At 43.5% G+C, this 245,738-nt stretch overlaps 1 protein-coding gene across 3 annotated transcripts; it reads right to left on the bottom strand.

Annotated features, from left to right (window-relative positions):
• Nucleotides 1–19,555: 19,555 nt before the first annotated feature.
• On the bottom strand, nt 19,556–230,807 carry SYNPO2 (synaptopodin 2). Of its 3 annotated transcripts, XM_066573885.1 has the most exons (5): nt 230,598–230,807; nt 73,536–73,687; nt 51,521–52,299; nt 41,105–43,224; nt 19,556–21,325 (listed from the first exon to the last, which is right to left on the bottom strand). In XM_066573885.1, exons 1-5 carry the CDS (start codon nt 230,700–230,702, stop codon nt 20,777–20,779), a joined length of 3,705 nt encoding a protein of 1,234 aa, XP_066429982.1. In that variant the 5' UTR covers nt 230,703–230,807; the 3' UTR covers nt 19,556–20,776. The 3 variants fall into 3 exon arrangements, with proteins under 3 accessions (XP_066429982.1, XP_066429983.1, XP_066429984.1); XM_066573886.1 differs by lacking the exons at nt 51,521–52,299; nt 73,536–73,687; nt 230,598–230,807 and adding an exon at nt 50,937–51,067; XM_066573887.1 differs by lacking the exons at nt 51,521–52,299; nt 73,536–73,687; nt 230,598–230,807 and adding an exon at nt 49,859–49,887.
• Between the last annotated feature and the right edge of the window lie 14,931 nt (nt 230,808–245,738).

The following is a 245,738-nucleotide window of genomic DNA, read 5'->3' as shown; positions in this document are numbered from 1 at the left end:
GTAGTTGAATAATCCTGTTTCACCACTACAGACCCACTTCAACTACAGAGAACATATATGAAATATTCTGATTAAAGGAGTTGTGGGGTTATAAACTATTGATTGCCTATCCTCAGGACAAGTCATCAATAGTAGATTGGCAGGGGTCTGTTGCACAGGCCAGTGTCAATCAGCTGTTCACCGAGTTAGTTTCTGAAGGAAGCAGACAGCTCTGTTTTTACTATAGTGGCCAGGTGTGGTATTGCAGGCCAAGTTTCCATTGACATGAATGAGAATTTTACCTGCAATATCAAGCATGGCCACTATAGTAAGAACGTAGCTGTCTGTTTCCTGCGGAAATCAGCTCACTGCACAAGCATTCAAGCCTGAAAAACAGTTGATCGGCAGGGGTCCCAGATAATGGACCCCCACCAATCTACTAGTGATGACTTGCCCTGAGGATAGTATTCAACTAGACAACCCCTTTAAACGTAATGAGGGTTGAGCTGTAAAAATTGTTGCTTTTCTATAATAATAAGCAACTATCCAACTACACCTTTTCCAGGTTCCAGTGAATATATTATGTAAACTGAACTCTGTTACATTTGCTTTTCTATTCCCTTTCTTGGAATTTCTGGCATTTCTCTGCTGTCTGCTAAACTACTGACCTTCCTGAGTAAAAATAATGAATATGTATTTTTGCACATCATGGGTGGTTTAGCTTAAAGGTATTTATGAAAGCAAATATGAAGGATCAGTCATCCGATCCGGTATTATTTCAGTATAAAATCATGCAGTAATGGTGAGTCCTCAGCCTAAGAGCCAGAGAAGCTCATGCAATATGTTCGTGTATATTGTAGAATTCAAGATGTTGACTTTTACCTCATTTTTTCTTCTCTACCTCCTAGGGGGACATGGCTCATGCAGTTCTCTGTTTTTCAGGAAGCGGAATAAGAACATTTGCAGAGCTACAGACCCGGGTATTGTTCTACCACTGCGCCTGGAAGAGCACTAGTGTAATCTTAGATCGCCATGTGCTACCTTGTTCATAAACATGGACTTGATTCATTAGTTTTTGCTGTGAAATCAAAAATACGCTAAAAGGTGTGCTTCCTCCTTGTGTGAGACAAACACATCCTCATATTTACACTATTGAAGGGTAAGGGGTACCAATAATGATGTGGTTGATATACAGTAGCCCAAATTTAATTTTGTCCTGTTAATCACTTCATGACTGCAATGCTTCCACACACACATCTTCACAGATTCCCACGCCCACATCCCCACATCTCGTACTCGTCTCTCCATACACACATGTACAGGCCATTCCCCTGACGGCTCACACATCTCCGCACCCATCCCCACTATCACCGTCCATGCCATGCCCCTCTCTGGGCTGTAGTCTCCTATTCCAACTGGCTCCCTCTCACCGAGCCACATTGCTTCCTCCTCCGGCGGTACACACAAGACCAGTGAGGAGGGGGAGGAGGATGGAAACTGTACACTACTGGCTCACTACCACCCCCACACAGATGTCTTATCCATGGGGGATGCTCTGCAGATCATATGTCCACTCAGCTCGGAGCTTGAACATGGGCGTGGGAATCTGTGAAGGTGTGTGTGCGGGAGCCAATCGACAGCTGTGGGCGTGACCTGGGCGTTACCTGTAGCTCAGCCCAACCAACCCATGTCATCCGGTGGAGACATACTACACTAGTTCCGGCCTTGTGAACTGAGTCCGCTCTATACCTGACAGCTATCAGCTGTTTTTTACAGCAACTGCTGAGATTGGAGTTGGCTCTGATTGCAGCAGTTGACTCTTTAGATGCCATAGTCAAAGCTGACCCTCTGTCTAAACAGTCAGCCAGCTGGAAATCCATCTGGTGTCCCATCGGCCCTGCCTGCAACGTGATCAGGCTAACATGATAGCCAGTAGCCTAGTGAGGTCTCCCAGGGCTGCCATGCATGGATGCCTATAAAGTCATGCTTATGGCAGGGCTTCATAAACAACATTAACAATTAATATATACTGCAATACTAAAATATTGCAGTATATAGTACAACTGATCAAATGATCACAAGTTAACTAAATGAAAATGTACAAAAAGTTTAATAAGGTTTTTTTAAACAGAAAGGCTACCTATACACGGGCAGACATGATATCGCATTCGGGAACCTGGGTTTTACCCACAGATGAGACGCGATTTTCAAGCAAAACTGTCTCGCATTCCTTCTGTGAAATTCTGATCCTCACGCGTGATAAAGGTTTGGAAGTGCTTCCCATTGATTTCAATGGAAAACCTCGCATCGCACTCACATGCACATCGCATAGTATGTAAGAGCCATGCAATGTATTTAAGGTCTCATTGAAATCAATGGGTGATGCGTTCGGAGGAATGTGAAAAAATAGAACATGCAGCGATTCTTTCCACTCGCTGCATTGCAGTGAAGGAATACATCTTTCATGTGTATGACTCCATTCAAAACAATGGAGTTCATATTCACGCGAGTTCTGTGCGTCTCCCAACGCACTTGCGTGAGATTCTCGGCCATATGAAACGGGCAAAAAAAAATTAAATGTTCAAAAATGCTCTTGTTTTTAATTTTTCACATAAAATTCTAAATAATTTTAAAAAAAGACCTATTTGCTGTCGCCATGTTTATAAAAGTCATAACTAGTAAGATATCACAATATTTAGCCCTATAGAGAACACTATAAAAAAAAACTGTACCGAATGCAAAAATTGCATTTTTTTGTTATTCTAGCTCCCAAAAAAATTGAATAAAAAGTGATCAAAAATGTGTATATACCCTAAAATAGAACTAATATAAACTACAGCTCACTATGCAAAAAACAAGCCCCACATAGCTCAATCGATGAGAAAATTAAAACGTTATCGGTCTCAGAATATAGTAACAAAAAGCTATTCTTATTTAAAAAACAAAGCAATTCTTTATTTTTTAGTAGCCAGAAATAACAAACCTGATATGAATACGATATGACAGTAATTGTACTAACCCATAGGACAACATACTGGGCTCAGACTGACACACATACATATAGGCCGCCTGCAGACGGGCGGGTCGGATCCGGCGGCGAGAATTCTCACCGCGGGACCCGACCCCAGCGCCTGCAGAGACGAGCGCGTACTCACCTGCGCCTGGCGGCCCCGGCTCTTTCATGTGCCGGCTGCCGGGCAGCCGGCGCATGCGCAGACCGGAGCCGGCGGCCGGGTGAGTGACGTTTCTGCAAGCCCCGCACAGAAATAGGACATGCCGCGGTTTGTTTGCCGCGCGACATTTCACGCGGCCAAACCGCGGCCGTCTGCATAGGAGTGTGTATTGTAATGCACTCCTATGCAGGCTTTCAGTGGCGGAAATCCTGCGGATAATCCCGCCGCGGGATTTCCGCCTGTGTGCAGGCGGCCATAACAAGTAACCCCCAGATCAGTGGAAATAGAAAAAGTTTTTTTCAGGATGGGGGAATGCCTGATTAATACTCTTAATGGACAAGCATACAAGGGGGTATTCTGATTGGAGACGGGATCCCTACGACGACAAACTGATATAGAGAGGAACAGATATAGTTATTAAATGATGAGTCAACAATAAAGTGTGACAAGTCAGTAACAAGTAAATCTGTCCTTATAGATAGTATAAACAGCTTGTCTATCTTGGGGAATTCAACACCTCGATACTCCAAAGGTAGGCAACTTTGGGGCCACTCCTGGTGTACTATATTATTTGAGACAAGGAGGCTTGCAAAGTTATTTCCCCTCGTATAATAATGCAATGGTGTCCCTTTATAGCAGTGTTCCCCAACTCCTGTCCTCAGGGACCGCCAACAGGTCATGTTTTCAGGATTTCCTCAAAGTTGCACAGGTGATGTAATTATTGTTGGTGCCTCAGACATTACCACAGGTGTTCTTACCATAGGATATCCTGAAAACATGACCTGTTGGTGGTCCCTGAGGTCTGGAGTTGGGGACCCCTGCTTTATAGAACCTCCACTATAACTAATGCAGACAGAATACTAGGACTAGATGGTTTGTGAAGTTTATACCATCTGACCCAAAAGAGAAAATCGGACCAATGCTATCCAAAAATTCTCTGTTCTACAATTAATGGTTAATGGTGACTCCCCGCCGGATGGATGCAGATTGTGGTGCCACCGCAGCTCCTCCCGCTTATTCCTCCTGCGTTCTTCAGATAAGGGCACTGCAGAAGTCCCCATAGTTGTTGTTTCTCAGTGAGCTTAGTATGTAATGTGTCCTTTTTCACAACCCTGGTATTTGTGCTTTACATGCTACAAGGCTTAGGGGATCCTAGAAAGTTTACACTGAACAACCCTTAAACTCCTAATTGTCCTCAAGGCTTCATCTCCATGTGAGGAGCAGATGTCATCTCTCCAGCAGTGAAAGGGTTTAAGCCTGTAATTTACGGGAGCCCTTTACAGCTCTCATCCTTGACCAGAAGAAACCATCACATGTTACTGGCCCATCAGTGCTGGCCACGTAACCGGACCTGCAGTGTCAGGGCAGCGCTGCGGTTCAGCGCTGTGTATTCTTACTGCTCAGCTACACGGAGGTTATATGGTAGTTCAGGAGGGACTCCGTTTCAGAGAGTCTTTTTTTGAGGGGGGAGGGTCACAGTGGAGTCTTTATTATGTAGAAGAGGGTCACGGTGAGCTCTATTTTACTGTAAAGTTCAAGTTCAACTTTTTAAAAATCATATACTCCATGTATAAAAAATAAACAAACATATACTCACCTCTGCTGGCTCCATTGTAACTTCAGCGCTGCATCCTCTGGTCTCCACTATGATGCTGTATTGACAGGCTACAGCAGCCTGTGTATAGAACGTCACAGGCTGCTGCAGCAGCCAATCACAGACCTCAGCGTTTGAGCACTAATATCTGTTATTAGACCTGACGTTGAGGATGGAGCTGTGGTGAGCTGGGAAAAGTGAGTATACAATGGTTTATTATGTTTATACCTGTGGTGCAGGAATAAAAAAAACAACTCAGACACCCCTTTAAGGGATACAAAGGGACCACTATTACTTTGTGAGCATAGAGGAGAATTATTACTTTTCTGTAGGACAAAAGGACATTATTATTTTTTTGCGGGGACACAGAGGGGAATTATTACTATGTGGGGCATAAAGGGGTATTATTACAGTGGGGGTAACTGCCCTGTAATCTCTAGCCCTGTGTAGAACTGGTATCTATTATATAGTCACTGCATTATATAGAGGTTACTAGAGCCCAGCCACTATATCTAAACTGCAGAGTTATAAATGTTGAATGTTGTCTAAAGATATGCCATCATATAACATCTCTCTCTCTATCTATCTATCTATCTATCTATCTATCTATCTATCTATCTATCTATCTATCTATCTATCTATCTATCTGTATATATATATATATACAGTGGGGGGAAAAAGTATTTAGTCAGATACCAATTGTACAAGTTCTCCCACTTAATAAAATGAGAGAGGCCTGTAATTGACATCATATGTAGACCTCTACTATGAGAGACAACATGAGAAAACACATCCAGAAAATCACATTGTCCGATTTTGTAACGAATTTATTTGCAAATTATGATGGAAAATAAGTATTTGGTCAATAACAAAAGTTCATCTCAATACTTTGTTATATATCCTTTTTTGGCAATGACAGAGGTCAAACGTTTTCTGTAAGTCCTTACAAGGTTGGCACACACTGTGGCTGGTATGTTGGCCCATTCCTCCATGCAGATCTCCTCAAGAGCAGTGATATTTTGGGGCTGTCGCTTGGCAACATGGACTTTCAACTCCATCCAAAGGTTTTCTATAGGGTTGAGATCTGGAGACTGGCTAGACCACTCCAGGACCTTGAAATGCTTCTTACGAAGCCACTCCTTCGTTGCCCTGGCGGTGTGCTTGGGATCATTGTCATGCTGAAAGACCCAGCCACGTTTCATCTTCAGTGCCCTTGCTGATGGAAGGAGGCTTGCACTCAAAATCTCACGATACATGGCCCCAATCATTCTTTCATGTATACGGTTCAGTCGTCCTGGTCCCTTTGCAGAGAAACAGCCCCAAAGCATGATGTTGCCACCCTCATGCTTCACAGTAGGTATGGTGCTCTTTGGATGCAACTCAGCATTCTTTCTCCTCCAAACACACCAAGTTGCGTTTCTTCCAAACAGTTCTACTTTGGTTTCATCTGACTATATGACATTCTTCCAATACTATTCTAGATCTCCCAAATGCTTTCTAGCAAACTTCACTAGGCCCCGGACATGTATTGGCTTAAGCAGAAGGACATGTCTGGCACTGCAGGATCTGAGTTCCTGGCGGCGTGGTGTGTTACTGATGGTAGCCTTTGTTACGTTGGTCACAGCTCTCTGCAGGTCATTCACTAGGTTCCCCTGTGTGGTTCTGGGATTTTTACTCACCGTTCTTGTGATAATTTTGACCCCACAGGATGAGATCTTGCGTGGAGCCCCAGATCGAGGGAGATTATCAGTGGTCTTGTATCGTTCCATTTTCTAATTATTGCTCCCACAGTTGATTTCTTCACACCAAGCTGCTTGCCTTTTGCAGATTCAGTCTTCCCAGTCTGGTGCAGGGCTACAATTTTGTTTCTGGTGTCCTTCGACAGCTCTTTGGTCTTCACCATAGTGGAGTTTGGAGTGTGACTGCTTGAGGTTGTAGACAGGTGTCTTTTATACAAGTTCAAACAGGTGCCATTGCTACAGGTAATGAGTGGAGGACAGAGGAGTCTCTTAAAGGAGAAGTTACAGGTCTGTGAGACCCAGAAATCTTGCTTGTTTGTAGGTGACCAAATACTTATTTTCCACCATAACTTGCAAATAAATTCGTTAAAAATCAGACAATGTAATTTTCCGGATGTGTTTACTCATGTTGTCTCTCATAGTTGAGGTCTACCTATGATGTCATTTACAGGCCTCTCTCATCTTTGTAAGTGGGAGAACTTGTACAATTGGTATCTAACTAAATACTTTTTTCCCAACTATATATATAGCCATGCAGAGTAACTGGGGTCAAGCTGAACTTTTGCACTGGGGCCCGTAAGGCTTTAGCTACGCCCCTGCTGTAACCTAAACTAAAGAGTGCATTTTTACGGAAGCTGTCAAGCAATTCTCTGCTCCATGGAACAATATTTTGCAGTCTTGCAGTGAAACCAGTTTGGGGAGTTTTTGCTAAAAGCGGTAGAACAGGCTATGGGACTTTACTATATTTCTTTTTTTCAATGGAATTTCTTTGTTCTTACGTGCTCCTGCTGTCACCACTTTTCAGACTTGCTGGGTCATAAGGCTGCCATTAAAAAACTTGTTATTCAAATGGATACTACACAGTTCCTGCCGAGGCCAACAACATTAAATACCGTAGAAGGAGGGATTATATATATTTCTATCCATAATGGGCGGCCATGTGAGACTTGTGGGAACTTATAATTACTCTACTCCACTGGTGATCTACAGACTAGATCACATGAGAAATTCAAACAGACCACCACCATGCTGGAAACTTTGACATTTTTGGCAGAAGAGGGAGACAAATTGCCAGCCTTGGTGTTCTGTAATAGAGGTAGTATTTTTTGCATATTATGCTATCTATAAGACTGTATACAGATCACTTTAAGGCTGGGTTCACACAGGGCGTATTCCCGCCGGAAATCCTGCGGTTTGGCCGCAGCAAAAATGCGAGATTTCCGTCGGGAGAACCGCCGCGGAAAAACCCGCGGCGGCTTTGAAGCGGCCCGCCCGCTCGCTCTTCCGCTGCGGCCGGCGCTCCCATAGAGGAGAGCGCGGCCGCAGCGGAAAGAAAAGATAAACAGACATGCTGCATATTCTGAAACCGCGGCTGCGGCCTCCGCAGCTGCGGTTCCAGCCTGACTTACCGCAGCAGATTGGCCGTCCCGTGTGGACGAGATTTCGGAGAAATCTTGTCCACATGGCTGGCTAATCCCGAGATTAGTGGCCGCAGGCGGACTTGCCACGGCAAAATTCCGCGTGGAATTTCCGCGGCAAATCCGCCCTGTGTGTGGTGCAGAGTGTTAAGACAGGAGAATACAGTCCTAAGCGGAAGAGACTAATACAGTCTCACTCACGACCTGAAGGTTGCAGGTTCAATCCCCGCAAGGTTCAGATAGCCAGCTCAAGGTTGACTCAGCCTTCCATCCTTCCAATGTCGGTAAAATTAGTTTTATTACCCCAACTTTGTGGGGGGTAATAAATAAATGACCTGAAAGCGCTGTCGAATGACTTGGTGCTATACAAATAACAAAGAAGTAAGATAAGGATTAAAATATAGCTAACAATGTAAATTGCAAGACTAATCTATCACAAGCACAGTGAGAGCTGCATTATATACAGTTCATATATGAAAAATGTTCTTTCATTTTTAAGTGTAATCAGACAGTGTGGTTGAGGTACGGTTAAAACTGCACCTCAAATACCGTATTAAAGTTACCATTTGTTCAGTTGGTTTCACATCTGCAATGAGGGTTCATCTTTCCTGCTCCGTTTGGGGAGCAGAAAAAAGGAATCTGGTGGCTGAATGGCTCTGTTGTAGGATGGAATCGAATGGTGCTGAATGGACCCCATTGCTTTTCCACTCAACTGCCCAGTAGAGATGAGCGAGTATACCCGCTAAGGCACATTACCCGAGCGAGTAGTGCCTTAGCCGAGTATCTTCCCGCTCGTCTCTAAAGATTCGGGGGCTGGCGCGGGTGACAGGTGAGTTGCGGCGGGGAGTGGGGGGGAGAGGGGGAGAGAGATCTCCCCTCCGTTCCTCCCCGCTCTCCCCGAATCTTTAGAGACGAGCAGGGAGATACTCGGCTAAGGCACTACTCACTCGAGTAATGTGCCTTAGAGAGTATACTCTCTCATCTCTACTGCCAGCTTTTAGCCGGAAGCACATGCAGCGCTTTTACTTCTGGTATTTTGTGTCGGATCTGTGGCAAAACCTCTAACTGGAGATTCCAATGCAGATGTGAAACCACTCTTATCCAACCTGCGGTTGCTACCTCAATGTAAACCATGCTAAGTGTGTGTGTGTCTTTCAAATGCAACTTTGCATGGAGTTTTAGTTTCACCTCAATGCACAATAAAGGACCTTTCATACAGAATAGAATTGTCCCTCAACGCTCAGTGGAATTTGCTTGCATGTCCAAATGCAGGTTTTGATATGTAATAGCTGGCAGATTTAACCAATTTTCAATCCCATATCAAAATTGAATCAATTCCACATAAAAAAGGCAAATTGTGCTGCGTGTTGTGGACCAATTCTACCCTCGCAGAAGTAGTGATGGTTAAGCTGTATGGTGCCTTTTACTTGAAGCTGTGTTATTTAATACCATGCAAATAGTCAGTGCTGGCATAATATTCTACAAGTTGGCATGGCATCTTGCAGCGTCTAGAACAATAGACTGCTTTCTTTATTGTTTCACTGCTCTAAGTGGACATGTTTACAACAGCGGCATATGGGCATTTCCTTCTGCTACACTTGTGACAACATATCCTGCTATTTGACCTTGTCTTCTGATAATCTCCTGAATTCAGTGCATCTAAAGCAAAACTGTGCAGAGGAAGAGATTAAGCGATTATCTAAAAAGCCCACATATCAAAACATTAATTCATCTTCCGTTTGTGCTCTGAAGTAACATTTATGAAATCACATACTTTATGTTCTGAGTTTTCCAAGTGGTCTTTTATTGTGGACAATCAATGCATGAAAATAAAGTACAGAAAGCAATAAGAATACAAACAAATAAGCCTAAAATAATATCAGGATGCTTAAGTGGTTTACAATAGATCAATGGTCCCCAAGTGCATTTGTCTCATCGCAGCAATGAATATTTGGATCATTGGTACTGTTACTGTACACTGCCCTCAATGAAAGGCTTAAAGAGTAATGTCTCACAGGTGCAGGAGGCAGTATATTACATTATATAACCACTGGACACATTCGGTGCTTTCTGTATATAAGGTTCATTACTTCATTCTTTACATTTAGTTAAAAGTGGCCATAACTTCATATTTACATGTCTAGGACACTGGTAATCCAGTCTTTGACTCATTTTTTATTGCTTGCACAGATGTATTACAAAAAGGGACTTTGACTAAAATATTAGGTAATTGCATTGTTGCTATGGTCCAAATGTTATATTATTAGGTGAGTTTGCACATAGTGGAATTGTTGCGTAATTCTGGCTGCGGAATTCTCACTGACATCCAATGTACAGTACAATGTGAGGCTGGACTCACATCTGTGTTGGAACATCCATTTGGAGGTTCCGCAGCAGATCCGACTCAAAATACCAGAAAATGCAGCACTCTTTTCTGTCTAAAAACCGGGCAGCTGAGAGGAAACCGAACAGACCCCATTGTAGTCAGCCACAGGGATTACCCTTTCCTGCTTCCTGAATGGAGCAGGAAAGTGGAACCCCGGGTGCAGGTGTAAAGCCACCGTAAGGCCTCCTGCACACGGGCGGGTGCAGGTGTAAAGCCATCGTAAGGCCTCCTGCACACGGGCGTATTTGCATTGCGGAGTCTGTGGCGGGTATCTGCCTCTGGTCTCCGCAGCGAATGCAGCCCATTGCATTTAATGGCAAAATGCCCTTTCATCTCCACAAGCAGAAATCGATTGCGATTTTCCGCTCATGGAGAATAAATCGCAGCATGCTGCGATTTTACATGGGTTACGCACAGTCGGCTTCCACTGAAGTCAATGGAAGCTGCCTGTCCCATGGCACTTCCACAGTGAGCACGGCGGAAGTATCCTGGGATACGCGTTACCCCCCCAGCACCAGCAGCTACTGCGCATGTGTGACGGAGTGTCAGCTGACATGTCTGCAGCGTGTACAGAAGCCGCTGGACAGGTAAGCTAGGGTCAACGGCCGGGCACCGAGTAGAACTCTGCTGCAGTAATCCCATATGCGGGGTCCGACCTGCCCCTGTGCAGGAGGCCTAAGTCAATGGGTTTTTAACAAACTTCATTCATTTACAGCAGAAGAAAAATCCTCAGGAAAAAATAGACATGCTCCAAACTTTGTAATCCCCAGCATGCTGTATCTGCTGCGGAAAAGTAACAGATTTTTGCCTTGGATTTCATTCACTGTAATGCAATGAGTGAAATCCACACCTGCATGAGGAATTTGGGGCGGTTTTGCTCCACAATGTATGATCACATGCTGAATTCCACAAAAAAGATGCAAACAGAACAAGTCAACTGCAGGCAACTCAGAGCTCTTGTGTTTGCAATTAGATCCTGTCAGCACGCTAATGAACATTGTTTAATTCATTCCTCCTATACCCTATGGCCAGGGGATTCGCCTGTCCTGCTCCGTGAACGGTGCCGGAAACCGGAGCCTCACTGCAGATGTGAAAGCGGCCTTATATAACAGGAAATATATGAATCATTGTAGCTTAAAGGGGTTGTCCCGCGCCGAAACGGGTTTTTTTTTTTTTCAACCCCCCCCCCCGGTCGGCGCGAGACAACCCCGATGCAGGGAGGTAAAGGAAGCTTACCGGAGCGCTTACCTTAATCCCCGCGCTCCGGTGACTTCAATACTTACCGCTGAAGATGGCCGCCGGGATCCTCTGTCTTCGTGGACCGCAGCTCTTCTGTGCGGTCCATTGCCGATTCCAGCCTCCTGATTGGCTGGAATCGGCACGTGACGGGGCGGAGCTACACGGAGCCTGCATTCTGCACGAGCGGCTCCATAGAAGATTGCAGAAGACCCGGACTGCGCAAGCGCGGCTAATTTGGCCATCGGAGGGCGAAAATTAGTCGGCACCATGGAGACGAGGACGCCAGCAACGGAGCAGGTAAGTAAAAAACTTTTTATAACTTCTGTATGGCTCATAATTAATGCACAATGTATATTACAAAGTGCATTATTATGGCCATACAGAAGTGTATAGACCCACTTGCTGCCGCGGGACAACCCCTTTAATAGTTGTAGCCCTGAACATGTTGCATTTGGGGATCATTGATAACAACAATGTTTATACATAAATGTGTAAAATACAAAACATGCATCTGAAGAAATCAATTCCGTTGCACAAACATGTGGATTAACACTGAAAACATAAAAGTATAATAAGCATTGAGCACTACAGAGTCTAACCTTGTTACTAACCATATATCTATCTAGAGAAGATAACTTCATTTTTTATTTGCATGGAAGCGTATGGCCATTGTAATACTAATTTTTGCTTTGAAGAAGTTGTCACATTGTTAATCTGTCATTCTAAATTAGTGTCCATGTTTAGGTGCAAAGTTTTAAATGTCATAATATAGGGGAGTTCAGTTTTTCAGATCTAATAAGGATGGTTTTTCATCCGTGTTCCGTCGCACACCCGGCACAAAAATCTGTAAGAAAAAGCGCTGGGTGCAGGGCAGCTAAACGGAATGTGAACGCACCCCACTGTAGTGATAAGACGGAGCCGCTCGGCCAGGGGGATTCCCCTTTCCTGCTCCCCGAATGGCGCAGGAAAGCAGAACCCCCTCGGCAGTTGTGAAACCACTGTAAATCATATAATAATGTCTGAACACAGCATCCCAATGGGGAGCTAACTGTATATGGGTTTACAGATCGCAGATACATACCCTGCCTTTATAGTAGGTGCAACGGTGTTACTTATAACCAGACTGAACTGTTCATTCTAAACACTCCTCTATTGTGAATACATCGGTATTATTTATACCCTTTATAGAAACGTACAAATATGGCAAGCAACTTCTACTATTGCATAGTCCTTTCCATGCATTGGTCTTCCTTCTGCTCTTTAGCTATTAGTCAGTCTCTATTTAGGAGGGAGACCAAAGGAATCTAATTGGATTCTCCGGAACTTCACAACAGAGTTAAATGACTCAAGTGTGCACAAAGCTTATTTAATATGTCAATTCAAACTCTGAGCAGAGATCTCAGTGATCTACTCTACAGGGGTACCTATGGATAGAGCTCACCCATAGAAACAGTCTAAACACGCACACCTCTATACAGCATGACCCATGAGATTGCAAGAGACAAAACTAACATTTTTAGTACAAAGATTGATATCAAAGTTTTGGTGATAAGACAAAAAGAAGGTTGTGGTTAAAATGTAAGTGTAAGGACATAGGCACATATACAATACTTTTTTTAATCTCAACAATCCTCCTTAGAATAAAGCGGTCATGTACGGCTTGCCAGAGAAGTATGGGAAGCATTCTTCTGATGTTGCTGCTAGTTGTCAACCCCCATAACCTGTCATCCCCTTAAAGAGATTCCATAACCATCTTTTTGCACCTTTCTCTGAGGGCAGCATAAGGTAGAGTGTGTCACACTGATTACAGTGATGTCTGCTGTCTGTATCTGTGCAGCAGTTTGGAAGAAACTTGCTTTTTATCAGTAGCAGCACATGCATAGAGGACTACTTGAAATAGTCCTGGATATTCATGAGCTGCAGGCTAGCTACACCCACCCTACTCTCCAGCCAATGATTGACTGCTGTCTGCCTATTGGTGTACATAGAGAGAGAGCTGACAATCATTGGCTGGAGGGCTGGGTGGGTGTGGTCAGGCTGTAGCTCATGAATATGCAGGACTAGTCTTGTGTGCAGCTGCTACTCATAAAATGCAAGTTTCTCAAAAACTACTGCACAGATACATACAGTAGACATACCATTGTAATCAACGTGACTATTACTACCTTATGGTGCTCTCAGTGAGAACTGCAAAACATGGTGACAGAGTGTCTTTTAAGCTGTTTGATACTAAGCATGCACTTTGACTCTTCTTCAGATGGAAGAAATGTATTTCTCTAGTGCCACCCATAGGTAGCTATCCTGTAGGTCAATGTCTGACTCATTAAAGAACCTTGAAACATGACTCGAGGTATCAGCCAATTTGCATCCTTTTCCCCAGGAAGCATTAACTGCAAGGCACTCTTCAGCGGGGCTGGGGGGAGGTTTGCACCCCTACTCTACACCATGTGGATCTCTGCAAGGGGAACCAGTAAGTTCCAGTGTCATACTAAGTACTTAGCGTCTGAACTCATGACTAATTCTTCATAAAACTTCATAAATGTGTGTCAAGTTTTAAGTCTTAAACCCACTGGGATTTAATAACCTCTCTGGCTACAGATTACCTCTTAAAAGGATTAGCTTGTTTCGACTATTCCTTTTCATTTTGCAGGTCCTCCTAAAGGAGAGGTTCCTGTACTAAAAGTCCAATTCTTAACTGTGGGAAGCCATCAAGTAATTGCTTGTTCCACCCCCCACCCCCATCTCCCTCCCCTGCAGCATTGCAGGATTTACAGCCCTATATAATGTTGCTCTAGTCTAGGAAAAGGTAGTCAAGAAGCCAATTATAGTTGTCTAATGAAGTGAATTCCTTCGAGGTGGTACACATCCACAAACTTTCTATACCACAGAAGATATGGCACTAGTAAGCCTCACCATGATCCTATCAATATATGATTAACTATCATGCCTTCATAGACTACCAAACTGTCATTTGCCCACCCATACCTACACTTTTTGCAACATATACTGTTAGGCTCATGCAATCATTACATGTGGATATGTATGAGATATGGCTGGATAGGACCCTACATATAGTCAGAAGAGAAAATATCTGCACCTTCTTAAATCATTCTTGTGCTATACTGAAGAGTAGAAGAAAAATCATGGCTGAATGTAGCTGCTGTAAAGGGTAGTTTATTGTTGAAGGCTAATTCTAAACTCTAGTCGTCGTTGCCATGGAATCCATGCAAAGTATTTCAAGCAATGAAACTTAAGGTATGATGCAACCGTGTAAAAGAGAATTACATACAGCAGGAGGACGCTGACATAAGTATAAGGCTTTCAAGTCACTTACAAATGAATCCTAAAAAATCTATCAGACATTTAAAAATGTTCTAATGCTGATCAGTACAAAGCAGTAAGCAAAACAGCTACTATATCCAAGCCATGTAGATGCCCAGACACTGCTGTCATAGTAAAAGGACAAGAGTTGAAATAAATTTAATGAGTGGAACAGGTTGCCACGAGAGGTGGTGAGTTCTCCTTCAATGGAAGTGTTTAAACAGAGGCCAGACATCTGACTGGGATGATTTAGTGATCCTGCATTGAGCAGGGGGTTGGACCCGATGACCCTGGAGGTCCCATCCAACTCTACCATTCTATGAAATTTAACACTCCTTTAGGGCCTGATCACATCATTGCTCTAAACTTGGCGTGGCATATATACAAAGCATATCCATATGGCTCCATTCACCTGACAGAGGCCAAAGAAGTTCTTAGGGTGGTTGCAGATTTGCACCCAGGGTTCCCTTTTCTTGCTCAGGACAGAAGCAAACAGTGCTGAACACACCCTATTGACTATATTGGTTGTCCATTCGGTTTCTGCATGCAGTGCTTTTTCTTCTGTTATTTTGAGCCAGAGCTGCAGTAGATGTGCAATCGGGCCTTAGTATAACTTTTTATTTGCAAAAAACTTATCTTACTTTTTTTTTTCTTTTCAATGGTAGCCTTTAGACAATATATCCTGATATATACCACTGTGTGCCTATACGGTTGGATATGCTGCAACCTTCCATCAAAAGTATACTGTATGTCGGAAGTTTTTATCCAACTTCTATATGTTAAACAAAGGCTGAAAAAGTCAAGTGAACGGGCGCTCGTAAACTCCAGTGCCATGCTTCTACATTATTTGCCCTGTTAGAACTTGGGAAAACTGGTCCACCTGCAAAAGCATGCAGACTTTCTTTCCAAAACAGCCCCCCTCTTGTCCATGGCCTATGTCTGGTATTTGGGTGGCTTCAGACTAGTATGTGTGCAAATACATTTGCCTCAGTGCGGCATATTTGCTCAGTGAATGAGGTTGATTTGCATGTGTGTCTGCTCATTATTCTGTACTTTTTTGCGTACATAAGGCCTGTTCACATGTGTGTGCGGCACTCCCACACCCTCATTTAAAAGGCTATTTTGCCTAATGAGTTCTGGCTGTGTTCTGTATTTCATGCAATTACACAGCGTATTGCGCACGTTATTGCATTTTGCGCGCCTCCCTTCGACTTTTATGCGCACATACATAGGAAAATAGAACAAGTCCTATTCCTAAAAATGCATGCAACTACGTCCGTCGGAAGCCGCCCTTCCAGTGAATGGGGATGAGCTTAATAACAGACACAGCTTCTAGACCAGTGTTTTGTAAGAAAGCAGCCATCTTTCTGTGGGTTTGAATATCCCTTTAAATAGTGTGTATCTTTAAACTGTGGTATAAATCCTGAAACGCACCCAGTTACATCTAATATCTGCACCAGACTGCCTTGGGGGTCACCACCCCAACTGGATTATCTCGGAGCTTATATGTCGCCGGGGCTATCTACCAGTAACCAGCTGCACAAACCATGTGCGCATTACAGTAAGAGCCATCAATCACTTCCTTTGCCCAAATTTCACGGAATTTGCTGACTGCGGTTTAGTAGGAACTCGGTATTATAGCAATTTGATTCACACAGTTCATCTTGCTTGATGATCATAATTATTGCGACGACAGAGCAATAGATTCCCAGCATGGGGAAAAGAAATGATTATTGCCTCCCATACAAAAAGCTCTCAGTAAAATGTATAGCAAATCTAGAACATTATTTGACTTTTGTGATTAAAGTGCTCTTTGGATAGGAACTGAATGAGCAATGTGATGTGTGACAATATGACATCCACTGTGCTCCAAGTACATAATTGTAGTCGTGCTCGTACGGGTTTAAAGCCTATCTCCGCTTCCCACACAATGGCTCCTCCAAGTACAGAGGTAGCGTATAACCTACAATTTTTCTTGTTCATTTGCTTCTTGCCTTTTCATCTAAGGAAGCGTACGGTCTATAACATGCTCTTATTGCGTAGCGCTGCAGTATACTGTTATGGCAGAGAACTTCCTGCGACAACTTCTGTACAGCAGCTTATGATCTACAACTAGGCTTTAATAGTCAACTACAAAGCAACTAATGGCACTTAGGCCGGCTTCATATGGGTGTATCTGCTTGCGCAGGGAATAGAGTCCATTGATTTCAATAGGTTCGTTCACATACTCGTATTTTGTTAATGGATGAAACAGGAAGTTTTACCCAACATGCAGTTCTGTAGGTGGGCTACTTTATATGTGAAAGAGTGCACAGTGAAACATTTTCTACTGACTCATTTAAAAATGGTTATCCCACCCAAAACATCCATCAGCTATCCACAAGATATGTGATAACTATGTGATCGCTGGGGTCTGATGGTGGGGTCCCTGTGGATCACTAGACTGCTACACCACAGGTCCCTCTAATGAATGGAGTGGTGGTATGCATGCCTTTCCACCTTCTTTAGAGATAGCGGAATGCAGCGCTCAGCTATCTACATCAGTCCTACAGATGTGGTGGTCGTGCATGCACATGATAGATGATTAATGTTCTTGTTGGAAAAACCCCTTTAGGGTTCAGATAAGCATTGCTTGTCACCATGGAACTTGCATTGATGCGGTTATTTACGTGTATTCCTTGCTGATAACATCTACTTACAGGGGGTTGACAAAAATATGGAAACACAGTATGAAATGCATTCGTTAAACTACATGAGATTATAAATCATATCTCAATAAGACATGTAGAGACCGATTTTAAGTGGAGGTAATATGACACAGATGCTAACATGTAGATGTTCTCAAGGTTCTATTGGTCAGGTGTTTGAGCCACTCAGCTGCTGGTACTAGCTGGCTCCTAAAACCACCCAGAGCAGGGCAAGAGGTGAAGTAAACAAAAATTTGGCAGGAAAGCTCTTAGCCAAGCAGGGGACAAAAGGTTAGCTTAGTGCTAATGATTAAAATCCCATGCATTCTGTACAGTGTTTCCATATTTTTGTCCACCCCTTGAATGTTTCTAAAAGGCTGAGGACACCATACAAAATATGTTGCCAATAATATTTTGGAATAGAAGCACATGTCGAATTAAATCTTTACAATCTTTTACTGGTGGCTCTGTAGCCAAGTATCTATTAGGTAGAACACTTTATGTTTGTTTCAGTAGAAACAGGATGCAGGGCGCCTGAGTGCAGTTTCTATATATTAGACTATCAAAAATCTATTCTAGGTGTCTAATATTTCTCACTTTCTTTATTCACTTTCAATTTTAGGCAGGTAGGATTCACATACTATTTTAATATCTCACTATATTCTCGTTCTCACTTTGTAGTCTTCTATATCACATGTATCCTATTTTTCTTTCAGTTTCTTCGTTTATTCTTTATTATATGCCCTTATGCCATCTTTCCATCGAATCTGCTCATAACTCTAGATGCAGAATGTGAAAATGTTTTTTTTAAGTAACATCATGAGTAGACTAAGCGGTTGGGCAATTGGGCAGTGCCCAACAACTGTGAATGCCCATATGTAGTCAATAGGGCTTATGTCCTAGGTAGCCTATCTGAAGTTTTTTAAACAGATTCCCGTCCCTTCCAAAGATAGTTCTTGAGTCTGAGCTGGGCAATCTCAACATTAAATGCTAGTTCAAACCATCCATCCAACTAATCAACTGATCTAAATGACACTTTGTAATTCTGAATTTGTCTTGTGGTGGTATTACAAAGAAATTGAAATTGCTGCCAGCTTCCTCCTCAGACACCATATCACTAGGACTACCAGCAGTGGAAAACCCTCAGATAGGTCTATCATTGGTGGACCCTTCTAACTAAAATGGTTGATCCCAAAACTTTTTAAAGTTTTTGGTCTAGTTATTTTTTGCTGTTGATGTTACTCTATATAGTGCCAACCAGGGGTGTAACTTGAAGCTTCTGGGCCCTAATGCAAAACCTGTAACAGGGCCCCAACTATAATGCTTTATTCATAGTACTGGGCTCCCTATATGGAGAAGAGAGACCTTATGAGCCCCCTAGGGCTTGGGTGCAACAGCATCCTCTGCATCTCCTATAGTTACACCCATGGTGCCAACATATTGTTCAGAGCTGTACACAGATTGCCATCACTCACATTGGGCTCTGTCTCCATGAAGGTTCACATTTTAAATTCTCTTATTAGTAGGTTTTTGGAGTGTGGAAGGAAACCGAAGTACCTAGAAGAAGCCCATGCAAACACAGGAAGAACATATACAAACTCAGTGCAGATGTTGCTTGGTAAGATGTGTTTCCAGGACCCCACCACTGCCAGGCAACAATGCTAGCTACTGAGCCCTCGTCACTTCTACACTGAAAATATATACTGTATATCTAATTGAAATTCTCTCTACACTACACATGACAATCCTTATTTTTAATCACTGTACACTCATCCTGTAAAGCCAACATTCATAAGGAATCCTGTTTAAAGGGCCACTATGAGGAAAACACATTTTTCCATCACTACCTGTCACACACTGGAGGTCTCCTCTACGTACCACAGTCACTTCCATGTGATGCAGCCCCCTCGCTAATGCTTTTCTTGATGATGAGATTTTTTACTTTCAGTTTGAAATCAATCCCACGATGCATAGCATTAGCTAGGGGCTATACCTTTTCTGCCTCTTGGGGGGGGGGGGGCAGTTTAATTATCTTAAACTGTTTAATTATCATTACCTTCTATATTCACTTAAATAAACTGCAGACCATCAGTATACAGTTAGGAGCATGAGTTGTGTTCTCCTCTATTTTAACAGTGTGACCGGAGCTGTGTGATCATCATCGGTAAGAGTCATAGTGTCTGTTCCCCCCTCTATACAGTTTCTGTGGTAGGGACCATGTAATACCCATGTAATGAGAAGTTGACTAGTTTCAGACAGCATAACCCCAAGTAGATCTGAGCTGGTCAGAATTGAGATCACATGACCATCTGAGGAAAAAGAGGATAGCAGTTTCAGATAGAAAGGAATGTAACCAACGTAACATAAGTTTACTTATATATACTGGGGGAATAGTTACATAATGAATGAAAAAATAATAATCTGAGTGGCCCTTTAAAGGAACGTACCTAGCTATTGATGGTGGTTCTGAGAAATTTGGAGCATTCGGTATTGCTTCATTTTATATCCAAACAGTGTGCAAAACTTATCAGATAGCACAGAGAGAAATATTTAATCCCACACTAGGATACATTCCTGCCGTAGCTGATAGAAATACTGGATCACAGGCAGCCATTGCGAACAGCTGCTAAATATTTACCAGCTTCTTTGTTCTACCGGACAAAATTCTGATGTATTTCCAAGGAGGGCGCTCAAGTTAAAAAACAGCCATGTTACGACTGCTGTGAGATCCATATATTGAGGACATTAATATGGGGCATCGCTGCAGGTCATCAGGCTCTGGCATTTAAAACATTGAAACATCGTACTACATTGGACATACAGTCCAATCCCAATTTCGTACTCACAGATTTGTTGGAATAGACTTCAACATCTCTTGCATCATGGAGCAAACTCTGAGAAATAACACTGGAAAATGAAGTGCATATAGCTTGCTGTGTTTTGCCTCTTTTATAACTTGGGGCTTTAACTTTTATGGTGATTTGGCAACTATTGGTAGTGATTTGGCTATAGATGTTGAATTTCTGATCACTGTACAGAAGTCCTTTAAAGCGTTTCTTTTGGAAATATGACATATGATTGTGCATTTCTAAATTCATGTGATCTCAAGAAGACTAAGTGATAGTTTCACATGTACGCCTGGTCCTTGCCAATTCACTATAAGCCCACATGAGTCCAAAGCATTGGACGACCATTATAACTTGTGAGCGATTTGCATTACTGAATAATAATAATTGCTATTCAGCTCCTCCATGCCCTAGGATAAGGATTAAAGTTCGGATTTTGCCCTGAAGACATGCAATATTCTGACCTGGTTTCCAATGGCACAGAACCTGCAATTGTCATAGAATGTGAGTCGGGATAGGGATGCCTAAGCTGATAACCGCATTGCATAGAAGGTGTAGACCCTACATTCTTTGCTACGGTTGGAATACTAGGTCTACTCCTATAGGCATAAGCATTATTAGTAGGTGGAAGAGTGGAGGTGGACTTCCAGGCTGGTGGAGGCCCTGGTAGAGTCTTTCGACGAGCAGCAGACACTACATTGGCAGAAACAGATTCATGTATAGATTGTGGCAAGAACGAATCATCCACAAACCCCAATGGAGATTTAGCTGCTGCTTCCCATGGAGTTAATCTCTTGCCCGGTGTTTCTGGTGTTGCTGCTGATTTGCCAACGAAACCAGGTGCAGGTTCAAAAAGTGCTGGAGACAATGGAGAACCAAATGGCTGTGAACTGGCAGATGAAAAACTTCTGGCAGGGATGGATAGGGATCTTCCATTTTTTTCCTATCAAAAAACACAAATTATGTATTATTATTTATTGAATATTCATTTATTACCCTGACTTACTTCCTCCTTATATGTGTACTTGTATGTATGGCATGTGACAAATATACTGTATATAGCATGGCTGCATATAGTCTATGAGTGCTCAGCTTCTGATATTTTTTCTACCTTCCTGCACGCCTAAAGTGCCTTGGTTCGGTACCGTGTTAGCACACCGCAACATATTTCCAAACCCACTCCTGCTACGTCACAGGCAACCTCCAACATCTTCCTACACCCGAAGCAAGGATTCAAGTGGTCCAGCAGTGTTCTGCGTACTCCACACAGAGCACACAGCTGTATACCAGCTGAGCACTCTGTGAACAGCCGGGATATGAAGAACACAGCGCTCCAGCTGTGTTCTGCAAACCCCACTTGGAGCGCTCAGCTGTGTAACTTTTTGCTACATCGCTGGGTCTCTCAGGCAATGTTCATATGATGTAAATTTCAATGAAAATCTGCATCACAAATCCATGCCATATATTTGACATGGATTTTCATCTGTTAGACTCACCGATCCGCATGCGGATTCAACACAGTCAGTGGGCAAAATCAGTGTGCGATTTTGCAAACTAGAATCCCCGTTAAGAAGCGAATTTCACTGCACTTGAATTTCAAGTCTGCATACAGAAAAAAAATACATGTTGTATACACTACAGCCTGGCATCCCATAAAAACATAGGGGTCTGGAGTCTGACTCCTCCCACTTATGTGACTGATCCCAAGCTCATGATATCATCAAAGGTCTCCTAGATATGTAATTGATCACATGATCATTACATTAAAGGTCCTTCATGTATTAAGGTAGTGTTTTCCTTTGCTATCCTACCACAATCCTTGGACTGCAGGCTGGTCTAGCACCCCTGTCCTGATTGCATCTGAGGCACATGCACCTCCTGCTCCTTCCTAGCTACACCCCTGATCAGAACTTCATTGCCCCCAGACACACAAGAAGGTACTTATCCTTGCAATGTAAGGTGCTGCGAAACCTGTTCACATATAATGACAAGAGACAGGATGCGGATCACCAATGTACAGCAGGATTATAAGATCCCGGGAACATTCACCTGTTCTACATCTAATGTTGTGTACCTGATCTGGTGCACTAAATGTCCTATTAGGGGCCTTTATTTTGGAGAAACAGGGATAAAAATTAAAGGACTGATGAGATCTCGTCACCACACAATTAAAGAAAGCAAGTCCAATTTACCTGTGGCTAAGAAGTTTTGTAGCTAAGGACACAACATAGAGCATATGAGGGTGGTTGTACGAAAAGGCAACTACAAATCTCATAGAGACAGAAGGGTGTGGGGATAAAAATTTATAAGAATGTTTGATACTTTGAATACAAGGCTCAATGTCTCTGAAGGAGTAATGATGGAGTCCAACATTTGAGAGATCTGGTGCATGAATGGTGGATGCACCAGGTCTCTCAACTAACATCAAGTTAGAGACCATAAAACTTTCACACTCTTATCTTTGGACTAATTAAGGATTTTCTTTCGCAGTTCATCGTAAGTAGCTTCAAAAGTTTACACTGTTGACATCATTATTTTATTAGCCAATAGAAGGCATCATATTTTAAAGATTATGAGCCTCGTGTGGTGCAGAGTGTTAAGGCAGCAGAAATGCAGCCCTAATCACCTACGCCTTACATGGAAGAAAAAGCATTTCGCTCAACAAATTATGTTTAACCCTATGCAATCCAATTGTGGATTCAGGGTTACCTAGGTGTTTTTCTCTTTCTGCCATTATACAATAGCACCATCTGCTGACTAGAGCCAGTACTACGGTATGGGACATGCTGGAGAGTCCCCCAAGAACAGAGCAGCCAGTAATATACAGTAAGAATACCCTGCCGGACGTCTTCCGACATTGGAGCTGTACAGCCTTCAGTCAGAATGTCTTCAGACATAAGGCAGGGGTTTGGAAAGGGTTAAACCCGAAAAGCGGGAAACACAAAACAGGTTAAATAACAGAAACAAAAGTAGAGGGATGAGAAAAACTATCCCTAACCAACTTTGGAGTGGTGGACCCTGCTTAAAAAAAGAGGTGATTATCCTGATAGTAGCGGCCCCACATCAGGAACCTAGCACACCTAGTCTATACCTAGATGGAGGAGAAGAGAAGTAAATAAAGTAGACGGAAAGAGCTTTATGTAGCAGAACCAGGTAGTTATGAATAAGTCCCACTGAAAATATGAATAAACCACTAGTACTTAACTGACAGGCAACCGCTACCTCACCAGACTCTTCAGGCAGAGCAATGACTGGCACCCAAGAAGAAGTACTTCCGCCATGGCCGATTGGTCAGGAAGAGGAAATCCCTCCCTGCCGACCAATCAGCCCATACACTACAAGGAGATATCTACAGGTCGGTGCCCAGCACCAAATGACAGACCACATGTGCAGAAGCAAAGATTTGCGCCCAAGAAGAAGCGGGGAATATACACACTTCCACCATGGCTCATTGGTCAGGAAGAGGAAATCCCTCCATGTCAACCAATCAGCCCATACACAACAAGGAGATATCGGCAGGTTGGTGCCCAGCACCAAATGACAGAGCACATATAAAGAAGTCGTGGTCACATGGGCTGAAGATGACGCTGTGACATCACCCCGGAGCCGCTTCCTAGTTGCGGCTGGCGAGCATAGTCATATATCCTTTTCAACCTTGTTGCCAAACAGTAGGCATATACCATTTAACCTGACAGTAGTATCACACAGTATACTACCCTACAGAATAATAATTAACCACATAGCAGAGTTCCTCAAAGAAGTGCCTGTTAGTCAGTACACACAAAACTCCGGATCTAAATAGTTTCCCATGAATCCATAAAATCTTTCTCTTTATTTAAAAGTAGTTTGTATATAAAATAAGGATACAACGTCTTAATTAATTAATTTTAATTGTATGATATATGACAATAGAATCTAAAAACTGCATTACGGAATGAATACTTAGTTGTATGTATGTTTTTATACTGTCAATGACCTAATTAGAAAATTAGATACTGATGTGAAGAACAGGGACCTAGATAGAACGCTCATTATCTGCTCAGCATGAAAGTAAGATGGGCTATAGAGAGTAACAGAGCAGTGAGCGCCACCGGCAGCATACACATGAGGCATAATGTAATTGTACTTAGAATTACCAGTCATAGCTACTTCAAAGGTCAAACCGAAGGTTAGAAAACAAATGTAGGCTTATTGCATATGAGCAACTCATGATCTCTTTTGTGTATTATATCAATATAATACGACAATGCTGATTTATAGACTAGATACACGCTAACTGCTTGTTGCTCTATCTGTATGTTTAGCGGGAAGCATCAATAATTATGGAATGTTCATTAGCAACTTGAATGGAATTTACCAAATTACTGCAAATTGCCACCTGTCTATGCTCATACTTTTTAAGGGATGTCAGCTGTAATTCCTCTGGAGGTGCCCTCCTTTAGTGGCCACCACCAATCCATAGTCAACATAGGTATTCCACTCTAAAGGCTCAGTCACACGGGCGTATTTAAGAGGGAAATGACAATTTGTTGGCTTATCATTCTTCGTTCCGTTTATGCACGCATAAGGATCAAGTGATGATTGGCCTGTGTAAACAGGTAGTAGTGCATGCATGAGCGACTGCCTGTTTACCGTGAGTGGGATATCCGACGTGCTTCGTCTGCATTTACTGAACGATTATAGTCTTGTGGGAAAGCACAGGAGCGATAATCGTTGTGACGACTGTTGGGCGCTTAAGTGTCCGACAATCGTCCCATGCAAAAGAACCTTTAGTCATGGAAAACACCTTTGAGGTGTTGTGTATTCTTCTACAAGCTTGGCATAGTCATTGCTTAAGGAAAAGTTGTGGCAGTTCTAAACATACTTTACTTTTCAATACAGCACCATGAACTGGAACGCTGCTTAAAATCAGGGAGTCAAAACCAGTCCTGGACTAGTCTAACTTATGTAGCGGCAGTATGCTTGAAGGTATGGATTGGCACCATGTACATGGTAGCACATAGAGGTTGCACAGCGCTCTGGCACTGAGTTGTCTTATCTCAGCGTGCTGCTGTCCAACTGTGCCTGCAGCGGGCAAAGCTCTGTACATATAACATTCAATGGAGAATGCCACATTTGTTTCGTATGAATACGAAAAAAAAACCTCTGCTGTATGGAATTGGAGGTGTACAGAGGTGTAGTAAAAGCCTCATGCACTAGAACTTGAGCTCTATTACAACTCCATGAAAAATACAGCCTCAATAAAGAGGTCAAAGATAAGTGCAATCAGTCAAGAGTCCAGTACAGTACAGACCATAGACCCATTACAAGGTGGGGTTCAGTATCTGCATGTAAACAAGGGTCATACAACCTTTCTTGTTTAAAGCACCACATTATCCAATTACCCTACTGAAGGGTACTATTAAAGGCCTCATACACACAAGCATATTATGGCTGCATACAACCTCATACTGGAACGGAGCTCTATTATGATGTCCTAAGAGTTCTGGGGAGGGCACAGCTGTCCCTGAGTATGTCTGTGATTACATATGTATGGAATCTAACAAAAAAAACTATCTTGTCTTTCAGTGGACACCATGTTACAGATCTACTTTGTCTGATATAATGTGTAATGCGGAAATGCAGAACTCCATGTGCCACTATGTCTATGGCTCCACTGTGTACAGAAGGACCAGCTTTGCTTCAGTTGCTGAAAGCACGAGATGTAACCATAAACTCTTATCTTAATGGGGGATTTCAGGCAGTCTTAATGGGGGGTCTGAGAGTAAGACGCTGCTCTGAACCCTGTGTAGTGGCCGACACTTGTAATTGCAGGCTGGGGTGTCATTGAAATCAATGGGAGCTGCCTGGAAAACCCCATTAAATTCTACTGGCACTCATATACCATAATTGACAACTTGTGTGAAAGGGAATTCAGGAAGGGGATGTATAAAGCAGCAAAGTTTTTAACTTTTTCACCCAGTAATTTATATAGAACACATCCCCAGGCTACAGTTTTTAAATCCCAAATATTGCTAATTACACCCCTCATCACACCCCAAAATAAATACAGGCCCCAGACCACACCCTCTAAATAAAGACAGATACCAGAGCAGACACCCTAAACAATGCAGATATCAGATCAGACCCCCTAATTTAAGCTAGTTTTACACATCTCACTACAGAAAACAGAATAGAAAATGGTCAAAAAGTCATATGGATAACCAAACAGTACCAAGAAAAAAACTCTCACACAGCACCATTGATGGAAAAAAAATCTGCTGAAAGCAGCAATAGAAAAAAAAACATATATGAAAGAAAAGTGTGAAAAACCTGACCATAGAATGTAAAAGGTCAAATGGCAGGAATCATCAGTTTTCCAGTCTCGGCTGTTAGAGTTGTTCCCCAGCCGCCCTCAGACAGCCGAGCCCCCACTGCCACAAAAAGGCACATGCATCAGAATAAAGCCGCTGCTCACCCTAAAAAGGTGTATAGGCGATCATTAAGGGGTTAAAATATGGGGCAAATTAGCACTGCATGCCGCATAATTTCATCCTGTAAAATGCTGGATGCAAGCCGAATGGACCTTAGTGACACGGCCTACTTTAGAACTAAGGACGCAATGATTTTTGGGGGATTTCCATCTCCACTTTTTTAAAAGACCTAACTTTTTTATTTTTCCATCGACATGGCCGTATGAGAGCTTGTTTTTTGCGTATTTCCACCATTTCTAGGTACACATAATGTATTGCATATCCTGTAAAAAAATTTTGGTAGGGCAGGGAGAAAGCACATCAATTCTACCATTGTTGTTTTTTTTTTACCGCATCCTTTGTACAGCATAAGGGCTTATTCAGACGACCATATATCTGCCGCGTATTCTCGCTGGCCGAAATACGGCGTCCCTCTCTGCAGGGGAAGGAGTCTGGAAGAGCCTGGAGCAGTGCTTTGAGCTCCCGCCCCCTCTCCGCCAACTCTCCACCCCTCTGCACTATTTGAAAAGAGAGGAGTCGGGATGGGGGTGGGGCTAATTCCCAAAACTTAGCCCCACCCCCACCCTGCCTCCTCTCATTGCAAATATTCAAGAGGGTTGGAGAGGGGGTGGAGAGGAGGCAGAGAAGGGGCGGGAGCTCAGAGCACTGCTCCCGGCTCTTCCAGCCTCCTTCCACTGCAGAGAGGTACGCCATATATCGGCCAGCGTGAATACCAGGCCGATATACGGTCGTCTGAAGCCGCCCTTAAAGACATGGTAAGTTTTTTTTCTGCAGGTTGGTACAATTATGAAAATATCAAAATTCTATTTATTGTTTTAGATTTTTCCACTTTTGCACAGTAAAAACTCTCTTTTTGAAAAATATATTTCTTTGCATCGCTGCATTCAAAAGAACACAGCATGCTCTATTTTGCCATGAACTTCGTTGAAGTCAATGGCCGTCAAACGTGCAGCCCATCCGCATTTAACAATGCGTATGTGCCGTGGGTACCTGCATTATCGCTAAGAGACAGCGGCGGGAAATACAAATATTGAAAAAAAATGAAGACTGTAATGAGCATGACCAATGGCGCAATACAGAAACAACAGGTCCGCAGGATCACTGCCTGGGTTTACAGCCGGGATCTGCTGCGGGCCTCCCGCATGCGGAATCCGGTCTGCCCGTGTGAGCCCAGTAATTTGTGGCATAAGCTAGGCCAACTAATAGGTGGTCTCAACTTAGGGTAGACAGTCTGAACATTCAACAGATTTATCATTCAGCGAAGCCACTATGTCTAGTCTCAGGACCCTCAACAATCTACCTCTCCAGATGCAAATTAAATCTGGAGGGCTTGTAAACCAAAATGTGACATTTCTAAAGCAGCAAATTTAAGAGAAATGATACTGTATGAATTAGCCAGACATATCCTAGTGGTAATGTGCAGCACCTCCTAGCAATACAAGCGTTCCCTGCTTGTTCTAGAAGAAGGCCTATACTGCCACCTACTGTTATTCTTAAGTATTGTGAGAACACCAAAGTACTAAAACTTTTGAAAAAGTCAATAGTCAAGTTCAAATCTGAGCACTGTAAAGTTACAGGACATTTCACACTAGTTCCTTCTTATGATGACCCCCTGTAGTTAGAACGAGATGACTTGGTGACTCTTGAGTAAGCGCTACACATCTGACAGGAGCCAAAGATGCTCTAAACACTTCAATAGCTTTTTTTTTAAATTTAGCAATCAGTAGAGCTCCCAAAAGGGAGGGTGTCATGCCGTTTTTTGCCCTATGCAGCAATAGCCTGCCCCCCACGGCTCATACGCAGTGTTTTACGCATATGCTTGTTGTATGATTGGCCTCACTCATCATCACCATAGCATCTACAGGATGGGCCACAGAAAAGTAGTCCAACACCACACTTTTATGAAAACTGTCTAAAAGAAAATCTTTGTTGACCATAGCAACCAATCACAGCACAACTTTCATTTTGCCTTAGCAGTATAAGCGATGAAAGCTGCGCTGCGATTGGTTGCTATTGGTAATGTTCTCAGGACCAGCCTGTACAACAAACTTCATTGAAATGTCGTAATTAGATGCACTAAGAATAAGAAAAGCCTGCGGAGGCTCCTGAGAAACTCCACCAGTGTCTACAAAAGTGGGTCAGTGGGGCAACACTTGCCTACTGCTGTCACCCAAACGCACTCCCTTGCGTAACACTATTCTTGCAGCTCCTCCTTGTGCGGCCGCCAGCACCTGTGCCTCCCCAAGCTCACCCTGATCCAGCATGCCTCCTTCTTTCCTTGTTTGGCCACCTGCATTGTGTGCATGGCTCCTCCAATATGTATGGGTTCGCAGCACGCTCGATTGGCAGGAGAGCAGCAGCTCATTAATCTGGTATCAGGAGGCGACTGCACACAGTATAACATGTACAGCAATATGATCGAGGAACAGTATGCTGCCGGTGGAGACGCAGTTTATGGATTAAAATCTATCTTGCCTATTCTTATAAACATCAGCTATATCTCTGATGACTGCTGTGGATTGTCTAAGTGTGTCAACTTGGAAGAAACTTGTAACAAGTTGACCTGCAGATGTATAGAACTCCTGAATTACTTCATAAAATTGATAACTCAATACCGGATGTTTGCTGGGGATGTTTATCTGCAACAGGCTCTTACAAGCACATCTGGTGGAATTTTGATCAAGTGAGACCGTTAGGCCGCCTGCAGACGGCCGGGTTGGATCCCGCTGCGAGAATTCTCGCAGCCGGCCCGAGCCCCTGCAGGGACCAGGGCGCCGCTCACCTCTCCAGAGCGGAGCCGGGCGTCGGGAGAGACATTTCTCTGCAAGACCCGCACAGAAATAGAGCATGCCGCGTTTTGTTTTCCGCGTGTGTTTTCAAATCGCAGCCATCTGCATAGGATTGCGTTTTGCAAGGCAATCCTATGCAGGCGTCCAGGGGCGGAAATTCTGTGGGAAATCCCGCCGTAGAATTTTCGCCCGTGTGCAGGGGCCCTTATAGTCAAATATAGGAAAACTAATTAAAAATATATGCCCTCAAGCTTTGAAATCGACACCTGAACTTCTATTTGTAAACTTAGTCCCGACGGTCCCACCCTTCTTCAGTAGACCTCTGTGGTCTCAGCTTATTATAGCTGCTAAGGCTATGACTCCACTATGTTGGTGCAACATCATCAATCCCCCAGTGGGTAAGGAAAGTACCCCAAATAACTAGACTAGAGGAATTACATGCTTTGAAGAAGAGGAATCATATTAGCTATAAGAGGATATGGAGTCTTTGGCTTTTTTAATGCAAAACCCTAAGACTAAGGGCTCACACCCACTGGCCATAACGACTTAGATGAGTTAGTTTTTCTTTTTTTAAATTCTTTTTACAGCTAGGCATGATTTTCAGGAAAAGGCTTATATTTCAAGCCCTTTCCCAAAAATTATCGCCGCTGTGGTGGCCTTAATTCCATTGCTTTCAATGGGGCTGCAGCAGCGCCGGACCCATTGAATGCAATGGGATAGCATTGTGGACCTATGCCACAGCTGTGACAGGGCATTTCTTCATCCCCGCGGTCACCGCAGGGATGAAGGAATCCCCTGCCATAGCTGTCACAGCTGTGTCAGGGAAGCACAATGTACCTCCTGTGTTTTCAATGGGGCTGGTGCTGCTGCTGGCCGCATTGACAACAATAGGCGATATCGCCCATTCTTCTTTGTGATGCGAGGTGACAATGAAAACATCGCAAATAGAATGAAACCATTGAAAATCATTGGTTTCATTATCATGCATTGTCACACTCTCTCACTTCTCAGGGAAGTCGTATCACCAGTGGGTGTGAGCCATAACGCATAACATCCTAGACATTCCCATTCAATCAGCTTCACATGGTGTATTTCGATATTTTGTGTGCATTTGTTCCCCAAAGGTTCCCATGAAAGTGCGCACACTATACACAAGTAGATGAGTGAAGCGCTGCGCAATTCCATTGAAAATAAAACTCATTTGGACCTCATTAAGCTAAATAAGCATTTAAATGGGGGCGTAGTTGTGTCCCACTCCCAAATATTCACGCCTTGCACATAGGAAAAGTAGAGTAAAATACGCTGATACGCACACAAAAAAGACTTGTTCGTGGTGCAAATAAGTTGCACTGAGTCACATGCAAAATCGAATATGCCCGTGTGAAGCCGCCTTAACTCTGTGCTCCATCTACAGAACCTTTTATTTGAATTTCTATTTACATCCACATTGGATTAATATTTTTGTGGGTCAATAATGGGAGGAAATGCAGCTAAATGCCAAAGTAACATTAAGCTAAAAATCAGAGTGTAAGTCATAAAGTGCTCCGCTGTAGATCTGTATAGATATTAATAAATGTAAAACATGTATCCAACTATATCTGCAAAGGTTATGGCACAGTATCATAAATCCGTCGTAGGATATGTGATGTCATTATCTGTCAAGTACAGATATGCGGCTAGTGATATATCCACCATTCATTCACTAAGCCCCCTAGCCCTGCTGTAGGAACAGGAGCCGAGGACGGTGTCAGCAGGTGACTTCATGATAGAGGATGACCCGGTGAGAAGTCGTGATGTCGCTTCCTTCACCATGTGGCATTTCTATAGCTATCAGATGGCACGTCCTATACATTGCATCGGTAATAACTTTTAAAGCTATCATCTGGTATTCCACTTTCATAAAGTGACAGTGAATAAGATTAACTGCAGTGCTTTCCCTGCAATGTTACTTTACCAGATTACCGGATTACACAGGAGAAATTAAGTCCATTTATGCCTGACATGGTGCATTGTAGTTGAACTTTCATCATTTTCCGTTGAACGATTCCGTAGAGTTTGTGCAGTGCATTTCCTTGGATCATTTACTATAACGACCCAACAGATGTAAAAATAGATTGACCCCAGTCGGGGATACATCTACTATATCTTCTGCTTCAGCAGATGGATGCTAAAGCTAGTTGGGATGAGAGAAAATATATATAGTGAGGGAATTTATAAAACATGTCTCTCACCGTATTTGTGCCAAGTAATTACCCGAACTTGAGAGTATTCAGTTTCTCAGAGAGGAATTAATACAAGCTGAAGATGAAGGAGCTACGTTATTTATAAATATTCATTAAAGCCTTTGGTTACATTTGGGGGACATTTCTTTTTAAATGAAAAGCCTTTTGGTAGGTAATGTGGTTATTAAAATGTTGGATAGTTTGGCTTCTGCAGCTTCTGTTCATCACAGTATATAGTAAACTGCAGAATGGCTTGGTCTCCAGTCCTGCTCTCTCCTCTACTGAACAAACTTGTAAGCTGATTTATAGCCAAATCCAAGTTTAGTCATAAATCAAGTTTGATTTCGTCATGAATATTAAAATCCAACATACCCAATCCTTCTTTTACTGGACTTTTGCCATTGGAGAGCTGTTTTCGCAGCCAGCTGATATATGTTTCCATCTAGGCAGTCCCCCCCTTCCCTCCCCCTCACCGTCTCTCTGCCTCTCTCCTCCACTCTGGCGTTTACAATAGGAAGGGGCGGGGTGGGGACAAGGGGCGCCCCATCCTACCTACTCCCATTGAAAACATCTGTAGGAGGAGGAGAGAGCTGGTGAGTGGGAGGGAAAGGGGGACTGTTGAGATGGAAACGTATATCAGCCGGTCGTGAAAACGCCGGCCGATATACACTCATGTAAATAAGCCCTTTTGTTGTATATTAAAAACCCTCAGGTTGGGCCAATATTTATCTATATTTTTGGTAACTTAGCATTTACTAAGCTTACCTAGCTTTTAGATTGAAATAGGACTGTTATTCGGTAGTCTGCACTGTAGCCATCGTATCCTTGAAACCTAATCTTAGGATATTCGTCAAGAACGTATATCTTGGAAGACCCATTACTACTGACACTATTCTACTGAAAGTGCTTTATAGCAAAAAGTATTCCAAAGTTGAAGGTTGACTGATGCCCATATGGGGTATTAATTAACTATTAATGTGACTGCTAACATTTTTGTAATATACTTGACCATTAAAGCAACCCTCCATTCCTGGACAACAACTCCCTGATGCACACTGTTCATTAATATATATCAATAGTCCAAGGCATTACATGCTGCTCTGATTGGCCAGTGCTTTACATGGTGCAGCCATCTTTGTTTGTTCAGTGCCAGAGAGTGACATCATTGAAGGGCTGTGATTGGCTCATCGAGCACCGTGTGTGATTGGCTCAGGCTGCAGACCTGAGCCAATCACAGCATTCTGTTACTAGAGGCTGGGTATTCAACCTACGTTACCAACAAGAGAATGCTCTATCTGCGGAATTTCCTCCCGTGTGCAGGGGGCCTTAGGGCTTCTTCACACAAGCATGATTATGCACGTATTTGCGCATGCAAGATTAGCGTGCGCTAAGCAAAGAGAACAGAACGCACTCATTTCAATGGGTCCATTCTCATAAGCGCATTTTGTGCACGCATTTTGCGTGCACGACAAAAAATTGGAGCTGCTTTATTGTTTTGCATTTCGTGCAGTGAAACTGCCATAGAAGTCTATGGCAGGCTTGAAAATACAAAAGGGGAAGGGTGTGACACTGCGTGAAATGCAGGAAAAAAGAGACAGCTGGATCTCATTAGGCTTAAATACCTATTAAATTCCACAGAAAGGGTGTGTCACATGTGTGTGTGAACAAGACCTGCACGCACATAAATTACAGTAATATGCGCAGACACGCACACAACTGGCTAAATATGTTGCTCTTCAAACCTCGTTCATGCGTAAATACTCTGCACTTCAGTGAGCGCACTTGCGCTAACGCTCATGTGTCGCCGCCCTACAGTAGTAGCATTGTACCCAGCCTAGCTAATGCTCTGTGAGCAATGGGATGCAGGCAACCCCCGCAGTGATTTTTAGGGAAAGGGCTTGAAATATAAGCCCTTCCCTGAAAATCATCCCAAGCTGGCATAAAAAATAAAAAAATATATACATCACCGAACCACATTTGGTTGCCGGGGATTTAAAAATCCCTGCCTCCAGAAAGTGCTGGTCTGATTGGCTGAGCGCTCAGCCAATCACAGGCAGCACTCAGCCATTCATTGAATTCACAAGAAAGGGCTTCAGAGCAGTGTTGGCATGGAAGGGAGAAGACGCGTCGGGTGCAAAATTGGACGCAACTTCTTATCGGTTCTTGCGCATGAACCCTAAGGTATGTACAGCATGTTCAAGTAAACAGTGTTTTTATTCACTGACAGAAAACAAATATACTGAAAATGATAAAGAATTGAAAGAACTCAGTATATTAAAAATTAAAAACTTTTTTGTTAATGCACACACCCCTTAGGGCTCCTCCACACAAGTGTAGGCTCCGATGCGTGCGCCTAACTGCAACTTTTTTGCATACCTATTGGCACTATTTACCGCACACTTTGCACACGCATGGCATGTTCACTTGTATGTGGCAAACTAAAATGCTTCAATTCGCTAATTCATCTAATGAGTCCAAGATGTGTTCTTCCAGCAGAATTACACAGACATTTGTGCTCCCCCGATGACTTCTTTGAGAAGCTTTGGTGCAAAAATGTGCAGAAAAGTAGAGCATGCTGAAATGTTCGCACAAAATACGGAAATGGGAAGGAACCCATTGAGCCCAATGGCTTCTATTCTCTGCATATTGAACATAGATATTTTATGCGTGAAAATACGTGTGCAAATATGTCGGTGTGAAGGAGCCCTTAGGGTGGTTCCACGCATAGAGTTTTTTGTGGTGTTTTTCGCCACACAAACGCTGCCGCCAGATGTTAGCTATAGATCAATAGGAAGTTAAGAAGTGCAGTACAAACAGCGGGTTGCATTTACTTAGACTTGCATTTCATATGCTGATCTAAGCAAAGTTTGAGCTGGCATAAGTGTGACAAATGTATTTTCAAACCTCTTAATACACTTCAGTGCCAGCATCTCCAGGCACCGGCTACAGTTTCTGGCATAAGTTATATTAAGGCCATATTCACACGAGCGTCTTTATGCAGCTAATTTAGCCGTGATAAAAGATGGTGACCATAAAAAGTATTGGATTCCAATGCCTTCATTCACATGGCTGATTAAAACCCAGCCAGCAAAGATAGGGCATTGGCAGCCAAATACAGCGGTTGATGTTTTGACGCAGCTGGAAAAGATAGGTCTTGCCCTATCTTTTGGCAGCAATCAGGTGGCAGCTCCCATAAGCTTCTATTGGAGCTGCCAGCAAAGGAAAGGGGAGGGAGTTTAGCAGCGGCTAGCACTGCTAAACTATGTCAGCTAGCTTTATTGAGCCAGTAGAAGGATTTTTGAAGATTTCTCCTGGCCAAAGGAATTTTGGGCTGCATCATATATACACCGCACCCGGCCGTGTCAATGGGTGAGAAAATACGAGACTGAGCTGCGACTTGGTCACGGCATTTTCTCATTCATGCAATTTTCAGCTTCGTTCAAGGTGGGCGAAAAGTGAAACACTCATGTGAAAGAGGCCTAAAACTGACAAATCACGAGGCCACATCCATATTTTGCCTAGTCCAACTCAGTTATAGAAAGTTGGTGGAGCCAGATGTGAAAAGGTCAAACGTTGCAGATTATGGCATGCACCAAACAAATGCAACTTTTATACACCAGAAATGTGGAGTGTTTAAGACCAGAGATGAGCGAGCACGCTCGGTTAAGGTAGTTACTCGAGCGAGCATCGCTCTTCTCGAGTAACTGCATACTGGTCCGAGCAGATTCGGGGGGGCGGGGGAAGGGGAGAGTGAGACAAATCTCCCTCCCCCAGCTACCCCCGGTGCCCCCTGCTCACCTCCGCCACCCCCCCCCCCCTCCGAATCTGCTTAGACCACTATCCAGTTACTCAAGAAGAGTGATGCTCGCTCGAGTAACTGCCTTAACCGAGCGTGCTTGGTCATCTCTATTCAAGATGTAATAAATGTGCCTTATTTTTTATTTACCATTTTTCCTCGTTTTTGGTGTGCTTTTGGGGTCTATGATGTCTTTTACAAGCCCTAAAATAAAACTGCCACAGAAAAACTCTATGTGAAGGAATCTGTACAGTAGTAATTTGTGTACTGCTAGTATCCCATTCAGTTAACATGAAGTACTGGTAAATCTAAATAGGCATGCATGAAAAGAATATACAGGAGGCAGAAAGAGAAGACAGGAATAGTTTTTAATGCTGGAGTGAAAAATACAGCAAATCAACAATGGAAATATGAAAACGTGAGGAAGGAAAATGAAACAGAAGGTGCCTCTAGTAAACACAGGGATGTAACCGGTGACATTTTTGAGGGGGAAAGAAGGATTTCTAGAATATGTAGCTCTTATGGTGAGTGCTCTTCCATTAGTGCAGAGTCTACATCGAGACTCGTACTTTTCAGTACATTCAAAAACCTTTCTTTGGAAAGTTATGAAACCAGACCAGGGTGCAGCTACAGGAGGTAACAGCTACACGTGGACCCTTGTGAATAAGGGGGGCCAAAGGCTTCTCTGCTACACAAGAAGACACCAGAAGTATAAATGGAACTTAGCAGCTGGGGGCCCTGTTACACATTTTGCATAGAGATCCATGAGCTTCGAGTTACGCATCTGGCCAGTACCATAATAGCAATGGCACTAGTCACAAACTTACACAATAAGGTATTTTCCAAGCTGGGTTTCACACAAGAGGATATGATTTCCAGTTACTTGAAAGCCAGCTCATTTGTACGTAATTCTAAATGCAGCACACATACTTTTGATAATTAGTATTTCATGAAATGTAATCTCTTCTCTATCTTTAACCTGGCTCCAAAAGGAGATGCTCACTCATAGTCCCTACCGGAATTGTACTGAAGACAGACATCTCACCCGATATGAGGTCTTCAAACTCAACAGGTTTACATAGTACGGTTGGTAAATACCAGAGACATGATGGAGCTCCTGTATTGTTGATTACTTAGCTTCTTTCTCAAGTGGCTGAGAAGTGGGCCGTAGTGCTTACTAGAAAGCAGCTGGACATATGATTAAGCAGCACTATGGGGCAGTATCATGGAATCAATAGATACTGAAGATGTTGATATAGGCCCGTTCACCAATTAACCAAATCACCAAATGAGCTTGAGAAACTACGAGATGGAAGATTCCACCAGAGAACAGGCCTTTCTTATGCAATTAAGACTCCTTTTACACGTAGGGATAAATCTTTTAGATTTCATTCATTCGCTCGTTTAGTCAATCAGTGAATGTGAATGACTAAACGACCGCTGTTTACACGCGTGCAAATGAGCAAACGATTTTTGATGCCTCAATAAGATTAACGACGAATGAAAAGCGAATGAATTCATATTCATTGTTCAATCATTGGCCATGCTTACACTAAACGATTATTGTTCAAATTCGCACAATCCAACAATAATAGTTAAGGCCCTTAACTAATAAACAAGATGGCATTTTCGCTATGTAAGGAAGCTAGGTAGACATGAGCGAGCATACTTGTTAAGGACAAATACTTGAGCGAGTATCGTCCTTTTCGAGTATCTGCTTGATCGTCCGCAAAAATTCGGGTGCCGGCGGGGGGACGGGGGGAGATCTCTCTCCACCCCCCCCTCCCGCTCTACCTTGCTCACTCCCGCAACCCACTGCTCACCCCCGCTGGCACCCGAATCTTTGCGGACGAGCAGGCAGATACTTGAAAAGGACGATACTCGCTAGGGCATTTGTTCTTAACGAGTATGCTTGCTCATCTCTAGAGCTAGGGCATCATTGAATAATATGGTTCTACTATACTAAACCTGTAGAAATCTAGTGCCGACTTTAAATAGTTGGGTCTTGGGGTAATAAAATTATATACTGTATAATTCAAGTAAGATGTATTTATCAAGGATAATATGCAGCCGGACATCAAATTGTGGTTTAAGGGATTGAGCTCCACCACAAGCTTGTTATCTTCAAGTAGCTATGATTTCCATTTGTAAACTGAATATGCTTATGTCATTACCATTAGTTAAAAATAATGGATCATAAAGATCATGGCTTAAGCATCCATTTAATCATTCAATTGAACTGCTTATCTGATCTTACTAGTGTTAAAGTGCATGCTTATGTTAATGGGGAGAGGGGAATAAAGCTAATCCTTTTTACCTTGGACATCTATCATCAGGGAAGAGTCAGGAGACCCCCAAACACATTGGATAATCAGTCGGTTCTGACTCTTGGCCAACTTTCACTAATATGTATGGATCAGGGTTACAACCATGCTACTAGGGCTATTTCCATTTTACTAATGTAACATAACCAACAAAATATGAAGCGAAATAAAAACTTTGTAAAGAACAATCAGAAAAAGTATATGAAAGCAGCAAAGTGTCCCATAGACCATGATGTGTTATTGAGATCTTTGGTTTAGGATGGTCATAGGTGTCAAAAAAGCATATGATATGGAGGTTGATGTCAGTGATCTATGGGGAAAATTTTTAAATGATTTGTGCCACCATTGTGGCATTAAGGGGGCATAAAGTTTGGCACATGCCATTTTCCTTTTAGGCATGGTTAGTGAGAGACAACTGGCCTCCCAGCGGCCAATAAATTTACTCAGTGCATAGCCTGTACCAGAAATTGGCACAAGTTATAGTGTGAATTAGAACAAGTAGATTTTAATTTCTGGTGCAAATATATACTACATTTATTAAGGGGGATACACCTGTACCTCTTATTACATTTGGCACATTTTACTCCAATAGACCTTTGATTAAGATTGGCATATGAAATATCAGTCTTAACAAATCTCCAATTATGTGTATAAAGAAAGATCTATCTTCTTCATTTATAGTCTCTGAGAGCATAGGTACCATAGATGTAGCATCAGTGTCTATTACAATTTTGGACTCACTGAAGACGGTTTCACCTGGCCGTATGTGCAACTATGCTGGTCAACATGAAGCGAAGTTGCACGTGAACTGAGGTTTTTTTTCTACGACCATTCAAAAAAGAGCAGGAAGATAAATCCTGCCCTATTTTTCCCACGCGCAGTATTAACTATGTGCCGGAAAGATAGGGTCCTATGTTTTCTTGGGCGTAGTATTGACGCCTGAGAAAAGAGCTGGTGAAAATGAAACCATTGAAATCAATTATGCTGCCATGAAAATCCCAGCTGCATAACGCGACTAAAACACGTTCACCTGTTTAAGACCTCAGAGAAGGTTTCCAGTTCAGTGTTTGCAAAAATAGAATCAACCAGCCTGAAGGTGGCCATATACTTTAGATAGTTTGTTCAACTGATAGCTACTGCTTTCAAACCTCCCCCCTTCCATACACATGCATGCTGAACTCAACCAATCGTGCATGTGTACTCAATAAGTAAAGAGGAATAAGCCACTACAAGACACCTCTAGAAGTAGTATATAACCTATGAGAACAAAGCATTGGAGATCTGGAAATCCAAGATGCCGACCCTTCTTTACCCCCAACAACTGCTGTCAGAGGAGAGTCGGATAACTCCTATGATGGTTGGCTGGTCCTGCCAAATTTGGCAGTTTAGTCAATGTTCATCTAATGTGTAAATCCACCTTTGCTTCCTGCAATGCATGGACAGAGGTAGTTGGGTTGGAGATACACTGTGCTCTTGTACCCCAGGAAGGGTGAGTGTAATAGTATTAACCAGCACCAGAAGGGATCACTTTTTCTCTATGTACAACTCTTATGAAGTCTATACAACTATATATAGTTTATATTTAGTTAAGTTGGTTTGCACTTTCGACTGTCCACAAATGTTCATGATGATTTTGACATCTACGACATCTATATTGTACATTCTACTTAAGTGCATTTAAACATAAAAATAACGTAATCAACAATATGAATAATAGCGATGATATCATGCTGCCTTTGTTTGGAAGCTGTATTCTTATTTTGTTATGATGGAAAAATGGCTTTTGGTAAGGGGAAACTTTTTAAAAAGTGACCAGAAGAAGCCTCACAACAAAACGAAGAGCAAGTAATGACTGGGAGAAATGACTTTCCACTAGATGAGCATACTTGTGTACACTCTATCGTCTTCATGATAGGGTTTACTACATTCAATGGTTGCTGACAAATATAATCAACTCTTCAAACCAACTAACTCTTTCTAAAGAAAGAAATGGCCCCTTCCATACAAAAGGACCCATTGGGATCTGTGGAAACTATGAATGGTTACAATTATAAAAATAGGAAAATGCACAGATAGATGTGTAACTATAAAAGTTTCTGCTAGTAAAAAAGTAGCATTCGTCAAGTCATATACTATATATTTATAAAATACTCCATATGTGTAGTTGGCAAACATGGCCACCGGTAAACTGGGCTATCTTCGTGAATTAAAGATGCTTTCCAGGAGCATTCTATAATAGTTACCTCCATCAAATAATGCTCTACAGCAAAAATACTAAAACATGTACTGAACCACCCACCAAATCCTATATAAAACATACTTGGCTCAACCTTAACTGATGCATTCTGATGCATTTTCATTCATTCATTCAATATAATATCTCTCTATAGCTAGAGATCTAGGCTAGAATTGTCGACCAAAAATGTAGATTTCTAAGACTAAGGCAATAAATGGGTTCTGGTACCTAGCCTACATTACGCATGATCCTTACTATGACAGACTGTACATTTGTCTTTCATATTTTCCTGACCAATCCTATTTAAGAATAAATAAATCAAAGATGACAAACTCACTCATCACCCAAAATAAATTAACTATAAGTATACTTCGCAAGGAAATTGATCATTTTCTAAACATTGCTCTACCACGGGCTCAGACTGATCAATGATGACTTACTCACTGACCTATAGAGACATAAGTTAACATTAACATATTGGGGATCTGGACAGACAATAGAAAATATTACCGTGTAATAGCTTTATATATGTAGTGACCAGTAGTCACTACAGTCATCATTGAAGCACAAACCCAGCCGTCCTGATTACTTAACAGTATACAAATGTATGCATCCAATTGGGACGTCAATTACTGTCAAGTACTGTAATGAAGTTATATATATATATGTACACACATATATAGGAATACCTATGTGCAATTTATTTTTAAATGGTGATATATGATTTGGACCCATTTTAAAGGATGATACAATGTTACTGTATTAAGTATAGCCAGGACATATGGCAATGTCAGATCACCACTGCAAACTATTTTCCCCTCTAGAAGTGGAAATGCATTTCCAAACTGAATACTATTCTTCACCAACTTCTGGTTTCCACACCTGGGCTGTAACACCAGCTTTCTTTGCAGAAAATTTCGGCCTCGGAGGAGCAATCAAAGTTGCTACTGGTGATTCTTGTCTAGGCTGCATTGCGTAGGCTGCTGAAGGGTAGGAATCGGTGGTAGGAGTGAAGACACTCGACTGGAAGGAGGGCTGTGTGTTATACACTGGTTGAGAATATTCAGGTGTCGGCTGGGCATTAATGTAAGGAGCATTCATGGGCCTTGCAGGTTGAGCTTGCTTTGCAGGAGGGGGGATGAATGACTTAGTGGTTTTCTTAGGTGCTTCTGTTTCTGCTGTGCTAGCCGAAGGTGGTTGAAATGTAAATAAAGAAGAGTTAAGCTGATATGGCTGGTGTTTCATTACTTCAAGAGGACTCAGTGTTTTTGTTGGCTTTTTCTTGGCCATTGAAGAGCCAGTCTTGGATCCCGGTTTGCTTGCTGCTAAGGGATAAAGTGGTGATTGGATTGGATTATATGCTAATGGAGGTGGAGCTCGGACATTGGATGAATACTTCCAAGAACATGGTAATGATGGGGTGGGAGAGGCTGCTCGAGCTACCTTTTCTTGCACAGTGGTTGAATCTACTACAAATTTTTCCATCCGAGATTGTCTCCTGGCAAATAATTCTGCTCCTTTTCCTCTTAAGGCTGGCATCTCATAAGCTGGAGCTGCTGTCCCTGATGGAGTAGCTGGGGGTGTTTTAGATTTAGATATTTGCCTTAAACTTGTAGATACTTTAGGTGGACCTCTAGGCGGAGCAGATAAATTAAGAGTGTTTGGAGGATTGTAATGAAAATTTGATTGTGGCACAGTGGCTTCTGCAAGACCTTGGCTTTGAAATGAATTCTGGACTGCAAATGGTTGCTGTGGAGGAGCAATGACTGGTGGTGTCCATACAGGTGATATTGGCATCGCTGTTGTCGGTGACTTGACTGATGGTTTTGGTGCAACTGGTGGAGGTGTTTTTTGCTTGCCACTGTGAGCTTGCATGAAGTTGCATGCCTCTGCTCCAAGACTGAGGTAGTCTTCTTCTGCTCCCGACTCATTAGCAGCAGCACGTTTACCTTCTCTGTTCTGAACAAGTGTTAGCAGCTCTGGATTTGGGCTTAACTTCGGCTGCTCCTTAAAGGTGAACATGGCTTTTGTGCTTCTACGTTTGGCTTCGAATAAGACACCGGTTTTGTTTGCTGGAACTGCAATTCTTTCATCTCTTGAAGCAATTTGTTCTGTAGAGTAGGACGGTGCCCAAACAGCTGCTTTACCAGGCACTGGTGAAGACACATGAAATCTCGGTTCAGGAGGTAGAGTGACTGAAGAATAAGGAGGTGGCGCAGGTACATCTGACATAGGACTTGCCATATTTCTGTTGGGTGAAAATGACAGAGCTGTTTGACTTTGAACTCCGCCAAATGGTCTTGCTGTTCTGTTTAAAGAAGACTGAAATGAATTGTTTGACTCATTTGCTCCAATAATACCATTCTGTACCCTCTGCGGGTTGCTGCTGACCTCTATATAACTTTTGCTTACACAGCTCTGAGTCTTAATGGTTTGCTTTTGCTTCTGTGCCTCGTATGAAATTGTGTTATTTACATTCTCTGTTAATGATACTTTCTCTTCTACACTATGCTTCCTCATTTCTTCTTGCTCTGCTGATATTTGATCCATCCTCTGCTTCCTTCTTGCAAACATGAGAACCCCTTTACCTTTGGTCTCTGGAAGTTCCTCCATTGCTTCAGTAGTATTTAGCTTCTTTTCGACCTCTACTAGTCCAGTGTCCCAATCAAAAGTTACAATATGTGCGCTGTTTTCAGGATCTGATGAGAAATCTTCATCTAGATCTGATTCACTAGCTCCATACAAAGTGACCTCAAATGTATTCTCTTTATTTTCTTCTTCTTCCTCGTTATCGTCTTCTTCGCTGTTTTCGTAGCGTTCGAGTTCCCCTGTGCCGTAGCTTGTTAACGTATATTTCCTGGCCCTTCGCCGGCGCTTTTTAAACATCAACACCCCCTTGGAATTAGGGTTTGGAGCGGCAGTCAGGAGAAGAGCAATACTTTTACATTTAGACTTGGCTTCTTTAACTTGCTTTTCAGAAAGACTCTCACTGCGTCTGAGCCCTGAATTAAAAAAGAAAATAAAGAAAATTGAATCACACAAGGAATAGCTGGACAGAAGCATGAATAAACGGTTGGATATTATATTGAACACATTTATTTAAAATATAAGCAGAATTAGAAATCTCGTTCAGTATACTACATACACTAGAATAGAGACTGGTTGGAGTAGTCGCCTTACTAGATGCGTCACGCAGTTATTTTGGAAATTTCAATGTTAATCTATTTCAAGCTATAAAATTGTGGATGGATATTTAAAGCAACCTACCGGTTTCGGGACAAAACTCAATGGGGGGTATATTACTTTGGATTTTCTTTTCTCTTATCCCTCTGATAAGCTAGTACTAGGTGCCATGTTTAGTCATCTTAGATGGCCAACGCAATCATCAGACAACCTAATGCCCACAGTACATTGATAGTATTAGACAACCAATGCACTATACCTACTCTCTGATTGGCGAAAGCACTGGCCAATCAGAGAGCATTGCACAACATGCATTTGGTAGTTAGAAAATTGATGTGGTCATCATTATGGGTGGCAGAGAAGAACATCTGCAGGTAATATACCACCCTACGTTTCCTGCCCCAGGACAGAATTTTGTCCTGAAACCATGAGGTTCACTTTTAAACAAATGAAGACTTTTTTATTACGGTACTATCACAAATAAGTTATTTGAAGATAGATGAAAACTTTTGATGATTATGTGCCAATTTATTAAGTACTCTCTCACATTGTAGATAAACTGTGACAAATTTGTTAAATTGTGATACATTTAAATAATGTGCCCTCAAACCATTTCTAAATACATTTATTGTTCCCATCATAGTAACCCATCATGACCTGTGCTCTGGCAACTGCAACTAATATGTGCGGGGGCCCTTTTTTTACCATGCGTATGTTAAAGGCATTTTCCTGTGGATAGGGCTATTGTTGACCTTTCCACAGGTTATGTCATCAATAATTGAGCACAGTTCTGATTTAAATCGCTTTGAACTGTGCCTGTAATACCATCCTGGGCCACTGCAATGTGTTCAGAGCTGTGTTTCTGATAACACATTGGCTCTATACACCAGAGCAGTTTTCATTGACCTTGAGATAGGTCATCAAAAGTTCAGTCCTCCATAGCCCTTTTAAAGTGAACCTGTCATCAGGATTTTTGACCCTAAACTACTACCATTGCGCTTACAATTTAAAACACCCCAGCTATATAAAACAGAAGAAAGCTCATTAGCCTAAAAACTTACATTTATAATGTGACACCTATTATGCAAATGGCAATGTCTTGAGTAACAGGGTCGGGCTGCCAGTGCCACAACTCATGCCTTTTTACATTATGCATGCCCCCTCTATTGGATGCCTGCCCTCCCTTCAACTGACATCAGCACAAGTCACAGTGAAATCCTGTGCTTGCGTTGTGCGGCCCTCTGTCACCGTCACATGTAGACTGGGTCAAGGTGTCTACACCTCACCTTCAGTGATACATTTCACATGCACCAGCAGTTGAGTTGGAAGATTCTCATGCCCAAAGGCTCACAGGCTCTGTGCTCGCACTAGGAGGGTTCATCTATGACGTGCACAATTAGCAAGGGTGCCTGTCATAGAGAGCTGCACAGTGCAAGTGCAGAATTTCACCACATCTTGTGCTGACATCAGCGGCAGGGTAAGGAGGGCATCTACTGGAGGGGGCATGCATAATGTAATGAGGATGTGACTTGGCGCCCCACTGACTGACTCACGACATGGCCATTTGCATACTAGGTGTCATATTATAAATGTAAGAGTTTAGGCTGATGAACATTCTTTTATTCTATACACACATATGTCTGGGGTGTGTTAAATTTGATTGCAAGCACTATATTGGCAGTTTAGGGTCGAAAATGCTGATGGCACGTTCCCTTTCCTGCCATGGGAACAAGGATGTCTAACTGCAGGAGCCTTCTCTAAATAATGAAGGCAATTCAGGATTGAGCAATGTCATGAATCCTGTATGACGTCTCCATCCCATGCGGCACCTGTGGGATAAAGTCTGACAGTTTAATCTGCACTTCCTGGCTGGAGGTGAAAGGAAAGGTTGGAGAATAAACTCCTGCCATGGGAGCTGCTGAGAACCGAATACAATGTTTGGGGTTGGAAAATCCATGCAGATGTGTTCCAAATCTGAATTGCACAGGCTTGTTAGACATATGAAACAATATTTGTCTATACCTTGAAGAAATGACCATTATAGTATAAGGTGAGGCTAGAATACTTGTTGCTTATGCTGCCATAGACGTAAAGTGTGGACTTGCCCTCCATGCACTGACATTCGGATTTATCTTCAAATCAGAATCTCAAAATGGTTTGAAAAATCCTGCATTTGCGTTGGCCCACTTGTATTTTTCTTGAATCAACCTAAAACTTAATGCTAGGATTGTAACATTTACCAAAAACATTTCTGAAGCGTAAATCAAAAATGATCTGACCTATAAAGAAGATTGCTCAGAACTGATCATTTTAACCCCGCATCGCCCCAGGACCAGCAGTTATCTCCTGGGGGTTCGGTGTTTGAAGGGAGCAGGATTGGGAGCTGATCCCACTCCATACAATGCATATGACAGCTGTCTTTGGCAGCGGAACGAACGTTGCTTCTTTGCTCACACATTGGCTTATATTTTGCCCGGCAACATACACGCTGATGCATGTGCAAATAAGCAACGTGGTGCTCATGCATACGCAAATACACATACGCTCATATGAAGTCAGCCTAACAGCTGCAGTTAGCGTTCACACTAATGGCGGCTGTTGCTCACAGCCATTGAAATGGCTAAATATTCTAATGAGTTCAAGATGTGTTCTTTTCTTGTGTAATTACGCAGTGTACCATGCATCTGCGAGTATATTGTGCGCGCCTTTATGCATCCCCATTGACTTCCTTGGGGAAAGGAAAATAGCGCATACTAAATGCACAGGAAAAATACGTGCACGTGAATGAACCCATTTAAATCAATCGCTCATATTCACGGCTTACTATACTGTGCAAATACGACTGAGTGAAGCCAGCCTATAACCTTTAAATAACTCAGTTCTAAATGCCGCAATCGATATTCTGGGGCCCATAACACCCTACCTACCACCACTATAAGATTGCAAGGTGCCATTTGGTGTCAATGGCAGCCTGGGGCCTTCTGAAGGTCCTTAGTGCTGCCATGGCTGAATGCTAGTGGATTAGCTTGATAGACTGCCTGTCAGAACACAGTATAATGCAATACTATGGTATAATGCAATACTATGGTATTGCATTATACTCTATGTGTGGTCAAACAATTGCAAGTTCAAGTTCCTTATGGGGACTAAAAAAGAATGTAAAAATGAGGGAAAAAAGTATTATTAATAATTAGAAAAAATGAAAGGTAATAAAAGTGAAGAAAATCCTTTTTCTCATATTTATAATAAAAACATGTAAAAAATAAAAACATATTTGGTATTGCTGCATCCATAAAAATCTGAACTATCTAATAACGCATTATTTATCCTGCTGGTAAACGTAGGCAGAAAAAAAAATCTGAATTGTGCTTTTTTGGTCACCCTGTCTCCAGGGGAAAAAAATTACAAAAAGTGATCAAAAGACGTTTGTACTCCAAAATGGTTCCAATACAAACTACAGGATGTCCTGCAAAAAACACAGAGCTATGTTGATGTAAAAATAAAAAAATAAAAAACTATTTGGTATTATAGTAATTGTACTGACCCATAGAATAACACTATCATGTAATTTTTTTTAGCAGTGGATACACTGTAAAAACAAGACCCCCCCCCCCCCCCCCCACACCAAAGATGGCAGAATTTCTTTTTTTTACACTTCTCTCCACAATTTTTAAATGTTTTTCAGTACATTATATGGTACATTGAATAGCACAATTGAAAACTCGCAAAAAACAAGCCCTCAGACAGCTACGTCAACGGACAAATGAAAGAGTTATGATTTTTTGAAAGTGGGGACGAAATGGTGAATTTTTTAAAAAAAAGTTTGCGTCATTAAGGAATTAAGTAAAAAAAGGCATAAATTGTTGAAATTGATAAAGATAATTAGCTACATCATGACTGTCTTTACCCCTATGGGGCCTTTCACCGGGATGGAATTGTCCACAGGATACAATGAAGATGTGGATTTTATCAATTAAAGGCAAAGTTTTTGTACTTTTAACTGTGGAATGTGTTCTGCAGAACAACTTGCGGAATTTATTGTTTTTTTATGCAGACTTTAATTGAATATTTACATCTCTTGTTAGAAATCCACAACAACAATTCCACAAGAAAGCTTCTCCGCTGCAGAATTTAATCTTGCGGTTTTGAAGTACAGACACGCGGATTTTAACAGGTGCGGAATTCAAGCCCCATGGGGATAGCATTGTGACGCACAAATGTCCACATGGACTAATTTCATCCCATGTAAAACACTCCCAAGACCACTTTGACATTTGCGTATTTTGATCAGTATTTTGGATTAGTTTTGGTAATTCAAAACCTGGAATGAAACCTAAACAGAGAAAAGTATAATGGGAAGATTAACACCTCTTTCGTATTTTGTACCCGCTCCTGGTTCACAAATACTGATGCAAAATACTCATCAACATATGCAAGTGTAAAAAAGATGACCTTAGGTCATGTTCACCTAGAAACATTGTGAGGCCGAAAGAAGACATATGTCCATCCAGTTCAGCCTATTACCCCCAATGTTGATCCAGAGGAAGGCAAAAAACCCCAATGTTTCTTCCTAATTTCAATCTAACAATCGCAATAATCCCCGGATCACCAACCCTGTTGAAATTATTAATGATTATAACATATAATATTGTATCGCTCAAGAAAGGCATCCAGGCCTCTCTTGAACTCTTTATCTAATTTGTCTTGACCACATCCTCAGGCAGAGAGCTCCATAGTCTCACTGCTCTTACAGCAAAGAACCCCCTTCTATGTTGGTGTAGAAACCTTCTTTCCTCTAGGTGTAGAGGACCCCCCTTTTTACAGCCACAATCTTGGGTACAAATAGATCATGGGAGAGATCTCTGTATTGTCCCCTGATATATTTCTACATAGTTATTAGAGCGCCCCCTTGTTACACTCCTGGGTATAAACAGATCATTGCAGAGATCTCTGTATTGTCCCCTGATATATTTATACATAGCTATTAGGTCGCCCTTCAGCCGTCTTTTTTCTAAACTAAATAATCCCAATTCTGATAACCTCTCTGGGTATTGTAGTTCGCCAATTCTGTTTATTACTATAGTTGCCCACCTTTGAACCCACTTTGATATGTCCTTCTTGAGTAGCGGTGCCCAAAATTGTCCACAATATTCCATATGTGATCTGGCCAGTGACTTGTAAAGATGAGGAACAATGTTCTCATCATGTGCCTCTAAGCCTCTTTTAATGCACCTCATGATCCTATTTGCCTTGGCAGCAGCTGCCTGACACTGGTTGCTCCAGTTAAGCTTTCAGTTAACTAAAATCCCCAAGTCCTTTTCTATGTCAGTGTTCCCCAGTGGTTCCCACTTAATGTTTAATGATGACGTGTATTTCCTACATTTATCAGTGTTAAGCCACATGTAGCAGATTGTTGTTGCAGAAATGTCTGCAGCATCCCATACATCTGGGTAGAGTTATTTCTGCAGTATGTGCAGGAGTTTTCACAAATCCCATTGGGGTGTCATTATGTATTTCAGAAACAGAAATCTGCCACATCAACACACTCATTCACACGGTGTTGTAAGTGCCAGATCCACGCTGGATTTTATCAACATGGATTTGACACTTTAATCCATGGCAAATGTCCAAGCCTAAAGTCTCAATGTTCTGCAGTGGATTTTTTATATGGATTTAGCCCTTACTAATAGGGCAATCACGAATTGATATGTCAAGTCTTTGTTTCCATGGAAAATCCATGTTGTATGAATTACGGGGCAGATTTCAAGAACATTCAATAGAACTGATTCAGGTGCAGAAACCACTGCAACATGTGAATGGGGCCTAAAGCTGACAGCTAAAGCCCATCATACATGTAGCAACTGTCATTAACAATCCAGATAATTATGTGGTCATTAACGATACATTTGTTCTATGGTACTTTTGCTTCTGATCAAAGGAAATTGATTGACCACTTGGAATACTTATTATTCATGTTTCAAATTTTTGAAAGATATAATGTTACAATTATAGTCTTTAGTTTACTATCATCCAATTAAATCATATATGGGGCAATGCATGTGCATTATAGTTCCCCCTAGGTGAATGACTGTATATTGGAAAACCTGTGAGAAATATCTTTACATCTATTGCCAGTGGCTGGCTGACTGATAGATTCATTCATTCATTCGTTTCTTTACATAAATCAGGAGCAATCTTGCACTCATTCTATATAAGGACTTCTAATCCATACAGTTTGAAGAATCCTCACATTTACTCTTCTAACTTAGCTAGTAAAATAGCATCAGTTCTAAAAGCACAAGTGAATGAAGCTCTTGGTTGTCCTAAATTAAGTCATCAGCCAGTCTATTCAAGATCAGTTTGCCGGTCACATAGAAACACATTCCAGAATGCAATACATACTAGAAACATTCAGTTTTCACATGTCACACAAGATATTCTTAGTAAACCTACCGCACAACTGTGTCAAAACCCTAAGGAGTGCTGAAAAGTATGCCTTGAATTCTTGCCTAAGCTTTGGGGCGAGCTTCTTATTTAGAGCAGCCTTACCTCAGCACTGCATTCCAACTGTTACCCCTGTCCCTTCCCTGAAGTTTATGTGATGGCTGCAGACAGCTGATTTGATAAACACATCCACGCTGGACACGTCTTGTGACTGGTCAAATGCAGCTTTAATTTTGCAATGAGTCTGTTGTTGAAAATTGTCCTAAAGTTGTATTTTGAATGAATTAAAAAATAGTATTTTCAAATATTAAAAAAAAATTAAAATAAAATAATCCAGCATCAGTCGGCTTCAACCATGCAGAAAAATGACGATATACAAAAACACATTCCTTGATGACCTAATAATGTAACTATAGTAATAATGACTATTATTATTATAATATGCACTATGTACATAAGTCAATGGGCTTCAACCGGCAGCTCCCTAGCTGTTGTGGGACTATAACTCCCAGCATGCCATGACAGCCACTACTGAAAACAATATTCAACATCACCGATGCAGCAGCCAAACACAAGTATAGCAACAGCAATGCTAGAAGGATTATCTCTTGATATGTAGTTATTTTGCTATTTTATAAAGTGATGAATGATCATTTCTATGTACAATTTACCATTGTGGGCAGATCAGTGAATAGTTGGCCTACATAAAAACTCTCTAGGTCTGATCATTGCTAGAACAGATCAGAGAATTCCATTATACGGAAAAAAGTATTCCAATTATTATAAAACACGACTGTCCACTTTGGGAATTCCAATTGGAGAAAAAAAAATCTTTGCAACTTCTACAAATAGAAGACAAAGCAGATTTAATAAAACATCATATCAAATATAACCACTACAAAGTCCTGTGACACATTAGAAGTAGTGACTACTATTGCTGGTCACACAGTTGCTCACTGTCAGATGTAAGACGCATGCAGACTACTCCTCATTCCCCTATTAATACCTGGTCCTCGTATATTAGTCAATCATAAAATGATCAACCCCTGGATACAATAGATATCTTCAGATAACGAGTAGTACTCACCATCACTGATATCTTAGAAATCAAGTTAATTCATAGTCTACTCCAGCTTCAGTCTATGCTTCCAGCTTCCACTACAAACCCTAGTAATGTTATCCAGGAAAGTTAAGTGAATATTGTAAAGTCAGCATGTCGTTTTGGACTACGTCAGGCTATTTCTCAGAATAGAATTTATGTCTGACCTCTAAAGGGATCAAGGCTGAAGAAATAGTAAGTTCATTTCACAGTCTAGCACACTCACAAAATGGAAAGGATCATGTAGCTACCCAGGGCTCCACATGTTAGTGTCTGTCAAACTGTCTTCTGCAAGGCTCATCAAGCTTTTCATCCACTCTGCCTTGTAGGCTAAGAGTCCATCTCAACAAGTCTCATTTTACTGTACAATGAACTATCTATTCATCTCTTTTGCGCTTGTCAAGCCCTTTCATGAATAACACATTTCTTGTGATGACATGTAGAGAAGTTTTAGTCTTGGAGCTGTAAAGTAAAGTGCTATTAAGTAAAGATTTGTAACAATAGATTATAGGCCGTAGGACATCAGTGTCATTTTACAAAAAGTAATGAATGGCCAAATGTATACTACTTACTGGCGTGCCTGGCCCGGTGTTTGTTGGGTCTGGTGTGATCCTGCTGATCCTCCTCGCCTTGCTCTGAGTCTTCTACTGTGATTCCAAAGGCAACAGTAGAAGGAGGTTCCACCAAGTGCCCTCCTTCCTCTACAGACTTAACACACCCCTCAGCAGGCAAAGATCTGGACTTACTTTCTCTGCTAGAGCAGTCTAAGATCAGTTCAACCCTGGGGAAAGTTGCTTCTTGTGTCTCTCTTACCGGGATAATTTTTGCCTGTTGCTTGCCTGTTATCTGGAAGGTAGTAGATGCCTTCTGCATAGGTGTTTCTTTCATAGTAAGGCATGCTGAAGCATCAATTTCACTCTTTTGTACACTGTGCTCTGCTTCGGGAGAAGGGTCAGTACCTAAAAGAGTCACAGTAGGAACACCTCCACTTCCTATATGCATATCTTGTGTAAGGGACAGCTGTAATTCTACCATAGCACCTTGCCGACCTTCTTCTCTTCTTCTTGTCACAGCGAAGTCAATTGGTCTGTTGTCCTTTGGAGCTTCAATCACTTTAGGAGTAATTTTGTGGCACAGAACAATCTCTTTGTCTTTTTCGGCTTCCATCTCTCCAGTACCGCAGTCTGTCCTTGAGTAAAAAGACTGATAGTTCGTTTCAGAGATTTCACGTTCTCTGGATAGCGGTTCTGGGCCCGTACGGATCTGCAGTGTGGTACTTTCTGTGTATTCTTCCTTGTGAATGTTTTTGTCCCCGTTTTTATTCTCCACTGCTAGAGTCTTGCTAGTTGTCCTATAAAAAAGGCGAAAAAGAAACACTCTCATGATTACTTCTGATCTAAAGCTAAACACATGCATCGCATGTATACAGAAGATTATACAGTTGTCTGACCCAAAGCAGTTAGGCCGCTTTCACATCTGAGTCAGGACATCTGGTCGGAGGTGCCATCACGGATCCGGCTCAAACTACCGGAAGAAAAAGCATTGCATTCAGGCAGCTGAGCCGAAAATGGACGGACCCCATTATAGTCAAAGGGGGTCCAACCAGCACTGTTTGGTTTCTTCTATAGATGGAACCGTTCATCTGCAGGAATTCCTTTTTCCTGCTCCCCAAACAGACCATGAAAGCGAAATCCGTAACACAGATGTGAAATCACCCTAAGGCCTCATGTCCACGGGGAAAATCAGGCCCGCTACGGATTTTCCATGGAGAATCCGCAGCGGGTCCCTCCTGCCCCGCAGACATGAGGGCTGAAATTAGAATAAACTCACCTGTTGCAGGCCGTGCGTGTCTTCCCTTCTTCGCTGCCGGATCTTCTTTCTTCGGCCCGGCGGAAGCTGCGTGCCGCGCGCATGCGCCGGGCACATCCGCCGGGCCGAAGCAAGAAGATCCGGCCGGGAAGAATGGAAGACACGCACGGCCTGCAGCAGGTGAGTATATTCTGATTTTAGGTCTCCCGCGGATCCGGACGGCTTCCATAGGCTTCAATAGAAGCCTGCGGGAGAACCGCACTAAAATGGAGCATGGTCCGAATTTTTTCCTGCACGCGGATCCACAGCTGCAGGGAAAAATGACATCCGCAGGTATTTAACTACCTGCGGGTGTCTAATGCATCCATATGGGACGCGGATCCGCGTGCAGGAAAAACGCTGCGCATTTTAAATTAGAATTTGCAAGTGGACATGAGGCCTAGGCCTCATTTAGATGAGTGTTTTTTCCAGCGCACGAATAGGCGCGCAAAAAGATTGCGTCTACTAGAACCAATGCTTTACTATGAAAGTGTTCACATGTATGTTTTTTAGAGGTGCAAAATAATTACCCCTGCTAAAGATAGGACATGCTACTGAACTCGCATCTAAGGTCCATGATGCGTGCAAACATAGGACCTGTCCTATCTTTGGAGCATGCTTTCCATAGACTCCTATCACTCAGATCGTGTGAACGGGCTACTTCAAATAGCTGAAATTTACCCGGTCATGCGATTTTTTTTCACACGCGAGGGGCAATCTTTTTGCGCGCCTATTCGTGCGCGGAAAAAATGCTCGTCTGACCGAGGCCTTAAATATTTACTAAAAAGATAATTCTGTATTATTTTTTCTCGTTGTGTAATTGTCATTAATAAAAGTGAAATATACGTTGTATACAGTATATGCCCCATATACACATTTGAATAGAAATTAAAGAATTATTCCGCAACCAGATGCTCTGAGGTCTAATAATGAAATAAATTTACAGATCTGTTTCCATAACTTCCAATATTGTGGAAAAAAAAACCAGGTACAAATATCCTCTTCCCAGTCATCCTATATGTGATTTCTCCATGGTAGGTGTGGAAAGAGTAGTTGCAAAGACGGTTCGCATACTCGTATAAAGTATTAGGGCGGCTTCAGATGACCCTATTTGCACACGTTTATGCAAATTTGCTTGTGCAACACGCAGAGAATAGAACCCATTCTCATAAACGTTTTTTTTGCAGGCATTACCCCAAAAATAGGACCTACTCTAGCTTTCTACGTATTGCGCAGCAAGGGCACCTACAGAAATCTATGGTAGGTGTGCAAATGCACACTCAATATGTACAGAAATACGCAATACCCTGCGCAAAACTGCGGGGAAAAAAAAACACATGTGGATTTCAATAGGCTAAATAGCCTTTTAAATCATGTGAATTGGTCCTGTGTCTGTAAAAAGGACAGTACTATGCACCGTTACACGTGCAAATCTACCTCATCAAACCTTGTTCACTGCGCAAATATGTTGCGCTGTGGCGAGCGTATTAGAGCATAAAGTCATCTGAATCAATCCTTAGTCTGGGATGAATAGCTCTTATATAGAATCAGACTTTACTTATCCCCTTATCAGGAAATATTTTACGTACCAATTACTGAGCATGTGAATATTGAGACTAGATCATTGCAGGATCACTAATACTGCAAACGGTAGGAAACAACTGTTTTATAGTACAAATGACAGGGACCCTAAACCAGGGGTACCCACAGGCTCCCCTCCCCATCACTGTTAACATTAGTCTGAGAGACAGCATACCGAGCAGCTTAAAAAACTCTTCCTTAAAGGGGTTGTCTCGAGGAAGCAGTGAATTTTTTTTTTTTGCCCAGTCCCCCTAATTAAGCATACATTACTAAGCCCCCCTGTAAATGACTTTTCTAGCTGGTTTGTACTTACAGTTCCAGCGTTTCAGCAACTTATAAAAATTTTCCCAAGATGGCCGCCGGCTCTTTTCCCATCGCTTGCTGTAGCCCGACGTGCGCGCTCCCGAGACGCTACCAGCTGTGTCTCCCTGACAACCAGACGCCCCGCAGCCGCCGACCGGACCCCTGGATTGAACGCGGCCGACCACGGCACACCGTCACCCACCGCCAGGCAGCAGGTAACCGGCGCTAGACCCCTGACAACAGACGAAGGCCCCCCGACCCAGCGGCAGCCCCCCCGGCCCAGCGGCAGCCCCCCCCCCGGCCCAGCGGCAGCCCCCCCGGCCCAGCGGCAGCCCCCCCCCGGCCCAGTGGCAGCCCCCCCGGCCCATCACTTACCTGGGCGGCAGGACGGCGGGACGGCAGGATGGCGGGACAGCTGGGCGGCTTCTCGGGACAGCTGGGCGGCTCTGCACCTTCCTCTAACAGAGGATGGTACAGAATGGCCGCTCCAGCGCGCTCCCGAGCAGTGACAGCTCGTCTGCGCATGCGCAGAAGAGCTGTAGCGGCGAGCACACTGAAGCGGCTCGTGCTGAGAGGAGAAGCCCGGACTGCGCAAGCGTGTCTAAAAAAGCAAGCTGCCAGCGAATTTAGACGGAACCATGGAGACGGGGACGCCAGCAACGGAGCAGGTAAGTGAATAACTTCTGTATGGCTCATATTTAATGCACGATGTATATTACAAAGTGCCTTAATATGGCCATACAGAAGTGTATAACCCCACTTGATTTCGCGAGATAACCCCTTTAAGGAAGCTGTGTTCTCCCCATGGTGATCGGGCAGAGCGCTGATGAAGAGAAAACTGTGTGACAATTCTCACCTCTATGATCAGTGCAGGGAGGAAATAGGAAGGTGAACAGCCTTACAGGGTTTCTGTCGTATAAAAAAAAAAATCTATACTTACCTATTCCTCCCCAAGCAGCCTTCTTACCAGATCTTCACCTCACCAATCTTCTCCTGTCTTCTCCAGTCCCCCCGGGTCACTTCACCACAAGCCGTCTGGATCCTCTTCTTCCTGTTTTGGAGTGTCCATTAGCTGCAGTTCACTTCCTGCAGGGCAGAGAACACTACGAGTGACGTAGCATTCCCTGCCTAGTAGGGAATGCTGATCCTCGGCAGCCTGCTTTAGCGTGACTGAACATTGTCTCGCTGCAAACGCTTCATATACTATATGAAACACTAGCGGCTGGATATTGCTTCTCACCGCTAGTGTTTCATGTAGACTCTCCATGTATTCAGTGCATTCCTAGCAGCTCAATGTGCGTAATGAGAACTATACGCCAGGTAAACTTACGTCCTTTGGATGGCACAACCTTGGACTGCCTGCCTACTGCTGTAACAGCGGTAATAGGCGACAACACCGATCCCCGCTGTTAAACCCCTTACATGATATGATCAATGAAGATTGCTGCATGTAAAGGATTCACAGGAACCCTTCGATTATTAAAACTGAATTTTTTTGAACATCAAGCCATGAATTTTCAGGGATTCAATTCTACTTGTCTCTTCCCGCTTATATCGTTACTGTACGGTCACACCATATCGTCTGAATTCTGGGATGGAATACAAACACATGTGTAGTGGCCCAGCACATCATCCTGGTCCCCTCCATAAATGTCATACATGTTTGTCTCATGTGCACTGTGCAAGCCTGTCTTGTGATTTTCAGTGTGTGTGTTGCACAGCTGCAGTGCTTGAGAGGTTAACTCTAATAAAATCATTGCCTGCATGTAAATGTATCATTCTGTCATGTCATGTGGTATGAGTGAGGGTATAAATAGGAATGACTGAGAGTAGGAAAGGGTCCATCTTCTGAAGTTGCAAGAGTACCACCTGACACAGAGCTACATGGAAGCACCTTCAGCTTCCTTGTGGTGAAGATGGAAGCGGAGGAGAGATATCCTGTAGCGACTGAATTTCGGATATGAGTGGAGTGAGCCCAAAGCATAAGAAAGAGCATTCATAAGTAATTCTATAAGACAAGGCCAGTGCAGAGGTACTAATTAAAGTCTTCAAATTTTCCTACGCAGCCGTCCAGAGCTAGGATCCCCACATAAAAGTATGCTGCTAAGTTAGGCTGCCTATCCACGGGCGGGTTTTTATTGCGTTCCCCGTGGCGATAATCCGGCCCCGGGGAACGCAGTAAAAACTCTCCATATCGTTGCTATGGAGAGCGCTTCCCCCCAGTCCATGAGTGGAGAATCAATGCAATTCTCCGCTCGCGGCTGGCAAATCGCAGCATGCGCCGTGTAGCATACCGGTGTGTAGGAACGGTGGTGTCAGCCATGACAACTACTACCCCTATCCTCCTGTTTATTGGCATTTCCTATCCTAGGGGTGTCTTTGGTGGCCGCAGTTATACTCTGGCCTTGAGTGCGTGTCATCCCTCAGGGAAAGGAGTCTGGTAAGTGCCGCCGTGACAAGCCATTACTTAACCCTCCCAGCCCCCGACATATGCCAGGTCCTCTGGGACACTGCACATGTATTACATAATTTGTATATACATAAATTCAAAAAAACACACAGATTGTTGAGTTTGCTATAGCCCCTAACTTGGGAATTATAACTAGCATGATAATTAAACCCTGTCCATTACCCACCAATGAAGGTCCCCCAAAACAAGAAGAAATACCTCCTTATGGAACAATTCAAGTCCCACCTATTTTTCAAAAAGATTCACATGGCAGTCCTACAGAAAGTGCAACTGTTGGCTTGTATACGAGTTGTGCTCAGTGCTGTATAAAAACATGAAAAATGTCATACTCACCTCACCCAATCCCCCACAGCTCCTTGGTTCCCCACTGCAGGAGCTGCGGGAGGTCAGTTAATGCAAGTATGACCTTTTTTATTTTTTATATAGCACTAAGCACATTTCAATTTATTTTTTTATCTCCCAAGACTACCCCATTAAAGCAGTTACCTGGCCATTTAAAATTGATGGCCTATCTTTAGAATAGGTCAAAAAAATTAGATCAGTAGAGATTTGAGTCTTGGCACTCTGCGAATCGGCTGTTGAAGGGGGCTTTGTATCCTCTTTATTGTGTACACTATTTTGTACATCAGTGCCGTCACATTCATAGTGGCTGTACATGGCATTGCAGCTTCGACGCATGGATAGGCCATTCATTTTAAGTAACAGGATGATAACCCCTTTAAGACTCAGAGTTGTCTGGTATCCATGACTGTTGATACCAATACTATATTCTTTTCTATATATTATAGTACTGGCAAAATGAATTGGAGTGGTTATCTTCAATACATTTTTTTCTTCCAAATGCATGAAATATTAGGTTTGCTTTCTTCATTGTCATTTTTATTCATGCTTCAATCATCTAATCAACTGAGCAGCACATTTTCCATTTTTTCAACTGAAATGCATCAGAGGCAAAAAAAAATTGCTTAATATGAGAAGCAGTGAACTTTCAGTTCTACGGTAATCAATTCCCATGTTGTAAACTTGCCTGGGTAGAAAACAAGCAGCGTTCTGCTGCTGTTGCCTCCTTAAAAGGCCGTGAACATTTGAGGATACATACTGTGCTGACAATTACTCCCGTTGCCAGCCAAGCCTCATTTATCAGGGAACCTTCACTGTATTAACTCATTTTAAAGTTGGCAGACAAGAAGACACTGCTTAGTACTGCTTGTGTCAAGCACAGAACATGAGCAGCTAGACAGTGCAGATTACATTTGCCACCATTACAGTACATATGCATTTCACTAGACAGTAGCTGGAAACTAAGTTTCATCAGAAGAGGTTTTGTTCATTGCTCTTCGACCATTCAAAATCCAGCCTAGGATCCCAACATGTGGATATATAGGTTTACATGGCTTCCAGCATTCAAAGTGTGATATTTTTGGTCTATCCTCATTTTAAAAAAAAGTTTTTTATTTTCTTGAGCACATTGTTACTGTTTTTCTTTTACATGACATGGTATGTGGGGAACAGATCCACTTTGGAACCATTTGTGAACGTATAATAGTGTGAATGTGAATGTACATGCCGTAGCTGTGTGTAACATATGTGGTTGTATTCATCACTGCTTTTACCCGCTATATGTTAGGCTATGTTCACTCTACAGCGGATCTATTTTCCAATAACTCCAAATGGACACTGACATACCCAAATGACATTAATGAAGTCTGTTGTTGTTCCATATGGTCCTAGTGTTTTTGATGGCAAGTGTAGTTGCTTGGCATTGCAGGTCAACATGAGATACCATAGCGCCATCCGACCAGGTGAGCAACATCTTGGCCTGAATGGAGCCATGGGATCTTGGTGCAAATGCAATGCTATGGCTCTCCTCCCATGTCTACCTGAGGCTCCAGGCCCAGTGAGACACTTGACATTTCCTTCAAGGACCTTTAAAGGGGAACTGCTCCAGGATCCCAGCGTGTGGTTAGCAGTCCTTGCAGTAAGTTTCCTGCCTATTTTCCTGTTTGCATTTTTAGTGATACCCTATGTTTGACGTGGCTTGCTTTACTGTTAAACAAATTCACTCCAAGTTCTAATTCTGTCAGTATCAAAAAAAAAGTGACTCTGGGAGAAATCACATCCATATTCAATGCAGGAGGCCTCACACACATATCTCGCTAGGCAGTACAGTGCTTTCCAGTATCTATGGGATATGGGAACAGAAGACCCACCAGAGTGTCTGTGTTAATACCATGACACCGGAGACAGCACCTTCCCTGGGCTCGTGAGGTTACTAACTGTACCCTAGAGAACTGGCAACATGTAGCATGGTCCAATAAGTCACGGTACCAATTGTTTCTGGCTAAAGGTAGGATTCATGAAGCCATGCACCCCAGTTGTCAACAAGGCACTGGGCAGGCTGGTGGTGGTTCCATACTCATGTGCCTAAACATGTCATTGGTATATGTCCATTACATTTCACTGCTTGGTGACCATTTGCAGTCCTTGATGGAGTTCATGTACCCCCACATTGATGAGATATTCCAGCAGAATAATGTACTGTGCTATCAGGCCCAAATTGTGCAGAATTGGTTCGAGGAGAATTCTGGAGATTTCCTACAAATTATGTGGCCTATATGTTCACTAAACATGAGCCCAATCTAACAGCATTCTCGGGAGATCCTACAAATGAGGTTGTCTACATGTTCACCTGACATGAGCCCAATCGAGCATTTAAAGGACGTGGTAGAGAGGTCCTTTCGCACCTGAAATTCTACACCTACAAGTACGATGGAGCTATCCAGACAACACGACTCAACATCCCTCCAGACGTCTCCCATCAAAGAATCGATGCCACATCAAAATGCTGCCCTGTTCCGGGCCAGAGGGGGCTCTTAACGATATTAATTTCTGTCCTGTGACTTTTGGCATGTCAGTGTATAAGTCATGGGGAAATTAAAATGCGCATAACATGAAGCGGAGGAGAATGATACCGCAAGCGGTAGAAACTAGGATTCACATAGGAGAAAACTGTTACATTACAAAGATGATGTTCATATTTTTGATGATTTTATATTGCTACCTACAGATCTTTTTAACCAGCAAACCTCATTGCAGATAGTTCTTCTAATCAATAATTTAGATGCCTTAAAAAGACAAAGTACAGAGTAAGGCCTCAAGTCCACGGTCATGCACAGATTCCGCATGGGGAATCCTGCACGAAATCCGCCCATGCACGTGACCAGCGACCCTGCGTACCTGTCGACTTTATTCTTCTGTACCGCAAATGTGTACGGAAGTGCCGACTGGTGCACCTGTGCATATGTGCAGTACAGTTTTTTTTTAACTCCTGCTTTCTTACGGAATCCGTGGCTGGTCTGCAATGTCCATTGCAGATGGGCCATGAATCAGTCAGCTTTCATTGACTTCAGTGGAAGCCGTCCATGCGGAAATCACAGTGAAAAAGAGCATGCTGCGTTTTTTCCACTGCGAGCGGAAACCGCAATTGGTTTCCGCTCGTGTACATGAGAAATCATTTTTCCGTAGCATGCTGTGGAAGGTTATTGCTGCGGAATCCAGAGCGGAACACCTGCTCTGGATTCCACAGCAAAAATCCGCCCGTGGACATTGGGCCTAACAGTCCAATAAGTCCAGACCCCATCTGTGTACCCTCCGAAATTGAAAAAAGTTGACAAGAGGTACCATGAACCCTGCAAACATTGTAACAGGACTTTGCTGACAGTATGAGACTGCACTCTTAAGATAATGAATACCAAAAGAGCCCAGCAGAAAATCAACCAAGTAAATAGACCCCGAGAGATTTTATGTTGCATTGCAAAGTCTATAGTCTATAGTTTTTCACAAGGGTCATAGAGCCTTTCAAGACAATAACTTGACAATCTTCTATGTGAGCAATAGACTGTATTTATAGTAATATATATTCCAAAATAAAAAGAAAATCAACCATGCCATCGGCCTTCTCCAAACACAAATGAAGGCAGGACCCAGAACTGTGAGCCATCCTGTCTACCTCGAACTTATTTTTCACTCTATAAGACGCCCATTGCTTCCCCTCCAAGTGGGGGGGAAAAGTCAGTGCGTCTTAGAGAGTGAACATGCCAATTGTTTGCACGATCACGAATTTAACGCATGATCGCGAGTTTAACGCGCGATTGAGCCTCAATCAGGCAAAGAAACCCGTGATCAGTTAGGAGAGCAGTTCTCTCTCCTTTGCACTCCTGCCCGTATGTACTGCTAATTGGTGGCTGCTGCTCCCCCACTTTCACCAATCGGATTCTTCCGTTCCTCGGCCCGTTCATGATTGCCACTGTCACTGAGCTCCGGTGTTTCAGAGCCCTGATGCTCCTTCTACTCCGTCACCCAGTACCATCTTCTGCACTGTCCCTGGGTGAGTTCAAAATATTTTTTCCCTATTTTCTGCCTCTAAAACGTGGGTGCGTCTAATCATCCGGTGCGTCTTATAGAGCAAAATATATGGTACTTACTATTTATAGTTTTTTTAATTCTGGAATTTGTTTGGAAGTTTCCATTGTGTACCAGTAATAGTGCCACACAATGCTCAAAGAATACTGTCATACAATCCTCAAATGTGAGCGCCATGCAGTGCTCAAATTATTGTGCCACACAAACTGCATATAATGTTGCTACTAGAGATGAGCGAGCACCAAAATGCTCGGGTGCTCGTTACTCGGGACGAAATTATCGCGATGCTCGAGGGTTCGTTTCGAATAACGAACCCCATTGAAGTCAATGGGCGACCCGAGCATTTTTGTATTTCGCCGATGCTCGCTAAGGTTTTCATGTGTGAAAATCTGGGCAATTCAAGAAAGTGATGGGAACGATACAGCAACGGATAGAGCAGGCGAGGGGCTACATGTTGGGCTGCATCTCAAGTTCCCAGGTCCCACTATTAAGCCACAATAGCGGCAAGAGTGGGCCCCCCCCCTCCCAACAATTTTTACTTCTGAAAAGCCCTCATTAGCAAAGCATACCTTAGCTAAGCACCACACTACCTCCAACAAAGCACAATCACTGCCTGCATGACACTCTGCTGCCACTTCTCCTGGGTTACATGCTGCCAAACCCCCCCTGCACGACCCAGTGTCCACAGCGGTAGGCGAAAACCATTAATCGCTTTGGTTAATGTGGCTTAAGTGGTAACTAGGCCTGGAGGCAGCCCAGTTGAACGAAAAATTGGTTCAAGTTAAAGTTTCAACGTTTTTAAGAGCATTGAAACGTATAAAAAATTTTAAGAAAAATTATATGAGTGAGCCTTGTGGCCCTAAGAAAAATTGCCCGTTCAGCGTGATTACGTGAGGTTTCAGGAGGAGGAGCAGGAGGAGGAGGAGGAGGAATATTATACACAGATTGATGAAGCAGAAATGTCCCCGTTTTGGATGGTGAGAGAGAACGATGCTTCCATCCGCGGGTGCAGCCTACGTATTGTTTAGGTATCGCTGCTGTCTGCTGGTGGAGAAGAAAAGTCTGGGGAAATCCAGGCTTTGTTCATCTTGATGAGTGTAAGCCTGTCGGCACTGTCGGTTGACAGGCGGGTATGCTTATCTGTGATGATTCCCCCAGCCGCACTAAACACCCTCTCTGACAAGACGCTAGCCGCAGGACAAGCAAGCACCTCCAGGGCATACAGCGCGAGTTCAGGCCACGTGTCCAGCTTCAACACCCAGTAGTTGTAGGGGGCAGTGGCGTCACCGAGGACGGTGCTGCAATCGGCTACGTACTCCCTCACCATCCTTTTACAGTGCTCCCGCCAACTCAGCCTTGACTGGGGACCGGTGACACAGTCTTGCTGGGGAGCCATAAAGCTGGCAAAGGCCTTGGAGAATGTTCCCCTGCCTGCGCTGTACATGCTGCCTGATCTCTGCGCCTCCCCTGCTACATGGCCCTCGGAACTGCGCCTTCTGCCACTAGCGCTGTCGGATGGGAAGTTTACCATCAGTTTGTCCACCAGCGCCCTGTGGTATAGCATCATTCTCGAACCCCTTTCCTCTTCGGGAATGAGAGTGCAAAGGCTCTCCTTATACCGTGGATCGAGCAGTGTGTACACCCAGTAATCCGTAGTGGCCAGAATGCATGTAACGCGAGGGTCACGAGAAAGGCATCCTAACATGAAGTCAGCCATGTGTGCCAGGGTACCTGTACGCAACACATGGCTGTCCTCACTCGGAAGATCACTTTCAGGATCCTCCTCCTCCTCCTCTGGCCATACACGCTGAAAGGATGACAGGCAAGCAGCATCTGTCCCCTCAGCAGTGGGCCAAGCTGTCTCTTCCCCCTCCTCCTCATGCTCCTCCCCCTCCTCCTCAACGCGCTGAGATATAGACATGAGGTTGCTCTGACTATCCAACGACATACTGTCTTCCCCCGCCTCCGTTTCTGATTCCACAGCGTCTGCCTTTATGCTTTGCAGGGAACTTCTCAAGAGGCATAGCAGAGGAATGGTGACGCTAATGATTGCAGTATCCCCGCTCACCATCTGGGTAGACTCCTCAAATTTTCCAAGGACCTGGCAGATGGCTGCCAACCAGGCCCACTCTTCTGTAAATAATTGAGGAGGCTGACTCCCACTGCGCCGCGCAAGTTGGAGTTGGTATTCCACTATAGCTCTACGCTGCTCATAGAGTCTGGCCAACATGTGGAGCGTAGAGTTCCACTGTGTGGGCACGTCGCACAGCAGTCGGTGCACTGGCAGATTAAACCGATGTTGCAGGGTCCGCAGGGTGGCAGCGTGCGTGTGGGATTTGCGGAAATGTGCGCAGAGCTGGCGCACCTTTCCGAGCAGGTATGACAAGTGGGGGTAGCTTTTCAGAAAGCGCTGAACCACCAAATTAAAGACATGGGCCAGGCATGGCACGTGCGTGAGGCTGCCGAGCTGCAGAGCCGCCACCAGGTTACGGCCGTTGTCACACATGACCATGCCCGGTTGGAGGCTCAGCGGCGCAAGCCAGCGGTCGGTCTGCTCTGTCAGACCCTGCAGCAGTTCGTGGGCCGTGTGCCTCTTATCTCCTAAGCTGAGCAGTTTCAGCACGGCCTGCTGAAGCTTGCCCACCGCTGTGCTGCCACGCCGCGTGACACCGACTGCTGGCGACGTGCTGCTGCTGCTGACTAGAGATGAGCGAGCACCAAAATGCTCGGGTGCTCGTTACTCGGGACGAACTTTTCGCGATGCTCGAGGGTTCGTTTCGAGTAACGAACCCCATTGAAGTCAATGGGCGACCCGAGCATTTTTGTATTTCGCTGATGCTCGCTAAGGTTTCCATTTGTGAAAATCTGGGCAATTCAAGAAAGTGATGGGAACGACACAGCAACGGATAGGGCAGGCGAGGGGCTACATGTTGGGCTGCATCTCAAGTTCACAGGTCCCACTATTAAGCCACAATAGCGGCAAGAGTGGGGGCCCCCCCCTCCCAAAAACTTTTACTTCTGAAAAGGCCTCATTAGCATGGCATACCTTTGCTAAGCACCACACTACCTCCAACAAAGCACAATCACTGCCTGCATGACACTCCACTGCCACTTCTCCTGGGTTACATGCTGCCCAACCGCCCCCCCCCCCCCACAGCGCACACCAAAGTGTCCCTGAGCAGCCTTCAGCTGCCCTCATGCCACACCACCCTCATGTCTATTTAGAAGTGCGTCTGCCATGACGAGGAACCGCAGGCACACACTGCAGAGGGTTGGCACGGCTAGGCAGCGACCCTCTTTAAAAGGGGCGGGGCGATAGCCCATAATGCTGTACAGAAGCAATGAGAAATAGAATCCTGTGCCACCGTCATCAGGAGCTGCACATGTGGGCATAGCAATGGGGAACCTATGTGCCACACACTATTCATTCTGTCAAGGTGTCTCTGCATGCCCCAGTCAGACCGGGCTTTTTAATTCATAGACACAGGCAGGTACAACTCCCTATTGTGAAGTCCCTGTCGACCGACAGCATGGGTGGCTCCCTGGAACCCACCGGCGATACACAAAAATATCCCATTGCATTGCCCAACACAGCTGAGGTAGTAATGTCGTGCTTAATGCAGGTGGGCTTCGGCCCACACTGCATGCCCCAGTCTGACTGTGGTTCTTTACAAGTGGAAACAGATGCATTTATAATTCGCTGTGGACCCACAGCATGGGTGGGTGCCAGGAAGCCACCGGCGGTACATAGAAATATCCCATTGCATTGCCCAACACAGCTGAGGTAGTAATGTCGTGCTTAATGCAGGTGGGCTTCGGCCCACACTGCATGCTCCAGTCAGACTGGTAATATGTACCTTAACAGTAACCGCGTTGGTGGTAATGTGGTGGTGACTGCGGACCTAGTAGCGCGGTTTTATTTTGTTTGTTTTTGGAATGTGGCCAGGATTAAGTGGGCCGAGGCGGGGGATGTTTTGGAGGCACTACGTGTCCTCTCCACATGTCCGTGGTTATATGCACCTTAACAGTAACAGCGTTGGTGGGAAATGGCCTCGCCGCCATCATGTCTTTGGGAAGCCTCTGTTTCCACACCCCAGAGACATACCATTAGCAGCGGTATAGGCAGAGCCCAGAATTAGTAACATTTCAGCCGTAGCATTAGCGACAGGCCCCACTAACATATCACTAGCAGCATTATAGGGGAGCACAGTCTTAGTTCCATTTAAGTCATTGTAGCAGCCTACACAGGCCCCAGGAACAATTCCGAAGCAGCAGTATAGTGGGAGCGCAGTCTTAGTTCCATTTCAGTAGCTGCAGTATAGCCAAGGCCCAAGTTACATTTATGTAGCTAAAGTGTAGGCCAACCCCGCACACACTTCTGTACCATGAGTGCAGGCGAAGAACATAGAAATTGCTATGATTACACTGTAGGTGAGGGCCCCAAAACATTGGTGTACCAACAGTACTAATGTACCTCAGTAAAAATTGGCCATGCCCAACCAAGATGGCAGGTAAAACCCATTAATCGCTTTGGTTAATGTGGCTTAAGTGGTAACTAGGCCTGGAGGCAGCCCAGTTTAACTAAAAATTGGTTCAAGTTAAAGTTTCAACGCTTTTAAGAGCATTGAAACATATAAAAATTGTTTAGAAAAATTATGAGTGAGCCTTGTGGCCCTAAGAAAAATTGCCCGTTCAGCGTGATTACGTGAGGTTTCAGGAGGAGGAGCAGGAGGAGGAGGAGGAATATTAGACACATATTGATGAAGCAGAAATGTCCCCATTTTGGATGGTGAGAGAGAACGTAGCTTCCATCCGCGGGTGCAGCCTACGTATTGCTTACGTATCGCTGCTGTCCGCTGGTGGAGAAGAGAAGTCTGGGGAAATCCAGGCTTTGTTCATCTTGATGAGTGTTAGCCTGTCGGCACTGTCGGTTGACAGGCGGGTACGCTTATCTGTTAAGATTCCCCCAGCCGCACTAAACACCCTCTCCGACAAGACGCTAGCCGCAGGACAAGCAAGCACCTCCAGGGCGTACAGCGCGAGTTCAGGCCACGTGTCCAGCTTCGACACCCAGTAGTTGTAGGGGGCAGAGGCGTCACGGAGGACGGTCGTGCGATCGGCTACGTACTCCCTCACCATCCTTTTACAGTGCTCCCGCCGACTCAGCCTTGACTGGGGAGCGGTGACACAGTCTTGCTGGGGAGCCATAAAGCTGTCCAGGCCCTTAAAGACTGTTGCACTGCCTGGGCTGTACATGCTGCTCGATCTCCGCACCTCCCCTGCTACCTGGCCCTCGGAACTGCGCCTTCTGCCACTAGCGCTGTCGGATGGGAATTTTACCATCAGCTTGTCCGCCAGGGTCCTGTGGTATAGCAACACTCTCGAACCCCTTTCCTCTTCGGGAATGAGAGTGGGAAGGTTCTCCTTATAGCGTGGGTCGAGCAGTGTGTACACCCAGTAATCCGTAGTGGCCAGAATGCGTGTAACGCGAGGGTCACGAGAAAGGCATCCTAACATGAAGTCAGCCATGTGTGCCAGGGTACCTGTACGCAACACATGGCTGTCTTCACTAGGAAGATCACTTTCAGGATCCTCCTCCTCCTCCTCCTCCTCAGGCCATAAACGCTGAAATGATGACAGGCAAGCAGCATGGGTACCGTCAGCAGTGGGCCAAGCTGTCTCTTCCCCCTCCTCCTCATCCTCCTCATGCTCCTCCTCCTCCTCCTGAACGTGCTGAGATATAGACAGGAGGGTGCTCTGACTATCCAGCGACATACTGTCTTCCCCCGGCTCTGTTTCCGAGCGCAAAGCGGCTGCCTTTATGCTTTGCAGGGAACTTCTCAAGATGCATAGCAGAGGAATGGTGACGCTAATGATTGCAGCATCGCCGCTCACCACCTGGGTAGGCTGCTCAAAGTTTCGAAGGACCTGGCAGATGTCTGCCAACCAGGCCCACTCTTCTGAAAATAATTGAGGAGGCTGACTCCCACTGCGCCGCCCATGTTGGAGTTGGTATTCCACTATAGCTCTACGCTGCTCATAGAGCCTAGCCAACATGTGGAGCGTAGAGTTCCACCGTGTGGGCACGTCGCACAGCAGTCGGTGCACTGGCAGATTAAACCGATGTTGCAGGGTGCGCAGGGTGGCAGCGTCCGTGTGGGACTTGCGGAAATGTGCGCAGAGCCGGCGCACCTTTACGAGCAGGTCTGACAAGCGTGGGTAGCTTTTCAGAAAGCGCTGAACCACCAAATTAAAGACGTGGGCCAGGCATGGCACGTGCGTGAGGCTGCCGAGCTGCAGAGCCGCCACCAGGTTACGGCCGTTGTCACACACGACCATGCCCGGTTGGAGGCTCAGCGGCGCAAGCCAACGGTCGGTCTGCTCTGTCAGACCCTGCAGTTCGTGGGCCGTGTGCCTCCTATCTCCTAAGCTGAGTAGTTTCAGCACGGCCTGCTGACGCTTGCCCACCGCTGTGCTGCCACGCCGCGCGACACCGACTGCTGGCGACGTCCTGCTGCTGCTGACACATCTAGATTGCGAGACAGAGGTTGAGGAGGAGGAGGAGGAGGAGGGTGCTTTAGTGGAGGAAGCATACACCGCCGCAGATACCACCACCGAGCTGGGGCCCGCAATTCTGGGGGTGGGTAGGACGTGAGCGGTCCCAGCCTCCACTAAATTCACCCAATGTGCCGTCAGGGAGATGTAGTGGCCCTGCCCGCCTGTGCTTGTCCACATGTCCGTAGTTAAGTGGACCTTGCCACTAACCGCATTGGTGAGGGCGCGTACAATGTTGCAGGAGACGTGGTCGTGCAGGGCTGGGACGGCACATCGGGAAAAGTAGTGGCGACTGGGAACTGAGTAGCGCGGGGCCGCCGCCGCCATCATAGCTTTGAAAGCCTCCGTTTCCACAACCCTATACGGCAGCATCTCAAGGCTGATAAATTTGGCTATGTTGACGGTTAACGATTGAGCGTGTGGGTGCGTGGCGGCGTACTTGCGCTCCAACACTTGCGCTAGCGACGGCTGGACTGTGCGGTGCGAGACATTGGTGGATGGGGCCGAGGACAGCGGAGGTGAGGGTGTGGGTGCAGGCCAGGAGACGGTAGTGCCTGTGTCCTGAGAGGGGGGTTGGATCTCAGTGGCAGGTTGGGGCACAGGGGGAGAGGCAGCGGTGCAAACCGGAGGCGGTGAACGGCCTTCGTCCCACCTTGTGGGGTGCTTGGCCATCATATGTCTGCGCATGCTGGTGATGGTGAGGCTGTTGGTGGTGGCTCCCCGGCTGATCTTGGCGCGACAAAGGTTGCATACCACTGTTCGTCGGTCGTCAGGCGTCTCTGTGAAAAACTGCCAGACCTTAGAGCACCTCGGCCTCTGCAGGGTGGCATGGCGCGAGGGTGCGCTTTGGGAAACAGTTGGTGGATTATTCGGTCTGGCCCTGCCTCTACCCCTGGACACCGCACTGCCTCTTGCAACCTGCCCTGCTGCTGCCCTTGCCTCCCCCTCTGAAGACCTGTCCTGAGTAGGCGTTGCACACCAGGTGGGGTCAGTCACCTCATCGTCCTGCTGCTCTTCCTCCGAATCCTCTGTGCGCTCCTCCCTCGCACTTACTGCCCTTACTACTACCTCACTGCAAGACAACTGTGTCTCATCGTCATCGTCCTCCTCACCCACTGAAAGGTCTTGAGACAGTTGCCGGAAGTCCCCAGCCTCATCCCCCGGACCCCGGGAACTTTTCAATGGTTGTGCATCAGTGACGATAAACTCCTCTGGTGGGAGAGGAACCACCGCTGCCCAATCTGAGCAGGGGCCCGAGAACAGTTCCTGGGAGTCTTCCCGCTCCTGAGCATGTGTCATTGTAGTGGAGTGAGGAGGCTGGGAGGAAGGAGGAGCAGCAGACAGAGGATTCGGATTTGCAGCACTGGACGGCGCAGAACTCTGGGTGGATGATAGCTTGCTCGAAGCACTTTCTGCCATCCACGACAGGACCTGCTCACACTGCTCATTTTCTAATAAAGGTCTCCCGCGTGGACCCATTAATTGGGCGATGAATGTGGGGACGCCAGAAACGTGCCTCTCTCCTAATCGCGCAGCAGTCGGCTGCGACACACCTGGATCAGGAGCTCGGCCTGTGCCCACACCCTCACTTGGGCCTACGCGTCCTCGGCCGCGTCCACGTCCTCTAGGCCTACCCCTACCCCTCAGCATGCTGTATTACCAGTGATTTCCAAGCCAGGAAAAAGATTGGCGCAAGCCTGCAGCCAAAATAGAATTTTTTCCCTTGTTTTTCAAAAGGACAAGCCACACTGCGTGTATTCAATGAATACTACTACGTTTAATAACTGTGTTGTGGCCCTGCAAATGTGTCAGAGAACTGCAGTGATGCAAAGTTATTCGCTACAGTAGATCAGGGATTTCCCATGCAGCAAAAAAATTGGCGCAAGCCTGCAGCCAAAATAGAATTTTTTCCCTTGTTTTTCAAAAGGACAAGCCACACTGCGTGTATTCAATGAATACTACTACGTTTAATAACTGTGTTGTGGCCTTGCAAATGTGTCAGAGAACTGCAGTGATGCAAAGTTATTCGCTACAGTAGATCAGGGATTTCCCATGCAGCAAAAAAATTGGCGCAAGCCTGCAGCCAAAATAGAATTTTTCCCGTTGTTTTTCAAAAGGACAAGCCACACTGCGTGTATTCAATGAATACTACTACGTTTAATAACTGTGTTGTGGCCCTGCAAATGTGTCAGAGAACTGCAGTGATGCAGTTATTCGCTACAGTAGATCAGGGATTTCCCATGCAGCAAAAAAATTGGCGCAAGCCTGCAGTAAAACGTAGCTGGCTGCGTCTGATTATTTTTAACGTTCTGCACGCAGCACACACGTACCCAGAGCCCTGAGGACTGTCAGAGGCAGGCGAAATAGAATTTTTTCCCTTGTTTTTCAAAGGACAAGCCACACTGCGTCTATTCAATGAATAATGTATGTCTTCTGGCCCTGCCTACACAATTCTATCCCTGTAGTATTAATGCCGGGTGCAATGGTCTGCACAGCCGGTTTTGAGATAAAAAAAAAAAAATGCAACACTGCTAACAGCAGCCTGGACAGTACTGCACACGGATAGATGTGGCCCTAGAAAGGACCGTTGGGGTTCTTGAAGCCTACACTCACTGCTAACACTCTCCCTGCCTAACCACCACTTCTGTCCCTATTGCAGGGCGCAATGCTCTGCAGATCCAATTTTGAAAAAAAAAAAAAAATTACAGTGCTAACACAGTACTGCACACTATTAGATGTGGCCCTGAGAAGGACCGTTGGGGTTCTTGAAGCCTACACTAACTCCTAACGCTCTCCCTACAGCAGCTCCAGCACGATACCACTGTCCCTCAGCTAACTCACAAGGCATTTGAGCCGAGCCGCGGGAGGGGCCGATTTTTATACTCGGGTGACATCTGATCGCCCCAGCCACTCACAGCAGGGGGGTGGTATAGGGCTTGAACGTCACAGGGGGAAGTTGTAATGCCTTCCCTGTCTTTCAATTGGCCAGAAAAGCGCGCTAACGTCTCAGAGAGGAAACTGAAAGTAACTGGAACACCGCGTGGTACTCGTTACGAGTAACGAGCATCCCGAACACCCTGATATTCGCACGAATATCAAGCTCGGACGAGTACGTTCGCTCATCTCTACTGCTGACACATCTTGATTGCGAGACAGAGGTTGCGTAGGAGGAGGAGGAGGGTGCTTTAGTGGAGGAAGCATACACCCCCGCAGATACCACCACCGAGCTGGGGCACGCAATTCGGCGGGTGGGTAGGACATGAGCGGTCCCAGGCTCTGACTCTGTCCCAGCCTCCACTAAATTCACCCAATGTGCCGTCAGGGAGATATAGTGGCCTTGCCCGCCTGTGCTTGTCCACGTGTCTGTTGTTAAGTGGACCTTGTCAGTAACCGCGTTGGTGAGGGCACGTACAATGTTGCGGGAGACGTGGTCGTGCAGGCCTGGGACGGCACATCGGGAAAAGTAGTGGCGACTGGGAACCGAGTAGCGCGGGCCCGCCGCCGCCATCATGCTTTTGAAAGCCTCCGTTTCCACAAGCCTATACGGCAGCATCTCTAGGCTGATCAATTTTGCAATGTGCACGTTTAACGCTTGAGCGTGCGGGTGCGTGGCGTCGTACTTGCGCTTGCGCTTAAACTGTGGCGCTAGCGACGTCTGGACGCTACGCTGAGAGACATTGCTGGATGGGGCCAAGGACAGCGGAGGTGAGGGTGTGGGTGCAGGCCAGGAGACGGTAGTGCCTGTGTCCTCAGAGGGGGGTTGGATCTCAGTGGCAGGTTGGGGCACAGGGGGAGAGGCAGTGGTGCAAACCGGAGGCGGTGAACGGGCATCGTCCCACCTTGTGGGGTGCTTGGCCATCATATGCCTGCGCATGCTGTTGGTGGTGCCTCCCCAGCTGATCTTGGCGCGACAAAGGTTGCACACCACTGTTCGTCGGTCGTCAGGCGTCTCTGTGAAAAACTGCCACACCCTAGAGCACCTTGACCTCCGCAGGGTGGCATGGCGCGAGGGGGCGCTTTGGGAACCAGTTGGTGGATTATTCGGTCTGGCCCTGCCTCTACCCCTGGCCACCGCACTGGCTCGGCCTGTGCCCACACCCTGACTTGGGCCTCCGCGTCCTCACCCGCGTCCACGTCCTATAGGCCTACCCCTACCCCTCAGCATGGTGTATTACCAGTGATTTGATTTCCCAGGCAAGAAATAAATTGGCGGAAGCCTGCTGTTAAACGTAGCTGTCTGTGTATGATTTATTTACGTTCTCCACCCACCAGACACGTACCCAGAACGCTGAGGACTGTCAGAGGCAGGCCAAATAGAATGTTTCCCTTTTTTTTTTAAAGGGAAGGCCCACTGACTATATTCAATCAGATAAGAAATGTGTTCCACAGAACTGCAGTGTTATGTAAAGTGCAGCAGAGCGGTGATTTTTCCCAGGCAGGAAATAAATTGGCGCAAGCCTGCTGTTAAACGTAGCTGTCTGCGTATGATTTATTTACGTTCTGCACCCACCACACACGTACCCAGAACGCTGAGGACTGTCAGAGGCAGGCCAAATAGAATGTTTCCCTTTTTTTTTAAAGAAAAGGCCCACTGACTATATTCAATTAATAAAATGTCTTCTGGCCCTGCCTACACAATTCTGTCCCTGTAGTATTACTGCAGGGCGCAATGCTCTGCACAGCCGATTTTGAAAAAAAAAAAAATGCAACACTGCTAACAGCAGCCTGCACAGTACTGCACACGGTTAAATGTGGCCCTAAGAAGGACCGTTGGGGTTCTTGAAGCCTACACTCACTCCTAACACTCTCCCTGCCTAACCACCACTTCTGTCCCTGTATAATTACTGCAGGGCGCAATGCTCTGCACGGCCGATATACAAAAAAAAAAATGTGCACCACTGCAAAAGGCAGCCTCCACAGTACTGCACACTGTTAGATGTGGCCCTAAGAAGGACCGTTGGGGTTCTTGAAGCCTACACTAACTCCTAACGCTCTCCCTACAGCAGCTCCGGCACCAGCAGCACTGTCCCTCAGCTAACTCACAAGGCATCTGAGGCGAGCCGCGGGAGGGGCCGACTTTTATACTCGGGTGACATCTGATCTCCCCAGCCACTCACAGCAGGGGGGTGGTATAGGGCTGGAACATCACAGGGGGAAGTTGTAATGCCTTCCCTGTCTTTCAATTGGCCAGAAAAGCGCGCTAACGTCTCAGACAGGAAACTGAAAGTAACCCGAACATCGCGTGGTACTCATTAAGAGTAACGAGCATCCCGAACACGCTAATATTCGCCCGAGCATCAAGCTCGGACGAGTACGTTCGCTCATCTCTAGTTGCTACACAATTGCCAAAGATCAGTTTGACTTCAAAGTTGAACTTGTAGCGTTATCTCTTTACCATATTTCCTTACCTTTTTACAAACATCTGGAGGGTCTCAAGTGATTTTTCAATAAGAGCCACAACGTCTTTGTAGGGTATGTCAATGCAGTTTGTCCCATTGATAGAGATCACCTCATCTCCCTCACATAATCCTGCATTAGAAGCCTTACTTGTACTGCGAACCTAAAACAAGCCAAAAATAAATCGTGTAAAACACCGGGCTATTACAAGATTGATACTGCAATATTTTGATCTTCATGTAGAATATGACAAAGATAGCCTATGTACAAGGTAGAACAAAAATATTGGGATATCCATCCAAAGTTACTTTTTACTGCAAAGTAATTATGTACTGATACTAATTTTACTTCAGATCAAATGACCTTGATTGCTTAGTAGCACAATAGAGAGTATTCCAGAACAAGCAGAAAAGAAACTACAAATGGTTCTATATGTATTATGTCAAAATATGTCATAGCGCTCCAGGTGCCGACTTGTTCCAGTCATTAATATCGGCACTGGACCATGTATTGCACTTGTCGGTGCAATGTCATTTGGCCCATGGTATCATTTGAGAAACACATTCCCATCTGTAGTGTTACTGATAAGAAGAAGAGATGGGGAAATGAATAACATAAAAAGGGAAAGGGAACAAATACACAAGAATAACTTGTCCGGCTAGATCAGTCATCCGCTATGATCATGATATTCGACATTCCGTCGCTATCGATAAATCCACAGATAAATGGCGAATTGGGCTGTTAGGGCGTAATAGCACTATTAGTGAGCCACGTGTTTATTTCTGGTGAGGAACAGAACTGGATCCAAACAGCCCACGTTGAGTAGAATTTAACATATCTTAGATCATCTTTAGCACACTGCTCCTCCAAATATTTTAGGTTATCTAATGATTCCAGCCTCATCAGTCTCGAAGGCAGAGTAGTAGATTTCCACCTCCTAGGGATAATCTGCCTCACAACAAGTAGAAAAAAATCTCAAAAGGGACCCCTTCGTTCAGTCTAACGAAACCGGAATGATCGACAACAAGGCAACTTCAGGTATAAGGTTAATTGGGCTCTTACACACCAAAGTGTGCAAAAGCACCAACCTCCAGCAAAAGGGGCTGAATTAATGGGCAAGACCACCAGAAATGGATTCTTGTCCCTCGATCCTACAGACACCTCCAACAGACATCCGGATACTGGGGTATATCCTAGCCAACCCAACGGGGGTCTTGTACCATCGTGTCAAGATTTTATAATCGAGCTCTTGCATGCTGCTAGAAACGTTCATTTTATGCGTCAAAATGTATGCCTTTCTCCAAGATTCCTCGGGGGACTGCAGGTCTCGCTCCCACTTAAAAAATAATTAACTTTTAAACATTTTATGGTTGAAAGTGTAAAAAAAGAATGGTACATGTATACTACTATATATTATGTATCAGCCCCTCTTGCTAGAAGGTGCTGTTTATTATCCATTCCTCATTCCTCCCTCTCAGAATTCTGGTGTTTGACATGTATGCTGTAAGACTTGTTTGAGTCGTTCTCTCACACTCCCTGAAGATGGTCTGGACAACTGATTCAGGCCATCAATAGCAAAGTCCCGGAGAACCCTTTTAAATAAGAATATTTTTTAAAAATTATGTCTTAGAGTGTGTGCATATCTGCCTTAAGTTATGTAGGGACAAGACTATTAATGAGGTCCTTTCGGGCTCTGTCATGGTGTCCGTCATTTAGCAAAATCTGCAACAGAAACACCTAACGAATCCTCCGACGCAGATGTGAACACACCCTTAAATGGTGAAAAAACATTATAAAAGTTAACTACTAGGAGATTTCCAACCCTAATTCAATGTGTTCTCTATAGATCATTATGCCCATGGTACAGGGTTTACTTAGTCAGATGCCTACTCTAGGCAATGCGATATACTCAAGATATGGTGATCTCTTCTGTAGAAAAGCGACTGCAGGCTTTGCATAATGCACTATATATAAAGCACACCAAGCGGGGTAAGAATCACTCTGACAAGTCTCCTTTAAGAGAACATCTATCAGACAGACAGCAGTCACTTCTTCTATTTTCATACACACCAGAAAGTCACTAATCATTCATATTAGAACCATATGGAAGAATGTCCACTGCTACAATTCTTCCATTACATTTATTTTAAACCTCAACACAGACTATTTTGCCAAATATGGATGTAACACGATGTTTCAGAAGTACTTAGTGCTAAGTTTGACTTTTGAAAATCATTTATAAAACATGTCTACAAAATAGTTGTTTTCCTACCGACATAAGGACTCTTTTCATTCTGTAGAACCACTGACACTTCACATTAATGAAGGAAAATTGGTACAGAAATGTTGAAGCACCATGATAAACAAGACTGTAACGTGACCCAGTAAATAAGGAAATGACATAGTCCATCTGCTAGAAAAGATCATATCTACAATAAAAATATGCAGGCATGCAGATCGTTCGTGGGGTGAGGGGTAATTTTCCTTCTTTCCCTTTCTTAAAGGGGTTTTCCAGAACTTTAACCTCAATTGCCTACAATTAAGGCTCTTTTACACAAGACAAATGTGGAGCACTAAAGCACCCACCAGCCGTCCCAGTGATGATCGCTCCTGTGCTGATCACCCTCCCAGTGATGATCGCTCCTGTGCTGATCACCGTTCCAGTGATGATCGCTCCTGTGCTGATCACCCTCCCAGTGATGATCGCTCCTGTGCTGATCACCGTTCCAGTGATGATCGCTCCTGTGTTGATCACCGTCCCAGTGATGATCGCTCCTGTGCTGATCACCGCTCAGTGAGTGGTGAGGAGCGCCCAGAGATAATTCACAGTAATCAGGCAATCGCTCATAAATGAACGGCAGTCTGTTTAGACAGAACAATCAAGCGGCAGACCAAGGATGACTTTTATGGCTGCATGAAAGATCCGGTTAGCTATTTATCGCTGATCGTTCTTTCACCGCACGTGTTTACACCTAATACTTATCATGCAAACCGCTCGATCTAATAAACATTTTGTATAATAATCTTGCTGTGCACAGGCAGAACCTGAAGATTGGGGGCCCCAATGCAAAATCTGTAACTACTATAATGCTTTATTTAAACTACTAGGCTCCCTATATGGAGAAGAGAGGCCTTATGGGCCCCATAAGGGTCCTGGGCCTGGATGCAACCGCATCCCCTATAGTTACCCCTGCCATGTAAAAGGGCCTCTAGAAAAGGCCACTAATATCTGGTTGGTGGAGTGCATCCTCTGGGACTCTCACCTCTAGACACACAATGGAAGGATCTCTTCTCTATTTACACAGACCCTTCCATATGAGTGGCTGTGACTTGTATACTTGAATAGGATAAGTTGCAGTAGCAGGCGTAGTCTTCTGTATAGATAAGACGATTGCTTGTGTAAAACATGAAGAGGCCATAGTCCTAGAGGTTGCACCCCACCATTGGTGGTCTATTCTTAGGACGGGTCAGCAATATTAAATTCCTGAAGAACAATTCTGTAGATCTCCAGTGGTGACACGTCTTTCATCATAATAGCCCTCAACTATGATGAAACCTTTTAATATATATGGTACTTCCCTAGTATTTAACATAATTTATGCTATGCTACCAAACCTGTGATTCCTCAGCACAGCATCACACAAGCAGATGGAGTCAGTACCATCTTTACCTGCTTAGAGGACATGTAAGTACCCTCACTGTTCTCCTAAATAAGTTAAGACTACATACGTTACTACATAAGTATACAAGCAGAGAGACTGAACTGTCACCTTCTTCATTATAACTGTGACAGGAGCCTCTAATCATCAGCAGTTAGTGATAGGAGTTCTGTCCTCTGCTTGTGTGGAAAGTCTGTACAATTTCATCCTACAGTTCTGCTGCCGTTGAAATGTGCAATATCATAACTTCATTTTGGTTAGCTCGACAAGGACTTGTCAGCTTTACCAACATGTTTGATTTAGTATTTCCATGTATTGCCCATGAATTTGCAATGCTTGAGTATTTTTTTTTTAGAATTACGTCTTTCAATACCGTTCCATGCATAGGGTGACAAAAGAATGCCATCAATGGCTGTCAAAGGCAGCAGTTTCGGCATCATCCCATGAAAGGTCAACAATACAAATTCCTTTATAAGTTAACGTATGTCGCCAAGTGATCTTTTAGCTTCCCCACCAATGCTTCCAATTTCTTGGATTCCATAAAATAGTCATTCTTGCAGCCTTGTCTCAGGGAGGCCTATAATGTGTCCAGCAAAATGGAGTCAGCCCTTGCTGAAACGGGAATGGCTTGTCCATGTACTAGAGCAGCGGTACATTTCTTTATTGCATAACCCAATTGTGGTAAGTGACCCTAAACAGGCGATGAAGGCATTGTTTTTGGAAAATGTCAAGTTGCCGGTTGATACGTGTAGGATCAATGTATAGTGTGTGATATGTTGCTTTCCATGTTTCAGACATATACAGTGCTGTTGATGATAGTGTTAAGGAGTCGTATCTTTGTTTGTAATGGGAGTGAGGTGGTAGCCTATATAAGGCATAGACATTAAAAAGTTGCCCATGCCTTCCTGATGCAACACTGGACATCATATCCGGCATCCCCGGCATTGGTGATTGTACTACCTAAGTAGACAAACCAGTTGACCTCTTGCAACCACTCTTGTTGGTTGACCATGACTGAGGCATTCTTGGATATGATGCAGCCAAGTTGCATAATCTGTTTTCTAGTAGTTAATCTGTAAACCAACCTTCATCATTTCTTGTTCCAGAGCTGATTGCATCATTCCTGTTTTTTTCCTCCTATAAATGCAGGAATAAATGGAAGTGCCATTCTCCTTGCCAACGAGGTGTGTCTGTATGCAGTCTGACACTGGCAGCACTGATTGGACAGTGTCAGAGTGAAAGTTAAAAAAGTTAAGTACTGTGTTCGCCAGTAGAGCAAAGTGTTATAGTTCTCAGTAAGAGAAACTAAGTAATCTTGTACATATGGTACCTTTTAGGCCTCCTGCCCACGGCCAGGTCGGATTCCTACTGCGAAATCAGACCCGGTGATCTCCAGAGACCCATACTCACCTGTCCAGATATGCTGCAAGTGTCTTGGCCGGCGAGCCGCCGCACATGCACAGTGCAGGGAATGATGCGCCTGCACTGAGCTATGGCGCAGATTTCCGCGATACTTCCACAGTGCTCACTGCGGAAGTGCCACGGGACAAATGGCTTCCATTAAATTCAATGGAAGCCATTCGTGCAATTTTCCTATGATTCTCCCCTGTGAGCGGGAAATCGCAGTTGATTTCTGCTCGTGGGCAGGGAAGTACAGCATTTCTATGGACGGACATTGCTGCAGAATTTGCATCAGGCGTCTGGCCACGAATTCTACAGCGAAAATCCGTCTTTGGGCATTGGGCCCTAATGGCTAACAAAAAAACATAATGTTATAGTGAGCTTTCGAACCAACACAGGGTTCATATTTATATAAAAACATTTACACATGATCACATGGGTGGGCACAAACATAGTGAATTTAATTTGCACTTAGATACATATGAGAGACTGGATAAGAGGGCACAGACATGTTGTGATTAATGGCCCTTAGATAAATACCAGGGAGGGATGAGCATAACAGTAAATAATTAGTCCAGGGACAAAAAATATGCAAGTTTATAGTTTCTAAATTAATGTTAGATGGTCAACAGGCCAGTGTGTTACCTTTGCTCTGGGTTTCTAATATGTCATATTCTCCACATGTAAAAACCCTCCTTTAAGATTCATACTGTTTCTGATAGTATCAAAGGTGGTTAGAAATTTATTTTCCCTAATTTTTCTATGACGTTGGGACTTAAAATTGCCTTTAAGTATAATACCTTTCACGTGTTCTATGGTATGTTGTGTCTGTGACTAGAAAAATTATTTGCCACAGGTAATTCTGTCTTTCTCTCTTTAATTGTGTGGCGATGCACTCAGTTGTCAGTTAATCTATATACACAAGGATGGCACCCTTGTTATTTTATAGGGTATTCCAATATTTGCCTAAACAGACAAGACAGCGAAACTGGCAAAAGTTCACAAAGAAATAGGCAAACACAACATAAAATAGAAATAGTAAAAATGAATTAGTTCCAGACCAGTCAGGGACAATAAAAATGTAAAAATGAAGAATCCACAAAGTATTTACCTCCCATGCGGTTGTTATTCCGTATTTTAAAACCCCACATAGTACAGGACCGCACACAGTCATGTTTCAGAATGTAGACTATATGGCCAAAAGTATGTGAACACCCCTTTTAATTATTGAGTTCAGTGGTTTCAGACACACCTATTGCAAACAGATGCATACAGTCAAGTACACAGCCATGTTATGTTCATGGCAAACATTGGTAGTAGTATGGGTTGTACTGAGAGTTTAGTGACTTTAGATGTGGAGCTGACTTAGGATGCCACCTTTGTTGTATGGGTTTGTATGGAGGAGAATCAGAAGTCGATCCCGCTCCATACAATGATCAGTGTGAGTTCTGATCATGGCTGCTAACCCTGTAAATGCTGCTGTCAGTTCTGATAGCAGTATTTAAATCCCCCAATTGCTTTTGTGAGGGCCACCCCCAAGATGAGATTGTGGGGTGTCGTTTGGTTGGCATGGCAGCTTGAGGCCTTCTGAGGGCCCCCAGAGCTGACATAACTGATTATCTATCAAGCCATGCGTGTGGTATAATGTAATTCTATGGTATTATATTATATTGCAGGAGCGATTAAATGATTACAAGTTAAAGTCCCCTATGAGGACCACAAAATGAATGTAAAAATGAGTTTAAAAAAGTTTTATTAATTAATAGAAACAATAAAAGGTATTAAAAGTTTTAAGAAAATTCATAGAATAAAAAATCACAACAAACAAATATTTCGTATAGCTGCATCCATAAAAGTCTGATCCTTCTAAGTAATGCTTTATTTATCCTGCAAGGTGAATATTTTCTGAAAAAAAATACACAATGCAAGAATTGCACTTTTTAGGTCATACCATCTCCAAGAAAAAATGTAATAAAAATCGAAATGTCGAATGTACTCCAAAAAGGTACCAATAGGAACTACAGGACACCCTGCAAGAAATGAGAACTCACACAACTATGTTGATGGGAAAATTAAAAAGTAATGGCTGTCAGAATATAGCAACAGGAAATTTTATGTTTTTCGAAAAATATTTTTTTTTAAAAGTAGTACAGAAAACAAAAACACCTATATAAATTTGATATTGTGGTAATCTTACTGACCCATAGAATAACGTTGCCAATCATTTTTGCAATAGTGTGTATACCCTAAAACAAGACCCTCCTAAAGATGTGGGAATTTCTTTTTTTTTTCCATTTCACTCCGCTTAGAAATTTTTAAAGGTTTTTCAATACATTATATGGTACATTAAAAGTACCATTAAAAATACAATTTGCCCAATAAAAATTAGCTATTTTGATGGATAAATAAAAGAGTTATGATTTTTTTTGAAAGTGGAAAGGTAAAACCGAAAATGAAAAAAGGGGCGGTCCTTAAGGGGTTAAATGCTCCATTTCCCCTCCTGTAGTAGCACATTACTGAAAATATGGGCAATACCTTTCCAGAGAGTTTGCTTTCTTGTAATTGTACCTGATATGACATGATATGGATATTTTATAGAGTTAGAGGATGCCAAACACTGAAATCCTGACATTGACAAATAAGGAATGGTATTCAGAGTTTATTCCCCCCAGTGGAAGAATGTAAATAATCATTCTGAAAGCAATAAGGAAAGAGCTGTTAATGCAAGAGCCTCTGAAATAATGCTCCAACAGCCAGATGTTTCCATTAAGATCTAAGTTTCCAGTGTCTGAGACCAGGAAATATAAATATTAGTAATAACGATTGCATGGCATTGATGTAGAATTAGATGCAGCATCAAAGCCAGTTGCACTCTGTTTTTCTCAATTAAATACTAGATATTTTGTTAAAGAGGTATTACACCACGAAGGGGTAAACATACTAGCCACGGGTAGTTTGGAAAAAAACTTGCGGTGTAAACTGAGCCAACATTCTGGCCCTCTTGAATTGTGACTGGGGTGAAGTAATAAGTGCTAATATCACCTTACTAATTGATTTGCTATGGAATGAGCTATGACCATAAAGACTGATATATGTGAGATGTCATTATGTTAGCTATTGTGGCTGCAGGCAGCTCTTCCTACATAAAACAATGCCTCATGTGGTGCAGAGCGTTAAGGCGGCAGTATGCAGTCCTAAGCTCTCGCTCAAGACCTGAAGGTTGTGGGTTCAGGTAGCCGGCTCAAGGTTGACTCAGCCTTCCATCCTTCCGAGGTTGGTAAAGGGAGTACCAGGCTTGCTGGAGGGTAAAGATGACTGGAGAAGGCAATGACAAAACCACGCCGCGAAAACATCACGATGTGACGTCACCCTAGGAGTCGGTCACGACCCGGTGCTTGGAGCAGGGGACTTTACTCCTTTTACATAAAACAAGGCCTCATACAGCGACTATATAAAAAATATAAGAACAAAATAGGTTACAACATTAAAGGGGTTATCCAGGCAACATCCATCTAACGCACTGCTCCGACCCCTGTATAGTGACCTGCAATTACTAGCGCAGCTCCCATTGATTCCAATCAGAGCTGCGCTTGTAATTGCAAGCACTGGCCACTACACAGGGTCAGAGCAATGCTTCCACTCCCACACTGCTGTACCCTTGTGGCGCTGCCTGGATAACCCCTTTAAGGTTGTTCCTGGATCATGCAGACATTCTGGTAGAATTGAATTTCTATAGCAAATTAAAATAAAAAACTATCTATATACATTAACCTGTTAGTGACCAAGTGCCATAAATATATAGCTCTTGCTCCTTGGCTTTAATTCCATGCCATATTAAAAGTATGGCGTGAAATTAAAGCTCATGCAGTTTTTAATTGCTGCCTTCTCTTTTACAGGCGACACAGCGCTCAATGTGCGCTATGTTGAGAATGCAGTAAGTGGCAGGGTCATTTCCTGTATGGGACTTGGCATTTCAGAGCTGCAGGGTCTTCGTAGACCCAATGGAACCTACAAAGATACTTCCAAGCATACAAAGATATGAGCACGACAACGACCAGAGAAACCTATAATAAATCCTCACTCACAAAATACACAAAAAATATACAAAAATAAGTATCAATCTTTATTAGTAACCAATTAAATATACAAACGCTTTAATAGAGATATTGTAAATGTGATATATATAGGAGATAATGGAGCTTAAAGAAAACAGCCCCTCAACAAGAGATACAAAGGCAGTCAGCATCCAGTAAACATAGAGAAGATTAAATATCTCCACTATGCATGACTAGAAATGCATAGGACAATCTGTTGACTGCGCCATGTAATACTGCACAGGGGATGTGTAGAACTAGTAATATATTTAATCGCCAAGTGAATAAATCACCAAAAAATACATATAATGATATATCGAAACCCATACACTGGGACACAGCAAATATTGGAATAGGTCACAAGAAACACCTCGATGCACCTATCATATTCCCTAATCTAACTCTTCTCCATTCACCCCACTTCTACACTCCCCCTTGGAAACCTGACCTTCTTCCTCCCACTGTATCCCCCACACACCCTATTGCACTTCTTACCTGTATATACACAGATATGGCTGGTTACTGGCTAATGCAGCTTTACATATATATGTATAAGTACCCTATTTTTTTTTTTCTTTAAAGATAGACCATTGTAGAGAAGAAGCCCTTGTACCTCTTGGGTCATCCCTCTTTCCTTATAATCTGGAAGCTCTTATGAACAAGGTCCTCAACCCTATTTTCAAACAGTCTATCGGATTAATATTGTATGTTATGTCTTATTCTGTCTATGTTCTATCTGCTGCAGAATATGTTGGTGCTATACAAATAAAAAAATTATCATTATATCACAATATAGTGCCCACATAATAATGTAATGCAACAACATCCGTCCAACAGTCAATTGTCAATCTCTACCCTGACTTCCTAGGACCCCAACCCAGGTGCCTTTTTGTCTGGAGCTCTGAATATCCCGTGCATCTACAGCTTGAGGACTCAACATGGGCGCTTCAAATGTCGGCTGGCCGCATCACAGCACAGTCGAAAATCGCATGAACGAGAGGCAGCCATGACCAAGTCATGGTTTCATCTCCCGTTTATGTACCCGTTCAGATAGCCCAGGTGCGGTGAGTATACGCCACACCCAAAATATCGTCAGGCTGGGATAGAGAGAGGATGTAACCTTTTTTTTTTATGCCAGATCTTATGTCTCCAATCCCATTATTACAGGTAGTCTTCTTTAAAACGTTTCTTGTTTGATCCTGGGTGCCCACCCCATGACTATTGTAATATAGCTGAATGTTTAATTCTAGAATCCTAGTTTTATTTAGCCGGCTCAAAGGAGTTTAAGCTCTCAATAAAGGAATCAGTCAGACACCTTTTCCAGCAAAAGGGTCAAAAAAGTCAGTTAACTATAGGAATATTACTTCCAAATGATTACGCAATTAAATAAGTATAAAACGTATTACGGAGGAGTTCATTTGAAGAAGTACAACAAGTGCCTGCATTGTGATTTAAGACTTAAGATCTAAACAAAAGTGCTTTAATATTATGTAATATACAACAATGGAATTACAGTTACATTTGGAAAAATAATAGCATCTCTTACTAGAAGTCACTTCCTTTAGAAGCCACTTCCTTATAATAGAATGGACCATTTAATTTCCTGTGATTAATATGTTGTCTGTGTTTTCACAAAAGAATGTAAGCCTTGCCTGAAGAAATAATGCACAATATTATTAAGGTATTACAGTATATTCAGAGTAGTGCATGCTTCCAAGGAAAAGTAATCTTAATCTCACATAATTAAATGATTTCAACTTAAGGATCCTTCAGTTTTGCATGGTGAAAGGAAGTAATCTGACTTATGATGGTGATGATGATTATGTTTTACTGGTTACTTAACCTGACACAACATTACAGTATATTAAGGTGCTCTTATGGACTGGTAAGTTGGGCAGCCTTTTCCTTTTCAAGTGGGTCGTTGTGTTTTAGCACAGTTTTTACAAGATGTCTGAAGTGTGCAATATTGATTCATCCATGCTGAAAGGATGATATTCTAGAGATCCGATGATGACCGAATTATGTATAGGCCGTGCTACTATCTTTTTAAGATGATCAAAAGTGCTGACATCTGGAGTGTGAAGGTAACTGTAGCATAATTAAATGTGACATTTACACAATTCTTCTATGAAGACAGTATATTTGTGGCATTAAGGTATCGGAGATAGAATGTACCAAAACAACATTACATTTAATTTTCATTTTATTGCTAGTGGTAGTTAAAGAAAAGTTGCTAAAGTAAGGTTTGTCCAGCATTAGAAGAACAAGATTATCGTCCAAAAACAGTTGTAGTGGCCCAAAGTTAATGGGGTCCCCTCCAGAATGTTCTATGTTTGTCTCATGTCACTGTCTTGTTTTAGAATGCATTGGTATATGTGTATTGGAAGGTTGCAGGATGGAAAGGGTTAAAGGGGTTGTCCCGCGAAACAAAGTTGGGGTATACACTTCTGTATGGCCATATTAATGCACTTTGTAATGTACATTGTGCATTAATTATGAGCCATACAGAAGTTATTCACTTACCTGTTCCGTTGCTAGCGTCCCCGTCTCCATGGTGCCGTCTAATTTTCAGCGTCTAATCGCCAGATTAGACGCGCTTGCGCAGTCCGGTCTTCTTTCTTCTGAATGGGGCCGCTCGTGCCGGAGAGCGGCTCCTCGTAGCTCCGCCCCGTCACGTGTGCCGATTCCAGCCAATCGGGAGGCTGGAATCGGCAATGGACCGCACAGAAGACCTGCGGTCCACCGAGGGTGAAGATCCCGGCGGCCATCTTCGCAAGGTAAGTAAGAAGTCACCGGAGCGCGGGGATTCGGGTAAGTACTATCCGGTATTTTTTTTAAACACATGCATCGGGTTTGTCTCGCGCCGAACGGGGGGGCTATTGAAAAAAAAACAAAAACGTTTCGGCGCGGGACAACCCCTTTAATGTCTGGTATGTCCTGCCCTGTCTGGAAAATGTATTGTGTTGTGTGTATCATTTGTGGTCACGTGATGGCGTGATATATATATATAATGTGTGTATGCAGAATGCAATGCAGTAGAGTGAGGAGTTGAAGAGAGTGGAGTGAAAGGAGTTGGTGCTGTTGTAGAGAGGAGAAGGAGCATGGAAGAGACAGAGAGGTGGTTCGTTGTTCAGTCCTGGGCCTAGCCTTAGTCACCATCTCCAATGAAGCGAGTGCACCCGGTCTTTGAGAGACGTGTGGAAAACCACATTAGTCCAGAGAGAGGGAAAGGAACTGCTAACAAGCGAGAAGTGTGAGTGACTGACAGGAGAGAATGAAGGAGTGTTACCGGGAGAGTTAATGCCTACAGATAACTGAGACTGTAGAGTCTAAGTACCTTGTGAATCCTCCCTGCCTTCCTATTGTGACAACTGCTTGGACTGTTACCCTTGCCATTTGTTCAGTAAATGAGCAGAACCAAAAGTTCACGGTTCCTGTTCATAAAAGTATTCTTTGTGCATGGACTACTTTATTTCCCTGGGATTTGCATCTCCAAAGATCCACCGCAGGGGACGGAATGTTGGCATCATGAGTGACAAATTGGATTTAAGGTAACAATGGATACTACCCCTGTGATCTCCCCCAGCAGTAACGAGGTCGGGTCCCGCGCTACCTTAGGCAGGAGATGGTACAGCCCTGTGATAAAGTTAACTTCTCTACCCCACTGTCTCCTCAGCTGAGGGCCTGCTCCTCGGATGCTGCACAGTCACCTACCATATTGGGATTGAGCTACAATACCATACACAACCCATAGGTTGTGTATGGTATTGTAGCTCAATCCCAATTCACTTCAAAGGGGCTGAGCAGCAACACTTGGCACACTCCATGGAGAGAAACGACTCTATGTATGGAAGAAAGATACCATATATCACGTCTGGTATGAATAGTTTGCACAACTGGAGGTGAGAACTTATGGAGAAATAGACAAGATCGAACCAGTAACCAACCATGTGAGTCTTTTTGAACTAACAAAGTATACTAGGACAACGTGTAGCTAAGTTCAGAGAAATATATGGACAAATTTGCCAGAACCACCTTAACCAGACTAGTTCCTCGAGTGGCGCACATGCCCCGAAAAGGCAAACCCACTGCAAAAGAGAATATGGAGACCAGACTAACTGGTGAAAACTGCACTGAACCCTAAACCACTGAATCTAACTGACCTGAAGTAATAAACAGTCCTGGAATAACTGCGCACTTTAATACAAAACTCACTCGCACAGCAAATGGCCAGCAAACAAATAGTATAACCTATGCCCCTAGAACTCATGGGCTGGTTGATATACATTACAATTGATAGAATAACTGGGTTAAAAGATATCACAGCCAGCCTATCAGGGCTGGCATCAGAGGGAGATGTTACTCTGTAACATTGTATAGCACTAAATGACAATGCGCCATATGGTCTGGGGTGAAGTTCTGATGTCACCCTAGACCCATCCGACTCAGCGTGTTGTTGACGCTATGCCACCATACCTTTCCAATCTTATACAACCCTTTTGGAGTGTAATCATTTATCAAAAACCAAAAGCAAGTTACAGCAAAATAGAGCTGGCAACTCGAGGGGATGTTCTGCAAAATGCTACACCAGTGGGCAATGTTCATTGTAGAGACAGCTAGAGAAAGCATCCCACAAGAGACAGCAGAGTGGGGACAGATTTAGGTGCTATCTTGTTTACAGATGAAGGTGTTGAAAATCATTAATACATGTGTGATTAGAAAAGCCAGGCAGATTTCCTCTATAGCCTCTGGTATGAAGATGGGATCAGTGCCCAGTAGGAAATTAGTCATGGAGCTTATAGACATATTGAAGGTTTTAACAAAGTGCATATTGCTCTGTTGACATGGATGCTCTTCTTGAAGGAAACTCTGGACTGAGGGGAGATAGTTCTTAAAACTTTAGGATTCTTTCAGCAAATCAGCATACAAAGTCAAAAGAATTGTATCTAATAAGTCACATGACTGACAAATAAATTATACTAGGAGCAAATTATATTGAGAGTGCCTTAGCCCTTCAACTGGGCTAGTGATGCCTGTGCATTGGGCCTTGTTCACACGAGCACTGTTTTAGCGCAGAACAGGCGCATGAAGAGATCGCGCCTATACTACACTAAAGATCACACGAACAGGTGATTTCCAGCTATTTTAATTAGCCCGTTCACATGATCGGAGGTGTGTGGTGCGTATAATCCAGCTCTCATAGGAGTCTATGGAAAGCACGTACCAAAGATAGGTCAGGTTCTATCTTTTCATGCACCACGGACCATTGCAGTCACATGTTCTATCTTTGTTAGGTGCACGTCTAAAATTCCTTCATCTGAATGCTTCTCTAGGAAACCATTGGTTCTAATAGAAACGCTCTCTTTGTGCGCCTATAATGCGCTAAAACAGCCTCCTTCACATGACTGTATGTATTTTAATGTTTGCCCATATGTATTATATAAGCGAATGAATGAATAATTACTGCGATCGAGTCCCGATCTTTAGCCGCGTATTTTCAGCCATTCACACGGGCCACAAAAAAATATGGAAAAGTGATGAAAACCATTGATCACTGTTAAATGCTCAGAATGACTAATAGTGCTTTAATCAGGCCAGATGTGTTCTTTTCCCAGCATTGTATGCAGGGTAACTCCCTCCCTCTACTTCCCTTTTTTCAGCTTCCATTGAAGTCTATGGGAGCTTCCTACGTATCTCGGCAAAAAATAGGACAAGACTAGGGATGAGCAAGCATACTCGCTAAGGGCAATTGCTCAAGCGAGCATTGCCCTTAGCGAGTACCTGCCCGCTCGAGAGACAAGGTTCGGCTGCCGGCGGCAGGCAGGGAGCTGCGGGGGAGAGCGGGGAGGAACAGAGGAGAGATATCTCTCTCCCTCTCTCCCCCCCGCTCCCCCCTGCTGACTTCCGCTACTCACCGCTCCCCCACGCCGGCACCCGAACATTGTCTCTCGAGCGGGCAGGTACTCGCTAAGGGCAATGCTCGCTCGAGCAATTGCCCTTAGCGAGTATGCTCGCTCATCTCTAGACAAGACCTATTTTTCCACACTGGGTATAAAATCGTCGACTGGAAACGGTCGCATATGTGCTATATTTCCCGGCGTGATTTTTTTTACGTGCCCAAAAATCGTTCATTTGAATAAATACATTGGAATTCAATGCTTCGGATGGTCGTGATTTTGGAAAGATTTCTTTTACGTGGCTAAATACCTGCATAAATGCGGTCGTGTGAATAAGGCCTAATTGTCGAACCTCTCAGTCTGACCCTGAGAAAGACAATATATCTAGTAGATATTCGAAATGTTACATATTTTAAGTGCTCAATAGATCAGATGAAGAATATCATCAGGTGATTATCTAGAAAAGCTACGATAGGTTTAACTCCTTAGTGACTGCCAATACGCCTTTTTATGGCAATCACTAATGGGCTTTAAACCTGCATATACATCTACATAAGGAGGTGGCTTGACTAGCTACTGACAGCCAGGCTGCTGCTGTAACTGCCAGGAGTGGAGAAACCTCCCATACCATCAGTTTAACTCCTTACATGCCACAATCAATAGCAACATCAGCATGTAAGCATATGACAGGATGAGTGGACTCCCCGCCACCGAGTAGCACCCCAGAAAATGCAATTGCAAGAAACCAATGGGTTCTCATGGCAGCTAGAGGCCTGACAAATGCCGCTGTGTCTGTCATGTAACTCAGCCTATTAGACCCAGCCAAAAGCCTTTTTTACCTCAAACTAGTAGCAATAAAAACAAGACCTCACATATCACTGCTGCTAGAAAAATAGAATTGTTATGGGTCTTAGAATGCGACAATGCACATTCAATTGTTTTTCCCTAAAAACATGTTTTTTTTGTAATAAAGTAGTGAAAAAAATCGATATAAATTTGGTATTGCATTAATTGTGCTGATGCAGATAAGAAAATGATCATACCAATTTTACCGAATGGAAAACGTAGTAAAAAAAAAACAAAAAAACAATGGCATAATTTCTGGGGTGTTTTTCCATTTGTCCCCTCCCCCGCCCCCCCCCCCCCAAAAATATAAACATTATATAATACATATGTACCCTAGAGAGGTACCATTGACTTCTTAAGGCTGCAGGGCATACATTTACATCCTGCAGTGTTACGGCATGTATGAAGGGAGATCGCTCGGCAGTCTCCCATCATACATCGCGGGCGCCGGCTGTTTATTACAGCCCCCCAGCGGCAACATATTAGATCAGCCGTGTGGCTGATCGAAACCATTAACCCTTTAAATGCCACAATTTTGACAGCGGCATTTAAATACCCTGAACAATGTTCAGGGTTCCTGTGTGGCCCATCACGATGAGATCGCAGGGAGCCGTGCAGTTGGCATGGCAGCCGGGGGCCTACTGAAAGGCCCCAGGGCTGTCTTGGCACAATGTCTTTCAAGCCATTTCCGTGGGGTGGCTTGATAGACTGCCTGCCCAATAGCAGTATGATTTAATGTGGTGGCATTACACCATACAGCTGGAGCGATCAAAGCATTGCAAGTTGTTGTCCCCTCTGGGGACTAAAAAAAAATGTAAAAATAAGATCAATAAAGTTTTACTAATTATAAAAAAAACTACAAAAATACTAAAAGTTTAAATCACCCCCTAAAATCTAAGTCACAAAACAAAAATACATATAATGTATCGCTGCGTCCATAAAAGTCTGATCTATCAAAGTGGTGCATTATTTACCCCGCATGATGAACGTTGTCAGAAAAAAAAAATAAAGGACGACAGAAATGCACTTTTTTGGTCTCCCTTACTCCAAGAAACAAAACGTTGTATGTATTCCACAATGGTACCAACGCAAACTACAGGTTGTCCTGCAAAATGAGCCCATGCACAACTGTGTTGACGGAAAAATAAAAAAGTTATTGCATGCAGAAGATGGCGGCAGAAAATAATTTAAAAAAATTAAATGTTTTTGAAAAAAAATAAAAGTAGTACAGCAAAAAAAACTATATAAGTTTGGTATCGTACTAATCATACTAACACATAGAATAACGCTATCATGTCATTTTTATTGCAATTTGTGGGCAATAGAAACAAGATGCATCGAAAGATGGCAAAATTTCGGTTTTTTTTTTCATTTTACTCCACTTAGAATTTTTTAAAAGTTTTTTAGTACATTATATGGTACTTTAAATAGTACCAATGAAAAATACAACTCGTCCCGCAAAAAAAACAAGCCCTCATACAGCTACGTCGATGGGTAAATAAAAGATTAACAATTTTTTAAAAGGAGGGAGGAAAAAAAAAATTGGAAAAAAAAGGGGCACCATCATTAAGGGGTTACATAATACAACTTGCCCTATAAAAAACAAGTCCACATACAGCTATGCCAACGAGCTATGGCTCTTGCAATGAGACTATGAAAATTGCTGGGTCACAAAAGGGTTAATAAAAATTGAACATGTTAAAGAATATCATGGACCACGTGGTTATTGCCACACATTTTTACATCAGTTGTGTATGAATTCGAAGAACTTTTTTCTGTTCCTGCTCTACTCCAAGGGAAAGGAAATGATGGTACACTTAGCAGTATATTTACAATAATTGACGGGAAAGAATAATAATAACTAAAGAAAGTAGTTTCTTAAATCTAAGAAAAGTGGATGAGATAACGCCATATACTGATCCAGAGACATAAACACAAATATCTCTGTGCACTAGTCTGAGGGAGTACATAGTTTGGTAACTTAACTCAGTGCATTCAATTCTGCATTTAACTAAGCTGTGATCACAGAGGTGTAATATTTCCTAATGCAAATGGAACTCTACTTGTGAAGCTATCCACAGCATGCTTATCTTCATTTTTGTTCCTGTTCCAGGGGGAAGAAATATAAGTAGTGATGAGGTAATGTCCCTGTAAAGGGCTGTGCAGGCAACGTTTAGTATTGAGACCTGTAAAGTAAATCTCTGGAGTACCGAGACCTGAGATATTTTGCCTATTGCCATTCATTCACCCGCTGCCCTGAATATATATGTATGTCTACTTTCTAATATCTTCCTATAAAAGTAGTCTCACTATCACTGTAATCTGGATGATGTAATGTTACTTACGGCTCCTTTAGCTACAGACTTAATTATAAATGAATGTGTAGATATAGCCAGTGATATTGCCTTTCCAACTGTTGCCTGTACTAATTAGACACCTTTTGCCAGTGCCCGATATACAGTATAAGGCCTCTTTCACACGAGTGTATATTGGCCACCGTTTTCATGGCTGGCAGATATATGCTACAATCTGATGCATTGGATCCTGCAAAGATAGCCCTGGAACTATCTTTCAAGCCGGAATACGTCAGCCACTGCATAGACTGCTATGGGAGCCAATGACAGCGTCTGGAGAAGGGAGGTAGGAGTGAGTTTAGCAGCGTGACTGCTAACCCCCCTCCTTCTTCTTTCCTCCTCTCTCCTCCCCTCCGGCTGTTTGCATGGGGAGGGGGTGGGACGGGGTGGGGCTAGGCTCCGCCCCTCCCATTGCTGGCTGCGGGCAAGGGGCGGGATGGGGCGGGAGCTTAACTCCTGCCCCATCCCTCCCAATCTCATTGCACACAGCCGGACAGGAGGAGAGGGGAGAGCAGTTGAGCCGCTGAGGGGGAGGCCCAACAGCATTGCAGGCTCGGTGCATATGTGCAAGGCCCATGCCATCTGAACGGGCACACATTAGATTTGTGCGCCAGTTCACACATTTTTATGGCACAGGCGGGCACACGTAAAAACGCCTACAGACATATGAAAGAGCCCTCAGGAAACTGCTACTAATTATTGTTTAAACCCTATTAATTGCTGATGAGCTAAAGGTGCATTTAGACTTAAAGGGGTTCTGTCATTAGAAAAAAAAATCACATTCTTACCTATTCGTCCTCCGTCAGTCTTCTTACCACATCTTTTCCTGGCTCCTCCAGTCCCCCGGGTCACCTCACTGCAAGCTGGCCAGATCCTCTATTTCCTGTTATGTAGCGTCCATTCTCTGCAGTCTCTTTCCTGCAGGTCAGTGTACTCTACGTTACTAGTAACATAGCTTTCGCTGCCTAGCAGGGAATGCCAAATCCTATGCCTGGCTATTGCCGAGACTGCGCATGCGAACTGTGTCACCGTGAGTGCTCATATATACTATTCCCACGGGACAGTGCGCATGCGCAGTTGCGGCACTAGTCCGGCATAGGATTTGTCATTCCCTGCTAGGCAGTGAATGCTCTGTCACTAATGCCGAAGCGTACATTGACCTGCAGTGAGGAGGAAGACGCAAATGTACGCTTCATAACAGGAAGAAGAGGCGAGTGACCCAGTGGACTGGAAGAGCCAGGAGAAGATCAGCGAGGATAAGATGCGGTAGAAGGCTACCTGGGGAGGAATAGATAAGTATTGATTCTTTTTTCTAATGACAGAACCCCTTTAACGATTATCGTTCAAACAAGCGAAAGTGAATGATAATTGTTCAGTCTGAACGCAATCAAATGACTGAACAACGGACAAGAATTGTTCACTTTTCATTCATTGTTTATTTATGCAGGCATAAAAATCACTGTTGGCTCATTCCCTTATCATTCGGTTTAAACAGCAATCAATCAGTCCCTCTCATTTGCTTATACAGGGATTGAATGATTGAACGAGCCAACAATGCATTTGCCTGTTTAAACAGGCTGCACAAGGCAGGACAAATGCTGACATCATTCGCTCGTTTAAACGAAAATTGGCTCATTAAAAAGGACCATTAGAGAGTTCGTCATTAGGACCCCGCAGTGCTATGAGTGTCCTAAATACTTATCTAATTATCTGAATTGTGTTTGATGGTTTCCTCTGACTTCATTGTGCTACATTCTTCATTACACAGTTTCAGATACAGAATGCTGAGACAGACATTTTAGCATGCTGCGGCTGTTCACTTGGGGGCAAGTGTGAAACCTTAGTTCAATATCAGGAATATTTCTCAGATAAGAACTATGCACTGATCCAACAACAAAACTAAACTCCTATGGAGAAGCCTAATGATCAACCACATCCGTTAATAATTCGGGATTTTATTATTAGTCAATTAAAAAATTCACAATTTCATACAAAGGATCGCGTAAAGTACACACAACAAATTACAGGACGCTCAACAGCTATATGTTCGGGATATATGTTCGAAATAACAAACTCATTCAAGAATAAATAGGAAAGTAAATCAATAGTGGCGATATAGAATAAAAATACTTCTAACCTTAGTGGATTACTTGATCAAAAACAGCTCTACAGTTCACATTGATGATGTTAATCATACCCATGGGTCAGCATGAACCCAGGACAGGTATGCACATTGCCTCCTTATATGTCTTATTCTGAAATGCTGTGGTGTTTCAGAATAAGTATACTTTGAAGTTTGGCTCAAAGCTGAGCTTTGAGTCATGGAGGGGGTCTGTGCTGGCTTCTCTTCGTTCGCATTGTATAGAGTGATGGCTTTCTTCCTATACATAAAAGGGTAGAGAGCTATCACTCATGATGCAGGTGGCGGGAGACCGGCAAGACCTGCTTCCATGACTCGGGACGCAGCTCTGAGTTAAACTTTAAAGAGTGTTTATTCTGGTATGCTGCAGCGTTTCAGAATAAAGTCTACACAGGTAATGAGTATACCTCTCCCGGATTCATGCTGTCTATTATTTGGACATCATGAACATGGTGACAAAATCTAATTTCTAAAAGGCTTTCCCTAATAGGATTCACATCTTTGGTATCTTGTCACAATAGAGCATCAGATTAAGGTCTCCTTTGTTGGTGTAGAGTAGTTCTTTTTGTTACATATTGCTAACAGACAGTATCTTCAGCAATGGTAGAAGTCTTATGAATGGTGGTCTCAGGAGTCATTGCAGTGGAGATAAAAGGTATGTTCACAACAGGAAACCTGTCCCTAACCTAGCAGGGTGGTGAAGGCTCCCTGCCTAAAAGCTGAGTAATCGCCTCGATAGAGGCGGCCCCATTGTCTTCCTCCTGGGCCCTGACTGTACCTATAGAGGCCCCAGAGAGATAAACCAAACAGCAAAGAAATACAGAAATGAAAACAGAAATATAACTGAAAAGAAACCCACAGCAAATTATCTGCAAGTAGAAATAAACCCATTACAGAAAAGCTTCAAACTCCAAGTACTCCACTATGGAACAGAATGAGCAGCACTGAGCACAAGGAGGGGTGAGAATATACAACTACTCCACACCAGAAGACTAGCACAGCAATTAGAGAAGCACACCTCCACTCTTCTCCCAGACATGACTAATCCAGCATGCATCCATGCAGCAAAGAAAAACAGCACCAGGAGTCTCTGTTCATGGTGCATTAACCCTTGTCCTGCATAACAAGGCAACAGGTCTTGGCCTGCGCCGAGGCCACCATGCCACGACGCTGTTGCGATCGACAAGCTGCAACAGTGGCATCAGCCATAAGCTCCTATTGTAAATAAAAGAGTATACCACATAAAATACTTTTAGCATTGGGTACTTCTATGTTGAATACAGCAGCAGATTGCACTATTCAATACAGCCGTAGAAAAATATACCAATTTATACCAGATTAAGGGAAGAATCAGGATATGTTTGATGTATGCACTAGGAATTTTCCCAATACATACAGCAAGTAGACATTGCAAAGCCCAGCATGAAAGCTGCCTTATAATGTCTTAGTGATTGAAAGGTTCATCAGTTAATAGGTCTTTATTACTCTTCAGTTTAATATGTAATAGTTCGTCAGCTTCATATAAGTCAAGTTGCAGAAGTCATGTGGTAAGCGTCTAAGTAGGTTTGACTTCGAAATACCTGCCTTTTTCCTCTGTTAATGTTAGTTAACTTTGTTTGTCTGATTACAGGTGTCAGCAAAGTATAAAGAACATCTCAGACCACCGCTTCCTCTATGTTGTCACTGTGCATAAGCAGCAGTCTGAGAATTACAGCGATATTACCCACCGTGACTACTGCCAGGGTCAAGATTAAAGATAGGATGAATAACACTATTTATCTCTTACAGCATATGTGACCTGCTAACCTGATAAAGACTTTATACAGTTATGATAGACTATGACAAGTTCCTAGCTCTAAATTGCAAATCATATGCCATCTGAATCCACACTCCTTTTTACCTTGGCGGTTATACTTTGGTCAAAAAGACGTCAAACCTATGTGGTTGTATATGATATGTCTGTCTCTGCAAGTATTACACCCACTGGTGTAACTATAGGGGATGCGGTTGCCCCCGAGCCCAGGAGCCTTAGGGGGCCCATAAGGCCTCTCTACCCCATATAGGGTGCCCAGTACTATGAATAAAGCATTATAGTTGGGGGCCCTGTTACAGGTTTTGCAGTGCGGCCCAGAAGCTTCAAGTTACGCCTTTTCGTTAAAGGGGTTCTGACACGAATAAAGTTTTTATGCTTTAACAGCTATTGTTCCCTGGTCTGCCTAATGGACACAGGGAACCCACGATTTTTGGCTGTTAAAGCATAAAAACCTAATGCTTACCTTTTTGTTCTGTTGTTGTTGTCATCAGGGGGTCATCTCCCAGCAGGCAGTCTTCTTCCTCCGATGAGCCAAGGACGGGCTGCCCCCCTCCGGGATTGCTCGCATGCACAGTGGAGAGGTGCCCACTGACAAGGGTCAGGACGGGCCGCGTCTCCACTGTGCACGTACAGAATCTCGGAGTTCAGCCAGGACGAACGGGCCGCCCACAGCAGGCACTGCTTGTAACGTGCTTGCTGTGGGCTGCCCGTCCGTTTTTCTCGGAAGTGGCTGACGGACGGAGCAGAGCAGGAAGAGGTCATTTTGACCACTCCTGCTCTGCTTATAGAAGCCACAGAAGAAGATGCCGGATGGAGGGGACATGCCTGGCGATCGGTCCTGGCCAGGCAAGGTGAGTAATTTTTTTTTTTTTCATGTCAGAACCACTTTAAGGGGTTAAGAGAAGTTGAGGAGCCCCAAGATAAACTTTTGCACCTGGGCCCATGAGCCTTTAGCTACATCCCTACATGGAGAAATAAATTCCCATATGACAGCCCACATATATCCAGGCAGCCACCAAAGCAAACTTCTCTCAATTGGAAAACACAACCTTGGGTGAACTTGGTAAAGTATTTTAACACATAGCTTGAAATATACTCAAACTGTCATTCGTCGCAATGTTATGCTGTAGACATCAAATCATAATTATTTCAGTCAGTACTTTTGTGCCAAGGTCTTGAAATGCTTGTCAACAACCCGAGATCCATGTATGGATTATATGTGACTCGGATACATAATACTAGATCCAATGGTAAAATTGGTGAGTAATTCTTCTGAGTGATGTCAGCCATCAAACATGTGTGTAGGTCTAGCATCAGTCACCACAGTAACGATATCATGTGCTAAATCATCAGTCATGGCTGCACCGCTTCATAACTATGTCTAGAATAAACAGACTAGGACAATGTGCATAAAAGGCTTGTAAACTGGGTTCAATATTCAATAGGCAGCTTAACATGACGAGGATAGCTCACTTATGAGAATGGAACCAATATCCTGTAGAGTATGGTGCTATGTCTTGAGTGCAAACCATTTTAGCATTTTATGTCACATGTTGAATTAGCAGGAATTACAGGCCTTCAAGTTCTGGATTAGAGGAATATATCGCACACTGCTGCATTACTTTATTGAAATTAGTTTAAGAAGTTGTCTAGTTTCGAAAACCCACTTTTAAATATCCTATTAGATAATTTTGAGTTAATAGTGGTCATAGAGAATCTCATCCATTGCCCAGTGTAGGGAGTTGCTACAAAGGTCATTGGTTGCCCTGGAGAAGGCAACATGTTTGTTCATGTATGGGTAGCCGATTGATTGCCCAATGCAATGGAACACTTTTTGCTGGGCTTCCCCCACAGTTCACAGCTGATAACTTGAGATCCCAGCAGGAAGACAAGCCATTATCATTATATACTGCCATGATCTTCCATAGCACTTTAGGTAGTACAGTACTGGAGAAACAGCTACAAGAGACCATGTTCTACAGATAAAATGAAACACGGACTTCTATCTAAGAATTTGTTTCCATGAGTATCAAGCAAAAAGCAAGTTTACATGCCTTTCAAAGCATGCTATTTGCTAAGGATTGTCCGTGCGAACGCTGACTGCGAATTCCGCAGCAGAAATCCAGTCAGGTAAAGCCAGCCAAAAGATTGTGCCCATCAGAAACTGTAACTACAGGTGCAGGACAGTTTAACAGCACTTTTACCAAGTAAAGGAGCATTTACATGCAAATGACTGAAAGATTAAAAGATTTTGCAATCTATTTGCATAATGTGTTAATGGCTATTAACACTTTATCATCTTCATTTGCATGTAAAAGAGCCTCCAGGAGTGGTTTGCAGAGCCCAGCATGTGAATAATCATGTGAAAACAGCTGCATTGTTCTCTTCTGGGCTGCTGGCAGATTACAATGTTATCTGCCGACTTCCGGGGAGATAACAGTATGCAGTCCATTGAGAGATACTTTATCTCTCACTAGCTGAACAATGGATTTTACGTTCACCTTAAAATCATTGTTCAAGTGAAAACTGCAGGATGCTCGCGTTTACATGTTACAATTAGTGCCCATTTTTGGTCATTTGAACGAATTTTGAGCGATAATCGTTACGTGTAAATGGGCCTTTATGATGACTATTTGTTTATTCTTTGAGTTACCCAACAAACGCTTTTGTTAGATAAGATAAGATAACTTTTTGCAACAAGTTATCACAGAGTAGTTACAATCTGCTACATCTGTGTTATGCTTTTATTACCTCTTTGTGATTAAAATTGGCTGTTCTGTATTTATAAACTACAGCTAATTTTCATCTGATACATCTGATTAGACTGAGAGTCTGCATGCAGTCTTCATAGAAGCTTCAGGCCCCTATACTGTCCTGCACCTGAATGTGACAGGCCATACTATTTATAGGCTAGCGCTGGTCTCAGCTATAAAAGGATATGAGAGCTGATGACAGCTCTGTACAATAGACAGGGACACATATCCTCAAATCTTCTCCAGCCTCGTGTTCCTCATCTTCATTATAAACCTTTTAGAACTCCACCCTCTGTTGGAGGCCAAAAATTTGCAGAGATGATAATGAATGCTAGCCAAAGAGCTCTGCCAATGCAAATATTAGGACAGGGCTGTTACACTGAAACTAGGAAGATGCTCTCTATACCGAACTTGCAGGGTAGTTTGATTGGTATGAGGATTTGAAAGTTATTTGCAAACTTTTCGAGAGATCAATGATGCATTGAACACAGCAGAATACATATTACTATTGGCCAGTGTGTCCACTATTGGGTTATATATGAAAATGTGCATGTTACAATTTACTTTAATCTGCCATAAATGAGACCCAATAGCGCTGGACTATCAGAATTTCTTAATTGATTACTGTTAGTCTTCTACACCTTGTGAAGCTCCTCACTATTGGATTATCTGATGCAGGATTACCAGATTTTCACTATTAATGGATTATGCCAATTCTGACTATGAGACATTCTGTTCACTGTAGTCTATTATATTTCATGAAATGTAGTGTACATGACCTGGTTTGTGGACTTTGAACAAGAGGACAGCTCAGCTGTCGTACCCCAACTTGCGAAATGTGCAAAATCTTTACTTTTCAAAATGGGACTGACAAAAAGAATTTAGAGGGACCGATGTAAGTCACTAAAGTGTTCCTCAGTATTTCTAAAGCAAGAACCCCATAAAGGCTCATGTACAGTGCAGAACAGTCCCTATGTACTCTCCTACAGGCTTTGTTGGACTCGGTGTATCAATGTAACAAGGTTTAATTTGTGTGTGATGACTTTCTGCAACAAGTTACCTTATATGAAGCCATTAAAAAGCTATTGTCCTCTTGTGTTAACACAACAAACCTCATTGTAAAGCAATTAAAAGGGTAAACTGTGGCAGAAAGTTATTGTAATGTGTTAAATTTCAAGTTAAAGGGCTCATGCACATGGCCATAAAATGGCACTGTCTTGCATAGAGTTGCAAGAGGACTTTCGTAGATGTGCGTGAGCCAGGGGAGTAACTATAGAGGATGCAGGGGATGCGGTTGCCCCCGGGCCCAGGAGCCTTAGGGGGCCCATAAGGCCTCTCTTCTCCATATAGAGAGCCCAGTACTAAGATTAAAGCATTATATTTGGGGGTCCTGTTTCAGATTTTGCATGGAGGCCCTGAATCTTCAAGTTACGCCTCTGGTGTGAGCCCTTTACTGTACCTACATTTTCATATGGAGGCACATGGAGTCTTTTTGGTTGAGCTATGTAGGAACACAACATAAAGTCCTGGCATGTTTCATCAGGCTCTGTATGTACTGAGGTACTCTCCTCTAGAAGCATTGATTTTAGTGGATAATATCTTCATATACATATGTAACAGAGTTTTGCTGCTCCCAGTCTTCCTGTGTACACTTACTTGCACACTACTGTCATTTGCAGACCTGATGCTCCCTTTTGATTGCTACTATGAGAACTTGATGCCAGCATTGCATTATCTAACCTGTAGCTATGGAAGGGATAGAGTTAAAATTCTAAACCTTGCAGGCAGGTACAGTTGCTATTGGGCTCTTTGAATGCAGTAAACCACCCTCTGGTTTCCGGCCAAAATTTCTGTTCCAGGACCAGAGGAGGAGGGGAGTATATTACCTGCAGTTGTTCTTCTCTGTCGTCCCTCCGATCCTCCGCTTCAAGGTCCTGTTTTTAGCCGTCCAAAATACCCGACACAAACTTCAAACAATCCTCCACATTGCATTGATAGTGTTAGACTACTAATGCCCTATATTTGCTCTCTGATTGGCCAGCAATGCTCATGTGACCAGCATGGGCCAGTCAGAAAGCAAAGCACAAGGTGCATTAGGTAGTTAAACAACTAATTCAGCTATTTTAGATGGCTGAAAACAGGGGCCAAAACTCACAGATTGAAGGGGCAGCACATAAAAACAACTGCAAGGTAATATACCTCCTGCCTCTCCTGTCCCACGACAGAACTTTGCCTCAAAACCCAAGGACTGCTTTCAAGTTTTTAACTAATGACTTTCAGCATTGAGTTACATTCTTTAGATGATCACCAAGACTCCGATACTTCTCTACAACACAAGTCCATGCTATACACTATAGCGGGTGTCTTCATGCCCTCCTGGCCAATACTGTCACAGAGGGGTTCAAATCTGGTTATTCTTACTGGGTTTTTCCTACCTACCTACCTACCTGACACTGATGGACACTTGTCCAGTGCAAGAGTCCAGTGTACATTTCTTGCTAATTCGAATGCTTGCCCCAGATGCTCTTTATGCTGGCAAAGATACTCAGACTTTCTTTTGTGTCCTCTAGCTATTTAATGGCTTTGGACTGGTCTCCTTGGTTCAGATTTATTTCATTTGACCTAATTACATGTTTCTATCTTAGAAGTGAACCTGTTACATGGAACATGGTGTCTGATCTGCTGATCTACTGCTCTGCTCATCTTGTCTGGTATTGGTTAAAGTACAAATTAGTCTCTGATTTCTATGCCTTTTTATGTTGTACATTTGTATTTATATATGTCCCATCCAAATTTATTTCATAGGCATAAGGAAAGATTCTGAGAGGATCTGAAAGCTTACAATGAGATCATGTATTTTTGCTAGCCATTAAAAGGTATCACATCTACAAGATGACTTGGTTTCTCTTACTGAGAACAATCACATTTGGCTCTACTGGCCAATACAGTACCGGGCTTTTTTTTCCGTTTGATCTGCAGGCAGCATGGTATAGAGTAGAATTAGCGCTCTGCTAATTGATATACAGGTTTTTGGGAAAATATTTTGCATATCTTGTATATTACTCATATAAATCCCTGCTCTCTCTATACTTAGGAGTCCAGTGGGCGGTTCCATTCTGTGATTCACAGCCTTCCTTGTATAATACACAGATATCTAGCAGCTGCAGAGTAGAACCACTCTCTGTACTCCTAATCATAGAAAGAACAGATAAAAATGAAGATAATACAAGTTATACTGAATCTTTCCGCAAAACTAAATATTTAACCTGCTAGGCAAATTCTTAAAGGGGTTTAATCATGACTATAAAACCTTTTCCAGCTGCTGGACCTATTATACAATAGAAGTAGCTCATACACACCTCTTCTTGGACCCCTAAAGTAGAGCTGAGTGGTTCACACTGCCCCGGCACAGGCTTCTGGATGGACAGCCGGACAAAAGTATGTGACCACTATGGCCAATCAGAGACTGCAGTGTCACTACTGGTGCTCCTGGCATCAGCGCTCTTATCCTAGGTGCCATGGTGCCCGGAGTTTGGGGATTAGCTGCAGAGGTTGTGTGCTGGGGCAGTGTGAGCTGCTCACCTCTACTTCAGAGGTCAGAGGAGAGGCAAGAATGATTTATTTTTTTTATTTAATATTGGGCCCAGCTGCTGGAAATTTTTTATAGTAATGATAAAACCCCTTTAATATTATACTGCCCCCAGATACCAAAGGACTGCAGCAGGACATGATAGGTTTCCTTTTATTTCTGTGAAATCAGTTATTTTCTTAGACTATCACTATGTCAAGTCTTTCTAGCTAATTGCCCTCCTTTAAGGCCCATTTACATGCAACAATTATTGCTCAAAATTCGCTCAAACAATGGCAACTGAGCAATAATCATTGCATGTAAATGCGGCTATCGTTCACTTTTCGTCTGAACAATGATTTTAAAGTAAGCTTAAAATCCATTGTTCAGCAGGAGAGAAATAACACTGACCGCATGCCGTGTTCTCCAGGGGAGTCGGAGATTACATTGTATTCTGCTGGCAGCTCATGCAAGAACAATGCAGCTGTATGCAGTTCTCAGACCACATGCTGTGCTGTGCAAACAGCTCCAAGAGGCCCGTTTACATGCAAATGAAGGTGATTATTACAGTTGTGTGTGTTGTTCACACCTTCACAGGTAGGGGTTAATTGAGCTGACTGGGTGTGGCGTTCTCCACCAGCCAAACCCCTCGTCTGCGGCAAATAAATACCAACAAACTCTTGGCAAAGATTGCTTGTCATTTTAGTTCTTCACTGTTAATCCCATTTAGACCTGGTGTTTTCATGCTCATCTGTAGTGTCCCTCTCTCCTCACCTAAAGACAGTTTGGGTACCTGCTGTCCCTCCCCTCCTTGCGTTCCGTGGTGTGTTCATTGCGTAGTGTGTGGTACGGTGACCACACAGGTGCAGGTGTCCCGCAGGTTTCTCTCTATCCCTGGGCAGGTGCGGCATCCAGATGTCTGATGTCCTATGTATGTGTCAGATGGGTGATGCCTGGCACTGTTCCCTATGTCACTGACACTGGTTCTTGACTTTCTATTCCCCTGCTGTGAGAACACTTGGACTGGCTATGGTTTACCATCTTTATGCATGTTAGCTCTGGGTGGGGTTCCCGTTATATGTTGTATGCACAACCATGTTTGTTCGTGTGAACAGTGACGTGTGTTATGTCTGTGCAGGTGGCCAGACATGTGCTTTATGTGCAGTTCTGTTCTGTGTCTATGTGGTATTTATAACCTGGTATGTTCGTGTGGACAGCGATGTGTGGTATGTCTGTGCAGGTGGCCAGATATGTGCTTTATGTGCAGTCTTGTTCTGTGTTCTATGTGGTATGTGTTAGTCTGTATGTTGATGTGAACAGTGAAGTGTGTTATGTCTGTGCAAGTGGCCAGATGTACTCTATGTGCAGTCCTGTTCTGTGATCAGTGTGTGTGAACAGTGTCATGTCCTGTGTGTCTAGTGCATTTCTCCAGGTTCCTGATCAGGGGTAGCTAGGTCCCAGATGAAGACAGTGGGGCCGACCTTATCAGGACGATTACCCTGCTTTTAGGCATGGGTGCCCCACTTTCCCTGGTTAAAATGGGACACTGGTCCTTCCATCATAGCCTGGAGAGGTGCAATTGGTGTTATGCAACACTATGGTGTGTTTGTGGTTTTTAAAAGTAATCCATCCTGTGTCTGTATAGAGGCATGGTGCTTTAGTGCACCGAGTGGACATAACAATGATAAAGTGTTAATGGATATGTGTCCACTAATACTTTATGCAAGATGATCGCTAACACTGTCAATCTTTTAATCTTTGCGTGTAAACGGGCCTTTAGTTAGGATGATGGAGGACTAGGCTACTACTTCCCTGTGTATTGTAGATATACCATATCAGTAATCAACACAGTATTTAAGTCAACATTGCCCCAATATTTCTTATCATCTGATTTTCCTAATTTCCTCATATAAATTATACATATACTGTTATCTGTTTTAATTACAGAATTATACTCGTAATTAGTAATATTTCAACGGGACGACAGTCGTCTAATCGACTGCACAAGCACTAAGAAAGATTAGCATGTTGGACTTTAACATGCCTGATCCTTTGGCAATGGCAGAGGTATTATTGCATCCTACATTTGCATATTTCCCAGAGGAGCATGCCTCTTCACAAAGGATACCCTTCCTGATCCTTTGTTCTCGCAGGAGATAAGCTGCTTCTGGAGGAGTCTGACAGCAGTTTATTCCCCTGTCAACCACTGAAAACACAAATCAAGTATGCTTGTATATAGGGGAGTTGGGAATCATAGCTGTTGACCTATAGCTGTTGGCTATCTAAAATGTGTAGGCACTAGAGATGAGCGAACGCGTTCGTCCGAGCTTGATATTCGTGCGAATATTAGGGTGTTCGGGATGTTCGTTATTCGTAACGAACACCATGCGGTGTTCTGGTTACTTTCACTTCCTTCCCTGAGACGTTTGCGCGCTTTTCTGGCCAATTGAAAGACAGGGAAGGCATTACAACTTCCCCCTGCAACGTTTAAGCCCTATACCACCCCCCTGCTGTGAGTGGCTGGCGAGATCAGGTGTTCGCCTAATATAAAAGTCGGCCCCTCCCGCGGCTCGCCTCAGATGCGGTGTGAGTTAGATGAGGGACAGTGCTGTTTATACCGGAGCTGCTGTAGGGAAAGAATTGGTAGTTAGTGTAGGCTTCAAGACCCCCCAAAGGTCCTTATTAGGGCCACTGATAGCTGTGTGTTGGCTGCTGTTAGCAGTGGCATTTTTTTTTTTCTCAAAATCGCCTCTGCAGACCGTTGCACCTGGCATTAGGGACAGAAGTGCTGCATAGGCAGGGAGAGTGTTAGGAGTGAGTGTAGCCTTCAAGAACCTCAACGGTCCTTTCTAGGGCCATATTTATCCGTGTGCAGTACTGTCCAGGCTGCTGTTGGCTGTGCTGCATTTTTTTTGGGCTTCTCAAAATCGCCTCTGCAGAGCATTCCACCCTCCATTGATACTGCAGGGAAAGAATTGTATAGGCAGGGCCACAACACAGTTATTATTCATAGAATATACGCAGTGCTGCCTTTTGGTGGGAAAAAACTGAAAACAAATCAATTTGTCCAGCCTCTGTCCGTCCTAACGCCTGTGGACACGTGTGAGCTGCGTGAAAAACATTGCTAAATCATACGCACCCAGCTACGCTTTACTGCTGGCTTCGCCATTTGCTTTCCTTAATTGGGAAAAAAAATACCTGCTCTGCCAGAGTTATAATAACTCTGCTACCCTCACGTTCTGTGACACATAAGCAGGGACACAGCACAGTTATTAAACTTCTCATGTTCATTGAATATACGCAGTGCTGCCTTTTGGTGGGAAAAAACTGAAAACAAATCAATTTGTCCAGCCTCTGTCCGTCCTTACGGGCGGTGGAGACGTGTGAGCTGCGTGAAGAACAGTGCTAAATCATACGCACCCAGCTACGCTTTACTGCTGGCTTCGCCATTTGCTTTCCTTAATTGGGAAAAAAAATACCTGCTCTGCCAGAGTTATAATAACTCTGCTACCCTCACGTTCTGTGACACATAAGCAGGGACACAGCACAGTTATTAAACTTCTCATGTTCATTGAATATACGCAGTGCTGCCTTTTGGTGGGAAAAAACTGAAAACAAATCAATTTGTCCAGCCTCTGTCCGTCCTTACGGGCGGTGGAGACGTGTGAGCTGCGTGAAGAACAGTGCTAAATCATACGCACCCAGCTACGCTTTACTGCTGGCTTCGCCATTTGCTTTCCTTAATTGGGAAAAAAAATACCTGCTCTGCCAGAGTTATAATAACTCTGCTACCCTCACGTTCTGTGACACATAAGCAGGGACACAGCACAGTTATTAAACTTCTCATGTTCATTGAATATACGCAGTGCTGCCTTTTGGTGGGAAAAAACTGAAAACAAATCAATTTGTCCAGCCTCTGTCCGTCCTTACGGGCGGTGGAGACGTGTGAGCTGCGTGAAGAACAGTGCTAAATCATACGCACCCAGCTACGCTTTACTGCTGGCTTCGCCATTTGCTTTCCTTAATTGGGAAAAAAAATACCTGCTCTGCCAGAGTTATAATAACTCTGCTACCCTCACGTTCTGTGACACATAAGCAGGGACACAGCACAGTTATTAAACTTCTCATGTTCATTGAATATACGCAGTGCTGCCTTTTGGTGGGAAAAAACTGAAAACAAATCAATTTGTCCAGCCTCTGTCCGTCCTTACGGGCGGTGGAGACGTGTGAGCTGCGTGAAGAACAGTGCTAAATCATACGCACCCAGCTACGCTTTACTGCTGGCTTCGCCATTTGCTTTCCTTAATTGGGAAAAAAAATACCTGCTCTGCCAGAGTTATAATAACTCTGCTACCCTCACGTTCTGTGACACATAAGCAGGGACACAGCACAGTTATTAAACTTCTCATGTTCATTGAATATACGCAGTGCTGCCTTTTGGTGGGAAAAAACTGAAAACAAATCAATTTGTCCAGCCTCTGTCCGTCCTTACGGGCGGTGGAGACGTGTGAGCTGCGTGAAGAACAGTGCTAAATCATACGCACCCAGCTACGCTTTACTGCTGGCTTCGCCATTTGCTTTCCTTAATTGGGAAAAAAAATACCTGCTCTGCCACAGTTATAATAACTCTGCTACCCTCACGTTCAGTGACACATTAGCAGGGACACAGCACAGTTATTAAACTTAGATTATTCATTCACTAAAGGCAGTGGGGCCGTTCGTTTTCCAAAAAGTGCAAAAATAATATTTGGCCTGCAGTCTTGCGCCAATTTATTTCCTGCCTGTGAAATCAAATCACTGGTAATACAGCATGCTGAGGGGTAGGGGTAGGCCTAGAGGACGTGGACGCGGCCGAGGACGCGGAGGGCCAAGTCAGGGTGTGGGCACAGGCCGAGCTCCGGATCCCGGTGTGTCGCAGCCGACTGCTGCGCGATTAGGAGAGAGGCACGTTTCTGGCGTCCCCACATTCATCGCCCAATTAATGGGTCCACGCGGGAGACGGTTATTAGAAAATGAGCAGTGTGAGCAGGTCCTGTCCTGGATGGCAGAAAGTGCTTCGAGCAACCTATCGTCAACACGCAGTTCTGCGCCGTCCACTGCTGCAAATCCGAATCCTCTGTCTGCTGCTCCTCCTTCCTCCCAGCCTCCTCACTCCACTACAATGACACCTGCTCAGGAGCGGGAACACTCCCAGGAACTGTTCTCGGGCCCCTGCTCAGATTGGGCAGCAGCGGTTCCTCTCCCACCAGAGGAGTTTATAGTCACTGATGCCCAACCATTCGAAAGTTCCCGGGGTCCGGGGGATGAGGCTGGGGACTTCCGCCAACTGTCTCAACAACTTTCTGTGGGTGAGGAGGACGATGACGATCAGACACAGTTGTCTTGCAGTGAGGTAGTAGTAAGGGCAGTAAGTCCGAGGGAGCAGCGCACAGAGGATTCGGAGGAAGAGCAGCAGGACGATGAGGTGACTGACCCCACCTGGTGTGCAACGCTTACTCAGGAGGACAGGTCTTCAGAGGGGGAGTCAAGGGCATCAGCAGGGCAGGTTGCAAGAGGCAGTGCGGTGGCCAGGGGTAGAGGCAGGGCCAGACCGAATAATCCACCAAGTGTTTCCCAAAGCGCCCCCTCGCGCCATGCCACCCTGCAGAGGCCGAGGTGCTCTAAGGTCTGGCAGTTTTTCACAGAGACGCCTGACGACCGACGAACTGTGGTGTGCAACCTTTGTCGCGCAAAGCTCAGCCGGGGAGCCAACACCAACAGCCTCACCACCACCACCATGCGCAGGCATATGATGGCCAAGCACCCCACAAGGTGGGACGAAGGCCGTTCACCGCCTCCGGTTTGCACCCCTGCCTCTCCCCCTGTGCCCCAACCTGCCACTGAGATGCAACCCCCCTCTCAGGACACAGGCACGACCGTCTCATGGCCTGCACCCACACCCTCACCTCCGCTGTCCTCGGCCCCATCCTCCAATGTCTCGCACCGCACAGTCCAGCCGTCGCTAGCGCAACTGTTGGAGCGCAAGCGCAAGTACGCCGCCACGCACCCGCACGCTCAAACGTTAACCGTCCGCATCGCAAAATTCATCAGCCTTGAGATGCTGCCGTATAGGGTTGTGGAAACGGAGTCCTTCAAAAGTATCATGGAGGCGGCGGCCCCGCGCTACTCAGTTCCCAGTCGCCACTACTTTTCCCGATGTGCCGTCCCAGCCCTGCACGACCACGTCTCCCGCAACATTGTACGCGCCCTCACCAACGCGGTTACTGCCACGGTCCACTTAACTACGGACACGTGGACAAGCACAGGCGGGCAGGGCCACTACATCTCCCTGACGGCACATTGGGTGAATTTAGTGGAGGCTGGGACAGAGTCAGAGCCTGGGACCGCTCACGTCCTACCCACCCCCAGAATTGCGGGCCCCAGCTCGGTGCTGGTATCTGCGGAGGTGTATGCTTCCTCCACTAAAGCACCCTCCTCCTCCTCCTCCTCCTCCTCTGTCTCGCAATCAAGATGTGTTAGCAGCAGCATGTCGCCAGCAGTCGGTGTCGCGCGGTGTGGCAGCACAGCGGTGGGCAAGCGTCAGCAGGCCGTGCTGAAACTACTCAGCTTAGGCGATAAGAGGCACACGGCCCACGAACTGCTGCAGGGTCTGACACAGCAGACCGACCGCTGGCTTGCGCCGCTGAGCCTCCAACCGGGCATGGTCGTGTGTGACAACGGCCGTAACCTGGTGGCGGCTCTGCAGCTCGGCAGCCTCACGCACGTGCCATGCCTGGCCCACGTCTTTAATTTGGTGGTTCAGCGCTTTCTGAAAAGCTACCCACGCTTGTCAGACCTGCTCGTAAAGGCGCGCCGGCTCTGCGCACATTTCCGCAAGTCCCACACGGACGCTGCCACCCTGCGCACCCTGCAACATCACTTTAAGCTGCCAGTGCACCGACTGCTGTGCGACGTGCCCACACGGTGGAACTCTACGCTCCACATGTTGGCCAGGCTCTATGAACAACGGAGAGCTATAGTCGAATACCAACTCCAACATGGGCGGTGCAGTGGGAGTCAGCCTCCTCAATTCCTTTCAGAAGAGTGGGCCTGGTTGGCAGACATCTGCCATGTCCTTGGTAATTTTGAGGAGTCTACCCAGGTGGTGAGCGGCGATGCTACAATCATTAGCGTCACCATTCCTCTGCTATGCATCTTGAGAAATTCCCTGCAAACAATAAAGGCAGCTGCTTTGCGCTCGGAAACGGGGGCGGGGGAAGACAGTATGCCGCTGGATAGTCAGGGCACCCTCCTGTCTATTTCTCAGCGCGTACAGGAGGAGGAGGAGGAGCATGAGGAGGATGAGGAGGAGGGGGAAGAGACAGCTTGGGCCGCTGCTGACGGTACACCGGCTGATTGCCTGTCATCCTTTCAGCGTGTATGGCCTGAGGAGGAGGAGGAGGAGGAGGAGGATCCTGAAAGTGATCTTCCTAGTGAGGACAGCCATGTGTTGCGTACTGGTACCCTGGCACACATGGCTGACTTCATGTTAGGATGCCTTTCTCGTGACCCTCGCGTTGCACGCATTCTGGCCACGACGGATTACTGGGTGTACACACTGCTCGATCCACGGTATAAGGAGAACCTGCCCACTCTGATTCCCGAAGAGGAAAGGGGTTCGAGAGTGTTGCTATACCACAGGACCCTTGCGGACAAGCTGATGGTAAAATTCCCAGCCGACAGCGCTAGTGGCAGAAGGCGCAGTACCGAGGGCAAGGTAGCAGGGGATGTGCGTAGATCGAGCAGCATGTACATCCCAGGCAGTGCAACAGTCTTTAAGGGCCTGGCCAGCTTTATGGCTCCCCACCAAGACTGTGTCACCGCTCCCCAGTCACGGCTGAGTCGGCGGGAGCACTGTAAAAGGATGGTGAGGGAGTACGTAGCGGATCGCACGACCATCCTTGGTGACGCCTCTGCCCCCTACAACTACTGGGTGTCGAAGCTGGACACGTGGCCTGAACTCGCGCTGTATGCCCTGGAGGTGCTTGCTTGTCCTGCGGCTAGCGTCTTGTCGGAAAGGGTGTTTAGTGCGGCTGGGGGAATCATCACAGATAAGCGTAGCCGCTTGTCAACCGACAGTGCCGACAGGCTAACACTCATCAAGATGAACAAAGGCTGGATTTCCCCAGACTTCTGTTCTCCACCAGCGGACAGCAGCGATACGTAAGCAATACGTAGGCTGCACCCGCGGATGGAAGCTACGTTCTCTCTCACCATCCAAAACGGGGACATTTCTGCTTCATCAATCTGTGTCTAATATTCCTCCTCCTCCTCCTCCTGCTCCTCCTCCTGAAACCTCACGTAATCACGCTGAACGGGCAATTTTTCTTAGGGCCACAAGGCTCAGTCAAATAATTTTTCAGAACAATTTTTAAAAGTTTCAATGCGCTTAAAAGCATTGGAACTTTAACTTGAACCAATTTTTCGTTACACTGGGCTGCCTCCAGGCCTAGTTACCACTTAAGCCACATTAACCAAAGCGATTAATGGGTTTCACCTGCCCTCTTGGCTGGCCATGGCCAATTTTTGGGATGTACATTAGTACTGTTGATACAGCAATTTTTGTGGGCCCTCGCCTACAGTGTAATCAAATTAATTTTTAGCCCACCTGCATTACAGCTGACGTAACCTCAGCTGTGTTGGGCAATGCAATGGGATATTTTTATGTACCGCCGGTGGGTTCCAGGGAGCCACCCATGCTGTAGGTGCACACGGAGTTTTTAATACATCTGTACACTTCTAAAGAACCCCAGTCTGACTGGGGCATGCAGTGTGGGCCGAAGCCCACCTGTATTACGCACAACATTACTACCTCAGCTGTGTTGGGCAATGCAATGGGATATTTCTATGTACCGCCGGTGGCTTCCTGGCACCCACCCAGGCAGTGGGTCCACAGGGAGTTTAACCTACATGTGTCCACTTGTAAAGAACCCCAGTCTGACTGGGGCATGCAGTGTGGGCCGAAGCCCACCTGCATTAAGCACGACATTACTACCTCAGCTGTGTTGGGCAATGCAATGGGATATTTTTGTGTACCGCCGGTGGGTTCCAGGGAGCCACCCATGCTGTAGGTGCACACGGAGTTTTTAATACATCTGTACACTTCTAAAGAACCCCAGTCTGACTGGGGCATGCAGTGTGGGCCGAAGCCCACCTGTATTACGCACAACATTACTACCTCAGCTGTGTTGGGCAATGCAATGGGATATTTCTATGTACCGCCGGTGGCTTCCTGGCACCCACCCAGGCAGTGGGTCCACAGGGAGTTTAACCTACATGTGTCCACTTGTAAAGAACCCCAGTCTGACTGGGGCATGCAGTGTGGGCCGAAGCCCACCTGCATTAAGCACGACATTACTACCTCAGCTGTGTTGGGCAATGCAATGGGATATTTTTGTGTACCGCCGGTGGGTTCCAGGGAGCCACCCATGCTGTAGGTGCACACGGAGTTTTTAATACATCTGTACACTTCTAAAGAACCCCAGTCTGACTGGGGCATGCAGTGTGGGCCGAAGCCCACCTGTATTACGCACAACATTACTACCTCAGCTGTGTTGGGCAATGCAATGGGATATTTCTATGTACCGCCGGTGGCTTCCTGGCACCCACCCAGGCAGTGGGTCCACAGGGAGTTTAACCTACATGTGTCCACTTGTAAAGAACCCCAGTCTGACTGGGGCATGCAGTGTGGGCCGAAGCCCACCTGTATTACGCACAACATTACTACCTCAGCTGTGTTGGGCAATGCAATGGGATATTTCTATGTACCGCCGGTGGCTTCCTGGCACCCACCCAGGCAGTGGGTCCACAGGGAGTTTAACCTACATGTGTCCACTTGTAAAGAACCCCAGTCTGACTGGGGCATGCAGTGTGGGCCGAAGCCCACCTGTATTACGCACAACATTACTACCTCAGCTGTGTTGGGCAATGCAATGGGATATTTCTATGTACCGCCGGTGGCTTCCTGGCACCCACCCAGGCAGTGGGTCCACAGGGAGTTTAACCTACATGTGTCCACTTGTAAAGAACCCCAGTCTGACTGGGGCATGCAGTGTGGGCCGAAGCCCACCTGCATTAAGCACGACATTACTACCTCAGCTGTGTTGGGCAATGCAATGGGATATTTCTGTGTACCGCCGGTGGGTTCCAGGGAGCCACCCATGCTGTGGGTCGACAGGGACTTCACAATAGGGAGTTGTACCTGCCTGTGTCTATGAATTAAAAAGCCCGGTCTGACTGGGGCATGCAGACACCTTGACAGAATGAATAGTGTGTGGCACATAGGTTCCCTATTGCTATGCCCACGTGTGCAGCTCCTGATGGCGGTGGCACAGGATTCTATTTCTCATTGCTTCTGTACAGCATTGTGGGCTATCGCTCCGCCACTTTTAAAGAGGGACGCTGCCTAGCCGTGCCAACCTCTGCAGTGTGTGCCTGCGGTCCCTCGTCATGGCTGACGCAATTCTAAATAGACATGAGCGTGGTGTGGCATGAGGGCAGCTGAAGGCTGCCCAGGGACACTTTGGTGTGCGCTGTGGGGGGGAGGGGGGGCGGTTGGTCAGCATGTAACCCAGGAGAAGTGTCAGTGGAGTGTCATGCAGGCAGTGATTGTGCTTTGTTGGAGGTAGTGTGGTGCTTAGCAAAGGTATGCCATGCTAATGAGGGCTTTTCAGAAGTAAAAGTTGTTGGGAGGGGGGGGGGCCCACTCTTGCCGGTATTGTGGCTTAATAGTGGGACCTGTGAACTTGAGATGCAGCCCAACATGTAGCCCCTCGCCTGCCCTATCCGTCACTGTGTCATTCCCATCACTTTCTTGAATTGCCCAGATTTTCACACATGAAAACCTTAGCGAGCATCGGCGAAATACAAAAATGTTCTGGTCGCCCATTGACTTCAATGGGGTTCGTTGTTCGAAACGAACCCTCGAGCATCACGGGAAGTTCGTTCCGAATAACGAACACCCGAACATTTTGGTGTTCGCTCATCTCTAGTAGGCACCTTTACTGCTTATATATCCAGCAACACCAAAGTATACAGCTGTTAAGTGCAACTCTAACTACTTTTCAATTCTTTTTGTTTAGTAACTTGTGAGCAGCCGTATTAATGTTTTTTATGTTTAATATCCACTTGTGTGTCTTTTTTTTCATCTACTGTTTATTGTTCTGAGATTATATAACGTTGTAACTGTAGAAAAAAAAGAGATAATAATTACATGAGTGGAAGTCTAGTTAGAAAATAATGTAAAAAGAAAACATTAAATCCTGGGGTTCATTCCAAACAAAAAAGAAACTGCAATAACGTGCGGCAGCGCCTCTCCAGTGAGAAAAGCAGCACTGCCACCTGGTGGAGTAGAGAATTAAGGAAACATTCAGTGTATTTCTGTACTCAGTGGTTTTATGGGCCAGGTTTATACAATTTCACATTATAATTTCATGTTTTAACTATACTGACTTGGTGATACTATTTCTCCTACTAATAACTACCTACAGAATAACAATTCTTGCAGTTATAAGCCTCCTCTGCCTTCTCCCTGCAGAGTTTGTTGCTGACAGCCAGGTCTTCCCTGCTGGAGCTGAACATTACTAATCAGTAAGATTTCACTGAATGGTTATAAGTGGACTATACAACACTTAAAGTCTAGATGTGATTAAAAACAGTCTTTTATTTAAATTCCTGCTTTATGCTGGATCAGCGGACAAATGTAAAGTCAACTAACATTAAGTGAGGGTAATAAACATAAAATGTCGGAGGCTTTCTGCTTATTAAGTTTTATGACATTTTTAGACATCACATAAAACTGATTAATTGAGGCCTGAAAACTTAAATCTCCAATGAACCTGATAAGGATCTGGCACCGCCAAGTGGCTGAACCCCCACAGATTACAGCTTTATGGAATAGTTAATTGATACTCTGCATATCAGATTCTGTTGTAGCATGGTGCCTGCAAACAGCTGAGAGGCAATGTCACTATGGCATACAGGGAAACTATAGCCCTCCGATATCATGGGGGGATCAGTGAAAAAAAGAAATAGACCATTAAAATTGCTATTGTGGTACTGCATGCTGCATATGCTGAAGGCATAATACATGTAGTCCTAGCCTGCATGTTACTGGTTATTGCTTATTAAAATGATACTAACTTCTCAGACACTTATAGCCTGTGTGGACCCTTATCAATCTTAAAAAATATAATTATTTAATTATTTTTTTTTGTTTGTTTGAAGTGCAGCCCCTTTGCAATCCACTGCCTGTCGTTAGGCATTCAGCTGCTCTAGCAACTAGGACCTTAGGATGTTTTCTTAGCTGGGGGTAAGGGCTGTCTTCACAGGCTCAGTTTCCCTGCACTCACACTGCTCTAAAATCTGCAGCATTTTTATTTATTAAAGTATATTACAAAATTTATGAGATACATACTAGCTATTAAAGGAGCATAAGTTGTTGGAAAAATTAATGTCCCATTAAAACAATGTTTCCCAAACTCCAGTCCTCATGGACCCCACAGGTCATGTTTTCTGGATCTTCTCAGTATTGTACAGGTGATGTAATTATTATCAGTGCCTCAGACATTGCCACAGGTGGTTTTATTATAAGATATCCTGAAAACATGACCTGTTGGGGTCCATGAGGACTGGAGTTTTGGAGACTCTCAGGGACCTGTCACCTGCCTAAAACATCATAAACTAACTTATGGTGCTATCAGGGAAGGTGACAGGAAACTAGGTGCTGTATTTTTCATACTCATCTGCTTCCTGGTTCTCGTAGTGCCCATCTGTGAAGTCAGTGCATAGACCCAAAGTCTAACACCCTTTAGAGTCCCATGCATGTGCTCTCCTATATAAGTCAATGAAAGACTTTTTTTTCTATTGATAACCTGTCCTCAATTTAGTTCATGAATAGATGATTGACTCCACTAGAAAGCCCAAGAAGCAGATTGCGCTGACCACAGCGCAGCGGCCCTGGTTGGTACTGCAAAGGCAGTTCCCATTAAGGTCATCAATATAAGAAAAGTCCTGGACAACCCCTTTAACAAAAAAAAAACTGATCTAAACATTTGGTTGTTTTCTGATGACACATTACCTTTAAGTCTTAAAGACCTAAACAATAGACAAAAGGTTAGAGAGAATGACTGCATATGGTCACCAGGAATCAATTGGATGAACTTAACATGTAGGTTATACATTTGGAGGGAGTTATCTTGATTAGTTTTGGATTGTTTTAATATATGATCCTAAATGTAGGGCATAGCTACAAAAGTTGCAGAAGTTTAAAGGGGACTGTGATCAGTCTACAAAGCCTAGGAGTATTAAGGTCCCCTCATCACTGTCCTCTTTAAAGGGTGACTGTTGCAGCCAGTTAAGGGCTGTTTATAACACTGGATCAGCCAGTACTAGGCTGAAGTAGCCACACATCCTTGTCAAGGGGCATTATCACTGGAGCTGGAAGGGAATGGCGGTGCGGGAGAGTTTTAAACTAGGCAACCACCCTGTTTAAAGAGGTACTCTGGGGTATTAGCAAATTGAAATCTACAAACACTGTATAAAAATATAAAGAAAAAAACATACTCACCTTCTGAACCCCCACAATTTCTGTTACAGTGGTGCTCAGTCCCCTACAGCGATGAAATCCCATAACAGGAACATGTGACCGCTGCAATTGTGGATCTTGAGTTCTGTAATTGGCTGTAGTGGATACATTTCCCCAGAGGCGCTACTTGAAGCTCTTGGGTCCCAATGCAAAACCTGTAACAGGGCCCCCAACTATAATGCTTTATTCATAGTTCTGGCCTCCCTATATGAGGAAGAGAGGCCTTATGGGCCCCCTAAGGCTTCTGGGCCCGGGTGCAACCGCATCCCCTATAGTTACGCCCCTGCATGTCCCTATGACCAGACACCATTGCTACAGCCAGGAGAAGAGTGCAGCCAAGGACCAAGCGGAACAGGAGGCGAGTACAACTATTTTATGTTATTAAACAGCACTGTTTTTAATTTTTTTCTCCCCAAACTGCCCCTTTTAATCCTTTCAGTATCACTGACCACCATGAATATTAGACTGACCCCTTAAATACTTTAGAAAACTAGAGGTTTTGACATTATTCCTTCAACTACCATAAACCACTGAAGATATTAGGATAGTAACTTCACCTGCATAGACCACCAGGGAGGCTGGGGTTGGGAGGATGCCCAAGCTGAACCCATAAGACTTTACATTTATCCTATATTGCTTTGTTTCATCTCTGAAATGTTTAAATCTTTCTTTTTCCAAGTATTGCCAGTGTTATACCTTCACTCCATTAATGTACGATAAATAAGACCCGACCATAAGGGCTTCTGCAAACGGGCGATATTGCATGCATTTTTGCACGCCCAAAATGAAGAGAACCCATTGATTTCAATAGGTTTTCTTACATTCTGCATTTTTGCGCTCAATTTTCACGTGCGGGAAAATATATGCGACATGCTCTATTTTTGTGCGCAACCAAGGTACAATAGAAATCTATGGTGTGAGTTGATGCGCACCCCATCCTCACAAAATCACACACTGAATTACGCAATTTCGCAGTGTTAATCGATAACACTAATTAGACTGCACAGCCTGTTAAATCACGGCATGGGTGTGTCTGTCCCAATGTGAACAGGCCTGGCAGCGCAGAAAAGCACAGTAAAATGCGTGGATACGCGCACAATAGCGCTCCCTTAACAGCGCTATTACATCACGGTATTACCAGTGTATGTATGCCAACGCTCATCTGCAGAAGCCCTAACATAAGCCACAGCACTATTTCCTACATGTGTTCACATGTACAGTACATATGAGATTTATCACCTTAGTGTCATTGTGCCCCGCGCCTAAGGGCCCTCTTACACGGGCCGGCATATCATTCAGATTCCCGCGATCAGCAAGAATCTGAATGTTATCATTCAGTTTAAAAGCATGCACTGACTGAATGACAAACAATAATTCATTTGTTGTTCAGTTCATGCATGCCGAGAATTTGAACGGCGAATCGTCCCGTGTGAACAGGCAGTTGTCCATCTATGAACAACTGCCTGTTTACTGTGAATAGAGGTGGGTGTGCCGATATGATCCCCGGCCCGCTCCACCTCCATTCACTGACTGATGTAAAAGCCCAGGGCCGATCATCGCTAGGACAAGTTGTTGGACAACTGCGCCCGCCAGATCGCCCCATGTCAAAGGGCCCTTCTTGTAAGCGGTGTGTCAGGCCCCTCACTGCTTAAGCGCATATACTATATTTAGCGGCTCGGCTTACACTGGATAGACACGTTCTGGGATAAACGCTCTCTTGGCCGTATTTATTTTCAGTTTTCTAAACTCATTATCTTCCGCAGAACCATTTCCTGACATCAGAAGAGCTTTTACTTGTCTTTTGAAGATGAAACATCTGAAGGCGTGTAGTAACCAGCGGCCTGCTTGATTCTGTTTTGTAACTAAGTCTTATTGCCAAATATTTCACCATGAAGAAGGGTTGCGCAATGTAATATTCTGGTCTGCATTGCTGCTGAGATTTCATCATAAGGAGCTCATTACATTCTCTATACTTTTCTAAGGCTGCGTTCACACATGGCATTCTTTGTTGCCGTTTTCAACCGCAATTAAAAAAACTTTTCTGAAAAAAAGCACGTTTTTTTAAATTGGAAATTGGATAGGTTATTAACAATACATACAGTTTTAAAAACCGCATGCTTTTTTATAATGTGGTTTTTAATTGCGGTTGAAAACTGCAACCAAAAATGCCATATGTGAATGCAGCCTAAGGCACCTCTTAAGTGGGATGATATTGGTCCACATGGACATTTCTATGTCACAATGTTATCCCTATGGAGATTATTTCCACACTTGTTAAAATCTGTTTTTTTTACTTCAAAAGCACAAAATTATATTCCGCAGTGGAAAGTTTTCTGCTACGGAATTAGGGATGTCTTATGGAATTTTGGTTGTAGATTTCTAACATACAGGAGATGCAATTCTAGAATTTAGGGCTTATTCAGATGTCCGTATATCGGCCAGGTTTTCACGCCCGGCATATATACGGTGTCCCTTTCTGCAGGTTGAGGAGGCAAGCCAGGCCAGGAGCAGTGCTCTGAGCTCCCGCCTCCTCTCAGCCCCTCGCTACTATTTGCAATAAGAGGGGGTGGGTTGGGGTGGAACTTAGATCCGCACCCGCCCCACCCTCCCATTGCAAACAGTAGCGAGAGGCAGGGAGAGGGCAGAGAGAGGGTGGGAGCTGCAGAGAGGGACACCGTATATCGGCCGGCGTGAAAACCTGGCCGATATACGAACGTCTGAATAAGCCCTAAGTCTGAGAAAAAGAACGCAAGAAATTCCACAAGACGTTTAGCAGAAAGCATTCTGCAGTTAAAAATGCAACAAAATCCACAGTAAATGACAAAATCCGCATTTGCACTGCGTCCTGCGGACCATTCAATCCCGTGTAAAAGGTTCCTGAGGAGTATTCTTATAGACGTAAAACAACCATAATGAACAGGATCGCTAACAGGGTGCAGTTATTGTTTCTGCTGGGAATTGGCATATCTGAAAATAAAGGGACTCACAGGCCTGCACAGGTTCAAAAAGCTTTGCCATAAAGACTGCTGTTAAATATATGAACTATATATTACTTTTATAGCTGAGAATGTGCATCTTTAAACATAATGTCAGCTGAGTATAGACAGTGAATTGTCATCATCTGTCAGAGTACATTTCCATATAGCGAGATATGTGTAAGGACTCATTCACATGGGCGTATGGGTCGCACGTATTAGGGCGGGTTCAGACAGGATGTATGCGAACACATATGTGTGTGCATTGTGCAGAATAGAATCCATTGTTTTCAATGGGCTCATTCTCACCGTCCTTTTTTGCTTCAGTGGAAAAAAAAAATGTGCCCTGTTTTTGTGCGGGAGATCCCCGTAGGAGTCTATGGGGGTGTGCAAATGCACACATATGTACACGCGGGTATGCACAAAACACTTTGCATACCCGTGAATACCAGCACCTAATACGGTCCATTAGGCATTTAAATCATGGTGCTGGTGATTCTTCCGTCCATGCCATTAAGTGGTGCCTGCGCAAATGTGCACAGTAATTGCGCAGGCACAAGTGCAAAAAAACTCCTTCACAGTGCAAATACATTGCGATGGAGCAAGCATTTTTGCGCTTACGCTTGTCTGAAGCCGGCCTTGTGCGTATATTTTTCACATGCATAAAATATTCAGTACATAGAAAATACACATGTATATATGTTAGATCCCTATAGCCTATATTGGTGCATAATAGGTATGAGTTGACGAATAGAAATCAATGGGCTTTTAGCACCGCATATTATGCACATGAAAAATAAGTGAGCAATGTGCGGGCAACATACACCAGTGTGAACGAGCCGTAAAGAGGGTAAGCCTATTATATTCATTACCTTACGGGAAAAGAGTGTCTATATATCTGGACTCGAACCAGAAACCTCCTGCACTCCAAACAGTAGCCCTTCTTATTGAGCCATCAACCCTGTGGGCATTTCCCTGATCCCAGTAATCTAGTCCCTGCCTCCTGGTCCTGACCCCCACCTCTGTTTTCTGATTAGGCTCCTTATAAAAGCCTTATAAAAGCCTGACCCTGCCACTGCACCAGTGGGTGATTATTGTGCTCCACTGCCTTTATCAAGCTGCATCTCCTAACCTGCTCCTCTCCTGTGAACTCTAACTGCCTGCTGACAACTTCTGGTTCTCCATCTGACTATGCATTCTGCCTCATCCATTTGTACTGCAACCCCGACTTCCAGATAACAACTCCTGGCTTTCCATCTGTCTACGCTTTCCGCCTCATCCATTTGTACGAAAAACATGACTACCTCCGGACTACTCACCAGTTCTACGTGGCTACTACACCCATGGCTCCTACCCAGTGCCAGTAAGACGCTATACTAGATTATAATGAATATATATGTGTCAGGATCAGTGGATATAGATCCACTATGCCACATACTGGTCTGGCTTTGGGACAAATCCAGCGGTGATGCTTGAGGTACCCCGGTCCTCATCCTTTTACCCCATCAATCAGAATATGGGCTTTGCTGCGGGATCCCCAGGACTATACTCTGGAAGTAATCTCAGCAACATGGCAGCTGATGCTATTTTAGACCTAAGCGTGGTACCTGAGAATGTGAACGGGAGTGTAGTCAGACAATCCAGATCAGGAATAGCCAAAGTCAGGAACCAGAAAATCAGAGCAAACTAGTAGTGTCTTGAATGAGACCAACATTAAGGCACCCTACACAAGTGGAGGATGTTTCCTTTAACAATGCCATAAAGGCAATTGGAAGGGGAACATTTTGTTAGAGGTGCATTGGCCCTTTAGGAATGTGGGGGCAGATGTGTGCGGCAGAGGAGAGCTGAATACGAGCTGCCAGAAGGGGTAAGTTATTGGCCACGTACTGTAGCAATATGCTGCATACACTGTATTATTCTGTGCCATGCTGTACCTCACCCTGTTTGAAGATAGTCTGATGTCTGTGTAGGGATTGGTACTATTCCTGGTCATATTATCTGTTATTGGTGTGAGTCAAGCTGAGGAGACGATATAAAGGGAACACTGACCAGTGGTCTCTGTACAGCTAGCAGTGACCTATGTGAAGTGAAAGTTTTTGGTGTGGAAGATTAAGTTGGTCAAGCCTAATTTCACCACCTGATGTGCAAAGATAGCTATTGAACTGCTACAATCTGCGATGTGTGGGGGACCCAACATTACATATGGGAGTCGAGTTGAGTCGGACGCTTAAACCAGTCATATAAATAAGGGCATTCCAACCCAGTATCGTCTTACAATTGCAGAAATTAAACTTGCTACTTGGCCAAGAAGTGGTTTGCTTCAGCCCCTCTCTCTCCCTCCATGGGCTTCATCATAGTCACATATTATACCGATTCTTAAAGCCATACTTCTTTATAGACCAAATCACGCAGAGCAAATGAAGGAAACGGTACAATACAGATTTATAGCAGTCGAGTGGTTGGAAACTTTTCTATACATTATAGCCATAATGATTACTTAGATGTGTGATCTAATAGGAGGTGCAGTGAGATGTGACATCCTAATAAGCCCAAAAATGAAGTCTTTATGCAAAAAGGTCACAGACACTGATCCCTGGAGTTCCATATAACATAGAAGGAAGTTTTCTTTGACAATGTTTGGAGCTTAATATTCCCTGTGGCTATAATACAATATATTCTTGCAAAAGTGTAATATATGTACTTAGCAGTTGCATAGACATTTCAGGATTCAGACTAAGGCCTTAGTCAGACGGGCGTTTTTTCGCCCGATTTGCGCATGCGCATGCGTCCGGCGATTTTTTAAAACCATTGCTTTGCAATGGTATCGGACACATGAGCACCTATTTTTGCGCTCGTCCGATAAATTATAGAACAGAAATCGCAGATCGCACCTATCTGCGATCTGCGATTCCTGTTCTCTTCTCTATATGCGCTCAATGGGGCCGGCGGCAGCAGCGCCGACCCCATTGAGAACATATAGAAGACAAATCATTCTTCTCTGCCACAGCTGTAACAGCTGTGGCAGAGAAGAACGATGTTTGCGCATTGCTTTCAATGGAGCCGGCTGTGTTGCCGGCTCCATTGAATGCAATGCGCTGGACAGCTCCGGCCCGTTTCTAATGAAAAGCGGCTAGGAGCAGATTTTCGGGCCCCGGTCACGCGATTTGTGGATGCGCATCCGTCATGCGATCCGCAAATCGCGTGAAAAAACGCCCATCTGACTAAGGCCTCAGGAAGCCTAAGGTGGAACAATAAATATTCAAAAAGTCCAAATTTTTTGAATAAAATGCATTTCCTTGTCATTACCAACAAAATAAGCTAAATCAATGGGCTATTTGTGTAATTCATAGATGAGCCAGGTCCTCTAAAGGGGGAGCTGTTCTTTGTAGTTCCTTAACCCTTTGCAATCCAATTTTGGATTCAGGGTTGCCTAGGGGCTTTTCTCTTTCTGCCATTATACAATGGCGCCCTCTGCTGGCTAGAGTCAGTCCTGCGGTATGGGACATGCTGGAGAGGCCCCCGACAACAGAGCGACCAGTAATCTACAGTAAGACTACCCTGCCGGATGTCTTCCGACATTGGAGCTGTACAGCCTTCAATCAGAATGTCTTTAGACGTCAGACAGTGGATTGGAAAGGATTAATAGGGCATATAGATAGGGAATGCCTAAACCAGGCAACACCTTTGACCTCTTCTTCCTCTGTGATATTCATGTACATTACAGAGGTGTGAGTTGGGTATGAAGTGGGCTCGGAAAGCAATCTCTCCGCATATCCGGCAAGTGTCGAATGTTTGCCAACAGCCGTGATCACAGCTAGCTCCAATCGCAGCTGTTTGACAGCATACATGTGCTGTCTATCCTGACTGTAGCTTTTAAGATGTCATCCGGAGGGTCTAAGCATCAAATCTTAATATTAAATATGTTCCATTTACAGTATTGCTACACAGTATATACTAACAGCTAAAAAAGCTCATTCACATCAGCATCGAAGGTTTGTTCGAAACCACTGTCACTAATTTCTGCTAGAAAACAGGGTAAAATAGCGCAGCAAGTTGTCCTATTATGTCCTGAAAACTCCAGAAAAATACCGGACTGCAGGCCAGAAATCGAACGAATCCCTAATGCTGATGTGAACTAGCCTTTTTTGTTGGTAATGGTAAGAGAACGCATTCCATTACAATAATTTGGACTTCCTAAATATTTATTGTCCCACCTATCCTTTGGCTGGACTCACATGAATGTGTGGTAAAACGCTACATTTTACTGCCGCCTGGACGGTAGTGTTGCCGTGTATTACAGCGGGTTTTGCCTGTGCATGACAGCGTATCTCATACTTCCTGGTTTGGCATTTTTTTAAAACTTTCCCTCTCTGACACTTAGCGACGTTGCATTTCAATGCTGCACATATGCAATGTAATTGCGTATGTATAGCGCTTTGTACGCACCCATAGAGAATAGGGCTCTATTGCGCGTCATAGGAGGTAAAATGAATCATGCTGCGTTCTTTTCTACACGTGTATTATACGCAATGAATAAACGCTAGTGTGAGTGGAACAGTGAAAATCAATGTATTTGAATTGCCGTGATGTACGGCATCTAATACGTGCATAAAACACAATTGAAATATGCTTGTATGAGCCCGGCCTTAGTCTGAATGCTGAAATGTCTATGCAATTGCTAAGTACATATAGTAGACCTTTGCAAAAATGTATTGGTATGTAGCCACAGGGGATACTAACCTCCAAACATTGTCAAAGAAAACTCCCTACTATGTTACATGGGACTCCGGGGATCAGTCTGTGACGTGACTCTGTAGGGCTTATTAGGATGTCACATCTCACTGCACCTCCTATTAGATCACACATCTAAGTAATCATTATGGCTATAATATATAGAAAAAGTTCCAACCACTCGACTGCTATAAATCTGTAAATAGTCCTTATAGACTACTTTTAGAATTGCTGGATTATTGGAGTCACCTGATCACAGGACTGTTATTAAATGATATATTGTCTTTTGTAACAATCATGTTAATATTGGAAAAACCCTCTTGAAATATGTCACTTTTTTATTTTTAATTTATGTCTCATGTAAATGTATTTGTTGCACAACTCGGTTGCCCTAAGTGCATTTTTAACCCCTTAGTGACATAACTAATTTTAGCCTTAAAGCCTAGTAAATCATAAATCCTTTTGTGTTCCAGCAGACATAACTCTTTTATTTTGTCGTCAATGTAGCTGTATGAGATCTTGTATTTTGTGAGTTCTAGGTTTTATAGAAACCAATTTCAGGACCATATAATGTATTGAATAGCTCTTATTTTATTTTATTTTGCTGGGGCGATGATAAAAAAACTATTTCACCATTGTTTTTTGTGATTTATCTGTATGCTTTTTACAGTGTTGTATAAATATTATGTTACCTTTATTCTACGGGTCGTTACGGTTCTGACAACACCAAATTTATAGAGATTTTATGTTACCACTTTTGTATAATATAAACCCTTTTTTACATTTTATTAGGCACCACATTCTAGGAACAGAGCATTTTTATTTTTCACTCAACAGATGTTTATCAAGGCTTGTTTTTTGGGAGGGACAACTTGTAGTTTTTATTGGTATTCTGTTTTATGTGATTTTTTTCAAATTATTTTTTACCCTTTCTTTGGATGAGCAAAATGATCTTAAAACTGCTATTTTGATTTTTTTAATGGAATTTACTGTGCTAGGTAGCTAATGTAATATTGTCATGGATGTGGCAATACCAACTATGTATAGTTTTTTTGTTGTTCTTTTTAATAAGTAAAGGGGGGGGGGAGTTGTAATTTTTTTCTGTGAAAACATTCTGATGCCAGGGTCAACAATGACTGCAGTATCTGCAGGGGTAAACAGTGTAGGGCAGTGATTAGATTAACTAGTCCTCATCATTTAATTTCTTTCTGGGAAAAACCCAAATGTGATAATCAGAGAGCAAATATGCTCTCAGGTTGATGGTGGGATGATATCAGGAACAAAAATTTGCTGGGACAGGGGAAGAGACAGGAGAATCACAAATTTTCTCTGCTGTTTTTTTATCCTTCCATTTCTTCTCTACATACATTGACTGAAATGACAGCTGTAAATTCAGTATTTCCAACCCTACTTCAAACCACTGTAGCACCTGTTCCAGAAGGGCTGATAAAATAATTTTGGTATCATTTTAAAGCCAAGAATCGTAGCTTTAAAATGCATTTTGGTAACCCTGAAAATACTGAAGTTACAGCCATTTGAAGTAGAAAAAGCTTTGCTTGTCCCAAACTGTAGGGGGCTTAAAGTGACTGAAATTGCTGTTGGCCAAAAGCTACTTGTTAGTTTGTGCTTCACGGACTTGTAGTACTCTGGGTTCCAGCAGCACATCTGCACAAGTGAGGGTTAATTTGGCTGCTGGGCGTGGTTAGCTCAGTTCAGTCAATCCCCAGGGTCTGGGTGTATAGATATACACCTGCCCCTCTGCAAGAGGAAGCTGGTATCTCCTCTGTCTGGTGTTTGTCAGTCTGGTTGGTTTGTGTCATGTCAGCTTGCAGCTTACTGGGTGTGTAGTGTCTGGTCAGCTTGCAGATTGCTGGGTGTTTGGTGTCCTGTGCTGCCTGTTTTGTGTCTTGCTAGTGTAGGGACTGCAAGACACGAGATGCCTTGTAGTGGCCTTGCAGCTTAAGTTCATTGGCCAATGTACGAACTAATCCCTTTCTTTTATTTTCAGCTTTACCATCTGGTTTAGCATGGGAAGTTGTGTGGTAAGAGTGTTTCTGCATTTGGTTTGTCTGTACTTGTCCTAGTTCCATAACCACCTATTTTGGGAGAGCCAGGCCCGAGGTTCCAGCGTGGGGCCGCCTTTATTGAGGCGATCGCTCCGCTTGTTAGGTAGCGCCTCAGCATCTTCCCTTTAACTTAGGGTCAGTTTCCCCTTCCGTGTTTTGTTTGCCAGTTCTGTCGTTTTCCTCAGTCTGTCGGTATATCAGTTGTTCCAATTCCCTATCCTTTGGTCACATTCGTGTGGGCTTGGTGCTTGTTTGCCCACACGAATGTAACACTACTGCTCCAAACCTCACCACTTGCAGGAATGCTTGACAGAATTATCATGTTTACTTCAATACAAAGAAGGGAGTAAACCCATCTGGCTGTGGCTTATCACAAAGGTTCGGGTACTAAATATCAAAATTACAATGCCCAGTTTTTCTTTGCTTCTGATATCCGCCATCAAGTGCCAGCGTAGACATTACATTCTCAGCAGATCTTGCCAAAATCAGCAGGTTTGCCCGAGTTTTGTCCAATCTATATTGGCAACTTTATAATCCTGTAGTAGTTTTGTTCAGGTCAATTTTCAGCTTTCACCCTATACTTGCAGTTTTCATACCTTCTTCATCCTTTCCTGTTGTTTTGCATTGCTTAGATTCCTGCATTAAATATACAATTACGATACAATTACAGTCCAGCCAGTTGATTTATGCTATTCATTAAGGAAGAATAACATGTAGTAAACTATCACATATTGTGGTTTATTATGTAAGATGACAAAATCAGCTTTAGTCAATTTAAAATAAAAGGGATTATTAGAAATCAGCTCATTGCAAGCAAAACAACTAAATGTCATTCTGCAGTCCTATGAGCGCACATGACATTTAATTCTGGGAATCCTTCCCAAATGAAAACACTTTGACAGGTTATGGGTTTGAAAATTGAAAGTTTCTCACACTGGTTGCCAGAGAATATCACAGCAAAGAAAATAAATACTGTTCTCGGGAAGGAGAGTCGAGAATCTAATAACGATGGTGTTACATGTAATTGAACCTAGAAGTGTTTGATATGTGGACTTCTATACTTTAATGTTAACAAGTTATAACGAAGTATGCAACCATTCACTTTATGCCAAAAATAATCTAATGTATGGGGTGATTGTCAAATTCCATTTTATGTTCATATTTCTTTATTAAAGGGGGCTTCAAGGTACAAAATGGAAATTCTGAAGATGCTGAAATCTATGAGGTACAGTTAAATAGCAGCAAGCTGTATCTTTTATCTGCGGCTCTGGATCTCCTCGTCATCCCGTGCAGCTGCCGATCTGCCGCTGTGTTTACATCTATACCTTCTGCAGTAAACACAGCCACAGACTGTTACCTAAGGCCTAATTCCCACGGGCGGATTTCCGCCACGTATTACGCGGTGGAAATCCGCGGCGTTGGCCCGCAGCTATTAGGTTCTATTGAACCTAATAGCGCAATACTCACGGTGCAGTCATGTGACGCAGCCAGCGCGTCATGTGACGCTGCGGGCGTGTCATATGACGCGGCCGGCGTGTCACATGACACTGCCGGCGAGTCGTGCGCTCTACTGCGCATGCGCGCCAAAGCATCATGCGGGACGTCGGGCGGCTAATTCGGAGGTAAGTATGGGGTCTCTCTGGGGGTGCCGTGATGGGCTCCACTGCAGAATTCCGCTTGCGGAGCCCGTCATGGCTGTGGGCACTAGGCCTAAAATCTCTAGCGTGCACAGAGCTTCTTTACTGGCAGTGTAGCTCAGCCCACACCTCACCGATCCTGCAACTTACTAGCATCAACCTCCCTCTCACTGAGAGTGCTGAAGCAGACAGACAGAACCTACCGACATCTGCCCTTGTCCTCCCATCATGCAGTGCTCACAGGATATTGGAGGCTATGGACGGAGGAGGTAGTTGCAAACACAGATAAACTGGAACTGGAGGGTGGAGGGTCACATTACATAGATAGAAAATGAAGATAGTAGCTAGACCAGATACAATGAACCTATTAAAATGACTGATTGTTATGATGTACATTATCATATAGGGGCGAGGGACGAGAACATTATCCTCCCACTATATAAGGCACTTGTCAGGTCCCACATGGAATACTGCGCACAGTTCTGGTCACCGGTGCTCAGGAAAGATGTCACAGTGCTGGAGGGGGTTCAAAGAAAGGCAACTAAACTAATACATGGAATGACGGGACTGGAATACCCAGAGAGGCTATCAAAATTAGGATTATTTACCCTGGAAAAAAGATGGCTAAGGTGCGATCAATTAACTATGTATAAATACATGAGGATAAATACAAGGATCTCTCCCACGATCTGTTTATACCCAGGACTGTGACGGTAACAAGAGGGCATCCGCTACGTCTAGAAGAAAGCAGGTTTCATCGCCCTCACAGAACAGGGTTCTTTACTGTAAGAGCAGTGAGACTGTGGAACTCTCTGCCTGAGGATGTGGTGATGGCAAAATCCATAGAGGAGTTTAAAAGGGGAATTGATGTCTTTCTAGAGCAGAAGGATATTACAGGATATAAATCTTAGGTCAATTGTTAATCCGGGTATACAGGCAGGTAGGAACTATTAGAGGTTGATTCAGGGATTAGTTTGATTGCCCTTAGGTAGTCAGGAAGGAATTTACCCCCAAATGGGCTAATTGGCTCCTGCCTCTTGGGGTTTTTTGCCTTCCTCTGGATCAACAAGATAGAAGGATAAACAGGCTGAACTAGATGGACATTGTCTTCATTCAGCCTTACATACTATGTTACTATGTATTAGTCTGTGCTCGGAAACCCCCCTTAACCACTTCCAGCTGCAGCGCTTCTTCGTTTTCTTGTTTTTATTTTTTCCACTGCACAAAACATCATAGCTTTTTTATTTTTTAAACAACATAGCTACATGAGGGCTTGTTTATAACAGGGCTAGATTGTAATTTTCAAGTGGAGAGAAATGGAATTAAAAAAACTTCATTTTACTCATTTTAACTTTTTCTTTGTCCAATCAGCGGACTTGAACTTGCAATTGTCTGTTTGCCTACACAGTATAAAGCAATACTATATCATACTACTGTACTATTCTATGTTACTGTACTATACTATATATACAATACTATATTATATATTCTGACAGGCGTTCTATTAAGATGAACCACAGGCTCATCTTAATAGGCGCTCGCTCATAGCAGACTTCTCTCTGAAGTTTGTACATTCTAGCAGAAACACATTTTACTGAGAAGCTGTAATACGTGGAGTCGAAAATAATGTGCTTGCAGGCATTTCTTATGGCATTATGTCGCCCCTGAAACAGGAATCCTTCTTCAGTAAAGGGAATCAATGGACTATGGTGGCAAGGCGGTATGACATCCTCGTCTTTGTGACTCAGAAGATGGAACCTGCATCGCAGATGGATAAGGCCCTGTATGAATCAGCTGATCAACTTGTGACGGAGAACCTGGATTCCATTCTAGTGGTAAGCGATCCCAGTCTAACTCCTTCTGCTGTCGATAGCTCCTCTTCACTAACCTTCCCTGCTAACTATTTATTATGACTTTGACCACTTTCACACAGCAGTATTTTGCATCAGTATTTTTGTAAGCCAAAACCAGGGGTTAGTACAAAACACAAAAGATGTGCAAATCTTTCAATTATAGTTTTTCTCTGTATAGCTTAAGGTCCATTTAGACAGGATGAATGTTGGGCAAACGATGCCTGACACTCGTCCCTGCACATACTTGCTCCTGTGCTGCTGCATGGGAACTAGTATCAGTGGCTTACAGCAGGGCGGCTGATCATTCAGCTCATCGTCAATCGTCTATGCTGGATAAATGATGGACAATGAACAAATCTCTGATTGCTCAGTGTAAATAGCAGCTGTTCAGTATTGAACACCCGCTATGTTAAGTTAATGGAGAGGGGCGAGGAAGAGCGAGGAGTGAAATCTCCTGCAGCCTCCCCGCCCCCCTGCTGGCCGCTCTGTGAGCAAGCCAATGATACTAGCTCTCATGCAATAGCACGGGAGCCAGTATATTCAGGGACGAGTGTCGGGCATCATTTACCTGACATTCGTCCTGTTTAAATGGACCTTTACACTCCTGGTTTTGGCTTATGCATACTGATCAAAATACTGACCAAAATGTCGTGTGAAAGTGGCATGAGTGTCAGGTTCTTAGGCATTTACAACGCTGAAAAGTGTATTATGGCAAATTAAGTTCAGTTCAGTAGATGAAAATGTGCTGCCATGCATGCCCATCCTTCAAAGCAATGGGTGATGCAATGCGAGGGCATGCCGAAAGATAGGACATGTGAAACACGGCCAAGATTTTCACGTGAGATTTGTGCGTTGCGAGATGCACAAATCTCGCACGAATATGAACCCCATTCTTTTATCCTACACATAAGTGATTTCTCTCACACAAAGCATGTCCTATATTCGGATATGCCCTCTCAGTGCCCCATTGCTTTCAATGGGGCTGGCGGCAGCATCGCACCACATACTAGGTGCACACGGTGCAATGCAAGGTTTCCCTTTTGAAAACAATGGCAGTTACTCCGCGATCCTCCATTGTGGCTGTCAGCCGCGCTGGAAGATCGCTACTTCCCCCAAGTGATGCAAGGTGGTTTTGATACAAAAATGCCATGCATGCATGGCAAAATCACTTGTTGGCGAGCGTGATATCGGGCCAAGTGTTATGGATAACACTGTGGATAATGTTAAAGTCATTGGTTGTTTTACGAACACTTCAAAAAAAAAAGTTACTATGTAATTTGTTACATATGATCACCCAACCACATAGGCAATTTCCCTTTAATTGGCAAATGTTTGCTCTCATAATATAAAAGGCATCTGTTTTTGCCCCACCGGTATTTCCTGTAATGATCTTCCTAATCCAGATTTCCAGTGAATATTTTAGATCATGGAGAATCTTGGGGGGAAAAAAAACTGTTCTACTTTTAGTATGTTTTCCAAGACTTCCGTTGTGAAACTTACCAACATCTGGGAAACTCTTTGAACATTCATTACTGTTAGAACTAATAATGTCTCAGGTCAAATCATCAAAGATGTTACCAATTAGAAATATCTTCTGTAATTTATTTGCGATACCCTCAGATGAAATAGTAGTTATTTCATTCAAAAGTACATTGTTTCAAGCAATGTACCCAAATAGATATCTCTCTCAGACGTTCTTTTATCCTCATCTTCAGGATATACGTACAGGACCCCACTCACCCAGTGCATGACATAAAGGTGTCCTTTAGGGCTTCTTCGGATGGGCATATGTGCAACCATGCTTGCTGCTTCAGGGCGTGGTTGTGCATGAACCGTTTTTTTTTGCTTTCGACCATTCAAACTCCGTGCTATTTTAGACGTACCGCTTATCGTTCAAATGAGCAAAAGTGAATGATAATCGCTCGGTCTAAATGCAGCCAATGACTGAACAATAAATGAGAATCGTTTCCTTTTCATTTGTCGTTCATTTTATGCGGGTATAAAAATAGTTGTTGGCTCATTCGCTTATCGTTTTATATATCGGTTTATACAGCAATCGTTCAGTCCCTCGATTCGCTTATACCAGGACTGTACGATTAAACATTTGACTGTTTAAACAGGCTGCACGAGTGCGAAAGAGTTAGCGGTGATGTCACTTGCTTGATTGCTCATTCAAGCAAGAATTGGCTCACCCCTATTGTTTCCATCAACTGATTACTATGTAACCGTGGTTCTGCAATTTTTGTATTTTTTGTCTTTCTGTATTCCCCCTTCTATGTAAGCGCTGCGGAATATGTTGGCGCTATACAATTAAAGTTTATTATTATTATCTAAAAGGACCCTTAGGCCGGGCTCACAAGCGGTGGATTTGTATTGCGTATTCCACAATCGCCGTCCGTGCGGGAGATCCACGGTTAAATGCGGGGTATTGAAAGGCATACATTTTCGCTTTTTCATTCACACTCATGGATATGAATTGTGTATTCCATGAGCAGAAGAAAAATTGCAGCATGCTCTCTTTTGCCGAGAAATCCGCACAGATGGCCTTCATTGATGTCAATGGAGGCCGTCCGACCCGCAGCCCATATGCAATTAACATTGTTTATAAAAAGTTTATTTCAAAGTTATCTCATATGTGTGAAGCACATCAATCTGAACTCTCATCTGCTCTTGGGAAATTAATCTGTTTTTGTTTTACTTTGCAACCTAACTCCTGAGTTCTCAGTAAAGGTGACTTATTCCCAACCATATTACCTTGGAGGAACCCCTAAAAATATTTGCACTCCAGGGCTCCCGGTTGGGAAATACTGTCCTAAATGTAATCAGAAATGTGCCATCACATAGGTACATTTAACATGCTGAAAACTGAACCACATTGTATGTTAGAAAGTTCCTGTTATGGTCCATGATCACTTCCACATATAGGTTAAATAAAAAGGGTGAGAGGATGCAGCCCTGTTCGACGCCTTTACCAATCCTAAACCAATCTGTGTCCCCATACCATGTCCTCACAGTGGCTTCTTGATTGGTATAAAGTGGTTTTATTAGCTTGACTAGATATGCCGATACACCCAGCTCTTGTAGGGCCTGCCATAGCTTGTCATGGTCAACACAGTCAAAGGCCTTGATGTAGTTAATGAAGCATATGTAGATATTCTTTTGGTGTTCTCGAGATTTTTCCATTGTCCACCGCACGTTTCCACTGGTTCACAGGTGTTGCATCCTCCCTGGAATCCTGCCTGCGCATCAGGAAATGCCGCTTGAACTGCTGATCTCAGTTTTTCTGTATGAGTTTGAGAAGGATCTTGCTGGCATGTGGAATGAGGGCTATTGTTCGGTAGTTGGAGCAATCCTGGGAGTTGCTTTTCTTTAGTAGAGGGCTGAAGACAGATCTTTTCCAATCCTGTGGCCATTGCATGGATACCCATAGCTCTGCCGGTATGTTATCTATGTCTGGCACTTTATTTTTGGCTAGTTGTTTCATTGCCAAACCACTTCTGACTCCATAATGGAGGGCTCCAAGTCCACAGGCTCCATCTCATGTAATAGTCCAGGTACGTTGTTGTAGACATATAGTTCCTCAGTGTATTCCCTCCACCTATCCTTAAAGGGGTTGTCCCGCGAAAGCAAGTGGGTCTATACACTTCTGTATGGCCATATTAATGCACTTTGTAATGTACATTGTGCATTAATTATGAGCCATACAGAAGTTATCAGAAATTATTCACTTACCTGTTCCGTTGCTAGCGTCCTCGTCTCCATGGTGCCGTCTAATTTTCAGCGTCTAATCGCCGGATTAGACGCGCTTGCGCAGTCCGGTCTTCTTCTTTTCTCAATGGGGCCGCTGATGCCGGAAAGCGGCTCCGTGTAGCTCCGCCCCTTCACGTGCCGATTCCAGCCAATCAGGAGGCTGGAATCGGCAATGGACCGCACAGAAGCCCTGCGGTCCACCGAGGGAGAAGATCCCGGCGGCCATCTTCACCAGGTAAGTAAGAAGTCACCGGAGCGCGGGGATTCAGGTAAGCGCTGTGCGTTTTTTTTTTTAAGTCCCTGCATCGGGTTTGTCTCGCGCCGAACGGGGGGCTGTTGAAAAAAAAAAAACCCGTTTCGGCGCGGGACAACCCCTTTAATACTCTGTTGTGCATCCCCATACACTTTGACATTGTACAAAAAAGTTAACAGTGACTTTTTCTTATCCTTGCCTTGCAAGGCTCATTAACTTTATTCTTTTCTGTTGATATAGCTATATGAGAGTTTGCTGTATTTTGTTGTCTTAACTCGTTTTATTGAAGTATAATAACAAATCTATTGTGGTATCAACATTTTTCTTCATACACTAACGCTAAGTAAAATAAATATTTATAGAGCAATGACAATTTGTGTTGTGATTATTTACGGTTTACGATCGAAGAGTTTCTACCATGCATGTTTATACATCATAGGGAAGTAAGGATATACAGGAGTGTGGTGAGAAAACAGAAAGGCTGGTTCACATCTATATTGAAACTCTGGTTGGAGGTTTAGTCACAGATTCGGATCAAAATACTTGCAGAAAAAGGGCTGCATGCACCGCTTTTTCTCTTGTCCAAAAGTTGACTATCTGAGAGGAAGCTGAACAGAACCCATTATACTCAATGGGTTATGTTCAGCGCTGTTCGGTTCTGTCCAAAGATGGAGCCGCTCGGTCATGGTGATTCCTCTTTCCTGCTCCCTGATCGGAGCGCTGGTGTAAAACCACCCAAAGCCGTGTTCATATAATGATTGCTGTTTTTACCTAACATAACTGTGTAGTTGATCTGTATGGAATTGAAAAGCTTTTTGTGTAAATTGTGTAGTAGAAGAATAGCAGCAAATATTCCAAATCTGCTGAAATTTTTCAGGACACTTTCTATTTTTTAAGATAATTTTTTCAAAAGGAATGATATTGTTAACCATAAGTCTCCATTGGGTTATAGTTGGAGGTTGTCTGTCCATTAGAGATGAGCGAGCATGCTCGTTTAAGCATGCTGCTCGATCGAGTATCGGTATAGCTGAGTAACTGCTTACTCGACTGAGCAGCATGCGGGGGGAGAGGGAGAGAGAGATAGAGAGAGAGAGAAGGAGAGAAATCTCTCTCACCCTCTCTCTCCCCCCCCCCCCCCTGCCCACCCCCCACCAAATAGGTAGCACCTTACCCACCAGGGAATTGTAATGTTTTTAAATGTTTTTAAATCTTAATTTTGTTCTCAAATTTCCTTAAATGAAACCTGAAAATATTGAATTTACTGTGATAAGGAACTGCTGTGGTGTCATAACATCAATATGCTCCGAATTATAGAGATTCTTCGGGAGGGCTATCATTTTAATAAGGTTTATTCTTCCAGCTATGGATGAAGGTAGGAAGCTCCATACTTTAAATTTACCCCAATAATGCATCTTTAATTCCCTTTCTTAAATCTATAGGAATATTTGGTAATCTCTAGCGATATAAACTCCCAGATATCTAAACTGTGATACTACATTAAATCAACATATTTCCTTTCCTATAACCCATCTTCACTGATTCAGTGGCATAAACATGAATTATTGCCAATGTATGAGTAAACCAGAGAAGGATCTGAACTTGTCAATTATTGAAATGGCATACTGAAGAGTGCTACTGGGCTTAGAGAGAAATAATACCATGCCATCATTGTATAAGCCAATGCGGTCCTCCATAGGTCCAATTGTTAACCCCCAATATTTAAAGTCCTGTCAGATAAGTAGAGGCACGGGCTCAACAACCGGGAAAATGGACACCCTTGCCTCATACTCTATCTCAGATAAAATGAAGAGGAGAACAGGCCATTCAAGTCTAGCACTAGGCATTAGTAAATAATGAATATCCATTTAATGAAGATTTGTCTAAATTTTAAACATTGTAATTCCTCTAGTATATAGGGATATTCAAATGAATCAAAAACCTTGGCGGTGTCTAAAGACGACAAAGCCCTATCCCATTATTTCTGCGATACCACTTCAACCCTTCAAATGTTGTCAGATGTTGATCTCCCAGCTATACAGTAAATCCTGATTGGTCTGGGTGAATATTATTGTAAATTTAATCTTTTTGCTAGTATTTTTGTAATGATTTTATAATCTGTATTAAGGAGAGAAATATTGGTCAATAACATCCAAATTCTTCAAGGTTTTTATGCTGTTTCAATATAACCACTTTAGTTGCCTTATCAAAAGAGTCTGGAAATCGACCATCTGCCATTGCTTTCCTAAAAAGAGAAAGCAGTTGCGGAACCAAAATCTCAATATATTGTGAGTAAACCTCTATTGCGAGGCCATCCGGACCTGGGGGATTACGCTTGGCCATGGAGGATAAAGCTTCAGCTTTCTCCTTCAAAGTAATAGGTGAATGCAATAGAGCTACATGCTGTGCAGATACTTTAGGAAAAGTGATGGCACTCAAACAGCTCCGGAGATCCTCCCTTACATAGATTACCTGACACTGATAAAAATCTTTATAAAACTGAGTAAATCTATCTAGTATAGCAGTTGGGGCCTTATGTATGTGGTTCTCAATGGATCATATCTTCTGTAGAGGGGGGGGGGGAAGAACTTTGGTGAACCATATGTGCTAAGAGCTTACTAGATTGGTTGCCAAGTTCAAAAAATTATTGTTTGGTTAAAAAAAAACCTCCCTTCTGAGACCGGCTTTTCTGTCCAACATGTGAAAACCCTGCATGAGAAAACCCCCTAGATTGCTTTCAGCTTTAACATCCTGCAGTCCGTACCTGTGATTTGAGTGAGAGGAGAAAATGCAGTCATTTAGATAGACCAGAAGACTCCGACTGTAGTCCTAGTCTGTGAACCTCCCTCTTATCTTATCAGCTGTGCTCAGCTAGTACTGGTGACGCAGCGAGGCCAGGCTCGCAAGACCGTGTTTACCTGCAGGCCACACATGTATCTCTCGCATGCAACCATGCAGCAAGTATGCAATGACATATGTACTTGTTGCATGCCACTAATCCCCATATACTATCTTAGTATGTTTGTGAACATAATGCATGCCAAGATAGGACATGTCGTGATATTTTTCGCTCGTGAAAAAAATGCAGGTGTGAGTGGCCCAATAGAAATCAATGGACGGTTGGCATTGTGCATTGTGCGCATGGTGTGTAATGACATTACGCCCACGTGAGATCAGAGAGTGAAGGGCACTGAGCCAGATATCTACTAAACAGCTAACTCCTCTGTCCTCTGACAGCACCCTTTTACAAATCATTGATCCCATTATTTTGAAGTGAGAGAGAATTGAATATTAACAGATTATTTTGATATGACAGAAGCAAAATATTGATACATTCAATAGCCATTTTATGAATTATTGGTAACTAACATTTTGCAAATTGTTGTATTTTTTAATGGAACAGTTTCATATACCATATATTGTATGTATGTATTTAATAGAACATTTAACAATGTATGGGAAACTGTTAACATTTTTTCTGTCGTGAAACAGCAATTCAGTCATTTTCATGGCATTCACCATGTGGGAAAGATAATATAATGTTTTTAATAATTAAGGCTTCTATGGACACGGTGATATGAATTATGTTCATTTTTTATTGTTCAGATCTCATTGATTGGCATTCTTTATCAGGAAAATTACTCCGAATAAAAGGATTCTTAACCACTTAAGGACCAGGCTGTTTTGTACCTTAAGGACCAGACACTTTTTAGGGATTTTACCCATGTGGTGGTTTTACTGTCCTATTTTGTTTCCTTTAGCTACCAAAATTAATTTTATTGCATTTTTTTCCTGTGACACATAGAGCGATTTTTAAATATCTTTTTCACTGACACTTTTTACTGGTTTTTAGTTTTATTGGCGGTAAAGTGCTTAAAAAAAGATTTTTTTCACATTTATAGATATATTTTTTAATTTAGTGTATTTATGCTAAAATAAAGTACAGGAATGGATTCTTCTATTTTTTTCAGACGTTTTGATGTATAGTATGTATGGTTTTGGTTTACAGGGCGCATACGGCGACAGTTTTGGTTGGCGTTGGCTTTGTGTTATTTTCTTTCTTATGTATAAATTGTTGTTTTATTCTGTAATATTGTTCTACTTATGTATGTAATCATGTTTTTTTATTATCTATGTCCCCCATGATGTCATATAAAACCTCTGGGGGACATTCATTTTTTTTTTACACTTTCCTACGGTAGCTGGGGCATCCATAGGAGCCCCAGTTACCAGGGAAAACAACCCCTGCAGTGACATTAGTCACTGGCAGAGCTGGCCAGGGTGTAGTATGACCCTCAAGCTCTGCTGTAGCAGGGAACCCCAGCGGTCACATGACCCCCCCGGCTCCCGGAGTGAAAGTTACACTGTATTTTTACTTTCTACTACACAGCGCTCATTGAGCAATGTGTACTAGGGGAAGCAGAAGGCAGAAAGGGTTAAAAACCCCTTCTGCCTTTTTTTTCCAGGTTATCAGCTGTCACTAACAGCTGATAACCCGTTCCTGCCTCTAGTTGATTGCAGAGCCAGGAGGCTTAAAGCACCGCCGTAATTTTACTATCGGCGGTGCTTTAAGCCCAGGACCAGGCACCGTAAATTTGCTGTGCTTGGTCCTTAATGGGTCAAGCTCATCATGGGAAATCATCTTGCTGGCCATCCTTCAAATATACAGTGCATGTCCGCAGTGTAATGTAATGCACTTTTCAGCTACAGATAGGATTGTTTACTGCTGGACATATGCACTATTGAATGTAGATCTCATTATCAAGTCAATACCTGAGTCTGCTCTGAAATAATTTAGGAGCATGGTCTGGTTTTCCCACTAATACATCCTAATAAATCTTAATGTAAATAGCTCTATAAAGTTTACAAACCTTAAAGCATTAACAAGTTTTCTAAAATATAACAGATTCTCTTTACTCTCTCATTTGCTGCTGTTTTCACCCCGTTTCATATGTGGAAGTTCAGATTTTTAGGTAGTCTTCCCCACTTTTTTGCTGCCCTACTGTTTGCAATCCACTATCAGGCATGAGGTGTGTAGCAAGCCTAGCATTCCATCAGAAGTTCCCTGTCCTGCATTTCCTTGCTGTAATTTCCCATTGCACAGTCTGTGGTCAAATCTACAGGGAGGTAGTATCTAAATGCTCACCCATCTGCTCTCCCAAGACGATTCATGTGTTCTGGCCAAATGGAGAGCAAAGGCAATATAATGTGTGTGTAGACATACATAAAAACACCCAGGAGAGGCAGAGATTGTGGAGATCATTAACACAGTGTCTGTAGATCTGTCAGCCTGCAGCCTCTGAGTACCTTTATGAAGAGATCTCCTTCCCATTGCTAATGAAATATTCCTGTGCCTTTGTTACTACAGAAGCACTGTACCTAATGACAGATAGTGGATTACAGAGAAGCTGGAAGGAAGACCCCCTAGGGGCAGCTACTTCAAACATGATTTTCAGTAGTAAAGTAACAACATTTTTAATACAAGTATATTACAGAAATGATGAGACTTAAGTTAGTAGATGAGCAGAAGTTGTCTGAAAAGTTAGATCCCCTTCAAACCCATCTTTACAGTTAGTGTTCAACTTAGAACTTGACTAATAGAAGACCTAGGTAAGCAGACCTTTATTAAAACTAGTTGAGTACCCCTGATCTAATGTCCTCTTATCTCCACTCTGCCAGGAAACCAACAGTGGAAAAGAACTGTCCTTCCATTAGTCAGCAAATGTTTAATGTTATTCTTAGGGTTCATTTTAATGATTCGAACCTCCTCTAAGAGGTTGCCTAAATAGAGATATCAGATTAAGATTATTGTCAGCGTACATAAATTGTACATTGGTCATGTGTACAACATTTCCTTCTTTGGCTCTCATACAATGTGCTGTGGGATCTCACTGTGACCTCTGACTCCTCTGAAGATTACAGAATGAAAGCAGTATTTACATGTAAAATCATCAGAGTAAATGAAAGCAAGACATGTTTTCATTTAAGCTCGGTACATTTTGATAAATAAGGACATGAACTTGGTCATTTACTTTGAAACTTAATTCTTCTTTTAGGAGAAGTGACATTTGGCAAACATAGTTGGTTACAATTGCTTTTCTTATATTTTTGCAAACATTTTTTTTTCTCATCTTTTAATTCAGACATGTTCAAGAAGGCAATGGAAATATTTATATTTCTGGGATGCCTTGCATGCATTGCCTTCTTCAATTCATTGAATACTTTTGGATTTATTATAAAATTATTGATTCTGTATTGCTAGAAATGAAGCCAATACACAGTCAATATTTTTATATCTATTATAGAAATGCAGTGATGAGTTGCTTTCCTTTTTGGGGAAGAGGAGGGGTGATATTGAGCCTCATTTTTTTTCTTTTGTTTGGATTGGTAGCATTGGTTGTAATAGCTGAGTACATTACAGTTGACCAGATATCCACTTTGCTCATTATAAAGGCATGTATCCCTCTTTGCTCTTGGCATATGGGTGCGCGAGAACGAAAGAAAATTCCCATTTAGCCGTAAGGGATTTTTTGGACAATTGTTTGTATGTTTGTTTTGTATTGTCAGTCAATTAGCCCTGTTTTTAGTATTATGTAATAAATACAATTATTTTAGGGTGTCTTCTGTGAAGGGCAACTAAACTAATAACTTTAACTCTCCTAAGGAAATCTAGGTCACTGCATTGGCTATCTATATCAGAATGATTACCTGGCTTAATAGGGCTGCAATGCCAGCATAGGACATGAACTAGGGTGGTGCTGTTTCTAATCTCAAACAACTATCTTAACTCTGTGTTAGGCCAGCTGCCCACGGGCATATTTGCATTGTAAAATCCATAGCGTCTGCCCCTGGATTCTACTGCAAATACCTTCTATAGCATGCTATGGAAAAGTGCTTTTTCCTGCACACGAGCGGAAATCAATTGCGATTTTCTGCTCGCGGAGGTAAAATTACAGTATGCACTTTTTAAATGCCTTTATTTATCACTAAAAATTACTACGCTTCCAGTTAAGGTGCCCATATACATTAAACTAAGGGCTTGAAAAAACGGATGTGTTTGCACACATTTTTGGGCGTGTGAAACTCCTGCCCATATCACAAATCAAAGCTATTGATTTCAACGCATTTGTTCTCACAAGCGTGTTTCTCCTGCTCCTTTTCTACGTGCAAGTAAAATAGTATCTGCCCTATGTTAGTGTGTGTTACGCAGAAAGTTGCCATAGAAGTCTATGGCAGGTTAAAAAATTAAGGGAAGGGTGTGATTTTGCGAACAACGCAGAGAAAAGAAGACGGCTGGCCCTTATTTGGCTTTAAATAGCCATTCTATTCCACGGAAAGAGAGTATTGGCACGTGTATGTACTTACATTTTAAGAGCAAAAATTACATAACTATGCGCTGACATGTATGTATCAGGCTGATTATTGCCATGTCAAAGCCGTGTTCATGTGCAAATATGCTCCGTCGCAGCGAGCGCATCTGTGCAGTTGCCGCGAACATATTTGCATATATGTTAGCCTGTTAGCCCTAAAGTGGATGAAAATGCACAATTTCCATCAGAACAATTAATATAACAATTAATGATCATTTGACCAATAACAGCATTGTCTGGAAAGAAGTCTGCACATTTGAAATTTTCGCCTGTTGAATGAAAAATCAGGACACTGATACATATTCTAGTTTTATGCAACAAGACGCCCCAAGGCTTGCAGAATACAGCCTGCAGGGGACAAGCTACAGAACTGAATCCTTTAGCTGAGGTTAGTGCCCAGAGTGCCAGGAAGCTTGGCCCCTCCAGGCTGTGTTCTGCAAGCTGTGGGCATCTTGTTTCATAACACTACGATGTGCCATCAATGTCCTGATAGTTTTACTTCTGGAAGCTCTATGGCTAATCATATTACGGCTTTATTCTCACAATTGAACAGGGTGATGGCAGGTGGACCACCATCGAAATAATATGCTGTCAATGTTTGTTGTGAAGTAACTCAGTTAAGGTGTTTTTTGTGCCTGTTCTTCAGCTAGATGTGGACTTAAAAGTGTTGGGTAATATAAGGAAAGTTCCTATACTTCTTCTTCTTCTTGGATATTATTATATGTTTTTGATATTAACCTCATAACTGTACATCATGGAAGTTCGGCATTTGTATGGAGGGGGATCAAGTGTCAATCCCGCTCCATAGAATTCGGGTGTCATCTGCTTTTTGCAGCTGACACTGGTCCACAACAACTCTGATAAGCCCTGCAACAATTTAAATGACAGTTCATTTAAATGCCACAATTGATGTTTGGCGGTCCAGAATGGCCCCCGCAATGAGATTGCAGGAAGCCATTCAGTTGCCAAGGCAGCTGGGGACCTTCTGAAAGCCCCCAAGGCAGCCATTGATGACTGCCTATCAAGTTATGCCTGTGGTATCAACACCTTTAACTATTAGGAGTTGGTGTTCTACTACTTAAGGAAATAATTCTTCTGTTCCCTAATATTGTTAGGGCTCGTTCATATCAGCGTTCGGGGGTTCCATTTTCCTGCTCCATTCAGGAAGTAGGAAAACAGCACCATCTGGCTTATGACAGAACTGAATGTTGCCGAATGCACCCCCGTTGTCTATAATTGCGTTCTGTTTCCTAGAGGAAATCAGTGACTAAGGTTCCTTACCTGGGGTTGCTTCTATGCTTTTAAATGGCTTGCACCGATCTGCATGGGGGCTGTATACGTAATACTGTACTAGTAGTTAGTATCACATGCACTCAATTATTTTGAAAGCTAAACTTGTTGATTTAGCCAAAATCACGAGACTGATGACAACTGCCACTCAACTTCATAAAAATGATGTAAGACAACATTACAAAGTTATGGCTAAATGTTGAATTTAGATATGTACTGACACGTGGCACCTGACTTTGGCTGTTGCCATCTTCAACTTGACTGTGTCTTATATAAGATAATATACTTCCTAGTGTAAATTATAAGAACATCTGTGACCACACAAAAGTATGAGGCCAAATGATGAGCAAATTTACAGGTGACTTCTAATATTCCTTAGAACTATTATAGCAGGGGGTACATTACCGTAATCCTTACAATGTGTAAAACCTCTTTGTCATAAGGTAGACCACTTGCAGACAGTGCAGTATTTTGTATCCACATTTGTAATTCTCACAAAGGAGTGCAATGAAAACTTTGAGGCATAAATGCCTCCTGTCACATTGCGATAGTTTATGCACTTTCAGAAGCACATCTCTGCAGGTGTGGTTGATTAGGCTGGCTGTTGTGTGGATTGCTCTAGCCAGCCAACAACCTGGGGGATGTGCACATAAATATCAGCCTGAATTCCCCTCCGTCCTTAGGCATGAGGACACTTGAATTCCCCTACATCCTTAGATGCGAGGACACCTGAATTCCCCTCCATCCTTAGGCGTGAAGTGGCCTGATTTCCTCTGTCCTTACGCGCGAGGACACTTGAATTCCCTTCCGTCCTTAGGCACGATGACACCTGAATTTCCCTCCATCCTTAGGTGTAAGGATGCCTGAATTCCCCTTCGTCCTTAGGCTTCAGGACACCTGAATTCCCCACCATCCTTAGGCGCGATGACACCTGAATTCCCCTTTGTCCTTAGGTGTAAGGATGCCTGATTTCCTCTCCATCCTTAGGCGTGAGGACACCTGAATCCCCCTCTGTCCTTAGGCTTAAGGATGCCTGATTTTCTCTCCATCCTTAGGCGCAAGGACACCTGAACTCCCTTCCGTCCTTAGACGCGATGACACCTGAATTCCCTACCATCCTTAGGCGTGAGGACGCTTGAATTCCCTACCATCCTTAGGCGTGAGGACGCTTGAATTCCCTACTGTCCTTAGCCATGAGGACACCTGAATTCCCCTCTGTCCTTAGGCGTAAACATGCCTGAATACCCCTCAGTCCTTAGGCGTAAGGATGCCTGATTTTCTCTCCATCCTTAGGCGCAAGGACACCTGAATTCCCCTCCATCCTTAGATGCGATGACACCTGAAATCCCTACCATCCTTAGGCGTGAGGACACTTGAACTCCGTACCATCCTTAGGCGTGAGGACGCTTGAATTCCCTACCGTCCTTAGCCATGAGGACGCCTGAATTCCCCTTCGTCCTTAGGCTTCAGGACACCTCAATTCCCCTTCATCCTTAGGCGCGATGACACCTGAATTCCCCTCTGTCCTTAGGTGTAAGGATGCCTGAATACCCCTCAGTCCTTCGGCGTAAGGATGCCTAATTTCCTCTCCATCCTTAGGCATGAGGACACCTGAATCCCCCTCTGTCCTTAGGCATAAGGATGCCTGATTTTCTCTCCATCCTTAGGCGCAAGGACACCTGAACTCCCTTCCGTCCTTAGACGCGATGACACCTGAATTCCCTACCATCCTTAGGCGTGAGGATGCTTGAATTCCCTACCATCCTTAGGCGTGAGGACGCTTGAATTCCCTACTGTCCTTAGCCATGAGGATGCCTGAATTCCTCTCCATCCTTAGGCGTGAGGACACCTGAATCCCTCTCTGTCCTTAGGCGTAAGGATGCCTGATTTTCTCTCCATCCTTAGGCGCAAGGACACCTGAATTCCCCTCCGTCCTTAGACGCGATGACACCTGAATTCCCTACCATCCTTAGGCGTGAGGACACTTGAACTCCGTACCATCCTTAGGCATGAGGACGTTTGAATTCCCTACCGTCCTTAGCCATGAGGACGCCTGAATTCCCCTTCGTCCTTAGGCTTCAGGACACCTCAATTCCCCTTCATCCTTAGGCGCGATGACACCTGAATTCCCCTCTGTCCTTAGGTGTAAGGATGCCTGAATACCCCTCAGTCCTTAGGCGTAAGGATGCCTGATTTCCTCTCCATCCTTAGGCATGAGGACACCTGAATCCCCCTCTGTCCTTAGGCGTAAGGATGCCTGATTTTCTCTCCATCCTTAGGCGCAAGGACACCTGAATTCCCCTCCGTCCTTAGACGCAATGACACCTGAATTCCCTACCATCCTTAGGCGTGAGGACGCTTGAATTCCCTACCATCCTTATGCGTAAGGACGCTTGAATTCCCTACCGTCCTTAGCCATGAGGACGCCTGAATTCCCCTCTGTCCTTAAGCACTAGGACGTCTGAGTTCCCCTCTGTCCTTAGGCGGAAGGATGTCAGAATTCCCCTCTGTCCTTAGACGCAAGGACACCTGAATTCCCCTCCATCCATAGGCATGAGGACACTCATTGCCTGAACTATGCCTTGTCTGATCTGTTCCCTGGTTTGGGGGGCTGGTCTGTGTTTTTTTAATTCATGTTGCTCTATTTGTAGTCTATGGAGTTTGTATTAAGTGTCCTCTGTACCACTGTATTAAATGCACTGTAGCTGCTGAAATATCCATTATGATACTTCCAATAATAATGTGTCCTAAATTGTTTTTAATAGATGTATAAACTATTCCAGACACATTCACCATCCTCATGCCATTCTTTCTTTCTTCTTACTATTTCAACAAGAGCACCAATACATTGTGTGACCATTCCGCATGCGATTCGCTTTTCTGGCATCAGCTATGGCAGGTCACTTATACTAATATTACGATGTTTGGATTAATGGAATGGTATGTATAGGATGTTTTGCAAATAAAATCAGCAGAGCATATTTATTTTTACATATGGATGGAGATTGATTCAAGTATCACATACTTGGTATACAGTGTGAATATAACATCTTAAGTAAATCATGACCATCTGTTTCTTATAATATGCGTGTGCAATTGTAAGAGAACCATTCCTATGGGTTTCATGTATACTTGGACACTGGTAGATTAAGAAAACAAGAAATATGAAAAGCAGATGACTTCAGTAAAAAGGGGAATTATATTCTCAGTATCAAAATTATTCCATTAGCATTGCTCTGTGAGTTAGAGACACATGAAGCTTTCCTTCACTTACTTTATATACATTTTCTTATATGTTATTCTCTGTTTTCAATTAGCATTGATTAGAATTGCCCTTTAGGTTTTGTAAATATTACATACAGAAAATATGTCCGATAACCCAGAATATATTAATTTATATCATATTTCATGCTGCTTAGGGACTATTGAAAATCTGCAAAATAGAGGATACTCAACCATACCAGAGCTGATAGCATAAGAAAGTGACCAGAAGAAGAGACCTCCAGTGCTGCTCAGGTATACAGTCAGCCTGTGGTATAATTGTAATAATAATCTTTATTTGTATAGTGCCAACATATTCCGCAGCGCTTACAAAGACGGGGGGAATACAGAAGGACAAAAGTACAAAAATTACAGAACCACGGTTACATATAGTAATCAGTTGATGGAACAATAGGGGTGAGGGTCCTGCTCCAACGAGCTTACATACTACAAATAATGTGGTGATATACAAAAGTAAAGGGGCTGGAGATGTGCCCTGTATGGCGAGATGGAGAGTGAGGGGTGCTATACACATAAACAATGGTCAGACATTAAGCTGTGTGACGGCAGAAACGGTGTGACTGCTGGGGCAGTTGGTGGTGGCTAGCAGGGATTGCAGTCAGTAGGTCAGGGAGCATGTTATCATGCGGCATACAGAGGGGTTTGGTTTAGGAGATATGGTATGCCTCCCTGAAGAGGTACATTTTTAGAGCATGCCTGAAGTTTTGTGAGTCCTGGATTGCCCGGATAGCCTTTGGTAGTGCGTTCCAGAGGACTGGTGCTGCTCTGGAGAAGCTTGGAGATGGGAATGAGAGGTTCGAATTAAAGAGGCATTCAGTCTGATTTTGTTAACAGAGCAGAGGGCACGGGTTGGGTAATGGATTGAGATGAAGGAGGCAATGTAGGGGGGTGCGGCTCTGTGGAGAGCTTAATGGATGAAGGTAGTGAGTTTAAATTGAATTCTGTATTTAAAGGGCAGCCAGTGCAGTGACTGACACAGGGCAGAAGTGTCTGAGTAGTGGCTGGATAGGAAGATGAGCCTGGCTTCCGCATTCACAATGCAGTTTATAGTCTATGCAGTTTCATCCAATAGAAAGTTCTGGTGACTCCTGGAGAGAACAGAGAGCCAAGTAATTTCCAGGCAGTCACCATGAGATCACATGACCATACTAAAGAGAATTTGCAGATAGAAATGGATAACAAGACACAGTAATACTAACTGACTTCTATACACCGAAGGACTAGTTACATACTGAAAGGACATTTCAAAACCGTGGTAACTTGTGGCTTCACAGCGTGGCACATTACCATTATATGTACAGGTATATTTAGGCTTTGATCCCACGGGACAGAAATCCTGTGAAGATCTTGTGGAGTGTCCGCAGCAGGACGCACAGAAATTCTATGAGATTTCTGCAGCGCAAGAGTTGTTTCAAAACTCGCGCCATTTGGCGGGGTATGAAGCGTCTTTTTGCCTGTATTCCGTTGTGTAAATCTCTCCCCATAGAGAGAGGAGAGCCCACAGCGGAAATAGCAATACAGTTGACATGTCTCGGGTATGAATTCCAAGCAGCATGTCAGTTTCTCTGTGATTTGTCCGCCGCGGACTGTCGGTAGCATGTGAACGAGATTTTTGCAAATCTTGTCCACTTGGATGCTTAGTCTCAGGTGTAAAAATTCTGCGGCAATTCCGCTCTTTGGGAACCCAACCTACAAACTATTGTGAAATTATTTCAGCTTATGTTGCATGCGGCAGTCGAGACTGAACTCCATCCACTTCTCATACTTTACAGTCCCTGCTCTGCAACTGTTTATGTAGATGTTGCAATCATTAACATTAGTGTATTTACAGCATTGTAGTACATTGTAATTTAAGGCTATGGGCACCTTTAAGAGCAATATTTTTTTTTCTTGCATTAATGTGTTTTTAAGCTAAAAATCATTGTAATAGGGTTTAATTAAAAATTCTGCACTGTTTTGCCTCAGCAGTTTCTACATTTCACTGTATATAGCAAGCTGCAGAAAGCATCTCTATGCAGATGCATCAGTGTACTGTACTGAGGGCTTAACTTCTCTCCTCTTCTAAATGTCCTTATCAGCTAATGTTTGTCAACAACAAACTTTGCTGTGCTCATAAATTAGCTTGTGCATGTGAGACTCACAGTCTGAATGGGGAGACAAGGGAGTCATCTGGTAAGTGCATACTGTACTTTACAGCTGGGGTTGCTACCTTTCTCACCCAAAAATAGAAGCCAAGGAAAAAAAAAAAGCTTAGTTTGGGGATGTGACTTAACACAAAGTATGATTTGACAGTTATGTCTGAGGGCTTGAACACATGGGTGCATGCGCAAATACACTCAAACGCATTTTTGCATGAACTAGTGAAAAATCTTTTTTTTTTCCTAACTGCTCAAACTGTGCGCTATTGTGCACAAGAAAAAAAAAAAGACAAAACATAAAGCAGGACATACCTACACGTAAGAAACATATATGTGAGAAAGATAGGGCAAGTGCTATCTTTTCTTACACATAGGAATATTGCGTGAGAACAAAGCCATTGAAATCAGCGGCTTCTCTTCATCCCCTTTTGCGGCCGTGATTCTCACAGCCGTAAAAAGCTCTGTAAATATGGTCATGTGTTTAAGCCTTCATGATGACAGACATAATATACTGCAATACAGAAGTATCGCAGTGTATTATATTAGCAATTAGAAGATTGAACATTCAAGTCTACTAGTGGGACTAAAGTAGAAAGTGAAAACAAGTGCAAAAAATATTTGGGAAAAGTAAAAAAAAAAAAAAAGAAGAAAAAAATTGCCATTTACCCATTAAAAAGTTCTTTATTTTTTGAAAAACAACTGTTACATTCATAACGACTTGCATGGTAAAAGTAACAAATTACTTATCCCATACGGTAATAACTGTTGAAAAATTGAAAGCAATGGGCTGTCGGCAACCCCTCAGTGATTTTCGGGGAAGAGCTTTAAATATAGGCCTTTCCCTGAAAATCATCCCTAGCATGTGTTAAAAATATATATATATATATATATACTCACCTCTCTGCCGCTGTGGGGCTCAGGTGCGTCTAGCCGCTTGGTCCACCTGAACCACTCTGAAGCTGTTTCAGCAGGCGGGGATTTAAAATCCTCGCCTGCTGAAAGGGCTGTATCTGAATGACAGCTAAGCGCTGCCTGTGATTGGTCACAGTGCTCAACCAATCACAGGCTGCTCTTGGCCATTCATTGAATTTTAAGTCCCCGCCTGCTGAAAGAACTTCACTACAGTCCCGGGGACCAAGCAGAGAAGACGCACCTGAGCCCCGACAACAGAGGAGAGGTGAGTATATATATTTTTGATTTTTTACACATGCTAGGGATGATTTTCAGAGAAGAGCTTATTTTTCAAACCCTTCCCCGAAAATCACTGTAGAGGTTGCTGGCAGGCCACTGCTTTTAATTGAGCCGCCGGCAGCAGTGGCGACCCCATTGAAAGCAATGGTGCGTGGAGCTTCATTCACACGTGTTTTTGCACGTATGTGGATGCTCGGTTTTGTGCGCACCTATGTACGAGGGAATGAGGCCTTAGGCTGCATTCGCTCACCTCTATGGTGTTTTTGAGGTGAATGTTAATTGAAAACGGCATGAATTTTCTACAGCGAAATGTCAGGTATGCAATGCAGTTTTCAGCTGATCAACTTCTACAGGTGAAGCACATGTGATTCACCTGTAGAAGCTGATTGGCTGAAAACTGCATCGCAAAACCATGGCATTTCACCATAAAAAGTCAGTGCAGGAGGCAGCGTTGGCTTTGTGGGATGGATATGGTTGGCCTGAAGGATCGCGCAAAAGCCGGTTCAGGATGAAGAGACTACAGAGGAGCTTGGAGGAATTATGGCAGCGGGAGCACCTTATGGAAACAAACAGCATAGGTTCTGACAGTACGGGCAATGTGGACTCAGGAGGCGGAGCTAGATATGCCTGTTATCTTGTTAACTCTGCCTTTACTGAGCATTCTTATGCCATCCAGGGAGGAAGGCATTTACCTAAAGAGTTTAGCAGCTGCACTGTGGATTAGCAGGGATTGGCAGTCAGGCGATCCTCCTGGAATTCCGCTGCACTTCTGGGAGCTCTGACGGTACACCAGTTGGGAATCACTGGGTTAGATATTATTAAAAAATGTTGTTTAGCATTTGTAATGGAACATAATAAGTATAAGAGCTTGGTGAGCAGCTCCTTGTAGATGCTTTCCTGATAAGTTTATTTGTTTTTTTACAATGCAGTAAATATAGTCTGAACCTATATTGAAACATAGAAAATAGATGGAAGAAAATGAACACACGGTCCATCTGGTCTGCCCTCATGTTATTTCCTTTTTTTCTTTTTCTCTTAGGATATGTTTGAAGATATGTAAAAAAGATTTACTACAAATATTGTGGACTTTATGTTTGCTGGGACAATAACCAATCTGGAAGATAGCGCTTCACTTTAAGCAGGTGAATTACTAACAATGGATCAATTCCATCAAGCAACCAATTTCATGGGGGGGGGGGACATGTTAAGAGTATACTGTAGATACCATTGTCGCAGTGCCTGAAGCTTACTGCTGGTGATACTCAAATCTTAGGGCTTCTTTAGCACAATGCTCAGAAAATGGAACCCATTCTTATCAATGTTTTTTGCATGTGTATTCTATGAGTGCGCAAAAAAATATAGGTTCTGCTGTATCTTTCTGTGCATTGTGCAGCAAAGTTCCCCATAGAAGTCTATGGGAGGTGCGCAAATGCAAAAACAGGAGCAATACGTTGCGCAATTCCATGGAAACCACAACACATCCGAACTACATTAGTTAAATAGCCTTTTAAATCAGGTGGGGGGGGGGGGGACGGATGTTCTGTGTGCATGTGAACAGACCCTACGTGCACAAGAAGTACAGTACTATGCGCCAATACCCGCGCAAATCTACCCGATCAACCTCGTTCTCTGAACAAATACGGTCATTTGAAGAAGCCCTTAAGGTGCCCATATACCTTCAATAGCCGTGTGCTTGTTCGTTCGACAGCTATTTCTCCCAACTACCCCATACACATGGGTATTCAGTTTGGCCAAGCATTTATGCGTTTTCAGTGGGCAGAGGGAAGTATACCAGAGCCAGCCAGCTCCAGGGGGAATAAAAAGATCGATGTTGAAATTCAACTACTTTCTTCCAACATTATCCAGAAAAAGCTTGGAGGCCCCAGACATATGAAACAGTTGACTGGTATTGCCGAAATTGGTGTGACCGTCAGACTTTTCCCTTATGGGAGGGAGAATTAGAGAATTCAACTACATGATAAATTACATTGAGAGATCAAGAAGTCCTATATAATAACTGTGGAATGGGGCTAGACTTAAATCATTGACCATGTGCCAGAATGCTTAAAAATATTATGAAGGCCACAACTCCAACAAAGAGTCAGGAAACATGTAGAGTCAGTAAATCAGTTTGTCATTTCACTTGTAGACATCCATGCTTATTTACAAGCTAGGCTTGAAGTCACGGCTTAATCCATATAGGAAGCATGTATATGGAGATATACTATATGTGTATTTGGATGGGAAGCAGTATGTTGTGCAGTAACGAGAGGAGCGTACAACAGACCTGGGTCTTATTTTCCCATTTTATGTACATCATTTTGGTTTCTAGCAGCTGTGCAATGTTCATTCTATCCCTGCAGAATAAACCAATCTTAATGCTCCGGTGGAAGCAATTAGCCTTTAAAGGAAGGACGTCACCTATGGTTTCATAAGCTGTTAAACAAATGATCTGCATCTGTTTGTTGAGCGCCAAGGGCGGATCTCTGTGGTCATAGGAATAGGTAATATCTAAAAATGATATCTGTGCTTTGGCCTTAACGCAAGAATAATTATTTCACTTTGTTGCACCTACAAGTACTCGGTATCCTCCATTATTATAGAGATGGGAAGACGTGCACTTTTTTAAATAAATAAAGCGCAAAGAAATAAGATAATACGGATCCGTAATAACAATTTTGAGAGAGGGAGGCCAAAGTAGCTACCATATATTTAGCTTATATTGTCCATCCATTACCGTCTAATAGTCCAGCTTCACAGGGATGTATTTTCATGCTCGATATGCAGTGAATAGAACCCATTGATTTCAATAGATTTGGTTACAAATCTGTATTTTTCCTGCGCATTTCATTCACACAAAGAAGAAAATAAAGCACGCTCTATTTTCTTGCACATTTACACCAAAGAAGTTAATTGGGATGTACAAATGCGCGTGCAATATGCTAGTACCGGCGCGAAACAATGCGTAATTTTGCAGACAAAAGCTCAGACTAATTAGCCATTTCAATGCCTGAGAGCATCAGTTATTTTTCTGCACGTGCAATTGCGCAGGACTTGCACATGCAAAAAGTACTGTAAAATACGCTGAAGCGCGTGCAAAAAAAGCAACCTCCGTTCTGCAAATATGCAGTGCTCATGTGCGCACAAATACGCATACACTCATGTGAAGCCGGCCTAAGAGCTTAAAGAGATGATTGTGTTTGCGGAGCAACGAGGTGAAGTCATATTTCAATGGCTTTGTTCTCACGAAGAGTGGAACCTACTCAATTTTCCTGCATTTTGCGCAGCAAAGGCGCTATTGAAGTCTATGGGAGGTGTGCAAATACACAAGGGGAAGTGTGAAACACTGCGCAAAACGTGGGGAAAAAACACATCTGGACCCCATTAGGCTAATTAGCCTCTTAATCCACAGAAAGGGTTTGTCACGTGCCGTGTGAACTGGCCCTGCGTCTGCAGAAAGTACAGCAATATGCGCAGACATGCGTGCAAAGATACCTCATCCAACCTTGCTCATGCGCTGCAGTGAGCGTTTTTGCGCATGGGCTCGTTTGAATAAGCCTTAAAACTCTTTCATAACATTTTTAAAGGTTTTTTTCACATTGGCAAACCCCTTTCCGTATGTCACTCTGGGGGACCAGGTCCATTTACATATTGCATGGACAGACATTCCTTTTAATGGGCACATGTAATAATGCATTTCCCCTGTAGTAGGTACTGCGCTTCACACGATGCCTCAGGGCTTCTTCAGACAGGTGCATGCGCAAACATGCTTGCCCCTTACAGAGCATATCTGCGCGTGAACCTGCCAAAAGTCTTTTTTTTAAAGGTTTAATTAGGCTGCTGAGCCTGTTCAAAACCCGTGCTGGTGTTGTCCTATGTGGACGGGCCCAGTAGCTCGTGAGAAGACGTGATCGGGCTCCATTCAGGGCTCTCACCAGCATGATTGCATCACACTTGTCTGCAGGCCTAAAGTGGACAACCTGCAGTGGCGGCTTAAGTGGCCCCACACAGACACACAGTGCGCCCCCCACCACTATTACCGGGAGACTATTTTCTGAAATTTAAAAGGAAATTATAATTTTTGCATTCTTTTATCCTGTTGGGCTGGATTCAGGCTAGCGTACGCACCGAATGAAATGGCTAATTTTTCCAGATGTCTTCTTTTTCTAGCGGGATTACACAGTGTTTCACACATCTCCTCGCGTATTGCGCACGCATTTGTGCAACCCCCATTGACTTCTATGGGGATTTTTGGTGCACAAATATGCAAAAAAAAATAGAGCATGCGCAACCAAAATGCACACACAAAATACAGACATGTGAACAAACTCAATGAAATCAATGGGTTCTGTTCTCTGCGTATTGTGCGCGCAAATTTAGCACGTGCAAATACGTCTGCATGAAGCCGTAGGTGCATTCACAATTGATCAGATCTTCTGGAGTGGAAAAAAATATACAGACGTGTAAACCACCCTTTTATAGCAACCAATAGGTTGCTATGGGAGCGCTCACACTGAGCTTTTTTACCAGTGCAGAATCTCTGTGCTGCGGCGCTGTCCATGGTGCTGACCACAGGCACCTACGCGAGCTGCGGCAGCACTCTGCTTGCAGCACGGACATGTGAACGGGCTAATCCGCAAAGCACAGAGCAGCTCGTTCACCGCAGAATTCCTGCATGTCATCAGCATGCTTTACACGCTGCTGTAGCAGTGTGTAAACTACGCTCATCTGCACGAGGCCTAAGGCTGCTCTCACTCATGCATTCACAAAACGCCACAACAGAAACAGCGGCATTTACCGCCGTTTCATGCTGCATTTTCGAACGCATGCTACAGTGTTTCACAGCATTTTTTAAGGCACCCCATCATTGTCATCGGTGCGTTAACAAGCGCTACAATGTATGAAAATAGAGCAGACAGCGCCCGATAATCATGGCGTTAAATCTCCCCATTCGAGCGCTTGTCTGCGGGACCCCATTAAAATCAAGGCATAGTACTGCAATTAATTGCAGTAAAACATGAGCTGTGTGAGAGCGGCCTTAGCCCTTTCAATTCATGGAATGTAATCTGCTGTGGATCTGCATCAAAATCGCATGAACTTGCGATTTTCGTGTGATGGGTTTTTAACATCGCAGCAAAATTGCAAAAAGCAGCAATGTTTTTGCGAGAAACAGCATTGCTGACGCTTAAAAATCACAGGAACAAAGACACGATCGCTTGTGTGAAACTAGCCTTAAACAGATGAGCGTGATTTAGTCCTGTTATACGGCCAGTAGAAGAGAGCGCAGTTGCGCATACGCCCGTGTGAAGAAGCCCTTAACTGGGGTGGAAATAGATCACTGGGGGCTGGCCTGGGGCAACTCTGCAGCAGCAGTGCAGCCAACAGCAATTAAGGTAATCGCACATGAGCAAGTTTCTCGCATTGTGAGTTGCATAGAACGTGAACTGGAATAGACCCCATGGTTTTTAATGGGTCTATTTACATGTGAGACTTTTTTCTATGGGCTCCTTCACACGGGCGATTTTGACAATAGAATCCGTTTCCTCACATGCAGCATTTTTGCGCATGCAGTTCAGTTGGGGGGAAAATACACGACATGCTCTATTTTGGCACATTTGACCACCCAAGGCACCATAGGAGTCTATAGGGGTGAGCAAATGCGCATCCTGTTCGCACAAAATCATGCACATAACTGCACGATTTTGCAGTGTTAATTGATAACACCGAAGACTAATTAAGCTGCTCAGTTGATTTAAAAATGACGCGATGTGAACGGGTCCAGCAGTGCAAAAAAGTACAGTAAGCAGAGCATGTATGATCAAGAGAACATGTGATAGCGCTCCATTCAAAGCGTAATCACGTTACAGCATGTTCTATTTTCTTGCGAAAGTCTCACCAATGGTTTACAATGGGTGAAAAAATGTACATACAAGTATGATTAAAATTTTCCCTCTTGAGAATACTTGTGATTTTCACATGCCTTTTTCATGTGTGTGAAAATAGCATGTTCAGCAATGCGATTTTCTAGCAAATTACAATGCACTCATAGGGAACAATGCAATTCTACAAGAACGATATCAGTCTGAGTTTCAGGCTGCCTTCCCTGCACTGCAACACGTGGTATGGATGGTGCGGCTTGCTCGGGTGCCAATGTAGCGGAATATTAATAAGGGCAGGTTGGATGGCCGTGGGCCCCTCCAGAGCCTCAAAACCGGGGAGGTTGACCAAAACATCCCTGTTATAATCTACCACTGGCAGCCCCTGTAATATGTGTGTTGCATTTTACTTTAAAGTTGCTGCTACAAATACAAACTTGATATATTCCTAATGATTAGAGATGAGCGAGCACCAAAATGCTCGGGTGCTCGTTACTCAGGACGAAATTTTCGCAATGCTCAAGGGTTCCTTTCGAGTAACGAACCCCATTGAAGTCAATGGGCGACCCGAACATTTTTGTATATCGCCGATGCTCGCTAAGGTTTTCGTTTGTGAAAATCTGGGCAATTCAAGAAAGTGATGGGAACGACACAGCAACGGATAGGGCAGGCGAGGGGCTACATGTTGGGCTGCATCTCAAGTTCCCAGGTCCCACTATTAAGCCACAATAGCGGCAAGAGTGCCCCCCCCCCCCCCCCGCACTGTCAGCGTAAAGATCGTTCTCCTCTGCCATAGCTGTAACAGCTGTGGCAGAGAAGAACGATGTTTGCCCATTGAATTCAATGGAGCCAGCAATACAGCAGGTTCCACTGAAAGCAATGGGCTCCCGGCGTGCGCGGGGATGAATTGTCGGGAAGGGGTTAAATATATAACCCCTTCCCTGCAATTCATCCAGAAATGTGTTACAATAAAAATATATACCGGCGTATAAGACGACCCCCCAACTGTCACCTTATACGCCGGCAATACAGTGGAGCAGAAGAAGTAAGTAATGATTTTTATTCTTTTCTCCACTGTATTGCCGGCGTATAAGGTGACAGTTGGGGGGTCGTCTTATACGCCCCGTCGCCTTATACGGCGGTATATATTTTTATTGTAACACATTTCTGGATAAATTGCAGGGAAGGGCTTATATATTTAACCCCTTCCCGACAATTCATCCCCGCGCTCGCCGGCAGCCCATTGCTTTCAGTGGAACCTGCTGTATTGCTGGCTCCATTGAATTCAATGGGCAAACATCGTTCTTCTCTGCCACAGCTGTTACAGCTGTGGCAGAGAAGAATGATTTGTCTTCTATATGTTCTCAATGGGGTCAGCGCTGCTGCCGCCGGCCCCATTGAGCGCATATAGAGAAGATTTATGGCCTGAAGAAGGACCGTTGGGGTTCTTGAAACCTAAAATACTCCTAACACTCTCCCTATAGCAGCTCCAACACGATACCACTTTCCCTGAACTAATGTCAGAATGCATCTGTGGCGAGCCGCGGGAGGGGCAGATTTTAATACTCGGGTGACACCTAATCTCGCCAGCCACTCACTGCAGGGGGGTGGTATAGGGCTTGAACGTTGCAGGGGGAAGTTGTAATGCCTTCCCTGTCTTTCTATTGGCCAGAAAAGCGCACAAATTTCTCAGGGAAGAAAATGAAAGTAACCCGAACACCGCGTGGTACTCGTTACGAGTAACGAGCATCTCGAACACCCTAATACTCGAATGAGTATCAAGCTCGGACGAGTATGCTCGCTCATCTCTACTAATGATACAAATAAAGGTGTTTGTAAGTAAGAGGTATTTCTGTTTAATAACACTGCATGTGTAAGTCTTGGCTTGGTGTCCACACCGATGATGTGTTTAACTCTTCTTCTATCCTATAACTCACCATTCATCCTGACATAATCTAACATTACCTCAACACTTATGGACCGCATTAGAAGCATTGTTTTTACACATCATTACATTAATGAAGAAGGCCAATAGTGCGCTTATGGTCAGGATGGCTGAACCCTCAAACGTGACACACTCCATTGTTCTTCTATCAGCCTTGCACATGTGCTGATGTGTGTTTTGGAGCCAAGGGAAAATGCTAATTGGCTCCAGGCCTCTTTTTAGCTACCCGGACTCACATCTGGACTTGATTAGGAAAGAACATGTCAAGTGTGCTTTACTAGATAAAACCTCAAGCCTTCTCTTGTGTCTCAAAGGGCTCAAGCGCATGATAAAGAGGGGTGCAAAGACCCTGTGTATTTGCACATGGAGTCCCTACAGATACATCTTACTCAACCGGAGGCACCCATTGTGCTGCCATATGGAGCATGCCATGCCCGGAGGCACCCCTTGTGCTGCCATATGGAGCATGCCATGCCCGGAGGCACCCCTTCTGCTGCCATATAGAGCATGCCATGACTTTTTTAACTAGTCTAATTGTAAAATTTCATCTTTTGCATGCACAATGATTAAAAATGATGAAGCCCGCATCTCCTGACCAAGGTCTGCAGTCAAGCAGGAGTTCATGAATCAACAGGGCACCGTTGTTTGTGAAAGATCTTTATCAATTTGTTCTTAATCATGTACAGATGTGGTCTTCCTTAACTCCGCTTGGAATATTTCAGGTGGCGTAAGATGACCAGCTCTGAGAAATAAATAATGCTCTGCCTTACCCTGTCAGCTAGTATTTATTCTACAACTGTCCGCGTGAAAATATAGAGAATTTATATCCTGAGAAATATGGATTCTTCACGAGATTCACAGAAAGGTAAAGGTCGACACATCTGTAGTAAACTAGGCAGTCAAGACTATAAGATTTTCTGTAGACCTCCGATAGGTATCAATAGAAATTACAGCAAGACAGGCCATACTGAATGTGACTACCAAGGAGACAGTGTGGGCTTTTAACCCCTTAAAGGGGTTGTCTCGCGAAAGCAAGTGGGGGTATACACTTCTGTATGGCCATATTAATGCACTTTGTAATGTACATCGTGCATTAAATATGAGCCATACAGAAGTTATTCGCTTACCTACTCCGTTGCTGGCGTGCCCGTCGCCATGGATCCGTCTAATTCTAATGTCTTCTGGCGTTTTTAGACGCGCTTGCGCTGTCCGTGCTTCTGGCTGGTGAATGGGGCCGCTCGTGCCGGAGAGCTGGTCACCGCGTCGTCATCGTAGCTCCGTCCGTCACGTGTGCCGATTCCAGCCAATCAGGAGGCTGGAATCGGCAATGGAACACACAGAGCCCATGGTGCACCATGGGAGAAGACCCGCGGTGCACCATGGGAGAAAACCGCAGTGCATCCCTGGGAAAGGACCGGCGGCCATCTTAGGGAGAAGATTTTTTAAAGTCCTTATTTCATCGGATCGGTAAGTAGCAAGCGGTTTAAAAACCGCTTTAATTTGCTATTTTATGCCAGGGGGGTAAGAGGGGGAATGGGGTAAGGTAAAATTTTGATGCTTGCCGTGAGACAACCCCTTTAAGGACTGGGGTGTTTTGGTCCTAGAGGACCAGACACTTTTTAGGGATTTTACACATGTGATTGTTTTTACTGGCCTATTTTTTTTACTTCAGCTACCAAAATTATTTTTTGCTGTTTTTTTTCCCTGACATATAGGACAATTTTTAATACCTTTTTTCACTCACTTTTCTTTCAATTTGTTAGGGACAAAAAGCAAAAAAAAAGACTGTTTTTTAATTTATAGTGGTTTATTTTTAAGATGCGTATATTTACTCTAAAATAAAGTTTGGGAATGGGTTCCTCGTTTTGTTTCAGACATTTTGATATATAATTTGTATAGTCTCGAATTACAGGGCGCATACCGCTACGGTTTTGGTTGGTGTCGGCAGTGGGTTATTTTCATTTATATATATTTGATTCTGTAATTTTTCTTTAATTACTTTTGCAACTAGGTTTTTTAGCATCTATGTTCCCCATGACGTCATACAAGACCTCTGGGGAAGTCGCTGACCTCGTCTTTATTTTTTAGTTCCCACTTTTCCACTGTAGCTGGGGCATCCATAGGGCCCCCAGGTACAGGGGAAAATAGCCCCCTGTAGTGACAATAGTCACTAACAGAGCTGATCTTAGTCTGCTAGGACCCTGCAGCTCTTCCATGGTAGCAGGCATCAGATGGTCACATGATCACCGGGCTGAATAGCAATAAAGTAATACTTCCACTTTCTTCCTTCACTACATTGCTCTCATTGAGCGCTATGTAGCCTGCAAGAGGGAAGGCAGAAGCAGTTAAAAACCACTTCTGCCTTTTCCTCTAAGTCCTTGGCTGTGACAAACATCTGAGGACCTAATCTGCTCCTACTACATTTCAGGAACACAAGCTTTAATCCATGCCCTACTTTTGCTATCAGACAGAATTAAAGCTCAGGACAAATTTATAGCGCTTGGTCCTTATTGGGTTAAAAGAGCTTAGCATTGTCTATGGACTCTCTATTTTTTTTTTTGCTGTTTGAGAAAAAAGTGAAATTGCAGCCCACTGCTACTTCCATAAGTGGAGATGGCAAAGAGCACCGATAGAATGTAGATCTGCCAGAGTGTTACTCCCTGTTATTAGTTGGTCTGCCACCTTAAGATAACCCTATTGCTATCACTGTTAATTATACAGGTTGTTTTTCGAACAGCATTGCAGACATCCTAGTTAGTCCACCCAATGATGTCCCACTACAAAATCAAGAAGCAGACAAGATGATGGTGGAAGTTGTAGTGGCATCTTAACTTGATTCAGATTGATTCAGGCACATTCATTTATAAAACCACCACGCTTGTAAGAGCATGTGCATTCGTTGAACCTTCTCCATCCAAGATTTGTCGAACTCTAAAGAGTTGGAAATCTTGGCTTTACAGTAATTTGTCTTGTAGCAAAGAAGGAAAATACATGTAGTGGGTACCCACAGACAAAGTTCACTTAAGGTTCCTTTAAGAATTTTGAACCCTTATAGCCACTGTCTATAAAGACCCTAAACTAACAGCGCTAAAGTGTAAACTATTTACATTAGCACAAAGATCTGACCATGCTAAGTCACATTCAGTACTGTACAATATAGGTAGCAAAGAGTACAATAAATAGTTTACAGAGCTCATCAGCTATGACATTACATTAATCTAGTGGCGGTACCCTGGTTTGTTTCCCTCTGGCATGTTTTAGTTATACATCAGGTTACAGCACAATGTGAGTTATATGTTCATGGACAAGAATTACAGATGTTAACTGGCCAAATCATATCTAGCGGGGTTCAGAACAAGCAGATTATTAGACACTTGGTTTTAATTAGCTTGTTGTCTATTATTTATTAATGTTTTTCATGGAGGTATTTAGTGTGTTCCAACATTTTGGTTTTTGTAAATTTTATATTTGTTTTCGAAATTTCTCGCTTGTTTAGATTTTGGCATCCAAACCGCCACCAGAGATAGCAGGACTTGAAAACTGGAATGGAAATGTTTTAATTTATTATCTTTGTTTTTCTTAATTAGATGCATCATTTCCGTCTGCTATGTTTTATCTGTGCCTACATCTTTGGACATTTTTTGTCTTTAGTTTCAAAATTCCGATTTCGAAATATGTGTTTATAATGGTTGGAGTTCATTTTTTTGTGTGCTAACAGTGCTTTTAATCCCCTGTCTCCCACACACAGGGTGAAATTGAGTTAATTGTTAAAATTCTGGCTGACTGCAAGCTGCTGCAATGTCAAAATTGTACTGAAACAGCAAAGTATTACAAATTAATAAAGGGACACGGTCATCATTTTTGAGCCCCATAAACTAAGTTATGGGGCTTAAAGTTGAGGGAACAGGGAATCCAGGGAGGCATCTTTCATACACTCTGGGGTCCTGTTTAAGGGCTGAGTCTCCGCAAAGTTTGCATGTGGCAGAAGCTTGACTCTTTTTGCGAGCACATCTCCAATTCATCTCTATGGGAGGTGCGCAGATAGAAAAAGTCAAGCTGCTGCTGAGCATGAACTTTGTGGGGACACAGTGCTAGAATAGGGCAGCCAGCGAGTGGGAAAGTATCCTCCCAGACTCACCATTCCTCATCTTTGGGCCCCATAACTGTCAGGTTGTGCTGCTAGGATCAGTTGTTCTACAGGGTTCCAGGAGCACACCTTCTCAGGTGAGGGATTTTGGCTGCCTGGGTGTGGTGTTCTCCTGCTAGCCAATCACTTTCAGTCTGTTTTGCAGTTAAATATCTGTCCTATGCAAGAGGAAACTAATATCCCTTCCCTCTATGGTTTGGTTTCCCTAGTGAGCAGTCATGTTTCCTTTGCAGCTTGCTGTGTGTTTGGTGTCTGATTTCCTTGTCTGTGCAGCTAGCTGTGTGTTTGGTGTCTGTTATCCTTTCACTCTAGGGTTTGTTGGTCTTGCATGCCTGTATTTGTATTATATGTTTGAACTGTGGCTTGTCCAGTGTTTGTGCAGGTGGCCAGACATTAGGTGTGGACAGTCCTGTTCTGTGTACATGGTGTGAACAGCGTCATGTTCTGTATATCTGTGCTGGTGGCTAGACATGAGAGTGAACTGTCCTGTTGTATGTGGTTGTTCTGTCTTGCATGTTAACCCCAGTGTGTTAGAGTGTTATTTGTGTTCTGTGTGCCTGTCTGTTCTGGTTCCGTGTATCAACCCTTCAGGGATAGTCAGAACTGGGGTTTCCAGCATGGGGCCGCTGTTATCAAGGCGATCACCTTGCTTTTTAGGTAGGGTCCTGCAATTCTCCCTGTAGTTTGTCAGTGGTCTTGCTATTGTAGGGACCACGAGCCATGAGGACCCTCGACCGCTGGGCTCGCAGCTTAAGTGACTTGGCCAATTCACAAACTAATCCTACGTATTTATTACAGCAATTCCATCTGTTATGTGTGCTGGTATGCAAGGTGAAGGTGAGTGTTGGAACCCTGTTGGCAGTCCCTATTCCTGGCAACGTTCCATTTGGTGTTGGACCCTATCTCTGGTAACGTTTGTGTGGGCCTGCTGCTCACATATCCATACGAACGTAACAATAACCTAGGTAATGGGACTCAAAGGTGATGACTGTGTCCCTTTAAACAATACATGAAATGCAAATGTATCCTTTTCTTTTTTTTGTGGGCCTCATTTATCATAATTGCATCAGGGTTGGTTCTGTACAAATATGTTTATTGATATCGGTATTAGTATTGCCCTAGCCAGCTTTCCTTCTTCTTTAGCTCTATATTTTTTGTTGTGTACTATGTATGTTCAGTATTGACCGTGTCTTTGAATCTCTGTATTTATTTTTTGAAAATATTTTGACATCTGTTGTTTTATGTCAGTAAAATATGATACTCTGAGTCTTTGTCGCAGTTAAAAAGACAAACATTTGGTAGTGTGTTAGCCAGTAGAACAAAATGTGATTGTTATCAGCAAGAGAAACCAAGTAATCTTGTAGATATGATACCTTTTACTGCCTGAGGGCTTAGTCACACGGGTGCCGACTCGCCCATGTGACTGAACCCTTACTGCAGGAAGAAGACGGCCGTACTTTAAGACGGACGACTTCCCGCAGCGCTGAAGGAAGAACACATGACCGGCAATGAAGCCGGTCACATGTTCTTTCTCCCAGCGCTGCAGAGAGACGTCCGTCCTGAAGTGTGGCTGTCCTCTCCCTGCAGTAACACGGGCGCCGATGCACCCGTGTGACTAAGCCCTGAGGAAGAACCCTGAGTAGGTTTGAAAGCTCGCTATAACATCATGTCTTTCTGTTAGCCATTAAAAGGTATCATATCTACAAGATTACTTGGCTTCTCTTGCTGGGAACAATCACATTTTGTTGCAGTTTAAATTTTCTAGATTACACAGGAAAAATAAAACACGTACTTGCAAAGTTTGCAACAAGGACATTTTAAATTATTGACATGCTGTATATTTCTCGGTTTTTGCAAGAAAAAGTAAATGAATCCTTTGGAATGACCTGAGTTTCTTCACTGATCACTAATAAAATGTGGTCTAATTGTTACCCAAGTCAGAATTACAGTATCAACAAATACAATCTAATTAATAACACACAAATAGTTGTAAAGTTCATGTCTTTTTTTCGCTATTTGTGTGCCATTAGTTTGGTTAGATTGTGTTTGTATATAATTTTAACTAGATCTCAACTGGACCAAATTTTACTAGTAATCAGTGCAAAAATCCAGGTAATTCCAAATGCCTTACTATTTCTTGCAATTGAAATACAAGACAGGATAGGATCAAATGAAAGTACAAGAATAAGAAAGAAATGGGATATATTTTGAATTTTATATGTTTAGTATTCTTTTCAAGTAAAGCATGTCAGTTGTGTTACTTCTAATGCAGGGCTGGTTATGGAGGTGCATGACTTGGAAGTTCTCCTTCGACATTCTATGAATCTCGTGCCCTGCACTACACATAACATAGTGTATTAGGTATGCCCCAATGATTAGGCAGGGCTATCTTTGCACTATTCTGTTAAGGGCCTTTTGGATTGGGCGATAATTAAACAAATGTTCATTCCCACTCACTGCCCACCCACCAAATGACAAATCATAAAATACTTGTTTATTATTCATCTTTGCATAGAAGATTTGAATGTTGTGTCCATAATACGGGAGCAGAAATTGCAACCATTTCACACCAGTCTGAAAGCAGCCTTAGTAACACATTACATTAGATTTAGGGGTTTACAGGGTAATTGTTTCATTCATGCAGGCCATGGGAACAACGACCTACATAAACGCAACCTAAATGGGACTAGGCTTACATGAATGGACACCATGCATACCAAAACAGAATATGCAAACTAACACTAACATGAGAAAACGGGGGAAAAAAAATACCCAGGTGTCCGCACACCTACAAACATTCACAGACCAAGACATTGTTCACATGTAATACCTGAATACCTGTAAACAGACACTAAACAAGTCACTGCTCACACCAAATGTCTGCCACACCTACAGACAGACACGCAACAAGACACTGTTCACACCAACCATTGATGACATCCTTAGGATTGGTTATCAATAAGATTTGTCCATAAAACCCTTATTACACACTTATGAGTACTGGTGTAACTATAAGGAATGCAGGCAATGTGGTTGAACCCGGGCCCAGGAGCCTTAGGGGGCCCATAAGGCCTCTCTTCTCCATATAGGGAGCCCAGTACTATGAACAAAGCATTATAGTTGGTGGCCCTGTTACAGGTTTTACATTTTGGCCCAGGAGCTTCAAGTTACACCTCTGCTTATGAGAACATAGACATGTTTAGTATGTATGAATTCCTCATATCTTCGTTTTTGCAGGTTACAATTTCTCTTTATTTGAGTACACATTTTAGTCACAAATTTGAACTTTCATGCAATTTTTGCTTATCACTGTTTAGTGTAAAGTTACTTGATGTATATTCATCTTGCAATTACAATGGGTGATGTTATGGTTGATACGGACTAGTTGTTCAGTAATTTGTGGCACCTTTGCACTTTATAATAATATACTCTATACTGGTTCTGTGTTGTACCATTTTGGACTATTCATATATTCAGAGGTGTAACTATAGGGGATGCAGAGGATGCAATTGAAACCGGGCCCAGGAGCCTTAAGGGGCCTCCCTTCTCCATATAGGGAACTAAGTACTATGAATAAAGCATTACGTTGGGGGCCCTGATACAGGTTTTGCATTGGGGTCTAGAAGCTTTACGTTACGCCTCTGCATATATTTGATCTGTCCCTGCATGTTTCAGTGTGTTCAGTTGTCTATATTTTTATATCTGATATTCTCAATTAACTTTATGTTTTTCATATACTGGTATGCCATAAACATTTAGAAGAGGATAGATAGATATGAGATAGATAGATATGAGATAGATAGATATGAGATAGATAGATATAAGATAGATAGATAGATATGAGATAGATAGATATGAGATAGATAGATATGAGAGATAGATAGATAGATATTTTTGAATATATATATATATATATATATATATACGTTAGAAAGTAATCCTTTTGAAAGGCTCCATGGAGTCAGTTTTTTGTTGACAGCCAAAGTTTGTAGACTGAATAGAAAATAGCTCAATCTTTTTTATTTACACGTCAATGCTAATGCTGTAATCCATATTGACATTATATATTTCAAGAAGGACTAAGCTGTACATTTCCCTGGAAAGAATCACTAGATTATCCTGTATTTAATTCACCAAGAGTATAAATTTGGAACTTGTAAGCATGCTGTATTCTAAATTAAACCATAAAACATCTGTTTGTTGAAGAAAACTTTCCTGGCCAGTTTGGAAAACTAGAGACACAATGAATCTCCCATTAGAAGAGACCAAAGTTTATGTAATATCTGCCAGGTTTAGGTCAGAGTATTACTGTATAGGAAATTGATTTATAAACATGTAGCTACATAACAATCCCAGTAAATCAAGAACTAGTCCAAGCAGTACTTACTAACTAATAGCCTTATTTTATGGTAGATGATGTTCAGAGATAATAACGTTTCTGCATTATGAGAAATTTTGATGGTATGGACAGATTTATGACATCTGATAAACACTGCAGAAATCAGAGTCAACAGCAACAGGTGGGGAATTTGGAACCCAATAATGTGCTGATGTGTGTTGAAATATACAATTTCTGTATATAGCTATTTTAAACAAATTAAATTAATACGATAAATCTGGAACATAAATCTTGCCAGATTCCGTCAAATGAACCAAAACAATGAACATTTTTTGATTGGTGCATATTACAAATATAGTTCAATTACTAAACTCTGAAAACTTACATTGGATGTTTCCAGTATGTGCTTACTGTACATTCACGCATGCTATTTTTACTAAATTTGTTTTTACAATTGTGGTACTTTAACTCAGCATAAACATGTTCACTGGCTTAACTATAGAGGATGCAGGGGATGCGGTTGCACCCGGGCCCAGGAGCCCTCGGGGGCCCATAAGGCCTCTAACCTCCATATAGGGACCCCAGTACTATGAATAAAGCATTATATATGGGGGCCCTGTTACAGATTTTGCATTGGGGCCCAGTAGCTTCAAGTTAGGCCTCTGAACATGTTATATGTTTGTGTATAAGGGGGGTTTTATTTCTTTTCTCACATTAACCACATCTTTTGGGATGAATTGGACTGCCAAAAGTGACCCTCCGATCCTGGACAAACAAAAATGGCCGCACCACTTCTCTGACTACCTGATGCACACTATGCATTGGTAGTACATCATTAGTCTAAGACACTACCCACTGCTTTGATTAGCCAGTACTACCCATGTGAGCAGCACTGGCCAATCAGAGAAGCATGTAGTGTCTTAGACTACTGATGCACAGTAATGGAGGAGCAGTGTGGCCATCTTTGTTTGTCTAGGACCGGATGGTTACTTTAAATGATTTACTGAAAATGTCCCAGTTATTTTATTACTTTGTACCCCATGCCCCAGTTTTTTTTGTAAGATCCATTGCTGTTGGTAACGTCCACCAGCAATGTTTGATTTAGCTAGTCACGCATGTACAGTTAAAACTCTTTCTTGACCTCCCTATGCTGCCCTTTGCATGTCATTTGCCATTAAACATCTTGCACATGGTAACTATAGTTGCTATATGATTTTTATTGGTGCAAAACCTCCTTTAAAGGGGCATTCTGGAACTTCTTCTATTGATAACCCACAGGTCATCAATAGATGATCATCGGGGACCTGCTGCTCTGATTTCCTTGGGCTGCTGTCACTGCAGTCATCACAGGAAGCAAAATGCACAGACCATAGAGCAGTGGCCTGGGTTGGTACTGCAGTTCAGCTCCCATTGAATTCAATAGAAGCTGTATCTGCAATACCAACCAGTGCACTGTGCTATGGTCAGCATTTTGTGCTTCCTGGGCTGATGGCAGTGACAGCAGCCCTGGGAATCAGCTGATCGGCAGGAATCCGAGTGGTGAAACAAAAGAAATGGAAAAGAATGATCATGTTGTACACATGGTACTGTAGTTACAGATTGTTTATATGACAATTGTTTGGTTTCCAATCACACCACTATCTCTTGAGATTATGATAGTACAGTAAACCCATCTTCCATATGTTATGACAAATAGATTCATTTTTCCCAGAGTTCTGTGCACCGTGATACTAATCATTCCTATTCATGGTATATTCATTATTAGTTTTCAGACATCTGTTGTTGCGTTTAAATGAAGTTTTCTTTTAGCTTTCCGAGAAACAGGGATACAACCTTTATTGGCGGGGCATCTACAGCAATGTAGTAAACTTACATAGAAATGTCACTTTATTCACTTGATGCTACTTCTCTGCTCGTGTTTGCATTAGAATTGCCATGACAACCACTTTAAAGAGACTATCTAAGCTGAATACATGAACTGAAAAGGTACTGATATAAAAACAATAAAGAGGATGTCAAATATATTTTGTGAGGTGGTAGACTAGAAAAGTGACAGTCACAGGCCTGTGTGGCCATAAAAGGGCATTTCCCTGAGTCAGGATGGGTTTCATAATGCATGCAAGGTCAAAAAGGTCATAAAATAAAAAAGCTTGGCAGATCTGTGAAGTTTATAATCTAAACTAAATAAGGCTCTTACATGGCGGTAGATATAACACAAGTACCATTCACCTCTCGTCAAGACCACACACCTTTTCCACAACCTAAAAGCTGAACTATAGTATGGAGTACATTTATACCAGCACTTTAAAAGCAAAGCTCACTGTTAAAATACACTAAAAAAGTTGAGTAACTTTGTAATAACTTTCATTAGCTTCACTGTTTTAATAGCAAGGGAGAATTAGGCCGGTGTTTTATACAATCATCTTAATTCAAAGTGTGCTAGATTGAATTCGCCAAATTTATTACGAGGTGCATGCCTCTTAATAAACCTGATGCATTTCTGGCTGTGCCAAGTGCCAGAAAGTCAAACTTACACCGGCCAGTAGCAGACAAAACAGTAAATTTGAGCTATAATCTATAATTTATGCCAGCTTTGAGTGTCCCAACCCTTTCACCAAGCCCCACTGACTAACAGGAAAAGGGTTGAGAATGGTGAACAAAGGGCAAAAAGTCACAAATTTAGGCGTAAATATGTCTTGCACAAAAATAGGTGGCTTTTTATGCCAGAATAGAAGTACATGATGATTACATAAATAAAATCCCCCCTATATAGATATGTCCACAATGATCTCACCTCTAATTTAGTTAACAGCAATTTAGTTAACATAAACCAGTTCAATATAACATCACAACATGTTAACAAAACCCTTAAATTCTGCTATTCACAACACAATCACTGGATGGCCGCAATACATATAAAATAGGCATCTTGTGACAGAGTATGGGGAAAATATTGCTGTTTTTAAAAGCTGGTTATCTCTTGACACACATATCTGAACATATCCAGCCAAGGAGAAACTTAAAGGGGTTATGTCATTAAAAATAAATTCTATGCTGGTATTATTGTATTATGTCGCCACCGGAAGTTAGGGGTGGTGACATAATACAAGCACTGTCAAAAAATTTTAATGACCCCAGCTTTGAATTGGATGGGGGCATGTTTCCTCCACGAAGCGGCATACTGAGGACTGCGGCAGTAGGAGCGTCTGCGGCAGATTGCCACAACCTGTCAGCTGGGGGGAGCGGCCATGAATGACCAGAGTGGCAGCAGGCTGGAAGGAGCAGGTAGCTGCCTCTGCCTGGGACACACCACACAGGCCCTGGCCAGGACGGAGCAATCATCCGCCGGCTGGCAGGCACCCATCACAGCTACACTGCAAGGGACAGAGCACAGGCTCGCCAGCCAGGAGTTTGCCACCTCCTTACCTAAGGGGAGACTGCAGGAGCCAAGGGGAGAGAGCTGCTGCCCATTACAGTGTGCCGTGGGTGACAGCCGGAGCCGAGGGCATAGAGCTGCTGCCGATTTTACATCGCCGGGGGCGACACCGTAATGGGAGTCACCAGGAGCCGAGGGGAGACAGCAGCAGTGCCGGGGCCATAAGAGGAAACAGCAGGAGCTGAGGGAAGACAGCAGGAGCCGAGGGGAGAGGAAAAGAGCAGGAGCTGCCCTTACTCACCGTAGCCGCCGGGGAACATTCTCTGAAGGCCAGCAGAACACACAGCAGCGGAGGAGTGAGCCAATCAGACACTGGGGGTGTGACATTGCTTTCAAGCTCCCTAACACTGAGCTACACCCACCACCAGTGGTGTCAAGATACAATAATACCTTCTATACTTACCTATTACTCTCCCATCAGTCTACTTACATCATCTTCTGCTTGCTAATCTTCTCCTGTTTTCTGTAGTCCCCCTGGGTCGCATCACCTCCAGCTGGTTAATTCTTCTGCTTCCTGTGATGAAACATACATTCACAGGCAGTCTTCTTCCTGCCCAGCAATGTACATTACGTCACAGTTCGAAATCCAGCAGGAAAAGTGCCCGCTGTCTCTGCAATAAATCAGCATTCCTTCCTAGCCAGTGAATGCTATGTCACAGCAACGTAACCTTCACTGATCTGCAGGAAGAAGAATGCAAGGAATGCAGGCTGCATAACAAGCCGGCTGGCTTGCAGTTAGCTGACATGGGGAACTGGACAAGATCAGCGAGAAGATGTCTTAAGGAGTTTGCCTGGGGAGGAATAGGTGAGTATTAGAGATGAGAGAGCGTACTCGGAAAAGCACTACTCGCTCGAGTAATTTGCTTTATCCGAGTATTGATGTGCTCGTCCCTGAAGATTCGGGTGCCGGCACGGAGCGGGGAGCTGCAGGGGAGAGCGGGGAGGAACGGAGGGGAGATCTTTCTCTCCCTCTCTCCCGCCCGCTCTCCCCTGCTCCCCGCTGCGACTCACCTGTCAGCCGCAGCGGCACCCCGAATCTTCAGGGACGAGCACAGCGATACTCGGATAAAGCAAATTACTCGAGCGAGTAGTGCTTTTCCGAGTACGCTCGCTCATCTCTAGTGAGTATAGAATTTTTTTTATGACAAAACCTCTTTAAGGAAGATCACCTCTGTATGTTTTCTTCACTATACAGGCTGTAACTCGGGACTAATACAAACGATGATGTTCAGAGGAATGTTCCATTCATGACTGATAAGCAATGAATATTACAATGGTGTAACCCATGGAGATCATTTGATGGCTGCATATAAAAAAAATAACTTTAGACAAAATGTACAAAAAGAGAAAAAATAACTGAAGCAGAAAGCTTCTTCTGTCTCATTCTGATGTTTTTTTCTTTAAGACAAACAAACGAAGAATTTCCTAATTAGGACACATTGGCTTTATTGGCAAATGAAGTGACAAAATATTACACAAAGTACCAGCTTTCTAATAATAACTTCATTATGATGTCATCACAAACAAAATAGTTTTATTTTCCGAAAAGAAGATATAATGCTAAATTTGTTATGAATACTGTATAAAAGTATGCTGTGGTTTGTGCTAAGATGATAGTGTGGGCGAGGGTGTTGATATAAAGAATATCACAATCTCATTAACCCCTTCATGCCCCAGGGCATACAGTTGCGTATGATCCTGCTTCATACACAGTGGGTATCAGCCATCTTTGACAGCCCATGCATTCATGCTCATTGCAGCTTTTCAACCCTTTAAATGCCTGTGTCAATTCTGACAATGGCATTTAAATTCCACAGTTGATATTTGTGAGTCACAAACAGGCCCCCCCGCAATGAGATCGCAAGGTGCCATTCAGTTAACTATGGTAGCCTGGAGCCTTCTGAAGGCCCCATGGCTGCCAGGAATAATTGCCTATCCAGACATGCCTATGGGAAATTTGGTTTCTCCGGTCCTATTAAATCTATGATCTTGTTGTAATATTCGGCACCATCTGAACCTATTTTTTTATCTGATTGAGCTTCCTCTTTATTTACAATTTCTAAGGGTATTACAGGGCTGCCCTCTTTTGCCCCTTATGTTTGCTCTTCTTATAGAACCTTTGGCTGAACAGATTAGAACAAATAATATCAAAGGAATTCAATTAGGACACCATAAACACAAAATAGGACTATATGCAGATAATGTCTTCTTCCAGAGGCATAGCTTGAAGCTCCTGGGCCCCAATGCAAAACCTATAACAGGGCCCCAACTATAATGCTTTATTCATAGTACTGGGCTCCCTATATGGAGAAGAGAGGCCTTATGGGCCCCCTAAGGCTCCTGGGCCCGGGTGCAACCGCATCCCCTGCATCCTCTATAGTTACGCCTGTGTCCTCTTCGCTTTAATGGACCCTATCTCCTCTTGCCTGGTAAACCTCGTGTGGCACAGAGTGTTAGGGCAGCAGAAATTACCTGAAGGTTGCAGGTTCAATCCCCATGTGATTCAGGACAAATTTCATATTATAGGATAAACAATACAAAATCTCAATTGCTGGGTGTTGGGATTGATGATAAAACTAGGCAACATATTCCTTCCTATACGTATGAAATCACCTTTCCATACGTTATGTAGGCAGTCATTTAACAAGCCCTAGCTCCTATATAGTCACCAAAAACTATTTGCGCATGCTTAGCTACATTTCAACACTCTTAAAAAACTTCTGTAAACCCTTTATTTCCTGGAAAGAAAAGCAGCAGTTAAAATGATGGTTTTGTCACATTTTCTACATTTTTAGAACTGTAGCGATATTTATCACAAACACCTTCTTCATTACAGTACAGACTAGTCTTAACAATGTCATTTGGGGTGGCACTAATGCTAGAACTACATTTTCCACTTTAGCTAAGCCCTATGGAATAGGTGGTATGAAAACCCCTGAGATTAAACTGTTACATCTGCATAGGACATGCTGGACCAGCAATTGCAGACGTGCACAATAATTGCTCCCAATGCGGTGGCCAACATAAACCGACAAATAATAAATGGGAAGTCTTTCCCTAAACTTGTAACGAATGAGGGAGTGGGACCTACCTGAGACGTCAGACTGATCGCGTCGATAGATGCGGGCCTGCACTTGTTCCTGGGACCTAAGTAACCCTACTTGGCTGTCCGAAGTAAGGAACCATGGACACCACGCTGACCACCGGAGCTACTAACTGCCAACTCAGACAGTGAGCAAATGACAATTTACAGCACCGTAGCTTCCTATCCATCCCAGCTAAATATCCAGCTAATCATCCACAGATGTGAGCACATTGCATCACACCTACTAAGCTAGAAGGTGCAGAACCATGTCTAAAACCTGCACCGGACTCCGTCAACCTGGCAGCGATCCTAGCACTGCTACAACATAAACATTATTTTCATGCAGCAATTTTGGACCAAATCAAACATTGGTGGACATCTTATTCTTTGAATAAAAGTTGGGTATAGATTGAGTCCACTGTATTACGAGCCCCTCTGATTTTAAAGGTTAAATCTCCCCCTCTATTGTCTCACTCCTTACCGAGTTTGCTAATCTCGGCCCATGTCTAGCAGCATTATGTTTCCTTATCCTTATCTCTTTTACGATCTTGGTACTTCCTTTACATTTTTTATCCATCATCACCACAAACATTGAATTTGGAGCTTGGAAATTTCTGTGCATAAGGAAAATTGGCGATTTATATGAAAATAATTCTAGATTAGTTTTTCCTACACTTTGTAAGTAGAGATGAGCGAGCGTACTCGGAAAAGCACTACTCGCTCGAGTAATTGGCTTTATCCGAGTATCGCTGTGCTCGGGTCTGAAGATTCGGGTGCCGGCACGGAGCGGGGAGCTGCAGGGGAGAGCGGGGAGGAACGGGGGTAAGATCTTTCTCTCCCTCTCTCCCGCCCGCTCTCCCCTGCTCCCCGCTGCGACTCACCTGTCAGCCGCAACGACACCTGAATCTTCAGACCCGAGCACAGCGATACTCGGATAAAGCACATTACTCGAGTGAGTAGTGCTTTTCCGAGTACGCTCGCTCATCTCTATTTGTAAGTCATTTCAAATACCTAGTAGTATGTTTTTTTGTCTTTCTAAGATTGCAACGTGCTCTCCGATCCTTAGATGTTCATAAGCCTACTTCCCCCCAAGTCCGCTTTTATTTATTTTTTCTTTGCAAGGGCATTTCCATCTTTTATGACCATTTTTTTCACCTTGCTTCTCAAAGCAAATCTATTCAAATGCAACTATGGGAACAATACTTTAACCCCTTAATGACGTGGCCCCTTTTTCTTTTTCCATTTTCATTTTTTCCTCCCCCCTTCAAAAAAATCGTATCCATCGATGTCGCTGTATGAGGGCTTGTTTTTTGCAGGAAAAGTTGTATTTTTCAATAGTGCTATTTAAAGTACTATATAATGTACTGAAAAACTTAAAAGAAAATTCTTAGTGGAGTAAAATGAAAAAAAAAACGACATTTCGCCATTTTTTAGTGTGTCTTGTTTCTACGGCGCACAAATGGCAACAAAAGCGACATGATAACTTTATTCTATGGGCTGGTATGATTACTACGATACCAAACTTGTATAGGTTTTTTCTTACTATACTACTCTTTTTTTTTTTTTTTCAAAGACATTTAATTTTTTTCAATTATTTTGTGCCGTCATTTTTTGCGCGCAATAATTTTTTTATTTTTCCGTGGACGTAGTTGTGCAAGGGCTCATTTTTTGCAGGATGTCTTGTAGTTTCCGATAGTATCAATTTGGAATACATACAACTTTTTGATCGCTTTTTAATGCGTTTTTTCTGGGACACAGGGTAACTAAAAAAGTGCATTTCTGGTGTTCTTTATTTTTTTTTTCAGGCAATGTTCACCGTGCGGGAAAAATAATGTGCTACTTTGATAGAGCGGACTTTTATAAACGCGGCGATACCAAACACATTTTTATTTTATAATTTAGATTTTTTAATAATAGATATGGCAAAAGGGGGGTGATTTAAACTTTTAGAACTTTTTTTTTTCTACAATTAAAAAAACTTTATTGATTTTTTTTTTTTACTTTACTTTGAAGTCCCCCTGGGGGACTTTAACATGCGATGCTTTGATCACTCCTGCAGTATGACGTAATGCTATAGCATTACATCATACTGCAATTTAACAGGCAGTCTATCAAGCCACCCCATGGGGATGGCTTGATAGGCAGTTTGGTAAGGCCGCCCTGGGGCCTTTCATTAGGCCCCCAGTCTGCCATGACACCTGCATGGCTCCCCCGATCTCACCGCGGTGGGGACGCCCGCACTGTATGAAGAGAGATTGCCACGCAACCTTCTTTTTATACATACCCCGCCGCTCCATGACGTACTGGTACATCATGGAGCGGGAAGGGGTTAAACATCAATTCCAACTAGGGGAATGTGTCAGGATTGGCTGCTATCGGGGGTCGCCGTGGCCGCATGGTGCACGCTGTCGCCCCTGCTGCGAATGCGCGACGCAGGGGGACTCCTACGCTGGTCATCACTCCAGCCCGCCCGGCTCCTACATGGCGCAGAGGTGCTAGGAGCATGGCAGCTGCTGCCCGGCGCCGTGCTCCTGTTTCCATGGCAGCCTGCTGCATCTCCACTGACCTAGCCTGGTCTGCTAGTGCTGAGAGAGGTTCTCCCAGCACTTCAGATTATCCTGCTGCTGTCAGCTGCTCCGCCCCAATCAGCTGCTGGGGCGGGAGCTCTGACAGCATTTAAACCCCTCAGTTGCTTCCTGACATTGCCAGTGTTTGTATAGGCTTCCTTGCACTCACCAGCGTTACCTTGTATTCCTGTTTCCTAGTGTATTGACCTCGGCTTTTCCCCTGACCTGACCTTGTCTCCTCCTTCTGTACTGCGTTTCTCCGGACTGACTTTTAGTGCTTGACCTTGGCTTGCTCCTGGACTGGTTTGCGGTTTTCCCTTTGTGCTTCGCTCTGGTTGTCTGTTTGTCTGTCCATTTGTTTCCAGGGATTGTGGATTTCCCCAACATTCCCCTAGCCAGTGTAGGGACCGTCGCCCAGTTGCCCGCCTGGGGTTAGCCAGGAGTGGAGGCAAGTAGGCAGGGACAGGGGTTGTGGGCTACGTTTCAGGGACCCCCGACTCCTGCTTTTCCTGGTTTCCTGACAGAAACACTGGCCCAAAAGACGTTTTTTGGTCCCTACATCCGCCCAGCCAAACTAAGTCCATCTATGGAGGCTGTTTCAGCCCTAGCTAATCAGGTGCAGAGCCTGACAGATAGGGTGCAAGATTTAACCGCACGGCTCCTCCAGCAGGAACAGGCCGCAGTCAGCGCACCAGCGGTGCTGCCTCCTGCTTATACTGATAAGCTTGAGCCCAAGGCTAGCCTCCCTGATTTCTTTTCTGGGAACCAGAGACAGTTTTTCTCCTTCCGGGAGGGGTGTAAGCTGTATTTCAGTTTGCGTCCGTACTCCTCTGGAACCGAGTTCCAAAGAGTGGGAGTTGTCATATCCCGCTTGAGAGGTGACCCGCAGAATTGGGCTTTTTCCTTGCCCGCCGACTCGCCCATCAGGCAGTCCCTGGACTCTTTCTTTACCGCGTTAGGCCAGATCTATGACGAGCCAGATAGGGCCGGGTATGCGGTTTCCAGGTTATTAGAACTGCGACAGGGTAGACTGGCAGCGGAGGAATATTGCTCTCAGTTTCGACAGTATTGCGCTGAGTCTGGTTGGAATGACCGAGCCCTTAGGGACCTATTTCTGACGGGTCTCTCGGATGCTCTGAGAGACCTCCTTGTTTCGTATCCTGAGCCTGACAGTTTGGAGCAAGCCATGACGCTAGCCATTAGAGCTGACCACCGCCTTAGGGCAAGATGCTTCCCCAGGACCAGTTCTGGTTTATCAGCCCGTAAGACCGACGTCCAGGTTTCACCAGCTGTTCCCTCAGAACCCATGGAACTGGGATCCATGTCTCCCTGACAACGCAAGGAGTTTCGTCTCAAGAACCGACTGTGCTTGTATTGTGGAGAATCTGGTCACCGGATCGCATCCTGCGAGAAGAGGCCGCAATTGGGAAGACTTCGGCTCCTAAGTGCTGTCCGGGAGGATCACTTAGGAGCCCAGGTACCCCCAGAATGTTCCAAGTTGTTATTACCATGCTCTATTGTGTTTGATTCCTTCCATGTTTCGGGTCAGGCCTTCATAGATTCTGGGGCTGCCGCCAATTTCATTAATTTTGATTTCATTGCTCCCATAGCCAAGGTGTTGAGAAACCTTAATCCTCCTGTCCAGGTGTCTGGATTTGATTCTACACCCTTAGTAGCTGGACATGTCAGTCGGGTCACTCCAGAGCTGAAGTTTTCTGTGGGGACCTTGCACACAGAACCCTGTACCTTTTTGGTCATGGAAAACTTGTCGGTGGACGTGGTGCTCGGCCTGCCGTGGTTAAAGGTACATAACCCAGTCATCAACTGGGAGACTCTGGAGTTAGTCCGATGGGGGGCAGGGTGCGGTGACCACATGCCTGCCGTTCAGGTCCATACCACTGAATGCAAGGAACTGACCCTGCCGCATTATTTGACCAAATTTGCTGATGTATGTTCTAAGCCCGACGCGTTGTCGCGTAGCTTCGATGTGCCTGAACCCGTGGATTCTCAACCAGAGGGGATCTCCTCTCCTGGAGTGGTTCTTGCAGCCTTAACCTCCGATATCTCATCTCTGCTAAATGCCGCCCAGCAAGCTGCCCCGGAGGCCCTTCCGGAGGGCAAACTGTTTTTTCCGCTCTCTCGGAGACTACGGGTTCTCGAAGAGATACAGGCTTCGGTTCTCACCGGTCATCCTGGCATTAGGGGGACATTGGATTTATGTTCCCGGTTATACTGGTGGCCCCAGATGCCCAGAGATGTCCGGGATTTTGTCAAGGCCTGCGCTGTTTGTGCTCGGGGGAAGAATGTTAGGAGACGCCGTGAAGGCCCTATTCTTCCCCCTACCAGCTCCAAGTAAACCTTGGTCGCACATATCCATGGATTTCATTATGGATTTATCTCCGTCACAGGGTCATACCGTCATCTGGGTAGTGGTCGATAGGTTTTCTAAGATGGCCCATTTTGTCCCAATAAGTAAAGTACCCTCATCTAGGGACCTAGCTGACCTGTTTATCAAAGAGATAGTCCGTTTACACGGAGTTCCAGAAGATATTGTTTCTGATCGGGGGGTACAGTTCGTGGCACGGTTCTGGCAGGCGTTCGGTAAGCGTATCGATGTTAACCTGTCGTTCTCTTCCGCCTTTCACCCTGAGTCCAATGGACAGACGGAGCGGGTGAATCAGGAACTCATTCAGTACCTTCGTCTGTTTGTCTCGGACAACCAGGAACAATGGGTGAAGTTTTTGCCTTTGGCGGAATTCGCTATAAATAACCATACCAGCTCATCATCTCAGTTTTCCCCTTTTTTCTGCAACTACGGGTTCCATCCCTGCTTTACCAGATCTGTCTCCTTGCCATCACATAACCCGTCGGCTGATTCCTTTACCGGGCAGCTGGACGCAGTCTGGGTCCAGGTTCGCAAGAACTTACTGGAATCGCAGGAGAAGTTGCAGAAACAAGGTGCTGGTAAACGCACTCTGTCTGACCCCTTTGTAATTGGTGACCTAGTCTATCTGTCCACAAGAAATTTAAAGTTGAAGGTACCATCTCTCAAGTTAGCTCCTCGTTTTGTCGGGCCACTCCCCATTTCCAAGGTTAGTAACCCAGTGGCCTATGAACTAATCTTACCTGACTCCTGGAAGGTGCATAACGTCTTCCACAAGTCGCTCTTGAAGAGGTTCATTTCCTCGGTATTGCCCACCCGCAAACCTCCTCCTCCCACCCTTGTCCAAGGAGAGAGGGAATTCGAGATAGAACGAATTCTGGACTCCAGGCGGGTACGAGGTGCTTACCAGTATTCAGTGCACTGGAAGGGGTTTGGACCCGAGGAGCGGTCATGGGTTCCGGCCAAGGATGTCCATGCTCTGCAGCTAGTCCGTCACTTTCATAGGACCTACCCCCTCAAGCCAGCGCCAGGTCATGGGGGTCCGGTGTCCCCCCGTAAGAGGGGGGGGTACTGTCAGGATTGGCTGCTATTGGGGTCGCCGTGGCTGCACGGCGGACGCTGTCACCCCTGCTGCGAATGCGCGACGCAGGGGGACTCCTACGCTGGTCATCACTCCTGCCCGCCCCGGCTCCTACATGGTACAGAGGTGCTAGGAGCATGGCAGCTGCTGCCCGGCGCCGTGTTCCTGTTTCCATGGCAGCCTGCTGCATCTCCACTGACCTAGCCTGGTCTGCTAGTGCTGAGAGAGGTTCTCCCAGCACTTCAGATTATCCTGCTGCTGTCAGCTGCTCCGCCCCAATCAGCTGCTGGGGCGGGAGCTCTGACAGCATTTAAACCCCTCAGTTGCTTCCTGACACTGCCAGTGTTTGTATAGGCTTCCTTGCACTCACCAGCGTTACCTTGTATTCCTGTTTCCTAGTGTATTGACCTCGGCTTTTCCCCTGACCTGACCTTGTCTCCTCCTTCTGTACTGCGTTTCTCCGGACTGACTTTTAGTGCTTGACCTTGGCTTGCTCCTGGACTGGTTTGCGGTTTTCCCTTTGTGCTTCGCTCTGGTTGTCTGTTTGTCTGTCCATTTGTTTTCTGTTTCCAGGGATTGTGGATTTCCCCAACATTCCCCTAGCCAGTGTAGGGACCGTCGCCCAGTTGCCCGCCTGGGGTTAGCCAGGAGTGGAGGCAAGTAGGCAGGGGCAGGGGTTGAGGGCTACGTTTCAGGGACCCCCGACTTCTGCTTTCCCTGGTTTCCTGACAGAATGGCTCTCTCTTGGACCAAAAAAAGTTTCACATGGAATCAGGCATTGACAGTGCTCGCAAAAAAATATTTCTTGGTATCTAATTCCTGCTAGACTCGCCAAAATGAACAATTCTATCCCTAACACATGTTAGAGAGGATGTAGCCTCAAGGGTACCTACTTCCATATGTGGTGGTCCTGCGCTGTCATCTGTTTTTTTTGGAATATGAATTTTGATTTTGTTTATGCTGTATTGTGTGATTTTGTGGCCCCAGGCCTGGCAATGGCTCTTTGCTTTTTGTCTACAGATTATCTCCCATATGTTTCTTGCATCTTGGCAATTACCAAAAAAGGAAATCTTCAGATGCATTATCTGTGGTGAAAATATAATTTTAAGCCCTCCATCTTGTATTTGACCAGCCATGAATGTTCAATGTATAAATTATAAGGATTGTATAACTGAGTCTTATAGACTTGGTGGAACCATGTTAATATCTATAGAGTCTTGTGATTCTATTGTCAAATTAGTCATGCAAATCTATTATCATTGTCTTATGACTGAACTGGGTCCTTATATATATTTTAAGCTAAGTGTTGTCATTGTTTTAAGAATCAGTTTTGTTTGTCTGATCTGGTTCTATTTGAGGAATTGTCACCTCAGATTGTGACCTTTTCAAACAAACAACTCTATGCATTGATATTTGCAATGCAAATATTCAAGCAATAAATCATAATACATAAAAGGCAGGAGAGGGTTTTGGAGAGTTAGAAGCATTTTGGATCTGTGATGGGAAATGATCTCTCACAATGTGGTTCCCAAGAGGCCTCCTGTTCTCTGACTTTTCACCGCTGCTTCTCTAGTTGATGCACAGAGCAGATGAAGTATACGAGGGGGTGCTGATAAGTCTTTGGCTTTGTGTTTTTTTTTGTTTCTATGGTAACGAATGTTACATCACATGAAAGCCTTATGTGTCTAATATATGTTTTCAAAATGTTGTGTTTGTAGCTTATGGCAGCAGTGATCTAGGCACGCGGGAAAACAAAATGGCGGAGTCTAAGGCGATATTTACAGCAAATGAGAGCAGAGGAGTTTAAAAAATTCTTGTTTCTGCAAGGAAAGTCCGCGAAGGATATTCATGGTGATATGTCGCAAACATTGGGGGATCAATGCCCTTCATATTCTACAGTTAGGAACTGGGTTGCCAAATTTAAAACGGGCCACTTCAGCACCAATGATGAGGAACATCCTGGATGACCGATAGAGGTTGTTGTTCCGGAGATAGTCTATGCTGTGCACAACCTCATACTGGAGAATCTGTGAATTTCAGCTAAAGGAATAGCAGACATCAGGGGGATTTCTTGTGAATGTGTTTGTGTCATTATCCATGAACATTTGAACATGAAGAAGCTCTCTGCAAAGTGGGTCCCCAAATGTTTGACAACAGATCAGAAAAGCATGCGAGTGAAAACTTCCCGGTCCATTTGCGTTTCCGGACTGATAAGAACTTCCTGAATCGACTGGTCACTATGGATGAGACCTGGATTTATTTGTATGACCCTGAAACCAAGGAGCAGTCAAGAGTGGAGGCACAGTGATTCTCCTTGCTTAAAGAAGTTGAGGGTGCAAAAATCAGCCACTAAGGTGACAGCGTCGGTGTTCTGGGATAAGGAGGGTGTGCTGCTAGTGAACTACCTTCAAAATGGTTCCACCATCAATGCAAGGTATTACATTGAACTTTTGGACCAATTGAAGGCAGCTCTGAAGGCCAAAAGGTGCAGCAAGCTGTCCAAAGGAATCTTATTCCTGCAAGACATTGCCTCCGCTCACACTGCACAAGCGACCACGGCAAAACTGGTGGAGCTAGGCTTCCAGCTGGTTGACCACCCACCTTATTCACCAGATCTAGCTCCCTCCGACTATCATCTGTTTCTAAACCTCAAAAAACACCTCAAGGGTACCAAATTTCACACCATTTCTGATGTCATTGCTACGGATGACTGGTTTGAGGCACAACTGAAATCCTTCTTTTTGCAAGGCTTACAGAACTTGGAATACCGATGTAAGAAGTGTGCTGACATCAGTGGAAAGTATGTGGAATAAATGTAAAGTTTCATCTTCCTATCTTGTTTCTTTCTCTATAAAGCCAAAGACTTATCAGCACCCTCTCCTACATAAGGCTCTTGGTGATGTGAGTATTGATGGAACCATTGTTTAAGAATTGTTGACAAAACGCATATGCAACATCACCTATTTTTATGTAACTTTGTTTTATTTTTAGCATTGATTCATTTGTATTAATAAATTGTGTTGTATCAACCCACTTATCCTTCTTTAAAGCTATATCCGAACTTGTTTTCAAGTTGGCAAAACATTCATCTTTGAACGAAGCTATTAATTCCATTAATCTTATGTATCATTTGAAGGAACAATATTCCTATAGCTATGTTACTAAAACCTCCTCATTTTCTTCTTGGGCACTTTGGATGGAATATTTGGCTATAAAACCCGCATAATGTACACATTACCTTCATTGTTCTTTTTTCATAGACGCGTTGCTTGTGTTGGGCCTGTGTGCCATGGGATATAAAATGGTCTGATTTGTTTGATCTGTTCAACCCCTGCTTCTTTTTGTTTCCTTTTTCTTTTCTATGGTACTTAGTGATGGTGGACACTTTATTCCTATTATTATTATTTTTAATCTTTGCTCATGAATTATCTTTTTGTACACTAATGCGATTAATTTAACTGTATGTTGAATTGAAGATGGCTTAACCCTTTCCGATCCAATTTGTATCCTGGTTTTCCTAGGGGGCTTACTCTTTTTCTGCCGTTATACAATGGCGCTATATGCTGGCTAAAGCCAGTACTGCATGAGGTGACACGTTGGATAGGCTCCGACAGCAGAGAGGCTGGCAATATACAGTAAGAGAACCCTGACGGACGTCTTCCAACATCAGAGCTGTATGGCCTTAAATCATAATGTCTTTAGACGTCAGACAGTGGATTGGAAAGGGTTAAAACCAGACTGCAATTCCGCATCAAAATAGGCAGTTATACCTGGAGATTTTGGTGTGGATTCCGCAGCTGCGGATTTGGCTGCACGCTGTGGCGTAATTCCATCTTCCTTCAGTATTTTTAAGTTAAGATCAAGAATGGAAACTACAAAGAAGAAATATTATAGAAATATTTGCACTTCTGTGTTTTCTACCACCCCTGCTTTTGACTTACAAATACTGAAGCAAAATACTGGCTAGAATATTGCCATGTGAATGTGGTTCAAAGCTGGATTTACACATGCAGTTTTTGATGCAGTTCTTTGAACAAAAGTCAGGAGTCGATTCAAGAGGAACGGGAAACATAAAGAAAAGACTTCTTGCTGCTGGATCAACTTCTGGCTTTGGCCCCAAAAACTGCATTGAAAACTGCATTTGTGTTTCGAGCCTGATTGATCACATTATATTAACAATATGGTCCCAAAGAGCTAGATAATAAAGTGATGCCTGCTTCAATTAGAAACTGAAACTATAGACTGAAATTACTCTTGTTACCATCACCGTATACAGCAATGTCGAATACCGTACATCTGTAAACATCTCATTATTATTTGCTGCTGTAAAAAGGCCAAGGATTATATGGTTACATCCCCATTAGAGGACTGTCAGCAGGAAAAATCATTATGCTTTCAATGATTTATTAGATGTCAAGCTTATGGAGATCGTTAGTCCACAAGTGGATGAAATATTTAGGATGATACATTGTAATATATCATATTATCACTTGGACAGATTTATGAAAGGAAACAATTTCTAGTTTTACTGCTAGAAACCCATTTTAATTTACTCACTAAAATATCACTTCAAGGCTTCATGGAAATTGTAAAATTGAAAATCAAAAGCTCTATTGCAGAGCCTACGAAGCAGTAATACAAATACATTGTTTTGCATAAGGTTACATCTTAATACCAAACACTGTAATAAATAGCAATTTCTACTTTGTTGATGGATGGTAGGAATGCAAAGCACTCAGACCTGGGGTGTTCAGCCACTTTGCCCATATCTTTGTACTTAAGCTCCGCCTTTCTTTAAATATATATATAGACTGCCTTTTCCAATATCAGTAAATTAACTTTATTTTACAAACTCTTTGGTTGACGGAGAGTGTTCGTCAAGCCAATGTTGTGCAATCAATTTGTGCGCTACATATAACAGCCTAGTTATCGCTATTTGTTCTGCCACACACCCTAAGAAAGTGTTTCCCAACTCCAGTCCTCAGGGACCCCCACAGGTCATGTTTTCAGGATTTCCTCAGTGTTGCACAGGTGATGTAATTATTGTTGGTGCCTCAGACATTGCCACAGGTGTTCTCTATAGGATATCCTGAAAACATGACCTGTGGGGGTCCCTGAGGATTGGAGTTGAGATACACTGCCCTAAGACACAAACTAGAGGGGTAGTGTCCGAAGTCACTGGATATATATTATTAATTATAGAGAGAATTTCGCGACAATATCTTTATAATTTCTGGCATTGCCACATCATGTGAATTAATCCAACAGTTTGACTCTTACACCGTGAACACAATGGCGAGTTCCTCATTCCAATCTCATATAAAAAGGCCAGAGTACGATACACTCTATGAATCAAATAGATCTGAGACAGCTGGTGTGACTCACAGATAATTTAGAAATTTGGAACACTTCATTCCAATGTTCTTCCTCTAGAGTCACCTAGAAACTTACATATAGAGCTATCTTTTCTACAATAGAGCCCCGTATAAATCCTCGTATACCCACATGTGACCCAAACTGGCTTGCCAGGGGCTCTATGGCTTAAGCATATAGAAATGGGGATAGAGGACACCCCTGCCACTATACAATGGAAAGGAAGGAGTTAATCTTTCATTAACCTGTACACATGCTCTTGGGACAATAATTTTAACCAATTTTAAAAATTGGGGCCAAAACCCATTGCTAGTAAAACCTCCTAGAGAAATACCCATTTCTCACTATCAAATGCCTTAGTTGCATCCAGTAAACACAGTATTCTGCCCCCTACATTATCTACCGGCACCTGTAGATTAAGATATAGGTGGCGGATATTCATCATTGTAGATCTGGAAGGTATAAACCCAGTTCGACCAGGGTGAACTAATGTCGAAATTACTGTGGATAATCTATTGCCTAATACATTTGCTAAAATATTAATGTCCATCATTAAAAGTGATATCGGCCTATTAGAGTCAGCCACAAGAGCCAGTATAAGTAGAACAATATTTACTGTTTCCTTCATAGATGCTGGGAGTTCTTACCTATTAATCACTTCCTCAAGCACTGCCAACAATTTAGGGAGCATAATCTCACTGAGTTTTGAGTTTTTTATATATTTCTACTGGTAAGCCATCCATACTGGAAGGCTTGTTGTTAGGCATAGACTCTATTGTCTCTTGCAATTCTCCCGAAGCTATAAGCGAATCCAAGTAGTCCACCTGCTCATTAGCTAAGCAAGATAAAAAAATACCCATCAAAAATTGGTGGATCTGCTCTGTACTGTATGGAACCTTGGAGGAGTACAGAGAAGTACAGAATGAAAGCAAGGTCTCTCCAATATTTGTAGTACAGGCATCCATTTCCCCAGAAGAATTTCTCAATGTATGTAGAACCCATCTAAGCCCTGGCAAGCACATGTGCCCCTTACGCTCCCCTTCCTCAAAAAAATGTTGTTTTATAAACCCTCTTTTGTTAGCAGCTGTCCTGTCTCCACATCCAGTTGCATCAAGGCCTCCTGATTGTCTTTCAAATTAAGTAGTGCCTCAGAGGTACCAGTATGCATTCAGTTTCCATTTCTAGTAATCTAATCCGAAGTTCCTGGCTAAACTGTCAGCGGACCGTTTAATATGGATAATGTTCTGAATAAGAATACCCCTTAAGTAGGTCTTCATGGCATCCCATTCTACAGTATACACATATTAGTCTACCCATAATTTGTGCCTATAAGAATGTTTTGCGACTTCAATAACATTCAGCCAGAAAGCATTCAGTTTCCAGGGCTCATGGCGCAGGCTGTTGGCTGTTCCATAGCTAAGTTCTACTAGTATAGGTGTATGATCTGATATAGAGTGAGGTAATAGGGTAACTGATGACACAGTATTACACATTACTCCCTCCCCCAACAGTAATTCAGGGACCATAAAATTTTCACTCCGCTATCAGTGCCAATTCTGTTGCACAATTCCTTTTAAGTGCAAACCAATCACATCCATATCTGTGCCTTGTCATAAGTATGTATGTTATAAGTTTGTATAAATATTCATGCCTCTTCAGATCTATTCCATTTTTAGCCTGACGAAGATAAAGTGCTAATGAGCATTAGTGCCCATTAGAACTTTATGCAAAATGATAGCTGAAACTGACAATTTTTCAATTGTTTGAAAGATTGTTGTTGTGTGTAAATGAGCATTTAGGACTACACAATAATATGGCTGCAGGTTACATAAAAAGATCAAGAGACAGTCATAAGTATAAAGTCTGCAATGTAAACAAATATATTGCCCCTCTGAGTCAAGTTTACTGGAATAGGGATAGTTTAATGAATCAAAATACTAACTCCTCTCAAGTAGCTTGTATATGTAAAGTGTCCGGCACAAGATGCATTTCGTGCAGACGCAAAATCAATGGTTGAAAGTGCTGGACCGCTTAAACTATTGCATCCCTTTTAACAGGATACCCCATATTTTGTTAATTCCAGGAAATAATCTATATATCATTAACCATAATCTAGGAACAGAAAATGCTTATGACCGTCAGCATACATTTATAAAAACAGATATACTTTTAATTTGAGAGGACCTCCAGATAAGCATGTCATTGCACAATCTTACACATAAAGTAGACTTTCCAGGAGTATTCAGGCAGACAAGAAGAGAGAACAGACCCATGAAACCAAACAATAAAACCTGTAAAACTACTAACAGGTCGGAGCACCAGTCCTCCATGGAACTGACATCTGTAGTGAACATCTGTAAATCATGATGCGTAGTAGAACTCTAAGTCAGCAGATCAATTGGCTAAATGCTGTCTTAGCCAGTTCAGTAGTAATTAGTGATGAGCGAGCATACTCGCTAAGGGCAATTGCTCGAGCGAGCATTGCCCTTAGCGAGTACCTGCCCGCTCGAAAGAAAAGATTCGGCTGTCGGCGGCGGGCAGGGAGCGGCGGGGGAGAGCGGGGAGGAACGAAGGGGAGATCCCTCTCTCCCTCTCTCCCCCCGCTCTCTCCTGCTCACTGCCGCAACTCACCTGTCACCCACGCCGGCACCCGAACCTTCTCTGCCGAGCGGGGAGATACTTGCTAAGGACAATGCTCGATCGAGTAATTGTCCTTAGCAAGTATGCTCGCTCATCTCTAGTAGTAATACTTTGATCCTGGGTACGAAAAAAGGTTGATGCAGAGGCCTGTCAGAACCAGTTTTGTATACTCATGGATAGCAGCTGACCTAATTTTCTCTGACTCTCAAATGTCCCACATTTTGATCCACCCACATTGTGGCCTCTTGTGCTATCTCAAAGAACTGCACAGTTCCATTTGCTACCACACGCAGAGTAGAAGGGTATAGCATTAGGGTGACTACCCACTAGCGTTTTTTTTTACTGCGAAATTCGCAGCGTTTTTTTTTCTGCAGGGGTCTATGGGACTTGTAATGTTAAAATCGCGATTTACCGCGAAATCGCGATTTTGCGCGATTGCGATTTTAGCTTTACAAGTCCCATAGCCCATAGACCCCTGCAGAAAAAAAAAACGCTGCAAATGTCGCAGTTTAAAAAACGCTAGTGGGTAGTCACCCTTAAGTAGGGAACATGTCGTTCCTGCACCTACGCAGAAAGATCTGTGAAGAAAGAGACTCTAGCACTATCCACAGTCACATCTTTCATCTCCCTAGCTTTATGGAATATAATGTCTCGATCTTTAAAATGAAGAAGTTTGATTAGAATTGGATGGGGCAAAGCCCCATGTGGAGGGGTTCGTGTTGATACTTGATGCAGTCAGGGAGTCCTTGCCAAAAGAGTTAGTAGCCACATTTCAAAATATGACGAACGGTTAGGACCCTCCACTCGTTCGAGAAGTCCAACTATTTGCACCATATTTTACCGTGATCTCTCTGAGATTTAACTGCATTCAAAGTTTTACAAGAAAACGACAACTCTTTCTAGGTGCTTGATTATTTTTTTTTTTTTACAAAGAATGTATTTTCTGAAATATCATGTACGTAGGATAATGCTCTGTAACTCTTTGAAGAACAATTTCAGACTTTGAGGAAACATCAGTTGTAGCAATCATAAAATGAACTTTTCATCATAATATTCTGGGTAATACTAAAGAACAAGTCAACTATCATAAGCATTTCCCTATTAGGGCTCATGTCCACGGGGAAAATAGGATTTAGGATCCGCAGCGGATTTCCTGCATGCGGATCCGCACCCCATAGGGATGCATTGACCACCCGCGGGTACATAAATACCCGCGGATCGTCAATAAAAGTGATTTAAAAAAAAATGGAGCATGAAAAAATCTGGACCATGCTCCATTTTCATGCGGGTCTCCCGCGGGGACAGCTCCCGCGGGCTTCTATTGAAGCCTATGGAAGCCGTCCGGATCCGCGGGAGACCTAAAATAGGAATTTAAAGCATTTACTCACCCGCAGCGGACCGCGAAGCTCTTCTCTTCCTCACGGCCGCATCTCCCTTGCTTCGGCTCGGCGGATGTGCCCGACGCATGCGCGCGGCACGTCGACGACGTGCCGGCGACGTGCCGCCGGCGTCAGGAATTCATCCGCCGGCCGAAAATGAAGATCCGGCCGTGAGGAAGAGCAGAGCTTCGTCGCCCGCGCCGGATAGGTAAATTCTTTTAAATTGCTATTTTCGGCGCTCATGTCCGCGGGGCAGGAGGGACCCGCTGCAGATTCTCCATGGAGAATCTGCAGCGGATCTGATTTTCCCCGTGGACATGAGGCCTTAATCCACAATTGCCTACTAAAATTGTCACAGTCTCACAAACATGTGGTTCTAAGGAAATGTTCTGAGAATGGTCTAACATTGGCTGTACGGTAGAACTGAGAGCAGCCATTGTTCATTTTAGTTGATAAATATGTGTCTGTTGCCCCACATGGGAATAGTAATGTTTTTGCTGACCGAGGGAAGAGGCTTTTTTTTTTTTCTAAGACTATATGGCCTCTACCAATTTTACTTATATGAAATGTATAATACAGACCAGGAACATTTTAGCATTTGGTGGCAGTGATCTTTACCAGCCACCAGAGGATTAATAAAGCCACATTTTAAGTCAATGTAAGGAGAACTAGAGTGTCATTTTGTTACTGATAGGGTTGGATGGGGTCTCTGACTAAGTGCAAGTCGTAAACCATGAATAAAACAATACAGCAGTCACACACGTTTTTTGTGTAGTTTGGCATCTGCTAGATTCTATTTCCAGCTATGTTTAAATAAAACATTCTTCGGGAGATTTTGGGCATCATTTTCTAACATTTGTTCAATGCCAAGCTTCTCCAAGTTACCTATTGGCACGTATAACTTAAGCTATTGTGCTAGCAGAAAATTAAATAAAGACCAATGGCAAGAGTACTCCCTGTATTGTCAGTGCATTTATATAAATATGGTTAGGCTGACATGAGACTCAAGTCCACTTATGTAAAGTAGAACACTATACTAGATGGCAAACAAGTATTTCAATGATTTTCTGAATATCCTGCCAAACCACAGTTAAAGAAAAGCACATGGTTTATTGTATTGCAGAATTCTAATAATAATTTTAGGAAGTAGTTGAAGCCTAATAGTTTTTATGAAAATCGTAACTTAAAGTAGACATCAACATTATTCACATCATTGTAATGCATGTCAATATTCACTTTCAATAAGGAAATTGTGCAGAATGAATCTGTGGAAATTGGTGGCTTGTTTATTCCCCTACATTAGTTCATGAATTTTCGAAATCCTTTCCACAATTTGTGTTCTATGTATTGTCCAAGAATGTAAACTTTAAGAATGTATCATTTATTTTTCTCTGTAGTGTTACTTGCTGAACGTTTCTTAGTAATCCTTGGATAACAACTGTAATGACCAATTAATCTTGGTTAGTTCAACTGGTCATGCTCAAGGGAAAGTTGGTTGAACCCGGCAAGTAGGGTCAACCAATGTTCTCGTGAGCAATGGCAGATGTTGGGGTGAATCTTCTAGCTAGTTACAGTATTTAAATAAAAAAATATGTAGAACCTCCAAATATGTAAATGTAAAGACTGAAAGGAAACCTAAAAGAACTTTCTCACAAAATTTAGTGTATGGACCACAGTAAAAATTACTCAAGAATGCCTAATACGAACAGAAGAGCCATTTTATTATATTAATGGAACAACGAGGCTAATTTCTGAAAGACTCAGGAATCAAATGGAATTCTTGCCAGTACTAACAATTTATTCCCTTGGCGACATGCAACATACATGTACATCACAGGTATCAAGGCGTTATGCCAAGTGCCCTACATGTATGGCGCTCATGCTATGCAGACACAGGAGCTTAGCTTGCAGTGTTAACAGTGGGTATCAGCTGTAATAGACAGACTCCAGCTGCAGCCATTGGGATGAAAACCCAGTGTAGATAGCAGCGTCTAGGGGATTTGGAGAGAGAGCGGGGTCTTACTGGCAGTGGTGAAGTGACAGTTTCAAATAATACACTGCATTACATAAACATGCAAAAAAGTTAAGTAGAAAGCAAAACAAAAAGTTGTGTACATCCCCAAATGGTACTAATGAAAATGTCAATTCATCTCACAAAAAAACAAGCCCTCATACAGTTTTGTAGATAGAAAAATAAAGACTAGAGATGAGCGAGCGTACTCGGAAAAGCACTACTCGCTCAAGTAATTTGCTTTATCCGAGTATCGTTGTGCTCGTCCCTGAAGATTCGGCTGCCGGCACGGAGCGGGGAGCTGCAGGGGAGAGCGGGGAGGAACGGAGGGGAGATCTTTCTCTCCCTCTCTCCCGCCCGCTCACCCCTGCTCCCCGCTGCGACTCACCTGTCAGCCGCAGCGACACCCGAATCTTCAGGGACGAGCACAGCGATACTCGGATAAAGCAAATTACTCGAGCGAGTAGTGCTTTTCCGAGTACGCTCGCTCATCTCTAATAAAAACATAATGGCTCCCTGAATGTGAAAAAATGTGAAAAATATTTTATTGTTTAAAAGCAAAATGAAAAAAAAAAAAAAAAAAAAAATATATATATATATATATATATATTAGAGATGAGCGAACACCAAAATGTTCGGGTGTTCGTTATTCGTAACGAACTTCCCGTGATGCTCGAGGGTTCGTTTCGAACAACGAACCCCATTGAAGTCAATGGGCGACCAGAACATTTTTGTATTTCGCCGATGCTCGCTAAGGTTTTCATGTGTGAAAATCTGGGCAATTCAGGAAAGTGATGGGAATGACACAGTGACGGATAGGGCAGGCGAGGGGCTACATGTTGGGCTGCATCTCAAGTTCACAGGTCCCACTATTAAGCCACAATACCGGCAAGAGTGGGCCCCCCCCCCTCCCAACAACTTTTACTTCTGAAAAGCCCTCATTAGCATGGCATACCTTTGCTAAGCACCACACTACCTCCAACAAAGCACAATCACTGCCTGCATGACACTCCACTGACACTTCTCCTGGGTTACATGCTGCCCAACCGCCCCCCCTCCCCCCCACAGCGCACACCAAAGTGTCCCTGCGCAGCCTTCAGCTGCCCTCATGCCACACCACGCTCATGTCTATTTAGAATTGCGTCTGCCATGACGAGGGACCGCAGGCACACACTGCAGAGGTTGGCACGGCTAGGCAGCGACCCTCTTTAAAAGGGGCGGAGCGATAGCCCACAATGCTGTACAGAAGCAATGAGAAATAGAATCCTGTGCCACCGCCATCAGGAGCTGCACACGTGGGCATAGCAATGGGGAACCTATGTGCCACACACTATTCATTCTGTCAAGGTGTCTGCATGCCCCAGTCAGACCGGGCTTTTTAATTCATAGACACAGGCAGGTACAACTCCCTATTGTGAAGTCCCTGTCGACCCACAGCATGGGTGGCTCCCTGGAACCCACCGGTGGTACACAGAAATATCCCATTGCATTGCCCAACACAGCTGAGGTAGTAATGTCGTGCGTAATGCAGGTGGGCTTCGGCCCACACTGCATGCCCCAGTCAGACTGGGGTTCTTTACAAGTGGACACATGTAGGTTAAACTCCCTGTGGACCCACTGCCTGGGTGGGTGCCAGGAAGCCACCGGCGGTACATAGAAATATCCCATTGCATTGCCCAACACAGCTGAGGTAGTAATGTCGTGCGTAATACAGGTGGGCTTCGGCCCACACTGCATGCCCCAGTCAGACGGGTTCTTTAGAAGTGTACAGAAGTATTAAAAACTCAGTGTGCACCTACAGCATGGGTGGCTCCCTGGAACCCACCGGCGGTACACAAAAATATCCCATTGCATTGCCCAACACAGCTGAGGTAGTAATGTCGTGCGTAATGCAGGTGGGCTTCGGCCCACACTGCATGCCCCAGTCAGACTGGGGTTCTTTACAAGTGGACACATGTAGGTTAAACTCCCTGTGGACCCACTGCCTGGGTGGGTGCCAGGAAGCCACCGGCGGTACATAGAAATATCCCATTGCATTGCCCAACACAGCTGAGGTAGTAATGTCGTGCGTAATACAGGTGGGCTTCGGCCCACACTGCATGCCCCAGTCAGACGGGTTCTTTAGAAGTGTACAGAAGTATTAAAAACTCAGTGTGCACCTACAGCATGGGTGGCTCCCTGGAACCCACCGGCGGTACACAAAAATATCCCATTGCATTGCCCAACACAGCTGAGGTAGTAATGTCGTGCGTAATGCAGGTGGGCTTCGGCCCACACTGCATGCCCCAGTCAGACTGGGGTTCTTTACAAGTGGACACATGTAGGTTAAACTCCCTGTGGACCCACTGCCTGGGTGGGTGCCAGGAAGCCACCGGCGGTACATAGAAATATCCCATTGCATTGCCCAACACAGCTGAGGTAGTAATGTCGTGCGTAATACAGGTGGGCTTCGGCCCACACTGCATGCCCCAGTCAGACGGGTTCTTTAGAAGTGTACAGAAGTATTAAAAACTCAGTGTGCACCTACAGCATGGGTGGCTCCCTGGAACCCACCGGCGGTACACAAAAATATCCCATTGCATTGCCCAACACAGCTGAGGTAGTAATGTCGTGCGTAATGCAGGTGGGCTTCGGCCCACACTGCATGCCCCAGTCAGACTGGGGTTCTTTACAAGTGGACACATGTAGGTTAAACTCCCTGTGGACCCACTGCCTGGGTGGGTGCCAGGAAGCCACCGGCGGTACATAGAAATATCCCATTGCATTGCCCAACACAGCTGAGGTAGTAATGTCGTGCGTAATACAGGTGGGCTTCGGCCCACACTGCATGCCCCAGTCAGACGGGTTCTTTAGAAGTGTACAGAAGTATTAAAAACTCAGTGTGCACCTACAGCATGGGTGGCTCCCTGGAACCCACCGGCGGTACACAAAAATATCCCATTGCATTGCCCAACACAGCTGAGGTAGTAATGTCGTGCGTAATGCAGGTGGGCTTCGGCCCACACTGCATGCCCCAGTCAGACTGGGGTTCTTTACAAGTGGACACATGTAGGTTAAACTCCCTGTGGACCCACTGCCTGGGTGGGTGCCAGGAAGCCACCGGCGGTACATAGAAATATCCCATTGCATTGCCCAACACAGCTGAGGTAGTAATGTCGTGCGTAATACAGGTGGGCTTCGGCCCACACTGCATGCCCCAGTCAGACGGGTTCTTTAGAAGTGTACAGAAGTATTAAAAACTCAGTGTGCACCTACAGCATGGGTGGCTCCCTGGAACCCACCGGCGGTACACAAAAATATCCCATTGCATTGCCCAACACAGCTGAGGTAACGTCAGCTGTAATGCAGGTGGGCTAAAAATTAATTTGATTACACTGTAGGCGAGGGCCCACAAAAATTGCTGTATCAACAGTACTAATGTACATCCCAAAAATTGGCCATGGCCAGCCAAGAGGGCAGGTGAAACCCATTAATCGCTTTGGTTAATGTGGCTTAAGTGGTAACTAGGCCTGGAGGCAGCCCAGTGTAACGAAAAATTGGTTCAAGTTAAAGTTCCAATGCTTTTAAGCGCATTGAAACTTATAAAAATTGTTCAGAAAAATTATTTGAGTGAGCCTTGTGGCCCTAAGAAAAATTGCCCGTTCAGCGTGATTACGTGAGGTTTCAGGAGGAGGAGCAGGAGGAGGAGGAGGAGGAATATTAGACACAGATTGATGAAGCAGAAATGTCCCCGTTTTGGATGGTGAGAGAGAACGTAGCTTCCATCCGCGGGTGCAGCCTACGTATTGCTTACGTATCGCTGCTGTCCGCTGGTGGAGAACAGAAGTCTGGGGAAATCCAGCCTTTGTTCATCTTGATGAGTGTTAGCCTGTCGGCACTGTCGGTTGACAAGCGGCTACGCTTATCTGTGATGATTCCCCCAGCCGCACTAAACACCCTCTCCGACAACACGCTAGCCGCAGGACAAGCAAGCACCTCAAGGGCATACAGGGCTAGTTCAGGCCACGTGTCCAGCTTCGACACCCAGTAGTTGTAGGGGGCAGAGGCGTCACCAAGGATGGTCGTGCGATCCGCTACGTACTCCCTCACCATCCTTTTGCAGTGCTCCCGCCGACTCAGCCGCGACTGGGGAGCCGTGACACAGTCTTGGTGGGGAGCCATAAAGCTGGCCAGGCCCTTAAAGACTGTTGCACTGCCTGGGATGTACATGCTGCTCGATCTACGCACATCCCCTGCAACATGGCCCTCGGAACTGCGCCTTCTGCCACTAGCGCTGTCGGCTTGGAATTTTACCATCAGCTTGTCCGCAAGGGTCCTGTGGTATAGCAACACTCTCGAACCCCTTTCCTCTTCGGGAATCAGAGTGGGCAGGTTCTCCTTATACCGTGGATCGAGCAGTGTGTACACCCAGTAATCCGTCGTGGCCAGAATGCGTGCAACGCGAGGGTCACGAGAAAGGCATCCTAACATGAAGTCAGCCATGTGTGCCAGGGTACCTGTACGCAACACATGGCTGTCTTCACTAGGAAGATCACTATCAGGATCCTCCTCCTCCTCCTCCTCCTCCTCAGGCCATACACGCTGAAAGGATGACAGGCAATCAGCCGGTGTACCGTCAGCAGCGGGCCAAGCTGTCTCTTCCCCCTCCTCCTCATCCTCCTCATGCTCCTCCTCCTGTACGCGCTGAGAAATAGACAGGAGGGTGCCCTGACTATCCAGCGGCATACTGTCTTCCCCCGCCTCCGTTTACGAGCGCAAAGCAGCTGCCTTTATGGTTTGCAGGGAATTTCTCAATATGCATAGCAGAGGAATGGTGACGCTAATGATTGTAGCATCGCCGCTCACCACCTGGGTAGACTCCTCAAAATTACCAAGGACATGGCAGATGTCTGCCAACCAGGCCCACTCTTCTGAAAGGAATTGAGGAGGCTGACTCCCACTGCGCCGCCCATGTTGGAGTTGGTATTCGACTATAGCTCTACGTTGTTCATAGAGCCTGGCCAACATGTGGAGCGTAGAGTTCCACCGTGTGGGCACGTCGCACAGCAGTCGGTGCACTGGCAGCTTCAAGTGATGTTGCAGGGTGCGCAGGGTGGCAGCGTCCGTGTGGGACTTGCGGAAATGTGCGCAGAGCCGGCGCGCCTTTACGAGCAGGTCTGACAAGCGTGGGTAGCTTTTCAGAAACCGCTGAACCACCAAATTAAAGACGTGGGCCAGGCATGGCACGTGCGTGAGGCTGCCGAGCTGCAGAGCCGCCACCAGGTTACGGCCGTTGTCACACACGACCATGCCCGGTTGGAGGCTCAGCGGCGCAAGCCAGCGGTCGGTCTGCTGTGTCAGACCCTGCAGCAGTTCGTGGGCCGTGTGCCTCTTATCGCCTAAGCTGAGTAGTTTCAGCACGGCCTGCTGACGCTTGCCCACCGCTGTGCTGCCACACCGCGCGACACCGACTGCTGGCGACATGCTGCTGCTAACACATCTTGATTGTGAGACAGAGGAGGAGGAGGAGGAGGAGGGTGCTTTAGTGGAGGAAGCATACACCTCCGCAGATACCAGCACCGAGCTGGGGCCCGCAATTCTGGGGGTGGGTAGGACGTGAGCGGTCCCAGGCTCTGACTCTGTCCCAGCCTCCACTAAATTCACCCAATGTGCCGTCAGGGAGATGTAGTGGCCCTGCCCGCCTGTGCTTGTCCACGTGTCCGTAGTTAAGTGGACCGTGGCAGTAACCGCGTTGGTGAGGGCGCGCACAATGTTGCGGGAGACGTGGTCGTGCAGGGCTGGGACGGCACATCGGGAAAAGTAGTGGCGACTGGGAACTGAGTAGCGCGGGGCCGCCGCCTCCATGATACTTTTGAAGGACTCCGTTTCCACAACCCTATACGGCAGCATCTCAAGGCTGATGAATTTTGCGATGCGGACGGTTAACGTTTGAGCGTGCGGGTGCGTGGCGGCGTACTTGCGCTTGCGCTCGAACACTTGCGCAAGCGACGGCTGAACGGTGCGCTGAACTACACTGCTGGATGGGGCCGAGGACAGCGGAGATGAGGGTGTGGGTGCAGGCCATGAGGCGGTAGTGCCTGTGTCCTGAGAGGGGGGTTGCATCTCAGTGGCAGGTTGGGGCACAGGGGGAGAGGCAGGGGTGCAAACCGGAGGCGCTGAACGGCCTTCGTCCCACCTTGTGGGGTGCTTGGCCATCATATGTCTGCGCATGGTGGTGGTGGTGAGGCTGTTGGTGTTGGCTCCCCGGCTGAGCTTTGCGCGACAAAGGTTGCACACCACTGTTCGTCGGTCGTCAGGCGTCTCTGTGAAAAACTGCCAGACCTTAGAGCACCTCGGCCTCCGCAGGGTGGCATGGCGCGAGGGGGCGCTTTGGGAAACACTTGGTGGATTATTCGGTCTGGCCCTGCCTCTACCCCTGGCCCTGGACACCGCACTGCCTCTTGCAACCTGCCCTGCTGATGCCCTTGACTCCCCCTCTGAAGACCTGTCCTCCTGAGTAAGCGTTGCACACCAGGTGGGGTCAGTCACCTCATCGTCCTGCTGCTCTTCCTCCGAATCCTCTGTGCGCTGCTCCCTGGGACTTACTGCCCTTACTACTACCTCACTGCAAGACAACTGTGTCTGATCGTCATCGTCCTCCTGACCCACAGAAAGTTGTTGAGACAGTTGGCGGAAGTCCCCAGCCTCTTCCCCCGGACCCCGGGAACTTTCGAATGGTTGGGCATCAGTGACGATAAACTCCTCTGGTGGGAGAGGAACCGCTGCTGCCCAATCTAAGCAGGGGCCCGAGAACAGTTCCTGGGAGTGCTCCCGCTCCTGAGCAGGTGTTATTGTAGTGGAGTGAGGAGGCTGGGAGGAAGGAGGAGCAGCAGACAGAGGATTCGGATTGGCAGCACTGGACGGCGCAGAACTGCGGGTAGACGATAGGTTGCTCGAAGCACTTTCTGCCATCCAGGACAGGACCTGCTCACACTGCTCATTTTCTAATAACCGTCTCCCGCGTGGACCCATTAATTGGGCGATGAATGTGGGGACGCCAGAAACGTGCCTCTCTCCTAATCGCGCAGCAGTCGGCTGCGACACACCTGGATCAGGAGCTTGGCCTGTGCCCACACCCTGACTTGGCCCTCCGCGTCCTCGGCCGCGTCCACGTCCTCTAGGCCTACCCCTACCCCTCAGCATGCTGTATTACCAGTGATTTGATTTCACAGGCAGGAAATAAATTGGCGCAAGACTGCAGGCCAAATATAATTTTTGCCCTTTTTGGAAAACGAAAGGCCCCACTGCCTCTAGTGAATGAATTATCTAAGTTTAATAACTGTGCTGTGTCCCTGCTTATGTGTCACAGAACGTGAGGGTAGCAGAGTTATTATAACTCTGGCAGAGCAGGTATTTTTTTTCCCAATTAAGGAAAGCAAATGGCGAACCCAGCAGTAAAGCGTAGCTGGGTGCGTATGATTTAGCAATGTTTTTCACGCAGCTGACACGTCTCCACAGGCGTAAGGACGGACAGAGGCTGGACAAATAGATTTGTTTTCAGTTTTTTCCCACCAACAGGCAGCACTGCGTATATTCAATGAACCTGAGAAGTTTAATAACTGTGCTGTGTCCCTGCTTATGTGTCACAGAACGTGAGGGTAGCAGAGTTATTAACTGTGGCAGAGCAGGTATTTTTTTTCCCAATTAAGGAAAGCAAATGGCGAACCCAGCAGTAAAGCGTAGCTGGGTGCGTATGATTTAGCAATGTTTTTCACGCAGCTCACACGTGTCCACAGGCGTTAGGACGGACAGAGGCTGGACAAATAGATTTGTTTTCAGTTTTTTCCCACCAACAGGCAGCACTGCGTATATTCTATGAATAATAACTGTGCTGTGGCCCTGCCTATACAATTCTTTCCCTGCAGTATCAATGGAGGGTGCAATGCTCTGCAGAGGCGATTTTGAGAAGCCCAAAAAAAATGCAGCACAGCTAACAGCAGCCTGGACAGTACTGCACACGGATAAATATGGCCCTAGAAAGGACCGTTGAGGTTCTTGAAGGCTACACTCACTCCTAACACTCTCCCTGCCTATGCAGCACTTCTGTCCCTAATGCCAGGTGCAACGGTCTGCAGAGGCGATTTTGAGAAAAAAAAAAAATCCCACTGCTAACAGCAGCCAACACACAGCTATCAGTGGCCCTAATAAGGACCTTTGGGGGGTCTTGAAGCCTACACTAACTACCAATTCTTTCCCTACAGCAGCTCCGGTATAAACAGCACTGTCCCTCATCTAACTCACACCGCATCTGAGGCGAGCCGCGGGAGGGGCCGACTTTTATATTAGGCGAACACCTGATCTCGCCAGCCACTCACAGCAGGGGGGTGGTATAGGGCTTAAACATTGCAGGGGGAAGTTGTAATGCCTTCCCTGTCTTTCAATTGGCCAGAAAAGCGCGCTAACGTCTCAGGGAAGGAAGTGAAAGTAACCAGAACACCGCATGGTGTTCGTTACGAATAACGAACATCCCAAACACCCTAATATTCGCACGAATATCAAGCTCGGACGAACGCGTTCGCTCATCTCTAATATATATATATATATATATATATATATATATATATATATAAATTTTGGATGTAGAATAAGTTTTACATGTTAATTGTACAGGATGATGAATGGCATGCAAAAAAAAGGCATAGTTGAGGTTTTTACACTTCAACTCCCAAAACACACAATAAAAAGTGATCAAAAAGTCATCTATACCCTAATATGGTACCAATATGGTACTTTCCATATAAAAAGTGTAATCTCATTCTGTAAAAAACGTCCAAAGTATGAGAGCCATTGTTTGGTGATTTTGCCCTCTATTTTTGGTTTGATACGCCCTAGGACCATCTGTTGGTGACCATTGCCTTCCCTGGTACATGCAGCACTCTTCTCCAGCACCAGAGTTCAAAAGCACCAGTTTTCCTTCTATCAGCTTTCCTGAATGTCCTACTTTCGTATGCGTGTAAAGCGATCAGAAACACGATTGCATTTCTCATTCGGATCTTTATAGCAATTCTAATATCCTTTCCAATCCTTGTGGCCAAGTGCAATTCTTCGTTTGATTTCTGGTTCTGATTTTCCATTGCTGTCAATCTTGGATTCAAGGAAGAGGAAATCTTTAACAACTTCAATTTCCTCATTGTCTATTTTTACATGTACACAATTAGTAAAACATAAAGACCATATAAATTTGGTATCGTCATAATCATACAACTAGTAGAATAATTTAACATGTCAATTCAACCTCACAGTGAGCAACATGCGAAAAAGGAAATAAAAAAACAATGTTAGAGTTGTACATCTCATCTCCCAAGATATACAATAAAAGGCAATCAAAAAGTCATCTGCACCCCAAGATCCTATCAATGAAAGCCTACACTCATCCTGCAAAAAACAAGTCCCCACAAAGCTGCATAGACAGAAAAACTAAAAATGTTATGTGTGAATATGGCGGTGCAAGAAAAAAATCCTATGAAAAATGCTTTTATTGTTCAAAAGTTTTTAAAAAATATCTGGTATTGTCGCAATTTTACGGACTTGCAGAATTAGGGTAACTTATACTGTATGGTGAACAATATACAAAACAAATTTCAGTAGTGGGTTTATTGAACAACGTGGCTCCTAAAAACACAATAAAAAGCAATAAAAAGATTTGTGTTCGCCCCACAATGGTACCAAAAAAAAGTATCAGCTTATCCCACAAAACACAAGCCCTCACACAATGTTGTAGATGAAAACATAAAACGCTACAGTTCTCTAATTATGGTGATGAAAAATTCTTTTATTGAGCAAAGATAGTAAAACTTTAAACATATAACTTTGGCATCACAGTAATTATAGTAACTCACGGAATATAATTATCATGTCAATTATACCATGTAGTGAATGCAATAAAAACATGAAACCAGTACAACAATGGCGTAATTACTGATTTTCCCATTCTCTCCCCTGTAAAAAATTAGCAAGTTCTGATATCCTCTGCACAGTTCACACATACCCCAACATTATAAACTGACATACCAGTAAAACCCCAAATAACGCTACTTCTTATACGCCTAGAAGAATATGCTAAAGGTGTAATTTTCAAATTGGGTCACCTTTGGGTGGGTTCCACTGTATTAGTCTCTCAGGGGCCCTGTAAATTCAACATGGTGCCTGAAAATTATTCTAGCAAAATCTGTGCTCCTCCCTTCAGCATCCAAGCAATATTTTATAGCCACTACTTCTGTACTTAGGAGAAATCAGGTAGTATATTTTGTGGTGCTTTTTTTAATATGGCCCCTTGTGAAAATAAAAATTTGGGGCTAAACCTATGTTTTGTTTTTAATTGTAAATTTTCACTTTCATGGCCCAATATTAATAACTACCACCAAACACCTGTGGGTTCAAAATGCTTACTACAATCCTTCCAGAATACGAGTCACTTTTGGGATGGTCAATTACTTGGGGTATTTCAGGGGCCTGTAAATGTGACATAGCCTCTAAAAATGACTAGCAAAATCTGCATTCCATAGCCAAACTGTAATTCTTCCCTTCTGAGCCAGCTATGGTGGGGGATTATTTACTCCCCACGGGTAGTTCCCTTGGCACTGAACACTGGGACAGTGCTGTCACAGTGTTCAGTGACAAGGGGACTCCCTGTTGGGGAATATTGACACGCACCCCAGACCTATGGTGCACGCATGTCCTATGTTTTGCAGGTACATGCGTTTGCACGCCTGTAAAACACAGATATGTAAACATGGGGAACCATGGGGAATCAATGGTTTTAATAGATGCGAGGTTTTGTGTGTACAATTGTACGCACATGCACACGCTCATGGGAATCCACCCTAATATAAATTGAGGTTTTTTTTTTATCTGTTAATTTCTGCTCTGTTATAGAAAAACATTTCTGAAAATCAAAAAGTTGCAAAACAATGACATTTTCAAATTTCTCCTCCACTTTTCTTTAATTCCCCTGAAATACCTGAATAGTTAACATACTTTATTAATGCCATTTTAAAAATGTGAGGGGTGCCGTTTTTAAAATGAGGTGATTTATGGGTGCTTTTAATAGAGAGAAACATAGCCCATGTAAATAGGCCTTGTTGCAAAAATTGGGATATTTTTTCTGTAAGCTTGTGAATCTTGCAGTGTGCAAAACTCATATGAGTGTAAATACGGCTTAAGCTTTCTGACATCCTAAAATAATAAATGCACACTTACAAAATGATTTCAACATAAAGTGGACATATGGTAAATGTTATTTGTTAATTATTTTGTGTGCTATGAGTATTCGTCTTACAAGCAGAAAAATTCAAAGTTTGAAAATTAAAACAAGAGGAAAAAAGCTTATCCCCTTTGCGCTACTTGAACAGTCATATATAGTGTACTGAAGTAAGATGGAATAAGCTTACTTCACATGGGGGATTTGGATCACACCATTTCCCCCCACTCCAGGTTTATTTAAACAGATGTAGTAGGCGTGGTGTTTTTTTTTATTCATTTCTTTATTAGGCTGGCTGCACACGGCCGTGATGGGCTCCACCGTGGAATTCCGCGGTGGAGCCCGTCACAGCGCCCCCCAGAGACCCCCAAACTTACCTGCAGATCCGGCGTCCTCACTCCCGCATGACGCTTCGGCGTGACGCACCGCAGCGTTATGTGACACGCCGGCCACGTCACATGACATGCCCACCGCGTCAAATGACGCGGCCGTGTCATATGACGTGGCTGCGGTAGGCGGGGAAGCGGTTTCACACTATCTTCAGCTGTGCTACAGCGGAAGATAGCGTGACGGACAGCTTCCATTGACTGCAATGGAAGCTGTCCGCGCGTACACCCATGGCAAATAGAGCATCCCGCGGGTGAGGACGGGTGAATTCCGCACCGTGAGCATTGAGCTATTAGGTTCAATAGAACTTAATAGCTGCGGGCAACGCAAGGGAAGGAGCCCTTACAATCCAGCATTCAAAGAGATGTATCAAATATACAGATGGTGGCAACGCGTTTCAGGGTTAACAACGTACCCCTTTCCCAAGCCTAATTACACAGAAGTTCCTCGCTTACTTATATAATGGAGCAGTGTCCCAATTTCAGAAGCGCTTTGATAAACAAAAGTATTTAAAAATTACTAACATAAAAAAGGAGTTGTCGTAATTGAAAAAATTGGGCCATTTCCAGTTTTGGTCCTGGCCGAAACTAGGTGTTTTCTCCAAGGTGCGACTCCAAGGTGTTAAGTTGACCTAACTGATTGTTATGAGAAATACATTTTCTCTCTGCTCTAGTTCTTCTAAATAAGGCCTTTTAAGGAACCTTTCACACTGGATGGAATAGGCCGCATGACTCACCGCAAGCTGCACTAAACTCCACACCAAAATCTGGAATAGGCTGCAATGAAAAATTTGAGGCAGATTTTGGCAGGCATCTGTGTCAATGTAAAAATCTGCATGAAACAGATTGCACCTTCTGCGGATTTTGATGCAGCATTGAAAATGGCTTAAAATCTACCAGCAATTCTGCATCAAAATCAGCAGTTAGACCTGCAGATTTTGGTGTGGAATTCCGAAACTGTAGATTTGGCTGGATCCTGCAGCGTAATTCCTTCCTGTGTGAAAGATCCCTTAGGCTGGGTCGTCACAGTACTGATTGCCAGTGGAATGCCGGCAGTGGGCATTCCACTGTAGATCAGCTGCAGAAAGTCTGCCTCCAAACCCGCCCCATTTGGTGCAGGTTTTGAAACGGATTTCATCGCGAATTCCTGTGCGGAATTCCACATTGGGGACGCAATAAAATTGACATGCTGCGGAATTTAATTTCGTGGTACAAGTCAATTTTTGCACTGGTTTTGTGCGGGTTAATTTCGCAGCTTGTGGACGAGATTTTCAAAATCTCATCCAGTTTGCTGCTACTGTAAATGTACCACGTTAACCCCCCTTAGAGTGGTTCTCAACTAGAATTCCAAGGAACCTTGGAGCCTGATTAAGATGTTCCCCAGAAGACTTGTCACTTTTAAATTAGGGAGGACTAATTTCATCCTGCGCAAAAATGGCAGGCAAAACACTACCAATAAAATTGTGTCCAACAGATATCACTGGGTGATAATTATAGACTGTTTTACCTTTTGCATATACAAGCTTCTTTGATAAATGAATGGAATTAAGAGTTCAACAGGACTGACAAAATCTTCAGAGATTCCCCATGATAATAGGTTTGTGAAGTCCTGGCCTCTGCATTTCGCCTAGCATGTCATTTGAATTAGTTATTTGTACGATTACTAGTGTATATTTGTGGGAAATACATTTTAATTGGTAAAGTAATATACTATTGATACAAAAAGATCAATGAAAGCCATATTTCAGAGGTCATAATTAGAGGTGAGCGAGTATACTCGCTAAGGCACATTACTCGAGCGAGTAGTGCCTTGGCCGAGTATCTCCCCGCTCATCTCTAAAGATTCGGGGGCCGGCGCCGGTGACAGGTGAGAGAGAGAAGGAAAGAGAGATCTCCCCTCCGTTCCTCCCCGCTCTCTCCCGCCGCTCACCGCCGGCCCCCGAATCTTTAGGAACGAGCGTAGAGATACTCGGCTATGGCACTGCTCGCTCAAGTAATGTGCCTTAGCGAGTATACTCGCTCATCTCTAGTCATAATGTGAAAACAGTCATATTTTTAGATGCACTATGACTATAAAAACTACATTTAAAAAAATTAGTGAAGTTAAGTCAAGGTATACAACTCTGCGACCTCCATTTGGACTGTTAGATCCCATTCCATAATCGCCATGTGTTTGGACTTAGCTGATTTTCCTGCGTTCTAGTGCTATCTATACCTAATACAACACAGCTCCTGCAATGACTCAGAGGAAAAACATGCCTCGCCTGTAGCCAGTGTTACTGAGACAGAAAAGAACAAAAAAGAAACAACCTCCTTTTATGGAAGTCAGACAAATTAATGATGAAGTGATTTTTTTACATCTGTTTAAAACACCAAGTAGAACCCATCTGTATCCCTTAGCTAGAACTGTTTACTTAAGAAGCATTACTTGCTATACGCTGTCATGTACCGTCTAAGAATACAAAAAATGGGCCAGTGGGTCAGATGCCGTGCACACACTTAATAGACCATTTATTATATATTAAAACACACCATAAGCACTAATATGTAAAACTCGGACACTTATATTCTACATTGAGATAGCAGCAGGAAATCAAAAATAGTTTGAATTCTTTTAAGCAACACAATTTTAATTTTAAAAAATGAATATGTAACCCTATTGTCAGCAGCTGCTACTCCTAAAGCATGACTCTGGCAAAAACACATTTTTACATCCCCACCCCCCCCCCACCCACCTGATTATCTGTCACACTCTGGAGGTTTCCTTTGTGTATTCCAGCCACTTGCATGTAGTGTAGGCCCCTGTCTGATGCTTATCAGACACCATATTGAGGCTGATCATTTTTACTTTCAGTTTCACATCTATACCATGATGCATCAGCACAGCGTTATCTGAGTCTGTACTATTCTTGCCTGCTGGGAGGAACCATTTGTTTATCATTACCTTCTATATTCACCTAAATAAGCTACAGACTATACATATACAGTCAGAAGTATAAGCCATGATCTCCTCTATTATAACTGTGTGACAGGAGCCTCTAATCATCATGAGTAACTGTGATGGGAGTATCTGTATCCCCTCTAGGCAGTTTTTCTGGTAGGGTGCATGTAATAGCATCACACAAAATGAAAAACTGACTAGACACTGAACACATAACCCCAAGTAGATCTGAGCTGCTTAGAATTAAGATCACATGACCATCCAATAACTAAGCAAGGTAACACTAGTTTACTTATATATACTGGGGGGATAGCTGCATAATGAAAACATTAAAAAAATAATCAGAATGGCCCTTTAAAGTAGTAAAACAAATAGAATGATAATACAGAAGGTTTAGCAACTTTGTAAATTTCTATGAATATGTCACAAATACTTAAGATGATTTTGTACAAGACACTGTACAGTAATCTAATTAGTATGTGAAAAACCAACACACGTCATTAGAAGAACTCAGCTAAGCTTATGCTCATGGCAGTGTCATAGCTCAATGTTGTATTGAGCCTTAATACGGCTTCCATTGAGATATACGAGTCCTCTGCTGTAAGTGAATTCAGCAGGAAGAAAAATTGTGGTATGTTACATCTGATTCTGTATGTATGGAGGTTTTGCCAGTGAATTGGGCTGTCTGATACAATTAAATAAGCCTGTTTGGCTATTTGAATAGATGGAGAAGTATAGCGCACACTCACCCTGCTCTGCAGCTGAGAACAGGAAGTAGGGACCACCCACCGAATTGCCTGATTTACAGTTTTCAAAGTAAAAATGGGCTGTTGTGGGATAATACCAATAAATAAGATACTGTTTCTTTTAGCAGTGTCATTTTTCCATTGTCAAATAATATTTTTTAACATCTTGACCTAAAAAACAGCAAATTTATTAGTAAGGGATAGAAAGTCCCTCCTCACAGGCAGGCAGTGGAGCAACTAATGCAGTTCTACAGTGTGGCGGCTCCACCAAACTACTTCTCATATTTCAGCTTCCTAGTTTGCTGATGAATTTCAAATGAAAGTTATCAGTATATTTTGGTTACTTCCTGGTGCTTACAAATTGCTGTATACTGTGTTGGTCAGCATTGGTGCCCCTACTATGGCGATCAAATAACTATGTATAAATACATGAGAGGACAATACAAGGATCTCTCTCATGATCTCTTTATACGTACGACTGCAACTGTAAAAAGAGGGCATCTGCTACGTCTAGAAGAAAGCAGGTTTCATCGCCAACACAGAAAAGGGTTCTTTACTGTAAGAGCAGTGAGACTATGGAACTCTCAGCCTGAGGACGTGGTGATGGCAAAATCCATTAAAAGGGGACTTGATATCTTTCTAGAGTGGAAGGATATTACCGGATATAAATCTTAGGTTAATTGTTAATCAGGCTATACAGGCAGGTAGGAACTATTAGGGGTTGATCCAGGGATTAGTCTGACTGCCATTAGGGAGTCGGGAAGGAATTTTCCCCCAAATGGGCTAATTGGCTCCTGCCTCTTGGTTTTTTTTTACCTTCCTCTGGATCAACAACATAGGAGGATAAATAGGCTGAACTAGATGGACATTGTCTTCATTCAGCCTTACAAACTATGTTACTATGTTACCTAAATGCCCTTTTAGACGGAACAATTATCATTCCAAAAATCATTCAAATGAGCAAAAGTGAACAATAATCGTTCCGTCTAAACGCAGCCAACAACCGAACAACGAACGATAAATCGTTGACTTTTCATTCATGGTTCATGTTATGTAGGCATAAAATCCATCGTTGGCTCGTTCGATAATCGTTCGGTTTAAACACTGATCATTCAGTCGCTCTCATTCACTTATACAGCGAATGTGAACGACTGAATGACTTCTCATTGGAATGAGCCAACGATGTATCAGTCTGTATAAACAGACTGTGTGAGTGAACTCTGATATCATTCGCTTTTTCAAACAATAATCATTGAGTGTAAACGGACCCTAGGTGGAGAAAAGGTGGTGCAGAAGACTTCTCTATAGTTTTAGCAATATAGTCACACGGGTGTAGACGCAAATGCGCACGCTGCAGCGCGATGTACTTGTGCTATGAAGGAGGTTAGGTTGCACGCATATCAATGTACTTTTTGCACATGCAGGGCCTGTCCCTGATTTAAATGGCTATTCAACCTAAAAAGGTCCAGATGTGTTTGTTACATTGTACATTTGCGCGGGCATTGAGTATGCATTTGCACACCTCCCATAGGCTTCTATGGGGACCTTTGCTGTGCAAATGCGCGAGAAAATAGAGCATGTCTTATGTACATACGCAAATACAGGAAATGCGTATGAACCCATTAATATCCATAGGTTTCGTTTTCTGCGTGTAGCGCGAATACGTGCGCAAGTACGCCCTTGTGAAGGGGCCCTAAGAATATATAAATATTACTAATGACTAAGAATATATAAATGTTAGTACTGAAGCCAGACTTTTGTGTGTGATTATTTTAAATAATTTATGGCTTCACGCTGCCCAGCGAGATGTTTATTTGGGAAATATCTGATGTAGCTTGGCTGCTAGATGAAACTAAACAATCAGAGGAATGTGGATGAATGTGGATGAATGAGCCATCTTGGTAAGTACAATATGCATGTTGTTATTTGCATAGGCCGTGTTCCAAAACCGACAACTTGCCTTTATTTCATGCTCACTTGACTGTATGCTAGAAATGGCCACTGTCCATTACCCGATCATGCAGAGACGAATAGAAAAGCCATGGTATGCCAAACAATGTTGCCAAACTGCATGATCTAGATGTCACTTCAGTTTATACAAGTCCTTTTTGAAGTCTGCGAACAATGTAGAAATAGCAATAATAAGCTAGAACCTCAGTAGAAAACTATATACAGTATGGCTGAAGCATCCTAATAAATAGAGTTTAAATAAATATGTACAAGATATTTGACCATGTCAGTCCCAATGTTGCAGTCGATGGTGTGATGCAGGTTCAGGATGGCGCAGCACATATTATTTCCAACAGTAACTTTACTGAACATCAAGCAATAAACATATTTCACTCCGTAGGAAGGCTTGTGTATGTTAGTGTTACCTAATACCTCAGTGGAAACTTTCTTAAAGCAACAGTACTCAAAATAGCTACTATGATCTAAAATATTAGTTCGTCCCCGATATTGCAAAGAATACAGTAAAAAGGGTACAGGTGCGACACCGCAATCCTCACTGCACAAAGAATTGCACTATTAGGGGTGTTTTTGCCCTTATGCTCGTCTGAAGTAGCCTTTAGGGCTCAGTCAGACAAGTGTTTTTTCCCGCATCTGTACATGCGGGAAAAAAATGCAGAATGTATGTATAAAAAACGCATGACCAAAGCTTCAAACGTGTTTTTTATTTGCATTTGTTGTGCCGTCACACAATGGTAAAATTTGCACATAAAAGTACGGTCCCAACGCTATTCCCTTGCTGAAGCTGTGACAGCTGCAGCAGGGGATTCTTTGGATGTGAAACCCCTTGATGCTGTCACATCCAGGGGCTTCACCTCGTTGTCAATGGAGCCGGCGGCAGCAGCGCCGGCCCCATTGAAAACATGGGGAGATGATTGTGGTCCTCTGCCACAGCTGTGAGAGCTGTGGCAGGGGATTCCTTCACCCCCCCGGGGAATCCCCTCATCACTGTGACAGCTGTCATTCACTGCATGGTTGAGTGCTGCCTTTGATTAGACACAGCGCTCAGCCAATCAGAAGCAACACTTTCTGGAGGCAGGGATTTTTCAATCCCTCACCACCAGAAATACAGAAGAAGACCTCCGGGGTCCAGGGAGAAGAGCCGGACAGCGCTTCTAGGTGAGTTAAGATTTTTTTTTTCTCTGCAGCTATGGATGATTTTCGGGGTAGGGCTTATAATTCAAGCTTTCCCTCGAAAATCATCGCTGCAGGGGTTGCCTTCAGCTTATTACTTTTAATGGGGCGACACCAGCTTTGCGCGCTAGGTGCACATGGTACGATGCAAGATATCCCCATTGAAAAAAATAGGAGAAACTCTACGACCCTCCTAGGCTGACAGCAGCTGCATGTAAAAAAGACAAAAGATGGACCCAAAAAACACAACCAAAGCGAGGAAAAAGCTAATCCTTTTTCCGTAACGTTTCCGAACTTCTTATTGACCTATAGCTATCATCTGGCTTTTGTGTTTTTACAGCAAAAAAAAATCAAGAAAAAATGCTGCACGATGTGTGAATCCCTGTAAAGTCCTTCTGAAGAAGAGCTCTCACAGGGCGCATCAGTTATAACAAACAGTTGCGTTATAAAATATAATAGCTTCCAGTGACCTTTAGACAGGGCTGATGACAACAACATCTGTTAGTCCTACTCAAGCAATATTGTTCGCATATGAAGGCCCTTGTGAAAAAATGAACATGAATCAATGGTTGACATAACCAAGACATAAAGGGAGGATTCCTGAGGGAAAGTCGAGTTCAAAATACTAAAGAACAAAATTCCCAAAGAGAAAAATGGTTTCATAACTATTAAACATATCAGACGGCACCGGAGAATATTCTCTAGGTACGATCCAATACTAGCCAACCGGAAAGTTATTAGACATGCTGTTAATCTGACATCTGATTGTTCAGAAATTCTTTTAATATGGCTCTTGTTTTTCATCGCAGTGATGCCATATGATGTGGAAAAGGCCAGAAACAGAAGGCTCGAAGACCAGAAACAAGAAGTGTCCATGATGCTGGGACTCATGCCAATATCCTGCAACCTTTCCTGGCATTGTTGGTTATTCCTTAGTGTGCCCCCTGTGATTTCTGTTCCGGAGTTTGCCCTGGAACCTGGATACTGCCTTTAGGCAGGCTTCCCACAGGCATACACCTATTTGCCCGCACATGAGCACAGTGTTTTTGCAAAACGAATGTTGCTTTTTTCCGTGCCTATCAGCGTATTTTACCGTACTTTATGCTCGTGCAAACTGTGTGCAAAAATATAGGCACCGATGCTCCCAGACATTGGAATGGCTAATTAGTCTAATGAGTTCAAGATGTGTTTTTTTGCCTACGCAAATGCGCAGCATATCATGCATTTCCTTGCATATTTCACACGCATTTCCACATTCCCATTGGCTCCTGTGGGGATGTCTGGTGCAGGAAAATAGAGCATGCTGTGTTTTTTTTTTTGCGTGTACGTGAACAAACCCATTGAAATCAACGTGTTCTATTCATTGCATATTGCGTGCGCAAATGTTGTGTATGCAAATACGCACGCAAATACACCCCTGTGAAGCCAGTCTAACAATGTGTATTTCCTGCTCTTTCTTCTTGCAGAGAAACTAGAATTGCTTTGTCCCACCCTCCCTCTCCTTATAATTTATGTAGTATTAGGACTTCTTAAGATGAGCATTTGCGCAAATACACGTGCTTCATAAAAACACATTTGCGCAGTCAATGAGGCTGATTTGCGCATGTGGGGCCTGTTCACATGCGCGTGTGACACCCTCCCTGCCCTGATTGAAAATGCTATTTAGACTACTTAAGTCCAGATGTGTTCTATCCTTCATGAAATTGCACAGCGCATTGCGCATTTGTCCATCTCCTATAGAATTCTATGGGACCTTTTCCACATGAAAACTCAGAAAGGTAGAGCAGGTCCTACTTTTAATGAGAACAAATCCATTGACACCAATGAATTCTGTTCTTTGCATATTGTCCATGTATATTTTCCACCCAAAAACGTGCGCAAATATGTCCGTCTGAAAAAGCCTTTAGATGTCACTGCTGGTTTGGGTTTGTTGTTTGGTAGATTTCTTTTCTGGGTTGCCATGGTTTTATTCTGAAATGTATTTCTGTTTTGGACTTTCTTACTTGATGTCGCAGTGGGTGGTCAATGTGAAAGATCTGAGACTCTGAGGGGGTCTTGAGGGGGACTTGTTCCATGGGGTCTGGCACACCACTTTGAGTTCATTAATATTTTAGCTCAAGGCAGGAGATTGTTGAGATGCCTTACATTCTGAGATTGTTGCAACCTTCCCTTATTAAGTTACAAAACTACAAAGATGTAGCAAGTGTCATCGGCATCAGGCAGGCGCGCTATGGCGACAGCGTAGGGCGCCAGTATTATTTGCATAGCGGCGGTCATTAAAAGTGAATGGCAAAGCTTAGAACTACACAAAGAACATAGAGACCACTGTGCACCTTCGCTATTTGTGTAGCATATCAGAGATAAAGAAAAAGATGAAAATTGAGAAGGAACCAATACTGGATGTCAAAAAGAAACGTGAGAAAAGCCCTTACAGAAGTGTCATGACATCATACCTAATATGGACCTGCACGGTCTTAGCATACTGCAATAGAAGCTCTCTGCCTCAGAGCTTATTCAGACAGGCGTATATCGGCTGGGTTTTCAGCCCAGCCGATATTCGCTGTCCCTCTCTACAAGGGGAGGAGGCGGGCCTGGCCCTTAGCCAGTGCACTGAGCTCCCGCCTCCTCTTCGCCCCTCATTACTGTTTGCAATGGGAGGGGGGATGGCTCCCGGCCAGGCCTGCCTCCTCCCCTTGCACTAGGGACAGCGTATATCGGCCGGGCGTGAAATCCCGGCCGATATACGCCTGTCTGAATAAGCCCTCAATAACATTTTCAGGGCCTAAACACATGGGCATGACTCAGCCCTGTTATGTGGCTGTGACATTCCCAGCCGCATAACAGGACGAAACTAAACCATTGACGTCAATGGTTTCATTTGCCCTATCGGGATTCTCAAAACTCACGTGAGAATATCGCCTGTGTGAAAATGGCCTAAGAAAGTTACATCACAGATAAATAATTAGGGGAGTAACATGCACAAAACTTTAGATCTGGAGGTGGGAGCATAGGGCCAGCTTCACAGTGTGAAATGTTACAAAATGACGTATCATTATTGCAAATTTGTAATTTATTGTGGACTGTGGTTTAACCTTCCAACAGTCATGTTAAAATTGGAAAAACACTCCATTTTTTTTAATTGTAGATTTTGAATTTATGTTTCATGTAAATATATTTGATGTAGAACTTAGTTACCGTAAGTGCATTTTTAACTTCTTAGTGACACCACTAATTTTAGCCTTAAGATCGGGTAAATTGTTTCCGCTTTTGTGTTCCAGCAGTTACAGCATGTATAAATTCTGCATTGAGCAGGGGGTTGGACCCCATGACCCTGGAGGTGCCTTCCAACGCTACAATTCTATGAGTCTATGATATGTAGCTGTATGACACCTTGTATTTTGCGGGACGAGTTCTAGTTTTTATAGAAACCAATTTCACATACGTATCATGTATTGAATAACTTTTATCTTATTTTCTTTTGCTGCAGAACAATGGAAAAAAGCTATTTTTCCATTGTTTTTAGCTATTTATTTCTATGGCGTTTAAAGTGTGGTATAAATAATATATTTCCTTTATTCTATGGGTCATCATGATTATGACAACACTAAATTTATAGAGGTTTTACCTAGTTTTATCACTTATGTGACAAGTTGTAGTTTTTATTTCTATTTTGAAGCACATATGACTTCTTAATTGTTTTTATTTTTGCTTTTGGGAAGTGAGATGATCAGAAAACTGTTATTTTAGCATTTTTAAGGTTTTTATGGAATTCATTGAATGACAGCTGAGCGCCGCCTCTGATTTGTCACAGCACTCAGCCAAATCAAAGGCAGTGCTTTCAGGTGGCGGGGATTTTTAAATGCTTTAGAACAGTGCTGGACAGCGCCAGAGAGGTGATATATTTTTATTTCAAGCATTTAGAGCTTATTTTCAGGGAAGGGCTTATATTTCAAGCTCTTCCCCAAAAATCCCTGTGGGGTTGCCTTCATCCCATTGCTTTCAATGGGGTGGCAGCAGCGCCGGCCCCATTGAAAGCAATGGGAGAGCATCGTGACAGCTGTGGCAGGGGATTTTTTCATCCCCGCTGCTCCAGTGAATGGGCAAAGTCTCATACGCCTTGCATATGAAACTTTGCCGGTTTATGCATTTTACGCTAATGCATGGAGCGCAAAAAAATACACTCATCTGACTGCAGCCTGATACAATACTGAAGTATTAGATTATACTACATTAGTGATCAAATGATAGCAAGTTCAAGTCTTCTATGGGGGCTAAAAAAAAATAAGTAAAATAAAGACTTTTTAATTATTAAAAAAAATTAAAAATAATAAAAGTTTACAAAAAAATCTTCTCCCAGTTGATGTATAAAAAAAAGTATGTTGCATCCATAAAGGTCCAGTTTATTAAAATATAACATTATAAATCTCACCCGGTAAATGCTGTCAGAAAAAAAGCAATGTCAGAATTGTACATTTTTTGTTCACCTCGTTTTGAAGAAAAAATTTAATAAAAAGCAATAAAAAAAAGCCATAAGTACCCCAAAATGTTACTGATAAAAACTGCAAGATGCCTTGCAAAAAAAAGCCCCCACACTGCTGTATCGACAGAAAAAAAATTATGGGAGTCAAAAGATGGCGACAGAAAGCAGTTTTAAAAAGTAGTAGTACTAACTTAAACATTTATATATATGTCGTATCACTGTTATTATACTAACACACAGAATAACTATAACATGTCATTTTTATTGCACAGTGAATGCCATAAAAACAACCCACCCTCCTGAAATGGTGTAAGGCTTGGTTCACACGGGGCGTATTCCCGACGGAAATCCCGCGGTTTGGCCGCAGCAAAAACCGCGAGATTTCCGCCGGGAGAAGCGCCACGGAAAAAGCCGCAGCGGCTTCGGCCCGGCCGCTCGCTTTCCCGTTGCGGCCGGCGCTCCCATAGAGGAGAGCGCGGCCGTGATGAAAGTAAACAATAAACAGACATGCTGCATCTTTTGAAGCCACGGCTGCGGCGGCCGCAGCCGCGGTTTCAGCCGGGCCTATCGCAGTGGTTTGGCCGTCCCGTGTGGATGAGATTTCTGAGATTAGGGGCCGCGGGCGGATTTGCCGCGGCGAAATTCCGTGCGGCAAAACCGCGGCAAATCCGCCCTGTGTGAACCCAGCCTAATAGTGTTTTTTACCCTTTTCACCCCCATTTTTTAAAAGTTCTTTTTAAAAAAGTTCATTTTATGGTATGCTAAATGGTACCACTGACAAATACAACTCACTCTGCAAAAAATCAAAAAGTTAGGATTTTTTTGAAAGTGGGAATACCAGAACTGTAGAATGTAACCTGGACACAGAAGCATCGGGAAAAGGTTAACTGTGGTCCAAAAAGTATTTCAATTCAGTAAATTAACAACATGTATGTAATTGAAACCTTAACTTTTGAAACAATTCTGCTTTTTATCTTGAAGTGTACATGTTTATAACATGTAGCAAGGATGAAGACACATGCAATTAAAATTTATATCATGGCCTGGCTTAGTAGGCCACAGCCAAATAACCACCACTCCCATACAATTGGGGATGTGCTGGGATTGTTAGTGACAGCTATGAAATACAGTTTAACATATGAAACAGATAATAAATGAGGCAAAAAGTATTATTTTAAAAAGAAATCCCAAGCCAAATTATGTAATGAGTCAATCCAAATTAATCCAAGTCAACAGTGCCAATGAAAACAATGCAAATATGCTGCTCTTTCCTTAAGGTAATGTTGTATCTGCTTTGTGATTGAGCATGATTATAGTTATTTTTCCATTCTTTGCCTAAATACTGATAGAAGACTTAATAGTAGAACCTTGTTTTCAAATACTAAATAAAGGGGGGGGGGGGGAGGACCAAAATGGCAACCAATCAGAAGATGCACCTCAAGAGACACAGCAAAATGTGCAACAACTTGGAGCTGCACACATTAATAAATATATACATCAATGTAATTTCCACTGCTAAGAAAACGTTCCAAAATATATGTGCGGTCTACAAAATATTTGAGGAAAATGAGAGATTGTAAAAAGTGCTGTGGCCAATTTCCCACAAATTACTCTAAGCCAAGGAGCACATTTTCTGAGTCTTGAACATCTCCAAACAACTAAGGTGAATGATTGCAATTTGGAAGCGGACAATGGCAGTGAAAACGTTGCGGAAAGTAGGAGTCAGTCCTCCATTCTGCAGGCTATAGAGTTAAGCTGGGGCTTATTCTTCAGACAAAAGCAGGTCTCAAAATTTCAGAAACCAACCATCTGTTAAATATTCTCAAGAGGCAGCCTCTGTTTTCACCAAAAAAAATGTGAAAAAAAATTCAGGTGAGGCTATCTTCCTGTGAAATGTGAAAAAATAATTAAGAACAACTAGTTATGAACTAGAAAATGTGTCAAAGATAGTACAGGAAGTAGTGAATCCTATAAAAAAGGACATTGACTTAAAAATTTGCTAGTACAAATAAAAAACATTTTTGCTCATATATGATTTGTCGAAAAAAATTAGGTTGACTATTTAAATTAATGTACACCAACATGGTAATTTAGGCCTCATTCACATGAGTGTGTGTTTGCACGTACATAGGTACGCATAAAACTGCGCATCCACGTACGTGCAAAAACATGCATGAATGAAGCTCTGTGCACCATTGCTTTTAATGGGGCCGCTGCTGCCGCCGGTGGCCCCATTGAAAGCAATGGCCTGCTGGCAGCCCCTGCAGGGATTTTTGGGGAAGGGCTTTAAATATAATCCCTCCCCTGAAAATCATCTCTAGCTGCTGTAAAAAAATTATATATACTCATCTCTCCAGCACTTTCGGGGCTCAGGTGCGCCTAGCTACTTGTCTTCCTGAACTGTTCTGAAGCTCTTTTAGCAGGCGGAGAATTAAAATCCACGCCTGCTGAAAGGGCTGTATCTGATTGGCTAAGCGCCCAGCCAATCACAGGCAGTGCTCAGCCATTCATTGAATGGCAGCTGAATGCTGCCTGTGATTGGTCACAGTGCTCAGCCAATCACAGGCAGCACTTGGCCATTCATTGAATTCAACATAGATGCTGAACAATTCCCTTCCACCCTACGCACTCCCTTACTACATATTTTGATTGCATGCAAAAACAATCTTTTCAACCACTGGAATAGCAATTCAATTCCTTCCATCTCCAAAAAAATCAATTCGGTAAATATAATTGGTGGTTTGAAAGCTTGCATTCAGGTGCTCTCAATAAAAAAGAAAGATTCACAAGAGATTGGACAGCCTGGCTCCAGAGTTCCTACTGCTCTACGTCCACCTTAATACATCATTGATGTTCCTTATTTACATACAATGCATTCTTAAGCCCAAAACTTCTTATACTCATATATTAGCTTTATACCTACTTGTTTGAAGTTATTTGTTCAAGCATACTGTTCTTATTGTAATTTTTCAAACTGATACCTACGATTTCTTACTTGTATGCTCCATTTTACTTTATTGTTATACTTGTTAAAAAAAATTCTATAAAAAAAACTATTAAAAAAAATAAGTTTCAGGAGGGAAATGTGTTTATTAGGAAACTAAATGCTAGAACAAAGAGGCAGAATCTGAGATGAGTTTGTGAAGATCAAAAGCAATGTCAGGAAATATAATTTTACTGAAAAAGTAGTAAATGCTCAGAAAAGTAAGTGAATTTAAATATGTCTAGAATAAGCGTAGATCTATCCTAAGAGGAAAATAAAAAAAGAAATAATACAACTGAAGACTAGATGGATCATGTGGGCTTTTTCTTCCATCAGTCTTCTATGTTTCTATCCAGATGTTCAGGCTAAACTCAGAGAAGTTTGAACTGCCTACAATTAGAAATACAGAATACATGGTATGTGTAGTTATTAAATATGTATGGTGACACACATGGGGAGGCTTTTTTGTATATAAATACTGATTTGGAAATTCAATATATATACCTGCTCTACAGTTACCACTAGAGTTGAGCGAACATACTCTGCCGAGCTTGATGCTCGTTCGAGTATTAGCGTACTCGATGGTGCTTGTTACTCGAATGAGCATCAAATCGTGTTCGACCCCGCCCCAGTTTTTGGCTCCTCCCCGCTGTGACGAGAGAGAGAGAGAGATCCAGCGCCCCACATACAAAAATGCTCAAATCTCCCATTGTAGTCAATGGGGTTCGTTACTCGAGTAGAACTCTCGAATTTTACGAAAGGCTCGACTCGAATAACATGGACCAGAGCATTTGGGTGCTCGCTCATCTCTAGTTACCACTTAAAGGTGTTGCATCACAATTTATCAACTATACACAGGATAGGTTGCAGCGGGACTATGGCTGTAACTTACAGACACAATGCCGCTCCAATAACTGGGGTCTCAGCTTCTTAGCCTCGTGGTAATCAGCATTGTACATGTACTACACAATGTATGAACTACCAGCCAACGCATATCGGAAAGAGGTTATTGCCATAAATAAGATTGGTAACGCATAGGAGGTTTAGGCATTGAAGCAATTTTTAATATGCTAATCAAATAAAAAGAAGTTTTATGGATATTGGTGGTGCTGGATTTTACACATACATTCTGGAATTGTTCTTCACCTGGCAGTTCTGCTCTTCTCAAATTAATTCTAAATTGACTGAAGATGGATGAGCTGACTATATGTTTTTTTGTACTGACACAGACCCCATGTTTTCAGGATTGTGTGGTTCTTGGTGGTGAGATCCCTACTGTGACCTATCTTGTGGTTGGGTGATAAAAGTCAGTTGTGGGAATACCCCTTTAAAGACATGCCCCCTGGCTCCCACAGGACTAATACATCATCACGCCCAGTTCCTACTTACAGCCTTCTTCTGATTTTCTAATGTATTAAATAAACATTGGGAATGTCAGTTTAAGAGAACCCATGAGTAGCCAAAGTAAACAGTAACAAAACCTCTGCCAAGTACATCGGGCAAATTGTTTATATGACAGAGAAAAAAATCCCTACATATGAGCAAGTAAAACCCAAGTCTACACAATGGCCAAGGTTAACGTGAGGATAATGGAAAACATGACTGCAGCATGGTCTCACAGGAAGCATTACACTGCTAAGACTAATGTTTAGTAATAACTAATGACATGATATATGATGAAGTTGGTGAAATGAAGGATTCATGTCCAGCACCAGATGGCATGCAAGCTATTGCCACTAGCCGAACCAGACCTAAGTTGGGAAGCAGCGGAAAAGCAGCTATTTGTCACAGTGGTGGCGCTGCTCTCCTCCCATGAAAATATGCAATTCCAGGGAAAAAAGGTGACCAAGATAATAATACAAAAATGGGAAAAATAAAATAAAACATTTATTTCCTCTGAAGCGTGGTGTGGTACCTCAGTGAAGATGCTAAGTGGTGGGAAGGGACTCCAGGAGGCAGAATTAATGGTAAAAACAGCAGGCTGCAGTTCTACCCACCCTTCCTCTCAAACCCCCAAACAATGCTCTCCTAGACAAACTCCTCATCCTTTTCTTACACTAACTGCTACTGACCAACCCGAGAGTAGGGCCTTTCTACCAATAATAAGCTGCCTATCTGCTGGCTACCTGACTTATGCCTTGGGACTAGGTTGAACCTTGTAAAAAGCGAAGTGTGATTGGCCAACAACAAAAATGCAAATTAAAGTGACATGTTCATTGATTAAGCAGCTCAGACTCCACAGTGTTTTATGGAGTGTACAACTTCTGTACACTACACTATCATGAAATAATATACCAATCTGTCCATTTTAAATGACCCAATAATATATAATGTACTATAAGAAATAAAACTCTTCACTGGGACTTGCTGCTGGCACTGATTTTATCTGCTGTACAGTTCAATTAGAGAACCTAGGGATTAATCATTCACAGCAAAAGAAATATGTTTTTTCATCTGTGTAAACTGGAATCTACATTGATGTTTTATTCATTAAAGGGCTGATTTAGAAAAAGAATATGTGTATGATGTAAAGCGTTGCTGAAATTTGACAATTAAAGTTTTCTTTACAAAGTACTGCTTTCTTACATAGATCGTTATAACCTCTTTTACAAACATTCCAGTTTGTACTATCTTTGTAGTTTACATTAGAACTTTTTTAGCTTGGGAACAGGAGATAAATAACAGTAAAAGCTTGTCTTTTCTAGGCAAGTCTTATCCAAATGACTTGTTAAAGCAATGCCGTATGAATGCAATGGAGTGGGTTCTTCTTTCTGAAAACACTCTATTAGCCCAAGTTGAAAGCTTTGCAAATTTAGGACCCTACTATATTAGACCTGGCTCGATTGTGTAATTAATGGATGGTCCATAGATGTCAATGTGTGTGAGTCGCTTTAACTGGCAATGGGAGTTGATCACAGTTAGTCCTAGCAGTGGGAATCCCACCAATTCGCTCATCTTTGGGAGTCAACTGCAACCAAAAGTTGTCATGCTTGATCAGAATCCATTGAAATGAATGGGATGTACAACTCTTAGTGATTTCAGCATCTCTCAGTCCTGTAAATTAACATGAATTCTAAAACGAATATTAACCCTTTGCAATACAATTTTGGATTGAGGGTTTGCTAGGGGGCTTTCTCTTTCTGCCATTATACAATGGCGCCATCTGCTGGCTAGAGCCAGTACTGAGGTATGGGACATGCTGGAGAGGCCCCCGACAACAGAGTGGCCAGTAATCTACAGTAAGAATACCCTGCTGAACATCTTCCGACATCAGAGCTGTACAGCCTTCAATCAGAATGTCTTTAGACATCAGACAGTGGATTGGAAAGGGTTAAATGTACCAATAAGTTAAAAGAAAAGCAAAGAATACACAGACAGCAGAGAACTCTATGATTTAAAGGGGTATTCCGGTTACATAAAGTTGCGGTCAAGTGAATGCTAATTAAAAATGATCAAAGTTTGCAGTATCATTCTGCTTTGGATTTTGTGTTCATATCTCTAAAAACCATTAACTTTTCGTGGCACTTCAGAAGTGTTTCTATTCACAGGTTGCCTCTAGATACTATCTGTAGGCATTCTAGCGCTACTGGTCAGGCTTGGTCAGTAGGAATGACCAAAGATGGCTTTTTTTTCTCTTTAGCTCTCAGGATCAAATTGCTGACCGATAGCAGGGCATTGTTTAGGGAATTGTGAAAAATGCAGTTTCAAGCTGCATATAAACAGGGATGTGGTTGCCATCTTGAAAAATAGCGATATGGTGCTGCGGGGAAACTTCAGAAATGGAGGACAAGATAAGAAGGTAATGTCAATTCCCAGTGAAGAGTTTTATTTTTTATGGTACATTATATGGTGCCATCTGCTGGCTAGAGACAGTATCGTGGTATTGGACATGCTGGAGAGGCCCCCCAAGAACATAGCAGCCAGTAATATACAGTAAGAATACCCTGCCGGACGTCTTCCAACATCAGAGCTGTACAGGCTTCAATCAAAATGTCTTTAGACGTCAGACAGTGGATTGGAAAGGGTTAAATAAAAGCCTTCAACTTGCGGCTTGCTTTGATTTGGACGTGGAAAGCTCTCTATTATCCTTATAATTTACAAGGGACATATTTTCTAATCTCCCCTATATTAAAGGGGTTGTCCCGCGCCGAAACAGGTTTTTTTTTTTTTTTAAACCCCCCCCCCCCCCCCCCGTTCGGCGCGAGACAACCCCGATGCAGGGGTTAAAAAAACAACCCGGTCCGGCGTCTTCATACTTACCTGCTGAAGATGGCCGCCGGGATCCTCTGTCTCCATGGACCGCAGGGCTTCTGTGCGGTCCATTGCCGATTCCAGCCTCCTGATTGGCTGGAATCGGCACGTGACGGGGCGGAGCTACACGGAGCTACACGGAGCCCCATTCAGAAAAGAAGAAGACCCGGACTGCGCAAGCGCGGCTAATTTGGCCATCGGAGGGCGAAAATTAGTCGGCACCATGGAGACGAGGACGCCAGCAACGGAGCAGGTTAGTATAAAACTTTTTATAACTTCTGTATGGCTCATAATTAATGCACAATGTACATTACAAAGTGCATTATTATGGCCATACAGAAGTGTATAGACCCACTTGCTGCCTCGGGACAACCCCTTTAACAAAAATGTTTCTTACGGAGAAGGATCCCTACTGTCTGATCTATATCTCTCTGCCCCTCTTTCAGTGGGTAGTAATATCCATTCTGTATATTGTGTTTTAGTGACTTTTCCTAATTCTGTAAAGCCTGTTTCTTCATGGCCCGTGACAGTGGTATAGCTCTTTGTGCGCCATTAGTTCAGTTAGATTGTGTTCGTCTGTAATTGCAACTGAGATAACAATCGGACCACATTACAGAGATCCAGGTAATTCTAAAGGGTTCACTTGCTTTTTCCTGCAATTGGAGCAAATAGAGGATTGTAAATTTTCTCATGTTTGAATTTCTTTTCGAGTGAGGTTACATCTGCTGTACAAAAAGTTATGAACTGGGTTTAGATTTGTATTCAGCACTTGGCAATTCCGATTAATAAACTATGACCATTGCACTTGCCGTGCTAAATGTTATTGAATCTGCTCTATTAAAATGAAAAACAGTCCGTCAAATAGATCTCTAGCAGCTTATTTCACCAAAAGAATAAGTGGGAAATGTTTGGGGAATTGGAAGTTTAGTTGAAGAATGGACCTGGTATACATTAAAGTGAAATACACGCCAGCTTCCCCGTGTCTGCTCTGCTATCTAACAGCTAATTTAACATGCTTCTGAACTATTAGGCCATAATTCATCCTGGCATCTGCTCTTTTGAGGAGGGATTAGCTCATTGTATTGGATTTTAACTATACATTTAAACCATGATCCTATGGATCATTTACATTGAAATATAAGCATTTGCTAAGCTGGTCCCGTTTACTCTATGTCACACAACACTGCTGCAGGTTTAGCACTTTATCTCGCCTTAGTCACCACTTCATTATAATGGTTTGTTTTGAGGTTTTTAGAATTCGAGCTTTGAATTATAACAATGAAGACTTTATTACCTCTCAATTGAGTTGTATGTAATAAAACAATGAGCTACAGCCAATCATTTGAATCGTAAATTCTACAGTATTTATGTTCTTTTTTAGTTTAACCCCAATTTACCGAGAAACTCCACTTTTAATACAGAATGGACAGCCCTGTGATAAATGGGAACTGTTGGCAAGTATGACAGTGCTGGTAGATAATTAAGCCTCATATATATATATATATATAGAACAGAAAGTATTGTTTTTTGGATAAAAATAGATGTTTGTCTAGTAAGGTTCCAATTATCATTTCCCGGGGTCCAAAAATGAATTTTTTGAAGTTTCTACAAGAGAATGAAGTTGAATGAAGTTGCTACAAGAGAAATCGGTACTGTTATATCTTGTCTCCACTGGGACTAGGGGTGGAGACAAGGGTTGTCCTGGGTCACTGACAGGTGACGCCCGCAGGAGTGGATTGTCTAATGAGGCCGCGTTACCCCCCTGGCTCCTGTAAGTGTTCGGCTGACAGCTTTTGTAGCTTTCCCTGCCATAGTAATACCAGTCCGCTCACCTCCCCCTCACAAGCTGCCATGTCTACTGACGTGCACCCCCATCACCCAGCCACACTGACACTGTTCACGCAGTACGTGCTACTCCTGTGATTAGGTGCCACCGCAGTGAGTGTCCTCCTTTGCTCTGCTCCTGTCCATGTAAGGGTCTGCTGCTGGAGCCGCTTTGACACACTTGCTCCGCTCGGATCTACAGTACTCCCCAGTATTATGAGATGTGTGCTCCCAGCCAAGCTGTCACAGTCCCCAATATTGCCCTAGCGGGTGTCTGATGCTGCTGCACTGCAACCTCCCTCCACCGCCGGGTATGTGCCGTGTGTTGCGCTCCCAACGCACACCTCCCTCCACCACAGTGTTGAGGAGTACAGCGGCTGACTGGGGAGCCACTTCTGGACAGTAGTGGATGAATAAACCACTAAACCTAACCTTAACCATACCCCTAACCCTAAGGCTTTGGGTTAGGCGCTTGTCCCGCCCCATGGATGGCGCTCTGCGGCCCCCATGGTTAGAGTAAGGGTTATAGTTAAGGTTAGGCTTAGTGCCTTATGCATCCACTACTCTCCTGAAGTGTCTCCCCCGCCAGCTGCTGTGATTGCTCCTTCTTCTGTGTTGCGAGAAGCAACTGTCCTGAAGTCTACAAGTGGCAGCCAATCCACATGTTGGCATGTGAGCAGGGCTTTCCCTGTCACTGATGCATGTCACCACCCATACTTTTGGTGGAGACAAGGCACAACAGTACCAGAGAAATGTTCCCCTTTTAGTCTATATCCGTTATCATAAATACGGGTCAATTTGTAATTTTAGTAAAATAAGCTTCCTTTGCTGTTAAATGCAAATTGATAGTTAAAAATTCTAAAAGTATGCATTTACAGTCCCACTAGCGGCTCAACAGCACGTGGTATAAGCAGCATGTGATTCTTTCAAGGAGACTATCTGAATTCCCTTATTGTATCTAAGATATCATACTGTAGGACATTGAAGCATGGTTACATCATGTCACCTTTCTCCAGACCAGATAAATGTGATACAATACTTTTACTATAAAAGAACATAATTACTCCATAGTAACACAATGTTCTATAGTAATATGTATGATTTCCAATTTCAATTTTATTTTGTCACCATAGATAATGATAGCTTATTGGAGGGATCCATCATTCTTGCCTGACTATATATGCTATGCCACCTGATGTACACTGGTTTGTTTGATAGCATATTAATGTGTAGCAAATAATACTTGTCTGCTGACTAGTATATTGCTTGAGGAGAATCTACTAATCAAACATTTCTCCACGATGGGTACAAAGAAATACACATATCTTAACTGGCTTGCTAATCGTCTTCTTTTGGCATTTTTTACCCTAACCCTGTGTACTTTAAGTAAAAGGTAAATACTTTCAATAAAGATTCACTATTAAACATTTTTTACCTGTCATCGAGACAGAAGATGTCATAGGTGAGGGCTTGTATTAGTCATTAGAATGTATTCCCTATAGAATGTTCTGAGTGACCCGTCCCTTTGACGCAACTATAAGATGTGTTGATGGGTCTCTGATTGAAATCATGCACACTACCATCCTATTGATTTCAATGGGAGACCTATTGACATAGGTCAGAGATTTAAAGTTCTTTAAGCTAAAAATAAAAGAGGGTGGTGCTTTCAGTCTCTGAGCCTGATCAGGCCCAATGGCAAGTCAAAAAATGTCAGTAAGTAAGCATTTACTTAAATAAGGGGTGCGCAACTTTTTCTGGTCTGAGGGCCACATTGCCATACTAAACCGTGTCCAAGGGCCACAAGAGTATTCCCATCTGAGATATTTATGGTATATGACATAATAAATCTAAGTAAATTCCACTTCCAGGAATCCCATCTATAAGAAAATTGGGGTCATCTACCCCCCTAATCAGCACTCCAGAGAGGAGGAGACAATTCATGTGGCTCTCTCCATTGTAGAGGATGGATGTCAAAGCAGTCCTATAAACTACAATGGAGAGAGCTGCATGTATATACAATGCCTCTAACTCATATACTAATTGCTGGAGTGCCAAACGGGTCAAGAGACTTTATTCTCCTAATATATAGGGTACCCAGACATTGCTATACAGTGCACCCTTAATACAGGTCCTAATGCATAGGGGACCCAGACATGGCTACACAGTGCACCCTTAGTACTTGTCCTAATATATGGAGGACCAAGACATTGCTACACAGTGCACCCTTAGTACTTGTCCTAGTATATAGGGAACCCAGACATGGCTACATAGTGTTTCCTTAGTACTGGTCCTTATATATAGAGGACCTAGACATGACTGCACAGTGCACCCTTAGTACTAGTCCTAGTATATAGGGGACCCAAGCATGGCTACATAGTGCTTCCTTAGTACTGGTCTTAATATATAGAGGACCCAGACATGGATGCACAGTGCACCCTTAATACTTGTCCTAATATATAGAGCACTCAGACATGACTACACGGTGCAACCCAAGTTCTTGTCTTAATATATAGGGGACTAGACACTACTACACAGTTTACCCTTAGTACTTGTCCTAATAAATAGGGGTCCAAAAATGGCTACACAATGCACCCTTAGTACTGGTCCTAATATATGGGGGACCAGACATGGCTACACAGTGCACCCTTAGTACTGGTCCTAATATATAGGGGACCCAGACATGTCTACACAGTGCATCCCTAGTACTTGTCCTAATAAATAGGGGTCCAAAAATGGCTACACAGTGCACTCTTAGTACTGGTCCTAGTATATAGGGGACCCAGACATGGCTACACAGTGCACTCTTAGTACTTGTTCTTATATATAGGGGACCCAGACATCGCTACAAAGTGCACCCTTAGTACTTGCCCTAATGTATAGGGGACCCAGACATGGCTACACAGTGCACTCTTAGTACTTGTCCTAATATATAGGGCACCCAGACATGACTACACAGTGCACCCTAAGTTCTTGTCCTAATATAAAGGGGACCCGGACATGGCCACACGGGGCACATGTAGTATTTTCCATTCCTGTTGCCCTACTATGTTTCACTTCTCCTCACCCTGATATGGAAACTACATTTGAGCACACACGCATAGATATTTCTGTGTCCAGATGTTTGGGGATGCACAGAATGGCATTCAAGGCACCGAGACCGTATGTTGTGCACCCCTAATCTAAATATTATTGTATGCTTGCAGAGACTGTTATGTCTTTATGTCAGCATCACCTCGTCTCCTGTTGAAGGATATACGAGATACAAATGTTCTTCTTTCTAGCAAAAGTCTTAAAACTGATCAGATGCTGCATTTTCCATTACCATTTTATGCTCAAGCAGGAATATTCTAAATACCTGTCCTGCTAGGGATTTGTTCACTGTAATGGAAACCATGGCTGTAACATAATAAATAAATAGATAAGAAGCACTTTCGCATACTTCACCAGTTTTCTCTTTTAGAGGGCTTTAAGACAATACAGAAGGGAGTTCCTATTTTACTCTGATTTTTCTTGGACACATGCCTGCTTTATACCATCAGTCTTGCTGTTAGAAAAGGCCTGGTGTGAAATAATACAGGCCTAGACTGACGGAATTCCAAAGCTTAGCAATGGAAGCACAAAATCTGTATGTGGATAAAGTGAAAACAGCAACTGTAGCTTAGGAATAACAACAGAGTTGGCCATGTGAAGACTAAATACACTATTGTTGGGCAGTCACACTTAAAGCGACCCTCTGGTTTTGGGACGAAATTCTGTCCGAGGACTGGAGAAGCTGGGGGAGAGAGGGTATATAACTTGCAATTATTCTTCTCTGTTGTCCCTCCAATCCATTGGTTCCAAGTATTATTTTCAGCCATCCTAGATGGCCAACACAATCTTCAGGATACCTAATCCCCACAGTGCATGGTAGTGCTAGACTACTGATGTACTATGCAAAAAAGAAAAAAAAGGAGATCCAGTTCCACGAGAGGTGGTGAGTTCTCTTTCAATGGAAGTCTTCAAACAGAGTTTGGACAGACATCTGTCTGGGATGATTTAGTGAATCCTGATTGAGTAGGGGTTTGGACCTGATGACCCTGGAGGTCCTTTCCAACTCTACCATTCTATGATTCTATGGGAAAAATTTATAGTGTTTCTCCTTTTTTCCACTTTTGTACTGATGTGCTATACCTGCTCTCTGATTGGCCAGAGCTGCTCACATGAAGAATACTGACCAATCAGAAAGCAGTGCACAGACTACATTACGTAGTTAGTAAATTGCTGCAGCCAATTTGGACAGCTGAAAAAGGTGCAGAAATTGCAGATTATTTTTTTTGGGGGGGGGGGGGGGGGGAGGATGGGGGGGACAGAGAAGACCCACTACAGGTAATATGCCCCCTGCTCTCTTCTGTCCTGTAACTGTAGGGTCGCTTTAACCACTTAATGATTAGGCCTGTTTGGGCTTTAAAGCAAACCTATAACATTGAAAATGCAGTCTAATCTTAAACATTATGTTATAGAGCATGAGGAACTGAGTGGATTAATATATAGTTTTGTGGGAAAGGATTCAGTATAACTTGTCATTTATTCCTTAATTGATTTAGTGAATCCCACACTGAGCAGGGGGTTGGACCCGATGACCCTGGAGGTTCCTTCCAACTCTACCATTCTATGGTTCATTAAAACCTCTATAAGTTTAGACTTAGTGGTCTTGTGGGCGGTCCTAGTCAGGGATTTACAGCCTTCCCCGTATGATTGTGCATACATAAATAGCTGTCAATGTCTATGCAGGACTGCTCGGACAATTTCTTTATTCACCAAATTCACACTCCTAAAAGTCCTACTGGGCCGTGATGAGTGGTTAAAAAGAGTAACAAAATGATTTCACGATTTACTGTAACATTGAGAGTTAGCAATCTATATAGTGTGAATGGGACCCTGTATGTGTAGCGAGACTGCTAGGAAACTGTGATCTCAGCTGTTTCAGTTACTAGGTATACGCTGTTGCAATATCTATACTGTTTATTCTATCTGAAAAACAAAGGTATTACAGTACAAACAAGCCCTGTGATGGTCTCTACTTAACCCGACTCATAGGGACTCTACCAGAATTTACTCCACCCTCCTAGTGTGAGCTGGATGGAAGCTATTAATTCCTTGGGGACTTAGCCTGGTCTAGATTAAATTTAAACCATAAGGGATTTTGTATTGATTTATGGACTAAACCCACCTTGATGCGCCCGGGGATCCTTCTGTGCCATTTTGTAAGTTTTTGTGTGAAGCTGATAAATCCCACTGCATAGGGCCCAGGTTATCTTCCCTTTTGATACGAGCTTGCAATTTACCTTATGTACATGGAGAATGTCAAGTACACTGTAACACTATTCTTAGGAATGTTATATGCCTTGCCAAACTCTTTTCATCTGTTCATACATTTCCAAAGAAAGAGTAAAGCCACAGAGTTGTGCTTTGCTTTCATTTCCCACAGTCATTTTATATAAAGAAGCTCAGATAGGCTTCGGAGGGGGGGGGGGTCACCAAATCGACCCCGGGTGGAGGAGCCTAACTTACACTGTGTTCACAAGCTTAGAGAAGGTTCCGGTGGAGGCACTCATCAAGTTGATGTGGAGGTGAGAGTAGTTACTGTTTCTGTCATCGTTAAGATACCTGAACCCAAAGGAAGGGGTGTACCTCTAGAAGAAAAGTATATATAATCAGGTGATCAAGTGAGGGAGGCTAAAAATTGGATGAATGAATCCTGACTTGATATGTCTGATATAGGCTACTTTATACTTGGAATATGTCCATAGAGAGCAAAGATCCTGCACTGTTCCCTATTAGCTAGATCCTCTATTAGCAAAGAGCCTAGTGTGGCGCAGAGTGCTAGAGCCGCAGAGTGCAGTCCTAAGCTCTTGCTCACGACCTGAAGGTTGTGGTTTCAATCCCTTCATGGTTCAGGTAGCAGGCTCAAGGTTGACTTAGCCTTCCATTGTTCTGAGGTTGGTAAAATGAGTACCCAGCTTGCTGGGGGGTAAAGATCACTGGGGAAGGCAATGGCAAACCATCCCGCAAAAAACAGTCTGCCAAGAAAACGTCACCCTAGGAGTCGGTCACGACTCCTATTAGCAAGCCGCAGTATATAAGCACAGCAAACAGAGCAGCTGGGGAATTAATCATATTTTTTTAACAAAATTCCTCTTTAGCCATGATATAATTTATAGTGGAGAAGGAATTCACCATATCTTTCCACTTCCTACTGAAAGAAATGTATGAACTGAATGCAGCTACCTGTCTTCATTTTTTAAAGTAGATCTATTATTAACATATGCTATTAATGATAAGGCAGAATATTATGATGCAGCTGGACACAGTTCTCTGCAGAGCCCAACTTGTCCCTCTGTCTGCAGTGCTTTAAATGAGAGCAGGAGAGTGTGGGAGGAGTCAGACACTCCTCTCTTTCCCTATATCCTTCCAAGTGATTGGTGGCTGCTGTGTATACAGGCACATATACACCAGCTGTCATTTAATAGTGTGGAGGGTGGAGGGGAATCTTCTCATGAATACAGCCGAATGCTATGAATTCACTGTATTTTGCATTAACTGCTCTTAACGCCCCAAGACATACTGTACATTTATACAGTCAGAACTATGTAGTTATGTGCGAATGTACATCATAGTGATGGTGCGATTAGTCGGCAGCGTACTATGAAGACAGGTTCACTTTGATTAGCTGTAACGCTACAAAAAATATTGTGGTTTGGCTATTAGGAGCGGTTTAAGAACACATCAGACACATAATTATGAGTCCGGAGTATTTCTGAGGGAGCATTCCTCCATCCTCTTTATAGTGATTGGCTGCGGTGGGGAACATGCTCCCTTCACAAATGGACAAATGTGTCTGGTGTATTCTGTGATTGATCCCATCAGCCTCTTGGCTTATATTTTATGAGCCATTTTAGCTCATAGGAGAATGGACCTATCCCATACTATGTTGCACATATATAGCGCAGCATAGTCTGATAACAGATCCACATTAAACAACTGCGAGAACATCACTTGCATATGGGGCATTTATTGATGGACCGATCTGTTATGGCTTTTATACTTTCTGAAACCAGACTGTACTTCAGCAATGGCTTTGAATGAATGGTTTCAACTGCTGTGCTGAATGCAAAGTGATTAAAGGGATTCTATACTTTGGACAATCCCTACTTGTAAGTAAGGTCCCCTGAAAATAACATCTCACCACATCCCCCAACTGGGACCCCAGCAATCAGCTGTTTTTTGTGGAGAAAACCTGCCAAGAAGCTGCAACACCACAACCTGGGAAATCAACCCCTTAATGCATTTTCCCCTACATGTATTTTGGGGAAAAGGTCTCATTCCCACATGCCGACGTACACGTACAGTAAGTGATGGAGATTGCACAGGTCCAGAAGTAGAGCCCAAGTGATCACCATGGGAGCCTGACTGATTGGCAGTTTAACCCCTTAGATGCCATGGTCAGTGCTGACCATTGTATTTAAGAGCTTTGCAAAGGGAGAAGCCTCCTTTACTCTCCCCGCAATAGAATCGTGGGCCACTAGTGTTTGCAATGGCAGCCGGAGGCCAAACTTTGGCCTCCGACTCTGCCACTCAAAAAAGCCTATTAGACTCTACCAGAGGGGGGCTGGTTGTTTGGCTTATTTTAATAACTAAGCCAACTCACTTTTTTCATGGCCAATGCAGAGACAGATAGGGGGTTGGCTTAATTCTTGAAATGAGTTCTTAAAGCAACCACCTGCAATCATGTCACCAGCCCTGTGATGGGAAATCTATATTATATGATCCAGTGTCAAAATAGTGCCAGTGAAGGTAACTTACACCAAAGGACCTGGACTGGATTGTGGTAAGCATATTTTCTCAAGATAACACCCCTATATAAAAATTGGCTTATAAATATGAATAAAACTGTTTAAAAATTGCTAAACTTGTCCACTCCCAATAAACTATGCCAAATTTTCTCTTCATTTAAAAATTTTTTTAAGTGAAGCTCACAAAAAAATGATTTCTTTGCACAATTTTGGTGTACATCATGATTTGTATCAGTGTTTCAGCGCAGTTTAGACAAAAAAAAAATAGTGTAAAGTGCTTAAAGGAGTAATTCCACCAAAAAGTTTATCCCCCAACCACAGGACTGAGACCCCCCGGGATTATGAGAACAGTGCACCCCCACCCCTTATTAAATGGAATGGCAAATAGATAGCTTGGTTGTCTCTCTCAGTCCTATAAAAGTGAATGGGAGTGGTGATCATGTATGCGCACCATGGCTCCATCCCCTAGGGGTGCACCATTCTCATGATCCATTGGTGCCCTAGCGGTTGGACCTCCTGCAATTATACATTTATCGCGTAACTTGGGATTAGGTAATAAATGTTTTCATTGGAACAAATACTCTAATAAATCTGGGCCACAATGTCTGGTAAGGCTTTTCTGGTAAGCACCATTCAAAGAGGTCTCCATCTCACATACTCACTCCTAAGGTGCTGTCCGGGTTCTGCCCTGCTTATCTATACTGCAGGCATGATGTTATAGATAGGAGAACGAGCTTAGCAGATTGAAATATCGTTTTATAGGGGAAGATTTAGTATAACTTGCAACTTGTATTTTATACATTTAAACCTCTGTTGATTCTGTCATTCACAGATCACTCCCAGTCACTGATAGGACCGCCCATTTGACTGTTCAGCTCAGAATGTGCAGAGGTATAAATGTATAAAATGTTTAATGTATATATATTGTTTTATGGGGAAGATTCAGTATAACTTGTAATATATATATATAATATATATATATATATATATATATATATATATATATATATATATATTATATATATATCTGCTCAGCTCCTTCTGCTCCACAACATGATGCCTGCAGTTTGGACAGCATATTAAAGCTGACAGAGTCCCTTTAAATCCCCCCCAAACTGTAGAAACTTCAACAATTATTGAGGCAGTACAAAAGCATCCCACTAGGTGGCAAGATTTCACTATGCCTATGTGTGTGTGAAGATGCTAGAGAGAAAATGTGAAGATATTTTTCTATCTTGACTAATTTTCACTAGTAAATTTAGAAAACAAGAAAGACTTTTGAACTTTTCTGACTGTTTAAAACAGGAGTTATGCATAGCCTGAAATATAACGCATGAGGCAAAAAAGATTAATATTGAATGTTGAGCATATGTTGCAGAGCTGTATTAGAATTCAACCCATTGATATACTGTTAATGATGCTTTTTAATTAGTGATGATAACTGAGTTCTGCAAAACAGCTGAGATATATATATATATAAATACAGCTGACATATATATATCCCGATGCCTAGTGACACACTCAGCTCCACTACATCTGTCTGCGATTATAGGTGCATCATTTGTTATTTTACATTTTGCCAATCTCTATTAGACAGAGAGAAGTTATACTCATATGCTGTTGTATAGGATAATTACAGGACATGATGTAGATAACTAACAAACATAGTCAGAAAGTCATGAAAAAAGTTTGTGTATTCTTGTATACAAGGTGTATTTATAACTGCAACATCGTGCGGTCAGGATTTGATTTACCCAGTACAAGTGGTCCACATAAAATGGGAATCTTGTTTAGAAGTATTGCTTGCATGCCGTTATAATGACATTAATCATGTTCCCAATGTAAACGCTACCACATTTGTTCCTTCTTGCAGTGCCCCTGGGCTGTATACGTATCTGAAACTTATTTAAAAGTTCTCCAGCCATAATTTGTGCCCAAAGTTATTACAAGTTATCTGTGCTGCATCAGTACAATGTGTAAGCCATCATTTTGTGAGAGTCTGTCATGAAGAATTCCCACTGATCACTGATGATCAAAGACTTTCTTGCAGCTGACTTAAGACTTTGGGGAAAGTTTAGGGTGCTGTTACACAAGCGCTCACGTTTTGCCAACAACTGCGCTTAATAGCACCCTCAAAGTTCTGTTTACAAAACCAAGCCCTACATTTAAAGAGCTTCATCATATTATACCAGTGAGGGCAGAGGAAGTGTACACAAGCATATAGCACTAACATACAAGCACAAAGTAGAACAGCAGTAATCGTGCGTGGTAGACATTGGATGCAATGACGGTAGAAGTCCGCTTACCTTGCAAACATGTAGAGGCTCTTGGTACCCTTCACCACCTTGCAGCCTGAAGCCCCAGGGGGCTCCCCCACTCATTGTGACACAGATATAATCCCCAGTGCCCATCTTGATTTGCGTCTGAGATTAAATTCCTTTCTTGATGATGGCAAAAAAACTTTTCTAACTTGCAGCTGAGTGGTATAGGCAGACCAGCTGAGTATGTGCAGCACCACTCAGTGACTTATTGCACATTGAAATGTGGTTATGGAGGAGGATGGAATACATTCAGAGAACTCCAGGGATCAGCCCACTGCACGTCATAGGGATGTGTCCATCCCCCAGATCCTGGGAAAGCATCAGTCTTCTTTTCCAAAATATTAGCACTTGCCAATTTACTGTAAATTACTTCAATTAGCACACAAAAAAGTGATTTTGGACAGTCAACGAGGGTCGGCAATTGCAACCTAAATATTAGTACGCATGATTTACATGGCACAAGTACAGGGAATATATTAAATACAAGTCTAATAGGATTCAGACGTGCGTATATTTTTGTTTCCTTGTATGATGCTGAAACTATGTAATACACATCCTGCATCAAAGAAGCCCTCAAGCCAAGATTTCAGTGATTGCTATGTATGGACATTTGTGTACGTCTTTATATGCGCACAACTATACAGAAAACCCATGCACAAATAAGTCTCTGTAAAGGAAGGTGTGCAGAATCGCTGTATATGTGTGAACACGCATGTGCTTGTATACTGGTCAATCAAGTCAGGTTCGGCATTAAGCTGTACACACTGAAATACAATATTTGAGTTGACACGACCACTTTAAAAGCAGCATAGATATCCTTTATTGAGTGAGGGTGGCTTCATATGGGAGTATTGCAAAATACACTTGCTGCTGCGCAAGTTTTTTGCGCAGACAGCGAGTTTACTTTGCACACGTATGTGCACACTCGAGCAAACACTGCTAGTTCACATGGGCGGGGGAATCATCCCACCATGATTTAAATGGCTATAAAGCCAAACGAGGTGCCGGTGTTAACGGGTATGTGCAGCATTTTGCGCAATACCACATATACATATAGACCTCTATGGACCTCTGGTGTGCAAATGCGCACAAAATAGAGCACCACACAAGCAAAAAAAAAAAGGGAGAATGAACCCATTGACATTAATGTACACCTGTCTAAGGCCCTAAGGCTGCTTTCACATCTGGAACCTCTAGTTCCGAGATTGTGTGGCAGATCTGGCACAAAATACCAGAAGTAAAATGCCGGACAGGTGAGCAGTAACCAAACGGACCCCATTGTAGTCAATGGGTTCTGTTTGGCGCTAAACGCAGAAAGATAGAGCAGGTCCTATTTTTTTTCGTGTATGCGAAATGCGAGCGCAAAACATGCTCATGAGTATGGACTCACTGAAATTAATGGGTTCTATTCTCTGTATTTTATGCGCACAAAAACATGCACAAATACGGTTGTGTGGAGAAGCCCTTAGGTCCATTGCGCAAGATTAAAAAATGCATGAACTAAATAAGTGACAGACTATACAATGAGGATCCTGCCTGCAAGGACTTAGGCTAACTTCACACTGGCGAGCCATGAATCATGGCCCCATATCGTGCTCATCACCATGTGAATTCCCCAAGGATGAACATCAGTTCGGAAAAGAAGCAATCCTCCTGCTGTGGCTGATAGCCGCAGTGGAGGATCGAGGAGTTTCTCCTATTGTTTTCAATGGGAGACTTGGTGATGCTGCGGTCGGCTCTATTGAAGACAATGGGCGCTGCAATGCAAGACCATGCAGCAAGATAGAACATGGGTTGATTTGTTTCCTACATAGCATTGCATCTCGGTGCCAAGCAGGAAAACATCACTCATGTGCATGACCCCATTCACACAACGCACAAATCTCACATGATTTTGACACCCGTATAAAGGCAGCCTTAGGATCTATCAGGGAAGGCAACAATTGTGGAGAGTAAAAGCTGTTCATATGGTAGTATAGTGGCGGTAGGGATTATTGTATGGTGCTTTAGGGTTTAAACTCATCTCCTTAGATACTGGTACTTGGTTTATTACAAAAAATGAAGCTTATCTGTTACTTATGTTAACAATTGAATCTGTTCCATACTCTGGTCTTCTGTAACTTGGTTTATTACATTTGTTGCAACTTGTTTATTCTCTTTGAAATAAATAAAAAGATCTTTGAAAAGAAAGGAAAAACATTTGAAGGGAGGGGGACAGTCTGATATGTTGGGCTAGGGAATTCCATAGTGAAATATATTGATGACAGTTGTGTGAAGTGCAGACAAGAGGAGAACAGAGAAGAAAGTCCTGTGAGGACCGGAGGCTGTATGTTTGAAGGTGTAAGGAGATTGGGTCGTAGATTTATGGAGGGGACAGGCTGTTGACAAGCTTTAAGTCAATATTAATGTTTTGAACAGAATTCGCTGGACAATGGACAGCCAGTGAAGTGATTTGCAGAGAGGAGTAGAGAGGGAAAGGTGGATTAACCGGGGCAACAGAGTTGAGGATGGACAAGAGGGATGCAAGTGTGTTGGATGGGAGGCCACAGAGGAGTCTATGTAGTCTAGGTAACAGATGATGAAGGAATGCGCTAGCATTTTTGTTGACTTGACATTGAGGAAAGATTGTATCCAAGAGATGTTTTTGAGATGGAGGTGGCTGAGGCTTGTATGTACGGTTTGAAGGACAAGGCAGTATCAAGGTTACCCTGAGGCAGTAGACTTGTGTGACTGGCGAAAGTATAGAGTTATTAACTGCGGTTGATAAGTCTGGTAGGAGGATTGAGTGACATGGGGAAAGATGATGAATATAGATTTATAGTTGAATTTTAGAAAGCAGAAAGAGAAGGATATAGATGACAGACGCTTGGGATTCTGGATAGCAGAAATGTAACATTAGGGCCAAATAGGTAGATTTGAGCATTTCTGTAAAGATGGTACCGAAAGCCATGGAATTATATGAGCTGATCTAAGCCAAAGGCATAGATGGAGAAGAGTAGGGGTCCCAGGACAGAGCCATGTAGGACATCAACAGAAAGAGGGCAAAGTTAGGATATGGTGAGTGGTTGGGAGACACTCAATATTCAGTCATTGAAGTATGAAGAGATTCAGAAGTGGGCAAAGTTTGTGATACCAAGAGAGGAGAGGGCTTGTAACAGAAGGGAGTGGTAAACTGTGTCCAAAGCAGAGGACAGATCTGGGAGGACGGGAACAGAGTAATGTTTTGAGGCTTTGATGGTTAGCAGGATATTAGTGACTCTGATTAGTGCGGTTTCAGTACAGTGGTAGGATAGCAAGCCAGATTGTAGCAGGAATACTGTGAGGATAGCTCAAAGTTGTTGACTTTTGTTCCAAGAGTTTTGAGGCAAACAAGAGTAATGAGATGGGGTGATAGCTGAACAAAGAGGACAGATCAAGGTATGACTTCTTAACCTGTTAGTGATCAGCCCATACTGTTTTTACGTCCTGCTTAAGTAGGCTTCAATCCCTGAGGATGTAAAAACATGCATCCTGTGGGGACTAAAGCCACATGGGCTATGGATGTAACAGCTCCATGCTGTCGGTGCCCAGAGGTAGCTGACAGCATGGAGCTGTCATCCCAGGTCGCGGGTTGCCCCTTGACCTGGCAATGCAATTAAAGTGCAAAAAAGTTTTTAAAAATGTAAAGATTCAGCTGCCCTAATGGATCGGATCCATGGGGTCAGCTGAGATTACTCACCCTGGTCCTCTGTGCTGTCCCACGGTGATCTGGTCCACCAGGACCTGACGCTGGTCTTCTGCGCATGTGCGCTAGGCGTCATCACATCAGCCACATGCACAGAAGGCCAGGAGACCCGGCAAATTTGAAATCTCCTGGCTCCCGTATCCTAAAGGTAGCCAGGACGCAGGAGATGTCACTGGGGACCGAGGTGACTGGTCCCCGGTCCCATGATTGCCGTTGTCCAATGGATAACAGTGATGACGGCAAAGTGAAAAAAAGTTAAACCTTCACCTCCTCTCATAGATAGGATCCATTAGGAGAGGTGAAAATATTCCCCCCGTCCTGCATGATGTCCGGCGGCGATCTACAGCTGCCACGGGTTTCTGCGCATGTGCCGATGTGGCACACATGCGCAGAAGGCTGAAGAGCCCGGCAAATTTAACATTCCCCTGCACTCGGCTGTCAGACATAGCGGAATGCAGGGAGATGTCACTGGGGAGACCGCTGTATGCGATTCTTGATCACATGATCATCGTTGTCCATCGGTTAAAGGTGATCATGAAAAGTTAAAAAGTGTAAAGAAAAAAGTTAAAGTTTCATCTCATAATGGCGGATGCATGTGCAAAAGTCAAGGATTGCCCGGGAAATTTTAAATCTCCCTGCTCCTAGCTACCAAATGTTACTGGTCACGTTATTGCCATTATCCAATGGATAATGGCAATCATGTAAAAATGTAAAAAAGTTGAAGTTTTATCTTCCCTCACCGATGCGATCAATGAGAGGAGATGAAACATCTTCCTGGAGGCCTCCGCATTTGAACCCCGATACGATCCTCCTCCATGGACCGTCCCCGGCTTCTGTGCATGTCGCCGAGTGCCTGGGCAGTGAACGGTGGCCTCGTTGAGCGGTCCCCAGTCATGTGATAAAATGGTAGCGATCTACCATTAGGCTGGTCTCATACGACCGGATAGAAATTGCCGATTCCACATGCATTTAATCAGTGGTAGTACGCAGATCACTTAAATGCATTGGATTGCACAATTCTATTCACATTAGTGGGTCGGAATTACATAATGCACTCGCAGAAAACAGAATCCAGCATGCTCTATTTTGCTGTGGATATCCGTTACATAGAGCCCATTGTGCTCTATGGTCGTGGATATACCCGCCGCCCATGCGCAACTACGTTGTTAAGTGACGGCACAGGAAATCTAAACAAATAAAGGTGTACAGCGCATGACCGCCTGTGTTAGTACGCAGTTATGCGCAGTACACAGTCATATGCAGGGTCACAGCCGGTCTGAAAGCTGGGATCCGCTTCTACATATGACTGTGTGAGCCCGGCATTATTCAGACGCTACCTGTAATATGTAATTTACATGAAGTCCCAGGGAACGCTCTCCTTCCTGCAGTTCCAGGAGCAGCTTGTTGAATGCCTTCTGTGTGAGACCGCCACACCTCAGCAATCTTATGAAGCCTCACAGAGCACCACTTTTTACACCCCATCCCTGCCACTGAGGTCAAGAAATACCCCCTAAAAAAGCATGGGAGGAGGAAGGATATCCGTTTTTATTGCTCCATGTGACCATCCCAACCATCCTCCGTAATTACTCTGTCTTCGGACACACCACACAGTTTATATTATTACTTTTATCTAAGATAGTTCATACATCCAAAATATGTTGCTTTTACAGTGAGATAGCAAATCAGGATATAGAATACGGAAGTGTGACGCCACACTCCGGATGATATGCGGCAGAAATAACTGAGATGAGTCCAGTAAATTAGTAATCCGAGAGTGAGCAGATTTACTAACTGGAGTAATTTGCAATGAACACAGTGGATTACAGTACTTGGTGAAAATATAGTTGTAATGATGACACTTGAACTTCAATGCTCTTTCTATTAGATTTACTGTAGATAGATGAACTAGACAATTTCCCTACTAGTAGATTTGACTGAAGAAATGATTTAGATAAACTGACGAAAAACTGAAGCAGAAGGATAAGTAGCTGGAAGACTGATCACGGCTTTGACTTCACCGTAAAGTTCTGACTCACTATTTTTGTAGAAGTGGATCTCGGAGAGATGCTTCTCTTCCCCTGCTGTGGGATGCCAAGGGAATAGGTGTTAACCGCGTTCGACCTTGAGGCAAAACTCGCTGCACTGCTCGCTCTCTCTGTCTGACGTCCTCCTACTTTCTGACTCTGGCGACGACTCCCTAAGTGCTTGGACTCCCTTCTATTTATCCCCTCTCTCATTCCTTCCTGCACTTTCTAAACTCTTCCTCCTGCATGGGGACTAATAGAGCTGCTTCCTTGCCCTTGAGCTCTGCACCAGTAAGATTAGACCTGACTGTCAGCCAGTGATGAGCCAGCTGACATCAGGGATGGGCTCATAGATTAGAGTGTGGCGTCACCGTGACAAGGACTAGGCCTCCAGCCATATGCACAGTAAGTGTATTGGGGTGTTACATAAACATCAGGCAATCCACATTGTCTGTGCACAGACAGATGCGTCTGTCAGTTATTCTATCCCCACTTGTGCTGAACATCTTTTCTGATGGCACACTGGCAGCGAGGCGGGCAAGCACCTCTAAATCATGCTGTGCAAGCTCTGGCCACTCGTCCAGCTTAGACACCCAGAAATCAAAGTGTGCTCATAGCCAACTGGTGCAGACTAACTGCTGTGTGCCTGCGACTGGGAGGAAGAGGAGGTGGTGGTACTTGAGGCAGGCTGTGACTTCCACTCTACGACCTACTCTGCATACTGCGGATGGGCAGAACCACTTTAAACCCTTTCCAATCCAATGTCGGGCCTGCCCTAACATCATTATTTCCCTCCACAGCTCAAATTTTGGGACAGGCCCAGCACTGCAGTGCAGGAGTGCATCTGCACCCGATCATCAGAAACATCGGGTGAAGATGCACTCTTGCACTGATCCTCATCAAGCATCCCCGAGGAGAAGGCAGAAAGGGTTTTCAACCCTTTCTGCCTTCTCCTTTACACATTACATAGCGCTCAATTAGCGCTATGTAATGCACAGAGATTCCGGCCGGCGATCATGTGACCACTGGTGTTACCTGACCCACAGCGGTCACATGAACGCCAAGCCGGGAGCCTGCACCGTGGGGGGACCTGTTTACCTGTCTGGTGTCTTCCGCATTCTCCCTTCTGCCTCCCGGCCCGGCGATTATGTGACCGCTGGGTGCCACCTGACCCCAGCGGTCACATGATCGCCGAGTCGGGAGGCAGGAGGGAGAATGCGGAAGACGCCGGACAGGTAAACATGTCCCGCCACAGTGCAGTGAGCACCTGCACCCTCCTGAACTCTGTCACTTAAAGGAGATGTCTCGAGGCAGGAGTGGATTTTTTTTTATTGCCCAGTCCCCCTAATTAAGCATACATTACTAAGCCCCCCTGTAAATGACTTTTCTAGCTGGTTTGTACTTACCGTTCCAGCAACTTATAAAAATTTCCCCAAGATGGCCGCCGGTTCTTTTCCCATTGCTTGCTGTAGCCCGACGTGCGCGCTCCCGAGACGCTACCAGCTGTGTCTCCCTGACAACCAGACGCCACGCAGCCGCCGACCGGACCCCTGGAGTGAACACGGCCGGCCGACCAGTCACCCACCGGCAGGCGGCAGGTAACCTGCGCAGACCCCCCCCCCCCCGGCACAGCGGCAGCCCCCCCATCGCACCGACAGCCCCCCCCATCGCAGCGACAGCCTCCCCCATCGCAGCGACAGCCCCCCCATCACAGCGACAGCCCCCCCCCCGGCGCAGCGGCAGCCCCCCATCACAGCGGCAGCCCCCCTCGGCGCAGCGACAGCCCCCCCATCGCAGCGACAGCCCCCCCATCACAGCGACAGCCCCCCCCCTATCGCAGCGGCAGCCCCCCTATCGCAGCGACAGCCCCCCCCCCCATCGCAGCGACAGCCCCCCCCGGCGCAGCGGCAGCCCCCCCATCGCAGCGGCAGCCCCCCCCCCCCCGGCGCAGCCCGGCCCATCACTTACCTGGACGGCAGGACGGCGGGACAGCTGGGCGGCTTCTTGGGAAAGCTCGGCAGCTCTGCACCTTCCTCTAACAGAGGATGGTACAGAATGGCCGCTCCAGCGCGCTCCCGAGCAGTGACAGCTCGTCTGCGCATGCGCAGAAGAGCTGTAGCGGGGAGCACACTGAAGCGGCTCGTGCTGAAAGGAGAAGACCGGACTGCGCAAGCGCGTCTAAAAAAGCAAGCTGCCAGCAAATTTAGACGGAACCATGGAGACGAGGACGCTAGCAACGGAGCAGGTAAGTGAATAACTACTGTATGGCTCATATTTAATGCACGATGTATATTACAAAGTGCATTAATATGGCCATACAGAAGTGCTTAACCCCACTTGATTTCGCGAGACAACCTCTTTAAGGAGGGTGCAGGGAAAATGTATTTTTTCTCATCCATTCTCCCCAGCTCCAATTTATTTGGAGCTGGGGAGAATGGATGAAAAAAAAATAATTGGATTGGAAAGGGTTAAGGAATTTCAGTGGGCTTGCCTTGCTTCCTTCAGAATGTGGACTTCTCTCCCTTGACTACCAATCAACACTACTTGTTTACATTTCTTGAAGCACCCTTAGGCCGGGCTCATGGGACTGTAAGCATAAAATATTACAGTGAGCAGTGAGCCAGCCTATCGCTGCACATGATAGCGATTTTTTACTGCACATGACAGCGTATATCACGCATGTGGCCATACTGAGTCTTCCTGATTTCTCTTTTTGTTCAAATTTCCCGCTGTTGATTTGCAACACTGCATATAAACTCCACACATACGCAATGTTGTGCAGTGTTGATTATGCACCCATGTAGAATAATGGGCCTTATTGTACGTAATACGTGGGAAAATAGAACATGCTGCGTTCGTCCTTGCGCACATTATACTCAATGAATATTTGCAAGTGTGAATGGATTGATATACTTTGATTGATTTCATTCATTGTGGTGAAATTACGCTCGTGAGTGAAGAAACTCCGTGCACATCTGGAATGCAATGTACATAAGGACGTGTTTTTTTCTATCTTTTATTGTTTTATAATTGTTTATTAAACTTTAATAAAACCCAGTCAATACATTTAAAGGGCCACACATTTTTCTATACCTGCCATGCTCACTTGATTGCCTGTTGCACACTGAGGCTTGTCAGGCCCCATCTTGAGGGTGCGGGCAGACGAGCGCATAAACGGCGCGTTTTTGCGACCAAACGTATATACGTGACCATCTGAGGCAATGGTTTCGAATCTATTCGTTCATATGGGCGATTTTACGGCGCGTAAAAACGGCAATTCGAAAAAAAACGGAACATATGCGACCGAAATACGCGCCAACGCATATTTGATTGCCGAAAAGACCGTTTGCAAAGTAGGAACAAACGAAAATACGCTTTCTAGCTCTGGTCGTGATCGGTGAAAAACGATCGCTCGGGCGATTATACGTTGCGCTCGTGCGAACGTAAATACGCCTACGCTCGTCTGCCCGCACCCTGAGGCTCAGATTTTTTACTTTCAGTTTCACATCTATCCGGCGATGCTTCGGCACAGCATTAGTTGAGGATATAACATTTCTGCCTGCTGGGGGACAGTTAATAATCATTACCTTCTATATTCTTCTAAATAAGCTACAAACCACAAGTATCTAATCGTGAGACTCCTCTGTTATAACTGTGTGACAGGAGCTGTGTGATCATCATCAGTAACTATGACAGGAGATTCTATGTCTACCTCTAGGCAGTTTCTGTGGTAGGGATCATGTAATAACATCACACAAACTCAGAATTTGACTAGATAATGATTACATAAGCCTCAATCAGATCTGAGTTCACATGACATCTGAGGAAAAATAGGCTCGGATTTAAAGACAGAAAGAAATAACTAACCCAAGTAACAGTAGTTCACTTATAAATCCTGGGGGAAGAGCTACATAATAAATGAATTTTAAAAAATCACCAGAGTGGCCCTTTCAGCAAATAATGACAGTGGAGACCAGTATAATCATATGGCTTTATTTGCTGTTATTGTGCATTTAGCGCTATGTAAAAATGATATCTTTGTTCAGTACAGAGTACATAATTTTACTATGTGAAATAACATGATAAACTAGAGCATTTTTAGAATAAAATCCTGCAATAGTATTTTATATACTCATTAAATCCTATGGAATTTGAGCTAAATAAATTAAACTTCCTTGATAGCTACTTTTTGATTATATCCATATGTGACCATATTGGTAATACTCAACAGATGCTCCAGCTTTAAAAATTTTATACTTTTTCTCCACTTACATTTTAACCAGAGTTGAGCGAACGTACTCTGCCGAGCTTGATGCTTGTTCGAGTATTAGCGCACTCAATGGTGCTCGTCACTAGAGCGAGCATCAGGACATGTTCGACCCCGCCCCAGTTTTGGCCCCTCCCTGTTGCAACGCTGCGCACGTCAACGGTAGTTCGTGGCTGGCTTGGGGAGAGAGAGAGAGAGAAAAAAAAAGCTCGGCACCCGGCGTCCCACATACAAAAATGCTTGATGGGGTTCATAACTCGAATAGAGCTCTCGAATTTTACGAAAAGCTCGACTCGAATAACGAGGACCCGAGCATTTGGGTACTCACTCATCTCTAGTTTTAACCTTTTAAGGATGTGGCCTATTTTTAGTCTTAAAGACGCAGATTTGTTTTAATCACCACATTATCGGAGCCATAACATTGTCATTAATGTGTCAACATAGCCATTTGACAACTTCTTTATTGCAGTTTTATTATAATGGCACTAGTATTCCCGTACATGTAATGAATAACTTATAATCATTTTCTTGGGGGAAGATGAAAAAAAAAATCATAATTTTTTTGTTTTGTTTTACACTGTTTAAATGAAGTATACAGTGCGTTGAAAAAATTTTCTCTCCCGCCCCCTTTAGTATTTTCCTGTTTTGTTGCATTACAACCTGCAATGAAGGCCTCCTTCACACGGGCGACAAAGTCGCGCGATTTTGTAGCGTTGCTACAATGCTGCAAATCGCATGTATGAGAGGCCCATGGTTTCCTATGGGTTCCTTCACACATGAGATGTTTTGTAGCATGCTACAAAACGACACAAACCTCGCAGGCCCGGCGATATGCCCGCGACACGCTAGGTTTTGTAGCCCGTGTTTCCCTATGGAGCCTTCCTCTCTGTTGCATCGCATCGCGCGAAAACTCGGTTTGCATGCGATGCAATGCAACTTTTACAGTAGTAAATACTACCGTCAAAGCTATAATCTAAGCTCTAACTGCCGGGAAAAAAACACACATACATCACCTTAGACGAGCTGTCAGCCCGGCCGCAGCTTCTCCCCAGGTCCCCCCACTGATCTTCTTCTTCTCTTTTTTGGCTGGGGATTCAAAAATCCTCGCCTCCTGGAAGCGCTAGCTGTGATGTGCTGACACTTAGCCAATCAAAGCAAGTTGCACGATTTTGTAGCATCACATGCGACTTTGTAGTGCTACAAAATCGCGGTATTGCTGCGAGAAAATCGCAGCGATATCGCACGGTGCAGCGATGCAATATAGCTGCGATTTTCTCGCAGCGATGCGGTGTCGCCCGTGTGAAAAACAGATTTTTGAGGGTTCGTGCCATTTGATTTACACAACCTTCACAATCACTTTGAAGGTACAAAATATTTTTTACTGTGAAGCAAAAAATAATTAAGACAAACAGCAGAGAACTTAAAGAGGTTGCCCCGCGAAAGCAAGTGGGGTTAAGCACTTCTGTATGGCCATATTAATGCACTTTGTAATATACATCATGCATTAAATATTGGCCATACAGAAGTTATATACTTACCCGCTCCGGTGTTGGCGTCCCCGTCTCCATGGCGCCGACCGAAGCCTTCTTCTGCCTGGATTACACGCGCTTGCGCAGTCTGCTTCTTCTGTCTCGCTGAAGGGGCCGCTCCGGCGTGCTCGCGCTGCACAGGTCTTCTGCACATGCAAGCGCGTCTAATCCAGGCAGAAGAAGGCTTCGGTCGGCGCCATGGAGACGGGGACGCCAACACCGGAGGGGGTAAGTATATAACTTCTGTACGGCCAATATTTAATGCACGATGTATATTACAAAGTGCATTTATATGGCCATACAGAAGTGCTTAACCCCACTTGCTTTCGCGGGACAACCCCTTTAAAGTATTCACCACAGAAAGTGAATACCCTTTGGAGCCACCCTTTGCTACAATTAGAGATGCATGTTTCTTGAGGTATGCTTCTATTAGCGTAGCACATCTAGACATAACCCATCCATGGAAAAATATAAAAGTTGTGGCAGTCAGAAGATGGCAACAGAAAGTCATTTAAAGAAATTGTTTTTTTTAAGTAGTACACAAAAAATATGAATTTGGTAATGCCGTAATCATAGTGACGCACAGAATAAGCTTAACATGTCATTTTTATCACCCCACGTAAACAGTACCACCCCAAAAATAGTTCAGTTGTGCTTTCTCAATGTCAACCCATTTAGAAATCTTTAAAAGATTTTCAATACATTATATGGTACATTAACTGGTACCACTGAAAAATACAAATCGCGCCACAAAAAAAATAAGCCCTTCACCGTTCACCGTGCAAGATAAATAATACATAATTTTAATAGATTGGACCTTTAGGAGTGTTTATCTATTTGTTTTTATTTGATACAATGTGAAAAGTTTTTTTTTTACTTTTATTATTTATTTATTTTAATATTCTTTATATTTTATAATATTTTTACTTTTTTTTTGTCCCAAAGGTGGTGGTGGTGATGGGGGGCCCGGACTGTGATTCATTGAGTTGTGAGTAATCATCTATTTTTTAATATTTAATGCCTGCTGATTTGCACTCTATGGCTTGCTATTATATCTAAAGAGACAATTTTGATTGCTTAGGAGAAATATGTCTTATCTTTTGGACCAGAAGGAGAATTTTTAGTTAATTATATTAAAAGTTATGTTTTAATAGGGGATTGTTTCTGGCTGTAATTTGTTCGAGGCAATCCCTCGTGCTTCTATTTTGTTTCAGTAATTAGCAAGGAATGAGCCTACACCATTTCCATATTCTATATCCTGATTTGCTACCTCACTGTAAAAGCAACATATTTAGGATGTATGAACTATGCCAATATGAAAGCATTCACATTGGAATGAGAAACTTAAGGTGCCCATACACGGTAGATGAATGTTGACTGAACCCACCAATTTTGGCAGGACAAGCCAACCATCTATTATGTATGGGGGTGTCAAGAAAAGTTCTGGAGGCGGAGCTGCATGAGAACCCATGAATACCTCAAATTCTTCATGGAACCAGCGAACACATCTCATTCATTTACATACAATATGAAAACACTTTATACTGTATTTGCAGAGGTATTGTGAATCATTACATGTAATCCATTTTGAGGAAGAAATTGCATTCACAGCATGTACAGTACATGGCCATGTAAGTGATTTAGGGGGAAGAAGAGTTAACAGCTTCCCTTTAAAACTGGTATTACCCATTATTATGTGGAGGAAAATAGTGAATATTCATTACTATTCATGACTACTATCACTGTTTAATGGGTATAAAGTAGCATTTACATTTCTATGTAGAAATATTTGTATAGTTATAGTAATGTGATATATAGTCATACATACATAATGATATATAGTCATTATTGTGAGGCACTAATATTTAAGTAACACTGTTGACTGACATTTCTCTTTGGTAGGCACAATTATATTGGCATTACTGTGTAACTGCATTTAAAGGGCTACTCCAGCGAAAATACATTTCTCCACCTCTGCCTCACTTACCTGATTGTTTGCCACATTCTGAAAGTCTCTTTTGTGTATTCCAGTCACTTCCCTAGAGTGCAGCCCCTTATCTGATGCTTATCAGGCATCATCTTGAGCCTAAGATTTTTTTAACTCTCACTTTCACATCTATCCCATGATGCATCAGCGTAGCATTAGCTGAGGCTGTACCATTTTTGCCTGCTAGGGGCACAGTTGAATTATCAAAAGGTCCTATAGTCTTCTAAATAAGCTACAGACCTTAAGTATACAGTCAGGAGGATGAGCTCAGTGATCTCCTCTATTATACCTGTATGACAGGAGTTGTGTGATCATCATCAGTAATTGTGATGGAAGAGTCTGTGTCCCCTTGTACGCTGTTTCTGTGGTAGGGCCCATGTAACAGCATCACACAGACTGTAAAATGGACTAGAAAATAAATCCATTACCCCAAGTAGATCCGAGCTGGTCAAAATTGAGATCACATAATTATCTAGGGAAAAAGGCCAGGAGTTTTGGATAGGAAGAAATAACTAACCAAGGTAACACTAGCTCACTTATATATAATGGAGGGATAGCTACACAGTGAATGAAAAAAAAAATCACCAGAGTGGCCCTCTAAGGCTGGGTTCACACGGGACGGAATTGTCGGGGAATTTCAGTGCGGAATGTCTGCATGGCAATTCCGCCTGCGGCTCCTAATCCCCGGATTAGCCAGCAAAGTGGACGAGATTTTGCAAAAATCTTGTCCACAAGCTGCAGCCAAGCCGCACTAAAAGTGTAGTGCCGCGCAGAAAACAAAGACACGGCATTTCAATTCTTTTTTCATTTCCGCAGCGGCCTCTCTCCTCTCTATGGGGAGAGATGGCCACAGCGGAGATGCAAGCAGTGAAGCTGCTTCAAAACTCGTGGCTAAAGGCCTTGGGTTTTGAAGCTGCGCTTATCCCGCGGAAATCTCACGTTTTTTCGGTGCAGCCAAGCCGCAAGATTTCTGTCTCGTGAGAATCCAGGCTAACAGTTTTCATTTGTACCGCACCCTGGAATTAATGGTGCTTTAAAATAAGTGCAATTTGTTGGGAAGATATGAGTCTATGATCCACTCCTAGTTAAGGCAACCCACCAGGGTGCACCAACTAAGGCTCGTTTATCTGGTAATCTGCTTATTCTTACTGGTTACACAGTTGCCAAATTGCAATCCTAGATTACAACTCTGTCCTTATGGAACCGAGCTACAAAGTAGCCAAGCAGCAAGATCTGAGGAAACCAAATCGCAAGTAATCATCCCCTTGTGGACTTGCATATAATTCTGAGATCATGGACAGTCAGTTTAAGGAATACATGCTGCTCCCCAATCATGTGGCTGTCCCTACACAAATATATATCTACAGTATGTGTGTTGTATAAGTCCCTATGAAAACTTGAAAAAGTGCAAATGCTCATGGAAATTAATAGACTTCATGTTTGACAGATAAATGTTAAAGACCCGCTTTCACTTAGTTCAGTTTTCACTGGTTATAAAAAGCTTACTTGATATCAAATCTGAAACACTCAAGTTAATAATTTTGTTAGAGACTGGACTTGGCAATACAGTGTGTGTCCCTGAGGGTAACAACATG

Source organism: Eleutherodactylus coqui, chromosome 7 (assembly GCF_035609145.1).
Source record: "Eleutherodactylus coqui strain aEleCoq1 chromosome 7, aEleCoq1.hap1, whole genome shotgun sequence".
In the NCBI taxonomy this organism is placed as follows: Eukaryota; Metazoa; Chordata; class Amphibia; order Anura; family Eleutherodactylidae; genus Eleutherodactylus; species Eleutherodactylus coqui.
Note: the sequence above shows the minus strand (reverse complement) of the source record. Positions and strands in the feature narration are given on the sequence as shown.

Excerpts from the sequence above, each read along its gene's own strand:
- SYNPO2 (XM_066573885.1), bottom strand. The coding sequence starts at position 230,702 with ATGGGCACTGGGGATTATATCTGTGTCACAATGAGTGGGGGAGCCCCC. Across the intron at positions 73,688-230,597 it reads AGCCTCTACATGTTTGCAAG|GTTCGCAGTACAAGTAAGGC; the intron begins GTAAGCGGACTT and ends GGCTTGTTTTAG. Across the intron at positions 52,300-73,535 it reads CTCCAGATGTTTGTAAAAAG|GACAACTAGCAAGACTCTAG; the intron begins GTAAGGAAATAT and ends CCTTTTTTATAG.